Source organism: Lagenorhynchus albirostris, chromosome 13 (genome assembly GCF_949774975.1).
Source record: "Lagenorhynchus albirostris chromosome 13, mLagAlb1.1, whole genome shotgun sequence".
Classification (NCBI taxonomy): Eukaryota; Metazoa; Chordata; class Mammalia; order Artiodactyla; family Delphinidae; genus Lagenorhynchus; species Lagenorhynchus albirostris.
In genome coordinates, this window is record NC_083107.1 from 745,779 (window position 1) to 1,034,136 (window position 288,358).

At 45.4% G+C, this 288,358-nt stretch overlaps 5 protein-coding genes and 1 long non-coding RNA gene across 28 annotated transcripts; 1 reads left to right on the top strand and 5 right to left on the bottom strand.

The window, feature by feature from the left end:
- Positions 1-245: 245 nt before the first annotated feature.
- Positions 246-49,181, bottom strand: CCDC138 (coiled-coil domain containing 138). 13 transcript variants are annotated; one of them, XM_060169462.1, is made up of 15 exons: positions 48,821-49,181; positions 48,308-48,365; positions 47,696-47,856; positions 45,128-45,250; positions 43,238-43,422; positions 41,107-41,265; positions 38,202-38,321; positions 35,351-35,428; positions 35,131-35,238; positions 32,497-32,661; positions 27,151-27,267; positions 17,537-17,729; positions 10,652-10,828; positions 2,368-2,506; positions 246-716 (listed from the first exon to the last, which is right to left on the bottom strand). In XM_060169462.1, exons 1-15 carry the CDS (start codon positions 49,155-49,157, stop codon positions 551-553), a joined length of 2,286 nt encoding a protein of 761 aa, XP_060025445.1. In that variant the 5' UTR covers positions 49,158-49,181; the 3' UTR covers positions 246-550. The 13 variants fall into 13 exon arrangements, with proteins under 13 accessions (XP_060025445.1, XP_060025457.1, XP_060025448.1 ...); XM_060169474.1 differs by having other exon boundaries at positions 47,696-47,821; positions 48,821-48,941; XM_060169465.1 differs by having other exon boundaries at positions 43,238-43,425; positions 47,696-47,821; positions 48,821-48,941.
- LOC132531585 (uncharacterized) lies at positions 48,760-52,102 on the top strand. 2 transcript variants are annotated; one of them, XR_009544140.1, is made up of 3 exons: positions 48,760-49,240; positions 51,220-51,319; positions 51,814-52,102. It is a non-coding gene; the product is annotated as an uncharacterized LOC132531585 (long non-coding RNA). The 2 variants fall into 2 exon arrangements; XR_009544141.1 differs by having other exon boundaries at positions 51,223-51,319.
- Positions 50,094-104,191, bottom strand: RGPD4 (RANBP2 like and GRIP domain containing 4). 3 transcript variants are annotated; one of them, XM_060169458.1, is made up of 30 exons: positions 104,062-104,148; positions 99,258-99,325; positions 97,858-97,969; positions 97,201-97,353; positions 92,882-93,112; positions 92,400-92,545; positions 90,642-90,834; positions 86,709-86,796; positions 84,596-84,805; positions 83,420-83,601; positions 83,157-83,332; positions 82,875-82,998; positions 82,041-82,202; positions 81,635-81,772; positions 81,412-81,558; positions 80,169-80,348; positions 79,998-80,081; positions 76,649-76,784; positions 73,278-73,372; positions 67,623-72,408; positions 66,860-66,937; positions 64,493-64,663; positions 63,789-63,881; positions 63,309-63,487; positions 57,182-57,386; positions 56,495-56,596; positions 53,029-53,174; positions 51,858-52,131; positions 51,406-51,731; positions 50,094-51,034 (listed from the first exon to the last, which is right to left on the bottom strand). In XM_060169458.1, the coding sequence occupies exons 1-30, from the start codon at positions 104,131-104,133 to the stop codon at positions 50,729-50,731; spliced, it is 9,363 nt and encodes a 3,120-aa protein (XP_060025441.1). In that variant the 5' UTR covers positions 104,134-104,148; the 3' UTR covers positions 50,094-50,728. The 3 variants fall into 3 exon arrangements, with proteins under 3 accessions (XP_060025441.1, XP_060025443.1, XP_060025444.1); XM_060169460.1 differs by lacking the exon at positions 66,860-66,937; XM_060169461.1 differs by lacking the exons at positions 50,094-51,034; positions 51,406-51,731; positions 51,858-52,131; ... (6 more) ...; positions 66,860-66,937; positions 73,278-73,372 and having other exon boundaries at positions 72,285-72,408; positions 104,062-104,191.
- Positions 104,192-118,525: 14,334 nt separating this feature from the next.
- LIMS1 (LIM zinc finger domain containing 1) lies at positions 118,526-212,962 on the bottom strand. 4 transcript variants are annotated; one of them, XM_060168888.1, is made up of 11 exons: positions 212,859-212,962; positions 135,229-135,388; positions 128,784-128,850; positions 128,028-128,148; positions 127,526-127,675; positions 126,122-126,272; positions 125,516-125,608; positions 124,697-124,745; positions 123,567-123,642; positions 123,195-123,386; positions 121,084-121,210 (listed from the first exon to the last, which is right to left on the bottom strand). In XM_060168888.1, the coding sequence occupies exons 1-10, from the start codon at positions 212,888-212,890 to the stop codon at positions 123,239-123,241; spliced, it is 1,047 nt and encodes a 348-aa protein (XP_060024871.1). In that variant the 5' UTR covers positions 212,891-212,962; the 3' UTR covers positions 121,084-121,210; positions 123,195-123,238. The 4 variants fall into 4 exon arrangements, with proteins under 4 accessions (XP_060024870.1, XP_060024871.1, XP_060024872.1 ...); XM_060168889.1 differs by lacking the exon at positions 212,859-212,962 and adding an exon at positions 182,560-182,681; XM_060168886.1 differs by lacking the exon at positions 212,859-212,962 and adding an exon at positions 161,964-162,135.
- Positions 212,963-224,211: 11,249 nt separating this feature from the next.
- GCC2 (GRIP and coiled-coil domain containing 2) lies at positions 224,212-262,287 on the bottom strand. Of its 5 annotated transcripts, none has more exons than XR_009544007.1 (24): positions 262,240-262,287; positions 262,070-262,126; positions 261,058-261,142; positions 259,864-259,931; positions 255,515-255,619; positions 252,270-254,726; positions 251,467-251,536; positions 248,870-248,970; positions 248,678-248,776; positions 244,904-245,023; positions 244,292-244,456; positions 243,884-243,988; positions 243,076-243,238; positions 239,962-240,062; positions 239,788-239,865; positions 238,955-239,092; positions 238,022-238,143; positions 236,500-236,676; positions 234,730-234,947; positions 233,073-233,267; positions 231,941-232,080; positions 230,225-230,426; positions 228,997-229,167; positions 224,212-226,081 (listed from the first exon to the last, which is right to left on the bottom strand). XR_009544007.1 is itself a non-coding variant. In XM_060168632.1 (23 exons), the coding sequence occupies exons 1-23, from the start codon at positions 262,243-262,245 to the stop codon at positions 229,097-229,099; spliced, it is 5,043 nt and encodes a 1,680-aa protein (XP_060024615.1). In that variant the 5' UTR covers positions 262,246-262,287; the 3' UTR covers positions 226,662-229,096. The 5 variants fall into 5 exon arrangements, 1 of the variants encoding a protein (XP_060024615.1); XR_009544004.1 differs by having other exon boundaries at positions 227,273-229,167; XR_009544006.1 differs by lacking the exon at positions 224,212-226,081 and adding an exon at positions 226,662-227,464.
- Positions 262,288-269,157: 6,870 nt separating this feature from the next.
- LOC132531889 (sulfotransferase 1C4-like) lies at positions 269,158-277,744 on the bottom strand. Its single transcript, XM_060169992.1, has 7 exons — positions 277,582-277,744; positions 274,806-274,931; positions 273,990-274,087; positions 273,584-273,710; positions 273,272-273,366; positions 270,132-270,312; positions 269,158-269,273 (listed from the first exon to the last, which is right to left on the bottom strand). Exons 1-7 carry the CDS (start codon positions 277,733-277,735, stop codon positions 269,158-269,160), a joined length of 897 nt encoding a protein of 298 aa, XP_060025975.1. The 5' UTR covers positions 277,736-277,744.
- Between the last annotated feature and the right edge of the window lie 10,614 nt (positions 277,745-288,358).

Here is a 288,358-nt window from a genome sequence, read left to right on the forward strand (position 1 = left end):
AGATTCTGAAAATGAGACTAAATGCTGTTAGAGGATAATCTCTGTGAGTCTTCAGGATGATTTCCTCTGTGTATCAGTTTTCTGTCCTACGCCCCGAGCTCTACCCAGACCTCTGGCTACGTCACTCACCTTTGATGGCAAGAGAGCTCTCTGGGTGCGGGAACTATGGCAGCTGAAGTGTGTGTACATACACTTCTAGAAGGGGGACTTTTAACATATTAAGAAAACAGAACGATGACACGCTCTAACCTTGTTCCCACATGAACGCCAATTTATTCCAAAGAATTTTCCTAAAACATTTTTACAAAACGTAACTCCAGGCTCATTAACCCTGAAAATTCCATCGTGTACATTAGTACCACCTTAGCTGAATGGAAAAAATCCACATTCCACAGCTTCTACAGGTTCCATTTTAAAGGTTAAAAGAATTTTTCCATTTTTCATGATAAATGATGCTACTCATAACTTTACTTGGTCGTTACTTTGGTGATTTTTACAGTCTTACAAGTAGCAACACATAGGTAATACCTATAAATAATAACGAGCCAGCCTAAGGGTTTGTACTGGCGGCCAGGGAGCTGCATTTTGTTAAACCCAAATTGAACAGAGTTGAATTCAGGTTAATACAGAGAAATGCGTGCTCTGGATGTGTCGTCCTTTGTATTTCTTGAAGCATCAGATGAACTGTAAAGAGTTCAAAGAGCTTCTTATTACTCCTGTAAGAGAATGAGCACATTAATTTAATTACACACTTAGGAACAGTGAGAGATACGTTCGTTATGTGTAAGTGTGGGGAAATGGATAACTAAAGGATTAACATGCCAAGACAAACAAAATAGCTTGTATGAAATAGGCCTAAAGTGGAAAAGTATTCAAGGAGAAAAGAGAATATTTTATCATCCTGAAACGTGCACCCTATTCACTACTGGAGCGGACTTTTCCCTCACAGCCGGAAAGAGTGAAATACTTGACCACCTTATTTTAAGTAAGCTGGGCTTTCTAACGCAGCAGAATATTACCTGGCCTCTTGACTTGGCTCCAAAATACCTTTGCAACCATCCTCTGTATAGTGACCAATCAGTAACTTCACTTTCGATCAGTGAGAATGACACCTGGTAGCGTATTTCCCATTTCCTTGTGTACATCCATCTGTTTGCCTCTCCAGTAACCCAAGTGACCACCACCCGATACAGAAGGGTTTACAGATTTACCCTGAGACTTGCTTGGGCGTCAACTTCTCCCAACTCCTCATTCAAGCTTCGTTCTAGTTCTTCATCTACGTCTGAAATGAACATGGACTACAAAACAGATTGCCAGCCGTAAAGCACTCTGGCCCAAGGACACAGCTGCACTGGGCACTACTTCAACAAAGCCCAGGGATTAAGAGCTGAGAAGGAATTAAACCTAAGTGACACCACTGCAGCCTTGTGCCACCACAGAGGGTAAACTGGCAACAGGCCTCCTCGAGAATTTACTGATTACAAATCGAGACAATCACAGCCAGTCGGCCTGCAGGCAAAGGAAGACAACGAACTGACAAGTTTAGCTGATACCAGAGCTAAACTCGTAAGTTGGTGAGTTGCGTATGAGGTTACAATTTGACAATAATTCCCTACAGTGCGGTACGGTGTGCGACACCAAACAGAAGAGACGGACCTGCGGTCACACAACCACAAGGAATTTCAGGATGCGTTGTATTCACCATCCCTGCATGCTGAGGCTGGCGAGACACCCAGGTTCGCTGCCATGGAAGTCACAGGCGAGGGGACGGGGGCGGGGCGGGCAGAGGAGCTGAACCAGCCCAGCGCTGCACTGTCATAAAAACGCAACGGACAGAAGGTGCTCAGAGGTGCCTCAAGGGAAACACTGGCATATACAAGACTCCAGGAAAACACGGCTTAAAGCCTATGTCCTTTTTTTTATAATTTATAAACTGGTTTTACCGATGTGTGCATTGGGGAAAGAAGAAATATGAAAAGAAAGCCCTCAATTCTTGCAATAAAACCAAACCAGTGGCAGTAGCATGCCCATAAGAGTTTGTTACCAGCATCATTTAAAATCTTTTCTGCCTGATTCATTCTCTTCCCTAAACTCACTGCAGTCAATAATAAGGATCTACAAAATAGATTGTTTTATTCTCTCCCTTATTTTCACCTGTTGCGTCACAGAACACCAGTGTGCAGGAAGCTGTTCGAGGGTTCACTCTGTCCCTAAGTGTGTGGTCTTGGATCAGTGTTAATATTCTACACATTTACTGGAAACTTTGATTTAGTCATCACAGTTGAGCCACTACAGGATTTGGAAACATCTAAATGATCACAGTAAGATACGTCCTAACAAAAAATGTGAGAAATACAAAATTCTTACTTGATTTTGGACAGTTTCTGTAGGATGATGCTGAGCTTCTCTAGGATGTGGAGGTCGAGCTTCGGGCCCCGGAGCAGCACCGAGCAGGTTCGGAAGAAGAGGGAGCAGCTGCACACCTGCAGGAAGGGCTGCAGGAACCCTGCGAGACAGGCAGGTCTGCGGTGAGGGGCCAGCGCGCCCGCGGATGGGCTCACCAACACTGAACTGGGTGTTCATTCTTTCCCCTCCTAAACTATGGGGAAAGTACCATCATTTGAAGAATTAAAATACTACTGGCTCTTGTTGAACGATGCAAACCGAAGGTAAGACCATTTCCCCTGGTGTCAAACTTCCATTAAGCGGAATCTAGAAGAAAGTCCGTAAGAGGAGGCTGTTTAAATACTCAGCAGTAAGAAATTCTGTTGGGGTAGTAATTTTTTAAAAACCCTAAATTTAAGAATTTCATTTATGTGCTAATAACAACTTACATAATCACTGAATAGGAAAAAACTTTTTAAAGCATAAAAGCAAAAGTGGGAAAGATTCATAAAAGAAAAGATTGAAAAATTTTATAAGGTAAAAAACTTTAAATGTCTATGTAAAAGAAATGAGAACAAATTAAAAGGCGAAAGCTCTAAAAAACAAAACAAAAGGGAAATGCCAAACTTGGTGGGGGCGGGAGTTGGGGGCAGAAATCTCCTCGTAATATATCTGCCAGAAGAATTGATATAAAAAGAGCTCCTATAAATCACTAAGAAAAAGATGGACCCAATATTGTTAGAAATGAGCAAAGGGTGCAAGCAAGCAACTCACAACAGAACAAAAGCAGTAACAACATTCAGCTCAGTGCTGGTGTAGTGAGATAACTGCAATTTGCCAGATTCGTATGAGAGACTGAAGTGTGATATCCTTTGACTCTGACAGAGACGTATACAAAGGTGCATGAAAAAGAGCCCCTGTAAAGTCTGTAACCGTGAAAACTGAGAGTTCCACTGAACAAAACAATGTGTAAAAATGCTTTCCAAGGTGTAAGTCACTTAATTTGTAATTAGGGAAGCTTGGACAGAAACAAAAATCATACAATAACATTAAACTGTGGCCTTTAAAATAGTTAAATTCCCCTGTAAAACTCAGGGGCTCCCAAAATGGAGACAGAACTTTATTTCAAGCACAAATCAGTGACTAAAGGACGTAAGAATAAGAGAAGTCTGCGCTCATCATTCTTTTTGAGCACGTAAGCACAGCCGGAAAGACTCTATGCCAGTATTTTGACGGTGTACTGAGGAAAATAAACTATTAAGTAGTGAAACTGGCAAACCCCAAAATAACAGTCGGAGGAATGTTCTGGTAACAGGAAGTGAAAGCTGGTGCATGGAATCAAGGTTGTGCCCTTTGCACGGGACCCCGCGGTGAGAAGCGGGAGGGGAAATGCACACCTCCCCACGGGAGCCCACCAAGTGTCTACATGTGTTTTGATCTCAGACACACAGACACTTTCTGAAGAATGAACTTTAGGTTACGAGTATGGTGCACATAATCTGCAAATATATTAAAAATACACCCAGAGTTCAAGCAGCTTCGTTAAGCAACTGTACACCTTCCTCGGTTCAGATCCTGAGACCCATGGTGCAAGTCACTCTCAACCGGAAGGCTGACCACTGCACAGCTGACGAGTGAGGTCCGGGGAGAGGGACAGCCCCCAGTCACTGCCGGAGCCACCTCGGGGGGTTCTCAACACTGCCACAGGCCACAGTATCAATGCTTTCCATTTAAGAGCCCGCAAAACCCCTAAGCAAGTTATGACAGTTGTTTGTAAATTGCAAAAGTGTAAGAGAGTGCATCTCCCTTTATTTTGCTTTACTTTATGTGTAAATCAGGTCCTGGCATGAATAAAACACAGATATTTACAAGTAAGCACTTCCAAATAAAAGTGAACTTCCTTGTATGACCTCTGTAATGGAAAAAGGCCAAGACCAGGCAAAGAGTTTAATACACCCGCATATTTTAAAAGTAAAGCTTATAAAGGTCTTTTAGAAGCAGAAGAGGTTCACTGGCCTGACTTCCAATCTCTCTTCTGACCTGTGAGACAGACATCAAACAAGAGAAAGGAAACGCAAAGATTCATATATGCATTCGGTTAGGTTTACCTATAAAGGTGAAACAATATAGTCAACATTTTCTTCAGTACTACCGTGTTTAAATTAATTATATATTTTTTAAGCTTAGAAGAATTTCAATTTGAATACACGTGGCCAGTACGAGAGAGGAAAAGAAGAACCAAAGGCCCAAAAGGCCAGGTGACTCCTCTTCTAAACTTCCCTGATGTCTTCACTGATTAAAATGGGAAGATCAAAGTGCTTGAGAGAATTTCTCTCCCCAACACCTAGTCATATGGATCAAAAATTGTAAAACAAATGAAACAAAAAACCTCATTTACAAAAACCAAACCCACACACAGACAAAGGAAGGGGAGAAGTCCTCGTCACGACCTTAAAACTGGCAGCAGGCAGCCCAGGACAGAAGCATGAAGTTCCAGAGCAGGGCCTGAGCCCACCTCGACGCCCCTCTTCCGCAAGACACGCGGGAGGGAATTCTCACCAACCCCCCCCCCCACCCACAAACCCGCAGGGGAGCCACTGCCGCCTCTTCACTCCTCTGACAGGGAATCAACTGAAAACAAAGTCCCAGAGCGAACTGTACTGGGAACCAGCTGAAGCCAAGAGAATTTCTCTATGGGAACAGGACACCCACGCCTCCCACTAACTAGGTTAAATGAACCCAAACGAGATAGTTTAGCAGAATCTGAGAAGTGAGAACACAGCCCTGAGAATCTGGCAAAGAGCACGTCACCACCAGAGCCACCGGCTACAGGAAAGAACGGATACATTAGGGAAAAGGGCTTTCAAACTGTGGCACGGAAAGGAGAGAAAACCTGGACTGGGACGAATGGTAGGCAGAGTGAGGAAGGCCCACCCCGTCCACGAGGACAGGGAACCAGAGTCATCAGAGACAGATGAACCGGTTTGCAAGGCAGAAATAAAGACAGATGTAGAGAACAAATGTACAGACACCAAGCGGGGGGCGGGGGGAGGATGAATTGGGAGATTGGGATTGACATATATACACTAATATGTATAAAATAGATTTAAAGAGACAGCACGTCAACTCGGTGAGCATGTTATAGCAATCAATCAACCACTCAGTCAATCAACCAATCAATCAGAAAGGGATATAGCACACACAAGGCAGAGTCAAACCTAAAAGAAAACACAAAGAACAGAACAGTTTTCCATAAGAGTTCTGAGGTCTCAGTTAACCTAATAACAAGGCTAGTCAATAAAATAAGAAAGAAAAAATGATAAACAGGATTTAAGAGAGAGAGAATCAAAACACCACCATTAAAGAAGTAATAAATTAAAACATCAAGAAACCGAAAGGACAGAGCTGAAAATTAGATTACTATCACAACAATCCGATCATCACAGAGAATGAAAACAAAAATGAAAGGACCAGAAAGAAGCCAAGATATGGAAAACCATCAAAAAAGATCCATGAGGACAACTGGTGTTCCTAACGATATAAAGTTAATAAAAGAAAAAGATTACATATTATGTTATATGTGAAATGCTAAGTGGACACAGAACTGGACCTGCAGATCCAACGAGCACAACAGCAACCCAGGCAACATCCAAGGGCTACACCGTGGGCTTGAGGGAGGAAGCAGCTATCAACCACCCAGGAGAGCAGCAGGGCACCACTGCTGGGAAGGCCGGGCTGCCCTCTGGCCTCTCGAGACAGCCGCGAAGCACCACGTGCGACCCAGCATGAGCACTCAGGCGGGACCTCCTTGAGTTGTAGGCGCCCCGGCAGCGCTTCCAACACAACACGAAGCAGCCTCCACAGCACCTCCTAAACTGGGGGGTGCACACAGGCGAGGGAGCAAGATTAAGAGATAGTTCAGGGACTTCCCTGGTGGCGCAGCGGCTAAGAATCCGCCTGCCAGTGCAGGGGACACGGGTTCGAGCCCTGGTCCAGGAAGATCCCACTTGCCGCGGAGAAACTGAGCCCATGCGCCACAACTACTGAGCCTGCGCTCTAGAGCCCGCGAGCCACAACTACTAAGCCTGCGCTGTAGAGCCCGCGAGCCACAACTACCGAAGCCCGCGCGCCTAGAGCCCATGCTCCATAACAAGAGAAGCCACCGCAGTGAGAAGCCCGCACACCGCAACGAAGAGTAGCCCCCGCTCGCCACAACTAGAGAAAGCCAGCGGGCAACAACAAAGACCCAATGCAGCCAAAAATAAATAAATAAAATTAATTAATTAAAAAAAAAGAGATCATTGAGAATTAAGAACAGAAATGCAGAGGTTGCAGTCAAAGGACTAATCCTGAGCACTGAATGTGATTAAACGTAAAACTAACATAAAGCAAAGTAAGAAGAAGAAACTAGCATGAAGCAAATGCGCAGATTCTGCCGTCACAGGAAAGATACAAACTAAACGGCCGGGAAGTGGAGGTGGGGAGAAGGAAAGAGCGGTGGTGCCAGTGCCCACCCTCCACGGCTGGGTGTCAGCACTGCCTAAACCAAGCGGTGCGACTAACAGGGCACACTTAAAAATGGTTAAAATGTGAGATTTTATGTTGTATATATTTTACAATAAAAAAGGTAAAAATAGACTCGATGTTTTTCACCTTCTTTCTTTTTTTTTTTTTTTCTTTTTTTTTTTTGCGGTACGCGGGCCTCTCACTGCTGTGGCCTCTCCCATTGCGGAGCACAGGCTCCGGACGCGCAGGCTCAGCGGCCATGGCTCACGGGCCCAGCCGCTCTGCGGCATGTGGGATCTTCTCGGACCGGGGCACGAACCCATGTCCCCTGCATCGGCAGGCGGACTCCCAACCACTGCACCACCAGGGAAGCCCTCACCTTATTTCTTAACAGAAGAAGCTTGTGAACATTTTTGACTCAACTCTGCTTCATTTTTCCTGTTAGATTAAGCACGTCTCACTAAATAACGTGTGTAATAAGCCCCCTGTGTTACAGCATCTCCACCTGCCACCCACCCACCCGGCCCCCTCCTCCAAGGACACACGCACAGGACGGTGTCTGCAATTACATCCACCAAACACTGATGATGGGTATTTCCAAATGACAAGGTTTCCGGGGATTTTTTGGGAAAAAACACTTAATGCTCTCTACAGTTCTGCCTTGCTTGAATGTGTTTTTTTTTTTTTTTTGAGTACTAAAAGTTCATTTATATTTAATTTTCAAATTGTGGTGAAACATGCGTAACATAAAATTTACCATTTTGACCATTTATAAAAGTGTAGTCTTTGTTAGTGTGAAGTGCATTCACGCCGTTGGGCAAACATCCCCCCGACCCCCCCCCCCGAGCTCTTCATCTTCCCCAGCTGACTCTGTCCCCGTGAAACACCAGCCACCCCTCCAGCCTCTGCCCCCACCATCCTACTTCCTGTCTCTATACGTCTGATGATTCTAGGGCTCTCACATGAGTGGAATCATACAGGATTTATCCTTCTGTGTCTGGCTTATTGCCCTGAGCACAATGTCCTCAAGGCTCATCCAAGGTGTGGCAGGGGCCAGCACTTCCTTCCTTTTTAAGGCTGAGTAATATTCCATTGTGTGCAGACCACACTTTCTCTTGCTGCCTTCAAGATTCTCTGTCTTTGACTTTTGACAGTTTAACATCATGTGTCTCCGTGTGGGTCTGTCTCTCTGGGTTTATCCTGAACTTCACTGAGCTTTGGCATTTGCTTAGCTTCTTAGATTTGTAAAGCCATGTCTTTCCTCAAATTGGTAAGCCTTCAGCCCTAGTTTTTCATATCACCTTCGTGAATTCTCTTAGCCGGATCTTCTGGATAACTCGCTGCAGCTTCTACGCCAGCACTTGCTGCTTCCTCTCGCTCTTTTATGTTACGGAGGCAGCTTCTTTCCTGAAACCTCATGAACCGACCTCGCCGGCTTCAGACTTTTCTCCTGCAGCTTCCTCGCGTCTCTCAGCCTTCAAGAACTGAAGAGAGGCAGGGTCTTGCTCTGGATTAGACTTTGGCTTAAGGGAACGTTGTGGCTGGTTTCATCTTCTGTCCAGACACCGAGACTCTCTGCAATCAGCAAGAAGGCTATTTTGCTTTCTTATCATTCCTGTGTTCACTGAAGTAGCACTTTTAATTTCCTTCAAGAGCTTTTCCTTTGCACTCACAGCTCGGCTAAGTGTTTGTTGCAAGAAGCCTGCCTTTAGGCCTATCTTGGCTTCCGACATGTCTTCCTCACTAAGCTTCATCATTTCTAGCTTTTGATTTAAAGTGAGAGACGTGTGAGTCCTCCTTTCACTTGAACACTTTGAGCCACTGTAGGGTATTAACTGGCCTAACTTCAATACTGTTGTGTGTCAGGGAACAGCGGCCGGCAGAACAGTCAGAACACACACATTATTAAGTTCACCATCTAAGGGTGCAGTTCATGACCCCCCCCCAAACCATTACAAGTGTAACATCAAAGACCACTGATCACAGATCACCACAACAAATATAATAATAATGAAAAAGTGTGAAACACTGTGAGAATTACCAAAATGTGACACAGAGACAGGAAGTGAGCAAATGCTGGGGGAAAAATGGTGCCAACCGGCTTGCTCAAGGCAGCGTCGCCACAAACCTTCAGTATGTTTAAAAAAAAAAAAGTACTTGGAAAAAGCACAATAGAGCAGGGTGTGCTTGCAAATGCACATATTTTGGGATACTAAGACTTTTTGGTTTTTTGCCAGTTTCCAAATTTCTATTACTTTTATAATAAAAGTAAATTATACTTGAAAAAAACAAGGTGTGCAAAATGTACTCAAATACATTGTTGCCATTCAGGTGTGTCACCGTCGACAAGACGGTTTCTGGGGCACACAAGACAATAAACTAACAATACAAACACAAACTTAAATGTTCTATTCAAACTACGTCTGACAAGAAAAGGAAAGTATTCTTTAAAATAAAACTACGTCTGACAAGAAAAGGAAAGTATTCTTTAAAATAAAGTAAGACTCATGTCCTTACACAGCTAAACCCAGATAAGTAACAGCTTTTACCACTGACAGGAAGAAAAAAAAGAAACCACCGAGTAGTTTTCTAAAAGCACATTGCTCAGGTATTGTATGATTCACATTCACGCCCAAAACAGATCATCAGAAGCCCTCAATCTAAAAATAACAGTGTGCTCACAATACGTCTGTTCAGGTAAATCAACGCACAGCCCTCAATTTACACTCAAGGAAACGCGTCACAGCAGCTTTCCAAGAACTCTGCCTGCACAGCTAAGGGCAGCCCTCACGCCTGGGGAGCAGCGGGGCCGGGCAGAGAAGGGACCCTGCGGCCGCAGGGGCCCAGGACGGACGGAGCTCCTACCGCTTCTCCACCTCCGCACCAAGGACCAGTCTTCTTGAACTTGCCACCCAGTGCCGGGAACCCAGTACACTTTCCCCAAATACTGTCACGACAATCAGTAAACAAGGCAGCCACCAGACTAGGTAGCTCCAGTCCCCCCGGGTCACAGCCCACCAGACAGAGCAGAACCCAACCAGAATCTGAGAAACCGAACTCAAGAACAACGATCCTAACAGCCAAATAAGGCAAACATTGTATTAGACACAAATACACAGGTGCTTTGCTTTGCTTCTGTGTCTTGCCTACAAACCCCCTGCCCGAGGCCGGCCACCGGGCACCCGGCCTCGCGCACTCACTCCCAGGCTCAGGTCCCGTCTGTGGGCTCCGCCTCCTGAAAGGCATAATCAGAAATGCAACACAGGGAAAAGGAGCAGCTCCACGTGAAAAGGAATGACCGAAGCTAAATGCTGCTTCTTACAAGTCGAGAGCTCACCTGGGGTCCAAACAACAAGGCAGCCAAAGCGAACCAGAGCACCCGGGCTCGGCACCCCCGTCCGTATCCGGGCTAGGTGAGGGGCCACCGCCCGCAAGTCCGAAGAGCGCGTTACCCCAGCACGACCGCCGGAGGGAACCGGGTCCCCACCCCCCCCGCAGGTGGGGACGTGTCTGAGGGCCCCGCTCCCTCCCAGCCTCAGGGACAACACGGGACACAGAGCGCAGAGAGAGGCTCGAGGACGGGAGTGACGCCGCAGAACGAATCCACACAACTGGGGCCCCCTGGAAACTGCGCCGATTTCGTGGAAATGTGGACGAAGGGTCAGGGGTGGGACTAAAGACGCTACACAGCATTTAGGGTATAAGAGGCACCAGGGCCTGACCCGCAGAGTCACACTGTCAGAAGAGATGTAACACTCACTGGATTCCACTGTCATCTGCAGCAGGCTGTCGACGACGCAGGACAGGAGCCCTTTGCTGGAAATCTTCAGGTGGCTCAGCACCACCGGGACCGCCTGGTACTCCAAGAACAGGCTCTTCCCTTCATCCGCCTTCAAGTCCAGACACAGAGAGTCAAACGCCTGCGCCAGGTAGTCGGCTGAAAGACAGGGCGTCAAACAGCGGCTGCGTCAGTGGTCCAGCTGGTAACAGACGCGGACGGCAGGAAGGGAACACCACCAATTCCACGGATCCAAGAGGAAAGGAAAAACTGAACGACCAGAGGCGACAGGCTGAAGGCCAACGGGGAGGGACATTACATTATGACAGGGCAAAAGTCGTTCAGAATTTCCCTACTGTACCGCTTAAGTCACAATAAACACCGTTCCTTCTCTACATCAAGAAAGAAAACAATGGATGCTTAACAGTAAACACCACAAGGAATGTCGGTCCCCGAATCCGACTGTAACTACCGCATGCTCCCACAGGTCTCAACAGCATTAGCCCCGGGATCTTGACAACGCTCCTGACATTACACCCGCCACACGCCACCGGGTTCAAAATGCAAGTTCATACAAACGTGCTCAGTGGGTTTTAAACCAGGGTTTCTGCCCTCTGATCCAGACCAAACAGAAGCCCCTCAAAGAGCCCCAGGAGACTGACCCGCCCGGAGTCTCCTGCGATGCCTCCACCGTGACGAATGGCTGGAGATCCGACCACAGCCGACGCAGGGACGGCACCTGCGGTCAGGAGCCCTGGAACGTTCTCCAAGATGTTCCACGGGTGACTGGGAAGCACTGATGTGACCGGGATCAACGCAGATGAGTTAAGATACTTCAATGGCTACAACAGTTTACACCGTGCTTGCAAATGTGCAAGAACATTCCAGGTTTCTAAAACTCTTTCAACACACTATTCGAAGCAACAGAAACTGTTCATGCTATTCACGCACTAGTGAGTTAATTTTTCTGCTGAAAGTTCTGTTTAAAGAAGGCTCAGAAGTGTTGTGAAACACACTGAAAATATGACAGGATCACCACTAAATTCCTGTCCTCTGGCCTCAGGTTTTGTCTCTTCTTTGCTGTCCATGCTACGCAAACTAAAGAAATAATTAGAGCCCTAATTACTAAGAATGAGATGCTGCTGGGACTTCCCTGATGGCGCAGTGGTTAGGAATCCGCTTGCCAATGCAGGGGACACGGGTTCGAGCCCTGGTCCGGGAAGATCCCACATGCCGCGGAGCAGCTAAGCCTGTGCGCCACAACTACTGAGCCTGCGCCCTAGAGCCCGCGAGCCACAACTACTGAGCCCGCATGCCACAACTACTGAAGCCCACGCGCCTAGAGTCTGTGCTCCACAACAAGAGAAGCCACCGCACCGCAACGAAAGTGGCCCCCGCTCACCGCAGCTAGAGAAAGCCTGTGCGCAGCAACGAAGACCCAACACAGCCAAAAATAAATAAATAAATTTATTAAGAAAGAAGAATGAGAAGCTGGGAATAACCTGTGTGAAATTAAAACACGTGAAAGAATTTTTAGAACTTAAGATCTGTGCCTCTGCGTCAATTTATAACACACTTCATCTTTACTTCTGGTAGCATCTAGCCCAAGGCACACTACTGCACTTAACTTCTGAGCTTCCAGAGCACTGCAAAGCGACCGTGTATGTAGGTCGGCAAAGCTGCAGCTGCTCTCCGGAGCTGCCGTGCTGAGGCGGGAGAGCGCTGACGGCCGCTCCCGGGTACAAGCACCACTATGCGTGCTGCCCTGCTGCATCTGACGCCAAGTCCTCTCCCTTCTCACTCGGCATTGCCTCAGATTAAACAGGCCGAAGGCTGCACGATACAGCAGGTTTGCAAACTTAAAAAGTAGTCCTTTATTAATTTGGAGGGGATACAAAGATGGTGTTTGGTTATTTTATTTTTATTTTTTTCGGTACGCGGGCCTCTCACTGTTGTGGCCTCTCCCGTTGCGGAGCACAGGCTCCGGACGCGCAGGCTCAGTGGCCATGGCTCACGGGCCCAGCCGCTCCGCGGCATGTGGGATCTTCCCAGACCGGGGCACGAACCCGTGTCCCCTGCATCGGCAGGCGGACTCCCAATCACTGCGCCACCAGGGAAGCCCTGGTTATTTTTTTAAAGTGGTCTAATCTTTCGAGGGGAAATTAAAAGTTACCTCCTTACTTTAATTTCCCGAATAATGAAGATTTCCTAAAAACCAATTTAACCTCTAAAAGAGTATTCTAAAAAAGTTTAGTTACCGACTGTGCCAAACCTGGTTTCTTTCTATGCACATGCTGTACTACTGAGTGTTTAAGAAACGTCCCGACGTTCAACAAGACCACCTTTTAGTCCTGATCAGAGGCCATCGGTGGGCGACGGCCGGCTCGAGGATCGGATCGGATCGAGTCTCGGCAGTGACTCCGCCTCTGCGGCCGGGCCCACCTGGGACTGTGACCGCAGAAGGCGGCAGAGACCTCCAGCCCAGCAGCCCCTGGTGCGGTGTAGACAGGTGCAGGCGAGGGGCCGCATGGGGGAGGAGCCCAGCCCAGCCCAGCCTCCCAGCGGAGCTGAGCCCAAAGAACCAAGTGTTTACGTGGTCCATTTGAGCAGCGACAGAAACCCAACGGCATCCAACAGATCGATTCTGTCTCAGGGGAAACCAACCCTGAGCGGTTTAACAACAGCAAACAGCAATGACGGCCACAAGGAGAGTGGCTAGTGTACTGCTTAGGGGCCTGCTGGACGCCAGAACGCCGCGGTGCAAACACAGAAACGGGAGGGGCCCACGCTGCACACCACTGACGGGGCCGAGCCTGTGGCTGCAGAGCTGAGCTCTCACCTGCCGGTCACGCTGCCGCCTTCCCAGGCCAAGCCTTCCTGCCCCGGAGCACGGCAGTCACACCCCGCACCCCTCTAAGGCTGAGGGGTGACAGCATAATCACAAACACACAAACCTGTGTAGGTCGCGGGCCGAGAGCGGGTAGGGCAGGACTACAGAACAAGCCCTGACGCACACGTTAAGTCCAACAGGAGAAGGCTGTCCCTAAGACAGGTAATCCCATCCCGTAAGATTCTCATCACTTCTTCTAATGCTCGTATCTTTACACGGATCAAGTGTAAAGATCAAGTGTGCATGCACAGAGAGTTGTATTAAAATGTTTCACGCTGATTCCCACACCTATGCAGTATCATTGTTGATGACGCATGACATTTCTCTGTCCTCGAGAAAGATCTGGCTCCCTTACAGTTTGTTCTTCTGTAAAAATGACAACCCCACGTCCCTCCTCAGGTTCCTGTGGGGAGGAACCCTGAAACCACCGAGTGTGGCTAGAAAAAGACCGGCAACAGCACGAGAACCCACCCACTTTCTCCACCAGCGCAGACAGCACACCAGCAACCTGGGACTTCGTTCCCTTTTGAACTGTTTCCTTACAATAAGTCTTATTAAACGTTAGCATACACCTTGGTGGCTCCTGAAACCAGAATGCACTTCAAAAGTGATCCTGAACTACAGCGCGATCAAAGCTGTACATGTCCCCTCCAGTGGCACATCCCCCGATCACTTCGCTTTGTGTGACGGGTCTGAGGTCGCAGCTCACAGTGAATGTCAGAGAGCCGCACAGCAGTGACGGAGGGCGCAGGCTTAGCCTCCACGTATCACCTGCAGGACGGGGGTGAGAGAATGCTGCCCCCGTGCCACCCTGCTGGAAGGGTCGGAGCAGCCAGTGTGCGGCGCTTAGCCCAGGACAGCAGTGACAGGAGTCACACTGGAGGGTCAAGAGGTGGGCTTTAGAAACAGAGCTGAGCTGAACCACGCTGTCAAACACTGCTGTGTGGCCCCGGCACAAAGGTCTAGGCTCCGTGACCTAATAGCCGCTCAAATGGGGATAACCATGTTCAGACAACATACAAAGGGCTTGACATGACAGTGTCAAATCCACACCAAGGATCACTACCTGCGTCGATTCTCAGGAACAATCTACCCACACTGTCCAGTCAGTGGAACAGGAAATCACCTTACAGACCCACATATTTTGGGGTTATTAAGCATTTAATATTATGTGTATCATCCAACACGTCTATTCTCCATTGTCTCTACTAAATTTACCGATATTGTAACAGACACTTCTATTTTATAAGTAGGAGATGTCCTCTCACCAAGTCTACTGTTTAATTTAAGAGCTTTTCTTACGCCTACTTTTTTACTTTTCCCGGAACTTGCTGCAGCGCGTGGCAAGACAGCGTGTGCCTCAACCCCCTTTCCTCACACTTGCACCACCGCCCCAACGGCGCTTCCCAGGTGCCCTCCTGCTCTCCTGGCTCTTCCTCGGCTTTCTGGCTGAGCCCCAACGGCCCCCTTCCAGCCCTCAGGACCTCTCTGGGGCACCTGACAAGTGAAGGCTGACAGGGGACCAGGGGACCAGCTCCACAGGGGCTGGCTTATGATTCCATGTTCTTAAAAAACTGGCTTGGACCAGGAAGCAATCAAATTCATCAATTCAGTAAGTGCACACGAAGTGCCGGTTGTGTGACAATTCGGGACTATTTTCCTATTATAAGGTTTTATATCAATATTACTCATTTTTATTATTACACATCACAGTTGTTTTACAATCTGCGAAGGCAAAGCCTCCGCCCCAGGGCTGCTATTTCACTTGTTTCCTTTAAATTAGCACACTCACTGCAAATATTCTTTCAAATAAACTTTTCTACTACTCTCTCAGCTTACACAAACCATATTGGAATTTTAATTGGTACCATTAGATGCAGCCACCTGGGGTGTCTTATAGATTCTAATAATACTCTTGGTCTTCCCGGGTAAGAAGAACGAAAGTCCTTTACTGCTGCCCTTTAACTTCGGCGATAATCTTTATCAACCTGTTCATTCACCCATTATTTACCAAATCCTTACTTATGTCCTGTTATATTTCACAACAGATGAGGTTTTACAGATCCCATGTTAGATTAATATCCACATTTTTTACATTATTTTGTTTTGCTTACATGAACAAGATCTCTTTTTTTCACACATTACAGCTGCTTGTTACTGATGGTCACGGTAGTTACGCTCTAGTCACGACAGTAGTCAAAATCAACGGACTTTTGTGAATTTCCTCTGGAGCCCGTTTTCTGAAACCCAGATTAGGCCTTAGACCACTCGGGCTGCTGTAACACAATGCCAGAGACTGGACGGCTGGGAAAGGACAGAAGGTCCTGCTCGCAGCTCTGGGAGTCTGGGGTCGAGGTGCTGTCGGTTTGGCGTCTGGCGAGGGCCCTCCTCCCCCTTCACGGTCTTCTTGCTGTGTCCTCGCGTGGTGGAGGCCCGAGGGAGCTCTGTGGGGTCTTGTTCATCTGGGCACCACCCTCACGACCTGAGCGCCTCCCAAAGGCCCATCTCCTGACACCACCTCCCTGGGGATTAGGGTCTCCTCAGGTGAACTTTGCGGGGGACACACATTCAGACCACAGCACACTGATCTCTCAGCCAGTTTCTCTGACTGTCAGACTTACACAGAGTACCCATGAGTTACCAGTTTTCTCTATTCCTTTCCAATGTTCATTCCCACTTGTTTAAGGTCACCACAGGTGGTCAGCACGGCCAATACTGTGCTGCACAGAAGGGGGACAGGAGGCACCGAATCCCTTCCTGCTTATTTCTCCTTTCCATTCGTTCCATCGGTAATGAATACCACTTTGTATCAAATGACGCTATCACGTATGCTGACATGTGGTGGACTCTGGCTTGGCTAATACCCCTTCTCACAAACAACCTTCCAGGCAGTTACCACCCTATCTGTTAAGAAAATAAGAGTCACAGTTCGGTTTTTCCCTTAAATTCCTTATAATCAGGAGAATATACTTCAGAGAAAGTAGTCAAAATAATTGACCACCACTGCACACTTAAAAAAACAACCAACCAGACTGAGTTATATAATTTAACAGGGAAGGAAGAAAGATGGTCTATTTACTGTTTGACTACATTGGTATCACTCACCTTAACACAAATTCTCATATTTAATAATCCAAAAAAGATAACTACTTATAGCTGTATATCAAAACTGTACTAAAAACGGCCAACTTTGATGGAAACTTTTTTTTTTTGGCTATGCGGCATGCAGGACCTTAGTTCCCCGACCAGGGACCGAACCTGCGCCCCCTGCAGTGGAAGTGCGGGGACTTAACCACTGGACCACCAGGGAAGTCCCTGAAGGAAACATTTTTAATGCATTCATTTCCTCGTTCCCTCGTATACATCAAGCACCAGGCTGGGTGCGGGGTGTACAGTGGGCAACAAGGCGGTAAACTTACACACGAGTGTGGGGGCTGAGAAACCTTTTCTGTGAAGGGCCACGTAACAACTTTATAGGCTCTGGAGGGCAGGCTGTCTCTGTTGCCAGCTACTCAGCTCTGTTGTTATACGGCAAAAACAGAGACAACAGGAAACAAATGAACATAACTGTGTTCAAATAAAACTTTATTGACAAAACAGGTGGTGGGCCACATTTGGCCCATGGGCTCTAGTCCGCCAGGCCCTGCTCTAGTGGGAATCAGTAAACTATTAATAGCAATCTCAATACCACGCGGGAAACGCAAGGGCAGTGGCAGCAAAGATTGCTATGGGCACGTGATCTAAGAGCATCAACAAGGGCCTCTGGGAGGGGCAGCAAAGCCAACCTACCACTCATTTTTCTCAAATTCAGCAATTAAAGTAGTTTCCAACAGTGGGTCACAAGTATAAAACAACTTAAAAGCTCATTCTGAAAATGTAAAATATATTCAACTATAGTGTAAGAACTGCTCCACTACGGAGGATTCTCTTCTGGTTACTGACAAGAGATTATACCACAAGCACATCTGAAAGCTTACCTTGTGTGACTGTTTTGAGAACAATTAAAGTTGATAAAAATCTCAGTGGTAAACTGGAGCTCTTAAAGAAAGCAGCTGTCTTTGGTTTACTCTCCCCAGAATGCGCGAAAGAATTACCCTGAAGGCCCTTGGTCACTACTCCTTTGAATATGTCTTCACCCAGTCGCCTCAATGTTGACGTCATAGTCGAATGCTGTTAAAAACATGTACTGTCTTAGTACACTTACTCAGGTTCAGAAAATATGTATTTCAAATACTACAATCCAATATATGAACCAAAAATAAGCCAATCTTTTGCTAACTAAAAACAGATCAAATGGAGCTGGAAATATGCAAGACTGGAAAGCAGTAATTTTATTTATTTAATTTTATTTTTCTTGCTTTTTTTTTTATTTTTTATTTTTTTTGTGGTACATGGGCCTCTCACTGCCGTGGCCTCTCCCGTTGCGGAGCACAGGCTCCGGACGCGCAGGCTCAGCGACCATGGCTCACGGGCCCAGCCGCTCCGCGGCATGTGGGATCTTCCCGGACCGGGGCACGAACCCATGTGTCCCCTGCATCGGCAGGCGGACTCTCAACCACTGCGCCACCAGGGAAGCCCAAGGAAAGCAGTAATTTTATAATCAACTTTAAAAAATTATTTATACTACATATTCCTCTAAAAGAAAGGAGTACAACTAAGAAATGAGAAACAGTAATTTCCGAAGAATTAAATTAGGAGAAGCACTGCGACAAGATTCCATTTCAAAACATCTAAGAGCAGGTCGTGAGGGAGCCCTGGCACAGAGCAGCCAAAGGAACAAGGAGAGGCTTGTGGGGTCTGGGCTGCCCGCCTCCACCACTGCCGAAGAGCCCAGCATCCCCCAGTGCCCGCTCACACGCGATCATCTAGCGCCTCGCTGCCTCACAGCCCAGTCAGATGGTAAATGTCACCACGACTGCGATACATTTTATCCCTTTCAGAAGAAAAAAATGCTGGGTTAGAATCATGGACGATTCTCAGGGCGAATCAACTCAAACAAGAAAATGAGCAAAACAGAAATGATGGCATATTAACTCCCTCTAAAACAACACAGGCTCTGATGGTTTTCCACAAATACGGTAAGAAGCCAACACAGGAAAAGCATTCAAACTGCTGCAGATGGGAGTGCTGAAGCCACACTCAGAAATAACTTAAAATTCCCTTTGTTATAAACCCGTATCACTGACTTTTGTAACGGCTTCCCCCATCTTCTGGGGATTTCTGACCCATCTGTACCCAGATAAGCACTGATCTTGCAGTGTGGATAAAAAGCATCAGCTCTAGAATTTCTGCACATAAAATCAGAGACAGATATACTGAGATTTTATGAGTGTCAGAGGCCAAATGATGTGGTGAGTCGCACAAGCAGTGCCACCTAATTCACATATATTATCAATAAGCTTTTGATATCATTAGGAAGAGATAATACATTTGTGCTTTAAAGCCTCAGTGTGAAAAGGTAATAGAAGAAAATATTTCAAAATCCTACTCAGAATAATGCATTAGGAAGACAGGATTAAGGGCATTTTGCTTATGTCTAAAAATAAGCTTTTTGTTTTCTTAAACGTGTGTTGATACTACTTCCCTCTAAGTGGAAACAGAAGAGAAACCAAAGTCTCTGCTGAAGAACGTGATGTCTCACGCACCTGTGCTCAGTGCGGCTCAGGACCCGCCTACGGGGGTCGCTCGCCCCAGGACTTCACCCATATTTTATAGGACAGGTTGCCTTCTCTACTATAAGGCAAAAAACATGTCAAAAACAACTTTGACCCGCCCCCCAGGTTAACAAATTTTTTAAAGTAGAAAATAAGATTTCCGGCCGCAAGACGGAGCAGGTATTACCTCCCCCAGTCTTCCTGCTCTGAAGACAACTAAACCCCCTGGACATTGTACAGAAAATAAACACCAAATGACTGAAAGGCGGACAGAAGAAAGCAGGCTGGCTGGGGCCCCAAACACCCAATACGGCTTCAGACTTCCCAGATCTGGAGCCGAAAAAGCGGCCACCAAAGGATAGAGAATGCCCACCCTAACGCCAAGCGCTGATCTCTGGCCACAGGGCGGCAAAGGGCAGACCTGCGAGACAAAAAACGTGCAGACAAAATTGCGCTCCAGCCAAACACCACAGAACAGCCCGTGGCCCAGCCCCCCAAAGCCAGCAAGGTCGTCAGGAAGGCGGGGGGGACTCCCACCCCCGCCAGGCGGACGGCAGCGTCGGCGGAGGCCACGTGGGAGCCGTGAGGCGCCCCCAGCCCCACCCCCACCGCCTCCCACGGCCACACCGGCTGGCGGGGAACCAGGGCTTTGACTGAGGAGGCCCCTCGTCTGCAGAGCAGCGCCAGCCAGGCGAGACAACATGTTTACTAACATCCGGAGTCTCGTGACACAGTGCCGGGATGTCCAGTTTCCAACAGAGAATCACTAGTCACACCAGAAGGACCTCAAACTGAATGAAAAAGGAAAACCAGTTCTTGCCAACACCAACATGACAAACACGCTAGAGGAGCTGTGACGAAATGAGAAATTACAGACATTTTGAAACAAATGAAGAAAAAAACAGAAAATCTCATCAAAGAAAAACAAAGTCTAACCAAAGAAAATGTAAAGAAGAACCAAATAGAAATTTCATAACTGAAAAACACAACGACCAAAACAAACCCCTCAGTGAACTGCCTGAACAGCAGAACAGAGAGAACAGAGGGAAGAGTCAGCTAAGTGGGAAATACAAGAACAGAGACTACCCAATCTGAGCAGAAAGGAGAACAAAATAAGAGACTCAAGAAGCTGAGGGACCGTCATAAAAGCTGTGACAGCAACGACAATCAGAGCCCTGAAAGGAGCAGAAAGCCAAGCGGGGCCAAAGGAACAGCTGAAGGGACGGCGGCTGGAAGCCATTTGCAGAGGTTGAGGCAGCTGAGCAAGCCCCAAGGAGGACAGACCCAGAGATCAACGAGACACAGCGCAGCCAAGCTCATGAAAACTGAAGAAAGGGAACAAAACCAAAAGCAGTGTCAGAAAAATGAACATATACGGGAAAGCAATTCAAATGGCAGCAGACTTCTTAACAGAAACCACAGAAACTGACTAAAAGGAATTGGCACAACATTTTTCAAATGCTGCAAGAAGAGAACTGTCATGCCCAAATCTGATACCCAGTGAAAATATGCTTTAGAAATGATGGGGAAATCAGAGCATTCTAAGATAAAGGAAAAGCTTCTGCACAGCAACGGAAACCGTAAACAAGATGAAAAGACAACCCTCAGAATGTGAGAAAATATTTGCAAACGAAGCAACCCACAAGGGATTAACCTCCAAAATATATAGACAGCTCAGCAACTCAAGAGCAAAAAAACAAACAACCCAATCAAAAAATGGACAGAAGATCTGAATAGACATTTCTCCAAAGAAGACATACAGATGGTCAAAAGACACACGAAAAGATGCCCAACATCGTTAATTATTAGAGAAATACAAATCAAAACTACAATGAGGTATCATGTCACACCGGTCAAAATGACCATCCTCAAAAAATCTACAAACAATAAATGCTGGAGAGGGTGTGGAGAAAAGGGAAGCCTCTAACACTGTTGGTGGGAATGTAAATTGGTACAGCCACTGTGGAGAAGAGTATGGAGGTTCCTTAAAAAACTAAAAATAGAGCTACCATATGACCCAGCAATCCCACTACTGGGCATATATCCCGAGAAAACCACAATTCAAAAAGACACATGCACCCCAGTCTTCACTGCAGCACTATTTACAATAGCCAGCGCATGGAAACAACCTAAGTGTCCACTGACAGAAGAATGGATAAAGAAGATGTGGTGTAAGTATATACAATGGAATACTGCTCAGCCATAAAAAGGGATGAAATCATGCCATTTGTAGCAACATGGGTGGACCTGGAGATCATCACACTAAGTGAAGTAAGTCAGACAAAGAAGAACAAATATCATATGATATCGCTTATATGTAGAATCTAAAAAAAAAAATGATACAAAGGAACTTACTTACAAAACAGAAACAGACTCACTGACTTAGAAAACAAACTTATGGTTACCAAAGGGGAAAGGCTGGGGGAATAAACTGGGAGTTTGGGATTAGCATATACATACTACTACATAAAAAACAGATACACAATAAGGACCTACTGTATAGCATAGGGAACTCTGCTCAATATTCTGTAATAACCTAAATGGGAAAAGAATTTTAAAAGGAACAGATACATGTATACGTAGAACTGAATCACTATGCTGTACACATGACAATAACACAACACTGTTAATCAACTATACTCCAACATAAAATAAAAATTACATTAAAAAAAAAAAAAAAAGAAAAGACAGTTTGTCATCAGACTGCCTAAGGGAAGTTCTCCAAACAGGAGAAACGGAAGAAGGAGCTTTGAGACATCGGGAAGGAAGAGCACGGTGAGCTCAAACACAGGTGAGCAGACAGACTTCCCTGCTCATCTTGAGGCATGTTCGACAGCTGAAGCAAAAGTGGTAGCACTGTCCAGTGTTAGATTTGTCCTCAAGAAAACTACTTTACCAAAGCCTAACCTACTGGAGTTTTATCGGAGTCCAATCAGCCTAGGGGAAGGGAAGTGACACCCAACTCCAGTGAACTCTACGCTCCTGCCCCACCTCAGGTGCAGAAGACCCGAGAAGCACCTGTGAAGTTCACAGGCCAGGGACACGCGCTCCCTGGAAGACTGAGACCTGATCACACAGCCAGAGCACTCCCCTCCACACACCTGCCACCACAGCACTGAAGGCCTATCTGCAGCTCCAGGGCACAGTGCAGCACGTCCAGGTAGCAAGGAAGACACGAGGCACACAAAAGGCAAAGCACAGTTTGAAAAGCCAGAGCAAGCAACAGAATCAGACCCGAATACGGCAGGAATGCTGGAATAATCAGCCTGGGAATTTGAAACAACTATGATTAACATGCCAAGAGCTCTAATGGAAAAAGGAGACAACACAAAAGAACAGACGGATAAAATAGGCAGAGAGATGAAATTCTGAGAAAGAACCAAAAGGAACACTAGAGATGAAAACCACTGAGAATGGAGAAGAGCTTTGCTGGGCTCATTAGTGGAATCTACGGGGCTCCAGAAACAACCTCTGAGCTTGATGATACCTTCTACAGAAACTTCAGAAACTAAAAAGCAAAGAGAGGGACTTCCCTGATGGCGCAGTGGTTGAGAATCTGCCTGCCAATGCAGGGGACACGGGTTCAAGCCCTGGTCCGGGAAGATTCCACATGCTGTGGAGCAACTAAGCCCGTGTGCCACAACTACTGAGCCTGTGCTCTAGAGCCTGCGAGCCACAACTACTGAGCCCGTGTGCCACAACTACAGAAGCTCACGCGCCCAGAGCCTGTGCTCCGCAACGAGAGAAGCCACCGCAATGAGAAGCCCGTGCACCGCAACGAAGAGCAGACACTGCTCACCGCAACTAGAGAAAGCCCACGTGCAGCAACGAAGACTCAACGCAGCCACCCCTGCCAAAAAAAAAAAAAAAGCAAAGAGAAAAAAAAGACTGAAAAAATGGAACAGACTATAAAAAAATTATGGGACAACTACAAAAGGTGTGACATACAGGTAAGGGGAATACCAGAAGGAAAAGAGAAAAAGAAACAGAATACTTGAAGTAATAATGACTTGAGAATCTCCCTCAAATTAATGTCAGAAACAAAAACACAGAACCAGGAAGCTCAGAGAACACCAACTAGGATAAGTAGCAAAAGAAAAAATAAAACAAAACACTACACCAAAGTGTATCATAAACTACAGAAAATAAAAGCTAGGGACTTCCCTGGTGATGCAGTGGTTAAGACTCTGCACTTCCACCGCAGGGGGCACAGATTCAATCCCAGGTGGGGGAAGTAAGATCCCGCATGTCGCGCAGCTGGAAAAAAGAAAGGAAAGAAAAGCTAATGAAAAGAATCCTAATAGAAGCCAGAAGAGAAAACAGCTCACCTATAGCAGAGCAAAGATAAGAATTATATCGAGGTTCTCTTCAAAAACCACATAAGCACGAAGAGAGCAGAAGGAAATATTTAAACTGTTGAGGGAAAAAACCCGCCAACTTAGAATTCTATATACTGCAAAATTATCCACCAGAAATGAAGCGGAAATAAAGATTTTCTCAGATCAACAAAAACTGAAGGAATCTGTTACCAGTAGACCTGTCTTGCAAGAAATACTAACAAAAATTCTGTAGAGAAAAGGAGATTATATATCTTGGGAAACTTGGATGTACATAAAGTAAGAGCATTAGGGAAGGAAGAAGTGCAGGTAAAATAAAAACACTTATTTTTCTTATTCTTAATTGGTCTAACAGATAACAGTTTGTTGAAAATAATAGCAACAATGTATTCGATTATGTATGCATGTGTGTGTTTATATGTGCATGTGTGTATAACATATATACACGTGTGTGTGCTTATGTATAGGGGTAATGAATGACAGCAATGATACAAAGGAATAAAACACAGAAGGAAAGAATCAGGAATATTTTGTTCTAATAAGGTACTCAACCACTAAAAAGAGTTAAAAAAGTAGTACAATTGACATGCTAAAAAGGATGGAAAGTAGACTATCATATGTCCAGTTAAAGCCACAAAAGAAAGGAAAAGAGCAGAAGAACAAAGAACAATGCCAACAAACAGAAAACTGACAACTTGGGTAAATATTAACCGAACAGTATCAATAATCACTCTAAATAACAACAGTCAAAACACACCAAATACAAGAGACTGTAACAGAAGATCCCTATACACTGTGTACAAGAAACCCACTTTAAATCTAAAGGCACATACAGATTAAAAGTATTCAACAAATGGATAAAGAAAGATATGCCATGCTGACAGTAATCACAAGAAAGCTGGAAGAGCTTTGAAATCTTACTTTCAGACAAAACAGGCTTCAGAGCAGGGAAAGTTACCAGGGACAGGAGGGGCATCACATAGTGATGAATGGGTCAATTCTCCAAGAGGGTGTAACAACACCTTGGGTACGGTGATCACTTTTTAGATACAACACCAAAGGCACGATCCTGAAAAATAACTGATAAGCTGGACTTATGCAAAAGTGTGTGCAAAAGACACATCTGATACAAGACTGTTATCCAAATATACAAAGAACTCTAAAAACTCAGCAATAAGAGAATACACAACCCAATTAGAAAGTGCACAAAGGACCTGGACACCTCACCAAAGAAGATATACAGACGTCAGGCAAACATAAGATGCTCCACATCATACGTCATCAGGGAGACGCAAATTAAAACCACCGTGAGATACTGCTACACACTATTAGAAGGGCCAAAACCCAGAACACAAACAACACTGAGTGCCGGCGAGGATGTGAAGCAACAGGAACTCTCATCACTGCTGGTGGGAATGCAGAATAGCGCAGCCACTTTGGAAGACAGCTTGTAGTTGCTTAAAAAAAAAAAAAAAAAGCATATTCTTACCATACTATCCAATAATCATGCTCCTTGATATTTACCCAAAGGAGTTGAAAACTTATATCCACACAGAAACCTGCACGTGGATGTGATAGCAACTTTATTCATAATTGCCAAAACTTGGAAGCAACCAACATATCTGTCAGTAGGTGATGGACAGATAAACTGTGGTCTATCCAGGCAATGGAATATTATTCAGGGCTAAAAAGAAAAGGGTTATCAAGCCATGAAAAGACAGGGAGGAACCTTAAACACATATGACTAGGTGAAAGAAGCCAATCTGAAAAGGGTACACACTGTATGGTTCCAGCTCTACGACATTCTGGAAAAGGCAAAACTCTGCAGACAGTAAATGGACTGGTGGTTTCCAGGAGTCAGGGGTTGGGGGAAGGCAAGAATAGGCACAACACAGAGGATTTTTAGGGCAAACGATTTTTTGTATCAAATTATTCTGTACAATGACGGTTACATGCCCTGATACATCTGTCAAAACCCAGAGAACGTACAACACCGAGACTGACCCTGATGTGAACCTCACACTGTGGGTGATGATGACGTGCACGTGCAGATCCATCGACTGTGACAAAGGTCCCATCTGGTGGGACGCTGGTAGTGAGGAGGCTGTGCATGTGTGGGGCAGGGGTTTACGGAAACTCTCTGTGCTCCATTTCGCTGTGAACCTAAATTCGCTCTAAAAAATAAAGTCTATATATTAAAAAAGCAACATAAGAAACCTTCATGGTGATGAAACTGTTCTGTTACCTTGACTATAGCCATGTCAGTATCATGGTTGTGGTACTGCAACTAGTTTTGGAGTATGTCACCTTTGCGGGAATGGAAACAAGTGATCGCTCTATTATTTCTTATGAATACAAGTGAATCCACAACTATCTCAAAATAAAAAGCTTAATTTTTAAAAAAGTACTTGCAATTAGACAATTGTTAAAACTAAAATGTTAAAAACCCATCAGTAAATGTTGACCAAACGAATGGGAGAGTGGCAAGAATATTACTTTTCACTAGAAAGTGGGTGCAGGCTGGCAGTGCACACAGAGTGGTGCTGAGTGGCGATCTGAAGACAAGAACAGAGTACAAATTATCTGAAGAAAAATGAGAAGACTCTTCTGGAAGGAAGATAAAACAAAGTTTCACTCAATTCTGTGAGTCTAGCCTTTTGCGGCTGAGAGCAAGCATTCAGCCGACCTTTCTCAGAAACCATCACGTGAACAGCAAAGTCAACAGTGACATTAACCGACCAGCTAATTTCTATAACTTTGGTGAGACACATAGTTAAGGTCAACTGTGTGTATGTGTGTGTATGTGCTTGCACGTGTGCATGCGCACACGTGCTCACGTACTCGCTCATGTGCGCCACGAAGGCAAAATATTTAGGAAATCCTCAGAAAGCCATTTTCCCTAAACCTCAACCATCCCACTACTTAACCACCAGTCCTGCACTTAGTAGTTTAGCCGTGTGCTTCCTGAGCTCCACAGGACCAAGAGTAAGCTACCCGAGCACTAATTTGTTTTTCTCCGTTTTTAACCAAATGAAAGCTGTAACAGCTTTTATCAATACTAACTGGAAAAGTAACATTTTACAAACCTACTGCAACTCATAGCACAATTGGCTATATATGCACGTCATATTTGGATTAAATAACCCTTACGTGAGCTGGTAACACCTAGCCTTCATTTTATAAGATGCTGGAATAATTTTCCCTCTTTGATTAGGTTATCCTAATAATCACTGTTCCATTTAGCTAGTGTGTGTTTACTGGCATAAAGACAAAAAACCAATTTCTGTTACCTTCAGAAGAATATGAAAAACTATAAAATAAATAATGAGGCGGGGGGCGGGCAGTTGGTTTCAACAATAACCTAACGCAGTGAAACTCCTTATTACACAATTCTGAAACTCAAAAGCAATGTTACACCCTGAATCTGATCTACAGCATTGAGAAATAGGATAGTAAAAGAGGAAAGAGAAAGTGGTGAACAAAGCAATGGAGGCGAGGAAAAGTCCCGAAACAGAACAGGACGTGTGGGGAAAGCTGTGCGAGAGTAAGATCAAGAGCAAAAGGGTTGTACTTGCAGACAGACTCCCGTTCACCAGTTACCTGTGTTCCGGCATCGAGCTGCCTTAGAGACCAATATATAAACTTTACAAAAGGCTCGTGAAGCTTGGCATTCACAAAAGGCATCCACTGTAGCTGCTCTGTCATCACAGGCAAAAGCTAAAGATAAAATGATGGAAAATACAAAAACACACACTATTTTTAGATGCCTGAAATCAATTACCACAATTTCCCAAAAATTATCTTTTTCCAAAAGAAAAAAGAGTTCTCTAACAAAAAATCTTCACTTTAAAACCGTACATAACACAATAAGGAAATATGTACTTGAAACATTACGTGTCTACGCCCTTGACCCAGCAATGGCACATCTAGGATTTTAAGACTAACCTATAAAAACACACCCTGAATCTTAAATGGTTAAATAAACTTATGGTGCATATATAACCATTAAAAATGATAATGGCATCTATATTTATTGCCATGGCATATTCTGGGGTTATAAAAGCAGGTTACAAAAAGTGTAATAAGATTCCACTTACATAAAATATGTCTGTATGAATTTATATTGAAAGAGATAAGATATTTTTAAAAAATATTAACAGTGAGATTTCAGTAACTGGAGTGATATTTACTTTCCTCTTTATATGTCTGTCTTTCATAAATATCTTAATTAATGTCAACTTATAAAAATAATGCAAATCTTTAAAAAAGGTATTTATGAACGCTGCTTCAACAGTATGTCATTTTGCTGAAAGATTAAGACCATAGCGATACATTCTAGTTCTGTGAAAAATGCCAGTGGTAGTTTGATAGGGATTGCATTGAATCTGTAGATTGCTTTGGGTAGTAGAGTCATTCTCACAATGTTGATTCTTCCAATCCAAGAACATGGTATATCTCTCCATCTGTTGGTATCATCTTTAATTTCTTTCACCAGTGTCTTATAGTTTTCTGAATACAGGTCTTTTGTCTCCTTAGGTAGGTTTATTCCTAGGTATTTTATTCTTCTTGTTGCAATGGTAAATGGGAGTGTTTCCTTAATTTCTCTTTCAGATTTTTCATCATTAGTGTATAGGAATGCAAGAGATTTCTGTGCATTAATTTTGTATCCTGCTACTTTACCAAATTCACTGATTAGCTCTAGTAGTTTTCTGGTGGCATCTTTAGGATTCTCTATGTATAGTATCATGTCACCTGCAAACAGTGACAGCTTTACTTCTTCTTTTCCGATTTGGATTCCTTTTTTTTCTTTTCCTTCTCTGATTGCTGTGGCTAAAACTTCCAAAACTATGTTGAATAATAGTGGTGAGAGTGGGGAACCTTGTCTTGTTCCTGATCTTAGTGGAAATGGTTTCAGTTTTTCACCATGGAGGACGATGCTGGCTGTGGGTTTGTCATATATGGCCTTTATTATGTTGAGGAAAGTTCCCTCTATGCCTACTTTCTGCAGGGTTTTTAAATTGAGTTATTTGTAGTGAGGTTGATGGACTTAGAGTGTGTCATACAGGGTGAAGTAAGTCAGAAAGAGAAAGACAAATACCGTAGGCTAACACATATATATGGAATCTAAGGGGAAAAAAATGTCATGAAGAACCTAGGGTAAGACGGGAATAAAGACACAGACCTACTAGAGAATAGACTTGAGGATATGGGGAGGGGGAAGGGTAAGCTGTGACAAAGTAAGAGAGTGGCATGGACATATAAACACTACCAAACATAAAACAGATAGCTAGTGGGAAGCAGCCGCATAGCACAGGGAGATCAGCTCGGTGCTTTGTGACCGCCTGGAGGGGTGGGATAGGGAGGGTGGGAGGGAGGGAGATGCAAGAGGGAAGAGATATGGGAACATATGTATATGTATAACTGAGTCACTCTGTTATAAAGCAGAAACTAGCACACCATTGTAAAGCAATTATACTCCAATAAAGATGTAAAAAAAACATGGCAAGAAAAGAATGTTTGAAAAAAAATAATAATAAAAGCTAGGATATAGAACCATATGTAATTGGACCCCAGATGTGATAAATAAGGTATAAAGATAAACCTCTGAGTCTGGAAGGACATATATGACCTACGCACTCCTCCGGAAACACCCCACCCTGGCTTCTGTGTCACCAACTTCTCCAGCGACACCCAGCTCTCCTCTACTTCTCGGGCCACTACCATTCTCTCCTGCTGGCTGGTCCTCATTCACCTGACCATTAAATACCGGAGTTCCTCGACTCAGCGCTAGCCAGTCCGGACTCACAACCCCCATGTCCACACGCCCAGCTCGGGCCTCTCCGCAGAGCCCCAGCCCCCGGAGCCACACCTACACCCACACCCACACCCACACACGCACTCCAGTGTCTGCAACTCAACTCATCTAAAACTACCTTACCAACAGTGGAAGCTCAAACCCAGATCTCGTGTAGTATTTCCTACTTGCAGTGAACGCGACCAATGTTCACCCCGGTGCAAAGTCAGAAGCCTGGGTGCCAACCCTGAGAGCCCACCTTTTATACGGGATCCATCACCAGTCTCGTCAATCTTCCCCCCTAAACATTCTCTAGACGGCCCATTTCCAGCTCACAGCCAGACTGTCCTTCCCCTGAACCACCTGCGTTTCCTAAGTGTCCTCCAGACCCACTCTTGCATCTCTTCGACCCTCTTGCCGCATCACAGAAGACACGACCCTTTCAAAGCATAAACCTGACGCTATTTTCTCCTGAAAGCTCTTCATTAATTTCCTCCCAGTCTTAGTTATTTTCTAGAATGAAATTTCAAGCAAAACTGAAAACTTACAGACACCCGCAATTCAGTACTTTTGTGGATGAACAGAATTTGATAACCACCTACTCTGTTAAGGTCACAGTCACAGGAACATTTTGTATTCTTAATTCCCCCACCCTTAAATTACAGTATTTAAAACTGGTAAGGAAGGAAAGTCTTCCGTTGCAGAGAGAAATCTTTCAACTGGGACCACACATAGGTATACAAGATAAAGTACACAGAACTATGTATAAAGTGCTTCTGTCACGAACAAGGTACATAACACGAGGAAGCACGCAGGAAAGTCAGAAGTGTGAGATATTCAGTAAGTTCACCAGGTTACCAGCATGAAGCTGGGGAAGGGAAGCGAGGGGAGGGGGAGGAGGCGGAGTGTCCCAGGTCTACGGACCCAGGGGACGCCAGGAGCAAGAGCGCCTCGTGCGGGCCTGGTGTCTTTCCCGCCTTTCACGGCGGCGGTGGTGAATTTGCCGGTAATCGTTTTAGTGAGATATAATTCACACACCATACGAGTCACCCATGTAAAGGGTACAACTCAGTGATTTTCAGTATATTCAGCGAGTTGTGAAACCATCGTGAGAATCCGTTTGAGAACATTTCCATCACCCTCCCCCCCAAGAACCCTAACCGTTAGCAGGCATCTCAGCATCCTGTCCTCACAACCACTCGGCTACTTTCTCTACACTGATTTACACGGTTCCAGGATTTTCATATAAATGGAATCACACAATATGTGGTCTTTTGTGACTTGCTTCTTTCACTTCCAATATTTTCAAACTTCACTCACGCTGTAGTATGCATGGATACATCATCCCCTTTTACCACCAAATTACATTCCACAATCTACATACACCATTTTACTGAGCCATCTGTCAGCTGATGGGCATCTGGGTTGTCTCTACGTGTTGGCTATCATGCGTCATGCTGCCATGAACATTCACGTATGAATCTATGTGCGCACACGTCTGCGTTTCTCTTGAGTACACACCTCAGAGTGGAACAGCTGACTCGTTTGGTAAATCCACGTTTAATCTTCTCAGGAACTGCCAGGCTATTTTCCAAAGTTCCTACTACACCTTTTTACATTTTCACCAGCAGCGCACGAGAGTTCCGATTTCTTCACATCTTCGTCAATGCTTGAGATTCTCTGGCTCTTTTATTTTAGCCATCCCAGGGGGTGTGAAGTGACAAAACAAAGGGACTCGGATTTGCATTCCCCAAATTACTAACGTTGCTGAGCGTCGTGGGACACGCTTATCGACCATTTGGGTGAGTGTTAGAGAACCGTCTATTCAGATGCACTGAGCATTTTCAATTAGGCTGTCTTTAATTACTAAGTTGTAAGGTCTTTTTGTTTAAATACTCAAGATGGAAGTCCCTTATCAGATCTGATTTGAAAAATATTTTTTCCATTCATTGGGTTGCCTTTGACTCTCACGATAGTATAGTTTGAAGCATAAAAGTTTAAAAAAATGTTTTGACTCAAACTTCACTTTTTTTTTTTTTTTTTTGCGGTACGCGGGCCTCTCCCACAGTGGCCTCTCCCATTGCGGAGCACAGGCTCCGGACGCGCAGGCTCAGCGGCCATGGCTCACGGGCCCAGCCGCTCTGCGGCATGTGGGATCTTCCCGGACCGGGGCACGAACCCGTGTCCCCCGCATTGGCAGGCGGACTCTCAACCCCTGCGGCACCAGGGAAGCCCCCTCTTCCTCATCTTCAAAGCCACTGGGGATGCGAGGATGCACTGAGTGTCTCACCTACTCTTCTGCCTCTTTTGTCTGGCCTGAAGTGCTCACGTGATTACTGGACCCACCCAGATCATCCTGATTAATCTCTACTTGAGGGTCAGCTGATTAGTAACCTTAATTTACTTTTTCCATGTAAATGTGACACATTGACAGGTTCCAGGGCTTAGGTTATGAACATCTCCAGGGCCATTATCCTGCCTAGCACAAAAAGCATTTAGAAGAAGCTTTTTAGGTAAGGATGAAAACCGGAAATAATTTCCTCAACTGAAACCCTGGCCTGTATTTATTAATTCGTTAAACCAAACAAACAACTTTAGATATCCACTCTTCAGAGTTTTAATGTATTTCTTATAGAATGCAACCATCAATCTCTAATGACAATTTATACTGACTGGAAATCCTGAGTATCGATATCCAAATTAATGTCTGTAATTTAAGAAAATGGTCATTGCTCTTTGTTAATGAGAAGCCCCTTGAAAATACTATTTAACCCTTCATAACAAAAGGCAAAATAAAATTATTTTAGTGGGATTTGGATCCTAAAATGATGTGTATCAGGAATTGTTCCTATCACTGATTATCTGCCTAACTCTGATACACAATTATTTTGCCATTTTTGGAGTAGGTTTTCAATTTCTGGTCTGCCTTTAAAAAGAAATTTCCATCATGTTACAAAAAATGTAAGTATGAATTAATTTTTTTTTAGTATGAATTAATTTGAATTAAGTCTGAAATGAATCTTTTTAGAACTGACTATTGGTATAATCGACTTTCTATCAAAAATACTTTCAATATTTTTTCTCTTGTAAAATGTACCACTCTTTCAATCTTCGTGTCTACTGAGTCATATATTTCAAATTAAAAAACAAACCTTCACACACTTCTCCTGAATATCATTTCTCTGAGAAGCAAATGTGGGTAGTGTCTTTTCACCATCCATTCCAGATTCTTCATGGTTCAATCTGCTAAGGTGATGATCCGAAATCCAGTCCATGAAGACAGTTAAAAGTTCATAAACTTGTCCATTAAGTGGTACCTATATGCAAAAAAACTAAATCAAGCACTTCTTTCAATTCACAGCCTCCTAAAACTTCAAAGGCAAGTTTTAAATTTGGTAAGTGATTATGGCATAATTTATCTAAAACACTAAAACATGTATTGGATGACAAATCTTCTCCAAATGAAAGAAATTCCAAATCAAATATCTCTAATTAATATTAGAAACATGTTAAATGCTGGTTGACAGAAGGGGAGAAACCCACCATAACAAGGAAACTGAAAGAACTGCACCTTATAACCAAAAGAGAGAATTTTCATTAAAATTCTTTACCCAAGTTTGATAATGGAGAAGAGTAAAATTGGCCTTAACTCAAGAGCATGAGCCACCATAACTAACAGATGTGAACAAATTTAAAGGTCTCAAAAGCTAAACAATTTCCACGATGAAACTTCATATCTTCTTTTTCCTTTACACCGTAACATTCTATAAATAGGTATGAAAAATTTTTCCTGGAAATCCTGTTCTCTGAGAGTCCACCAAAATGGGAGGAAAACAAGAGCAAACTGCCATGAAAAAACTATAAATTCAACTAAGCTGATTTCCGTGTTCCTTCAAATCACTTTCAGTCACTTCAATTCAACATTTATCACACATGTTCCTTCAACGGGAGCTATGCTAGATTTAATTTTAGACAGAGAAATACAAAAGCAAATTAATAAAAAGGCAAAATTAAGCAGACAGCAATCCACAAAAACAGAATCAGATGAATGAAAACAAAGTTATACTATTCTGACCAAGAGTCACTTTTAACCTTCTCAATTTTCTTCAAATAGGAACTTTTGATGAGAACTGCAATCATCTTGACTAACCTGAGTATAAATCTCCACTTTTTCCAATTTACTTTATTATTTGTTTTTAATTAAAAAATTTTTTTCATGGGACTTCCCTGGTGGCGCAGTGGTTGGGAATCTGCCTGCCAATGCAGGGGACACGGGTTTGAGCCCTGGTCTGGGAAGATCCTACATGCCGCGGAGCAACTAAGCCTGTGCGCCACAACTACTGAGCCTGTGCTCTAGAGCCTGTGAGCCACAACTACTGAGCCTGCATGCCACAACTACTGAAGCCCGCATGCCTAGAGCCTGTGCTCTGCAACAACAGAAGCCACTGCAGCGAGAAGCCCGTGCTCCGCAACAAAGAGTAGCCCCTGCTCGCCGCAACTAGAGAAAGCCCACGCGCAGCAACAAGGACCCAATGCAGCCAAAAAGAAAATAAACTAATTAATTAAAAAAAATTTTTTTTCCACAGCCAGCATCCATGACAGGAAAAAGGAGGCGGGGGAGTTAAGTACGATCTGTTCCAACCACTAAACCCTCTGCGCACAGCCGGGGCCTGGTAGAGGTGAGGGCAGGCGGGGCGGCCACAGGCTAGGGCAGCCCCGTTGGGAGTGCAACGTGGGGCCCAGGAGGGGTCCCTGCAGGTCAGAAGGGGGCCCTGGGCCTGGAGCCCCCGGGAGAGCCACGCGGCCGGTGCTGCCACCCTTGCTGTGACTGCCGTGCTCCTCCTGGACGAGACGCGGAGGCCGGGCCAGCGATGCTGTGGGCTTGGCTCCCTATCCGCCCCACGTCGATAGTCCGCCCCGAGATGACCTCCCACCGCAGGTGCCGGAGGGGACACAGGCCGGGTCCTCTGTGCTCTCGGCAGCACAGCCCAGAGCCGCGGCACCTCCCTGCTGACACCCCGCAGCACCGCCAAGCGGGGGCCCCGAGAGCTTGGCACAAGCAGCTCCCCCAGGCCTGGCCCTGTGGACGGACGAGGTCCCCGGCCTTCCGTCGAGGAGTTCCCGTGCGTGGACCCCTGCGCAGGGCTGGGAGCGCGGCGGCTCCTGCTTGATCCGCGCCGGCCCGTCACAGGCCAGACGGTGCCCGTCCCACGGCAGCTCCTGCCTCTGCTGCTGGGGCTCCCGTTGCCATCCTTAAACAAGGCCATCCGCCCAGTTCACTTTATGAAAAACTACAGCATTTATCAAAACCACTGAAGCCCAGTGAGGTATCACTACCCACCCACTGCAAAGGTCAAAATAAGAAAGACTGAAAACACCAAATGTTTTTTGGTGCCATAAAAGCTGACAGCAAACTTTTTAGCCAAGTTGTCACACACATTGCTGGCAGGAGTATGCATGGCGTGACCACTCTGGAAAACTGGCAGTTGCCCCCCAAATTAAATATACCTCTACCTTATGACCCAGAAATTCCAGTCTTGGCTATATTTCCAAGAGGAATGAAAATACATGTCTCTAAAAAGCCTTATACATGAATATTCTTAGCAGCTAAACATTTTGCTTTGTTTTTGCAAACAAAAGCATATCTGAAATATTATAGCAATACTTTTCTACAAAGAAATTATCACAGTGAATCCTTTCACACTAGGAAGAATGTTTGCTAAAGGGGAAAAAAAATAAGGAAGAGAAAAATGTCCTGGCATTCCAATGGAGAAATCATATCATACCTTATGAGGTTTTGAAACTGGTACTTTTTCCTGTTTTAAACTTTTTGCTTCGTGAGCGGCGTGGGGATTTCCTTTCAATCTCTGTATTGTCATAAACTCATACTTCCTCTGTGACAGTACATATCCGTGAATTAAAAGAAAATTATATTAAAAGTGAGAAAGTCCAAAGGCAGTCATTTTAAATTTCACTTGTGTCTCAAGAGAAGAGCAGGTACCTTACCTGTAAATTATCTAAACGAGCTTGAACTCTCTTAGCCTGAACCTCCAACTTCCTGTTTTCTTCACTTACTTCATTTAACTAAGGTAGGAAAACATCAGATATTTCAATAGAAACCTCAAGCCAGTTTCCTACTGAAGTTTTCCCAGTGTACCATCTTATCTAGTCTGCGTTACCAAGCAACATAACGTAACAGACAGAGGTAGCGTCCATGATTAAAGATCACAGCTAAAACCACCATTTGGTCCTAAAACATTAAGAGTTTCTAAGAAAGTTTACTTCATTCTATGAAAAATGTGCAAGTCTCCTAACATCTTACACGTATACATTTTAATAGGAAACGTCTTTTAGTTGAACTTTTTATTGAAGTATAATGTATGTACAGAAAAGTGTACCAATCATTAAATATCACCATAACGAATTACTGCGATTGGAGTAAATGTATCTGTTAATTTAGGAAAACTGACATCTTTACCATATTGAGTCTTCTCATCCCTGAACATAACATAGCCTTCAACTTATTTCGGTCCTCTTTAGTTGCTTTTAATTAACATTTTGCACTCCTCAGTATGCATGTTTTATACATGTATAATCTCTTTAGATTTATTCCTGGATAGCCAATGCTTTTTGATGCTACTACCCATAGTATCTTTCAATAAACATTCACTACTTGATTATTGTTGATATACAGAAATACACTTGATATTTCATATACTGAGCTTATACTCAAAGATTCTCCTAAATTTGTTTAATTCTAATAACTTGTCTGTATGCTCACTTGGATACTTACTACATCTGTGCATAATCATGTCATCGGAGGATAATTCTTATTTCTTCCTTCCCGACCCTGACTTTCCTTTCCTCACTGCACTGACCAGGACTTCAGCACAAAGTTCAGCAAAACAGTTAACAGTGAGCACCTTTATCTTGTTCTGATCTCAAGGGAAAAGATTTCAATAACTTACATTAAGTGTGATTCAGAAGTTGGTTTTTTTTTTTTTTTGTAAGTACTCTAAGAGAATTAAGTTCTCTTCTATTACTAGTTATTATCTTTGGGCTGGTGCTGAATTTTAAATCAAGGAATTATACGATTTTTCTCCTTTTATCAGATGATGTGTTAATTTTCAAATGATAAATGACCCTGTATTCCTGGACCAAGTCCACTGAGTTGTATTATACTTTTTGTGTACCTCTGGATTCAATTTGCTGATATTAAAAATTTTTGCATCTGTACTCATGGGAAACTGGCTTTCATTTTTTTTTTTTTCTTGTAATGTTCTTGACAGGTTTCGTTTCAAGGTTATGCTGGCCTCATACAACAAGAAAGGGAGCATTTCTCTTTTTCTGTTTATGTAAATAAGGTACATGATATTTCCTCCTTAAAAGTTAGCCAATAGTCTTATGCTCCTTCTTTGAAGGTAAGGTGTCTTATTTTTCTCTGATTTTATCTTTATCTAAAATCTTCGTGTCTTAAAATAGCATGCTTATATGGTTTTCCTCAATATTTACCCTGCTTAGGGTTAACAGAATTTCTTAGAATCTACAGGTTGGCATCTTTCACCAGCTTTGGATATCACCTCTTCACATATTACATTTTTGCCTTATTAACTACTTTTGGAACTCCCGTGTTAAACTTCTTCATTATGTCCCACATGCCTCTCTTGTGAATTTTCCAACCTTTCCCCACTCCTATCAATAGGTTCAAACTCGTAATAATGCACACTTCCCGTCACCACACACTCATCAAACACACGCAAGATTATCAAGGATTATATCCACCTAAGAGACAGGTATGGGCAACAATGCACCTATACTAGCAGTTAAAGAAACCCTTCTCAAAAAAGAGTGCTCGCCTGAGACTGTGATGGGAAAAGGCAGTCTCTCCAGGATAAGGAGGCTTCCAGACAACCGTGAGTCAAGTTCACACGCTAATTGTGGGAGGTTAGACCTGATTCAGAGAAGCCAGGTCATCAGGTGAAGTGAGAAATGGGGGACCTAGTTATCACTGCCAAGGGGAAAGGTCGTAACAAGTAGTGAAGAGCACACAGCTAGCCAAGGGATTCCAGGAGCCCAGTTCTCTCTCAGAGTACGAGCTCACCAACATGTTGGAACCCACGAAGTTCCCCAGCCCAAGGCCTTAACCACTAAAGTGACGAGCTTCACCTGCTTCTGCTCATCTATGCGTCCCTCCCCATGAACACACACAATCACTCTCCTGTCCCTCTTCCACAGAGCCCGTCACTTTCACGTCTTTCAGGCAAAAACTGGCAAAGGGAAGTGAAAAAAAAAAGTACAACTCCTAAGAATTTGGTGCAACTTGAGTATTATTAAGCACGGAGCTAAACCACAGTACTTACAAACGTAAGGGCAGTGCACCGTGACACAGTGGGCGTGAGCTCACACTCCACTTACACACGTAAGGGCAGCGCACCGTGACACAGTGGGCATGAGCTCACACTCCCCAGCACAGGATCAACACATCACAGACACTCCAAAAACAAAGAGTGGTGTGTTACAGCAGGTGCAAGAACAGCACAAAGCTACAAACCAGCACCTAAAGTACCCAGGTTAGCAGGTTTTCTTTTGCTTGTTTTTAATCTAGTCATTGCTCTTAATAGTTTAAAAAATTTCAAGTTGTCAAACGTCTCAGCTGGTTGTCAGAACAGATGATGAGAAACCAAGAGCTTAATAATACTTTATTTATATTTGGAAGTATTTTATAATAAAGGTAACAAATAAAGATAATCAAGGTTTTCTCTAGCCAGAATATGTTCTAAGATTTTGACTTACAATTTGTTAATCTATATAGTTCTAAGAACGTCTTAGAATCTAATATAGATAAAATAGGTCTTACCTGTTTTCTTAAGCTATCATTCAATTCTTTCAATGCATCAAAAGAGGACCTTAGCCTCCTGCTTTCTTTATTTCTTTCCTTAAGAACTTCAGTTAAGCGCTCAACTTCTGCATCATGTTGCTAGGAGGGAAAAAGTACAGATTCTATGTCACTAATGCCACTGAACGTAAATTAATTAAAAATTAAAACTCCTTGAATCACATGGACTTTAATCAGTGTATTTAAGCATAACGACTAATAATGCAAATGATTTATAAAAACTGTATAATCAACCAAACTAATAACAAAACATTAAAAGCATATGTTAAGTACCTATTAAAACATATCACACAAATTAATTAGCAATAAGGCTACTTTCTGTTTCTGCTCAGAAAAATCCACAACAGAAACACACTGAAATAATTTCTATTTGACATCATGGAATGATAAAACAATGAAGGATTTCTGATCCTTTTCAGAGACTAGTTAATTATTCATAGCTTTGTGAATTAAAATTTAAGGTTTAAATTACCCTTGTGGAGTAGAAGTAATATTCCACAGAACAAACTAATTTCTTGTTCTCATAAATTAGCTAAAATTGTACATCTCAAGAAACTTAAATACATAATAAAATTTCCTGAGACCCAAACTATTCGACTTTCCTTAACCAGTTTTATAAATGAATAAAATCAATTTCCCCTCTAATTCCATTTAAATGAGAGGACTTTTAGATTTAAATTGTGAATACTTATATCGTTTCTTTCACCTTTTACTCTCAAATTTATGCGTAATGTATTAAAACAAGCAAGTTTCCACAGGAAATCAAGAAACTGAGTTAATTTCCTTCTTTCAAGTAATCATCTAGTTCCCATTAAAATAAAGCAGTTAGCTTTATACTTATTACAAGTAGCATACAAATCCAAAGAGCAAAATATCAAGGCTAAAACTGGATGGAGAGCGCTGAGAATCCAAGCATTCATTCTTTTGCGCTGTTTAAAAATCCAAGCTTGTGAAAAAAATTAGCTTTATGCAACTTTATTACATTAAATGACTCCTTAAATAACTTAGGATATGGTCACATATACTATATGTATTTTAAAAATTAGATTAACATTCTCACTGTACAAATCTTCCACCTCCAGAAGAGATTAAAAATGTATGATGTGGGTTCCATTTCCAGAGGGATAAGCCCCACTGCACTCTGCCTCTCTTACTGATTACAACTAATTACAACTAAAAACCGTACACAAAACACAAAAAGCAACTACCTAAGGAATGTCAAAGGGAAACAAAGCAGGGAATAGTAGAAAGGAGGGAAAACCTGGAGAAGAAACCATCAAGGGGCTGAAGTTTCCTGGGTTTCGTTTTCCCTTGCAGTCTTGCCCCAGGGCAGGCCCCAGTCACTGCTAATTGGAGAGAAACTGCTTTTCAGGGCTGGGAAACCAGGAAGAGGGGACCCCAGGAGCCAAGGACTGTGCTCAAATCTGGATCAGCCCTGAGCCCGTGAAAGCAGCAGAGCAAAGGGGCAGAGACAGGAGTTCAGTTTAAAAACAGCCCCACTGTGTGTGGGCACCTTAAAGACCCAGAGCATCACAGCAAAGGCTGAGAACCCCCAGCGGTGCCTGCATGACAGGCTCCAGAGCAACAGCACAGGCTTTGGAAACCGAGCGAGGGGGGCACAGCCCACACGGTGAGAAAACACTCAGCCTCAACCCACTGGGCTCACTGCTTCAGAAATGAACACATACAACCAACGTTCTCCAGAGTGTTACGAAAGGACCCAGAATCTATACAAAATTAATAATATCCAAAAGGCCCCAAAGACAACCCCAGACTCGCCGCACATACAAAAACCAGAAGAATGCGATCAGGTTTCAAGAAAAATGCCAACCCTCAGGTGATCTAGAGTGGCATTTTTAACTGAATTCCAAATGCCAATGAATGCAAATGGAAAGACAGAAATTCTCATGAGAAAAATTGAAAATAATTGGAAAATTTAGAACTTTAAAATGCCAGAAATAAAACAATTCTCTAGACAAGATCAACTGCAACATGGAAATGCAAGAAGAAACTGTGATCCCGTGATCAAATCTGAAGGGTGCACGAGAAAAGGACCGGAGAGAGGAACAGACTCAGAAACCTGCGGGGTGACAGCAAAGTGGGAGGGGGGGAGGGTGCTTGCTGGGGGGTGCGGGGAGGTCGGGGGGGGGGGACGGATAGCTACGAGGAGCACGTGGGAACCCTGGGGGCCGGGACTACTCTTTTTCTTGATCACGGCGCCCATCGCGAGACTGCATGCGCTTTCAAAACAAATAGTAAATTCTCCTCTATATAAGTTGCACGTATAGTAACCCATCTCTCGATAGGAAACAAAGAACAATACCGTACAACCTACCTGACAGTCTCGATAAAAATATTTAATCTGAATATAAACATTAGGAAACAATCAGGCAAATACAGAATAAGACACACTCTTTAAGACTACAGGCCAAAAGTTTTCAAAGAGAAGCCTCAGAAAAAGCAAAAATGGTGACGTGGATTGCTCTAGGTGCAGAGAAACCAATGAGATTTGCCTGCATTTTGTCTAGTTCCTTGATCAGAGAACAAAACAAAAAGCAATAAAAGACAATTTGGGGACCCACTGGGAAAGTGAGCGTGGACTGTGTATGTATTTTAAGTTAAATTATATAATTAGCATGTATTTCCTGTTCAACGGTGGTGTGGAGAACACCCTCATTTCTGAGGCAATTCACAGCACGGAAGAAGGACTTAGGGTGCTGGGTCTTGATTTTTGCAACCCACCTTCAACTGGTCCAGGAAAAATGTGAGGGCGGGAAGGCTGAGCAAATGTGCAAATGCGAACGAGTAGGGAGCCCAAACCAGAGGAGGAGGGCCCTGCCCGCTAAAGTCAGCGCCATGCGCTTACCTCCTTCAAGATCTGGAACCTTGTAAGAGCCTCTTCTTTGACACCTTTAATTTTATTCAAGGCACTTTCATGTCTGAAAAGCAGCTCTTCTCTCTCAGCCAGAAAACGTTCTCGCTTTTGAAGCTCTTCAGCAAATTGCTGTTGTGCTGCAGTTCCACACTGCATAGAAAGGGCAGAGTTTAGTGTTTTTCAGAAGCACACGTACCAGCGGTACAAGTGAGTCTCATTCATTGAGATGGCAGCTCAATCGAACGGCGTTTCGGATGCATGGGAACCAAGTGAGCGCAGATGCAGCAACAGCCAGACCGGCATGCAGGTAACCCTGTACTTTGCAGGATCCACCAGTGAGATTCCACTGCAAGGACTCGAGAGAATTTGGGGCGCAAGCAAGGTGAGCACCGCGGAGCTCCCCGCGCCCGCCGGGATGCCTGCCACCCCTCCCCTTCCCATCGCCTGGGATGCCCTCCAGCCACCTTCCCTGCCCCGATGCCAGCTGAGCTCCCCTGGAGAAAGCCTCATACCTGAAGAGGCACTCCCGTGCGGCCCAGAGATCCTCTCCCACCTCCCCGCATTCCCCACGGTGCCTATGCAAACCTTCTCCACCCTCCACCCCGAATCCATCACCTCCTCCAGCCTCTGTGCAGGCAGCCGGTCTCTGCCTTCACGGGGGAACAGAAGACAGCGCGAGGATGCAGCCTTACAAAGGGAGGCCGGCCTCCCACTGCCTCTGCCTCCTGGGGAGACTGCTGCCACTCAGTGCTCTATTATTTCCAACACTCCCATCGCATCAGAAATGAAATCTCTCTGGATCCCGCCCACTGGCCTCCCCTCCTCACAAACTTCTTTAAAATGTTGTCTACGTTTGCTGAGCCCTCTTGACATCCCAGTCACTCCTCGATGTACTGATACTTTCATCTGGCCTCAATCCACGTCCCCTCCCCTACTGAACCAGCTGCCCAATCACTGAACCCGCAGGTCCCGCTCCAGCCCTGGTTTCACGCATCGCACACTCTGGTCCCCTCCTTCCTCGCCTCCCTGACACCACCTCCTCCGGGTCCCCTTTCCCCGCCACGGGCTCTACTCCCTCCACTGCCCTTCAATTACTGCTGCTCCTCAAGACTGGGGATTAAGCTGCTTTCTTCCTCCATACTTTCTCTGCTTGGTTCCATCCACCCAGGGGCTAAAAGCACTGCGCACGCAACTCACTGTTTCCAAACTGCGGTGCTCGGCTCTTTCTCCCAAGCTCCAGACTCAAGTCCACACTGCCTACTAACATCTCCACCTGTGTGCTTTCAGGTGGCACAAAATACTCATGTCCAAAATTGAAATCAATTAGCCATCAGGGGAATGCAAATCAAAACCACGAGACAGCACTTCACATCCACTAGGATGGCTAGAATCAAAAAGACAGAGAAAAACTGGAACCCCTGTGCAGCACTGGTGGGATGTAAAATGGTGCAGTCGTTTTGGAAAACAGTTTGACAGGTCCTCAAAAAGTGAGACATGGGCTTCCCTGGTGGCGCATGGTTGAGAGTCCGCCTGCCGATGCAGGGGACGCGGGTCCGTGCCCCAGTCCGGGAGGATCCCACATGCCGCGGAGCGGCTGGGCCCGTGAGCCATGGCTGCTGAGCCTGTGCTCCGCAACGGGAGAGTCCACAACAGTGAGAGGCCCGCGTACCGCAAAAAAAAAAAAAAAAAATATATATATATATATATATATATGTGTGTGTATATATATATATATACACATATATTTCCAACTAGAAGAATTTCAAACAGAAATCGTCATTACATATACTTCTGCTTCCTTCTGTACTCCCACATAGTGGATGCTTGAGAAAGACGTGAATTACATCCTTTAGAGACAAAGAAGATAAAGGCCACTGTTCTGAATTCTGGTGAGAGCTGACAGGAGAACTTTTTACATATAGGTATTTAAAACAATGAATCTAGAACACCTACTTCAAAAAGCATACTTTACTAGCAAATTCTGTTTTATTTCTTCAGTAAGGATGGGATGGAAATAAACACTTAACTAACACAAAACGAAACAACTGTGTTCGTGTTTCCTCAATGTTCGGCGCTGACAACATCAACATTTCCGGACCCTCGGTTCGGCCTGAGGGCTCACCTGCAGTTTCTGGTGTATCTGGAGTAACTCATCGTAGATCTGGTTGACCTGACGTGGAAGCACACCCTGCTTGTTTGAGGCTCTGGACGCTGGGGAGCTGACACGTTTCAAAGGAGACTCACTAGCGTCACTGCAACGGTCAGTCCAGTTCCTTGAATCTGAGGCCAAATTAGTTGGTTCAGCAACTGCTAAGAAAATTAAACTTAAATTAAAAACTTAATTTATAGTTTTAAGTATCCTCATAGTATTGTTAAAAAGTTTCAAGGACTATATGCAGAGAGAAAGAATGATATAGCAAACAGTGAACATTTAGAAAATTTGGATGAAGGCCACACAGGAATTCTTTGTGGTCTTTTTGCAACTTCTCTGTAAATCTGAGATTACTCCAAAAATGAGTGCACGAAAGCACTTATGGATTAACTACCTAGGCCAAGAAATGGAAAGTTACCTCAGAAACTCCGGAGCACATTCCCTTCTCTCCCTTACACCAAATTAACCGCTAACCCCAATACAGTGCTCATCATTGTTTCACTTCTTTTTAATTTTTACTACTTATGTTTAAAAAATTATTTGTTTTGCCTGTCTTTAAACTTTATATAACGTCTGTAGTTAAATAATCATATAATTACACAACCTCTATAACCTCCCCCGTTAAATAACGCGTTCCTGTATTAACGATGGCGGCAGGTTCACCACCCTCCACTGCTTCACCTGTGCTGTGTTTTTTGCACACGGACACCTGAGCAGTGCTGCCTGCACAGAGGCCAGGCGGCCCTGCACCTGGCTCCTGGCGCCCACGGTGAGCACTCCCCTAGGGCACACGATCAGCAGCAACGCTGCAGGGTTGCCGGGTACACGTGCAGAGTCAACTGCATGGTGCCCAAAGCTAACCAGCTCCCCTGACAGCAGTGGAGGGCGAGGTCCTCCTGCTTAGCTCCTCGCCAGCACTGAGCTATCAGAACTCACGCTCTGCTAATCCTGAGCACAGTGGTTTTCCCTTGCATTGGCCTCCAGCTGGGGCAGCGCCCCGGCTTTAAGAAGGGCTCTCCCACAGTACTCCCCGTCTTGGACAGACTGGGGAGCCAAGACAAAAAGTAGGAACGTTTAAAAAGGAAAACGTCTCCCTTCCCTCACTCAGCAGACGCCCTTCAAGGGGAGACACACTTCGGGCTCCCGTCCCCCCAGCACCGGCCTGAAGACTCCTTAGTTCTGTCAGCCTTTACACACACTCAGCACTTGTTCAGTGGTCATCCGTGGGAAAATCCACCGCACAGCAGGAAACACAAGCCGGCAGTATTCTTCATGCTCCTCGCACACTGAGACGAATGATGAAGAGGACGGAGCAGCGAGTGTCCTGTGTGTGCGGGAGACACAGAGGCTCCCAGGGGCAGCTCGGTCCTGCAGCCAACAGGGGAGGGCACCACCCCAGCTGCCTCTTTCCCTGAAATCCTGGCAAAACTAGGATAGGCAGCCAGGTACACAGAGAGCAACTACTGGCTCAGGGCCAAAGGAAGCCAGACCTCAAGTGATCTGGACTATTTTCCTAAAATGTTTAAGGAATAGCCACCTACTACCATAATTTTACTCACTTCCTAACAAATACTGACATGAAAAAGAACTGAAGAAATTATAAAAATATTCAGTTGATTATTAAGCGCTTTTGATAAACTCTGAGAGTGTACAAATTCTACTGGAAAATCATGAAGTTTATTTTTTCTTCTCCTTTAGCTTAATGACAAGCGCAGTAACAAGCTCATGGCTTACAAAAATCCAGGACACAGAAATACAGACCCCTGAGAACCAGGGTTATTACTATGGGGTAAGCTTTATGTGCCCTACTCGACAGAGTTACTGTTTAAATGACTGTTCCAAAATGAGTATTTCTCTTACCTTTGTTTATCTGTTTAAAAGACTGCTTGTTTATTTCGGAGGTACTAACCCTATGATCATTCCCAATGAACTCTTCTTCTGTTTCCCGTTGTTTTAAATCTTGAAAAGAATCCAGTTCCTCATCTAGGCTTTAAAAAAAATTCTATCACAGCATTCTGGAAGATTTCTATAGCATTTAAAGCAGGTGAGACTGCTTTTCACATATTAACAGCGTAACAACTGTGAAAAACGTAACAAGTAAACATGTTTAAAAAAGCAAAAGGAAAAAATGTAAAGTACCGATCACTGATGCTGAAAACTCACTACAAAGATCCTTCTACACATTCAAACAGGCTCAACTGCAAACTGCACACCCTGTGGATGCTCCACACTCCTCCTCCTGACCCTGGATGCTGCTGTGCGGCAGATCTGACAGGCACTGCTTTCTCTAATTGTAACTAAGAGAAATAGTGTTGAAGGTGAGAAAACGGAACCCTGAAGTTCAATTAACTGACAGGTGACATAACCAGCAAAAGGTGAAGCAGAACTAGAATCCCAGGTATTCTCTCCAAAAAGATCATCTGAACGTTGACATTTCCAGACCAGTGCTGTTCAAAGAGAATATACTGCAAGTCACAAAAGATAATTTAAAATTTGGGGCAATTCCCTGGCAGTCCAGTGGTTAAGACTCTGTGCTCTCACTGTCAACAGCCCGGGGTTCAATCCCCAGTCGGGGAACTAAGATCTCGCAAGCCCCTCGGTGCCGCAAGAAGAAAAAACAAAATTCTAACAGCCACATTGAAAACATAAAAAGACATGAAATTTTAACAATATGCTATATTTAACCCAGTATATCTAAGACACTGTCATTTTAACATACAATCGAGATATATATATATATATATATTTTTTTTTTTTTGTGGTACGCGGGCCTCTCAGTGCTGTGGCCTCTCCCGTTGCGGAGCACAGGCTCCGGATGCGCAGGCTCAGCGGCCATGGCTCACGGGCCCAGCCGCTCCGCGGCATGTGGGATCTTCCCGGACCGGGGCACGAACCCGCGTCCCCTGCATCAGCAGGCGGACTCTCAACCACTGCGCCACAGGAGAAGCCCAATCAATATTTTAAAATAAGACATTTTACATTCTTTTATCCATCTTTAAAATCAGCTGTGTATTTTATACTCACAGCACATCTCAATTCAGACCAGCCCCATCTCAAGAATTCAACAGACACCTGCAGCCTGTGCTGGGCAGCTCTACGACTCCACCCTAGATCACAACTAGGGACTGTGGAAAAACTGTCCAATGTTAGAAATATTCACAGTCCACAAGCCTCAACTTGTAACTTGAAATTACACCCAGACTGCTTACCTTAAAGATGATAAAACCATCAGTTAAATATATGAAAATAATTTCCATGAATTCATAATTAACTTCCAGCAATTTTCTCTTTCCTTCCTCTATATTCGATCAACGCCATGTCCAAATCTTGACTCCAGATCAACTAGGTGACTTTGTGAGCGCCAAAGGAAACAGCAGTAACAGTAATGATGATAAACAGCGGTGCATCTGAGTGCTTCTCTACATACTGAACACTGTTCTAAGTCCTTTACATGGATTAATTCGTTTAATCAGAGAATGAAGCAATTCAAGCTCCAAAATATCGATCACGTTAACAGATACTTCAGGCACAACTTTCTTTTCTTCTCTCCACGATACCCCAACGTTTCATTTTGTATACATACATATCTTTATGGTTTAACGTTATTTCAAAATGTCTGCTCCCTCTCCATACCTAAGCACTTCCTTCTGCCACATATTTTTGGCATTAACAGTATTCAACTTAGAACTTTATTTCACCTTAGCTTCCATTGTTTTTACAGTGGTTTTATCCAGAGTAAAATCTCTTCTGCAAAACTGCTGACCCCTCACAGCCCAGCACCACATCATACATATACTGTAGGCATTGATACCAGCTCCCTGGGCTGACTTCTTCCATCTCTCTCTGCTACCTGGAACACAGTGCTCACCACACCAGGAGACACAACGACACTGACTGAGTTAATACTGCCGCCTAACAAACTTATACTCATTTTTACCCTAATTCCTTATTTAATTAAAAAAAACAGGGGGAGCTTCCCTGGTGGCGCAGTGGTTGGGAGTCCGCCCGCCGATGCATGGGACGCGGGTTCGTGCCCCAGTCCGGGAAGATCCCACATGCCGCGGAGCGGCTGGGCCCGTGAGCCATGGCCGCTGAGCCTGCGCGTCCGGAGCCTGTGCTCCGCAACGGGAGAGGCCGCAACCAAGAGCGAGAGGCCCGCGTACCACAAAAAAAAAAAAAGGGAGGTGGGGAGCAAGGTCTTCATTTGGGTCCTGGATGAAGAGCCATCTATCACACAGTGTAAGTAACTGCATTATGCCAGCAAACACGATGCTAGGTTTGTGCTTTTATCAAATTCTCAGTAACAATCACTCAGTTTCTCCAACCACTCAGCAGGCTCCTCTCAGAGAAGAGCAAACACACAGGCAGCCCCTGACCCTCCTTAGTTTCCCGAGATGCCCAGGGAGGCCCGAGCAGGACTCGGGCTACCTTGCCATCTGACGGTCCCACGCTTGAGGGCACCACGGGGGGATGCGGGGCCGCGCCTCCTCTCATCAGAGTAACATCTCAGCGACGGACCAGCTTCATCTCCACGTGAGCAGAAACCGAAGTCCTCTGTGAACAGGAAAGACGACTGCAGAGGCTGCTCACTAAGGTTAGATATCAACGACCTCATTCTCGACCCCGAAACGTAGGAGAACAAAGCTACGTACCGATTTCCTTCCTGTCTCCCTAATGCAGACTTCTAGAAAACAGGCATCAAGTCAGCTCTTCAAACAGCACTGACGTTCATCACCGCCCCCCACCCCCGCACGTGACGCCGTCAACGACGCGAGGAAGCAAGCAGAGCAGGTGCCTCTAACCCTGTTCTATGGGTCGGTACCTAAGGACCGCAGGCGGTAGGCGAACTCCCCGAACGTTCAGAATCCGCCCTCCTTCCACCTCGTCACGACATCCCGCCAGTGCCGAAACGTTCAACACTTTATTTCTCCCCTTTATGCACTTCAAGCATTAAACGCTGCGCAATAAACTACATCTCCTGCGGTGAAAAAAGGAGCGAGCGCCTCCCCAGCCGCGCGGACACCCGCCCCGCCGCCCTACCTGGGGTGCAGGGAGGCCGCCGTCGCCACTCCGCCACGTCCGGCCGCCGGCGCCCGGGCTGAAAGAGAGCGACGGAGCAGTGACCGGGGCGGGCCGGGCCGCCCGGCGCCCCCGCCCCGCACAACCGGTCTGATCCCGGGTCCCCAGCCCGGCGCAGCGCCCCCTCCCTGCCGCCCCGACACGCGCGCCGGGTCCGCGCACAGAGGCGGCCACCGCGGATCCACCAGGCCGGGCGCCCGCACCTTTCGGCTTGAAACCAGCTCGGACTCCCCGCTATGGGGCGGGACCGAGGCGGTTCCAACCCGCACGCAAGTCACAGCCGGGAACGCCTGCCACGCATCTACGCGCTGACGCGCACGGTCCCTCCCGCTCCCGATGCCCGCCGAAAGCACCCTCCTCACGAGTGCACGCACGCCGCCGCCGCCAGAGGCCCTGCCTCGCGCCCACGCTCCGACCCGCAGATCCGGCGACCCGCGGACTTGGCATGCGCCGACAGGCAGGGCAGGACCTCACCTCGGCGGGGCAGCCGCCCCATACGCCGTAGCGCCTTTTGAGGCGCTCCACCATCAGGTCCTGCCCGGGCGGCTTCACCACCCTCGGCTCCATGGCCGCGGCCGCCGTCGTCTCCCTGGCAACGGCGCGCGGCCGGGCGGGGCGGGCGCAGCGGATTTGCGCCGTGACGCACGGCGCGCCGCGCCGCCGACGTCTCCCCGACGAAAGCGCGGCCGCTGGCGCAGGTCCGTGCTCGCGGGCCGTGGGGGCGCGTTGCGGGCCGGTGCGCGGGTCTCTCCTGTTTTCCTTTCCTTCCCGAGGGTCGCGCCGAGGGGCAGCCCGCGCGGGTCCGTCTCATAAGCGCTCGAACCCATCGGAAGCAGCTGTGAGACACTAATCTTGGAGAAGTCGGTTTCGGCCAAAGCATCCGTTACCAAGCTTGTGAGTCCACAGTTGTAATCTTTAGGGCGCCTCCGAGTGCCTCCCGCAGCCTGGAATCCCTCGGGAAGCGCCCGGAAACCCGCATGCATCCACCCACCCACCCACTCCCCGCCCCCCGCATACACACACACGCAAACACCCCCACACTCGGAGGGTCGGGGCCGTCCGCCGCTCCCGGCACACGGACCCCACATGACCCTCGCACTACAGGCGGTCAGCAGGTGCTGTCCCAGGACTGCCTGTTTCCAAACCCCAAACGGCGCGACAGCCCCACTGCCTCACTACCCGAAATGAGGCGGCTCCGCTGGAAAGAACCCCGGAGGGCAGAAGGCACCGCCGGCAGTGGTTGGAATACGCAAAACGTGCTCTCCCGGGGTGCTCTGTGGTGCCACACGAGTAAGCTGATGAGAACGTGCCCCCTTTTTCTGTCGAACTTTTGACACTAGCCATTTCCAAGTAAGTTTTCAGTGTATACCCAACTGGAAAACAGTCCTCTCCTTGGGAGCTCTGGAAATTAGGTGGCAGTTTAAGTTTACGGATCTTTTATCTCCTTACTTTGGTTCCAGAATGAAAAAACAACTAGATGCACAAGTAATGAATATTTTAAATGTCATGGCTGTTAACAATTGTCACTTTATTTTTGCTACAAAATTCACCAGAAAAAGGTACTGCAACAATCTAGTATAAACCAAATCTTTAACCAAAGAACATGGTATAGATAGACCTTTTTAAAATACTCATACTTTATCACAATAACTGCAAGGAAAAATTCAAGTTCTATCAGAACCAAATGCAGTTTGAGGTAGTAGAAACAGATGACAGGTTTTTTAAAAAGTCTAAATACTCAACTTACTTAAAATGTAAAAATTAATTTAATACCTTGGGAAGAGCACAGGAAGCTACATAACATTTTAAGGAAAGAAGGTACTACTCTGTTAGCTATACAGGAGGTGCAAGAATTTATAGAAGAGCACTTTGGTTAAGTCTCTACCCTCTGGCTCTACCCACTCACAAGTGAATCTTTATTCATAAATGAGCACACCAATAGTGAAAATTACCAAATATATTCCAAATCTGAAATAAAAACTATCCAAGTCATGGTCCCTTTATCCAAACAGTAAGTATATCCATGCAGGAAGTCTAATATCTTAGAAGAAACTAAAATTGCATATATCATATTCCTTCAATAGTTTGAGAAGGTCTATTGCTTTTAACAAGATTAGTATTACTCCATTTTAATACAAATATGTCAGGAGTACATAAACACAAGTACACCTGAAATACACCAGTGTTTAAACTTTTATTTCACACCATGCAAGGTCAATTATAACACATTAAAAAGTGACAACAGCTATAAGCTGCAATTTTATATTTATACATTGGAAATGTCCATTTTCAAAAGCTGAACATAATTACCATGTTGTCATAACAGCTAGGCTTCAATTCAACTGTTTATACAGGTAAAATCTACTATGAAAAACAATGATTTTATATCTGTCCACATTCTGTGATAACAATTCTTCGACTAACAGACCCTTCAGGAGAACCAAAGGATTCAATCTTTTTCACAGTATCCATGCCATCTTTAACAAACCCAAATACTACATGCTTAAAGTCCAAATGCTCTGCTTTTTTCAGTGTTATGAAAAATTGAGAATTATTGGTATCCTGGCCTCGATTGGCCATGGATAGTAAGCCAGGACTGGTATGTTTCACATCAAAATTTTCATCTTCAAATTTATCTCCATAAATGGACCGTCCTCCTGTTCCATCGTGTTTGGTGATATCTCCCCCCTGAAAAAAGATTTCAATTAACAGGAATCCCAAATAAAATGTTACAAATGCATACAGAACTAACCACTAAAGGGTAGGTCCTCAACACCCAGCTTCTTTGAGAACGCAGTCTGAAAACTAAGAAACACCCACTTGTGAAAGAAGACAAACAATGAAAAGATCTTTTTCCCACCCTTGATTTCCAGCAGGTTCAAGGCATTAAAAATACGAACCGTTTTAGGCTGAAAGTTCTTGTGGGGACAGAAGCTGGGGCTGTGGAAATGCTAAAGAAGTCTAAAGAAAATCGTAAGTAAGGAGAAACACCCAAATTCCCCAAGTTGGTGTGCTGCACTTTTTCTAGACACCCATTGTGATGTACACTTAAGACTTACTTGGCAAACAAAATTTGGAATCACTCTGTGAAAAATGGAGTTCTTGAAACCAAAGCCCTTCTCTCCAGTGCACAGTGCTCTGAAGTTCTCAGCAGTTTGAGGAACAATGTTTGAAAATAATTCCATGGTTATACGTCCCAGAGGCTCATCATCTGCGCAAACATCAAAAAACACCACAGGATTTGTCTCCTTTGCTCTCGGTGATACCTGTTCTTCCTGGGGTTTCAATAAATTCTGTTGACATTCTTCAAATTTTTTCTTAAAACCATCAGCCATTTCTTTAGTTTTAAATCTCACTGCAAGCTGTTCCACTTTGGCTTCTCCATCTATTAAACAACAAACAACACAGTGACCTTTGTGTTATAATAACTGTTATAAATTGTTTTATGTATTTGTTATCAATTTTAGAAAAATCCCCAAACCGGAAAGTAGCATTTGAGTGTAGAGCTCACCAGCATAATCTGAGGCAGTCCAAACTAAAGCATTGTTGGAAACATTCAAGGGTTTCAGTTCCATTGTTTTGGTGATGACGTGGTTTGCACACACTTTGAGCACCTGGTCTCTTCTCATCAGGACCCGGTAGTAATTCTTCATCGTGTGCCAGAGGATCTTCATGTCTCCAACCCCACGCTCCTTCCACTGACTGGCCTCTCGATCCCACCTGTAAAGTTTGGCTCTCTCTTTAAATAAAATTTCTTCATCTTCTTCTCCAGATTTTACTTCTACCTGTGACAGGACATGAAATTATCTCTAAGATGCTGCTTATAAAATATTCCATAACAAATTCCAAGATCCAAATTCCTTAAGACACTGGCATGAACAGAATCTGAAAACAGTTAACATCCTAGGGTTACAAATACATCTGATTTGGATGAGGCAGGAAAAATCTGTCATTACACATTTTCCCCTTATGTAACATTCTTCCTCATTTTGGAAACTAAATACATTTTTTTACAAGAGAGGTTTCAAAAAAATGCTTGTTCTTAAATATTATCTACTGATTGAGGTTGAAACTGATAAAAGTAATTTGCCTAAAACAACATTCTTGTCCAGAAAAAGTACAATTTACTTTTTATTGAAAGAACTGTGGCAAATATGAGATTAGATGTTGGTTGGGTTTTTTTCTTTTGCCCCTAGAATTACGTTACTGAAAACAAACATGCAAAAATTAAGTTCTTCCCAAGGATTTCATATAGAATTTACCAAATAACATTTGTATGTAAATTTCTTTAAAAAGACTATTTGAGGGCTTCCCTGGCGGTGCAGTGGTTGAGAGTCCGCCTGCCGATGCAGGGGACATGGGTTCGTGCCCCGGTCCAGGAGGATCCCACATGCTGCAGAGCAGCTGGGCCCGTAAGCCGTGGCCGCTGAGCCTGCGTGTCCGGAGCCTGTGCTCCGCAACGGGAGAGGCCACAGCAGTGAGAGGCCCGCATACCGCAAAAAAAAAAAAAAAAAAGACTATTTGAACTTAAAGGCTGAACTTCTAATAAAGAGCTTCCATTTGAAATGGTCAGTGTTCTGAAAGAAATGCAAACAAGGCCAAGCCCTACAAATCAAGCCCATGTCAAGTTTTAAACTTAAAATGTGAAGTTATTAGTAAGGTTTTCACTCTTTAATATTTACCTCTGGTAATGACACTATTGGTTCAAAATGGATATCTTCATTATGAACTACCTCTTCATCACTACCATCTTCATCTTCGCCAACTTTACTGGTTGACTGTGCTCCGAACACAGCTGCTCCAGTGTTTGCCCACTGGAAATTTTTATCTGATGAATAAATTAGGATACTTAAACAGTGGTATCTATTTTAATAAGCTCTTAATCCCAATTCGATTACTTTATGAACGAATCTAATTTCCAATGATGTAACATACTTCTAATAAAAATGTTTAAACTTGTACTATTCTGGCAGATTAAACTCATGTGGTGAGTACACAGGACTTTTAGTAACATTTATGTCTAGATATACAGATAGGGTCTAGGATCATCTGAGCCTTAGGTCTTCATGATACTGAACTACAGAAGAACTTTCAGTAATGAAGCAGGTTCTTAATTAAAAGTACATACTTTGAAACTCTGAAAACCCAGCTCAGCTCCAAAGGTAGTTCATTTCATAAAACATTCTATCACATGAAAAATATAACTTTTGAACCTAAAAATGTTCTCAAAGAAGCCAAATCTGCTACTTCCATATTAGCCGAAGCAGACTAAACATGTTTATAACTTCTCTACCTCAACTTCCTCCTAAGGTAACTAGAGCTGGAGCTTAAACTTCTTGGCCAGGTGGCACTGCAGCCTTGGGAGAAGCTGACCCCCACTGTCTTCAAGCAATACTAGGCTTAACTTAGTTAAGGGGTGAAAAGGCTCCCCACTCCCACGCAGAGGAACAAAGACTTTTACTCCCCCTCACAGGGAGAAGGTGAAAACTAAAAGCTTCTTCATCCGCATCTCGAATGTGAGGACCCAGCCTGCTAATACATTCCCCACTATCTTAGAGGAAAGAAACCTCTCAACTCTTCATCACTTGCTGACAAAATCACTGCTCTCTAAACCTACATCTGATGCAAAAACTCAGGAGAAGGCAAAAATGTCACGGATCAGTTGAAAACAGCACCCTGAAGAAAGAACAAAATTAGTGTCTAAAGCAGCAACTCCTAAGTGAGGTTTAATGGGGAGAAAAAAACAGGAAAAAAGAAAAAAATTATTAAGAAGATACAGCAAAAGAATGCTCTGAAACAAGAAGAGCACAATCTCAGGTTGTGTGGGGGGCTTCCTGAGAACAGTAACCACAGATCTACATGATACACAGGCGTAGGGCTCAAAAATAACTGGCTCAGGAACTCCCAAGCAGAAAAAAATTTTAAATTACCCCAATACCCTGAGAGGTATGGCAGAAAGTCTCAAAATTCCTCTGAAGCAATGGTTCTTAACACTGGGTGCATATTAAAATCACACCAACAGCTTCTGTAAAATACCAGTGCCTGGGCCGCAGGCCCAGAGAGCCCAACATAACTATCAGGTGTTTCTTTTTTCTTTAAAAAGCTCCCAAGAAATTCTAATATGAAGCCAAGAGTTGAAAACCACTGTTCTAAAGGGACAGGAGAAAGAACTTATACAGTAAGAGTATAAAGATGTGCACATCAGTAATATCAACTTAACAACAACTGTGTTCTAGATAGTAGTACCTAGGAAGCTTCCACTCTGAGTCCGGGTTTAATGAAAACATTACAGAATCTCAAGGAAATAAGATAAAACGTCAAATCACGGACAAAGGGGAGCAGCAGATAAACATGTGTTCCTTGTGTTCTCTTAGCTTCCATATGAAATATTACACAAAAGACAGGGAGTGACTGACAGACCTGCCTGTGAAGAGGACTTTCAGGAGAAGACAGGAAAAAAAAGGAACAAAAGAAAACATGAAACAAAAATAAAATGAACAGATGAAGAAAAAGTAATCACCACAGAAATAACACATAACAGAAGAGGAGGAAAGGATTAAAAAAAGAAGACTCCTCGTAGCTTAAAACCAACCAAAACAAAAAGTTTAAGATCAAAAAGGTCCACACAATGCCAGAAATAAGTTTAAAAAACAAAAAAACATTCTGGTGAAACTGATTACCTTAAAAAAAAAAATTAAATCCCACAAGCTCTTAATCAAAGAAGGCAAGATGAAATTCTAAAATATTAAAAAAACTTATTATAGTAGTGTGAAAATTCCCCATGAAAAGCTATGAAATTGATTCCAGGGGAATTTAGTTTCAAAATGCTATTCTGTGCTTACTAGCACAATCTAAATTAAATAAAGCAGGCATTTAACACGCAAGAAAACCAATGATAATTTAAAGGAAAGTAATGACAAAATCTGAAGACAAATAAAAAACATAAACAAAAGAACTGATAAAACCAAAAGCTACTTCTTTGAAAAGACAAAGCACAAATTCCTGTGAGATCTAAGAACAAAACAAGAAATGTAGTTTAAAAAAGAGCTTGGTAAATAATCTCATGGAAAAAGGAGTGAACGTCAGCAAATACTACTCAGGGCGAGCCTCCCACGTGGCATGAGTCTTGCCTACCTCACACTTCATTGTACAGTACTGATGGAGTACTTTGAAAAAGGTATACCAAGTATCAAGCAACCTAACACATCAATTTTTATTTGGCTTTTTATTTGTGGATAATTATACCCACTATACACTGTTGTATCTGTTGACCTATGACCCTGTGACTTCAGGCTACTTATTAATAAAAATAAAGCAACCTGACATCAGTGAAGCTACGAATTCCAACATAACGTAGCATCTGAAGGTAATTTCTAAAAGTTTCATATGTGTTTCCATAAATGACAGGAACTGTTCTGTTTTTTTTTTTTGCTGATTGGCTAAACCCAGTGTTAGTGAAACAAGTAAAAATATGTGAGAGGGAATTCTGAATTAGATTATCATGTAAGTATGTATCTTCAACAAAATTTATTCGACAATTCAAGCATCTTGTTCAGTTTAGGTGGTGCTATAATCAGATACATGTAAGCTACCTTAAGAATGAGAAAATATGCTAATTTTTTCAAGCTTCTGAAACAAGGAAAAGGATTATTTTCTACAAATGATACCCAAATGGACCAAAAATAGAAAAAAATCACTGGAAAAGGTGGGAAAGCTCACCAGTTATAAATGAGCACAACCCTTATATTAAAAAGCACAATCAAGGATATTGCAAAAATAAAAAACTGCAAAATCATCTCCTTAAAAATTACTGATGCACATATCTTGAAATATTAGTAAATCAAAAGTATAACTAAAAGAACAATGTGCCAATCCCAAGGTTATTCCAAAACTGGAGTGACGGTTCTGCATTTCAGGATGGGGAAGGCTAGCACCATGAGTTACAATGAATGACGAGAAAATTCTTATGGTTATATTAATAATAGCAAAAATAACAATAAAACAGAAGCCCTTCCTTTATTACAACACTAGACAGCTGGAGTGCAGGGCTGGGGAAACAAATGGCCAGGTGAGTGACAAAGGGCTTGCTCCCCCCAGGTGTGCATATTTCTGTAATACAATCATTAAAACCGCTCCTCCTGATCTTACCTTTGGACCCAAAAGCAAAATCCCCAGAATTACTGGAAGCCAAGTCTGCAAATGACAGCCCTGTGCTACTTCCAAATCCAAATGAAACTGTTTTGCTTTCCACTGGCAAAAGGAAAAGAGCAATTTAATATTTCATTTAATACATGTTGAACATCAAAGCTTTACTCAGGACCCAAAGAGAATGGGGGTAGGACCTGCTGTACTACTGAGAGGTATGGGGTGGGATGGGGTGTGGAACATTTATAATCTGGTTATCTCTCTGAAGAAAACTTATAAAAGACATCCAAGTTCTGAGCTTCTTCATTGTTATTACGTTTTCAGGTACTATTCTCAATGCAGAATATACCAAGAGCATACCCAAAATCATTTTTTAAAAATGAGATGTAGATCTATACTAAATCAGATAGAGAGCTATACAGTTTCTGCTTTACACAATCTAATATAATCTAAAACATTCATTCAAAGGCAGGATTTCAGGAAATATCTAAAGATTTTTTGTATTCTCAATTGTAAAAAATAAGCTCATAAAAGCGAAATATTTCATGCCCCTTTATAAATCTCAAATTTTGTTTTAAGAAAGGGAGTTTCTGGATTTGCATTTAAAAGTCTATCGTCTCAAAATCACAGGTGTACCTTATGTAGTAATGCATGCCTAGAAGGTTTTTATAAACATGTATCAAATTGTACCTTGGCTTGTAGAATCTGCATCATTTTCCTTTCTAGTACATAAATCCACAGGTTTATCGACAGCTTCAGAAGAAAAAGGTGGTGAACTAATACATTTGGTAGTAAACTCTGGTTCTTCAGATTTACACAAAAATGGTAGAGTCACTTTACTGCCATCCGTACACACACTGTCAGCCGTGCTAGTTATGCCCTCATTCTGGGATTTCTGCAAAGAGGAAGTAACAAATAACTATGACATTAAGTACTGATTGACAAAAAGGATCATATACCCTATTTTAAAAGAAACCGAGGACTTGGAGTTCTGGACAAAATGGAGTAAGCACACTTTTCTCTCTCCCACTCCACCTTTCATCCTACCTCTCCCAGCACCTACAGCTGGATTGGACTGAAACAGATAAAGCGACTAGAAGAAGCCTCTGAAAAGTGGATGAAAGCAGAAGGATTAAAAATCTCAAGACATGGGACTTCCCTGGTGGCGCAGTGGTTAAGAATCCACCTGCCAATGCAGGGGACACGGGTTCGAGCCCTGGTCTGGGAAGATCCCATGTGCCACGGAGCAACTAAGCCCATGCACCACAACTACTGAGCCTGTGCTCTGGAGCCTGTGAGACACAACTGCTGAGCCCACATGCCACAACTACTGAGCCCACATGCCACAACTACTGAAGCCCTAGCGCCTAGAGCCTGTGCTCCGCAACAAGAGAAGCCACCGCAATGAGAAGCCTGCGTACCACAAGGAAGAGTAGCCCCTGCTCACTGCAACTAGAGAAAGCCCGTGCGCAGCAATAAAGACCCAACACAGCCAAAAAATATATATATATATATATGTATATATTTATATATGGCCCACTGGTGAGGAGCAATGGCTGAGATGTAGGTGGCAGCCAGGCCTGGTGATGAGACCACGGACAACTTGGCCTCCACGGGCCAGCCCGTCGGGGTCCCCGCACCACAGCCGGAACCCAAGGAGGTGCTGGCCTGAGCCATGTGCCCCCGTGCACACTGCTGGGGCGTGGGGGCACCTCCAGGCCACATGGCCCATCATCCACAGCTGCCTGCCCCCAGCCAATAAGGGCAGTCCCTGCCTCCTGGACACAACCTCCTCCCAAGCCCCTGCGGCAACCATGGGTTCTGGAAATGGACGAGGTAGTGCCTGGGCCCCTTTCCTGACCTGCTTCCTACCTGCCTACAGCGGGTGTCACAACAAGAAAGTACTAAACCTGGAGGAAGAGGGTTTCTGGCCAGAACTGCTGGATGGTGGCAAGAGATTTGAGATTTTTCTCTGACTGTCCCCCAGTTTTACAGAAAAAGAAAGCCCCTCACTATGGTAGATGGTCCCCAGGTGTAAAGACTACTGGAGAGACAGGCAAAGTGACCATCTGAAATTCTGGCCTTACCAAATTCACTTTCAATCAAGACACCACAAACTTCCCCCTTCCTAAGAGCCATCTCATTAGAAGATGTATTTATAGTAAACTTCTGTTTTTTACTTAGGAAAAAGAGAAAGAAAAAAGAACAAAAAAGACTCTCAAGACCTGAGAGGTAATCTTGGTGAGAACCCTGCGGGAAATTTTTCCTGCCCCCACCCACTACCCCACATCCCAGGCAGGGTACCAGAGCTGTCCAAAACTGCAGCTGCCGACGGCACAGATGGAAAAGGGTCCAAGAAAAGTCAACTCTCCTTGGCCGAGGGTGGGGAATGTCATGAAATGATCCGTGTGCTGAATGATCAGAAAAACTTTGAAAAGCTCTTCTAACAATGTTCAAAAAAAGGACAAATACTCTTAAGACAAATGAAAAGATAGGTGTCAGGCAAAAAAATATAAAGCACAAAAGAAAATCAAATGGGACTTCACAACTTAAAAATACAATAACAGAAATAAAAATATTTACAGAATGCTCCATCCAACTGCAGCAGTATACATGTTCCTCTCAAGCACGCATGAACATTTATGAAGAAAGACCACATTCTAGGCCATAAAACAAACTTCAGCAAGTTCAAAAGAACAGAAACCATACAAAGTATATTCTCAGTCCATAGTGGAATTAAACTAGAAATCACTAACAGAAATATAGCTGAAAAAAAATCTCCAAATATCTGGAGATTAAACAACACATTTTTAATACACATGTCAAAGTCTCTGGACACATTAAAAATACTATGAACTAAATAGAAGTGAAACTACAGCTTACCAAAATTTGTGGAATGCCAACAAAAGCAAGGAAGGGGAACTTTGTAGCACTAAATGCATATATTAAAAAGATCTAAAATCGATAAACTTTCACCTTAAAAATCTAGAGAAAAAAGACCAGTATAAATGGAAGGCACAAAGAACTAAAGAAATAATGAAAAGCAGAGCAGAAATCAATAAAACAGAGAAAAATTAACAAGATAAAAAATGGATTCTTTGAAAAGGTCAATAAAATTTGATAAACCTCTAGTCAAGCTCACCAAGAAAACAAAATAGATGACATAAATGACTAATATCAGAAATGAAACAGGAGCTATCAACACTGATCCATGGACATTAAACGGGTAATAAATTTCAATGAACTTCACAAACACTGTTATGCCCACAAATTTGATAATGTAGAGGAAATGGACCAACCAATTCCTCAAAAGACACAACCTACCAAAACTGACATAAGAAATAGATAATATGAATGGGCCTATATTTATTAAAGAAAATGTACCATCAATTAATGTCCTTCCAAAAAAAAATAATGATAGTAAGTACCAGGCCCAGATGGTTTCAGTAGTAAATTCTATCAAACATTTAAGAAAGAAATATTACCAATTCCTACACTGTGTTCCAGGAAACAGAAGCAGAGGGAACACTCCCTAACAAAGTACGTGAAGCAAAAACTGATAGGAGAAAAACAAACATGCTCAGCAACACTCCTCTCAATAATCAATAGAACGAGCAGAAAAAAATTAGCAAGGATAGACTGGACTTGTACAACACAGTATCAACTGATTCGATCTATTTAGAAACCTGTTTTCCCTGCAGAAACAATAACGAATGAACTGTGGTACGCCCTCACAAGGGAATACCACCCAGTGACAGAAAGAAACACACTAACACTACACACAGTAACTGGGCCAAATCTCAAAGGCATTATGCTTTTGAGCATAATGAGTGAGTGTAAAAAGCTAGTATCAAAGGTTACACAAAGTATGATTCCATTCATGCGAGTCTGGGAAAGGCAAAAACGTAGAAACAGAAAACAGATCAGCAGTTACCAGAGGTTCCGAGCGGGGGAGGATCTGAACCGAAAGGGACAGTAGGAAGGAATTCTTTGGGCTGTTGGAACGGTTCTGTACACTGCCTGCCTGTGGTGGGGATTACAAGAATCCAGGCATGTGTAAGAACTCACAGAAAATACACACACAGGGAAAAGTGAATTTTCCTTATGTAAAATTTAAAAATTAATACAAATGAAAAAATCATTATGATTTTTAATGACTGAAGCCCAAGAAAACAGTCCATTCTGTTCGTGTCAAATGATTTAGGCTAACACAGCAGTATTATTCATAATAGCCAAGAAGAAGAAACAACCCAAATGACCATCAACAGATGAAGGGGTAAACAAAATGTGGTATGTTCATACACTGAAATATTATTCGGCCATAAAAGGAACGAAATACAGATAAATGCTACAATGTGGATATACCTCAAAAACTTACTAAGTAAAAGAAGACAGACACAAAGGACCACACATTATTATTTGTTTATATGAAATGTCAGAATAGGCAAATCTACAAAGTACATCATTGGTTATTCCAGGCCTAGAGAAGACAGGTGGAAATGGGGAAGGGTGGTGACTGCTAAAGGTTAACAGGGCTTCTTTTTGGGATGATGAAAATGTTCTAAAACTGACTGTGGTAAATATACGAAAACCAACTGAGTTGTACATTTTAAAATGGGTGAATCATATCACAATTAACGTTACCCAAAAAATGTAGGCTAGATTACTTGGGAGAGGGGAGTGCGTAATCCAGCGCCTAATACATTCGCCACCTAAGAGTCCATGAATGAACAACTCTTGTAGACAAATCAAATACCGTATCCCCAATGCTGAGCACAGTGCCAGCTCACACTAAGCACTTACACATACAGTACACTTAGGTGTTTTATGCAAGGGATGCCTATCTGAAGATCTCGCATAGTCCAAGATGAATCTGAGTGTAAAACAGGAAGGGTGCATCCTAAGAGGATGTATATCTACACCCATTACACAGCACATTTCAGCTTTAATGGCTGTTAGTTCTCTGTTTCGTCTCTGTGTATTAAAGGGTGCTCTCCAAAATTACAATTCATCTTGGCAATTTTTTTTCAACCCTTATAATGACTTATCATGTTTAATTTCTGTACCAAAGGTATTTCTGAACAGCTCTTAGGACCGCTATTTAATGAACATTATGAGAGTGTTACAGGATATTTTACAAAAAGATTTTAAGTTATAACAATGATAACACAATAGTCACTCAAATAAGCCATTTCAACGCCTATAAACAGCACAGTTCACAAAAAACTGACAGAAGGTACCAAGTCCTGTGTGCACCACAGGTGGGAAAAGAATAAACAATGTACAATTCAGTCGGTGCATCAGCATAGAGATTATTTTTCAGTGTTCTAAGTTTTGAAAAACATAAATTTTAAATAAATAATTATTTTTAAGTTTTGCACACAAAAGAGTGAGGCCAAATTTAAAATGCATTGTTTCAATTTGCATAACCCAACTTTACATTATGACTGTCCTGTATTTGCTGAATGAAAGACTGGATGCTAAAGCCTCCAGCAGGGAATTCCCTGGTGGTGCAGTGGTTAAGAATCTGCCTGCCAATGCAGGGGACAAGGGTTCGAGCCCTGGTCCGGGAAGATCCCACATGCTGCGGAGCAACTAAGCCCGTGCACCACAACTACGGAGCCTGTGCGCCCAGGGCCCAGGCTCCACAATGAGAAGCCACCGCAATGAGAAGCCCGCGCACCGCAATGAAGAGTAGCCCCCGCTCGCTGAAACTAGAGAAAGCCCGTGCGCAGCAATAAAGACCAAACGCAGCCAAAAAAATTTTTTTAATAAATATTTAAATAAATAAAGCCTCCAGCAGCAGCAATTAGAGAAGATGATTAAGAAATACTGCATATTGTGTACTTCCACTGAGTCCAGGGAAACTGCTGAGGGATTTAAAATATACTTCAGATTTAGTATAGCAAGGCCGCTGATGGAAAAACTTCAGATAGGGCTTCCACAAATCTATTTGGTTATAAAAAAGGAAGTAATGTCTTTACATTAGCTGATGGCCACTAGCTATACGTGCACCGATGAATAAGCTGAAGCCTGTGGAACAGGCGGCATATCCTAGGTGGACAGCTAAAAAAGCAGGCCACCTAGACTCCTCAGAGTCAGACAGACAGTAAAGGGTAGTAAGTCTCCTACAGACTCAGGCCACGTGTTGGGCCACGTTTCTCTCTACCCACGTATCCTTTAAATAAAACACTGCATTCGTAACTAACTCCAGGACTCTGTTTCATTTTAACCATCTTTCCAACAATTTTTAATAAACAGTATTTCTTGAGAGGCAAGGAACCATTCTGAATATGTCAAAATTAAGACTGTAAACAATTACAAGACAGGGACCTTGTCTTCTAGTTTCTGTGGAATACAAATTAAGACACCAAGGTGTTGATAGCTACTAAAATGACTACACCTGAGCTAAGAAAGTAACCAAATCACAAAGTTATTGGCAAAGCAAGGTATACAGGTCAGGGGAACTAAGTTTCAAATGCTGCTATTTCCTATCCACCCTGCCCACTCCACAATCAGTTAACTTGCACAGAAAATGAACTACTTAACACCGTTCTTTGCAGGGCGTAGACCTTCTTAGGGACATCTGCACCGCCATGCTGCTGCCCTGACTCCCCAAGCCCAGCACACGCACCGGTTGCAGGGGTGCCTCCGGTCCTCCGGGCAGAACACGAGTCCTCCTCCTCTGGCCAGAGCTGCCTGAAGTGTCCGACCGCTTGCCAGACACACCCCATTATTACCACGTGGTGAGGACCCTCTAGCTTATCGCGTCAACAGAGGCAACTGGGCCAGAAGGAGCACACAGAGACGGTCTTACTTGAGCTTCCTGAACTTTGTGAAGCTCCGATTGAAAGTCTTCCCCACTTCCATTGTCCTCATCAGTGTCACTGCAGACTCCACAAAAAAATGTAGGTGGAAGCTTTAACGTATCTGCTTTTGCCTTTTCTTCAACTGTTGGTTTCTTTTCCCAAACAATAATACATTCTTTCTCATTATCTGAAAATCCCATACAACACAAGGAAAAGCAAGTTAAGACGAAAGTAGATGAAGTCCAACTACTCCACAAACAATGGCCCTCAGTGTCATCTACAGATTATAGACCCAAATAACAAGACCTTGGATGCTGATGGAGAACCACCACCACCGGGAGCACAATGTTTTTCACTTCACGTTATTTTTAAATATTTAAAGTCACCAAGGCAAAACTGGTAATTACAGAGGTGACCAGATTGCAAGATCGCTTTTAAACAGAAAATTTTTAAAAAACATTGTAACTAGTAATTTTACTGTTACATACCTGTTAGATTTTCTTCTAACGGTCTACGTTTTTCTGAGTCATCCAAATACAGTTTTCCATTAAGCTTCTTGACAGCTGTGTCGAAATCTTCATCTTAAAGTATAATTTGATTAAATAAAAGAACTTCCAGTAAATTTCAGGAGATTTTCCAGCCAGGAATCTAGGAAAATTATCTCCAACTTCACACTTTCCCTTACTCCCCACATCCAAATAGCAACCAATTTTGCCTATTCCACACCCCGAACGCCTTGTCTGAGCTGCTCTGGCATTCTGGCTGCCCCCTCCCATCTCCACTTCCCACAACCCAGTCCTCCACACCACTGCCCAACTGTCCTGCTGAGATTATTCTGAGCATGTAACTCCCCTGCTTGAAAACTTGGACAGGGCCCACAGAGCTTTCCCCAATAAGACCCTGTCTCTGCCTCACAGTTCCCCCACCCCTCTGAGACCCCAGGGAAATGAGAATTGCTTTCAGTCCCCTCAAAATGCCTGCCCTGTTCACGGCAGCCACCCAGGGAATGCTAATAAATGAATGCAGCTCTTTCAGTCGTGACGTCCACTGACTGCTCACACATACATTTAGGCTCAATACCGGCCTGCAGGGCAGCAGGGGTGGGCTCCAGGAAGCAGGCTGAAAGCAATTTCATCACCCCACTCACTACGAGGACCGTGAGCAGAACGCTTTAAAGCAACAGGAGACTTACCGTCCTCCTCCTCTTCGCTGACGTAGTCTGGCCTGTTCTTGTAACAGAAGAAAGTGGGAGGAAGCTGAAGTTTGCTTGCAAGAGCTTTTTGCTCAGGGGTCGGGGTCAGCTCATACACAATGAGAACATCGTCATCTGAGGGAAGATCTTCAGGCTTTTTCTTCTCTTCCACTGTAAGACAAATCAAAAAAATTGATAAAGACAAGGTGTTAAGTAATTAATTAATGTCAATATTCTAACTGAAAATAAAAATCATGGAACTTAATCAGCATGCTGATAAAAACACACATACTTTGATTTGGACACAGCTCATAATAACCATGAATTAGAATTAGAAGCCCGAGGTAATGTTCTATCAAAAACCCTTAGAGGACACAGAATCTACTTAATAACCAAAAAAAAAAAAAAATCCTGCTTTTACTTACTGATCATTGAAAAAACTACTATTAACAGCTATAAATGAAAAAGGTATTTAAAAAGTGCAGCCACAATCATACTTGGAATACTAAATGGTTTAGCAAAATATCCATACATTTGCGATAACTGAAACATTAAAGAAGTCATAAGCAAAGATTAGTATAAATACAAAACTAAAGCAAAGCCAACTCGATGAGACCCTACAAGGAAAGTTAACAATTGCCAAGGATGGCGGGTGATTAGAATTACATCCAATTTTCTGTATTTCCAAGCATGATAATAGATAAAATTAAATTAAACCCGTTATCCTCTGGGTAAATAATCCTGTAGGAACCTAAGACAATTTCTATTAGCTGAAAGACCAAAATCAACAAAAAGGCAAAAGATGGAGAGAAAAGGAACTCTTCGTACAATATGTTCTGGTCTATAAAGAAGGATTTCTGGCTAAAGGAACTGACAAGAGTAAACAAACCATGAAGCATGCTCTGTACCAACTGGCACTGTCCAATATAGCCGCCTGACCACACTTGGCTATGAAGCACCTGCAGTGCAAGCAGTCCAAAGTGAGATGTGCTGCAGGTGTAAAAATACACACTGGGTTTTGAAGATTGATAAGAACAAAAAACAAACCAAAAAAACCCCACCAAAAACAAGGGGGAAAATATCTCATTATTAATTTTTTATACTGATTAGAAGTTGAAATCGTATTTTGGACATAATACGTTAAGCTGAAAAGAGTAATAAAATTAATTTCATCTGTTTCTCTTTTTAGTTTTAAATGTGACTACTAGAAGCTTTTTGATTACACACAGGTTGCATTTTATTTCTACTGGATGATGCTGATCCAGAGAACAGCCCTTTTGCAATACTGAACTTGACTTTCACCCTCCTTTGTTACAAAAACATAGCATTAATTCCTAGCCAAGGACCACAAAAAGACACTGTGAGATAGAGATTCTTGTTTATCAGACAGCCTCAAGTCTTCATCTCTACAGTCCTTTGAAACCATGACATTCTCAGACTTGAAACAGAACAGGACTCTTTGTCCTGCAGCAGTATTTTGGTAAATTTGCTCTCAGACCAAGGACTCTTCACCTAGGGCCCACAGAGTCTGTGTACAAGTATGTACCCTTTATAGAAAAAAGTCCACACTATTCACATAATTTTTCAAAGAATGAATCCTTAAGAATAAAGGCTAAGAGCTGCTGTAGCCAGTAGTATGACTGGTGTACTTTAAAACTGAGGGTCCCAGAACTCACAGGTTGTCATGTGGTCATTGTAGTTGTTTGACAACTTGTAACACAGCTGTGTTGCTCAAGATACATTATTAAACCCTAACAGTGAGTTTTCCTCTCCACAACCTGCTCCTGACCGTCTCTAACAGAGCCAGCTGCCAAGTACTCCATTACAGCACCAACGCTTTCTCCCACAAGTGGTCTGTACTACACCGGGAACACACCAGGATATAATGGTAGCTCTTATACGTGGGGCCTACTTTCAGACACAGCATCTTCCATGTCCAAAAAGAAAGCGCTAAAAGAAACACTCGGTTCCCTGTGGTACACACGCTGCTGCCATCACGTTTGGACACTGGCAGACGATAAAGGTTAGGTAGCATACAGGTCTTCATTAATCACAGTTGAAAACAGCATCTGATGTGCAAAACAGAGAAAGGGAAAGACCACACGGATCTACCTCAAAACAACGTTGTAGTAAAGCAATTATACCCCAATAAAGATGTTAAAAAAAAACACAAAACAACGCTGTACAACATGTGAGAAAACATGACATCCAAGTACACGAGAGCAGCATTAAGGGGTCACGCCAGCATTCTGTCACATGCATGCTGCAGTGTTAAGCCCTTAACTGCACACAGCCAGTTACTCTGCTGAGGACCAGCAGCTGCTGAAAGACCGATGTCCTCTCACACTGCCAGTGCCAGCTCTGTACCTTTATTCTCAGGCTGGGAGGAAGGAGTGCTGCTCCAAAATGCCATTGGATTAGATTTAAAAAGGCTAAAATTAAATCCTAGAAAATAAAGAGTATTTCATTTTTGAATATATGGAGAATCAAAATGAATATAATTTTAAAATATAAAAGCCAGAGTCCATCCATTTACACCAATGTGGCCGTCTCACGTACCCATTTATCCCGAGGGCTTCATTCTTTGCTCATTTAACAAGTGGTGGCAAGATTGCCTTACATAAAATGTGAACATCTCAGTACCATGCTCTCTGAGTGACAAGAACATAAGGATAATAACCTGAAGAACGAACCTGCTCATGATTCATGCTCAAGGCCCTAAGCTGGACCCAGTCCTGAGCTGAGTCCTTGTGCTCTGCTCGGACAGATGCATCTCCCAGGAACCAACATCTCCTAAACAACTTACACACAAGCTCTCTGCTGCTGTTTGAACATTTGAACACTCACCAGTGAACTGCTTTAGGGAGGAAAAAATTCTGCACAAGTATTTTTTGGCTGTTCACAGAGCACTGTGTTTATGAGCCGACTTTTACTAAAACATTAGCCTGCTATAAAGAGTCCACACCAAGATAAACGTTTTAAAAAAAAAAAATGAGGGAGGAAGAGAGGGAGAGAGGGAGGGAGGGCGAGAGAGAAAAAAAGAAAGAAAGAAAAAGGAAGGAAGGAAGGGAGGGAGGGTGGAAGGAAGGAAAGAGACAAATTCTGCTTAATCTAAAGGCTAAGTGCTTACCCTTTTCTGGTGTTTTAAACGTGTGACTGGTTGAGGACTGCTCCTTTGGAAAAGCAGGAGAGGGGTTTTTGACTTTGCTGTCGGAAGACGGTGTGAGATCAGAGCTCTGCGACTCTTGGTGACCACTAGGCTCCGCTCTTTTTTCAGATCCACTCTGGGCTGCTGAACTGGCCTCACTACTGTTATTTTTCAAAGGTGCATTAAAACTAAATCCAAACAAAGACCCGGTAGCTGAACTGTTGCCAAATGCAAATGGTTTTGACTTTTCACTGCTAAAAATGCTTTTAACAGACTCAGAACCAAATACAAACTTTGGAGGTGAAACCACTGCTTTTGTTGTTGTTTCAGGTGTGCCAGACACCCCGCCAACTTCTGAGGTTGCACCTGCCACATCATCACCCTGTGCCGAATCCGTCCGTTCTCTGGTGGTTTCCTCTAGCACAGCTACGGCGACTTTGCCGCATGGTGACTCTCTGGGAGTAGTCGAACGAGAAACATGAGGTGTTATCAAAAAATCTTTTTCTTGGGCTAGTTTTGCTTCATCAAATATTTTCTTAAACGAGTCTGCAACATCCTGTAGTTTAAAACGGACAGCTAAATGCTCTACTTTTCTTTCTCCGTCTGCAAAATCACATGCGGTCCACACCCACACTCTTTCTGTCCCTTTCATATTTTGCAAAGTCATGTCTGGAGTTATTCTGTGGTTGGCACAAAGCTTTAATACCTGGTCCCTTCTCATCACTATGCGAACTTGCTTATTATCGTAATTCTGTAAAATCTTTATGTCGCCAATGCCTCTTTCTTTCCACTGCCCAGCATCTTTATCATACCTATAGAGTTTGGCTCTGTGACTAAAAACAACTTGTTCATTTTCCTCACCACTGGACACCTCGACTAGATCAGGCAAAGGGACGACAGGTTCGAAGTGCTGTCCATCTCTCTCCTCCTCCTGAGTGACATCAGAGTCTTCATCCGTGCCCACTGAGGCCCCACTCTGATTTAACTTGGCAGGAGACTTAGATGGGCTCAAAGCAGATTTAAAACTGAAGTTAAACCCGGTGGTTGACTCACCGAAGCGGAAGAGATTTTTCCTCACGGGGCTGCTGGCCAGCGGGGAGGCGTGCACTGAGCTGCTACTCACGCTGTCGTCCAGAGCGTCTTCCCTTAGGTCATAGCTGTCCCACTCGAGGGTGGGCCCGGCGGCCTCAGGACTTGGCATGCCGCTCATGGCCGCAGCATTGGCAGCTCCTGCTCCTGAGCTCTTACTCTCTTCGTCAGTGACTTTTGCTTGATCATTCGTCAAAAACGTCTTGAAATCTTTTAGTCCGCTCTTCATCTCTTCCGCCCTCTGGATTAGCTTGGCAGCTCTGCCAGTATCCACAAGCTTATGGGGAGTCTGCAGTGGAATATCTAACAGAAGTCGCTGGCATTCCTCAAATTTCTGTTTGAATTCTTCAGCCAGCTCGGGTGTTTTGAATTTTGCTGCCAGCTGCTCTAGTTTGGCATCGCCATCAGAAAAATCACTAGCCAACCACATCCAGGCCCTGTCCGACCCGGAGAGGGGCTTCAGGTGCATGGTGGTGGTGATCCAGTGGTTGGCACACACCTTCAGCACCTGCTCTCTCCGCATCAGCATTCTCAGTTTACCGTTAACTTCATTTTTGAGAATTTTTAAGTTCCCCAAACCCCTTTCTTTCCACTGACTTATCTCAGCATCAAACCTAAACAATTTTACCCGCTGTGAGTAAAGAACTTTCTCATCTTCTTCTCCTGTGACAAGCTCCACTTTCTCAGGCATCTGGACGACTGGTTCAAAATGGATATCGTCACTGTCCTCAGTCTTATAGGCGTCATCATCTTTCTCAAGGTCAGCACAAGTGTCGGCTTTATCAGCCATTTTACTACTTTGTGAGGAGAATAACTTCTCTCCAGCACCCGAAAAGCCCTTGAAATTGGGGTCTTTTTTGCCAAACTGAAACCCTTCTCCTGAATTTGATTTTGCAAGATCTGCAAAGGTAAAAGTGCTGCCAGTTTGACCAAGAACCACAGCACTCCCGTCTTTCTGACCGCCAGCATCCTGAGCCTGACATCCAGCGTCATCTCCAAAGGGCTTTTCACTCTTCCTCCCCTGACTTCCCGGCTCCTGAATGCCAAATTTAAACCCGTCAGCAGACACAGGGACAGAAAAACTAAATCCTTCTTTTGTTGACTTAGAGTCTGTATTAGAAGAACTCTGAAATGTAAATGAAGGTGTATTTTCTTGATCCACACGCCCAAATTTAAATCCTTGTTCTGCACTGCCAAACTTAAAGGCTTTTTCTGAAAAGCTACTTTTAAATCCTGTTCCCACCTGACTTCCAGAAGAGTCATTTGCCTTAGTTGTTGAGCCCAAAGTGAAAGCTGAAGGGTCTTCTGCAACAGGTTTATGGGCTGGTTTAGAGACATCACAAGCCACACATTTTAAGGAAGAACTCTCATTTCGCACAAAGCAAACGCTGCAATCCCACTGTCCTTCCTTCTTGGTGAATATCCCTTCTAGACCACTCTTTGGAGCCTTGCTTGTCTCTGAGGTGCCAAACTTGAAAGAGGCAGGTGCTGGGACAGCAGAAGCAGGTAAACTCTGTTTTCTTGGATTCTGACAAGCCACACATTTTGTAGAACTTCCTTCATTTCGTACCAAACAAACGCTGCAATCCCACTGTCCTTCCTTCTTGGTGAACATCCCTTCAAGTCCACTGTTTGCAGCCTTGCTTGTCTCTGAAGACGCAGGTGCTGGAGCAGCAGAAGTGGGTGGATTCTGACAAGCCACACACGCGGCTGCACTTGCCTCATTTCGCACTAAGCACAGACTGCAATCCCACTGTCCTTCCTTCTTGGCGAAAACTCCTTCAAATCCACTCTTTGGAGCCTTGCTTGTCTCTGAAGCACCAAACTTAAAAGAGGCAGGTGCTGGGACAGCAGAAGCAGGAAAACTCTGTTTTCTTGGATTCTGACAAGCCATACATTTTGCAGAACTTCCTTCATTTTGTACTAAGCAAACACTGCAATCCCACTGTCCATCCTTTATTGAAAAAACAGATCTGAAATCACTGCTGGCAGATTTAGGAAGATCTCCCTGGCCAAATTTAAAGGAAGGCTGCTGAACAAATGAAGATCCACTTTTGTTAGCAGACTTTGTATTCTGACATGCAATGCATCTAGATACAGTGGGTTCATTTCTTACTAAACAAATACTACAATCCCAGTGACCTTCTTTCTTTGGAGTAATCAATGCAAATCTATCTGGAGTATTTTCTGAGCCAGATTTAGGAGTGGAAACAGTTTCAACTAATGATGAGCTAAGGAGCTCTTTACTGCTTGGGTTTAGATTTTGGCAGGATACACATTTCTCAGCAGTTGCGGCATTCTTTAATGAGCAGCTGTTACAATGCCACCAAGACCCCTCTTTCTTTGCAACCTGAAATTCAAAGTTCATGTTTCCAGCAGCAGATTTGCCAATATCCTTGTCATGACCCGTGGGTTCTTTTATAGTTCTCGTAGACTGACTGGAAGTTGTGGCTCTGTTTGCTCCTGAGGCTTTTAACATGCTCTGGGCCTCTTCAAACTTGCACTTAAAAAGTGCTGCCTCCTCAGGTGTCTTGAATCTAATAGCAAGCTGTTCTGGTTTGGGCGACTCGTCTGCATAGTCCAGAGCGTACCACACAAAGGACCTGTCCGAGCCGGCGTTGGGCGCCAGGGCCATGTCTGGGCTGATGTAGTGATTCGCACAGATTTTCAACACTTGCTCACGTCTCATCAGTAGGCGGATTTTACCGGAGGTTTTGTGCCTTAGTATCTTTACGTTGCCAATTCCACGCTCCTTCCATTCTCTTGATCCCGCATCAAAACGATACAACTTGGCACGATTGCAGAAGAACTCTTCCTCGTCCTCCTCACCAGTTCTCACTTCAATCTTATCGGGAAGAGGCACCACCGGCTCAAAGTGAGGGCCGTCGTCGTCCTCGTCCCCGTGCGCACTACCCCCATCAGTATCATGACTCTTGTTGGCCGGCTCTGCAGCAGGCGTTCCAAACACTGATTTCCCTGGACCGTGGAAAGTAAACATATCATCACTGCGTCGAAAACCAGAAATCTTTTGCTGATTTGGGCCCATGTTTTCAGTAAATGAAATTCCAGGCACATTTTTGCTTCCAAAATTGAATGTATTTCGAGGTCCAATGGTCTGAGCAGCTTTTGTTCCACCGTAGCTATCTCCTTGCAATGGTTTGTCTGAAGTCAGGAGACCTAAAAGGCTTTCACTATTAGTGTAAGTCGTAGAAGGGGGCTGTGCCACAACCTGTGGTGAGGAAAATGTGAAGTCGCCATCATTTGATTTGAAATTTGAATTAAATTTAAAAGGAGTTGGCTGTGATGTACGCACAGGTGCTGCCAAAGATGGCCCCATGCCTTCACCTGGCACAGGCTGGACAAAATTGGTTTTTCCAAATTCCATACCCTTAGATTCTGCAGATCTTGAAGCATGAGCTGCAACTGGAGGTTTTGTAAAATAACCTGGTTCTGGTAAAGGTGGATTTGTGCTTGTCTGTTGAACATTGTAATTAAAGTAATCATCACCCCTAGGTGATAGAATTCCTGTTGCAGGAGACTCAAAACGCAATGGGGGACCATACATCTCTTGAGAGAACATACAAGCAGACGAACTCTGCACTGGTGGTGTGTGCATCTGCTGTGAGTAGGCGTAGATATGCTGCTGAGGTGGAAGCCTATTCATGCCATAAACTGGTCCCTAGGAAAAAAAAATAAAGAGCACATTTTTGTAGGTTGTCTATAAAACTATAGCTTAACTAGATACAATCCAATTCTCATAAACCTCAAGCATGAGTACAGGGTAAATACATCACTAGGGCATACAGTGCATCCTTAAGAGAAGACACTTCTACATTACTGCAAAGATACTTACAGCTCTAGTTCTCCTTGGAATATAATGAAAATTGCCTTAACTAATGACAGCACCTTAAAAACCTAATTCTCCTACAACAGATTCATAGAATAAATACCTTCCTCACTCCTAAACAAGGTATCCAATGATGTTAACAATGATGATGATGACAATGAGGACTAACGTTGGTTAACGTGCCAACTGGGCACAGTTCTAAGCACTGTACATATATTATCTCATCTTAATATCCTCGAACACCCTATGAATTAAGGCATTATTACCCCCATTTTACATATGAGGCAACTAATGCATAGAGAAGTTAAGAACTGAAGAGCCAGGGCCTAGAGGCACCCAAGCCCGGTGTCTCTGCCCGGCTCTGCTGGATGCCGGTCTCCGTGGACACTTGGTCACAGCGCCCCAGGCCTGCAACTTACACACAGCACTCCAGTGAGGACATCACAGTCCTGCTTCTGTCACGACCGAAAGACGAACTACCCACCACCACCCCAATTTAAAAATATTCTAGATGTTCACATTTATTGTAACATAGAAATTAACTGAGAAACATACTTCTATATCTGAGAGAAATTTAAAATATCTGTTATCTGGTGGGACATTTAAGTTTTAATGCTGAACTACTTCTTGAATTTCTCTGTAGGAAGCCTGGACAGTTAAAAAGGAGATACTTATAAATGTATAAATTATTCCTTTGTTACCTTTGTGGGAGTAACATTAGATGCTGGTCTGAGTAGATACTGGGAATTATATGCTGGTGACTGACTATAATACATTGAATGGCCAGTAGTTGCAACTAAAAAAAAAAAAAAAAAGAAAAGAAAAAAAAAGAAAGAAAACACTGTTAAAAAAAGTCTATGCTGCAGTTAGGACTATCTAGGCAAGAACTATAAATACAAAAGCAGTAGAAATCAAAGAGAGATTAACTACATAGGTTTTTTTTAAATTTCTATACATCAAAATACATCATCATAAAGATTACCAAATGACAAACTAGGAATGACCGCTAGGTGTGACACAGGAGGAGTGAGAGCAGCAGCAGGGTGTCAGCAAGAGCAGAGTCCCCACAACAAGCACCACAAGGAGCCAAGACGAGCGGTGGGGCCGCGCCCTGAGAAAGAGGGGCACGACGGGGAGGCACAGTCGTGCCGCGTCAGAAACACGGGGGATACACTAGTCACAGGAAGGACTTAAGGAACCAAAACGCACGTCATGGCCTCAGGGCCACATTTTTGAAGTGAGCCTTGAAAATCTGCAGAATGACATGGCTGCATGTTTTAAACTCAAGCTGAGAACGTTCAGGTCAAAAATCACCTAACAAATTCATGCAAAGGATCTCACAAGTAACACAAAATGTGTTCCCTGGCTTAATAAAAAGGGCACAGCATGACTGACACTCATGCTGGTGTCCAAACTATCTGCTCCATCTGTTTTGTGTGTGTGTTATCAGGAAACCAGCAACTAGAAGACACTCATGTTGATGGTAAAAACAACCAACAATCATTTACTTGATCTGTTTTAAGAAAGTTTTAACAGAAAACAAAATAACTTAAAGATCATTTATACCTTTACACAGAAGAGGAAGCAGAAATTGTGACCCAAGAGGTGCTGGGCAGCTGACTGTGGAAAGCCCTAAAGACCCAGTAAAGGCGAGCCAGGCTGTCTGTCCTCTATGCAGTTACCAGAGAAACAGAGCCACTGCAGAGGCCCAAGCCTGAGCGTGGAAAACTAACGGGCTGCCTGATGATGGCTACCATGACATATTCTGGGGAGAAAACAGGCAAAGAACACAGAACAAGATGATGGATATAAGCCAAGAATCATAAAGTCTGAAACTTAACTGGTGACTTTATCAGGGATAGTGAAAAAAAGTACTAAAAACATCCTATAGAAAAAAGGCACCCAATGAACAGATAACTCATGAAATATAAAGGATTATAAAGTGTTGAGCATGCCTAGTACTAAAAAAACAGAAACTTAAAAGCTGGTATTATTTTTGTTTTTAAAAATAGGCAAGGTTTTTATAAACTGGTAATAGCAAACACTTGGCAAGAATGCAAAGAGATAGGCACTACCAGATACTGGTGGTAAGAGTGTAAAACCGGCACAGCTTCTCAGGAAAGCAATTTCCCAATACAAGAAATTTTACAAAACCCTAAAATCCTAAGACTGTGTTCACAGCATTATTTACAATAGCAACAACTGGAAATTTAAAAATAAGGGAATAAAATCTGCAGAGCTTCCACATGATGGATACCTTGTATTCATTAACAGTACTGTCAAAAAAACGTTGAGTAGAAAACTGCTCAGAACTTAAATATTTAAAAACAGGCTACTCGTCTCCATACAACATGATAAAGTTCTCTAATATACAAAGAGAGAGGACCAGAAGGAAATGCTCCAAAATGTTAGCAGAACTCTGTGTGATATGGTTAGTGTTTACTTTTCTTTACACTGGTCAGTACTTCTGAATATTTCTTTATTATAAGCTTATTGTTTTTTAATCATCTTCTTTTAAAAAGACAACGACCATCTTGGCACATCTGCACCTTCATTAAGAAAAACAGTCTGTGAACACAGGAATGGGAATCAGGAGACCTGAGCTCTCCTCTCAGGGCCACAAAGCTGCCTGCAACTTTGTCAAATAGTCACTTGGGGTCTCCATTTTTCTCACTTGTAAAATGAGGATGTGCTGCTTCTACCCATTTCATAGAGTAACTGCAAGAATAAAATGAGACAATGTGAATGTTATGCTTATATGTGTGTGTAACAACCAGAAGACCTGTTATGCCTGTACAAAGAAGAAGAAAACAGAACTTGTGACCCACAGGTGCCAAATGATGACTCCACACAGCACTCGGAGAGCCAAGGAGAAAGCCAGCCAGCTTGCCTATCTTCTGTAGTCAAGGCTCTACGCAGTGCACAGGTTTAGGTAAACAATGTTTAAACTCTGACTTCTCATGTATTTATCTGTGACTTACATACGACATTTAGTGAGTTTGACTTCACAAAGATTTTTCTATTACTTTGCACGCACTTGGAGGACACTGTTATGAGAGGACCATGAGTTTGCCTTAAGTATGGCCCTATGGACCATCACACAAATGTGTGAAACTAGGCCACACCATTCTGAATCAAAACCAGTTAATCTAATTACCAACATTTCAGGAATCTGTCTCATGTGAAAGAAGCCTATTTTCCCCATCACTCTGGCTGCCTGGGGACAAGTGGCTTTAAAGTTATAGCACTAGAGTTCGAACCCCGGCTCTACCAATAATTATCTGTACAATAATGGGTAAGTTACCTAACCCTTCCAAACCCATTTCCTCATCTAAAAAATGTGGATTCATGATGGTACCCACCACTCTGGGTCACTGTCATTAAATAAAATTACATACACAAGCACCTTGGTACACAGACAACCACAGGAGACACAGTCCGTACCCTTTGGTTCACTAGGTGTTTAATGCATATTCTAAGTAAATGCCTAATGCACACCACCCACACACAAATGCTCACAATAATCATGTGATGCAAAGTATTAGTTCCAGGTTTCAAACAAACTGGCTCAGAGAGGTAAGTTAAGAGGGCAAAACCTAAAACTCCAGTATGCTCTAGCTCCACACTCTTTCCTTCTATATATGACCACAGTATTTCAAAATAAAAAGTTTCCCAGGACTGTCATACCTCTCAGTATGTCATCAAAATAATTCCCAAGACGTTTAAGTTCTTAACTAGCCATCTCTTAATGAATAACGCTGTCAGTTAACATTTTTTCAATCATAAGGCATAGTTCCAACTCAGTCTCAGCTCCTCTGAGATGTGCATTAAAAGGTTCTTTAAGCCTTTAGCCTTTATATAAACAGGATCAGATAAAGCTTGTTTTGTTTCTGCTTAGAGTTATAGAAATCCTGGTAATACCAAATACAGCTTAAGTAACATATAGGCAGACACAGACAGACATGTATATAGATAAATGCATACAGACAAGGTGATTTCACAAGTTACCTGTTCAAAGGAGGAGAAAGTACAGACTTCACTAATACCTGGGAGTATCCAGTTGCCAACTCACCTGTTAGTGGGGCCCCATGAAAATTCTGTGACCCCTGATATCCGTCAGGCACTGAATCTGGTCCATAATTCTCTGTAGGCCAACGATGAGGGGACCCTGAGTTACCGCTATTTAGTTTCAACTCCTGCATTTCTTTCTGTTGGAAGAGGAAACAATTTTAAGCAATTATATCACGGCAGACACAGTGCTAGAGCAAACTTAATACTTGATGATGCCTTTTAAGAGATTCTATACTCCAGTAGGATCTGAGTACCAGGTGCTGATTTAAAACATGATCCTTAATTTGTCAAAGCTTGTTATTTGCTCCCATTCTTTCACTCCTTAGTACCATTACCTAATTCGTTCATTCTAGAGTCAGCTCTAACCTAAACAATGGCCTCATCTCCCTTTCCATTCTGCATTGGCTTAAAGTAATCTTTCTAAAGTTCAGCTATAGCCAAGACACTTACCTGCTCAAAAAAACAAGTACCTACGAAATGAACTTCTTTCTCTGACACTGCCAGTGCTCAGCAGCATCGCCCCAAACGCCCTTCCAGTGCCTCACTGTACCTGCTCTGCTCTTCAGTCCACCTGGACTGCTCTACACCCCACATTGCCTTCCAGACTAGCCTCCCACTCAGCCGCATACACGGTGCCAAACACTGCCAACCTCTCAAGGTAAAGCTCAAATGCTCTACTGGGAAAGGGAAAACTGCTAACACTTGCTCGGAATATATTACCTATAGTGTACTGTATATATTATGTGTATACAATGACACATTCCAGACAACTTACTTACGCTCTTAGCTCTTAATTCTTACAAAGTTCCAAACCGGCAGACATAATGCCTTCCAATGACAGCTAGTGGTCAGCAATCAGATCCATCACTTTGTAGACAACCAAATGACAACACCCTCCCCAACCCCAGAACCTACAAAGCAGGCACTTTTCAGGAATAGTAAAATTAACAAATGAGGTCAGAGACAAATCCAGAATGTCTGCTCTCTTCTCCTAGAAGTATTTTAGAGGGAATTCCCTGGCAGTCCAGTGGTTAAGACTCAGAGCTTTCACTGCCGTGGCCCCGGGGTTCAATCCCTGGTCGGAAAACCAAGATCCCACAAGCCGCACAGTGCGGCCAAAAAAACAAGTGTTTTAGGAAAAGAAATTTTCTGAAAACTGTAACTCCTGAGGTGAAAAATATCTTGAATTTTCAAACTAAAATTTTCCCCGTTCGTCTATCTACTGTGTCTAGTCCAGATGCTACACATCCAAAAATAAGAAACTGATGGAATCAACTGGAAAGCTTTACTGGTCACTACTGGTATCTGGACCATAGATTTAAATATGCAATTAAAGCTATAAACATAATTTTAAAAATTCAAACAACTAGAACATATGATGAAAACCGGTTTCAACAATTCTCACTCAACTTTACACATGAGAAGCCAAACAGACAGAAAGACAAGGAACTCCCTGACCCGAGATCATTCATCAATGGCAGTTAGTACTAGAACTCAGCTTTCTAGGCACACGGACTAGTCCTCCACTACTAGTGCTTCCAAGAATACAATGTTGGGTACCAGAAACCTACATGGTAAGTATGTAATATCATAACAAGCCACGATCATAAAAAATTAACATACAAGGGCTTCCCTGGTGGCGCAGTGGTTGAGAATCTGCCTGCTAATGCAGGGGACACGGGTTCGAGCCCTGGTCTGGGAGGATCCCACATGCCGTGGAGCAACTAGGCCCGTGAGCCACAACTAGTGAGCCTGCGTGTCTGGAGCCTGTGCTCTGCAACGAGAGGTCACAGTAGTGAGTGGCCCCCGCTTGCCACAACTAGAGAAAGCCCTCGCACAGAAACGAAGACCCAACACAGCAAAAAAATAAATTAATAAACTCCTACCCCCAACATCTTCAAAAAAAAAAGAAAAAACCACAGCTTTAAAAAAAAAAAAAAAAAAAAATTAACATACAAAATCTTTGTGCAGGGACTTCCCTAGTGGCACAGTGGTTAAGAATCCGCCTGCCGATGCGGGAGACATGGGTTCAATCCCTGGTCCAGGGAGATGCCACATGCCGTGGAGCAGCTAGGCCCGTGTGCCACAACTACTGAGCCTGTGCTCTAGAGCCCTTGAGCCACAATTATTGAAGCCCATGCGCCCTAGAGCTCACGCACTGCAACTACTGAGCCCATGCGCTGCAACTACTGAAGCCTGTGCACTCCGGGGCCTGTGTGCTGCGACTACTGAGACCGAGTGCTGCCACTACTGAAGCCGACACACCTAGAGCCCGTGCTCCGCAACAAAAGAAGCCACTGCGATGAGAAGCCCGCACACCGCAACGAAGAGTAGCCCCTGCTCGCCACAACTAGAGAAAGCCCGCAGGCAGAAACGAAGACCCAACACAGCCAAAAATAAGTTTAAAAATTAAGACAAAAAAACTGTGCAAATTCACAAGTGCAAAAAATACAAATAGAATTAAGTCTCACAAATTGCTGACAGCACTGCAATAGTCACACACATACCAATACTTCCTTGCTGTAACTTTAGAAATATGAATGACTTAGTTCTTGTCAATGAGCGTGAAACAACTTACCTGTACTTCCAACTTCAAAGAAGTAAAGCTCCTTTGAGTGTTATGGTTAAGGTCACTTCCATAAAGTTAAAATAAAATCATGTTCACATAACTATTTCTTTACATAATTAAGTCAAATTCATATGAAATATTAAAAAGATAAAGAGGGCTTTTGAAGTTTAGACCACTTGTGAAGTCCTAGATATAAACTTAACATACACAACCACAGTCAGTCTGAGACAAACTCACACACCAAGGTATGAAGAGTATATTTCACTAGTTCAATTCCATCACCTGGGAACCTCCTCTATGCCAGAAACAAGGCTATGTTTTGGATAGAGGAGTCTCTACCTTTGAAAGATTCGTATCTAGTGGAGGACGCAGACACTTAAGTAGTTTCAAAAATATGCTAAGTGTAGCGCTTCCCTGGTGGCACAGTGGTTGAGAGTCTGCCTGCTGATGCAGGGGACGCGGGTTCGTGCCCCGGTCCGGGAAGATCCCACATGCCGCGGAGCGGCTGGGCCCGTGAGCCATGGCCGCTGAGCCTGCGTTTCCGGAGCCTGTGCTCCGCAACGGGAGAGGCCACAACAGTGAGAGGCCCGTGTACCGCAAAAAAAAAAAAAAAAAAAAAAAAAATGCTAAGCGTCAAGATGAAAGCACGTAAAACACAGTATGATTCTACAGTCACATGGCAAAGGAACATTTTGAACAGTTTTAGAAATAAGTGAGAAAGTGGACAAGGAAGGCATCTCGGAATAAGACAGGCACAGTTTAGAGAAATCAAGTGATTTACCTTAATGGCCTCTACTTGTTGGCAGATCATTTTCAATAAAGAATTTTGATCTTCTGCCCATGGAGGTGGTGTTTTGGGAGAATACTGAAAAAATAACAACAAAAAAGTACTTAAAACATTTAGAACAGAAATGTATTCCACAGTAGAGTGACTCATTTCTTCCCCACTTACCTTGTAACTTTTATTTGGTGATAGAGAGTATTTGGTGGGAGACGGTGTAGAATGTTTTATTTCTGAATCTGCATTTCGCAAAGAACCATTTCTATAAAGAGGCCCTCCTTCACTGAAGTCATCGAGCTCCTGCATGACTAAATTAAGCATCTCTTTTACAGATTCCAGGGGCACGGGCAACTAAAAACAAAAGGCATGAATCAATGGCTTTAGCCTGCAAAATTACCGAAGTAGAACTCTCTCTAAAATAAACACAGATTTTTTTTCTTACTAATTTACATTTTTCACTTTTATGTAACAAGCACATTATACTTTATGTAACAACAAACATGAAACTGCTGTGTAATCAAAGGCTTCCAACCCTCAAGTCCATGCTATTTCTATCCCTCGTTAGCCACAGTAATGGCAGAGCAATGTTAACTGGGGAAGCTTTTCCACGTGAACAAAATTAAGTTACTGACGTTTACTAACTGATTTTTTTTTTTTTTTTTCGGTACGCGGGCCTCTCACTGTTGTGGCCTCTCCCATTGCGGAGCACAGGCTCCGGACGCGCAGGCTCAGCAGCCATGGCTCAAGGGCCCAGCTGCTCTGCGGCATGTGGGATCTTCCCGGACCGGGGCACGAACCCGTGTCCCCTGCATCGGTAGGCGGACTCTCAACCACTGCGCCACCAGGGAAACCCTAACTGATTTTGAATATGAGGAGAAACACAGATGTTGGAATGCACCAAACATAAATCCTAATCCAAGAGCAGCAACACAAACTAATCAACAAAACAGGTGGAAGGTTGAATGTAGTTAAGGTTAATACCATCACAACAGCCTCAAACTGCTGACAGCTGGGAAGAGGTAGTTACATCAGATGGTCATGATGAGAGAAACGCTCTCAAGTAGTCGGTGACATGTTTAACTGTGAAGTCCGTGCAGAAACAGTCCTTAGGTGGCAATATATGTTGATTTCATTGCCAAGATAACAAAAATAAATGCATACCTTGGAAACCTTTTCTAATTCCCTAACAAGCATTTTTTGTAAGAGTATAAACTTAAGTGCCCAAGTTTAAAAAAAACACACACACCCCACCCCCCCAAACCTAAGGCAAAACAATGCTAATTAAATACTTAAACACCCTCCATTTTCCGCATTAATAAGGCACCACTAAGCATTTTTGAAATTACCAAAATATAAAACCAAGGCAAAAGTACTTATCAAAATAATAAGAAAGTACAAACAACCTGCAACTTACTTTCTTAACCACTGAGAGATCTGAATCGCTGTCATCTAAAATCTTTATCAGGTAGTCTCTGGTCTTTCTCAGGTAATTTTTGCATTCTTCTTGTTCTTCAGAAGAAAGTGCATCATTTTCAATGTCTTCTGCTTTTCTGTGAAAAATCTATACACAGAGTGCTTTTATGAAACAATTATGTTTTAAAACAAAAACCTTTTAATTCAAGTACCACACAACTTACCAGTGCAAGATTCCAATAAGAAACGACATTATTAATAGATTCAAAAGCAGCCACAGCATCGTCTATATTTCCATTAACTGCATCCAATATAGCACATGTTATGTGTGCTTCCTCTTCATATTCACCCATTTCAGATGCCTAAACATATTGGATAACTTTTAGTCAAATTGCCTCTACCCAGAATATCAAACCCAAATGATTTCCCAAAGATTTTACACGATCTAATGAGATTAGCATCGCAGTACTCTCTTCTGCCATACTGTATTTGTGACAGCTAGTGGACTCAGAAAACAAGACTTCCATGAGATAGCCAAGCAACAAATTTAAGCAGTTTATACTCCCACTTCTTTGTTTATAAATTGGAAATCCACATTTCCAGTTAGTTCACAAAGGGATCCTCCATTACCTGAATGTCTGCACTATGAAAATGTTTAAACAGAGGGTCAATAGGTTCAGGGATACTGCTCTTCTTTTTAAGTATCTTCAACAATGGCAAAACCTTCTTCCAGTAATGAACACTTCTGCCTATGTATTCTCGTTGATCGTAAAAAGAATTAAGACCACTGCCCTAGAAAAATACAAAGTTAGAAGAGACACAAACGATCAGATCCAAAAATTCATTTATAGATGGTCTGAACAACTGGTTAAAATTTCAAATCAAGGCAAAATAGAATCTCAAAAGCCATATGCTCACCTTTCCAAATACTGGAATAACTAACCACTTTAATACCAGTGATCATTCTAGAACCAACTTTTACACACTTTCAATGACACTAACTAATCAGGCAGCCCACTTTATTTTTTTAAAGTTGCTATTTTTAGACAGCCGAAATCTGCCACTCTTATAGGTGCCACAGTTTGGTCAAAGGGCTAAACTAATCTAATCTTGCCACAGAACAGACCTCAACTACTTAGCAAGAGATAATGCCCTTACCTACAGAGTCTTGTGCCACCAAACACGTAAAAGAATCTTCAGGCTGGACAATATTTATCGTAAGGTAATTATAAGTAATAATAACAATGACTAATACTTATGGAACATTTACTGTGCCAGGCACTGTTCTAAGCACTTATGTATTAACTAGACTAACCACTCTGTGGCAAGATTAAGAAAATACGTTTCACCTGACATAATACGAATAAGCTGTTTTTAAAACTGAAAGGCTTTCAATGTAAAGTCTGTGATTTTAAAAAATGACAGTAATGTTCTTAAAAACTGCTTCCACTTCAGTGAACTCACCGTTTTCTGAAGGCACTTTGCCCAGTGCACAAGTAGAGCAGGCTGAAGGCCATGTTTATCCTGGCCCCTTAGAGTGTTTATATCATGCTGAACTAGAAGTCGCAATTTTGCTGAGGTTCCAGGTCTAAAAAAAGTTGTATTTAATAAAATTGATTTATAAACATGCAGTTCAACACTTACACATATGTAAATCATCACATGATAATTAAAAATTAAAACTTCACATGAGAATTAAAGTCCCTAGGCAATAAGTCAAAGGAGTATTCTTATTTGACTACTTACATTGCTTTTCTGTGGATTAGATTACAAACTGCATCCCACCAAGATTTCTGTCTTTCTGTGCAAAGCTGTTTACACACAGGAAGTGGCAAGCACAGAGGCTGATAGAAGCTGTAGTGAGAATTACACTTCTCCTTTAATTGTAAGTGGCTGGTATATATTACTCCAAGTAGAAATACCTGTTTTTATTTAAAGAAAAATCAATTTAAGTAGGAAAAAAATCAAACAATACTCATAATGTTTAAGTTGTTAAAATCTCTGCTTACTTCAAGATCTAAAATACATATTGATTCAGGTGCATTTGTTTCAAGTCTTGAGGTTTCCTGGGGCAAATGATGAAAAAGCTGTTTTAGCCATTTTCGAATCGCAGGTAAGGCAGGCAATGAACTCCACTGTAAGCCAAGCCAGGTGAGGTGCTGAAGACTACCATTATGTGCTCGAATGGCACCTGAAATACAAAAAAAAATTGGCTTGAGGTTTTGGAAATCTTTGCGTCCCATCAGTTTTGCCAACATAAACAACTGACTCATAATAAATGTACCTTAATTTTATAACTGCTTTTCTATATCAGAGCACAGGGGAAATCTATGATAAGCAAAGTCTTATGTTCTTATTAGAAGTATTCAAACTCCATCTAGGAACTTTAATAAAGACAGTTATAATGGAAAACGTTCTTTTGAAGTCCATCTAAGAAGAAAAAAGAGCCTCACTAGAACTCAATAGAACAAAATCTACTGACAGAGGTAAAATAAAGAATAGCCACCAGTAAGAAATCTTGAAACAACAGATTTTCCTTTCAGTGAAGAAATATTAAAACAATGGGATACCACTACATTAGTCCATTAGGATAATAAATAGGTCTTTTCCTCTACAAGAAATTCAATACTAAAAAAGTTATGGGCTTCGGAAAGCATAAATAGGCACAAGTTTTCTTGTAATATGGCAATTTGCAAGAGACTTAAACACGCTCATCCACTTTATCCCAGTAATTCTGTTTTTAGGAATCTCTACGGGATAACTGAAATGGAGGCACTTTATAGTAAAGTTTTCATCAGCATTTTAATATAAGTGAAAAAACTGGAAACATCTTCAATACACAACAATAAAAAGTGGCAAACAAATTATGGCTACTTCACTAAAAAGATCATATTGCCACTAAAAGTGATAGTTAGAGAGACAGGATGAGAAAGAATTCATGAGACTAATCATGTGTACAGTATAAACAACTATTTACAAGAAAAACATATGCCACCACTACAGCTACCCCAACCCCTCATACTACCCCAACCCTTCAAAAAACTTGCAAGGAATATAGGAAAATATTAAGTCATTATTTCTGGGTAATGAGATTATGGGCAATTTATTCCCCTTGTTGCTATTACTTGTCTCCTAGTATAAAAGGATTAAAATGCAAAATGTTTCCTTAGAAAGATACAACTTACCAACATCATATCGAGCCAGATCCTCAGGATCTGGTGCTTGTACATCAAGGTTTCCAATATCATCGCTACCAAGGAAAGATCTATCCTTAGGTGACTGACTAGAAAACAGAGCATCATATACAGCAGACTGCCCACTTTCATTGGCAAAGGATTCTACAACCTCTTTTAAAAAGTCTTGCTTGTCACGACTTAAGTTTAGCAGCATATGCCCTGAAAAACAAATTATTTCCATCATTTAAAAAATAGATTGTTTTTATTCATCTCTCTCAATAGTTTCATTCACATACCCTAAGGGGAAATAACATGACTATCTCAGACCCAGCCCTCCAGCCCAACAACCACAGCTGGACCCAAAAGGGTGCTGATGTGAAAAATGAATAGACTACACTGTAACAGTATCTGTATCTACGTACTAGAATAAAAGGAAAGAAAAAAATGTGTGCGAAAAATACCAAAAGGATTTCCATTTTAGATGGAAAAGTGTGGAATTCAAGTGGCCACAGGAGAACAGGACCAAGCTCAAATTTTCTGACCTGATAAACCTAACTTCTAAACCTGGCTGGTCAGAATCATCCTTTAAAAAGCTTAAAAATTTTCTTTTTTTATTTCCAGGCCCCACTCCCAGAGATTCTGATTCCACAGATTTGGGGTGAAGAATCTATTTTAAAAACGCTCCTTGGATGAAGTTCTAGGTCACATTACAACATGGATGCACCTTGAAAACACTATGCTAAGTGAAAGAAGACAGTTACCCAAAGACCACATTTTGTATGATTCAATTTATATGAACTGTCCAGAACAGAGAGATATAAAGAGGCAGAAAATTAGTGGTTGCCTAGGACGAGGGGGTCTGGAGGAATAAGGAGTGACTGCTAACAGGTACGAGGTTTCTTTATGAGGTAATGAAAATATCCTAAAATGAAAACTGCTTCTTACAGAAACATTTCCCCATGGAGTCTTCAGTTCACTGCTTGATTCACTGCCTGCGTGAACACCTGCAAGTTTCTGCCTTAACAAAGCCAGATAGTCTGTAACAGACCTTTAGGATCCATCCCAAATAGTCAAAACTGGGAATAAATCTAAAAATTCCAAGAGCCTAACAGAATGTGAATATATACCTTCTATCTCTGTTACTATGATGTCAGTTCCTTGAGAGATCCAGAACTTTTTCATCTTTATATCCCCCATAGTAATGTCTTAAGCAACTGATGAGTAACTTATTCTTAGTTTAGGAAGTGCTTTAAAATATTCTGGATGGAGGGACTTCCCTGGTGGCGCAGTGGCTGAGAATCCGCCTGCCAACGCAGGGGACAAGGGTTCGATCCCAGGTCTGGGAAGATCCCACATGCCACGGAGCAACTAAGCCTGTGTGCCACAACTACTGAAGCCCACGCGCTCTAGGGCCCGCATGCCACAACTACTGAGACCGTGTGCTGCAACTCCTGAAGCCCATGCGCCTAGAGCCCATGCTCCGCAACGAGAAGCCACCGCAATGAGAAGCCCATGCACCACGACGAAGAGTAGCCCCCGCCTGCCACAACTAGAGAAAGCAAAAAATAAAATAAACATAAAAAAAAATTTTTTTTAAAAAGGGAAAAAAAGGGCTTCCCTGGTGGCGCAGTGGTTGAGAGTCCGCCTGCCGATGCAGGGGACGTGGGTTCGTGCCCCGGTCCAGGAAGATACCTACATGCTGCGGAGCGGCTAGGCCTGTGAGCCATGGCCACTGAGCCTGCGCTTCCGGAGCCTGTGCTCCGCAACAGGAGAGGCCACAACAGTGAGAGGCCCGTGTACCGCAAAAAAATAAATAAATAAATTTTAAAAAAATAAAAAGGAAAAAAAATATTCTGGATGGAGGCTCTAGCAGCTAGATTAAGGGGGGGGAGGGGGGTAAGCAGTTTCTCTACCCGGGAGCAAACAATATTTGTTCCTTTTAAAGAATATACAATTTCTTATCATTCTTTCTGTATCTCGCTCCCTAATCCAATATGGCAAAGAGAAACAAATGATTATGACAAATTATCTCCTGGACAGAGAGAAGATACTATCATAAGATGTGCCCAAACAGAAATTTTCTTTTCTTTTTAAAATAAAATCAGTTAAACATTACTATTACCTGATTGGCTCAGACGATCACAGGCCATCATTTCCAGTAGATTTTGTCCAGCTTCTCCTTTTATAAATTTAATCTTTGGTCTTGGAACCTGATCATTTTAGAATCAAAAATCTTAATTTAGTGATACATTTTTAATAGTAAGATGTTCCTTTCTATTACACTGTACTTTTTCGATAAAGAATGAACAGTTAGCCAATGTTAAACAGAGTTGGAAATCTAACTGCAAAACACTCGGAACCAAGAAATTTAGATAATCTATAAAAGATGCCTACGAAGAGCACTTCTGAGAAATTACTTTCTACTAAAAGCACATTCGAGTTACAGCTGGGGAGTACTTGGTTAGAGACCTTTTCTACCCTGCATAAACAGAATGAGAGCAGTGGAAGAGATGACAGCTCTCCATGATCTGGCGCTGGGGGGCCCATACTTGGAAATGCCACACTGTGGACAGCACATTTCCAGAGAATAATCTGAGATACCACTGGGATAACTGGGACAACCAAGAGAGTAAAAGGGCTCCAAGCCATATCCTATGAAGAAGAGCTGGAACAATTATGAATAAACAGAATGGTGAAAAGACGACAGCTGCGTTCAGATATTAGGAAAAGTATCTTGTAAAAGAAGGGCTAGACTTTTTAATAGCACTAAAAGGAAAAACCACCACCAATGGGTAGCAGCTTGAGAAATATTTTTACTCCATATAAGGAAGCACCAAGAACCAAATTATCCAAAAACACAACAGGCTATCTTGAAAAGCAGCAAATGTCCATCACTGAAAATGTTCACTTCCAGAAAATGAACACTTACTGGAGATATCCTAAAACTTAACTATATGGATGGTGGGTGTAACTGCTGTTAACCCTCTAATGACTTTCTTAAATTGGTAGTGGGAGTATCTGATACAACCTCTGTGAGGCTAGAAATTTGGCAATAGCTCTAAAACTTATAAATGCATAGATACACTTTGATCCTGCCATTCTTCTCTCAAGAATTTATTCCACCCGCAAATTTTCACATGTGAAATGGCATAAATTACTCGTTGCAGAATTATTTTGAAGAAGCGTAACAAAAAAGTAAAACCTGGTATCTTGGTTTTAGGGCACTGGTTTAAAGAAACCCAATCTATGGTACATCCATAGAATGAAATAACATGCAAACGTCAGAACAAATGAGGGTGCTGTACTCATGCTATGTTTTCTGGGCTGATATGGAAATATCACCAAGATATATTTCATGGAAATAAAGCAAAATAAATAGAATGTACAGAATTTCTTCTTTCTGTATTTTCTAAGAGTGTGTGTGCATAAAACATTTCTTGAAGAAGTCATAAGAAACTAATGACATTAGTTCCTCCAGGGAAGAGAAGTAAATGACTAAGGAACAGACACAGGAAGGAGTTTTCACTGTATATTCTTACATGCCACTACAATATGAAACCATGTGAATATAACCACCTTTCCAAAGATAATTTTCAAAATAAATACATTACTTATGAACCTAAAAACTTCTGATTTTGAATTTTAGAAACATTAGTTTGACCTATGCTTTTACCCAGAAGTTTTTTAAGCATGAAGCCAAACCTAGTCATCTACAGACAGATGTTGAAGACCACAGAAAGTAAGAGACAAAATGTGACATGATTCGTTTCGCTTTCAAACTGACCTCAATTCGCAACACTGGCACCTTTTCCAGAACTACCCAACCACTATCAGTTGGGACTAGTAAATTAGTTATGCAGGTACTCAGTCACATCATCTCAAATCAACATTTCCTCATCTTAATTAAAAGGTTTCAAAAGAGGGAATTCCCCGGCAGTCCAGTGGTTAGGACTCGGCGCTTTCACTGCCGAGGACCCCAGTTCAATCCCTGGACAGGGAACCAAGATCCCGCAAGCTGCACAGTGCGGCCAAAAAAAGGTTTCAAGAGAGAATTTGCTTAACTAGCTGAAACACAGACACGCAGATCTTCAACTTACGATGGGGTTATGCCCCAATAAACCCGTAAGTTGAAAATATCCTAAGTTGAAATGCATTTAATACACCTGACCTACCTTCAACGTGCTCAGAGCACTTACATCAGCCTACAGTCGGGCAAACTCATCTAACGCAAAAAGCCCATTTATTGTAAAGTGCTCAATATCTCATGTGATTGAATACTGTACTAAAAATGAAAAGCAGGACTGTTCCTGTCTGGGTACAGATGGCTGTAAGTCTTCATGGTTGTGTGACAGATGGGGGGTGCAGCCTGCTGCCACTGCCCAGCGTCACAGGAGAGTCTGTACCACGTATCGCCAGCCCAGGAAAAGATCAACATTCAAAGTACAGTTTCTACTGAATGTGCAGCACTTTCACACCGTTGTAAAGTTGAAAATCTATAAGTCGGACAATCCTAAGTGGGGGACTACCTGGACTCACTAGAACTACAGCAGTCCCCTAAGCAAGGGTCTGAAAACCCTACCATTAAAAAAGTTAGCCTCACGCAATCAATTAAGAGGGAGATTTAGTTTTTACTATTTAAAAAGGTCAAAGTTTAATACAATAAACTAATGAATACAAGAAAAAAGAAACAGACTCACAGATATATAAAACAAACTAGTGGTTACCAGTGGGGAGAGGGAAGGAGGGAGGGGCAAGGTATTGGTGGGGAGTTAAGAGGTGCAAACCATTATGTATAAAATAAGCTACAAGGATATACTGTACAACACAGGGAATACAGCCAATATTTTACAATAACTATAAATGGAGTATAATCTTTAAAAATGGTGACTCACTATATTATATACCTGTAACTTACTCAATACTGTACATCAACTATGCTTCAATTTTAAAAAGGCCAAAGTTTAGGATGGTTGACTGTGTGTTAACTTAAAAATACACATTTTTTAAAAATTTAATACATTTTAGTTTCCATTAAAAATAAGAGAACTGTCAGCTACTTGAGGATTCTATAAAAATATTAATCATAAGTACCTTTTAGTGCTTATATAAATTAGCAAACTTCATTAACTTCACTAATTTTCACTAAAATATATTCCTTATGAACCAAAATGCTTCCACTGAGCACACCATAGCTCTGTGGACCACATATCAACAGGTTTTTAAAAGATCTAGGCAATATGAACTAGAAGGAGGAACATTCTCTAAAAGTAATTCTATAGTGAACCCCTTTTTCTTTCTCTCAGGCAAAAGATTATTCTCCAAAGCTAACAATAATTTTTACAAGCTGGGCTTAATTCATTTTTTGGAAGACTGCTCATTTTTTTTCACTTCAGAATTACTAGAAGCTCACTAAAGAAAACATTAAAACTGCAAAAATGAATTAGGGAAGGGAAAAGAGCCAGCATCTCATCATCTAAAAATAATGGTTAATATTTTGGCGTATTTTCTTCATGTCATGTTCTATGTATAAAGAAGTTTCATGTTTCCAAAGATAAGTAAGTATACTGCTATACATTAAATATACTATTAATGTTGTATACATATCACATACGCATGTTTTCAATTAACATGTTGAAATGCAGTGGTAAACACATTCTTCGATCATAGCTTACGCAACCATACCCCAAAATTTACTTACTTAGTTTTCCGTCCAAGTTATGCCTATCTTTTTGAATCAAGTTTTATCCATACTTGAGACTATTTCCATACTACGGGTTCCCAGAAATGGCAGAGTAAAAAGATCAAATTCTTCAAATTGATCTTCCAAAAAGCCATAGCAATGCCAACTGCCACCAGCAATGCATCAATGTACCTGTTTCACCAGCCTCACCAGTACTGTATAAATCTTGTTACTCTTCACCCATCAAAGTAACTATTTCATTTTAATTTTACATATTTACCCATATTTTCATTACGGACCAGGACACACCTCCATGTGAAATACAACAAAGTCTCACTGAAATGTCAACTGCATGCAAAACTGGGAGTGGATTACCTGAAAGGCTATGAGATAGCACAACGCAGCCAGCTCAGAGAGCGCTCGCCACTGCACGTCACTATGCTGACCCATCTTCAAAAGCAGAGAACCAGCATGCATGTAGAAATGTCCTCTCACTTCGAAGAAAGTAGCTGAGAGTTCATCATTTCCACCCACACAAGATTTCACAGACTGAAGAGCACTATCAAAACTGTAATATTAAAGTATTAAACACACATTAAACTACTGCATTGTAAATAATCAGTTTCATTATTTAATTCAAAATAAAATAAAACAATTTATTTCAAGCTTCATCTTCCACATTCTAACTCTTAATGATCCATATTGTTTTATGAATTATAAATCATCTAGCGCTTATTGTTATTCCACACACTTCCTATACTTCAAGCTTAACCTCTAGAATGTCTTATTCCAAAACATCTTCTCCATCATATGGTTTTGTTATTTAATTCAAAGTTGAAATTTCTCAAATTAAACATGCCATTTTCAAATTATAATAACTAAACTATGTGCATTATCAATACCATAACTGCTCTTCTTACTATACACATAACTAGAGATAAATAAATTATATTTCTCACTATTATTTGTAATCTATGTATTAATTAATGCTTTTGAATCCCCCCGCCCCACCCCCAGTCCCTGGTGCCAAAAGGGTTGGGGACCGCTGCCCTAGAGGGTCTTAACACCCCTCCTAGGGATCCATGAAGTTAAAATTATTTTTTAGTACTACTAAAAAATTGTCTCTTTCTCCTTTATTTCCTCATGTAACCAAGTTTTTAAGTATATAACCACACCAAAATCAAGAAAACATAAAAACCTAAATATTTTCTAAAATGACCTAAAAGTTCAATTTAGTTTTTTTTGGATACTCCCTTACCCTACCCATGTTAAGACACTAAGTACTTCCTCAAGAAAACTAACTCTACACTTCAGTGAAAAGAATTACTTTTCAGACAAATGGAGAGTGTGATAAACCAGGGAGTGTCAAACTTTTCCTATAAAGGGCCACATACTAATGTGGCTTTGCAGGCACACCACCTCTGTCACAAGTGCTCAGCTCTACCACTGCACCGTGTAAGCAGCCATAGATAACACATAACGATGAGCATGGCTGTGGCCAGGAAAACTTCATTCATACAATCAGGCTGTAAGCCTTGTTTGGCCCACAAGCTCTAGTCAACCCCTGCTCTAAACTAACACACAAATCCAAGTGATGTTTCTGTTCAGCGGAATTTATTTTAATCAAGTGGAGATACTGGTCCTCAAAATTAAAACGTGGAAAACAGAAAAACCATGTATTATATTTTAGTTATCTTGCTGCTAAGCTAAAACATTGCTTTCTGAAACATCAGTCACGTTAACAGCTTATACTAGAATATCTGACAAGAAGTTTATTCTCTGATTTTCAATCAAGATTGTATCATTTTTTTTGAAACAAAATATGGAACAGCAGTTAGAACATTCATTTTCAGGCTCAACTCTTTACTAAGTATGCCAAAACTAAATATTTAAATATAATTTAATAAAGCCTAAGCAGTAATACAGTTGTCTAGAAATCAAAGTCACACAAAACCAATTACAATATCCCCACAAAAGAAGATTCCTTCTAAGTAGTTCATTATGTTAACTATTACCTCTGGATATATTACAGAAAAAATAATGCCATTAAGATGTTTAGACCAATGAACAGAATTACCACAAACAGAAAATCTGTAGCTGACACCGAAGTACTCTCTCCGTAGGTCAACATACCTCTCCAACAATTCCCTGCTCTCGTGCACATCTCTCGTGGACAGCGTGAGAAGCATAAGGTTAGCATAGGCTAGAAGTAAGTCCTGATTGGTTGCTCGCCAGTTACTTTTATCAGACTCCAAACACTGTGAAGATTCCAGATATTCCTATTTTGCAAAAAGAACTCCAAGTTACAAAACTTTATCATGTGTTACAAAACTGAGTGCTTTATGCCTACAAATTCCTTTGCCCATTCCTATGCTGTAAAACCATGTCGATTTTAAATCAGCCTATAAAAACACCAAAAAATATATAAACATATTTCTCATATGTATTTCTCCAATCCACCCATTATAAATTGAAATCATGGTAGCAAAAATCTCATTTCACAGCTGCTATACATAAATGAAAGAAATTTAGGTCTTGGAAGGCAGCGCTTAAATACAAAGGGATATATGGTAACTGTCCATCAAGAAGTGTGAGACCCAACAGTTTTTACCTACCTTAAGGGTCTGTACAACACAGGAATTCCACTCTAAACTTGAACGCAAGACTATGTTTCTCTCTGCCTGGTGGCAGTGGGCCACAGCATCCTTCAGTCTATTGTTTGAGCGATACAGCTCTACTAGTCGGATGTTCATGTGCACATCATCAGGTCTTGCATAAAGTTCTGACTGAATCAAGTCGAAAAGTTTATTCCATCCATCTTCACCTTTACAATCTAAAAGCTGTTCCTATTTTTAAAGAACCGTTAATTAGAGAAACATCTGTGCAACTTTAAACACATCATGGCTCCTATGAGCATCATCCCACTGTGTCTGGCTTTAGTAAATTCCCACTCTACCTACCTCATTAGCCCCTCAGAGTCACTTCCAGCCCAAAAGCTAAACCTCAAGAAATGTACGTGGGGAGAAACACCTGGGGTGACACAGCAGCAGTGGCTGCCCATGCTCACCTCAGAGTGTGCCGGGACGGCCGGCCTGCGTCCCTGCACACTCCGGTCACTACCAGACGCCTAGCCTCCCAGGAACCCTTGCACCAGGGTCCTCACCCTCAATGTGCTCTGCATCTCCCTAAGGCTGACTCATCTCTGCCCACTCTGCTCCCACTGTGGAGCTCCTACTGCTCTGCTATCTTCTCAAAGTCTTCACCTTCTGGCCTTTCTGAATGGAGTCCCATTCCAAGACAGCTGCCATCACTTCTCTGCTAGCCTACGCACAAGTAGAGGAGGTGGGGGTCTCCCAGCGTCACCACCACATCCCTGCTCCTAACTCTGTTTTCTAAAGGACTTGCTATCCGGCTACTCCTGCCAGTCCCCCCTCATTAGCAACTGGAATAGAACCGTCTTCCTTTATCCCTAACAACTGCCACTGTCAGTGGCAACTGAGAAGTGCAAAAGACACACAATAGCCTGGGCATTCTGCTCTTTAACGACCTCATCTCCACTGCTCCACACTCCAGCCTCAGCCATCCATTTGGCAAAATCTGTATTTTGATCAAAGCGCTCAGACCACCACACCCTCTCATTTTCCCACCTCACAGGGGCTCACATACCCTCACTGCCACATCTCTTTGACTCTACCACCTGAAAAGCTTTCAGTACACTGACATCACCAAGTTTTAATTTTCCATGAACTACACACATACACTTTCCTTCCATGTCAAGCTGAAATGCCACAGTCCCAACATCCGCAATTACTCCTTACTTACAGATGCCTTCAATTAACTCTCTCCACCTTTCCTGGAGACCCCACCACCTGCTTCCTCTGCGCCCATACATGAACAGATGAACAAGTGAGTGTAGGGCATTCGGGAATTTGGGAAATCACAAGCAAGCTAACTGATTTACTTTCATAATCTCAAACTGCCAAACTGGTAATGCCTAGAAAAAATAAAGCCCTATTTTACTTCTAATAAACTCACTTTCTCCATTCCCTGAAGAGTTCACTTCATACTCCTCTTTCCTCCAACTCTCACTTTCAACTTATGATCACACCTCATCCCCCACAGAGAAAATGGAAGCCATCACCCCTAAGCTCCACTCGACCTTCCTGCACTCACCTCCCCACCCCGCCACCTCGCAGACCATGCTCGCCATTAGTGCCCTTTCTCCCTCACCAAGCTCTCTCCTCCTGGATCAGTTCCGTAACTTACACTTGGTGTGTCTATAACTGCAAAAAAGCCCTAGACTTCAATTACATGTTTAAAAATAAATAAGTAAAAAATCAACACCATTATGGATGCTTTTCAAAAATTCTGCTCTCGGGACTTCCCTGGTGGCGCAGTAGTTAGGACTCCACGCTCCCAATGCAGGGGGCCCAGGTTTGATCCCTGGTCAGAACTAGATCCCACATGCATGCTGCAACTAAGAGTTCGCATGCCACAACTAAGGAGCCGGCGAGCTGCAACTAAAGGAGCCTGCCAGCCACAACTAAGGAGCCCATGAGCCGCAACTAAGACCCGGTGCAACCAAATAAGCAAATAAATAAGTATTAAAAAACAGAAATTCTGCTCCCATACCCAAGAGAAAATGCCCTCTCATTAATAATATTGAGTAGTTTTGTTCATTAAAGAAATGTCAAAAAGCTATTTACTGTAAGTCAGCCTTAAATTTTAGGAGAAATAGAATTACTTTGCTAAATAGCTACAAATCTCATGGATTTCTATCCAAAAGATGGGGGGGGAATCTGACATAAGATTTAGTTTTAGACAACACTGTCTTTAAAGAGTCATTAAAGGGAATCAGGATGCTTTAGAAACATTTAACTTTGGTTATACTGCAAGAAAAATAATCCCCTCCCATTTATACATGGTCCATAATGTCACAATGGAATGGATTGTCATGGCCAATAAGGAAATTATGTTTGAGGCATAAAACAAAGATAATAAGGTAAAGAAATCTACACACTGAAACGTAACATTTTAGATTAATTTTGTTTGTTTGTTTTTGCAGCATGCGGGCCTCTCACTGTTGGGGCCTCTGCTGTTGCGGAGCACAGGCTCAGCAGCCATGGCTCACAGGCCTAGTCACTCCGCGGCATGTGGGATCTTCCTGGACTGGGGCACGAACCCGTGTCCCCTACATCGGCAGACCGACTCTCAACCACTGCGCCACCAGGGAAGCCCCTAGATTAATATTTAAAATCCAGGTGCTTATCACAGGGAGAAAAACTTAATGTTACTAGTATTTATCTCTAGGGGTTTTTAAAACACTTTTCATTTAAAAATCTGTGCACAATTGCTCATACCAGGTTTGTAATCGCTAAATATTGGAAACAACCGAAATTTCCCTCAAAAGTAAATGGTTAAACTGTGGAACACACCCATATGACGAAATACTACTCAGCAATAAAAGGAAGGAACCAACTACTGACTGATACACACAACCTGAATGGGTCTCAAGGGCACTGTACAGAATGAAAAAAGCCAACCTCAAAAGGTCACCCGATGCCTGATTCTATTTATACAACATTTTTAAATTACAAAATTATAAAGACAGAGAACAAATTCACAGTTGGCAGAAGTTAAGGACGATGGGAAGGAGAGGTGGATGTGACCACAGAAGGGCAAGCATGAAAGACGCCCTGTAGTGATGGGGCAGTTCTGTCTCTTGACTGCAGTGCTGGTTAAGCAAATTTACACACATGATGAGATGAACAAGAACTGAACACACACTGCACCAACGCCAAAATCCTGGTGTGATATTGTATTATAGTTACATTAAGAGGTAACCACTGGGGAGAGCTGGATGAAGTAAACTCAGGACCTCTCTGTGCAATCTTTACAACTCCCTGAGAAAAATCTATAATTATTTCAAAATAAAAAAGTTAAAAAAATTCTATCGGAAACATGTATAAGTCGGGATGGAGGGGGTCCTGTTAAAAACAATGTACACTGGGACTTCCCTGGCCGTCCAGTGGTTAGGACTCAGCACTCTCACTGCCAGGGCCCAGGGTTCGATCCCTGGTCGGGGAACTAACATCCTACAAGCCACCCAATATATTGGTTACAACCCAACATACACTTAAAATTCTGTTTGCCTAGTATATTTGGAAAGACTTTCTCCAGAAGAGTCACTCAGTAAACTATATTTTACTCAGTAAAGAAAAGCAAGCAGAATGAGTTAATATATTAGCAACAAGTTTCTATCATTTTTAGAAATTACCTATAACATGCTAGAGAAACTGTCTTTTAACTTTTGCTTGAAAACCTCACTATCCCATAACACAGTCCTTTCCAAATTTAGATAACAGTTCTTTAAAAACCTTGTAACTCTGAACTGCCACCCTATGGGTCACCCAATGAAGCAAAAATTTCATATCAGATAGAAGTCAGTTTAATTTTAGCTCCACCATCTAGCTAACAAACCGTAAAATCCCTAAAATATTAATCATTCCAAAGGGTAAATGAGATGCCATGTGTGAAGCAAACTCGTACCTAATGAAAAAGCATATTGTGATAATGTATGTACTGTGAAATGGCTTCCACAATAAGTTAACGTCCATCACCTCACCCAGCTACATATTACTTTCTCTTGTGATGAAAACTTTTAAGACCCCCTCTCAGCAACTTTCAAATGCACAGTGCAGTACTGTTCCCTATAGTCACAAGCTGTACTTCACATCCCCAGAACTTATTTATCTTATAACTGAAGGTTTGTACCCGTGACCCCCTTCACCCATTTCCCACACTCCCCATCCCCACACACACCGGTTTAAAGGTTACTACTGAAATCATTTAAACTCCAAATATTAGAAATAGCTGTGTCTTAAGTTTTCCCCAACTGCTTTTATTATATGCTTTCTTTTGCTTAATTTTTTACCTTTAGTTTATAAATTGCAGGACTTCCTGGAAAAAGTTTAGCTGCTCTTTCAACCCAGTATTTAGCTCTTCCATCACTAACATCATTTTTACAGAGCAATTCTGCAATCTTCAACACAAGATCTTTTTGTGTTGGGTTTAATTCCACTGAACGCTGATATCAAAAAAGAATTAAGAAATTAGTAGGATTCCTAAAGTCCATACACTCATACACAAGAATTAAAAATTCATCAAGTGACTCTATTAAAACTCTATTTCTAAATGACAGCATGTTATTTCAAGGCTGTTAAAGTGTCTGCAAGTTTTCTGAAGATGAATTTAAAAAATTATCTTTTTATTTGGTAAACGCAAAAAAGAAAAGGAAGAGAGGGAGGGAACCACACACATAAGAACAGCATTTCTGCTCATGGTAAACTTGAAATTTATAGGTGTTAATCTTCTTTTACAATCGCTAATCTCTTAATGATAAAATACAGCATTCTTTGGGCTAAGAACTTCAAAATCTGTTTCAAGCTGTTTCACTTAATAGCACGATGATACCAGTGCTTGTTTTCAAGACATCCATAAAATATATGTGAATTATTTATTACATAAATTAACCTGGGCATTATGTGTGTTTGGCTATGCGAAGGCTATGTTTTAATCTTATATAGTTTACCTTGTAACATTCAACTGCTTTCTCTATGTTTTCCTCCACTTCGTAAAGAAGGCCGAGAAATCTGTGAGCTTTGGGATCCCTTTCTTGTACGTTAATGTATGTAGATATATATCTGTTTAAAAATAACAATAATATAAAAACAATCTTTAAATTATCACATTTAGAACTGCATTTAACTGCTGAGAGAATATCTTAAGCCCAGCAACCACTAAACTAATTTATATTGTCATTCTAATTCTTGACTACCACTATTTAAAGTAGAATATGCAGATAACTGAAAAGCATCCACAGATAGAAATAATACTTAAACACAAACACATGTACGAAGTTGACAACATACTCATTTTACCATTAAATGGTACATTTACCAAATTTTTTTTTCTAGTGTTACCCATTCTTAAGAAATGAACACATAAATTACCTTTTTTCTATTATTACACTTCGGGAATAGCACTAAGTTTTGCGCAGACATTAGAAAGTGATTACAATAAATCTTTAAACTATCATAATGCAAAACACTAAAGAGCAACAATTTCCAAATAACAACTAAGAGAACGTATTCACCTTTTAAACAAGAAAATAACATCTAACGGGACTGTACCCAGCTAAAACAGCACAGAAGAAAAATCACTCACTACACCACCAAATGCCGGTGACTTCCATTCTTTAACTCAAGTGACAACTAAAAATAAGCATATTGTAGGTCCAGTGAATGTTATCACCGGAGATATTAGACCAAAGATCAACACTGGAGGAAAAAGTGTCATATTAATAAGGAACAGGGTTAACAGGCCCAATGCTGCCAGTTAAATAAAGGCGCTAACACTTTCCTTATCAGAATTTTCATCTTCCCGTCAATGCCTTAATAGCCTGCCTCCCTCAGAATTTCCAGCTTTAAGTCACTATAAATCAGGAAATCAGACCACCAAGCTTCTTGGCTCTATGGTGAGACAAAGCCTCACAGGATCACCTATCCAGTCAATTAAAGATCTTTTACACAAGCTATTCTCCTGCCCAGGAATTAGTTTAATTTTGTATTCATTGCCATTTTTTTCCAGCTGATAAAAGTAGCAGATATCTAACCAGGAAGAAATTAAGATATAGGCATGGTTCTCTTTTATTCTAACCCAGGACAATCTTTAGCGAAAATTTAATGCCAAACGATTTCTTGCCCTGGGTGTAAATAAGCAGCAGACATGCAGAAAGTATCATTCTAGACTCAACCTGCAGATGGAATCCAGACTAGTTCTTATCACCAATCTGAGTGATGAATCCCTTATTTCCAGGACATACTTAGGAAGAACTGCTAAAAAAACGTGTATTTATCCATGTCAAAGAAGAACATGAAGTTAAAGCACCGGTTTTAGAAAATTACGGCATGTTTACAGTTTGGTACTTACTTTTTAGCAAGATCATATTCTTTAGCTTCGTAATACAGCTTTGCAAAATAGAATCCTTTCATTGACTTCTAAAAAAAATTGAGAACTCTTTTATTTATCATATTTTCAATTCTGCATATTTTTCACAAGAGCTAAAATCTGTCCTAGCAAGGTTAATATTAATATATTTGATTTTTGTTCACTTAAAAGATTAAAAAAAAACTGCCTGTAGAAATGCACATGTTCTAAAAGTCCTGAGTCCATGTTTTCTAATTTTCATGAAACAAAAAAATTAATTTAAGAACATCAAGACAAGATGACATCAGAAATTAAGAATTTATATCAGCAAAAAACCTTAGAAACCGTGTGGTGCCCCTCTCTCACTTTACAGATAAGTAAACAGACAGAAGCCCACTTTTCTAGGGGAGGAGAGGTATACGACAGACTTCACTTCTCCTGCCGTGTACAAGCCTTTATGGGGAGAGTACCAAAGTACTTCAGACCCATTAAGGCACTGGGGATTCCCTGGTCCAGTTACTGACCGCTCCACAGATCATTATTCTACACTCAAGGAGCTAAAGAGGCAGAAATAAAAATTGAACTCTTCTGGTAATAATCCAAGTCCACACCCTGGCTCTTTTATTTCTATAAGCTCCAAAGTCCAGCCTGCTGAGACACACCAGATGATGTTACACACATGTGACAGAAGTACACAGCCATCAAGCATCTTATTTTTGAAAGCTATATAAGGACACAAAAACAAAAATCAACATATACTAAGTGAAAAAGCAGCCTACAAAGCAATGTTTTCTTTTATTGATTTTATTCCTAAATATACAGGTGTTAGATTTGTTTGCTGTGCCTGCTATTCACCAGGCACCATTCTGGGCACTGGGGAATGGGCAGGAAATTAAGTCTCTGTCTTCATGCACGAAGGCTGCAGTTCAGGAAGGGTGACAAGCACAGAGGCAGGAGAGAGTGCTATTTTACAGTATTTCACCAATTATGTACAGTGCCCTGCATCTTCACAAGGCTACAATCAGATTCAGCCCATGAAGCACAGGCACCCTAACGCTGTGCCTGTCCAACTGGCAGAGCCCCAGGAGTCGGTCCTAAGTCCTCTTCCCTCTCAGAGCATCTCATCTGGGATACATAATCCATCTCACCCATGACTACGCTGACTCTCAAATGTATATCTCTGGCTCTCAGCTCTCCTGAGCTCTACACTTATGTGTAAAATATTAAGACCTGTCAGTTCTACCTTCTGTGTTACCTCAATCCATCCATTTTTCTGCATCTCTACTGCTACTACTGAAGTACAAGCCTGCTATGATCTCTCTCTGGGACTACCAAAACGACTAATTCCTTCCTGTTTCCCTCCCAAAATCAATTCGCCAAAACATAAGACAAACCACACTATGCCTTTCTTTAAAATTTTAAATCCTTTTACGGCTTTCATTACATTTTGAAAATACCCATATTTCTCACCAAAGACTAGCATGACGTGGCACCTGCCCAGCTCTACAACTTTATTTCATCTGCCCCTTGCATACTATGGTCTAGCCTGTGACTAAAACCAGAATGCATCTCTCCAACTGGGGCAGCCGTGGGGAGTCTCACTGCTTAATTTAAACAAAGGCAACTGTAGGTATTGATGTGATGTGATTTCTGCCCAGTACATTCAATGTCAGGGTAAAGAAATTCAATGAAGGTAGTAAATAAACGGCAGAGTAACTATGAGTCTCTTAAGGTAGTCAGATGCCTTATCATCTAATTAGAGATTTACGAATTAACGACCAAGATTCTCACTAACCTAGTCAAACAACAGCTAAGGGGCAATGACTTGAAAGGATCGACTGACAAGGAGGACCATGTTAAACACGACTCACGTCTGGCACATAAACAGATATGAAAAGTAGAGTGAGTGGAAAGCCCTCAGTGCCACTCACCTCCCTCCCCTCTACACCTTGGGGAGGCAGAGCTGGGTCCAGTACACCTGCCAAAAGCATAACACAAGTATATCCATCACATTAAAAGTGCAAAAGAAATAAACCACAAGATCATCTCAAATGCCACCAAAAGAAAAAAGCATGTGACAATATCCAACACCCGGGCTTCCCTGGTGGCACAGTGGATAAGAATCCACCTGCCAACGCAGGGGACACGGGTTTGAGCCCTGGTCCGGGAAGATCCCACATGCCGCAGAGCAAATAGGCCCGTGCGCCACAACTGCTGAGCCTGCGCTCTAGAGCCCGCGAGCCACAACTACTGAGCCCGCGTGCCTAGAGCCCGCGCTCCGCAACGAGAAGCCACCGCAATGAGAAGCCCACATACCGCAACAAAGAGTAGCCCCCGCTCGCTGCAACTAGAGAAAGCCCGCACGCAACAACAAAGACCCAATGCAGCCAAAAATAAATAAATAAATTTTTTTTAAAAAAGGAATACATCGTAGGAAATTAAACCAACCAAAAAAATAGAGCAATTATTATTTACTCTAGGAAAAATAAAACTACACAATAAAGGTGACTTGAATGCAAAAATATTTACCTTACCATAATTATATAAACACTAGATATTCACTTAACTAAAATTTACAAGAACAGAACTGAAAAAAGGAGGGGAAAAGTAAATACATCTGTGGACCGGTCTGGAGGAGAGGTGAAAGCCAGTAGAAAGTGTCTAAAATGAGGAAAAGGAGATAAAGAAATAAAAGTACAGTCGACCCTTGAACAAAGCAAGGGTTAGGGGCACTGACCCTCTACCCAGTTCAAGATCCACATATACATACAGTCGGCCCTCTGTATACACACTCGGTTCCTCCATACCCAAGTTTCCACATCCTAAGATTCAACCAACCGTGGATCGCATAGTACTCTAGTACATATTTATTGAAAATAAACCCACATTTAAGTGGACCTGTGCTGTTCAAACCCGTGTTGTTCAAGGGTCAAGTGTACATATGTATGTTATTCAGAAGTATGAAATACAGATGTTAAGGGTAGAACAAACACCTAAAAGCTGTTAAGTTGCCTCTAAGGAGCAGGAAATCAGGGGTGCGGAATAAAAAGCCAACTAGACAGAAAACTAGGAAAACTAAATAGAAGCCATCTGGAAAAAAAATTGAAGAAACGTTAAGTGACATTTTCAACAAGAACAAAAACACATGTAAAGGAGTAGAAAATGGCAGAACAAAAGATGAGGTGAACAAATGAAAGCACACTGGAAGCCTGGGAAGATGGGAGACTATGGACCCATCACAGCACCTAGAACTTGGACATCCTAGAAAGCCTGGTCTGTTCACACATGGCCAGTCTCTGCCAAACTGGGTACCAAGTAGATACCAATCTCTTCCTACTCTTCACAGCTGCTGTCTCTGCTCACTCCACCATCTCCCTCCCAACCTGTCCACAGCACCCTGTTTTGTCATTTCACTGAGACCCAAGTTTACAGAATTACTGCCACATGTTCCAAAGTTACGCACTTGCTAGTCAATATTCCACTGAAGGCTCCAGGTTCTAAAATCAATGATTTCTCCTTGTCTGAAGAAAAACATCTGCTCAAAATACTCTTTATAAATGTAGAAGATGTGAGAGTAATAACCAACCCTTAAAGTTTTGTCCCCACCCTTATTTATTTGACAGAAAAGTGCCTTAGTTCAGAGAACATTCTAACTCCTGTCTAGACAGTGGTTCTTACTCTTTTGAGACCCAGGGTCCCCACTTAGAATTTCATAAAAGCTCTCAACTTGCTTTAGAAAAAAAAGTTACACCGTTTTCAGGGGTACAGAAACGTTCAGTGAGGTTCCGGCTCAGGCTCTGGTCCCACAGTTGCATTCATGAGTACGCCAGCAATTGGGAATTACAGTCTGCATGTGAGCACCTGGTCCCCTCCTCCGGAGGGATGGGCTGTCCGCCACTCCACTGGTCCTAAGAGAAACTAAGCCACACCCACTGCCAATCCTGCCGAGCCACCTGTGTCCCCAGGACAAGTAGCTTTCATCTCTCCAGGTCTCAATATCCACAGGGTCGTCGGCAGTAACACAACACACACCTAGCATGTGGCTAAAGACAATTACGGTGCCATTATATTCCTGACTGTCGCTCGGTTTTCGGCTTTTAACTTCCTCATGCATCTTTATTCGCTTAGGCCCCTGCCCAGAACACCTGGAACGACCGTCCCTCTAACAGCCACATCCGAGGGCTCACCAAACGCGCCGAGCACTGCCCTCAATGTTTAACGAAGACCCTCCTAAAGCTCCTGTCAGTACCCTAACGCCGCCCTACTGCTGAAGTAAGCTACACTGACCTCAAACCCCACAGCGTGTGCGGGGCAGAGCTGCATTCGACCCCGGACAGCGACCAGGGATCCGACCAGCGACTGGCGGATCCACGGTGCACCCAGCTCGCTATCTGCCTCCAAGGAGGAAAAGTACCCCGAGAGGCGTCGCCGGAAGGCCACAAAATCTGCCCCGGACACAAGGCCCGGGAGGAAATGCAGACCCCACCAGGGCTCCGCTGAAAAACAAAATGCCGGTAAAAGCAGCTGTGAGGAGCGGCGGGGTGGGAGGGGCGGCAGGGCGGCCGGGCCTCGGCGCGGAGCCCGGGCCGTGGGCGCAGCGGGGCCGCCTCCCTGGCCGCCCGGGCGCCGGGGACGAAGAGGAGAGGAAGTGGAGGAGAAAAAAAAGAAGGAGAAGGAAGAGAAAGCGCCAACGCCGCCGCCCGCCCCGCCGCCTCCCCGCCCCCCGGCCGCCGGCCGCGCCTCAGCGCGAACCATGGCGCCGCCGCCCACGGGCCCGCCTGGAGGCCGCGCGCCCCGGCCCGCTCACCTCCCGGAGAGACGGGGCAGAGCCCTGCACCGAGGCGATATACCGCTCCACGTCGGCCTTGTTGCGCCTCATAGCGCCGCCGACCAGGGTTCGCGCGCGGGACGCCAGCGCCTAGGCCGCAGCGGCTGCGGTCTCGGGAGCGCGGCGCCCAAAGATCCGTGACGCAGCGCCGTCGCCGGCGAGAGCCCGACGCGCCTGCGAGTGTGCGTGCGTGCGTGTCGCGTCAGCCCTGTGCGCCGCGCAGGCCCGTGGGCGCCGGCGCGCGGAGGTGACTGCGCTTGCGCGACGCGGAAATGAGAAGCTCGCGGGCTGTGTGACGCGGCAGAAAGTGCATAGCGACTACGTGGGCCGCGAGAAGCAACGTCCGTGAATAGCCCGCCCCACAGGCGCTGGAGGCGGACGGGGGTGTACCCGGTGCTGACGTCACTCTTCGGCGCCAGTCGTGTGCGTCAAAGCGCTCGTTTTTGGAATTTGAATTTTTAGGTCTTAGCTTAAAACAAGTTTCATAAAATGTTTTCAGTAGGTTTTAGGATTAAAAAGATCACATCCGTGTATACAGGGAGTTTAGAATTTATGGTTATGGATAATTTTGATCCTTTTTTTATAGACTTAAAACAGTTTTATCCAACACATGGAACTAACCTGGCCTCTTACAGCCTATCCTTTTTGATTTTTCAATTTTTCCAAATTTTCCACAATGAGCAATTATTGCATTTATAAAGAGGGAAAATAAAACAGAACATTCTGGTTCTGTTTTATTTCAATCATACTGGATGTGAATAAGGGTGGCTGGTTTGGAAGAGCCTACCTTGGGTAGTTGATCTTCCTAGTATTGGGTGGGCCAAAAGCGCCTTCCGTTTTTTAAGTAAAAATAAAAGACACATTTTTCGTTTTCGCCAAGAACTACATTGAACAACGTATTCACCCTTTTGTTCCACTACCTTCTGCCATTTTTCAGGCAACTTCGTAATCCCATCTTACCAAAACTTTTTATCTTTTTGAGCAAAGAACTGTTCCAGGTGCCTTTTACAGTCTTTCAGGGAACTGAATTTTTTTCCATTAAGAGAATTTTCTAAAGACCGAAATCAATGGAAATCCCTAGGCGCAATGTCTGGTGAATATGGTAGATGAATCAGAACTTCCCAGCCAAGCTGTAAATAACAGTTTTTTTTATTTTGCCTGGTCATCAGAGAAACACGCAGTCTTGCGTTATCCTGATGGAAGATTATGTGTTTTCTGTTGACTAATCCGGACGCTTTTCGTCGAGTGCTGTTTTCAGTTGGTCTACTTGGGAGCAGTACTTGTTGGAATTAATTGTTTGGTTTTCCGGAAGAAGCTCATAATAGAGGACTCCCTTCCAATCCCACTATAGACGCACCACCACCTTCTTTGAATGAAAACTGGCCTTTGGTGTGGTTGGTCATGGTTCATTTTGCTTGCCCCACAATCTTTTCCGTTCCACATTGTTGTACATATCCACTTTTCATCGCCCATCGCAATCGGTTTTAAAAATGGAACCTTTTTATTTATGTTTCAGTAGAGAATCACGTGTGAAAATATGGTCAAGGTTTTTTGCGCTTAACTTACGTTGAACCCACACATCAAAGCGATTCACATAACCAAGCTGGTGCAAACGATTTTCAACGCTTGATTTGGATATTTTGAGTATGTCAGCTATCTCCCGCGTGGTATAACATTGATTGTTCTTAATTATTGTTTCGATTTGATCGCCATCAACTTCAACTGGTCTACCTGACCGTGGAGCATCGTCCAGCGAGAGATCTCCAGCACGAAACTTCACAAACCACTTTTGACACGTTTGATCAGTCACAGCACCTTGTCCATACACTGTACAAATCCTTTTTTGCAATTCGGTTGTGTGTGTGTGTGTGTGTGTGTGTGTGTGTGTGTGTGTGTGTTTTCTGGTTGTGTTTTTACCTTTCTTGAAATAATAGAGCATAATATGCCGAAAATGCTTTTTTCCTTCCATCTTCAATATTAAAATGGCTACACAAAAATTCACCAATTTTGATGTCTTTTTTTAAATGCACGCTGATATGACAGCTGTCACATACAGTCTAACAAAATTGTTTCGAATGAAGTTAAAGACCACTAAGTGCTGCTAGAGGCATCTTATGGAAAAAACCAAAAGAACCTTTGGCCCACCCAGTACTTGCCCCAGGTCCCAGCTAATGATAGCTTATCAAGGGAGTGGTGAGGGGCCTGCCCCTCTACTGGTTTCCCTGGTAACTAATGAGCCCACCTGAAGTCAATTCCCCTATAACTGGTAATCCCTCTTTCCCCGAGGAAGTGGAGACGCCACCCTGTCCTGCCCTCGGTCCACTGCACACAGTGGGGTGTTGCTCCAGGATCTTGCTTCAGACGTGTAAGCTCCCCCATCCATTAAACTATCGATGTCTCTGTTGCTGACTCCGGGCTCTTCTGTCTTGAAGCTGGGCAAGCACAGGGCTTGTAGGCCTGCGGGGTGCAGCCCAGCAGCTTCACATGTATTGACTCGTTTGATGCTTCCAACAACTTCGTGAAGGTAATGTTGTTTGTTATTATGCTCAAGTCGACAGATAAGGAAACCAAAGGAGTGGACAGGAAAGCAACTTTGCCAAGCACACCTGGTAAAATTACTACCTTTAATCTGTTTTACGAGAATATATTGAAAAGGAGTAAGCCAAAGAAAAAGCCTTGAGGCACTCAAGAGGCTTTTCTTAAATACATTTATTAAGCTTTGAAACTTCAGTTTTCACCAAATGGGAGGATGAATCTGTCCTGCTGGGCTTTAAAAATAGACATTCTTCTCCAGGAAGATGTCCATCATAGCCCACATCTTTTCCCAGCAAGGACCAGATCCATCCCAACTTGTTCTCACAGGTAATTATCCTTCCCCCAAATCACACAGCTAACTGTAATGTTCTCTCCGAGGACCACCTTACCGGTGGGATGGATTCCACTCTAATGGCTGCATCACTCATGTTGATGCATTACAAATTTAATTCAAATGAGAGTTGAATCCATAGAAATATCTGACTTATGATGTCTTTCATCAGCCACAGTTTTACCTGATTAATCTGAGTCCTCAACTTCTGAATTAATTGAACTGACAGGCATCCAGCATTGATGCTGATCAAATCAGGAGCTTTTTCATCTCCTCAAGTCCACCTGTCCTCTGCGGCTGCTTACCATCCCTGGCAGACACCTTGTCTTTCATATAATCACATGACTCTTTCTTCAGAATCACGCATGCCGTCAGTTCATCCCATCACTTTCTCAGCACTCTTATTTTGTACGATTCCACAGTAATCCTAAACTACTCGTAGGTAGCACTGGGAATATTCTCATGACATTTTTTTTGTTTTTCTCTTTATTTTTTTCTCATGACTTTTGAACTTCGTAGACACGACGAGGTTAAAATGTTCATAGAGAACCTCAGAAACAGGAGGAACCAACAGGACTGCACGTTGCCACCGATGCTATCTTTTGTTCTTGGACATAATTAAGTTTTCATTTTAAAACTTTTGCTCTCATCACATCTGTAAAAATAGAGGCTTTTGTACATGCTACTCTCAATGTCTGTACAACCTAAACTGCCTTACAGGTGCAGAAATGGATCCTTCACCCATGAGCTGAGGAAGGATTTAGAGCTATCACATGATAGCACGACCCTGCCTGGGATCACGCAGGCAGAGCTTGCACAAATCATAAATTAAGAAATGTGTATACACACGTATGTATATGCATTTGTATGTGTACATCTATATGTGTATACATATAGATGTATGTATATGCACGCACATGTGTGTTTGTATGTATGTGTCTCTGGAAATTGAAGTCCCTAAATCAGTGCTGTCTAATATAATGTGACCCAACATGGATTTTAAAATTTTCTAGAAGCCACACTTTAAAAAATAAGAAGGAACAGGAGAAATTCATTTGAATAGCCTTTTATTCAACCCAGTATATTTAAAACATTATAGTTTCAGCATGCAATTAATATGAGCAAATTGTTAATAAACTATCTTACATTCTTTTCTTTGTACCAAGCGTTCAAACTCTGATCTGTGGAAATTGAATCTGCGTTTAGATTTCATAAAATTTAGGGTTGAAAAAATAGATTCATATACCCAAGTTGTCCCGAACATACTTAGAAGTTATCAATAATTGAACTGAATAGCAAGTTTTAAATTTTAAATTAATTAATCAATTAAAATTAATTTAAAAATCCAGTTCCTCAGGAGGACCAGCTACATTTCAATTGCCATGTGTGTCTGGTGTGTTGGATGGCAAAGCTCTCATAGTTCTATTGACGTCGAACTTAGAAAGGAAAGAGTTGTGTTGGAAAATAGATACTACTTGTAGCAGTCAGTGTGGCTGACAGAAAACCCAAAAACTACAGCGTCCCAGAAGCTAAAACACAGAGCTTTAAGGAGAGAATAATCAACAGTGTAAAATGCTGCAAAAAGATCAGGAATGATGACTGAGGAAAACTCTTTAGACTTGTTTCCTATAAGTTGATTTTTGAAAGAAATGGTGCAGGCAAAAAGCAGCCTGCAAACGGTTGAGGGATTAGGTGGTGAAGAAATGAACGCACCTAAGTGATGATTACTGTCTTTTTATTAGGGAAAACTGACGTTGGTATTCTTTGGTAGATAATCACATAGAAAAATTGCCCATTGTGGGGTGTATAGTTTCATGAATTTTAAGGCATGCATAGATTCATGTAATGACTACCACAGTCGGGATACAGAACAACTCCATCATTCCCCAAACTGACTCACACGACTGCTTTAGAATCACACCCTCCCAGCACTGATCACTCCCCACACTATAGTTTTGTCTTCTCAAGAATGTCTTATGGATGGAATCATACTGTGTGTTTTCATACTGGCTTTGTTCACTCAGCATAATGCCTTTGAAATTCATCCAAGTTTTTGCATCCTCAATAGTTCATTCTTTTTCATTGCTGAGTAACATTCCACAGGTGAGCGGACCACAGGGTTATCCATTGACCAGTTGTAGGGCATGTGGGTTGTTGCCAGTTTCTGGTGGTCGTGAAGAGAGCTGCTGTAAACATTTTTTTATCAGTTTTTTCTTCAATGAACACAAGTTTTCATTTCTCTAGGGCAAGGGTTTGCAAACTATGGCCGTTGTGTGGACTGGCTGCCTGTTTTTTTTTTTAATAAATTAATTTAGTTGTTTTTGGCTGCATTGGGTCTTCGTTGCTGCGTGCTGGCTTTCTCTCATTGCGGTGAGCGGGGGCTACTCTTCGTTGCGATGCGCGGGCTTCTCGATGTGGTGGCTCCTCTTGTTGTGGAGCACGGGCTCTAGGCGCGCGGGCTTCAGTGGTTGTGGCACGCAGGCTCAGTAGTTGTGGCTCGTGGGCTCTAGAGCGGAGACTCAGTAGTTGTGGCTCACAGGCTTAGTTGCTCCGCGGCATGTGGGATCTTCCCAGATCAGGGCCTCGAACCCATGTCCCCTGCATTGGCAGGCAGATTCTTAACCACTGCGCCACCAGGGAAGTCCCTGGCTGCCTGTTTTTGCAAATAAAATTTTTCTGCAACACGACCATGCCCATTCGTTTATGTGGTGTCTTATGGCTGTTTTGTGCTGTGAGAGTTGAGTAGTTAGTTGTGACTGAGACCTATGTCCTACAAGCCTAAAATATTTACTCTCTGGCCCTTTAAGGAAAACTTTGCTTATAAGTCCTCTAAAGAAAGACTCAGGCCTCCAAGCCAGAGTCTCGCCCAAGCCTCTCACCTCCTTCGTGCCACCTCCTTGCCTTTCCGGCATCCACCTCTCCCACATCCTCTTCTCTGTGTGCCTCAGTCTCCTGCCGGAAGAAATGGGTTGAGCCCCAAGGAGGCTGAGGAGGGATGGGGGAGGGCCTGGGGTGGGTTCTGCCCACTGCCCCAAGCCATAGGGGCTCTAGCCAGGGCCTAGGAGAGGAGGGCGCTGGCTCGGGGCGGGGGGGGGGGTAGCTGCCCCCGTTACTGCTGCTGCTGTCTTGCTGTAGTCACCTGCCCCGTCCCCTCCCTCTTTCCCACTGCTGTCCATGGTGAGAAGGGAGGTGCAGTCCCCAGTTCCTAGCCCGCAGGGCTGTGTTACTTGGTTTTTAAACGACTGGTTGGGATAAAATCCTAAAGAAATAAAACTTCCAATGGATTAAAGAAAAAAAAGACTGAGGAGTGGGACGGTTAGGTCCTCTAGTGGGTGTTCTGTACAGCTTTACGAGAGGCTGCCGAGCTGACAGAGTGGCCGCCTCAGTGCTGCGTTCCCGTCAGAAGTACGGCACCCTTGTCAGCACTTGGTATTGCCAGCATTTTTTAATTTAAGCCATTCTAAAAAGTGTAGCAGAATTTGTCATGGTTCTGTTCTAGCCCCTCACAGGTAATATTGCTGGACATTTTTTCATAGGCATATTTGCCAGCCATATATCTTGTTTGGTAAACTCTGTGTTTTACTTGTTGCCCATATTTTAATCCGGTTGTTTGTTGTGATGAGATAAAATCTACATTTTAAGGCAGAACAAGAAAATTTAAACATCAAGTTCTCTGTCTGTGTCCCCTGGGCTTTCCCCCTCCCTCCCTAATGAGCAGTGTGCATCTGCATTACACATTAACCAGACCTCCTCAAAGATGGGAGTGCCTGCTCGAAGGTAAAGAGCTTTCCTTTTTCCTTTCTTCTGCGCTAGCAATGTGACTTCTTGAAAGAATCGCGCTCTTTCCCAGCTCTGCAGGGGGTCATGGTGACTTGCACCTGGGCTTTGTATCCTCGTGAACTTTATGCAAAATAAGTAAGTCATTTTGATTTACGATCCTTTGTCTTGAAAACTGTTTAGGACTGTGCCTTCGACATCTAACAGGTAGAACAGTTCTCAGATCTTCCGAGAGTCGGCTTCCCAGGTTATGATCCCCAGTTTGGCTCGAAAAAAATTCCTTTTTTTCCTTCTTACCTTGATTGTTAATTGAATTTTCATCAACAGCTGTCTCACCGTTGAGTTTTGAGCGGACTTGAGGTATTCTGACTGCAAGTCCTCTGTCAGACATGTAACTGGGAAACATTTTCTCCTAGTCTGTAGTTTATTTCATTCTCTCAACAGTGTCTCCCACAAGGGAGACATCTTTGGATTTTGATAAAGTGCAGCTCATCAATCCTTTTGTTTTCTGAATCATGCTTTTGCTGTCATATCTAAGGACTTAGGACCCCTGGTCATGAAGGTTTTCTTCTGTCTTACACTTTATATTTAGATGTAGGACCCACTTTGAGTTAATTTTTTCACTAAGTGGAAGGTTTTTGTCCAGAGCCTTTTTGCCTATGGATGTCTAATTGCTATAGCAGTATCCTTTTCCATTAAATTGCTATGGCCCCTCTATAGAAATCAAATGACCATGTTAGCATCTGTGTCTGGACTCTCCCTTTTGTTTCACTGATTTATGCATCGAACTTTTTACAGATACCTCACTGTCTCGATTGCTGCAGCTTTTTATATGCCTTAAAATCAAGTAGTGTGATTCTTCCAACTTGACACTTCTTTGTCAGAATTGTTATGTTCTAGTTCCTTTGCCTTTCCACATCCATTCTACAATCACATTTTCTGTATCTATAAAATATTCTGCAGGAACTTGATTGTAGACGTGTTTAATCTGTAGATTAGGGCAGAGAGCATCACCATCTCTACCATGTCTTCCAGTCCACTGCATGGACCAGTTATTCAAGGTCTTCAGTTTCATCAGTGTTTTGTGGTTTTAAGTATACACATCCTGACATGTTTTGTTAGGTTATAGCTATTTCATTTTTCATAGAGCTGATGTAAATGTTATTTTTTAGATATCAGCTTACAATTGTACATTGCTCATATAGAGAAATACAACTAATTTTTGTCTGTTGACCTTGTATCCTGTGACATTGTTAAAACTCACCTATTAATTCAAGGAGTTTTTAAACATTTTTTTTGTAGGTTACTTGGGATTTTACACATAGACAATCATGTTATCCAATCTGTATGCCTTTTATTTCTTTCTCTCGCCTTACAGCATGGTCTAGGAATTTTAGTAGAAGTTTGAATGAGACAGGTGAGCGAGGACATTTTTCCTTGTTTCCAGTCTTAAGGAGAAAGACTTTCACCAATAAGTACAATGTTAGCTATAGGTTTTTTGTAGACGCCTTTATCAAGTTAAGGAGATTTCCTTTTATTCCTGGTTTGCTGACAGTCTTTATCATGAATGGACATTGAAATATGTCGAATGCTTTGTCTGTATTAGTTGATACGATCATGTAATGTTTTAAGTTGTTAATATGATTACATTGGATTTTAGAATGTTAGGCCTGCCTTGAATTCCCAGGATATACCCCACACGGTGGTGTCGTGTTTTGCTTGTTTCTTTTTTTTTTTAAAGATAGAGAGGGACTTCCCTGGTGGCGCAGTGGTTAAGAATCTGCCTGCCAATGCAGGGGATGCAGGTTTGGTCCCTGGTCTGGGAGAATTCCACATGCCGCGGAGCAACTAAGCCCATGCGCCACAACTACTGAGCCTGCGTTCTAGAGCCTGTGTGCCCCAACTACTGAGCCCGCGTGCCACAACTACTGAAGCCTGTGCGCCTAGAGCCCGTGCTCCACAACAAGAGAAGCCACTGCAGTGAGAAGCCCGCGCACTGCAACGAAGAGTAGCCCCAGCTTGCTGCAACTAGAGAAAGCCCGCGTGCAGCAACGAAGACCCAACGCAGCCAAAAGTAAATTAATTAATTAAAATAAAAAAAGGTAGAGAGAGAGAGAGAGAACATTTTATTCTTTCCATAATGAGCAGCAGCAGTCAATTAAGCTTCACATTCTGGGTCGGACTTTTACGTATGATTTGTTTTTCATAATGTATTTTATTTTTAAAAAAGGAAGCACAGGGGCTTCCCTGGTGGCGCAGTGGTTGAGAGTCCGCCTGCTGAGGCAGGGGACACGGGTTCGTGCCCCGGTCCGGGAAGATCCCACATGCCACGGAGCGGCTGGGCCCGTGAGTGGCCGCTGAGCCTGCGCGTCCGGAGGCTGTGCTCCGCAACGGGAGAGGACGCAACCAACAGCGAGAGGCCCGCGTACCGTAAAAAAAATAAATAAATAAAAAGGAAGCACAGGTGTATTTTGAGAGAGAAGTAAAATATAGAAAATGCAAAATTTGTTTTGACAATTGGTATACCATATTTTGAAACAGTATAATTATTTAAAAATACAGCATAGCCAACAGCCTATAAAATTTCTTTTGGCATTTCATTTGGTAAAGTAGGAAACCTTTCTTAAATAAAAGTTAGCTATCAACACAGTCCATAAGTTAGATTGTATGTTTTTGGGTTTTTTAAAATATTTTATTTTATATTGGAGTGTAGTTGATTAACAATGTTGAGCCAGCTTCCGGTGTACAGCTAAGTGATTCAATTATACATATACATGTATCTATTCTTTTTCAAATTCTCTTCCCATTTAGGTTATTACAGAATATTGAGCAGTATTTCCTGTGCTATACAGTCGGTCCTTGTTGGTTATCTATTTTATAATTTTTTATTTTTTGATATTGCTTTTTTAAAGTTATTTATTTTATATTTTAGCTGCATTGGGTCTTTGTTGCTGAGTGCGGTCTTTCTCTAGTTGCGGTGAGTGGGGGCTACTTTTCGTTGCGGTGCGTGGTCTTCTCATTGCGGTGGCTTCTCTTGTTGCGGAGCACGGGCTCTAGGCGTGCGGACTTCAGTAGTTGTGGCGCACGGGCTCAGTAGTTGTGGCTTGCGGGCTCTAGAGCACAGGCTCAGTAGTTGTGGCGCACAGGCTTAGTTGCTCCGTGGCTTGTTTCTTTATCGTGGTAAAATACACAGAACATCAAATTTACCATTTTAACGATTTTTTTAGTGTATAATTCAATGGCATTAAATACATTCACAGTGTTGTACAGCCATCACCACTATCCATCTCCTAAAGTTTTTTAATCATTCCAAACAGAAACGCTGTACCCATTAAACAGTAACTCCCCATCCCCCCCGTCCCCATCCCCTGGTACCCTCTACTCTATGTCTCTAATGAATTTGCCTATTCTAGGAACCCCATAGAATGGGAATCATACATTATTTGTCCTTTTGTGCCTGGCTTATTTGACTTAGCCTTATGTTTTCAAGTTTCATCTATGGTACAGCATTTTTCAGAATTTCATGACTTTACATGGATGAGTTTGTATTAACCTTTTATATACTACTCAATTCAATTTGCTAATTTTTCTTGAGGATTTTGCATTTAAGTTCACGAGGGATATGGACATTTTCTAATTTCCCTTGACTTTCTCTGTTTGATCCATCGATTATTTAGAAGTCTGGTGTTTAACCTCCAAGTGTTTAGAGATTCTCTTGTTATGTTGGTCTTATCGACTCCTGGTCTACTTGCACTAAGATCAGAGGACTAACTTTACATGATTTTAGTTACTATTTTTAAATGGATAAGGTTTGTTTTATGACCCAAGATATAGTCTACCTTGGTGAATCTACCATGTGCACTTTAAAAGGATGTGTATTCTGCTGTTGATGGGTGGAGTGTTCCACAAATGTCTATTAGATCCACTGGGTTGATGGTCCTGTTCGGTCTGTGTCACTATTGATTTTCTGTCTCCTAATTATGTCAGTTACTGAGGGAGGAGTATTGAAGTCTTCAGCTATAATTTTGGATTTGTCTATCCCTCCCTTTAGTTCTGTCAGTTTTTGCTTCATGAATTTTGAAGCTCTGGTGTTAGATGCAAACACATTTAGGATAGTTGTGTCTTCTTGGTGAATTGACCCTTTATTATTGTGTGATGTCCTTCTTTATCCCCGATGATCTTCTTTGCTCTGAAATCTACTTTGTCTGATACTAATATGGCCACTCTAGCTCTTTTGGTTAAAGTTTCTATATTTCTTTTTCATCCCTTTACTTTTGATGTATGTATGTCATTATAAAATGACAAGAAAAGCTAAAGCTAGTTTCTTGTTCAACATATAGTTAGGTATTGTTTATCCACTCTGACAATGTCTTTTAATTGTTACGTTTAGTCCATTTATATTTAACGTAATTATTGATGTTTAGATCTATGTCTCCTATTTTATTATTTGGATTCTGTTTATTCCATTTTTAATTCCTCTGTTTACTCTTTTCTGCCTTCTTTTTGGTTATTTGAGTATTTTGTATAATAATATTCTCATTCCGTTTTGATTTATCTATTGTTTTTGAATATCTCTTTGTATAGTTGTTTTTTATTAGATACTTTTTTTTTTTTTTGTATAGTTGTTTTTTAAATGGTGGCTCTAGGGCTTCCAATATAGATAATTATTCACAGAGTACTCAGAACGAATACTTCACCATTTCAAGTAGAATGTAGAAACTTTATGGCCATATAGATAGCTTTACCTTCCCCCCTTTATGTTGTAGATGTCTTATATTACATGTACATGAACTGTAAATGCCACTGAACAGTGTTATAATTTTTCCTTTGTCATCAAATATATTTTAAAAATACAGGACAGATTCACTAGACAGAGATCACCAAGGAAAGAGAAGACTTTAATAATACCCTAAACAAACTAGACCTAAACGACATCTATTGACAACTCCACCCAGCAACAGCAGAATACACGTGCCTCTCAAGTGCACATGGAACATTCTCCAGCATAGACCATATGCTAAGGCATAAGATAAACCTCACTAAGTGCAAAAAAATTGAAATGATACATACGAAGTATGTTTTTCCCACAACAATGGAATGAAATTAGAAATCAACTACAGAGCGGAACTGGAGAAATTTACAGATATGTGCAAATTAACAGCATACTTCTAAATAACCAATGAGTCAGGACATCACAAGGGAAATTAGCAAATACCTTGAGATGAATGAAAATGAAGAGGCAACATGGTCTGTCGTAGCACGTATGTGTCCCAGGGCCAGCTGGGGGCCGTGGGCGCTGCTGCTTCTGAGCTCTGGAAGCTCTGACAGCTGTGGAATGCTGGAAGCTGCTCAGGGTGGAACGTGCTTTGCCAAGTACCCAGCAATCGCCGAGCTCCTCCTGTGAGTGGCAAGGGTACAAGGACAAAACGAGTCCTGCCGTTGGGAGCCATCCTTCTGGCAGGAACACAAACCAGTACATACAAGTGCTCAAAACAGCTACTGAATCAGAGGTGTGAGCAGAGGATTTGGGGAGCAAAGGACAGTGACTAGTTTTGCTTGAGGAAGTCAGGAAAGGTTTAAAAAATGGGGTGAATTTGATGTGAGTCTCAAAAGTGAGGAGGGTATATGGATCTCAGGAGGGCAGGTGAAGGTCTGGGAAAGATAGTCCTGCGTGATGGGCATGGCCATTGGGAGAAAACAGACTCAGCAATAGGCTGGGACCTGCTTGTTCGGTGAGCCTAGTGAGGCTGGTAAACAAGGGGAGTCGAGCGATGGCTGCTTGGAGGTCAGAGCAGAGTGAGGACAGCGTGGAGCCAGCCAGGGCGCCAGCTGGGAGGAAGAAGGGCTCTGGGACCTTCTGCAGCTGAACGGCTGGACTTTGGGGTCCTTAGCTGTGGGGATGGGAGGGGTGGGGGAGGGGAGAACAGAGGGCAACTCGACCTTAGCCTGGGAGCCTGGAGAGATGGTGATGCCACTAAGGGCAGTGGGAAAATGGAGGAAATGGGAACTGGAAGAGGGCCAGGGCCCCTGCCCCCAGGCCGGGCTAGTGGGTATTTATTCTCCTTTCAAGATCCAGCTCCAGGAGACCCTCCCCCGCCACCTGCGGGGTGCTGCCCGTGTGACCTTGCAGAACCTTATGCTTCCCCCCATGCTGTGCTGTAATCGCCAGTCTCTCTTTCTTGGGCAGGAGGAAGCCAAGGCCTGCACCTGCCCAGGGGAGGACACGGCGTGCAGGACTCAGGTCAGACATTTGAGGAGGGGAGGAGGGAACGACAGAGCCCCAAGAGCACTGGGCAGCTGAAGGGTGTGAAGATAAAGAACTGAAGCAGCTCAGAATTCAGGGTGAACGGTGGGAAGACTCCACCAGCAGCCTACATGGTTCTCAGATTTGCCTTATGTACAGCAATCAGCCCATTTGCTTTTATTCGTATACATGAATGTTTCTGTGATATACTCAAGACAACTTGAATTTTTCACACACACAGACATCCACCAAGGAACAGGGTAGAAATGTGCACGAGCTCGGAAGCACAGGAACCACCTGGGTTCAGGTTCTGGACACGCCACGTCTTGCCGTGCAAGCTCAAAGGGCTTCCTTGGCTTCACAGCCCTGGGGGTTGTCAGGATTAAATAACACCGTGTTACCTACAAGGTGGCTGCCGTGTGAATGCACAGAGTCTGACTGACATTTTTACATGGTTTGGATATCGTACCACTTAAACTGTTTTCCAGAAAAAACTACATACAAGTAAAAGTTTAAAATGGCTTTAAAAGAAAAAAACGTGGAACTCTTTTTAAAATTGAAGTGTAACCGACCTATAACATCAAGTTAGTTTCAGGGGTACAACATAATGATTCCATATTTGTACACATTGCAAAATGATCACAATGTCTAGTTAACATCTGTCACCATGCAGTTTTCTTTTCCCGGAATTTTTAAAAAATTAATTTATTTATTTTTGGCTGCATTGGGTCTTCGTTGCTGTGCGCAGGTTTTCTCTAGTTGCGGTGAGCGGGCCTCTCATTGCGGTGGCTTCTCTTATTGCAGAGCATAGACTCTAGGTGCGCGGGCTTCCGTAGTTGCAGCATGCGGGCTCAGTTGTTGTGGCTCACAGGCTCCAGAGTGCAGGCTCAGTAGCTGTGGCGCACGGGCTTAGTTGCTCCGCGGCATGTGGGATCATCCCGGACCAGGGCTCGAACCCGTGTCCCCTGCATTGGCAGGCGGATTCTTAACCACTGCGCCACCAGGGAAGTCCCCACCATGCAGTTTTAACATTTTTTTCTTATGATGAGAACTTTTAAGATCTATTCTTTTAGCAACTTTCAAACGTGCAACTCAGTATTAATAACTGTAGTCACCATGCTGTATGATGCCCCTATGAATTGTTTATAACTGGAAGTTTGTATCTCTTGACCCTCTTCACCCATTTTGCCCACCTCCACCCTCCCACCCCACCTCTGACAACCACCTATCTGTTCTTGTTTTTTTTATGATTCTTGCTTTATGATTATTGGGTTTTTTAAAAAATGATTCCACATATAAGTGAGATCATCCAGTATTTGTCTTCCTCTGACTTATTTCACTCAGCATAGTTGTCCTATCCATGTTGTCCTAAATGGCAAGATTCCCGTCTTATTTCTGGCTGAATAATATTCCAGTGTTATACAGACCACATTTTTTCATTCATTCATCCGTCGATGGACGCTTAGGTTGTTTCCAAAACAGCTTTCTTAAGCACTAGTCCTATATTCTCATGGTTCCATGTCTCAAAGCCATTCAAGTTAAGCAAAACACAACAGTTATTTTTAACAATTATGAACATTTATTAAGCACCAAGAGTATACTGCACTGGTTGCTATATAAAAACACAATTATTGACATAGTGTCCCTGCCACTGAGCTTACAATCTAAAATGAAATACAATAACAATGCTGTAAGCCGACCTCAAAATTTCCTTAATTTAGAAATTGCTATTTTGGCAAATAAATGAGGCAAAATGATCTACCATCAGTTACAATGTTAATAAGGCTTTGAACATGATCCAAAGAACGTTTGACTTGTACCCAAACGTTTTCCCCATTATCTTAGGCTTGATAAGAAAAAGACCACCTAGAAGCGGTAAACAGTGAATTATTTCAAACGGCCTTGTAGGATTTTAAGCCAAGATTCGCTCACTAGCCTGAGTTTCTCTCCGGCCAGAGGAAGCCGTGCGAAACACCGTGAAGTAAGCAAGTCCATCCTCTCGTCCACTGACAACTGTTCAGCCCTTCCTCCCCCCACGAGTGAGGGCTCTGTGTCCCCTACAGCGGAGAAGGTGTGTGTCTGGATAAAACACCCCACAGCCTTGGAGGCTTAATGAGGCAGACTTGCAGGAAATACGAACTCGTATTTTATGAGAGGGGTGAGCAGTGGGACCTCTGCTACAGGAGAGACATGAACCGAGCAGCAGTTCAGCCCATGCCTCTTCCCAGTGATTAGAAACACAGGCAAATGGGCGCCTTCTGCTCCGAATTTCTGGTGGGAGAGCATTTAGGAATTTGGCATCGAGACCCCCAGACTGAAAACCCTGCACTATTCTGCCTGTATCCACAGTATAGTATTTAATAAATACTTTGAAGATTTTTGTTGCTGGTCATATATTAGCTGACAAAGGCACGCTGAAGGGATTCTGATTCTTGCTGTCAAATGCAAAGACAGTTTCAGACTTCTAAGCACAGTCTTGAACTATATATTGATTATCTTCAATCACTGATAATTCTTTGAACTCTAAAAGAACACTAAAAAATAAAGCAATTGGTTATAAATTAACTGAAATACAGTTTACTCTGTAAAGTGCATGCACAAATGTTTAAAAAATACATGCATACAAATATTTTAATGGCAGACTGGTAGCATCCTGAGATTTTTTTTTTTTAATGGTAAAACAGTATTTCAGCAATTTTTGGAAAAACCAATAATTTCCCCCTAAGTCCACCTTGGCAATTTTCTTTTACATGATAACATAGCAGCAGCAACATTTAAAAAATGTTCACAAAATTTGCTTTGCATACAAGTTTATCAGGAAAGACTGGTCCAGAAACTTCAGGATAAAACTTCTTACAAAGTAAAGTAATTCACCACTTTTAACCTAAAATTGATACCTAAACATTCCTCTTGCAATTTAAAAGTGTCATTTATGCCTCCTACTTATAGGAAATAAAATCTAATTATGAGATTTGTAATGAAAAATTTGAAACACACATCAACATCCTTCTCTTCTAGTAAGATTACAGAAATTAATTTCAATGTGTTTCCCCAAAAAGTGAAAAAAAGTTTAACATATAATCATGGCTGTGGTAAATGAATTTGAGTTTACAAATCTCAGTCAGTGCACTTGTTTTTAGTTTGTAAGGTGTTAAACAGCTAGAATTCCTGATTAATGTATGTATTTTTCTAAGGCAAGGCAAGTTCGTTTATGTATAAAGCATAGATATTAGCTGGTTATAAAGGCAATAAGAGCAACACATATACATTCACTTTTTTTTAAAGTGATACATTCCAAACTACATAACATTTAATTTCATGTCCTATTCTAAGACTACATCTTTGACCTTAACCTTAGAAGCATAATTGCTGTAATACATTAAAAAATACTTCATTTCCCCAATATTGTAAAGTATACTGTATTTTCAGATACCTAGTATAAATTGTTTTGCACAAAATTTAAAAAGGAATACTATCAGCTATAACTACTGTGTTAAGTAACTGTGTGAAGAAGTTCACAAGGAGAACAAAATGTAAAACTAAGCACAGTAATTAAGGCGTTTATAACCCTAACAACAAAACCCCCAATCACGTAGTTCTGAATATACTTGCTTCTTATCTTAGTAATGTGTGTGTTCATTTGCCACTAGTTTGATAAATGCACTAAGATTCCATAAGGTCTGTTTTTCCTGGTTGGTTGTTTTTCTTTCTTATATCCTCCCAAACTGCAGTTGCAATTAATTTGCTTTTGAATACGAAGTAAAATAGTGTTTATATTTTTATCTGAGTCACGTAAAAGCTGACTGCTTACTTTCATTTTTAGAAGTTATATTTAACTTTTTGGACCTCAATTAAAATTTAACACTTAACCATGTTTCTTTTGCTATTAAGTACAGTTGCCATTTCAAATTGATAAGGGTTACTAACAAAGGCAAATTTTGATCTCATCCATGTTTTAAATATGATTACACAAACTTTTTTTAATGAGAAAAAGGAGATGAAGAAAACCATTCAATAGGTCTTCTTCACTCTCAACTCTTGCAATACAGCTTTAAGGAAGGGTGTATTAGGTCAAGCAATGTTGTCATCTCTTATCTTTGCAGAGAAGAGAAAAAATAAGATGAAGTTATTTCCTTCCTAAGGTCTCAGCTAGCTTCTTAAGTCTTTTTTTCAGCTCCAATGGAAATTTCTCATAGCACTTCTTACAGACTGGCTTCATGTCAAACTCCACAAACTTATTCCTAAAGATAACAATAATAATTAAAAAAAAAAGAAATTAGTGGAAATGTAGTCAACATTTGTATACAGACAAATAACGTGCAGTAATTTTACTGAAGTAAATGAAGACACTATGCATATTACATCTATATTCATATTAGCAAAAAACTATAATTCTAATCTCAATTCTAATCATTACGGTAAACATAAAATATTCACAATATCATTTGAAGGAAGTTGCCCTTGTAAATTGATCTTGTACATCTATCTAATACAGAATGGATGTTATCGATACATTTTAGTCTGTGCTAAGTATACAGGGAATATAATGTAAATAAAATTCAGATAATTAAAGTCAATCACATTTTAAAGTACCATGAGAGCACTTTAAAGAACAGTCATTCAAAGCAAAGAACTGTATTTCTGTAATTTGAACGATCCTCTCTTTACTGAAGGCAAAATCATCTTACTTAGTATTTTATATCATGTAGCTGTGAGGTTTCATCTTTCCTGGCCTCCCATCCCCACAACACTAACAAGCATCTTGAAAAAAATCTAACATAATATATAGGTTATTTTGGTTGGCTGTCTGACAGAAAGCTTTAAATCACTCTTCAAGGGCACAAGTGGACCAGGTGGTCACATCTGTGACCTGTGGTCTGTGGTCACATCTGTGAATGGCATATGTACGGAGAACTCAACTCTTTTTAAAAAGCCAGGGCAATACACACTCTCAATTCACTTGTAAAACAATTGTGGACAGGTGTTGAGACGGCCTCCTAGCTATGGGTGATACATCTCCAGCTGACAGTTATGAGCGCTTATCACCATTGAAATCATGGGTCCTTAATTGTGAATGGAGCAAATGCAGAATTTTACAACTTGCTCATTTTCTGTGAAATTTGGGACAGGTCCAGTGATATGCTGTCAGCTGTGACATATTATTATATCTGCTGATATAATTTTAAAGAACAACATTAATGACAAAGTTAATTCCTGACCACACATTTAAAGTGAAAAATCTTTTATTTTAAAGCACCACATGGGAATTATTTTTACTGTTTTTCAGAGATACTAACGCTGACAGTTATTCACATGATGTTACATTTCAACTAGCAATTTGATTTAAATAGTACCATTGAGTTAAAAGTTCTCCCAAAGTCTTCTTAGAACAAAAGCTATTAAAACCGCCATGTTTTTGATGAAAGAGATAAATTATCCCTGCTCCCAGAGATAATGCTAAACAAACCTTACGTTGTTTTAATCTTATATCTGAATTTTAGTTCCTCTTTAATTTTAAACAATAAAAAAACTTTTAGAGCTCATAACACAATGGTACTATGAAGGAACTGGGACAATCATGCTAGCAATTTAAGAGAATTTCCAAGATTGAAATATTTCCCATAAAAATCAGGAATACAATTGAGTTTGAAAACATCAAGAAAATGAGTTCATAACCAGCAGCATGTGGGCAGTGAATGAAAGCACATATACACACACCAGAGATGCCGTATCTTATTATGTACCTTAGAGGGTCTCTGCTTAGACAGGAAACATGCTGAGAGGATTCAGTTTAATACAGAACTTAGAACATGCAACACTGGAATTGATCAAATTATATTATTCTAGGCAAAGAAACCAAAAACCAGGATTTTAAAAGCTGCAATTATCGGACAAGAATACTTTGAAACTTTTCCAGTCTCTATTAGGAGATTAGAATTCTTCCCTTTGAATCCACTGGAAAAAGAAAAAAGAAATCTATACCATATCGTGATTAAAAAAACGAGCTGAGAGAGTCTACAGGTTCAGGGACAAAAGTGAAGTACAAGCCAGTGTTAAGTGTGAACCCTTCTCAAGGTGTGGAACTTTAATAATTAGGCAGAAGGACCAGCTCTACATGGGACAAATGCTTCTATTTCAACCTCTCCTGGCTACAGATACATGCGCGAAAGTAACGAAAAACGCAAGAGACAAAAACAGAATGAAAACATATTCTAAAGGACTAACCAAAGGAGAAAGTAGTGAAAATGCTGACAGAGGGATAGAAAAGTTTACAAACAGACTGGCTTTTTCTTTTTCTGCTTGTCTTTATCCTTTGCTTCTCTCTCCCGTTTGGCAAGTCGCCTCTTAAATTCTTCTGGCATTTTCTCATAACAGTGTTTGCAGACTGGTTTTAGATCAATTTCAACAAACTTATCCCTTTGCGCAGGACAGAGAAGGAACAGGAGAAAACAGGGAACAATTAAAGGAAGAAGCTTTGCTCTTAGAAGGCCTGAACAGAAAGAAGAAATAAGGCATCAGATCATTCTTTTTAAACTCTGTTAACAGCGTCCCCTAAGCGCTCGTCGCGGGGCTCGCGGGAGCCGAGGGCAGACTTACTTGAGCGTTAACTTGGCGCTGCAGGTGGAGCAGGAGAAGCAGTGCACGCACCAGGCCTTGTTGAGGGCGGAGACCACTAGGGGACAGGAGGGGGACGTCACTCACCACACCCACCCATCCCCTCCCGGGGTGGCTGCCCTGCTCAAGGGCTTTTCTCACCGAAGAGCCACACACGGCACTGAAGTTTCAGGGCCATTAACTGACCTTCAGTCGACGTTATTCATTAATTTATCTCCTCACGTTGTCAGAACACACAACCCCAGCTCTGCATTTGTCTCCCACGACTGTAGGCTTCCCCTTAGGGAAGATCACCGTTGTCTTTTCAACCCGTGTTGGTGGTTAATGTTTTCTTCTCCCGTGAGGCATCCAAACGGCAGGTACCAGATCTTCACGCCAACGCCCCCCAGCCCCGCCCCAACTGCCAAGCTGTGACGGCGCGCCCGGCTTTCCTAGCACAGCAGGTAATTAAAACAAAGTCCAGACACTGACTCACCGGCCTGCAGGAGCCTGTCTTCCAAGCCAGCACTAGGGCAAGAGCTTCCCTCCCCTGGCAGCTGCCTCCCGTGGGCGGGGGTAAGATTTATTCCCAAAGGCACTAGAGATCACTTTCCTGAACCCACCCCTTCGTGAAGGGCACGCGGGCAGTGTTTCAGAGAGCACTGGCCGAGTTAGGCTCTCTGCTCAGAGGCTGCAGCAGGAACGTTTGCAACTTCGCCAGGAAGCTTCTGGCAGAACTTGCTGCGCCTGTTGGCAAACACAGCTGCTTCCTTCCCGTCCACATCAATCAGGGACAAGGGGGCGGGCCCTGGAAACACCTAGAGATAACTGCCAGGGTGCAGGGGGCCCTTCCTAAGTGCTCCCAAGAAACACGCCCTGCAGCTTCCGGAAGGAGGGACTGCAAGGAGAAGAGGCCTTGGGGTCAGCCGCTCCTATGGTAACGACCCTCCGGCACTGGCCTAAAGGAGCAGCCAGCCCACCTCTCAGGAGTTAGCGTCTCCCTGCTGGAGAACACTTGGGAAAAGTAACCGGTAACGATCGCAGTCCAAACAACCCTTTTCAATCTTCACATGACCCAAGGGTTTTTGTGTCAAAACGGTGCCCTACAGGTTAAAACCGCTGCAGGTACTTACCATCACCTTCTATAACACGGTTGCAGTGGAAACAAACATCACCAAATAGCTGAAAATGAAAAATTACAACTAAGTATCAGAACACCAAACACTTAATATAAATAATTTCAGTTCTTTGTACAACTTAAAAACAAATAGCTGGCTACCTAAACCCAGAATTTGCCATTACTAGAGAGAGAATCGGCAAAAGTTCACTGACTAGTTTTTACTTCCTACAATGAAAAGAATTTACTCTTCATCATGATCAAAAACAAAGGCTCTGGAAATGTTCTGGATTTCAGGAAGCTAAAGGAGCATGAAAACCCTACACTGGGTCTGGTACTGGAGTGGAAAAAAGGCCAGAAGGAGTTTATTGGGTCAGGTGACAGAACTGAAACGGACAGATTGAAGTCATCAATACAGATAACCATGGTCACATAAGAGATTCCCGTATTCTTGGGAAATGTACACTCGAGTATTTAGGAGTAAAGGACTATGGGGAACTCATCATCAAATGCTTCAGAAAAAATACGCATGTGTTTATATGTGTACATAAACTTGTATATAAGGAAACGTGCATTCACGTAAGTGTCGTCTTCATAGAGAGGGCAGGACACACACATGCTGAAGCAGGTAGTAAACCTGAGTAAAACAGGTATTTTCTTTGTATTTTTTTATTTTACAACCTTTCTGCGAGCCTGAAATGATTTTCCAAATGAAACGTTAAAAAGCAATCGCTGGAGCCCAACGTACGTTTTCCCAGAGCTCTCCTTGTACTTAAGTATTGAGAGGCTCAGGCCCATACAAGTGTGCGTAGTATTCCACGAGCCCCGTCACTACCTGGTTGTAGTGGGTTTCACAGTACGCCAGGCCCTTCCTCTCGTAATGGCGATGTCCGAGAAACGGTTTCTCACACTTGGCACAAACAAAATGCTGGAAGAAATTGCGTTAGTCATACTTGGATCGCCATGTTTTATTTACACAGTGAAGCAAAACCCAAGCTGAAGCAGCTCAGAGGAGACCCGTGACAGCCTGGGCTGCTTGTGTCACTCGGGCCACAGGTGACCCTGTAGAGCAGCCGGCCTTCGTCCAGGCATCCGGAGGCCTAGACCCTGGGCTGCTTATGTCACTTGGGCCACAGGTGACCCTGTAGAGCATCCGGCCTTCGTCCAGGCATCCGGAGGCCTAGACTCGACAGCACAGAGTGAGGACAGAGGTGAGCGTGGGGACACGTCTCTGGGCTGGACCAGGACACCTCCTGCCTCAAGGATCTAGGAAGCAAGAGCACTGCTTGCCTCGCCACTTGGAGGTCACAGAGCCGTGTAGAATCTATGTTCTTAGTCTTCCACGAGGTCCACATGTGCCCCTCAGCATCTCCCAGCCTCGCCAGCGCACCTGAGCGTCGGGCGTGCGAGGGCCCCGGTCACCGCTCTGCGGGGAACTCACCTCCACGTGCCACTGCTTGCCCATGGCGTTCACCACGCGCCCTTCGATGGGCCGGCGGCAGGCGCCACAGATGGGGACCCCCATCTTGTCGTGGCACGGCAAGCAGTACAGCTCCCCCTTCAGCTCCCGGGCGTCGGCGGTCAGCTCCTTCCTGCCCACGAGAAAGGGACCCGCTGAGCAGCACCGCGGCGAGGCGGGCAGGCAGTCGGTGCAGCCCCTGTGCCTCCGCGGTTCCGAAGAGAACCCGCAACGACCCCTGTAGCTGCTTTTCTCCCCCCGGAGGTGGTCAGAGTAGTCTGATCAAGACGCTTGAACAGGCTTCAGATTCGTATCCAAACCTCCGCCTCGTGCGGTGCTGACAAGCCGGCCACACACCACCGCGCCGGCCACAGCTACCGTCCCCTGTCTGCCGTCACTTCAGAGTCCCTCGTCTTCCTTAAACGCTGGGGAGGAGTATCCCAGGCGTGAGGACAGACCCGCCGATGTTATCCTCCCAAAATAACCGAGGAGTTTGGAGACTAGCTCCACTTACTGACGCTCACTAGCAAGCTGCTAAGAGTAGTTTTAGGTGAACAGAAAATACACAGACGGAATGCTCAGACCGGCCCTCCTCCAAATGCTTACGTTCACTACTATTTTCAGTCTCCTGAGTCAATAAACAGAGATGGCCCCAAATCAAGATGAATTTCATTGGGTTTAAACGATTCTTTAGAAGCGCTCATGAACAATGAACCGAGGGAGGACAGGCAAGAGAATGAGATAAGGTAGAAACTGAACTCCCAAAAGAAGCTGTCTGTCAGCCTTCACCCCAGCTGTCCACTCCCTACCGTAACTTAGCACGGATGGTCACGCCGACTACAGTAAAGTATCTTTTCCACTAAGTTCTTATATTAGAAGGCAGATTCCGAAGCTCACAGCCTAACAATTTATCATGAGCTTCTGAGGAAAAAAGAAAAATTCCCTTTAGGTGTAAATACAGCAAAAGTAACAAATGTAATTTAAGATAACACTCTAATGTCACACCCTGTGATGCACGTACCAAGATAAGACCTTTTTAAGTTTTTTGTTTGTGGGGGGATCCTGGACTGGAAGAACGTGGTTATGAAAAACAGTTGCGGGAATCCTTAGGGATATTCTAACACGAGCTGACTATTTAAAGGTATGTGTATATGTTCACGTGTGCACTCACACACACAAATGTGGCAACATGTTGCCTGGTGAAACTGAACGAAGGGTGTGGCGGCTCTCTAGGTATTAGTCTCCAGACTCTTCTACAGTTTGAACGTTTTCCAGAGTAAAAGTTGAAGGAAACCGATCTGGGTGTCAGAGTAACAGAAAGACTACACATCAGCGCGACCCCTGGTTCCCTCCGTTTGTACAATGAAAAGGAAGACACTGCAGTACCCGCAGTTGGCACAGTTGAAGTGGTCTGGATGGTAGGGGTCGTTCTTGAATATCAGAGGCTGCTCGTCGATGATGGCGTGGCACTTCTGGCAGATGTACTTCCCGAGGCCTCGGGCCTTCTCTCGGTTATGGCAGGGGCGACACAGATGTCTAAACAGAGCCAGAACGGCTTTAGAAGCTTAAATTTAAGATCTAAGGTTCTTCCTAATCATTAAAAAAAAAGATTCCCGTATCTATGAAAAGAAATTAAAGAAACCATTTCTTTAAACATCACCGCTGGGCTTAAGAGAGCAGAACCGAGCCCCGACTTTTCACACGGAGAGTTATTTATCCCTCCCAGAGGACCAGACTGATGGCTGAGAAACTCCCTGCGGTAGCCCCTCCCGCAGACGCCAGGCCCCATGCCCCGACTCCGTGTCCGAGGCCCCAGGGAGCACGCGCGAGCGCAGAGCGTCACTCTGCCCACCCGTGCCCGACGGGTGGCAGGGTGCCCTGCTCCTACCTCCCGGCGCTCTTGACAAACCCGATGTCTGCCAGGACCCCCTGGCAGAGGTCACAGCGGAAGCACTCGGGGTGCCAACTGTTGTTCATGGCTTTGATCACTCGGCCGACGACGAATTCCCCTGCGGAGAGGAGCACGCGGGCTGCGGCGCAGCCTCCCCGCCCGCAGCCGCCCCTTTCCCCACGTGCGCGGCTCCCGCACAGAGCGCTACGTTAGAAAAGCGCTTCCGTGTCATCTGAGTCCTTGTTTTGGGTTCTGTAGCTGCCACACTTTCAGGCTGTCTATCACATCTCTGAATCTGCTTTTCCAGAGGAGGTACTGGGCTCTCCCTCTCCCGAAGGTCTTGTTGTTTTTTTCTGGTCGTGGACACAGAAAACAGAAATCCACCGCACGTTTTCTTGTACCACGTACTTAATTTCTTCCTTCATTCAACCTTGTCAGCATGCTACTCGGTGCCCCCAGTCTCTCCTGCTGTGTGACACGCAGGCCACCCCTGCGCGTCTCAAGGTCCCCGCTGAGGCCGCCCGGGCTGCACTGACAGGGAAGAAAGGAATCCTACGGGGCATCGAACAGAAGTCCGGTGAGTCCTGGGCTTACGTTCACCCTACAGGCCCTGAGAAGCGTCATTAACATTACTGACGGGAAGAGGGCTGACAAAACACCGCACCTGCACGCTTTCCTTCCTATGAGCACGTGCTATGAGGTCGTTCTGAAGGAAACTTAACTTTTCACCGTGCATTGGGCAGTGGAACTTACCACACTGGTGACAGCAGGGAGCAAAGAGCATCTGAAAGTCATGTTCACAGTACTTCCTTCCTTCAAACTGAAACAGAAAGTACCAGCGACTTGTAAATAGAAAACAATCCCGGGATGAATGGAATTTTTCTGCGGAGACTGTAGGAAAGAGGTTTCTGGACTAGAGCTCTGCCCAGAATCTGTAATCCTCCTGAGATATGTAAAGGCAGACACACTTTGGTACCTTCCTGGCACCTAGTGTGGGCACAGGAAAGACCCGCTGAGGCCAGAACTGATCCTCTGCCCCCAGAGAAGGGTGAGCTCCTCCCACAGACACCCCCCCGGAAAATGTGCACAGACGTACAAACCTCCCCCCACGTTGAAAATACGTACTTACGAACAGTAAATATGCTAGCATATTTTAAAAAAATAAACATTTTTAAATGGGGCCAAAACCTGTTTAAAAAATATCCTTTTCCTACAGGTGGAAAATTTATCCTTCATTTCTCTCCTTGAACTGTTTTCCTTTCATTTCCCCCCAAAAGTTTTATGCTACAATACTTTTTCCACCAAGGTCTTTAACTGGTCATCCTACCATATTTCTCTGCAATTAAAATGTATTGTGAAACTTTAAAATTTGTTTTACTTTCCAAATCCATAAGGCCCTAAAGGTTAACATTCTTCTTCTTCTGGATTGTCATTACAATGATTATTGGTATACAAATGATGAAAACATAGGTATGTTACGAATGTTACATTTTATTCACTATTTAATTATCTACATGAGAAGCAAACCCTAATGAGATGAGCAGGGCCACTCTTTACCCTCACCATTACTTCATGCTTCCATGGATGAAGATGACTGACCACTGGAAGACTCAGGGTTCAACATTAATTCTAGATTTATTTTCTATTTTGGGGGTTGCTTGTACCCTTTTCATGTAAATAAGTCATGGGAATTATATAATGCGTTCCTTTGAATCTCTGAGCTCCTTACAAGTTATTTGTCACAATCACATACTGTTTGATTATCAAAATCCATGCTTAATGATGTTCCAGTTGTCAACTCAATCCCCTCAATTATGGAAATTCGCTGCAGATTTAGCTCATTCCGTTTATTGACCATATGCCCTACAGCTAACTGGCATATTCCGGGCAAAGCAGATTTATCTTGTGCCAAAAGAAGTCTTACTTCATTTTTAAACTCAAATGAATGAGCTCAGACACATTTAAAGAGTCTATTGTTTAAAGTTACAAACAGAAGGTATTAACTCTATACACTATTACTCAATATCGCGTCGCAGTGCATTGTAACCTGTAGCCCACAGCAGAAGTTATTTATAAGTGAGATGTGTTCCTTTACTGAGCGTATATGGTGTACATCCATAGAAATCTGATATCGAGCTTTCAGCAGTAAGTTTTTAAAGAAACGTAATATAAAAATGCAGAAATAACTGTACTTAGAAATGATCAACTTTTTACCTGCCACCTCGTCTTGCTCAGTGGAGGCAGGAGACTCAAACTGTCTCAATTTGCCACTTAAGTTTACTAGTGAAAGGCTGGGTAATGGTAACAAGGCGTCGTAAAGCCTTCAGAAGGATAGCGTTTTGTGGCTTGTGTGCACACGCGAGTGGCAGTTTTAATTGATCAGTTTTTAAAATCAGTATTTTCGATGGAAATAACTCGATCAAAGATCTGTCACAGACTTTTGAGACCCATTAAAATCAAGTGTAAGGAGAAAAATAAAAGAAATGATCAGCAATGACTCTGCATTTAATGAAAAGAGAAAGACACATATTGCTTAAAAAAAACAAAGCAAAAGGAGGCCAGCAGTTGGCATATACGCTGTATTTGTTAGTAGAAGACTGAAAAGCTTAGGGCCGGTTGTGGTTGGAATAAGTCTTTAAAGCTGTGATTCATGCGGGCAGGACACGGTGGGGCTTAAGGACCCTGCCGTGGACGGACGCAGACGCAGCCCAGCTGGACCGCGACCTGCTCGGCCCGGTGAGCGGCACGCCTGCTCTGCTCGGCTCCCACCACGCCCGCCCTTCTGCAGCCTCTCTGCACGCCTCTCTCTGCCTTAAAACAATGAGTCCTTTTGAAATTAGGGGAGGAGATTAGGGCAAAGTCCTAAAAGACCGTTGTCACGACGACTCCCCACATTCCCAAACCTGCCATCTATCTGCATACAGAACACCCGATACGGCTCCTCAGCTGGGCTGCATCCTTAGCAAGAGAACACATAAGGCCGGGAAAGGTGGGTAGCCCTGTGGGTTTAGAGACCCCCCCCAAATCTCTTCTGATTGGGGTCCTAGAGCAATTTGTCAGAGTAGGTTTTCACATCCCTTCCTTTCGTCAAGGGCGAGGACTAAGCGCTATCGGGAATACAAAAATATCATCAGGCAAACCGATTTTAGGATGAACAGTCCCTGAGACCAGAATCTGAGGGTCCAGAAATGGGCCCTTGAAGCCATCCCTATGGCAACCCCCCTGCATGCCCGGGGTGTGCTCCCCCAAATGAAGACTTCTGAAAAGGGAGAGCTTCTTTTGCTAGAGCGAGCTGCCTCTTTTCTAAGCATGTAGAAATGATCAGACACACTCCGGCTCGATTTCTGAGCGCAGGAGAAAGGCCGGAGGCTGATCCAAAGTAAAACTCTAGGGTGTGAAACGAAGAAAAGTCAGAACGCGTCAAGTTGGAAGAATCAAACTTCCAGGAATACTGTCTTTCTAGGTACAACCCAGAACTGGTTTATCATAGAACAAGTCTGGAGAATAAGAAAAATTAATGCTCCAAATTCGCAGCGTTTAACAAAATGCCAAAGAAGCCTGCGACCCGCCAGGATGGGGAGGGACCCTGGCCAAGAACAGCCCTGCTTTTAATGGTTCTAAGTTTGGTTTGGAGTTCCGTGAAGATTCTCTTTGGGGGAAAAGAAGAATCCTGCCGCTTTAAAGAAAGCTCAGAATTTGAAACTGTGCTGATGGTCTCACCTCCAGCCACATGCAGATGTGAGAAGTCTTCCCAGGTTTCCTGCCCACCAGCCTTGCCCCCAGGGTCCAGCTTCCTGAGGAATCACTATTCCTTCCATATTAGAGGAAACCAGGGAAGTAACCTCTTTGTAAAGTCTTCCCACTAAATCACTCACCACAAATTGGACTTTCCTGTTATGCATTTGTGATGGGGGGGCGGGGGTCACATTGGGGGAATTCACACTAAGGAGAGAGAAAGGTGAGGTGTCCTGAGCCGAGCTGGGCAGGCTGCCTGGCCTCCCCCGCTCCATCCTGTCGGTAACTTTTCTGGAATCACGTCACTCTGGGAAGGTTGGTTCCACTTTATTTCACAAACCATTTCCTTTGGGGAAAAATTAAGATAATCCTTTTGGAGGAAATCCCTGATGTCACAAAATGAGATTTAGGAAGTGGTGTCATGGCCACACACAGTGTCAGGGCCTGGGGGCCAAATGGGTGTTTCCCCCTGGAAATGGCATTTCATCAACCGCCTGTGACTTGGCCGTTTTACAAACACCTCTCCACGTTATTGGAGAATGATGGGCAACACTGACAGCCCATGAAGACAGGCTTCCCTCTCAAGATATAACCGCAACACCAAAGTAAGGATCACGAATCACACGCAGTGTTTTGTTCTTATTTGATCACTGTCTTCCGATATGGATAAAGTTAAAAGATGGATAACTTTGGGGGACTTCCCTGGTGGCGCGGTGGTTAAGAATCCGCCTGCCAATGCTGGGGACACAGGTTCAAGCCCTGGTCCAGGAAGATCCCACGTGCCGCGGAGCAACTAAGCCTGTGCGCCACAACTACTGAGGCTGCGCTCTAGAGCCCTCGAGCCACAAGTACTGAAGCCCACGTGCCTAGAGCCTGTGCTCCGCAACAAGAGAAGCCACCGTAATGAGAAGCCCGCGCACTGCAACGAAGAGTAGCCCCCGCTCGCCGCAACTAGAGAAAGCCCGTGTGCAGCAACAAAGACCCAACGCAGCCAAAATAAATAAATAAATAAATTTATATTTTAAAAAAAGATGGATAACTTTCATAATCATTAGTAATTAAAAGTTATTTAAAATTAAAATGTAGAAGTAGAATCTTTTAAAAGAGAAAACTGAATTTCAGTTTGGGGAGCCGGTTCTAGTTACTACACAGAAAGTATGTCTTGGCTTCTGGTAAATGACGACGGTATTTTCATTACAGCTGAGTGATGAGCTGCCCAAGGATGCGTACAAGCACATCTCATTTTATTGTACTTCGCAGATAGTGTTTTCTACACACTGAAGGTTTGTGGCAACCCTGCTTCCCGCGAGCCTGCCGGCGCCATTTTTCCGACAGCATTAGTTTAAATTAAGGTGTGTATGTTGTTTTTCAGCCATTACGCCACTGCAACTTAATAGACTACATATAGTGTGAATATAACTTTTCTATGTCTGGGAAACCAAAAAATTCGTGCGACTCGCTTTACTGCCGTACTCGCTTTGTTGGGTGGTCTGCACCCAAACCCACACTATCTGAGGTCTGCCTGTACTTATCTCCCTGTGCCAATTTACACAAGAAGGTGTATGCTTTCTTTAGGGTCTTTCTTAAGTGAGTTCTTTCTAGAAGTACCTTCTAAATACATTTTATGGCACAAGAATTCACTCTGACTGCAGTCAGATTCTTAGAGACGGACCACAGGGAGGTCTTGTTCTGTGCAGGGCTCTGCGTACACGGCCTGGGGAACGAGCCATTTAGAACCAACCTGCGGCCAGCACAGGGAAGTTCATTACCTACGGGAAGAGGTGTTAGTGCAGCAGGTCGCGGCCGAGGGTGGCTGTGCTCCCCAGGGGAAAGCCGGCAATGTGTGTAGATACTTCCAGCTGTCACGACTGCGTATGTAAGGGGAGGCCAAGGACGTCTCTAACACCCTACGACACACGGGACGCCCCACAGCGACGGGCCATGCAGCACAGAGGGCCCGCAGTGCGGGGACGGGGACCCTGCTTGGAGCGAGTCCGGGGCCGGCTAACCGACGGCACTGCGCGCGCCGCCTGCTTCACCTCATCACCCGGTGCTGCCGCACGACATGGCCAGCAGACGCACAGCATGGGAAAGAGAAGGCGACAGAGAGGGAACAGCGGACCATGGAAATAACAGAGCCTGCCTTTCTTCTCTGTTGCTCCCCTGGAATCTCTCTCCTAAGCCTTTGTCATAATTACGCATTTCAATAAAAAGATCTTAGATTGGAAAAGCGTACGTCAGGGAAAGAACACCGTATCGGATATTAGGGACCAAACTAGGTTCGCATCCCATTTATGTCACTCATCTGCTGTCAGCAAGCGCATTTCAGGCTCTCTGGGCCTCAAGGAAGAAAAGGCTTTCCAGGGTGTGGAGACCAATGTCTGCTCGGGGGCCGGCTCCCTGGAGCCCCGTAAGTGTGCCCTGGGTCTGACCTCCCTGCTCCGGCTTAGGGGCCAGAGAGCCTCATGAGACCTCAGCCGCCGCCCCACCCCCTCTCCCCCTGCTCCCCTCACCCTCTTCAGCACCCAGGGCAGCCCCACCCTCCGGCTGTGGGTCACTGGGTCCCCTCTTCCGCTCAGCCCCCCAAACTGTCCCCTGCCGTTCCCAGCCCGAAAGCCATTGCCCTTCACGGAAAGAGAGATTCTCGTTCCAATACCACAGGTTTCTGTCGTAGGGAATGTGTGTTTCTGGGACACAGCAGGAGCTGGAAAAATGCGTTTGAGTGAATAACATGGTGTTCCCTGAGCTGTGTCTCGACACGCTGCGCCGCAGGCTGGCCGGGAGCTTCCCTCCCAGGGGCACTGTTTCTATGGGAAAATGCTGTCGAGTTGGCCAACAACTGACTTACTAATGACCTTTAAAAACCACCGTTCCTTCCTCAGGAATGGCCTGTAACACAGAAAAAGTTTAAAATCTGCTTGGTAGAAGGAGAAATCAAACAGTGGCCATCTCTGGGCATCCCATAACTCTATGTATACGTATCATCACATAGAGAGACACATGCAAACGCGTAAGGAGGTGATCACACATGTGCGCGCGTGCGCGCGCGCGCGCGCACACACACACACACACACACACACTGTCGTCCTCGCTCACAGTTCGGGGTCATCCCTAGACCAGCACCCCCAAAGCAGACGTGAGAAGGGGGTTCCAGGACTGGTCAGAATGAACACAAGTGAGCGCGGGCCACGTGGTGACACCACAGAATCAGGGAGAACAAGTGTTGGGGAAGAAGAGGAGACACAGAGAAGAGCTGGATACGGAGGGGGTGCCCCCTTCCTCCCCAAACAAGAGCCCCTTTAGGACACAGGTGCTGGGAGTTGTGGGGCAAGAGGAAGCGGGCCGTGCTGGGGCGGGGCGGGGGGCACCTGAAGGGCCGGCGGGCGAGCCCCAGACACCCGCCAGCGTCACTGCCCAGGGCCACCCCTGCCCTCGCGCACGCCGCCCGCCCGCCAGTACCCACCTCATAGAAGAGGCCCTCGGGGAACTGCTGGAAGCACTGGGCGCACACGAAGCACTGCTCGTGGTACAGTTCGCCGTTGCTATTGACGATCTTCTCGGCGGGCGCGAAGCCTCCCCGGCAGCGCTCACAGCTGGCGTTGGCCAGGGCATTGGCCATGTTGCTGCAACACACAAGGGACATAGGTCACGGACGGCGGCCCTTCCCGGGAGCTCAGTCTGAGGCCACAACAATCGTATCTTGTCCATAAAGCCCACTTTCCCGCTTGCGACCCAAGGTCTCAACCCCACCCAGCGTCCGGGGTGCAGACCCTCTGGTTTGCCGACATTCCTGAGTCCCCTGCCAAATGCCCACGCCGCACCCACGCCGCCTTCCAGGAGGCAGGGATGCAGGGGGCACCGAGAGCCGCCTCAGGGCTGAGCCGACAGCCTGGCCAGTGGCCTCATTAAGTCCCCCTCACGTGGGTCCGGACGCGCTGAAGGCCCGGCCAGACGCAGGCCCCCTCGCACCCGCCGTGAGGGCCTGCCGAACGCAGCTTCAGTGGCTCTACAACCCGCCAAACGCCTTAGCCCTATAATCCAACTGGGAAGACAAACGTTGAACACTTCTTAAAAGCACAGAATTGTCCACTCTGAAGATCACTTTACAGATGGTGAAGTGCAGGTCCAGAGACCAACGAGCCCAACCTTGCAAAGCCGTCCAGCTCGCAGGAGACACAGGCCCAGAATCCAGGTCCCCCGCCCACGAGTCACAACCAGATGATGGCATCAGGTCAAATGCTCGAGAGGACGTGAGACGATCCTCTACGAGACCCCGGCTGGTGAGTCCGGGCCGGGGTCCCCCTGGACCCCAGCACACGCGGGTGCTTCCAGTAAAGGCCCACGTCCCACCCAACCCTGTGCAGCCTGGAGGAAAAGTATACAGTCAAGCCCGTGACCAGACCACTGCTTACTCTGAACCTCACATAAAGGAACGGCCTCCAGGTGGGAAGGTCCCCAGGCAGAGCAGGCACTGGCCCAGCCAGCTTCGTGGTTTGCAAGTTTATTTTCAGATATCCAGACCCCACTCAGAGCGCACGCTCTGCTCTGTGGCCGGCCCTGGGGCAGCTTCTGTCCACCCAGACACCCTGTCAGCCCACCTGGGGAAGTCATCGCCGACGAACCTTCCCAGCCCCCCAGGCGGCAGGTGGGCGGGGGTCCATCCCACAGGCAGACGGGCTGCCCCGTCCCATCACAGCCTACATCTCGCTGCTTCCTTAGCAAGGTTGGAGCGGCGCACGCTTCACCCCCCCCTACCCCAGCGGAAGACAACCCCGCCCTCTTCCTCCAAAGCTCTCACCCAGCAGTATCCTGCCCTGTGGTATTCACACTCCACCAGAAGCGCCTGTTCACAACCCCACACCAAGCAAAACTCAATCAAAGCCACCAGAAGAGGAAGGAAGGGAGGCAGCCCCACTGCTTGTGGCAAACCTGACCTGAGTCTCATGCTCAATTAACTTTTCTACTTGTCACTGCAGAGTTACTGGGATCAGGGAGAAAAGCCCATCAATTCCCTTCGTCACCTGGCTTTGCCATAAGCCAGACGAACAGCGGTAGTTTTATCAAAGCTCTGGAAAGGCTTGTTGCCCCCTTCTCCAAAGTGGGGGCCAGCATCCACAGGCATCCGTCGATGAGGTGTGCTCAGCCCACAGCTGCCCCCATGGGCCTAGGACCATTTTGAGGACGAAATAAGAAAAAGCATATAAAACCACTTTGGAAACCAGAAGATGCTACTCAAATATGAAGCATTATTATTACTTTAAAACTTTCTCAGAAGAGTCACCAAATTCTCAATGATTTTAGTAGAACCCCAGGAGACCTACAAAAGAAGAAATCCTGGAACATCCTGACTCATGATTTCCTAGATCAGTGACCCTCGCCGGGTGGAAATGTCCTCCCTTTTCCCACATCTCTGTGGGAGGCCACATTTTCTTTATAAACTTCATGTGAAACAACATATTGCAGAAGGATGAATGCAGGTGAAACAGTTTTACCAAGACAGACATTAATGAGATTTGCAAAAATGTAATACAATGCCACTCTTCCCCCCAAGTTTTCTCATTTTGGAAACAATTTTCATAATAACGTAATGAATATTAATATGTATTAATATTATTAATGTGCGATGAGCTTACTGTTATTTTAAATGAACTAGTAAATACTTAAATTTTTCTCAGTTTTATTTTCTAATACAGTAAATGCTGATAAAACAAAAGCTATTTGGAGACCTCAATGTTGCTTTAAGAATGTAAACGGGTCCCAAGATCAAAATGTTTATCAATGACCTATTTATACTCATTACACTATAGACCATTTACATTCAAGTTCAAATACTCAAAGAGTTAGAAAATAGACACATTATACAAACAACCTTTCCCCACACACAGGAAAAATAAAGTAGTTTTAGAGATAAAGTAATATGTATTTTTGAAGAAGTACTCATTTTAATAACAAGCAGGAAAAGAAACAGAACATTAGAGGAAACTTCCAGGAAAACAACCAACCAACCAATAGTCTCACCCACCTACTCAACTGTTCACACTATTTCCCTTCCTCTCGTCTCTGACCCTCTGGCACTGTGTATTTTTTTAATGGGCTGTATTTAGCGCAGTTTTAGGTTCACAGCAAAACTGAGCGGAAGATACGGAGAGTTCCCATACACCCCCGACCCTGCAGGTACAGTGTCCCCGATGGCCAACATCCCATGGACGGAAAACTGACACACACATTCTTTCCACAGTGACTGTCACAGTTAACACAGATGATACAAGCTACTTATTAAAAGTCAGGGATGATAGAGCTGTCACTTGGTTAGTTATAATTAATAGGCTAATTTTTCAAAAAAGGATTTCCACGTCGGGAAACGTAAACCTTGGGGAACAGAAAAGCCTTCGTAACTGTCTGGTCAGAATTGCTTTGGCCGACCTGCTTCCACACACACCTCAGCTGCACACAGAAAACCTGACTTCCTCGAGCTTTCCCTTGTTCAAGTGCCTCGTTTATCAAAGCGTGCAAAGCAAAACCTCGAGCATTAAAGTGCAGAAATGTAAACCCTAAAAGCGTCGTGACAGTTTATGAAGTATTTTGGTTACAGTGTAATTATAATTGCCCAATTAGTCTTAAACAGAGCTCCTCAGGAGTTGTAAAGAGAAGCAACATCTGTTGCAAAAGCACAGGGAAAGGATGGGTGGAAACAGAGAATCAGGCCGTTAAACGCTCCTTCTGGCTAATGACTCCCCGGAGGCCCCAGGCACCCCCAGCTCCCGACAGGGAGACCTCAGCGCTGCACGGGCAGCGAGAAGGCAGCGCTCTCCTCCTCCGTTTCTGCATTTCATCCTGGACGCCCGCTCCACCCCGGAAGGCCCCACTGAAGGTGGGGTGATGTCAAAGCCCACGGCGGGGAACCCGAGCCCCGGGAGGGGGCTGGGGGGGCACTCACGATTTGATGTAGAAGTCACAGAACTCCTCGTAGCCCCTGACGTCGCTGTGCCTGCGCTGCCGCCTGGACACGGCCCTCTCATCCTGGCCGCAGGGCGCCCCGTGCTCCCCGTTACAGGCCGCCGGGGGTACCTCCTCGCCCTCCGGGATGGCAGCGGGGCGCGGGCCCGGGAGTGCCATCGCGGAGCGGAACGGGGGACTGGACGGGTCAGGACGGAGGCACGGACACCCAGGCGGCGTCCCGGTCACTCCCCTCTCCGCTCCCACACGTCAGCGGCTCCAGGGTCGCACCGGCCCTTTCACATTAAGAGCTCCGGGCAAGGCAGTTGTGCCCGAGACGGTGTGGATTCGCTGAGCGTCTGGAAGCTCCAGGAACTTTCCCCGCACACACGGGACCAGCTGTGTGGCAGCCCGGCCGCCCTCAGGGGGGAGGGAACAGCTGTGCAGGGGGTGCAGGCATGAACCCTACTCTGTGACTCTTGCGCAGTGACAGCTCAGTCCCAGGCTCAGCAGGGGAAGAGCCGGCGTCCAGTTACAACTCCTTCCGTTTGGCCCCAGCTGAGCCTGTAACCAAGGCAGCCAGTCCTTCTGGGTCTTTATCATGGATAGAAGATAAAGGATAAAGGATAAAGGATGCGCTGCAGGCTCGCTGTGCTCCTCGCACACCACCGTCGGCTCCAGTGCACCAGGGTCGGCAGTGAAGTGATGAGGACACGTGTCCTGGGGCAGTGAAAGGGGCCCAGTCTCTCCAAACTGACCTCCTGGCACCCTTGTGCCTCCCACCAGACCAAGGGGAACAGGTGGGAATCTAACAAATACAACAGACTAGTGAACACAACGAAAAGCAAGCAGACTCACAGACGCAGAGAACAGACTAGTGGTTTCCAGTGGGGAGAGGGAAGGGGGGAGGGGAGGCGGGGGCAGGAGGTTAAGAGACACAGACTACTACGTAGAAAACGAATAAGCTACAAGGCTATACCGCACAGCACAGGGAATACAGCCAATATCTTCTAATAACTATAAATGGAGTATAACCTTTAAAAATGGTGACTCACTACATTGTACACCTGTAACTTAATATTGTACAACTAAACTTCAATTTTAAAACGTCAAGAAAATAATTTTTTAAAAATTAAAAAAATTTTAAACCTACATGGCTATATAAGATGCTGAAATTATATTTAGTGGGGTTTTTTTTCAAAAAAAATATTTAGGGCTCTAATCAATCAAAAAGAAAAAAAGAAAACCTAGGGAGCCGGTGAAAGGCACACTGACTGACAGAGCAGGTCACACGAGAGACAGAAGGGCCATGAAATCATCAGCAAACAGACAAAATGCGTCTGAGACGTCCGCGGCATGACGGCTAGAACTGTAAACAGCGTTCCTAGGTGCTCACTGCCATGTTCCCAGGAGGTACAGGTGGGGAAACTGGGGCACAAAGAGGCTGGATAACCAGTAAGTAGGTGGTGGAGTCGAGATTTAAACCCAGGTGGTCTGATCCCACAGACGAGATGCTAACTCTCTGTGGGAAAACGGTTACACGTAATTACTGGGGAGCAAAACAGGTTATCTAGAAAGGCTGGGTAGTGCATACAAAATGGGGCTAGAGGCAGAAAATGAGACATGCTCTCCTCACTCTGAACCCTAGGGATCTCAGGGCACAGGTCAGAATGGTCCCAGCCCAGAGCCTGCAGGGGATGCAGCAAGAGGCTCGCCATCTTTAAACAGGAAAGAAACAGCCTCATGGTTAAAAAATGTTTGTTTACAGTGACCGTGTGGAATAGAGAGGGAAGGAGACAGCTGGTGTGGAGAGACACACAGACACACACACACTCAGACACACACACTCAGACACACACTGACACACAGACACACTGACACACAGACACACATAGACACGCAGACACACACTGACACACAGGACACACACAGATACACTGACACACACAGACACAAAGATGCGTGACAGATACTTGTTGGTGAGGGAAAGGGGCTAATCACCCACCTACCTGCTCTGGGAAACCCTGACAATCAGCTGCTGTTGGCACATCTGAAAACGCAACCAATTATCTCATTCCCCCCATAACGACTAGTCCCATCTCTACTAGACGGAAAGCAGGGCTGCGGAGAAGCTGATGGTTCCTGAACACACGACGCAATGAAGTCTCTCATCCAGCAAGGAATTAATGTGAAGGACCTGCAATCACACTTTAAACTTTTTATTTTGCCATAATTATAGTCACAGGAAGTTACAAAGATTGTACAGAGAAGACCTTTGTACCCTTCACACAGCTTCCCAGTGACTACATCTTACGTACAATCCAAACCAGGACTCTGACGCCAGCGCGATGTGTGTACAGGTCTGTGTCACCTTGTGACACCTTGTAGATTCGTGTAACCGCCACCCCCATCCAGACCTGGGGCTTTTCCATCCCCACAAAGACCTCTCTCGCGTCCCCTCTGATGGTCACACCCACCCTCCAGCAACACACTAGTCTGTTTTCCGTCCACGGAACTGTAACTTGGAGAACGTTTTTGCTGGACTGAATCCCTGTCCCCAGAATTCATATGACAGCCCCGTCCCAAGGCGACGGGGTCTGGAGACGGCCCTGCGGGGTGTCAGCGGGGTCGAATGAGGCCATGAGGCAGGGGCGTGAATCCCCCAGGATGGGGTCAGAGACACCCAGGCGAGAAGACAGCTAGACAGCCGCCCACCAGCCAGGACGTGGGCCCTCAGCAGACAGGATCCGCTGGAGCCTTGATCGTGAGTTTCCCAGGCCCCGGAACCTTGAGAAACAAACCCTTCCTTAAGCCATGCAGCTATGGCACTTTTGTTACAGCAACCCGAGCTGACTAAGACAGCTGCGTCGAGGGAATCACGCAGCCTGTGACCTCTGAGACTGGCCTTTTCCACTCAGCAAATGCCCGTGAAACCCACCAAGTTGCCACATATGTGGATTGCCTGCTCTTTTCACTGCTGAGTAGTAAGTACTCTGTGGTGTGCACACACCACAGCTTGTTTAACCATCACCCACTTCAGCACTTCAGCAGCTTCCGCTTTGGGGCTGTTGTGAATCCAGCTGTGGGTAAGTTTCTGGGTGAATATAAGGTTTAATTTCTCTGGGATAAGTGCTCCAGGGCGAGAAGGGTGCGTTTAGTTCTTTGAGAGCTGCCACGCTGTTTATTCTAGAGTGGTTGCACCGCTGCACATGCCCACCAGCAAAGCGTGAGAGATTCAATTCCTCCACACCATCGCCAGCATTCGGTGTTATCATTACTCATTTTAGCTGTTCTAATAGGTGTGCAGTCCCAATTTTATTATGCACATGTATTAAGTTCACATATACGCAGATAAGCACAAAAAGGAAGTCAGAAATGTCACTCCACCACATAATCGTACTGACAGAAAGGAAAAAGAGTAAATACATGTTATTTGGGAAAAAAATTCAAACGCTACAGAGATGTACAGAATGAACAGTAAGGTGTCTTACTGTTTACTTTGTGTTTGTCCTACTAATCTCAACTGTGCCTTTGATGAACTAAAGCGCTCACTAAAGAATGACCTGATCCTTGATCACCAAGGCTGAGAGTTGAGGTGGCGATTAGGGCAAATCTGGTGTGTCGTGCTTTGTTGCCCCGGCACCCCGAATGCAGCCAGGCTCGCCAATCTCTCCACGGACAGAGCTGCCAGAGGCTGTGCCTGGACAGGAAACACGTCCCGACCCTCCTCTCCACCAGCTACTAACTGTTCCACACCCTCCACGAGGTCCTTCTTCTCAGACTGTGCTGGAAACTTAGTAAAGCGTCCCTCTGCTCTTGAAGCTCTGCTGTTTCGGGAACACTGTGTGAAGGTGAAGCAGGAGGAGACCCTCCTTTTTCCCGGTTTCCTCTCCTTCCAGCTGGAACCGTGCCGACGAGGGCGCACAGTCGCCCCAGAGAGACCGACCTGCCACCGGAGTCCAAGCCCCAGGTGCCCTCTGCCCCTCAGCACAAGGGCACCGCGGCCGACGCGTAGGGTAGACGACACTCCGTCTGCTTACACTTCTGCCGCCTCTCATTCTTTCCTCCTTTCATTTTTTTAATCACCGAGGTGTGGCTTAACTGGGAGCTGGGTTGGGGGCAGGCTGAGGTTTGAAGGGAGGAGCTGGAAGAGCCGTGGGCCCTTCATCACACATCTGCCCCTACCGGCCTCGTCCCAGCAGCTGGTTCTCGCAGAGAAGCTCTCAGGGCAGAGGGGAGTCCCTGGGCCTTCCACGCGCCCCTCATGCTCAAACAACACAGGAGCGAGAGGTGAGGCTGCAGCGCCGCCGGCTGACGGGGAGGGGCGGACGGATGGTCGCCTTGGCCCCAAGGGCGTCCCGGGGTGGGGGGCAGGCGCCTGGCCTCGGCAGCCCTCCTGCTGGGGTCTCAGTTTCTTAAAAGGTAACTGCTCAAGGAACTTCCTTACATCACACGTGTCACATCTGAACATACGGAGCTTCTGCTACGTGCTCACGATTCTGCAGACCTAACTGGTACGTAAGAGGCGCCCGCTCAGCACACAGGCGCGTCCACGTGTGGCAGGAGCTGCCCGGGGATGCCCGTGCTCCCTCCACTGCTCACGCAGGTGACGAGCGCCTTTCTCCCCGGGCCCTGGAGCCGAGGGCAGAGCCATGACTACGTGGCATCCACCGGTCAGGGCACCACACGCCCAAAGGGTTGCCCAGGACAGTCGGCTGGTCCCTCACATCCCCATCCAGCCATGCGGAGGAGTGGAGCTCAAAGGCGCGTGTAATTTCTCCAAGAGGGCAAGGGGTAATCTGAGGCCAAATGAACACCCATCGCTCAGTTTTCAGAGCCAGGCACTCTGTTACTTTTAACCCATTTTTGGCACTTAATAATGTCACTCTTAGAAATGCAAACAATCCTTTTAGACTGTGATCGTAACCATGAGAAAAACATTCATCTGAACTCTCTTGACTGAAATCACTACGGGCCATACAGCGCAGCAGAACAGCCCTTGAAGCAGGTGGGAAGCTGTTTTATAAAATATCCCGAAGCCATTGTTTTCTGAACAGTGGGCCTGTAAGGTGGTTTCCTGGCTCCTGGGCTCCCAAAGCTTCTTCCCGAGAGTTTCCAACAGCGGCTCAGGCCTCCTCTTCACCAAGGCTGACCTGGATCTCCGGGGGATCCCCCAGGACAGGCCTGGACCCCAGACGTCCATCCAGAGTGGAGAGACTTCTTGTATGCTGGGCAGTGGCTCAGTCCTTTAGGGCCACTGAAACCAAACACCACCGACCAGGTAGCTTATACACAACAGAAATTCACGTCTCACGGTCCTGGTGGCTGGAAGCCCGAGACCAAGGCACCAGCGCGGCCGTGTGGGGTGAGGACTCTCCTGTTCCCCTGGGTCCTGGCCGGCACCTCCTCGCTGAGCCCACACACAGCGCAGGGGCAGGGGCCCTGTGCGTCCCGTTCATGAGACCTTCACCCCGCCCCCCCGACCTCATCCCCTCTTTTTTTTTTTTTTTTTGCCGTATGCGGGCCTCTCACTGCTGTGGCCTCTCCCGTTGCGGAGCACAGGCTCCGGACGCGCAGGCTCAGCGGCCATGGCTCACGGGCCCAGCCGCTCCGCGGCATGTGGGATCTTCCCAGACCGGGGCACGAACCCATGTCCCCTGTATCGGCAGGCGGACTCTCAACCACTGCGCCACCAGGGAAGCCCCTCATCCCCTCTTAACACCACATCGCGGGCTAGGACTTGTGTACATGAATTGAGCGGGTGCGCAAACATTCAGACCAGAGCAGGCAGGATCTGGGACCCTGGCTGAGTGTGCCTGACTGCGTGTAAGATGCCAAACCACACGCAGCACATCTGCTGTTGAGCTGACCACTCCCGTGTCCTGCACCGAAGGCTTCAAGTCCATCAATCCAGCTAACGCCATGATTTCAGCCAGAACAAATTCCGCCCCTGGGGAAACACCCTGCCCAAGGCAAACCACCTGCTCAGAGGCGGCAGACCAAGAAAGGGCAGCTACTTCCACCAGCTCAAACACTGAGTGTAAGCCCGAGCATGGCTGGCAAAGTCAAAAACGCAACTTTTTAATAACTGGTACCTTTTAAATTCAAATTCCCTCAAATAGCAACAACTGAATTACATGCATCACTACCAAATATTTCATCTATGTTTTTAAAAATATTTTTATTGGAGTATCGCTGATTTACAACGTTGTGTTAGTTTCAGGGGTACAGCAAAGTGAATCAGTTACACATATACATAGATCCACTGTTTTTTAGATTCTTTTCCCATATAGGTCATTACAAAGCACTGAGTAGAGTTTGCTGTGCTCTACAGTAGGTCCTCATCGACGTGGCTGAACATGTTGACCGACTGCCTGTAAAAAGCGGGCCCTGACACAGGAAACGTGTTGTTAATGCTGCCCCTGTCACACAGGCAGAGTCGCTCTGTGGATGTGACCCCAGAGCCTGGCAGGAGCTTCTCCAACCTCTATCCACAGGAACCCGGGGCGTTCGGAGTGTGGGGATGGCAAACCAGCTATTTTCACTGTTTCTCTATTTCACTCAAACGGAAAACCTACTCTGATTTTCCTCTCCTATTAAAACAAAACAATCGTGACATGCAGTAAAGATACTGGTGCTGGAAAGGTCCTTCTCACATCCCCGTCCAGCACAAATGCCCCGTTCCCTCCAATGGACGGGAGGGACAGGGCACTGCTGCTACCATGACGTCTGCCCCATCCGTTAAACTGTTCCCAGATCCTGGCTGCAGAGAAGAAAATCATGCACCGCGACGGGCCAGAGTGAAGAGACTCGGCTGCACACCTCCTCCAACCAAGTGGAAATGAGGGAGCTGCACCTGTCACCTGCTGTGCAGGCCCAGCCAGGCAAGCAGGGGGACGGGGAAGCGTGGAAGGCGTCTCCACACACGGAGGCCTGGGGAAGTCACTCTGGCTTATACACAAGTTAACTCAAACTTTATGCCCGTGTGTGGCCTATCGAGCGTGCGCCGTATGTCTGCTTTCATTATTAAAGAAAAGTGCACGGTGACCAGAAGTGAAGAACGTCCTTGTTAATAGAAAGATGAAACGCCTCCCTTCCCGGGACGGCAGCGCTGGTCCTCCTCGGATGGGAAGCCTCCTCCCCAGGGGCCAAGGCCACGCTGACTCACTGCGTGTGTGCTGGTCTGTTGTTTTTAAACCTTGAAGGAAAGCACCCCTGGCTTGTTTAATGTTCTTTGTTCTGATGAAATATAAAACTGTGCTGAAAACCCTGCTTCTCCAGAGCAGCTCCTCAGAGTTACCTGAGAGGCTGTCTTCCGGGCTAGAGTCCTCTCAGTTTGGCTCAGAAAAACGCCCCAAACTCTTTTCTATTCCTATTCTAGATTGTTTATTGGTTACTTCCATCGACAGGAGCAAAAGGCAAAATCTTTAATAGCAGAAAACTGGCGAATGATGTGTGCGGCGGGCAGCCCCGCGTACAGGCACATGGGGCGCCGGGACAGGAGGGCCCGACTGCACGGCTTGTGGGGTGGGCTGGACTCCCCGACCCCGTCGGCCCAAACACGGTGCAGCTTGTTACAGAAAGTGTACAAAAGGCAGACGAGACTCACCATGTTCCTGCCACACACGGAGGTCTGGGGAGCCTTTATGTCTTTAAATGAAGAAGGACTTTACTTCTGGTCAGTGTGCACTTCTCTTTAATAACGAAAGCAGGTGTACGGCGTATGCCCGATAGGCCACAAACAGGCGCAACACTTGAGTTAACTCGTGGATAAGCAGAGGGACGTCCCCAGACCTCCGTGTGTGCAGACAGCCTAATGATACCCGGTCCCTTTTCTGGTGAAGATCCACACACACTCGAGACGGCTGCTGCCACGTGGGTGTTTACAACCGCCTTTACTGGTGACGATCAAATAGTCCCAGCACTGAGGACACCATCCAAGAGGACAGGGACACTCCAGGCCCTTTCTCCCGAGCCTTCCGGAGCTTCCAGCCCTCTGAGGCCCGCCCGGCGCTCAGATCCTCCTGTGAAACTCCTCTGACATTCTGCCTGTGCTGACCGGTGGCCCGGGAGCCGTGGGATTTGGGAAGATCTAACCCTGCTCCACCCTGCAGAGGGACCGGCGCCGCACGGACACACTCCACCACCGGCCCCATCGTGCTCCCCCATCTCCCAACAGCTGGACCAGCCCTGTGTGAAGTCGCAGGGGAGGGGATGGGCCAGCAGGTGGGCAGACTGCCGCCCTCCCCCGGGATTGCATGACTCCATCTAAGGGTCTCACTCACCACCTCAGCCTGGTTTCATCCCCTCAGTAAAGGAAGTGCCCCCACCCCCCGAACTGTCATCACGGCTGGAATCTGGAACTGGGCTCCCAGGTTCCCTCCCACTGGGTCCCCACGGTCACTCAGACAAGCAGGGTTTGGTCAGCTTGAAGAACATGCTCAGAATTCCTCTTACAGGCTGGGCCGTTTTCTCTGCGTGTTTAGCCGTCTCCGTGGGAAAACACCCCGGAGCAGCCCTCCACTCTCAGGTCACTTCTCCCCGGCACTCATACTGTGATCTACAAACACACCGTCTCACCCCGAAACATCCTTTTTAAGGGATCTATTGTGTCCTGACCAAAAGAGACAAACTTGAGAGGGTCTCGTATTTCAAACACAAAAGGGCAGCATTTTTAGCAGGAGTGTGGACTCCAGAGAAAGCCTGGTTTGCGCGGAAAGCCCTGCAGTGTGTCCACGAGCCCTTTTGCGCCCATGGTGGCCACCCGCGCCACTTGCTTTCTGGCTCTCCGTTAGGTCCTTATTTTAGTTCTGCCTCAGCCAGGACGGCTCCCTGAAAGCTGACCTTCAGCAGACCTTGGGGGGAGGAAGCCAGCCCAGTTATCTCGTGACCGTGAGCTAATTGTGAGGTCTGCCCTCCTCAAGGAAAAAAACCGTGAGAATTTCAGGACAAAGGACAGAAAGAAACATTTCATTCCAGTGCAAACAACCCTTTCAAATTTTAATCTACCCGTCTCACTGCTTTTCTTTTAAACAAAGAACATGTTTTCATGTATGTTTTAGCACATTAAGCAACATTTGAAAAATATCGGACAAGATAAAGTGCGGGAACTGAAAAATGGGGTTTTTTTTGATAACTTTAAAAAGCTTTCTTGGGCTTCCCTGGTGGCGCAGTGGTTGGGAGTACGCCTGCCGATGCAGGGGACGCGCGTTCCTGCCCTGGTCCGGGAAGATCCCACATGCCGCAGAGCGGCTGGGCCCGTGAGCCGTGGCCGCTGAGCCTGCGCGTCCGGAGCCTGTGCTCCGCAACGGGAGAGGCCACAACAGTGAGAGGCCCACGTACCGCAAAAAAAAAAAAAAAAAAAAAAAGCTTTCTTTCCTTTCATTCACTTCACATTTCACGAGGTGTGCACAGCAAGGCCGGACCTGTTTCAGCTGCCGAGCCTTAGATGCCCCCGCGGGACCGTCGGAGGATGTGAGGGGCCGAACAGTGATGTCCGGCACCGGCTGGCGTCTCTCCGTGGGCCCATGTGTGTCCCGCGTGTCCCCCTCTTCTGGTCCGCCCGGCACCCCTCCCCGCACTGGGTGAACTGGGTTTCTGAACGCCGTTCCGCAGGCTGAGGGAGAAAGCTCTCGGCCAGTCCCCTGGCTTTTCTCAGGGGCAGGGCGTCTGCGTATCTGCAGGAGCGGTGGTCACGCCCGACCCGACCCGACCTCAGGCAGGCCCGCCGGCCCCTCAGCAGCATCACTCGGGTCTCTGCTCCGACCCGGTCCGGGCGCTGGGCCAGGCGGACATCCCACCGGCCACCTCCCGGCTCCCTCTGCGGGCTCAGATCCTGCCCCTTCTTCCCGGCCCTGGGCCCCCAGCCCCGTGCCCAGTGGGCTCCCCCCTGCAGCCCCTCTTCCCAAGCCCGTTAGAGTTAGGAACTTCATTGTTGCAGTGAACCTTCCTCCTTCTAATCACTGTGTGGGTTTCTCCTCCTGATTGGACCCAGATCGAGGCACGAGGCCATGCTCAGACCCCAGGGCCCGGATCCAGTAACAGGCACGGGGCTCACTCAGCAGCTGGAAACACCCACACCTACATGTGAAACCAGGCAGGGTGGTGGGTCACGTGATAAAATCGCTGGGGGTCCAGGTCAGCTCCCACCCGTGCCCTCCTCTCCCACCCCGCGCCGTGTCTGTCCTGCCCCCTTCCCTCCCGCCTCAGCCACAACCCTCCCAGGAAGGTGTGGAAGGAAAGGTCTGTGCAGGGGAAGCTCCGGAGCTCAGGGCAGCGCCTGCGCTGCGTCTTTCACATTTAAGTACTTAAATGATATAAAAGCAACCTTAAGCCTTCCTGACTGCGGGGCTCCAATTCTCCCATAAATGGAGCTGATGGGGCGGGGTGGGGTGGGGTGGGGGCTTGGTTTCCGTGCAGGAGGCCACGTGCACCTGCCCCGTCCCGGGTCCACACCAAGCATGGCAAAGCACAAACCAGAACAATCTCTTGACGTGGCATAAAGGAGAGCAAAAATGCCATCAGAACTAGCCTGGCCCAGGTCACAAGACTAAGCTGGGAAAATAGCAAGAACAAAATAATCGAGTTTTCAAAGAGCTCAGTCTACTAAGAAAGTCCATCAAGAGACGAATACTGAGAATAGTGCACACAAACGAATAGAACCACGTGGACTGAGTAACAGAGCGGCTAACCCTCCAGTGATGAGTCTGCGAGTCTGCACCGCACGTGGACTTGGTTCTATTAAGAGCTCTCCACAGAGGAGAATACTCTAAACCATGGAGACAAAGGACCGGGATTATTTCAAGGGACGGTTTTCTCCTTTCAGATACAGAAAAGAATTCTGTATTCAAAGGATAAATTTTAAAAACCCACCAAAGCAATTACTAAGGGTAAGATCCTGGCAAAAGTGAAGGGATAGAAAAACAAGAACAGCTCACAAGGACAAAATCCACACCTGATGCTGCCATCGCGGTAAAAACACTGAGTCAGACCTTCAGCACCGAGTGGGGCGGGGACGGGGCATCACCTGTGCGGTCACCACCTGGGCACAGGCCGGAAGACAACAGCGTGAAGCCTCAGGGGCCAATGTCCACGTTTCCTCACCCAGAAGGCAGTTTGCACACTCGCTGCGCAGGTGTAGATGGTGCCCAGGTGAACTGCTTACTCAGGAGACCTGCACGAGCCAGGTTACCTTCCCTCCCCCATCTGACGTTCCCCATGGACTTGGATGCTTGAGCACTGGTCCTGAGCCCCGAGGCTGCATCCGGGCTCACGCACCTACCTGGGCTCAAGCACCTGGGCTCATGCACAGCTCTGGAAGCTCCTCTTCGGCCTGACTCGGTTTCTCTGGACCACCCGCGTTCCCCTGACACCCTCACAGCTGAGGAAGAGGCCACAGGCTCTGCTGCAGCCTGACCACCCTTCCCCTCATCCTGCGCCCTGAGGTCGGGCCCCGCCCATCCAGGAGCAGACTGTCCAGAACCATGGACCCTGAGCCCCTGGGGCTCCCTCCTGGTCCTGCAGGCCCAAGACCCTGGCTCCAGCACCTCACCGCCGACGAGGCATCTTTAGGGACAGAAGCAGCTTAGGCAGCAGCACCGAGCTCCAGCCGGGACGCTTCGGTCCAGCTCCGGGACCTCGGCCAGGGTGCCTGCCGGGGGGTCTCCCAGCCTCCCGCCCCCGCTGAGCCCGGCTCTTCCATCTGCCCATTTCTGTCAATTCTGTGAGCAATCTGAACTCTTTCCAATAAAATTCTTTCCTGCCTCAGCCAGCCAGAGCCTGATACTGTCACTGCCCCCTACCAGAACCAAGACTGATGAGGTGACGTGGGCCAGTGACGGGAGGGGGGGGGTCAAACTCTGTCTGGGCTGCGACGGCTCGGCTGAGAAGAGACCAAAGTCACAGCGTTTGAGGGACCGTCTATTACCGAGGGCAGGGGGAAAGGTCAAAGAGGCTCGGGGAGGAGGGCCCTTGAGGGGCCGGGCAAGACGCACGGGGGCACGGGAAGCAGTTACACTGCCACAAGGGAGGAACCGCGCACTGGCTGCATAACATCCCTGCAAACCTGAACGTGTCCCTACGTGAAGTTTATCTGCACAAATACGAGGGGGACAGAGAGAGAAATCTTACACCATTGAGCTTCGGTGGTTTCAGGAAAGCAGGTGCGGTGAAAAAAACCAATGACGGGGGAGGTTTCAAATAGTTATAATAACGAGGGTGATAGAAAAATCAGTAAAAGAAGAAGATTGCCCAGCGGTAACCAGGAAGAAGGTGAGGCCGTAGGACAGAAATCTGTCTTATATCACTTGTTCACCCAGCAATCAGAGTCTAGGAGTTACGTGAATTGGGAATCGGTCCAGGGAATAACTGGCCCGGGAAGGTGGCCATGAGGTGTGTAGGGCATTAAATGGCCCGAGGAGGCTGGCAGACTGGCCAGGGTGGAGGGTGTTGGGGCCAGAGGTCTGGACAGCCTAGCGGACCGAGGCTGCTGTCACAGCGGCGAAGCTACTCGACGGGGTGGCTCTGCATCAGGACATGTGATGGGCCCCGCAGGGCCGTGCTGCTGTCAGGGGGACACGAGGAACCACGAAGCCGACAGCAAGGTACCAGGACCTTCATTTATTCCTGCAACTCAGCGACCCTGTGCTGAGTGTCTATTAGCAAGAAGCCATCGTGATGGAAAACCTGGTCCCCGCACCTCTCGCACTTCAGCAGAGCCGGGACGCCCGCCTGCCTGGTGGGGACGGTGACAGGGGCTCCCGGGAGCATGAGGGCATGTGGGCGGGGCGGCCGCGAGCCCCAGTGCCCGCTGTCCCCACCCCAGTGCCCCTGCACCAACCGGGCAGAGGAGGGGTCAACAATGGATGTGGGCGGACGGCCGCGACTTTGTGGCATCCTGTCTGCAGAGGTCTGCTTCTTTCCTGGATCTCCTTCGCTTTCATTCAGCAAGTGTTTACCTAAGCCTGGCTGCAAAGTAATAAATGGAACTAGAAGTCGGAGACGAGAGGAGCTGGATGGAAGGAAATGATGCTCCCGGGAGGCTGAGGCACCGTGACGACGACAGAGACACAGGCACTGACGCTGGACCAGGAGCCCAGGCTGACTTGGCAGCAGAGCCAGTGGGCACGCGGGTCTCATCTCCCTGCACCGCACCCACTGCCTCTCCTCTGGGAGCCCCTGCGGCAGCCCTGGGGAGGCCACCTCCAGAAACCCATAAAGACTCCCTGCCGAGCTTTCTGACGGGCCCTGACTTCTGAGTGTCCAGTTTCACAGGAATCCTGCTCTGTCAGCTGGGCCAGAATCCCCTCCCTGCAGGTCAGATGGCCCCCTGTATCTGACCGGTTCCTCGGCCTCCACCCCTCCCCCAGGCGATGTCTGATGCCCTGGCCTGTCTTCAGCAGGAATCCTGGGAGGTCAGTTTAGCCAGAATCCCTCCACCCGGATGTTCCCTCTCAGTAACTTTCTACCCGCTGACCCCCGCCTGCTCCTTCGCTGTAAATCCCCAGTTTTCCTTGGTGGATTTGGAGTTGAGCCCCATCTCTCTGCCCCACTGCAGGGGTCCCTACATCCATCCTGATGGTCCTTCCTGTTCTCTCCCAGGTGTCATGAGTATTTTGTCTTTGACAGTATTCGCACCTGTGTGCAACGGCTCCCTCCGCGGTGTGGGCTGGACTCGCTGAAGGGCTCCTGATGAAGACAATTCAGTAGAGGTGGTCGGCAGTCATTTCTGGAATGAGGCTGCAAAACGCTCTGGGGCCGCTCACCCCATTCCAGCCTCGAGAAGAGGCAGCCCTGACTCAGAGACCCTGAGCCAGAGGCGCCGGCCTGAGCTGAACCCGACTCCTGACCCTCACCAACTGGGAGCTAAACAATGATGGTGATCACAGGCCTGCCGTCAGCAAATCCGCGCCCACAGGCCAGATCTGGCTCCCCGGCTGCTTTTATTAAGTTTAGCAACACATTCACCCACATGTTCCACGGCCCGTGTTCACACTACAACCGCAGGCCGAGCAGCTGTGACGCTGACAGAAGGCCTACAAAAGCCTGAAACATTTATTATCTGGCCCTTTACAGAAAGTCTGCCAACTCCCACTGCCGCTAAGTGCTGGGTAATCTGTTTCTCACAATAGAGGATTTTAACGCACTTGCTCCTGCAGCGCTATGGGCCTCCCTCCAGCGATGCAGGGTCTTTAGGTATCTCTCTGTTGTCTGTTGTCCACACACAAGAACTTCTGTGTTAGCAGATAATGAATGTTTCAACCAGCCTCACATCCCTGGCACGTGGCAGGACCTTAGCAAATGCTGACTGAACCACACAAACGCCTAATGCAGAAAACCCATAACCTGACAATATATCCTTTAAATAAAGCACGACATTAAATCAAGAAGAGCCAAAACCGCAATTTGTGTTGAACAGCTGATATTTCCGGTTGAATCCATTCTTAAAGGCATTTGTTGACTGCCACACAAAGAACGATTCCATACCCAGGAAAAGTTTTGATCTTTTAAATCGGCTATACTTTTATAAAACCTCGTTGTTTAAAATACCCATAACGTCAGTTTATCTCCAATACTGCCAAGATGACTGACATTAGCTTTTACCATGAAACAAAGAACGTATTTCCTTGCACCTGGAAATGTTATTGAAATTTTCCAGAAAGGCTTATTTTTTTTTCTTTTCTTTTCTTTTTTATTGTTCCCCGACCAGGGATGGAACCCGGGCTCTCGGCAGTGAAAGCGCGGAGCCCTAATCACTCCTGGCGGTCCAGTGGTTAGCACTCTGCGCTTTCACTGCTGAGGGCTCGGGTTCCATACTCGGTTGGGGAGCTAAACTAAGATCCCGCATGCTGCAAGGTGCGGCAAAGAAAGAAAGAAACAAAATTTTCCAAACCACTGCAGAATTTCTGTTTTGTCCCAGTTTTGTCTGTCTGTTAGAACTGAGAACTAAAGTTGGCAGCAGACATGCTCAGACATAAGCAAACATCCTCTGTGCCCTGATGCCTGGTCAATTCCTACACTGTCCGTTCCCCCACATCCTGATGCCGGGGCAGGAGGACAAATGTTTTAGGTAAGATAAAAGGCTGGACATTCTTATAATGCTTAATTTTAATTTTAAGTAATATATTCATTATGACACAAAAATATAATAGTTTTAGCTTTCTTAACCTAGATAGTTTCTCTGGCAAACATGTATGCATTATCTACGAGGCAGAAAAATTCCATTTTTGTTTCAACGGGCATCATAGGAGGTCACCCTTGGTAAATTTTTAACTTTTAAGATACGATCAAGTGTATTCAGACCTTCCAGGTAAGAAATCTTACCCTAAAACTTAAGTGGGGCTTAAGTGTGTAGTTAAGAGCATAAGACACATGGGGAACAGCCCCGGCTCAACTCCTGAATTACCAACCACGGGTCTCCAGGGCCCTTTTCCTTTCTTGTGAACTGCACAGCATCCCTGTGAGGACTCAGCACAGCCAGAAAAGCAGTGAAGGGCAAGAGAGGCCAAGCTGGTGTAAAGAAATAATTAATGATTTTACATTTATATGGAACATATTTATTAATAATCTTATTCACTGTGGGTTTGGGAAAGATTTCCTAAATAGGACACAAAAAGCACAAACTTTATATAAAGAAAAAGATCAATCAACTGTCAAAAAAAAAAACCTTTTGCTTCTTGTCAACAGACATTTATAAAAATGAGAAGACAAACCGCACACTGGGAGGACACACTTGCAAAATATGTAGCTGACAAAGGGCTTGTATCTAGAACATACGAAGCACCGTTTCAACTAAATACTATAAGAAATAGCCCAGTAAAAGTTGGGCAAAGACCTGAATGGTAAATTTCCCAAAGGAGATACAGGAATTGCAAATAAGCACAAGAAATGATACTCAGCCTCGTGAGTCATTAGGGAAATGCAAATAAAACCACAAGTAGATAGCAGTACACTCCCCCGAAAGGCTAAAACTGGAAAACATCCACCGTGCCAAGTGTGGCTGAGGATGTGGATAAAATGGAACCGCAAACACTGCTGGTGGGAACACAGAATGGCACAGCCTCTTCGGAAAACCGCTCAGCCATTTCTCCATATATTAAGTGTGTGCCCACCAAACAGCCCCACCATTCCACCCAAGAGAAATGAAAGCACAGGACTTGTATGCGAATGTTCACGCAGCTGCATCTGAAACGGCCAAGGGCTGGGTACCACTCAACCGGCAACCAACAAACGCAGTAGATCCATAAGCGGAAGGTGACTCAGCAGTAAAATGAATGATACTGACTCCTGCACCACGGCCGAGTCTTAAAATAACAATGCTGAGTTAAAGGAGCCTAAAGAAAACAAAGGGTATGTGACCGAACGGTTCTATTTATACACCACTCCAGAAAATGCAAGAGCACCCAGAGCGACCAGCTGCCTAGGCACGTGGGAGGGCTACAAAGGCAGGCAGGGACTTGAGGATGAGGAGGACGCGCGTGACCTTGACTTTGTGAACATGTCAACACTGACCAAGCTGCACGTTAAACTGTGCACCTACTGAGGCCCATTCGTTTCACCTCAATAAAGCTGTTTCTAAAAAACTGCACACTGGAATGATCTTTAACCTTCAAAAAAACCACTGCTGTGGGTGGGATTCTGTCCCCTAAAAAGACGTGTTGAGGGACTTGCCTGGTGGCGCAGTGGTTAAGAATCCGCCTGCCAGTGTAGGGGACGCGGGTTCAAGCCCTGGTCCGGGAAGATCCCACATGCCGCGGAGCAACTAAGCCTGTGCGCCACAACTACTGAGCCTGCGCTCTAGAGCCCACGAGCCACAACTACTGAGCCCGCATGCTGCAACTACGGAAGCCCGCACGCCTAGAGCCCGTGCTCCGCAACAAGAGAAGCCACTGCAATGATAAACCCATGCACCGCAACGAAGAATAGGCCCCGCTCGCCGTAACTAGAGAAAGCCTGCACGCAGGAACCAAGACCCAATGCAGCCAAAAAATAAAATAAATAAGTAAATTAAAAAAAAATTTTTTTTTAAATAAGAAAGCTTCAGTGTATCATGCAGACACCATTGTTAGGGCTCCTACTGCAAAAGACGTGTTGAAGTCCTGACCCTGGTACCTGTGAACATGACCTTATTGGAACTGGAGTCTCTGCAGATGTAATTAAGGCACAAGCTGAGGTCACACTGGAGTAGGTGGGCCCAACTCCCACGTGACTGGTGTCCTTACAAGAGGAGACACACACACGGAGGAGGACGCCATGTGGAGACAGAGCCACGTGATGAGAGAGGCCAGGGTGGGGTGATGCCCCACAAGCTGGACACACAGCCCTGCAGCTGACATCAGAGGCACGAGGAGAGCTGCCACGCTGATTTCTGACCCCGAGACTCCAGAACTGAGAGACCAGACATCTCTGCTGTCCAAAGCCTCCCAGGGTGTGGTACTTGTTACAGCAGCTCTAAGAAGCTGCAACCATATTAATTTCATAATTCATATTAATTAACTTATTTAATGATTGTTTCTAAAAGTAGATTTTATGTAGGAGAATATTTGTCTAAAGTCTGTTTTAATCACAGAATGGCCACTGGGTCACACATATACACAATTAAGTGGCTGTGTTTCCAAGATATGTAAATACATATAAAATAAATAGCACTGTTTCATTTTAATAGCATCTCTCCAAAGTAATATAAAGCAAACATTTTAGCCAATTGTAATTTTTTTTGTTTTTATAAGTGATTTATAACTGATACATCAAGTTGTGTTTTCCTTTTAACCAACAGAAAAGAAATTTATAATGATTAAAATCTTGGCATTTAATTGTCATTAAATTAAATCATTTAGAAAACTTTATGTGAGTGACAGCAAATTTACAAATTGACTCTGCTGAGGCCGAGGTTCTCTGCCAAGGGTCTCCGAGCAGCACAGAGACACAGAACAGGACCATCAACCATCCCTTTAACACACACTAATTTTAAGCATTAATACTATTTTTACTTTCAGCATATACCCCCTCAACTATATGGAAATACTTTAGGTGACCGAGAGGAAAACACTTCCCTTCAGAAAATAAGCCTCCCAAAACCACTGAAGAAGGAGCACCGGAAGGTCACGGTCCATCCTTTGGTAGATACAGCCCTCTGTGCGGGACATCAGAGGGATGGACGTCAATTTAACCTACTGTCTCAGAGTCAAGGGGGTTTAACCAGGAATAAAAGAGGCACCTCGAAGCCAGTGTGCTTTCATTCCGTCAGGGAGGAGCAGACCCTGGGCAGGGGTGGCTACCAGGCCCCGGGGTGGACGGCGGGGCCTGTGGCTTGGACCCAGTTTAGGGGTGGGGGTGAGAAGGGTGAGGAACGGGTGCCTGCAAAACCCGCTATTCCAACAGGAGCACTTGTGTGTCACACAGTTATTAAAGTGAGATAACACCGGACACGTAACGTGGGAGTCTGAGGTGCACGGCTGCTGGTTTGACATGCTTAGTGCTGCTGCGTAATCACCCCGGAGCATCAGGGACACCTCCGTCACGCCACACGGCGCAGCCCTGCTGACTGCCGTCACCGTGCCGCGTGGCAGGCCTCCCTCCAGAGCTCGTTCATCCTCTACTTGCAAGTCTGTGCCTTAAACCGCCCCTCCCCAGGCCTCCACTCTCTTCCCCTGGACCCGCATTCCACTCTGGGTTTAGATTCTGCATTTAAGACAGAGAACACGCTGTCTGTCTTTCCCTGTCCGCCTCATTCACTTGGCCCTGTCAGAGCCCATCCTTGCTGTCAGGACCGGCAGGATTTCCTTCTTTTTCACAGCTGGATAGTACTCCATTGCGCATGCACGCACGTGCGTGTGTGTTTGTGTGAATTACACCCTTAAACACATACGAGAAGGCACTACTACCTTTCAAAAACCAACACTGGCCAGCTGACACCTCCCTGGACCAAAGAGAAGAAATACTTGTTATCAGTTGAGCTCACTGTTGGGAAGATTAAATGTGTTCTTGCTGAACCGTTAAATGAGGACAGACAAAATGGCCAAGCTGCAGTTTTATCCCTCTGTCTAATAGATTACATTTCTAAAACTAAAATACAAACGCTGGTTTTTCAGTCAAAAGATGGGTCCCCCTGATGATCAGCAAACAGCAGACAGGTTTGAAGGAAACGCTCCCCCAGCCCACCCCGCGCACTGGGACGGCCCAGTTCCCGCCCGACAGGATGCTGAACCAAGGCGGGGAGCTGGGTCCTTCTCCCCCTTTCGGGACTGAGTTAAGAACAGAACCACGGAAGTTCTCACCACAGCGCCGGGCCCCCAGCAAGGGCTCAGTCAGCATGGGGGTCTGATCCGTGTTTCCTACTCTTAACCAAGCAAAGGCATCTTGCGGCTGGAACACAACGCCATCCCAGATCTAGAAGGACAGGAGGTCCAAAGCCTTACTTAACCACCGTAAAGTAAAGGTTACTTCTCTCTGCACCCCCTTTGTGGTCCTGGTGACCCAGCTCCACCAGGAAAAGCGTAGGAAAGCACAGCACAAGCGAGTCCTCCCCAGTGGACTTCACAGAGGGGCACAAACGTCAGCCGCCTCTTCTGATCCACCTTTGTTTCATGCAGGTGGAGGGGAGGAGGGGGGCAAAACTAAAGGAACAAGAGGGGAGGACCTAAGGGTCCCTGGTCTGAGCTCGAGACCAAGGGGTGACTGCAAAGAGCCGGAGGCCAGACCCGTCTTTGTGGCCACAGCTCAGCTCGGGCACCACGGCAAGAACCCACCAGAGACCACGTGTACAAATACGTCTGCTGTGTGTCAATAAAACTTTATTTGTGGAAACTGAGTTCCATGTAATTTTCCTATGCCATGAAATATTCTTTTCATTTTTTCCAACCATTTGAAAACTATAAAATCCATCCTGAGCTCGTGGGCCACAGAGAAACAGGAAGATCAGGCGTAAGGGTCATAATTCGCCAGCCCCTGGTCCTTCTTTAAACTTCCTTTCAGAGCCGGCTGGCAAAGACTTGATTCTGAGATGTCCCCAATTAGTTACAGACCCCATGTGTCTGAGGCAGAGCCGAGGTGACTCTGAGAATTTTTAACGGGGGTGGGTGGGTGGGAGGGGTTGTGGATTGTACAGGTGTGTTTTTCATTCAGGTTTCCTCAAAAAAAACTGTGTTTGGGTGCAGCACAATTTAAGAGGGAGAACAAATAGCTAAGGAGTAAATACACACACACACACACACACACACACACACACACACACACAAGGGTATATCTTGGATGGTATTTTCAGGCATCAGGCACTTCAGGAAGAAGGGTTCATGCCCGGGAAGGTACGAGGAACAGCTTCCGAGCCCAGGGGGTGGGAGAAGAGCTTCACTGAATGTACCCACGGGCAGAGCAGGACGTCAGAAGTCCTGTCCCCGAATGAGGAGGTGGCACCGACGCTACCTGCATGCAGAGTCCTCAGGTCCACCTCCATGGAGGAAGGTGACGTCCAGGGGTCTCTCAGGCACGTCAGGTTCCAGCCACACTGAAGGACACGTTCTAGAACTAAGAGGCTCCCATCACACAACCTTGTCCTGTTGTGACAAAGTATAAACGAGATGAACCGCTTGCTGTGACTCCGCCCTCAGGCGTGGAGGCTGATGGTCTGCTGTACAAAGCAAGGAGAGCACGTTTCAGGCTGTACTGGATACTTCAAAATAAAAATCGATACCGGCAGCATTCTGTTCTAAACAGTTTGGAGTTTGAAGCCGGAAGCAGTTTCACCAACTCTTTTTTAATTTTTAATTTTTTTGGCTGCGTTGGGTCTTCGTTGCTGCGTGCGGGCTTTCTCTCATTGCGGTGAGTGGGGGCTACTCTTCATTGCGGTGCGCGGGCTTCTCATTGCGGTGGCTTCTCTTGTTGCGGAGCACGGGCTCTAGGCGCCCAGGCTTCAGTAGTTGTGGCACGCGGGCTCAGTAGTTGTGGCTCGCGGGCTCTAGAGCGCAGGCTCAGTAGCTGTGGCGCACGGGCTTAATTGCGCCGCGGCATGTGGGATCTTCCCGGACCAGGGCTTGAAGCTGTGTCCCCGGCATTGGCAGGTGGATTCTTAACCACTTCACCACCAGGGAAGTCCTTCACTGACTCTTACGTGGTCTTTAAACACTTGTGTCCTGTTTCAGAGCACAGTCTTCAATTTAAACTTAAACATGTTTTCTGGCAGTGAGCACAGCCCTGTTAGTCTCTGATGGTTTTTCTGCCAGAATCCATAAACGTGCTGAGAAAACAGTGTGTGAGTGAGGGGTCAGAGTGGGAGCGGGTTTGTGCTACTTCGAGGTGCCCAATGTCACAGGTGCTCAGTCCAGCGACAGCTCCTGGGAGGAACACCTGAAGGTGACCCTCCAGGGCCCAGACGCTGGTGTCCCTGGGGCGGCCATGAGTCTTAACGCGGCCCAGCCTCGACGTGGCACACGGCAGATGGATGAATGGTGGCCGAGTGAGTAATGCATGAAGTACCCTTCACCGGATGACAACGCCTGCCATCAAGCTGGTGGCGAGGGTTTTATGAGATAATAAACGACACTCAATAGCGGCAGTGATTTTTATCCTCCTTTTAAAGGAGCCACCTGAATCCATCAAGGTTATCTGCCTGACCCAGCGGCCTGAACTGGGCGTGTCTAACCTCAAAGTCACCCCTCCAGCTCCTATTACCTGAGGAACCCGATTTCATACTAACAACAGGCTTCCTATAAAACTAGGCGAAAACCCTGCCTCTCTAAATCGATAGAAGGTTCTTTTCCTGGCTGAGCTCGAAGTCCTAAAATAAGTAAATGGTCACTTCTCTGAACCCGGGGACAGAGACATGGCAGTAGCCTAAGCCCCTTCTAATCACCAGGGGACAATACAGCAGAAAAAGTGGGAAAATGTGTCCTCACCCCAAGGCAACAAGCAATACACCTTAAGAATGATTCTTCCTTCTGTAATTTAAACTCGAGACAAAACAAAACAACCTAGTTGTTTCAAAGGCCATTATGACTTATCTACATAACCAGCCCCTCAGACGTAACAGGTAATCTCATTCATGGGTACTCCTGCCACTGTCTGAAAATAAGTGAAAGTTGGCGGTCTTGAACATCATTTTACATATCTTATTTCTTTTAAAGTAAATTCCTTAGGACCCCGAATCTGAAATTAAAACCACTCTTGGACCAAGAGCGGATCGGAGGCAGTTTCAGGGCTCACGTCCACCCGTGCCCATCTGGTCAAGCAGGAGGGCACTCAGAATTCTCACTAACCCTCATACTTGAAATTTACACGTCAAACTCTGAAGCTTTAAACTTCTGTCTAATCCGGTCAATTCAGAGTTGATACACTAATTGTAGCGAAGAGACACCCGACGTGGTAGGGAATACATTCTAACAGTGTGAGTATCAGTACCAGCCAGAGTCAGAAAATTTCAAATGAACACACACCCCGCCCAAAGCACGGCTCCTGCAGTAAATCTGTACACAAGGTTAATACAAGTTTAAAGGGCTTCCTTGTCAACTGTTTCCTGTTAAGTTTAAAGAATTTAAAATAAACTCTAAAAGCGAATTTATAGGTGAAATATATATATAGAGAGAATATAATTATTATATACTATATACATATATAAAACGTATCTATTCCTCTCACCACCTGAGTGGAACTTTCAAACGCGTGGATCAAGTGTCCGCAAAGGCACTGAGGTGCCACCCAGCGCGCGTGCGCGGAGAAGGGTCCCTGCTGTCAGCTCCGAGCCCCACCCCTCGCGGCAAACACAGCAGTTTAAGCAACAGCTTAGCGCGCAGGGGCTGCTCAGAACCTGTAACCTAAAGATAATTCAGTAGCGGTAAGCAAAACTGACACAGTGTTGTTTTAGGCCAATTAACGGTGGAAACAGAAACCCCTAACCTTTTCAGTTAGAAAGGTCTCCCTCCCTCCCAGGTTACATTCAAAAGTTGCCCTGCCCTCCTTTGTGAAATCCATGTCGACACCGAAGAACAACACCCTGACGCCCACCCAAGACACCACCCGCGACCCTCACCGTCAAAACGCAGAGAAAAGTCCCTCTGAAACGCGCCCTAAGAAGCCCAAGCGATGTGCCTTCCGACAGCGGCGGGCAGGTCTAACCCTCCCTCCGCGATCCTCGGCCCTGGGGGTGTAGCGAGGCTGCAGCGCTGGGAAGCTGACGCCAGGGGCTCAGCCCGTCGCCCCTCGCCGCTCACCCTCCGGCCGGGCCGGGGCTCAGGCTGCCAGGCGCCCCTCCCCCTCCCGCCGGGCTCCACTCACCTGAGCGCCTGCTCCTGCTGCCCCGGGAGCCGCAGGCTGTCCGGCCGGTCCCTCCTCCGGCGGTAGAGCCCCGACTGAGAGAGCTCTTTGAGCTGTAAAGCCGTCATGCTCCCGGACCGCGACCCTCGGAGTCCGGCACCGGAGGGCGGGCGGCCGCCAGAGCTGCGGACCGCCTCGCGCACACCTGGCCCGGGGCGCCGGCGGCCGCGCTTCCTGCTTGCCGGGTACACACCCTCCCGCGGGCGGCCGTATCTCCGCGCCGGCACCTGGGAGGGCCTGGTGCTCACGTGCTACCGCCGAGCAGAGTCCGGCTGCCCTGAGCAATCGCACCGGCTCCTGCGTGGGCCGTTCCAGCATCGTTCTGCATCAAAACCGGGCTAAAACGCTCCAGAAAGGTCGTGACTCAAGAAGGGTCCTGCCCTGTTCTCTGGGCCAGGAAATCCACCAACACTTCACACGCAGCCGTCGGTTTCAAGAAGTGCCTGGGCATCATGAGCTCGTTGGGACGTTTTCCTTCAAACGGAAAAGCAGTTCTGAAGGGCAGCACACCGGCTCCGCTCTCTCCACGGTGCTCTAAATCCTCTTCAGAAAGGAAGGAAGTGTCTTTTTCCTCCCCCATTAAGTGTTACTCAAAAATTCATAACTGAAAGGGAGGTGGTTTCTTCTGCCATCCCCCGTCCCGCGATTCTCTACACCCAAAGCCGCCCACCGAGACGGGTCCCCTCGCGGGAGATGCGCACACTGTCCGCCTACTACTGTCCCTGCGTGTTTGATCCCAGCGGCCACAGCCTCAGGAGGGAGGGTCTGGTTCCTGGGGTGTGGGGTGTGGGGTGTGGGTGGGTGTCTGCAGCGTGGGGTACAGATCACAGGGGCACGTCCTTGTCCCCGGACCCCGCAGGACGGCCGCGCGGCAGCAGGCGGGTCTGACTCAGCCCCTCTCAGGACGAGTCCCCGCCGGCGCGAGCGCGGGCCTGCTCTCAGCCAACAGCTTGGCTTTGCGGTGCCGGCAGTTTCTCTGCGTGTCAGCATCTTTCTCCCAGAATCCCCTCCAGGACGAGAGCGCAGAGAAATGGGTCTGAAAGTTCTTTTCACACCAAGAGTTAAAGAGTTAATACATTCCCCTCTCTAGAAGGATCCATATTATAAATTCAAATATTCAGGACCCCAAGGAAGGGGGCTCTGCATCTCACCCCTTCACTCAGGACTGCGGCCCCGGCTCCTTTAGGGCTGCAGCCCTGGTCCCCACCTGCCCACGCCCGCCCCAGTGGAAACACAACTTTTTACAGTCACCATCGAAGTGTAACATATGTTTTTAAAGAAAATGCAGGGGGAAAATTAGTAATTTTGTTACCACACTGATGTAATTAGTGACAAAACATTACCCAAAAAAATCGAGGGACAAATGTATCTCTTCCTCCCTCTGGAAGGATACACAGAAAACTGGTAACATTGGGTGCCTGGGGGTGGGGCAGAGCAGCAGAAGACAGCTTCTCTGTAACCACTGCTCTATACCTGCTGGACTTGGAATACCCTGCACATTCAAAAATAAATAGGAAAAATTTAGAAGGTTTACATATACCTTTTGAACAAAGCTCTAGGATCCTACTGAGACATAAAACACAAAAAAGTTTGAAGTTTACAGTAATAGAAACATATAAAATTAGGATTCCTTAAAGCGCCTAATTCTCACATTTTTGTCATGACAGGTGAAAAACGCAGAGAAACAAGCACCAATCTTTTTTTTTTTTAACTGTAGGCATCAAAACAGAATAGATGCCTGAGGAATAAAATACAAACTAATTGTAGCCACTGCAAACACAGAAGCCTCAACGTTGAAAAGGACTTGTTTCCACAGGAAAATGAACATAAGAGAGCTTGATTTTTAAAGAGAACTTGCAATAGAGTAATGCAGCCCGCTGACAAGGGAAAAGGCTTGGAAACTAGTAAAGTTGACAAGACAGGAAACACTACCGTGTAGGACGAATCCTGTATTTTATGAGTCTAAAGTTAAAAGGATGTGAACAGGGGGAAGAAAAGTTATGTAAAACAAACTGAAACAATTCTTGCCTGCAGACTTTTAAAATGGCTGTGCTGACACATACAAACTTCAGTAGATCCATGCTTGTCACAACTGCATAAAATTAAATCCTGGGGCTTTGGGCAAAGGCCTTTAACCACTGCCATTTCACTGACAACACAGACAGTGGGAGACAGTGGTACCCTTCCCTCCCCGCCACACGCAGCCAGGGAGGGGCGCCCATTTCTGGGAGGGAACAACTCCCTACCACACAATGGCTCAGGCTGCAGCCGGATGACACCCCCAAACAATGGTTTCTGTGCATCTGCGTGGGGGGAGAGAGGGACAGAGGGCACAGCCCTGGGACGCGGCAGGCAGGCGACCTGACGCCGGGAGAGGCCCCATGTCCCCATCCCCGTAGTTCCCTCCTTTCACGCCCTCCCGTAGAAAGTTATCAGTTGAGCCTGGATTGTAGATCAGGCCTATTTTAAATGAGCTCTGAATTTCAAACGACCGTCTTAGCGTTTGAGGGAGGCCCACGTGGGTGTCCATACAGGGACGTCCATTTCGCGGCAAAAACGGACTCCGAAGGGCAGTGCTGCCTCCCTTAGAGCCCAGCGGCTGTCAATGAACAAAGGTTCACAGAACGTGTCGAGGGGGCACCGCGGGGTGGCGGCTCTGCGAACCTGTCTGCCCACTGCCCCCGCTGAGCTCCGACTCACAGCGAAATGTGCCGTCAGCTCGGCAGGCACTCCCTTCTGCAGTAGGCTTGTGCTCTTGGTCGAAATGACTAAGCAGGAAGCCCCAGGGAGCATCACACCGGCCTCGCTCTGCAGGCTGACCTCTGACCCCGCCCTTTACCTTTCGAAGTGTAGCGGGGAGGCGGTCACCGACCTTCTGTGAATCCGAGCAAAGGTCAGTGAGTCTCAGAAATGCATGCGAGCACAACACTGCCCCCATCTCAGGGCACTGGCGGGTGGACTCACCTTCCGACCTGCACAGACGCCTCTGCCCCAGGGCGGGACCCTGACCTCAACTGCGGGCCAGACGCTGGTACAGAAGAGCCCCTGTTGTACCCACCCCGCCCATTTCTCTCCAACTCCCAGTCATCTTTCTGCCTCTGGCCTCACCCGCCTCTACTCTACCCTCCAAATTTCCAGGAGTTTTTTCCAAATGTAAACCGGTCACTCGCGGGTCCTGGAAGACCCTGGGGTGACCCGACGGCTGATCCCCGTGCTGAGTGTGGTCCCAGGACAGATGGGGCGTCCTGGCCCCGAGCCCTGCCTCTGGACTCAGCGCAGGGGTCCCTCTCACAGGAGGGCTTTGGAGACCCTTCACTCACTATCACCAGGGTCTCCACACACACCCCCCCGGCAGATAACAGCCCTCCCAGGGCAGCCGTGTAGCTACTGTATCGCTGCGTCTTACAAGGCCAGGTACGTGGTAGAGTGTGCGTTTGCTCAGGAAGTTCTCTGGTTTAGTTGTTCGACCGATTGATTTTGAGAGCCTCGCCACTTCATGATGATGCTGCGTTTCAGATGAATGCTCCAGAGCTCTGAAACTGGTTGTGTTTTGTTTTGTCTGTGCGTTTAACACTCGACATTACCTAAATGAGATTCTTAAAAGGCACATCCATTCCACGGTTTAGGAAAACTGTACTTTCCTGTGAGATTGCAAAAACTCAGATGCTGCACATTTGTAGTTGAGCAACACCTTCCACCAGTATGAACACTTTCCACTGGGGATAAGAACTAAGAAGCCACCCTCTACCTGACTCAGTCCAGTTCTCAGTGTACTTGGTCCCAGTACCCGCTTCAGGCTCTGGGGGTAAAGAAACCTAATTAGGCGTCAAGCCCCTAAGCCCCATCCCCAGCGTTCCTGCGCTGACGGCTCCTTCTCGACAGCACTGAGGGCTGCACCCTGGCTTCGGGGCCCAGCTGGCTGCTGGCCCCGTCAGCAGACCTTCCAGACCAGGGGCCTCAGGCCTGCAGATGGTCGAGCAGCTATAAGTTTCCAGGCCATTAATTTCCTTGTACACACGCGGTAAGAGAAGAATTTTGTTTTGCAACCACTCTGAACTTAATGGAAATGAATCCTTTTTAGTTTAAAATTTATCCTATGAATAATCCCCTCCAGGGGAAGTAAAGCTTCTCTGATAAAGCAGAGCACCGTCCTCCCTCCTTCCATGCTCCCGTCTCCAAAACTCTCACTTCCAGCCCCGCGTCCTCCACACGGGCCCCCAGGCATGTCCCGGGTGTCACACGAGGGCTCGGACCTCGGCGATTCTCGGGTGCAGGTTCAAGTTCACGTCGACCAGAGCAGAGTGTGAGAGGGCAGAATCTACCGTCCAGAAGCATCAGAAAAAATCACCTAAGACATGGTCCCTGGCCCGTCTGCGAGCCCCTCTGAACATCCCCTCGACCCTCCTCTCGCCAAGCAGGCGGGGGAGCCTCGGCCGAAGTCTGACACCCGACAGGTCAGCCGTCAGAAACACAGAGAATCGACACGGGTCACCCACCGTCTTCTGCGAGACAATCACAGAACATTCCCAAAGCCGCGCCGCAACAAGCAAGCTTTCCTGTGTCCTTCAAAAGGATTTAAAACAAAACTGCAGGTCACCCTCCCACCCCACCAATCTTTCTACGGGGCCGAGGCGGGGACAAGCTGGTGCGAGGGTGCAGAGGGAGCCCGGGGTCACCCGGCTGGTGGGTCCACGTGGGCAACGTCCCGGCTGCGGCCGGCGGGCAGGCAGGCACACGAGTCACATCACTCCCGAAGGCCTCAATCTTTCCCTTCGGAAACAGAGCGGTCGAATCCGATGATCTGAACGGTCTTTTCTGCAGATTAAAATTTCAGCAAGCGCCCACGGCAGGGGAGGGCCCGAGGCTGGCAGGCTCCTGGCACGCTCACCCCTCCCCGCAGGTCAGGCTCCCGCCCCGGACCCAGACGGGGCCTGAGGCTGGCTTCACACGCTCGGCCGGCCGTGCCCCCGACCCCGGGCCTGACCCCCGCCTCGGCCCTCTCCCCGGCCACCTGCTCCACAGCCAAGAGCCGAGCTGCACATAAACCCCCAGGAAGGGACCCTGACTACCCGCCTGATACACGAGCCGCGGAGACGCCGAGGCCACGGGGAGAGACAGTGCAGAGTCAGCGGGGCCCCGGCCTCCATCCACGGGCAAGTGCGACCCCATGTGACACCGTCAACATGGTTTCAGAAGACTGCACATGAACCTAAACTTCTGTAAATAGGATAACTTTTAATTCTCTGAAGGAATTCTAGTGGTTGTATGTTCACAAAAGAGAGCTTTGCTGAAAATCCAGATTTTCACATGATTTGACTTACAATGGGTTTTGCTATCACCTTCTGTATAAAGTTGCTCCACACACTGTTTCCACTCATTCCACCCGTCCACCCCGCAGCAGGCGTGGACCTGCTGAGCACATTTCCACACTAAACATTCCTGTGACAAAACCAACAGGCGAAGGTCCCGGAGCAAGAATCCCTGGACGGCAGAGTTACCGGCAGCGGCTCTGAGCTCCTGAGGCTATGGCTCTTCTCCCCGGAATTCCAGGGCGTCGTGAGCATGACCACAGCACCTGCGCAGCCCCAGCCTGGTTTCAATGCCCCAGTTACTACTGTCAACTTCCACTTCCAAACCATTTCACCAGGGCATCAAAACACCCCCGGGTTCTGCGTGAAGTCTCATCTTGAAGCTTTCTGTCTGGGGGGACACCTTGCCAGCCATCTAACCCACAAATAAATAGGGAGCTGAAAATGTGTCAAGTCACAGAAGACAAGGCTGCTGCGAGGATGGCAGGGACGCAGGGAACGCCTCCCGAGACAGAACCTCGGGTCTGATCCCCCAGAGCTGGAGGGAGGGGAGGCTTGGGGAGAGAGCAGCTCAGCTCGTGCAAAGGCCCTGAGGCTGCGTGAGGGGCTGGGGGGGGTGAGGCGAGAGAGCCAGTCAGGGGTGTCTCTCCGGTCCAAAGACCCCTCTCCCAGAGCGGGGAGACCGAGCTGTCAGGGCGGAGATGGTGGTGGCGGGTCGGGGTGGGAGGGTGGGGAGTGGGCGGGAGGGGGTCTTAGGGAGAGGAACTGGTGGCAGACCAGATGCGGAGCCCGGGCTGCACTCGTGCTGCCGTAGTCCTGCCTGCGGAGAGCCAGCATTTTAAACTGATTGAATCTAAGAAGACTGTTTTCAAAGAGTACGTACAAAAGAAAGGGCTGGGGCACAAAGATGCGCACGCTGTGCCGCACACGGAGCTGATGTAAGCGCCGCTCACAGCTGAGGAACACGCTCTCATTCAACGTTCACCTCCGTCCTACCAGCCGTGGGTCATTACTGTCCCCACTATGCGTTTGAGGTAACTGAGTCTCCAAGCAGCTCAAGGTCCTGACGGGCAACACAGCCAGCGAGGGAGACTGTGGATCCACACCCAGGTCTGAACGCGGACAAGCCCCGCCCAGGAAGCTTCGGGGGCACACAGGAGCAGGGCAGCGCTGGGATCCAGGGTGAGCTGCCCCCAAATGTCCCTCAACAGCACATGGATTATTCTGAATTAAAGCTGCTTAAGAAACGGCCGATGTAAGAGGGACACTCTGACCCCCTCCTGTCTCCCTGAAGCGGGAGATAAGTCTCCGTGTTGAAGGAGGGAGAAGGACACCCTAATGGCCAGAAACAGGGCAGCCCGTACAAACCAACCCGCGACCTCTTCCGGTGACTAACCCCAGGGCCAAACCGTCCAGATCCTTCACTAACTGAGCATCCATAGCCTACGTTTCTTAGTCCTGTCAATTCCTCACTAATTTATTGTTTGTCTAAAAAAGCCACCTGCTTTGGCCACATCTTAGGTCCCATTTCTGCGAGACCTCCGTGCACAGGAATTGAAACTTGTTTCTTCTTCTCCTGTTCATCTGTCTTGCACCAGTTTTACTATTAGTGCAGCAACGAGAACTCCAGGGGGCAGGGGAGGTGTCCCCTCCCCACTGTGGGCACAGAGGCCCTGGGGACAACCCCAAACTAAACACAGGCTGGAGACAGACTCAAACCACGGTCCCCCCGCCTGCCCACTTTCTCTCCCAGAAATGAGGCAGGAGTCCAGCTGCACCTGGGTCCACGCGGTGGACGGGCCGCCGAGGGCTGGGAAGGAGGCCGAGGTCACTGACACAGACCTTCCTCCTATAGCTCCGGGGGCAGAAGCCAGTTGACGGCGTCAGACTTGAGCCTTGACGTCGCTGAATTCCTGGACTCCTTGGAGGCTGTCTCCCTTCAGGATACGTGTGATGACTCAGGCCAAGTGTTCGGGGAAAGAGGCAAAGATTCTAATGAAAAGCGGTGTTCTTGAGACCAAGTATGTAGTTGGACAGCAACAGGGAACCTGACGGGGGCCCACGTCCCCAGCTCCCGGTCTGCCGTCCCTCCTGGTCTGACAGCCTCCCCAGTGTCTGTCAACAGGAAAGTGCATGTAACAAGTCGTGACCCCTTCCTGGAATACCACACTGCTACAGAAGAAAAATAATTCACTAAAGCTGCACAAATCCACAGGGGTAAACCTACCTAAGAACCGAGAGAATGAAAAAGCACAGCTTGCACAGTATCACAAAGAGCACACACTATTTAAAATCTAAAACAAAATAAACAACCCCATGAGTGCTAAGAACACACAGTGTGTAATAAAAGGATGAACAGGAGAGTGGTTCCCTCCCAGAGGAAAAGCGGGAGGGAAAATCACCGGAACGGGAAGTGTACCAAGAGCTCAACTGTACTTGTCATGTTTTATTTAAGGTGGTGATGGGTATTGGGAGGCTCTTTCTATTGAATTCTACATCTTCATTTAAAAAAAAAAAAAAGGATGAAGATGCAGAGCCGACGTTCTCTTAGAGCAGGTTTGTAAACCCCCAAGTTTCAAAGCACCACTTCTGCCACCATGTGGCTCCTCAGGGTATTACATGCACATGATTTTCAGGAAATGGAAGTCTAAAAAAGGGCATTGTTAATTCTCAGGTGCAACGTCACAGGAATGTAACCCACTGCGAGAGCCTGAGTGTCCACCACTCGATAGGTAACCAACACTAAAAGCCTTTCTTACCACTTCTGAATGATGCTTAATAACACAGAAGACAGAAAGCATCACGCTAGGTGCAAAAGAATGAAACTGGACCCCTATCTTACACCATGCACAAAAATTAACTCAAAATGGATTAAGGACTACATGTAAGACCTGAAATTATAAACTCCTAGAAGGAAACATAAAGGAAAAGCAACTTGACATCTGTCTTGGCAACGAATTTTTTGTATATGACACCAAAAGCACAAGCAACAAAAGCAAAAATCAACAGGTGGGACTACATCAAGCTGAAAAGCTTCTGTCCAGCAAAAGAAACAATAAAAAAATAAAAAGGCAACCTACAGAATGGGAGAAGATATTTCAAATCACATATCAGATAAGGGGTTAATATCCAAGATGTATAAAGAATGCATACAGCTCAACACTAAAAAAAAAAAAAAAGAATCTGATTTAAAAATGGGCACGAGGGCTTCCCTGGTGGCGCCGTGGTTAGGAATCCGCCTGCCAGTGCAGGGGACATGGGTTCCATCCCTGGTCCGGGAAGATCCCACATGCTGCGGAGCACCTAAGCCCATGTGCCACAACTACTGAACCTGAGCTCTAGAGCCCGTGTGCCACAACTACTGAAGCCCGCACGCCTAGAGCCCGTGCTCCGCAACAAGAGAAGCCACCGCAATAAGAAGCCTGTGCACTGCAATGAAGAGTAGCCTGACGGGGGCCCACGCCCCCAGCTCCCGGTCTGCCGTCCCTCCTGGTCTGACAGCCTCCCCAGTGTCTGTCAACAGTATTGTTAACTGTTGTTATACCCCCGCCGCAACTAGAGAAAGCTGTCACGCAGCAACGAAGACCCAACACAGCCATCCATGAAGGAATGAAGGAATGAATGAATGAATGAATGAAATGGGCATGAGGGAATTCCCTGGCAGTCCACTGGTTAGGACTTGGTGCTTTCACTTCCGTGGACCTGGGTTTGATCCCTGGTCGGGGAACTAAGATCCCACAAGTCGTGGGACGCAGCAAAAAAAAAAAAAAAAGGGCACCAGACCTGAGCAAGCCATTTTTCTTTCTTTCTTTCTTTCTTTTTGGCCGCGCAGCATGTGGGATCTTAGTTCCCTGACCAGGGATCGAACCCATGCCCCCTGCATGGGAAGCACGGAGTCTTAACCACTGAACCGCCAGGGAAGTCCTTGAACAGACATTTTTCCAAAGACACACAGATGACCAACAGGTACACAAAAAATGCTCAACATCAGTAATCATCAGGGAAATGCAAATCAAATCACAATGAGCTATCACCTCACACCTATCAGAAATGCTATTATCAAAAAGACAAGAAGGGACTTACCTGGTGGCAAAGTAGTTAAGACTCTGCACTCCCAATGCAGGGGGCCCGGGTTTGATCACTGGTCAGGGAACTAGATCCCACATGCATGCCGCAGCTAAGAGTTCGCATGCCACAACTAAGAAGCCCGCCTGCTGCAACTAAGACCCAGTGCAACTAAATAAATAAATAAATACTAAAAAAAAAAAGACAAGAAATAACAAATGTTGGCAAGGATGTGGAAAAAAAGGGAACCCTCCTGCACTGTTGGTGGGAACGTCAATTGGTGCAGCCACGATGGAAAAGAGTATGGAGGGTCCTCAACAAACTAAAAATAGAACTGCCATGTGACCCAGCAATTCCACTTCCGGGTCAATATATCTGAAGGAAATGTAATCACGATCTCAAAGAAATATCTGTGTCCCCTTGTTCACTGCAGCATTATCCACAATGATCAAGATATGGAAACCACCCAAGTGTCCATTGCTGGATGAACAGATAAAGAAAACCACACACACACACACACACACACACACACACACACACACACACACACGAGTGTTAGCCATAAAAATGAAGGACATCCTGCCACTTGCAACAACATGGATGGTCTTTAGGGCATTACACTAAGTGCAATAAATCAGAGAGAGACAAATACTATACGATCTCTCTTACATGTGCAATCTAAAAGCATTGAACCCATAGAAACAGCGTAGAAGGGAGGTGCCAGGGGCTGGGGAGTGGTGGGGCAGAAATGGGGAGATGCTGGTCAAAGGGCACAGAGTTCCAGTTACGAGAGGAATACATTTTGGGGATGTGATGTCCAGCATGGTGACAACAATTAACAATACTGTATACTTGGAGGTCATGAGAACAGTTTTTATGTTCTCACCAGCACAACAAAATGGTAACTATGTGAGGTCATGGGTGGGTTAATTAACCTTATTGTGGTAAGCATCTTGCAAAACTATACACATGTCTCAAATCATCACATTACACACCTTAAAATTACACAATGTTATACGTCAATTACATCTCAGTAAAGCTGGAAAAAGAAAACGTTTTTTGAAACATTATGCTATGAAGCCCAAAGATAATGAGAAAGTTATTGGACATAAACTGTAGGAAAAAAAGGATGCATGTAGGCTACATCAGAGATAAGAGGGTTAAATGAGTCATAAGGCCAGCAAAACCAGGTGAGACAGGCCGGCTTCCAGACACAACTACCCGGTAGGTGAATGAAGACCTCTACTCCAAACCCAGAAGTAAAGAAGCAGGAAGAACACAGTAAAAAGAAACCTGTCCACAGCATGGACGCTGACGCGCAGAACGTAGCACTTTTAATAGCAAACGCACCAACACCCAGGTTAGAGAGAAGCAAACCTAAAGCTCATACACAGTGGTCTTAACTAGACATGTGGGAACACGTCCTCGTGTGAGATGATTTGCACAGGTGCACTTATTTGGTGGAGGGAGCAGACAACTGGCTTAACTGCGGTCCATTCACCCCTGGGGGGAGGGCATGCAGCGGCGCTCGCCCGACCCCGCAACCTGACCAAGCTGCGCCTCGCCCTCCGCTGCCCCCAAACCCCCAGTCGCCCTCAGCAGCCCCCTTCTCACCAGCCCAGCCACTGTGTGGAAGGTCACGTCGCCCCTCCCTTCGTATGCACGCCCTCCCAGGCCCCCCACGCCACCACCGCACACCCCGCTGTCCCCTGGTCCCTAGGCCCGCCCTTCTGCGCTGGGCCAGGCGTGGTCGGTCAGCCTTGAACTCAGACCCCAGCCTGGGCAGGGGCTTACTGGAGAGTTTTTCTTCCTAAGGGATGGTTATACCCATGCCCCACGGAGCTACTGGGAAAAGGACGTGGATTAATGGAGTAATAAGCACATTGGGAGTGCTCGATGAAAAACAAGTATCACATCATCATCGATACTTCTTTTCCTCACTGCTGTCAAAGCTGTATTTTTTTTTTTTTTGCAGAATGCGGGCCTCTCACTGTTGAGGCCTCTCCCGTTGCGGAGCACAGGCTCCGGACGCACAGGCTCAGCGGCCATGGCTCACGGGCCCAGCCGCTCCGCAGCATGTGGGATCTTCCCAGACCGGGCACGAACCTGTGTCCCCTGCATCAGTAGGCGGACTCTCAACCACTGCGCCACCAGGGAAGCCCTGTATTTTTTTTTTAAATGCATATGCATTTAAATGCATATGCATTATCTGAGCATATTATGTTTCAGTTCGGAAGACGATGTCTATTTTCCAGGGGGAGAAGTCCAGAGACCCTGGTGTCGCAGGAGACATAAGCCTTCACCACCTCCTTACCTGCGGCCTCACGTCCAGCCACTTCTCCCTCCCAGAGTCCACACGCTCTGCGTCTCCCTCCCGTGATGAGCTGCCAGACACCCCTGCCCCACTGGGCTGGTAGCAGATCTGGATCCGCACACGGTTCCACTCTGTGGGGACTCGCAGAGCTCCTGGAGAGGCTCCTGCAGACAAATCCTCCCCACGGCACCTGCCACACTGTGATGCTCAGAGGCAGCACACAGTGGGTCCACAGAAAAGCCTGCTGAACGACTGACGTTTGGAAACTTCGCAGAAACACAAGAATGTTGATCGATTTTTTTTAAAGTGTCTCACAAAATTGTGATCCTTTTTCTTACTAACGTATACACGACCGTAACTAGAGTTTACCCCAAAGAGGTGCGTGATTCATGGGGACAGTTGGCTGGGTGCTGGGAAGGTGAGCAGCTTCCCATAAAGAGGCTCTCCTTGGTGAATTTTCAGAAGCTTAAAAGCTTGACCTTCAGTTTCTGAAGGCTGGCAACCCCGTTTTGTCAGTTTGTCCAAAGTGGATGCGTCTCAGCAGTTGTGATTAACACGTGTAGAGCGGATGTGAAAACCAGGAATCCAGGCTGTAACCACCAGGCCAACGAACACACTCAGCTTGCATGACCAGCCCGTCCCCTCCGGGGTGCAGACCAGGTGAGAAGTCAGATCACCGTCAGAAGGTTTGTCTGGTGGGCGTCCCGGGGCATCACACGAGCTACCAGGTTTGCTGCGGGGGAACCTGGTGCTCAGGCCTCACCTGTTTCCTTCTGTTTCTTTCTACATTCAGTCACTCCATCCCTCAAGGTGACTACAGGTCTCTGTCCTGTACTGATTTCAAAGTCTGAACTCTTTCCTTCCTAAACTGCTCTTGGGCTCCTCACTGCTGTCCCCAAGTTGACATGGGCACAGAGAACCTGGGGACCAACGTCGGGACCATCCTTCATGACACTTAGGACCAACCTAAGTGAGGCATCACTACAGCCCAACATGAAACGTTCCTCTGCTGACATTTAACCAACACGCCTGGCAGGTGGCAGGTACACAGTAGATAACTGTGGATAAAGAGGAAAAGGCGGACAACGTAGGATATCAAGAGGAATAAATAGAAGTTTCAAAAAGAAAAAAAAATTTTTTAATACAAAATATTTGACATTTTGAATGGGCACTTTCAGCTCAATACACACAGGTTTTCTAGGATGCAGGCAATATAAACCACCTCAGGTTAATTTCAGCAGAAGAGGTACTTAAAAAAGGATGTTGGGCTATTCACAGAATCTCCAGGATCAACAAGGCACTGAGCTCATAACAGCAAAGAGAGCCCCCTGCCCACCGGCCGGCCAGTCACAGACCTTCCCCAGGCGCAGACAGCACCGCAGGGGCGTCTGGCCCCCAGCCCGGCCCCACTGCAGCCACGTCCTCTAGGAATGATGGCAGGCATCCCTGCCTGCACCTCTGAACCCGACAGCCGGCAGTCACGCCTGGGTCTCAGCTGCACCCGGGGCTGGCGAAGTCGGGGCGGGGGCTCAGCACCTCAAGTGGGAGCAGGACTCAGCATCCCCGGAGACTCACCAGATGGAGAAAACAACAAACAATGGGATTCCATTAAAAAGGAATGATGTAAATTAACCACCACTCCCAAACAAAAACAAACACAAACCTCCCCCCAGGGGAACTGCTCTCACCTGGTAGAGGTTCACATCTCTGACTGCCACGTGCTGACAAGATTCGGGCGGGCCCCCGCAGCTCTACAGACACCCCCGCCCCCCCCCCCCGCCCCCTGGTCCTTGGTTGGCTCCAAGGAGCAGTGGGCAGGCGGCTCTGATGAGTCTCCAGTTTTCTTCCAGGACAGGAAGGAAGGAAGCTAGTTCATGCTGGTTACAAGAAATCCAATCGTGAGGATGGCGACCAGGAGAAGACTTGTTTCGATGTAGTTAAAGTATGTCACTATCTAGTCATTTCCACAGAACTGGATTTAACTTGCGAGGATCTGAACGCAGTGATGTCTAAAACCTGACAACGTTAAACGGCGTCTTCACGACTGCTAACCTCCTCCGCCGCAGGGTCAGCAGACTGTTTCTATAAAGGTCAGAGCGAGACTACTTCAGGCTCCGAGGGCCACACGGCCTCTGTCACGACTTTTCACCTGATCCTGTGGCTCAGAGGTGGCCCCGGACGACAGCAGACAAATGCTGGGCTGCGTCCCAAGACTGATGTTTAGGTTTCGTGTAATTTTCACATCTTCTTTTCATTTTTTTCAACCATTTAAAAACATCGAAACCATTCTTTGCTCACGGGCTGTGGGCTGGATTCACTAGCCTGCAGACTGAACCACATCTGGCAAACTCACTCAAAGCACCATTTACTGGAGAGCCGCGAGAAAACAGATTTTTCTTTATAAGATGCTAACTCCTCAAGCAAAATATCCGACCCCACTTTCCCAAAGCGAATGTCCCGAAGAGCCACAATCGCAGCCTCCACAAGGACGAGGGCGGAATTACAAGAGGAAAACAGACTCCCAGCTTCCACTGCACCTGCACACATGACAGCGTCAACACGCGGTCTGACCCGCGCACACGCGCCTGGCCGGGGCCTCACTCCCCACGAGACGACCTGCCCAGAGAGGAAGGTGACAGCCGCGGAGTCGGGGAAGAACAGGGAGTGCTGTGCTCGGGGCAGACACACCTTCCTCTCCCCAAATCGCTAGTGTCCAACAATCAGGACTCCATCCCACACAAAATTCCAAACTGGGTGTTTTATCATCACTGACCTGCACCGAGATGCTCACCGCCCAGCTGCTCCGTCTTCAATCTCTCCTTCTAAGTATAGTACTAATCAATTTTTCCTTTCTTCCAGCTTATAAGAAGCCATAAGTTTCCTTCAATTCTATTAAAGCTGTGATAAGAAAAAACATCTGGCAAACTACTTTAAACTAAAACGTTAAGGATTGAAACTATAATTCCCCAGAACATTTTTACTTGACAGTTACCTTCATTATTCTGACCAACAACATGGAAATACCACCCACAATGGGAGGTATTTTTTAGCAGAAAGATTTCTTTGCGCCTCAGATCACATGTAAGACCCACCTGGTGAAAAAATCCACTTGTAAAGTAATAAATTTGGCGAAAGTATATATTTATTTTGGTTCACTGTGAATCTGATATACTGGAAAATGACTAGTTGGAGGGTCTTGAGCCAGCTTCTTACACATCAGGTCCTGATTCTAACATGCGTGCCCCGCAGGGCTGAGGCAGGGGTCAGAGGTGACGTGCATCAGGTCCTGATTCTAACATGCGTGCCCCGCAGGGCTGAGGCAGGGTCAGAGGTGACGTGCATCAGGTCCTGATTCTAACATGCGTGCCCCGCAGGGCTGAGGCAGGGGTCAGAGGTGACGTGCAGAGCCTCACACGGGGCAGGTACCCACCACTGGCGGTTATCACCATAAACAGGACGTCTAAGAAAGAGCTTAGAATTTAATGTGTAGAACATGTAGGAGAATGCTTTAAAAGAACAGTATTTCTGTTTGCATTATGGAAAATGAAGAAAAAGGAAACGTGCGCAAAGAAATTCTTCTGGTTGTGGAAGTGGAAAGACAGAGCCTGTGTGTGTCCCTGTCTCTCACACGGGCAAACACACACATACACAGGCACCTGCCAGAAAGTACCAGACCGCTCTGTGCTAGTGAATTTGCAGCTTATTCAGTTATCAAAATTCACAATATTTTAACTGTCCTATTTAATACAAGGCTTCTAAAAAAACCTCAGAAATGCAGTTGCCATTACAATCGTGTGTTGTGGTAGAGGCTGGGAGCACGAATAACCTGACTTTCGTGTACGTGCTTCCGTGCATTTTTCTGTGAAGGTCTATAAGCCTCAGCGCCCCAGAGTGCTCTGGACTAGTAAGTCCAACTAAGACGGTAATGACCCATCCAACTGCTCCAAGCACCTCCAGACTCTTCTCCACGCCCTCGTTGTGCGCACCCCTATCAGGGATACAGGACAGGAGACTGAACCCACCCACATGTTATGTAATCATTTTACACTAAGCTAAGCTTCCTAAAGGGTCCGCCACGCCCCCACCCCGTCTGCACAGCGCTGTCATCAGGCACACCGTCACCTCCAGGGGATGCTACCACTGACGCGACCACCTGACCTAACATAAAACGCTCATCTTCTCACCTGTGCGACTGAGAAAACTGCGTGCGTCTTTCCAACTGGTTCGGCCAACCTACCGCTGTGACATCTCAAGGCTGAGAGAAGGGGCTGACAAAGCCAGAGTGATGGGGGGCAGGGGGAGGTCTCCTGCCTCAACAAACAGCCCCTCAGCCTCTCCAGTAAGTTTCAACTGTGAACCCGCATTCTGGAATATGACCCTGTGGGGTGGATTAAAAAGGCTGAGTTTAAGGATCATTTTCTGGACTTCGGAATTGAGGTTCAGTAAGATTAACTGCCCCCCGCAACAAGCAAAAATACCTAAAGTGAGGGGACTCTGCTCTGGCCACTCGGCTCTGTTAACTTTAATTAGAACAAATTATCTTTGGTGTCCTAGATAGGGAGGATGCTTAATGATGTACAATCGCTAACCCTTAAAGGCTGCACATCGTTAAAAAGTATTTTACGAAAAGAGGGAAAGTAAGTTGTATTGAAAATCCTCATCTTTGCAGAGAATTGTCAAAATAAATAATTATTTTTAAAGCTATATTTGAGGTATATATTGAAGACTAACATTGAATAATAACTTATTTTTTTGCCCTTTTTTCTTATCACAGCGCATCCTCAACAACTCATTTATGAATAGGAAAAAAATGAGGCTCTAAATCCTAACAAAGTGATGTCTCTTTGCAGGAATAGAAAAATCCATCCTAAAATTCATAGCAACTTCAAGGAACCCCAAAAAGCCAAAACAGTTTTGAAAAAGATGAAGTTGGAGGTCTCACACTTCCTGATTTCAAAACTTACTACAAAGTTCCAGTAATCTAAATAGTGCAGTGCTGGCATAAGGACAGACACACAGACCAATGGAAGAGAACGGAGGGCCTGGGAATAAACCCTCACAAATATGGTCAAATGATTTTCAACAAGGGTGCCAAGGCCACTCAATGGGGAAAGTGCAGTCTTTTCAACAAATGGTGTTGGGGAAAATGTATATCCACACGCAAAAGACTGAAGTTGGGCTCTTAATCTCATACTATAAACAGAAATTAACTCCAAATAGCCCAAATAAAACTCTTAGAAGAAAATATAGGAGAAAAACTTCATGACAGTAGCTTTGGTTATGATTTATTGGATATGACACCACAAGCACAGGCAACAAAAGTAAAAACAGACAATGGGAACTACACCATCATTATAAACTTCTGTGCATCAAAGGACACAATCAACAGAGTGAAAAGGCCACCTACAGAATGGGAGAAAATATTTGAAAATCACGTATCTGATAAGGAGTTCATATCTAGAATCTATAAAAAACTCACACAACTCAACAACAGAAACCAACCAGATTAAGTGGGTATAGAGGGGAAAAGACTGGAAGACAGAAGTGAAGTGGGGCAAAGAGGACAAAGTAGGCAGAACCACAGGAAGAAAAGGAGGAAGGGGAAATTCCAAGAACATTTAAAAATACTTTCTGCTTTGCTGGAAGAGACGTGTGCACTGTGGGGGATCTTGCCCGCAGAGGAGCTGAGATCCGTGGAAATTCCCATGTAAGGACGCCTGCTTGTGGCTGTTTCCGCAGGCGGACGCTACAGCTGCTCCTCTGAGTAAGGCATTAGCATCTGGAGGAAAAGATTCTTTGGCAACAGTGTCCATATATACATTAAAGGCTGTGGTTTCCATTCTTAATGGCCAGTAGATTTGCCAAGACAAGTCATGCCGCCCAAGTATGTGGTTCAGCGTCTGGCAGTCAAGGTCTCACAGTTTTCCTGTGGTCACTGCTGGCAGTGGAGACTGAGGCCGCGTGACTTTACTGCTCTCCACGAACGGCCCCTCAGTCAGGAACGTGCTCACACGTGCGGTGACGTTCTGCCATCCGTAAATGGGACCTTTCTATCTCAGGCGAAGCTGCTTCCTGCCCACCCAGAATCCCTCCCAAGGGCTTCAAACAGAGCTCTACGTTTAGATGAGTCTCAGTAACCTCTCCTTAGGTCTACGCTGTGCAGCTTGGTAGCTACCAGCCACACACAGCAACTCAGGGGAGGCGAGTCCAAACTGAGGCATGCTGTAAGTGTAGAATACATTCAGGATTCCAAAGATTTAGTTCCCCAAAGCCTAAAGCAGCTCAGTAATTGTTAATGTGACCACAGGATGTATATAGTTGGGACACGATAATAGTTTGGCATTTTGAGTTAAACCTAACATATTATTCAAGTTAGTTTCACCTGTTCCTTTCTGCACGTGGCTGCTAGGAAAACTTAAACTACACAGTGGCCGTGGCTCACGTGACATGTTATTGGACAGGCCGTTCTAGATAAGGTCACAGGCCCCGTTTAAGGAATCAAGAAATGTGGCCCAGAAATCATCCTGAGGCCAAGGCACTGAAAACTCAGGCGACCCCGTCCAAACTCAGGGTAACAGGAGCCTTTGATTCCTTTCACTGTAACCGCACGGCCCGGGGTGGGGCTGGGAGGGCAGCCTGGGCTGGGACCCCTACCCTCATCAGCTGGGGCAGGTTCGACTCCGGCCATAACGCGCGCACATGAAGCTCCCTCGGGGGTTGCCAAGGACTAGAGCCAAAGGAAAGCATTTCCACAGTCAGCATGGGGAAGCGCGTTCTCAGTAAGGGTGCTGCCCTTTCCTTTAAGGTCTTAGAAATCCTGTGGACACGCTCAGTGGCTGATTCAGTCACCCCGGGGTTAGTCAGAGAGCCTGGATCCTGAGTCTCTTTTTTCCTTCCTCTCCACTCCAACCACGTCCATGGAATTCAGCCTCACAGGGCAGGGCGTGTGCAAAGCTTTCTGGGCGAACCCATCCCCTCCCACAGCTGCACTGCCGGCGCCGGTCCTCCGTCAGCTTCTCCCACCTCCTCGCGCTGGTCCATGAACTCACAAATCAGTACAATTAACTCCCAAATGCTGGCGGCGGCTCATGTTCTCCTTAGGACCGTTATTAATAACTGGCTGCTACCGCCCACATTTAAGTGTAGCTCTGCCATAACTGTAGCTACTTCCTGCCCACGCCTGCAGTCTCCTAAGACGCATGGATACGTCCTTTATTCACCACAGGGTCTGATCAGATGCACCACAAATGAAGACCTTTACAGTGGCCTGAGAAATAAGTAAAGTCAGACTCAACACTGACTTTCAATTACTGGCCAGGCCAATCAGGATTACAAGGAACGAAGAGCACCCTGACTAAGATATCCTGACCTGGCAGTCTGGACTTTATTTCTGGCTGGTTTGTGGAAAAGCCGCTTTTATGATTTCCTTGCAGCTGTTGCTAGCAACGTGCTGGGCTGGCAGCCCCGACTGGATTTCCTGCTTCGGTGATGCCATTTTCTGTTTTTTTTTTTTTTTTTTTTTGCGGTTCGCGGGCCTCTCACTGTTGTGGCCTCTCCCGTTGCGGAGCACAGGCTCCGGATGCGCAGGCTCAGCGGCCATGGCTCACGGGCGCAGCCGCTCCGCGGCATGTGGGATCTTCCCGGACCGGGGCACGAACCCGTGTCCCCTGCATCGGCAGACGGACTCTCAGCCACTGCGCCACCAGGGAAGCCCCTTGCTATTTTTTTTTTTTCGATGATACCATTTTCTTATTCTCCACCCAACTTTCCCCAAATATTCACCATCACTTATTACGAGTGCCAACCCTTCTGAAGGTCTGGCTTAAGGAAGCTCACTGTGCGTGGATCCCTCCCAAAAGGACAGCAAGGTCAGGTCGGGGCAGGGGGAGTGGAGGGGGAACTGCAGGATTGCCCCCCAACCACGCCCCTTTAGAGAAGGTGGAGGAGGGGCAGGGCAGAGGCAGGAAGGGGAAGGGAAGAGAGGGGACTCTCTCTTCAGTCTTCTCTCAGAAGACTGAAGGAGGAAAAGGCCAAAGGAAGAAAGAGAAGGTCTGTGCAGCAGCGGTCGGGCTGCGGAGGCTCTGAAGAGGAGAGATTCTCAGGTGCTAAACAGAACGCGGTTCCTTCCAACCCTGAGACACGCTCAAATGGTGCAGAGTAGGGCTTCCCTGGTGGCACAGTGGTTGAGAGTCCGCCTGCCGATGCAGGGAACACGGGTTTGTGCCCCGGTCTGGGAGGATCCCACATGCCGCAGAGCGGCTGGGCCCGTGAGCCATGGCCGCTGAGCCTGCACGTCGGGAGCCTGTGCTCCGCAACGGGAGAGGCCACAGCGGTGAGAGGCCCGCGTACCGCAAAAAAAAAAAAAAAAAAAAAAATTCATGTAATAAAATGCCAAAAAGCATCCCTAAGGTCTTTTATAGAAAAAGTCTCTGCAGGACCATAAACTCTATGGCACTGAACATTATCAAGGTTGTTAATATTTTCTCTGCAAACATAGAGTATAACCTCCCTTTCTCACCCACCCTTGCTGTGAAACCCATAAAACATAGTTGCTTTTACAGACATTCAACAATACACACCCACAGGAAGTAACGACCACATCGTTGCCCTCTGCAGCAAGAAGCAGACATTAGCACGGCCAAAGGCTACTAGGAGACCATTCTGCTACTGTACTTGCAAGTTTAGACCAGTGTCTTTGAGGTTTGCTTTCAAATGACTGAGAAGGCCAGGCCAGGGGGGAAACAAACCCAGAAACACAGCAGAAGCCTGCGACTGGCTGCTCTGGGCCGTCACCTCCACTGCTCTGGAGGCCACTGCCCATCTTCTCCTCTGCACACGCATGGCCACACCTCTGCAAAGAGGTCCTTACCTGCTGCCTCCAGACTCAGGAATGGGGGACCCCTCTCTGTGCGTCTGCCCCTACTCGCTTCATTTATCAGGGCTCCAGAAGCTGGGTTCCCATCACAGCGAGCTATCTTTAAAGCTCCTGTTTCCTACACTGCACAGAACTTCCTCATCTCAACTCAGTGTCTGTTGCCCCGAACTATATTTAAGCCGATGAAGCCACATCAGGGTTCTTCCTGCACGCAGTCGAGCCACGTGACAGTGTTACACGATAACCCCGCAGCCCTGAAGCAAGACAACACCCCCAATGTCACAACTCACATCCTGTTGGCTTGTTTTACATACTTTACTAAGTCAAGAAGTTCATCCACAAACTTACTGAAAGCGCTTGTAACACGCAGGAAAATATTGAGGAAAATAAATAATAACTGGTCAGCACGCAAGGAGCTGAACCCCTTTGGGTCTTGACGACACCTTCACATGTGAACTGACCGAGCATCTCTGAGGCCTTCTCTGACACATCAGGTCAAGCAGCTGGTCTGTACTCATCTTTCAAGCAGCTGGTCTGTACTCATCTTTCAAGCAGCTGGTCTGTACTCATCTTTCAAGCAGCTGGTCTGTACTCATCTTTCAAGCAGCTGGTCTGTACTCATCTTTCAAGCAGCTGGTCTGTACTCATCTTTCAAGCAGCTGGTCTGTACTCATCTTTCAAGCAGCTGGTCTGTACTCATCTTTCAAGCAGCTGGTCTGTACTCATCTTTCAAGCAGCTGGTCTGTACTCATCTTTCAAGCAGCTGGTCTGTACTCATCTTTCAAGCAGCTGATCTGTACTCATCTTTCAAGCAGCTGGTCTGTACTCATCTTTCAAGCAGCTGGTCTGTACTCATCTTTCAAGCAGCTGGTCTGTACTCATCTTTCAAGCAGCTGGTCTGTATTCATCTTTCAAGCAGCTGGTCTTTATTCATCTTTCAAGCAGCTGGTCTGTACTCATCTTTCTGGTGATGTGGCCCAACCCAGAGCCGGGCGGCCGCCCTCTGTCAGGCCAAGCGGTGGAAACTGCTCCTTCTGTCCTGGCTGACTCACAGCCAGGGCCGCCTCGTGCCAAGTTTCCACGGAAGAATAAAGGGGTCTTTGCTGGAGATGCAGGAAGAACTCGGGAGCCACTAGGTCAACATTTCTGCAAGAACACGGCTTCCCCACCGGGATTCACCGAGAACACAAGGCCGGTCCTTAACCGCCTCCTTTACTACAGAGCAGATTCCTGGGTTACAGGCCCTGAGGCTAATCTTTGAAAACAAGAAAACCACCCATGGCCTCTGCTTGTCCTCCAGCATGGCAGGCCCCTTGCAGGGCATCTGACCTCAGGGGGTCTGGCGCCTAGTAGGCAAGCCAGAGCAGAGAAAGCTCTGAGATTCGGGGCTCAGCCCTGAGCTTCACCCTGACCCTCAGGACTGGTGGGGATTTCTCACACGATACACGCACAGTAAACTTCCAGCGAGGATCCTCCTCTGGGGTCTTCCCTGGTGGCGCAGTGGTTAAGAATCCGCCTGCCAATGCAGGGGACACGGTTTCGAGCCCTGGTCTGGGAAGATCCCATGCACCGCAACCAAGAGTAGCCGCCGCTCGCCGCAACTACAGAAAGCCCATGAGCAGCAACGAAGACCCAATGCAGCCAAAAATAAAATATAAAATAAATAAATAAATCTTAAACAAAAAAGAAAAGGGAGAATCTTCCTCTGGCCTTGATTTTTACGCCCTTTCAGGAAGCGGGCAGTGCAGGCCAGTCTGTGGGGAGAAACAGGCCCTCGTCCCCAATTCCTGCCCCAGACACAAACCCTGGGAAGCAGCCAGGATCTCTCTCAGGAGGAGAACAGAACGGAAGTCTCAGGAGCTGCAGCCCCAGGATGTGGAATTCTCCCTAAGAATGTAGCTTATGCCACTGCAGTTAACACCCAAGAGGGGAACGCTCACATCTTGGCCCCATTCGTGACTGAACACAGGCACCGCAAAGGACACCCACAGGGTGTGTGGGCAGGGTGTCCAGACGGCCACCTGGAGCCCCTCCTCCTTTCCAGATGGTTCTCTAAGGGCAGCCCACTCGTTCTCCAACTCTCTGCCGTCAGGAGACACCTCTTACCTTTTAAAAGACAAAACCAGGAGGCCGTTCTCAATCCTTCCCTCATGTTTGACTCTATAAACAAGGCTCCCCAGCAAGTCCCAACTCGATTCCCTCGGCCTCCAGACGGCCCCGCCCGCATCAGGGTCACCCATCACTGTCTCCTGCAGGACCCCTTCCGCTCCCACCTTTAGGAGAGAGAAGCCCCCTTTCTGGCTCCACTGTCTCCCCGTGACCCCCATCCTCACGGCTCTACTACCTCCTCTGCGCCAGCAACGCCAACCAGACCCCCCCAACTTCACAGTCAGGCACCAAACTGTCTGCGGGCTCCTTCTACGGGACATCCTCACCAGCAACTCAAAGCCCGGAGGATTAAATGAAACTGCCCACGCCGGCGCCTGCACCCTCCGGGTGAGCCTCCTGTGGCCCGGCCATGCGCTCCAGCCACTAGCCGGTGAGCTCCCGGCCACCCGTGCCTTCCTGTCCTCAGACCACCCCCCTTCTGCTCAGTCTGGCTCCTGAGCAGTTTTCCCATTTCTTCTCTCCTACGTCACCGTTGTTGGACCCCTGCTGCCCGCCTGGCCTGAGATTCCCGGGTGCCCGGCCAGTGCCTGTGATCAACCCCCAGAGACCCGGCCAGCAAGGACTCCCCAGGAAGCGGGTCCCTAACCAACCAGCTCCGCTCAGCACGGAAGCTCACCTGCAGCCCCCGGCCCACCCCGCCCCCATCCTCTTCTCTGGACACTCCCGCCACTCAGGCAGTGCAGCCCGGCAGCTGCACACGCGCGCGCGCGCGCGCGCACACACGCACACACGCGCGCACATGCGCACACGCACAGACACACACAGGCACGCGGTGCGGGGGGTTGCAGCGCACACTGGCCTCTCGGCCAGGAAGACCCTCCCCACGTGCCCTCAGCGACATCCCTGCACACGGCGGGGGCACCGGGTTCGCAGGACCCCGACCCTCGCGCTTCTGCTGCACGGCTTCCTTTCCTGCGCTCCGGGGAGCTGGACTCCCGCCCGTCCAGGCCCCGGGCCCATGCCTGGCACACACTGGGCACTTGGCAAAGTTCAACGAAACCGAGCCTGTAGGAGGGGTGGCGGTTTGAACCTCTTGGATGAGGACGGTGGTGCAGGTGGAAATTCCAGACTCCTTACGGCCCCCAGGGAGAAGCGTCAGAAGACAGCCGCGGAGGTCAGAGCACAGCCGCCACGTGAAAGCCTGGTTCTCAAGAACAGGACGCCTCTCAGAGCGGGGACGGGGCTGTCACCCTGGAGCTGGACAGGGGCTGCGGCGCACAGCGGTGCCTGGTACACCCGCAGGCGGACAGCAAGCAGGGAGGCCCACAGCCGAAGCCCAGCATCCTCCACCAGGTGGAGCTTCCGCTCCGTGTCACCCCTGCCTCAGGCTGGACGCCTGGTAACGGGACCCGTCGTCTCCGTCCGGCCGCGGCCAAGCTTGTGTTTTCCTTGGCAGGCCTCACACAGACAGAAAGCAGTCAGGTTAAATGCCTTCCACGGGGTACCCCTGAGTGCACATGGATCGCGTTCCATGTCCTTGCATGTCTTTCCCTCTCTGCCTTTTAAAAACTCTGGAGTAATTTCACCCAACTTGTTTTACTCAATCTATCAAGTGCTACTGAATCTCTCCATCTTTAAATACTCTTCTTAATCCTAACTATGAAACCGATTTATAACCCCCCAAATCTGTCATATTCATCCCTATATAAGCTTTCCCTGAGGTCTCTGCTCTGCTTCACTGGAAAAAATATTAGTTTACTTTACCTGCCATCTCTCATTTAAAAACAAAAAAACAAAACAAAAACCTTTCCAACAGATTGTAATCAATGTCTTAAAGGCTTTGAGCTTCTAAATAGGATAAAAAAGAAATTAATACCACTTACGAGAGTAAAGATTAAAGTAAAATCCAAGCAAACTTTGCTTCACTCAATTTACAAATCTCAGGGCATTCCCAGAAAACTTAGTGTTAATTAAAACTGTGTAAAAGTACTCTGTGATCATATCTAAGATAAAAGTATGTGCTATGCTCAGAGAATTATAAAAACGTTTTTCCCCTTTTTGTTTTAACTTGAACCACAGTCCTGTGGATGCAAACTTTGTGACATCCAGCATCGCTGACGTTATCCTGCATCCCTGGCCCCATCCAGCATCCCTGATCCCATCCAGCATCCCCGATCCCATCCAGCAACCCTGGCCCTAGCCAACTCCGTATCTACATGCCCCAAACCATCAAGGTAACAAAAAATGCCCACAAGTTCCCAGTGGCTCCTTAGGGAACAGCTCTAGCCCCACTGAGAACTACTGACCTAGAGGATTTTTGAGGCCATCAAGCTACCTAACGGCAAAAGCGCTGACTATCTGAGGGAGCCTCTGTTGCAGGCCTCCCCTCCACCCCAAGCCCCCTGCTCTGCCTGCCCCTCCCCCACCGAGTGCAGACGAACGTCACACTGGCCTCGGCCCAGTCCCTCTGCCCCCTGAGGCAGGTGTCCTGTTAGTGTCGCCCTGCAGTTTCTCCTGTCCTGTTGGCCCCTCTTTGGGGCTGGGTTTGGCTACAGACTCAAGAATGTTGTATCCCACATTATCCAAGCAGCCCCCCTGACTCTCAGGAAAGACTACACAACCCTGGGGACTCAGATTCTGACTTCTCAATAGTCATTACAGATCAAAACATACAATTCCTTAGAGGAAAGAGGGCCTAAGAGGAAAAGGGAGCGCAGGACGGCGCAGCTGCACTGCCCCGCCCACAGGTCGGCGTCCCGTCCAGACCCTCAGCCCCACAACGGCAGGAGCATGAGGCCGCGGCGGAACAAAGGCCACGACAAACTCCCCGGAGGGAAGGGGAGAGCTGAGGACATCGGGATGGCTACAAGGCCGGGAACGGAGAGGGAACCATGCTGGGTGGGCGTGAGTGCGGAGCCAGGCCTGGCCGCACAGGCGTCGGGCCAAGCTTGCTGCCTCCTGCTGCCCCTGTCTGAAGAAAGGTTAGTTCCCGTTTTTTATCCTATGTCTGCAAATGTATAAAAAAAAAAAGGGAGGCGTGGGTGTGGTTGGGGGAGGGGTGAGGAGGCCAAGCACAGAGGATGTGGGGGCAATAAAAACGCTCTGCATGCAGAGGCCATAACGGTGGATGCACGTCATTATACATTTCTCAAAAGCCACAGCATGTACCACGCCAAGAGTGAACCCTAACGTAAACTAGGGACCATGATCTATCAAGGTAGGTTCATCAATTATAATAAATGCACCATCGGGGGGGATGCTGATAATGGGGGAGGCTGGGCGGGGGGGGCAGGGGGTGTATGGGAAATCTCTGCGCCTGCCCCTCAACTTTGCTGTGACCCTAAAACTACACTAAAAAATAAAGTCTTTAAGAAAAATTAGCAAGGCTGTAAAAACTGAATGATACTCAAGTAGTTCCCAACTCAAGCATCAAAAATTTGAAGCCAATTCTGTTTACAATTTTGCCATTTCCACAGGAGCCATATCATAAATTTCATTAATAAAATCATGACCAACCCACAAAAGCTTGCTCAAGTCCAAACTGTAGCTGAAAAGGGAGACGGCATAGCAGCAATCCAGGGATGATCACTTCGGACAAACTATGTCACACTCCTCGTCTGTAAAACAGGTATGGGAATACCCGCCATGGGAATTTCATGTGGTGTTCAAGTTCAAGTGAGAAAGTTACACCCGACAGTCATGAGGGACAACCCCCTCGAACCCAATCTGGGGCCGAGTGACAGGCAGAGGGGAGTCCAGGGTTCAGCAGCCTGGACCACGGGTACAGGGCCTGTGTGGAAGGGGGGTCCTGGGCAGTGGGAGAGGGGCCAGAGGGAAAAGAGCCCCCAGCCAGGGCGCCTGTCGACACAGAGGAGAGGCGTCTGCTAAGTACGGGTCGTGGTGAACAGGGAGCGCCTTACACAGCCCGTCACTGCCAAGTGCACATGCAAGAGCAACACCAAAAGGTTTCCAGAGCTTCAATCATCTGTTCTCCTGTGAAAAGTCTCTCCCTGATGTTATCTAGCTTTCTACGGCCCCTAGAGAAAGTTCATCCACTTAAAAATGGAAATTCAACCACAAAATTCATGTATTCTCTACCCTTAGGAAAAAGATATTCAAAGCCTTGGAAAATATCCAGACCTAATCCAAAGCAAAGTCCACAAAGAGAGCAGACTTTCAGCCTAATTCCCTGACACACGTAAACGGCACTCCCAAATGGATTTCCACTGTATTTGGATTCAGGCATCTTTTAAACCAGGAGCATGGAGACTGAATAAAGACTTTAAAGCATGATTAAAAAAAAGCAAGCCAAATTTGAGTTCAAACCCAGATCAGCCACCTACTACCTGGGAGAAAGGTCTTTAACTTCACTGAGCTTCTCAAAAACCTCTGGGAGCCTCACCATCACTGCTGGCTTTGATGGTGGTGGTGGGGGGGTCTCTCCTCTGCCCCTTCGTATCTTTGCTCAGAGGTCATGGCGGTGAAACCTTCCCCGACCTCCCACTCCAGACCTTCCTCTAACTTACGTCTCTACCCATCACTTATCACCATCTAATGCGTCTCATTTGTTTGGTTATGATCTCTCCCCACAACAAAGACATAAGCCCCCTGAGTATGGGGAGTTTCATCTGCTCTACTTCCTGCTGTATCCCCAGAGACTGGGACATATCTGGCCCAGAGTGAGGTTTCAGACATATTTAACTGAATATGTGAATTCAAGTGAATTAATTCACCCCTCCGCTGAGAATCATACACTGTGTAATCAAACAGAATTTTATTCCAGAGATGTAAGGATGGTTCAATATCAGGAAATCAATCAATGTGATACAGCACATTAACAAAATGAAGAATAAATATCATATGACCATCTCAGGAGATGCAGGAAAAGCCTTTGAGAAAATTCAGCATCTATTCATGAAAAAAAAACTCTCAACAAAGTGGGTACGGAGGGAACATACCTCAACATAATAAAGGCTGTACATGACAATCCCATAGCCAACATTATAAAAATAAAAATGTTTTGCACACTGACCGACACACAGTAAGTACTCAACTATTGTTAGTTTCCTTTCAGTTCCCAAGTCAAGATAATTGGCCAACAGCTGCTGAACACTCCAAGTGGGAAACTCTAACAGCATGGTCAAAAGATCACTCTACCCAGTGAAACAAACAGGAAAAGCAGAGTTGCCTATCACAGTACTACTCAGTGTAGCTGCGACCGTGAGTGTTTCTTTTCAACCTACAATGAGATCAGCGCAGAAGTTGAGAACACGTATAAAGTTACTAATTTGACAGAGAAATTTTACATCTTCTGAATCTAAAAAGAAAAAAATTGAGATTTGTACTCATATGATTTTTTTTCACTTCATTTTTCTAGTAACCCATTTTTATTGTCTTTTACAGAAGCATCGGTCCACAATGGACCGGAATTTTTTTTTTTTTTTTTTTTAAGAAAAGCCTCACCCTTCACTACAGTCTGGAAAGCACTGGTCACGCACACCTGCCAGGGCCCAGGAAGCCGCAGAGAACCAGCAAAGCTCGCTCGCACTGCATGTGCGGAACTGCAGATCGGGCCGGGCTCTAGGCCAAGAGAGGATGGACGAGGGGCGGGCGGAGACGTAGGCTCGGCCAGGAGCTGCCTCTGGGGTCCAGGCCGGTTCCAGAACATAAGAGAATTCCCTAAGACAATGTTTCTCAGATTCTCCTACGACTGCAGTGGCAGAGGAATCGGAGGCCCGGGGGGAGAGGATGACAAAGGAGCACGAGGGGCCTTGGGGCTGATGGGCTGCAGGGAACCACCCTGTTGGCAGAGATGACGTCACGAGGAAAACCTGACAGGGTGAAGCTCAGTGCGCAGCTTGCGCGTGCCAGTTACACCCCAGTACAGGGAAATTCCTGGCAGGCGAAGGGCAGACATAAGGCACAGCAGACGGACGCGGACTCAGGTCAGGATGAACAGGCTGCGGCTCCTCAGGTCCTCCGTCGCCAGCAGCTCTGATGGCCACGTGCAGCACCGCCAGCGCGCAGACATGAGCTGCAGCGCACTCACTGCTCGTGTGTCTGTGTCTCATCACGGCTTTGCACCCGCTGCACTAAATTCCCACTGTCTGGGAGAACTTCACCCTTTACCCACCTTTTCTAACAGGTAAGGGTCAGTGGTGACCCTACAGGTGACCCCGTAGGTTAAGGGTCCTTAACCTACAGGCAGGCTGTTGGTCGGATCTGGCCGAGCTCCCGAAGGACACACGACTCCGAGGGAGACCTTCCCCGTCGGCCACTTGCAGGACTGTCTCTGGGCTGCCTGCCCCTCCACCCCCGGAGCAGCTCCCCCAGATGAGGACTTGAGCCCACACCTCTCTGTGTGTACCTTCTTATCATACGGGATTATGTGCTAAATGTGCAAAGCTAAAGAGCGAGAGCCTTCCAAGGAAGAGCAGATGAAATGTTTGAGGTTCACTGTCTAAAACAGTGGTCACTCTCTTTTACCACCGGCTGGGAGCGTTTCCGGAACGTCACGTGAGGCTGCTTCGGTCCCTCCTGAACGCGACCCCAGAGGAAGGTATCACAGTGTCTCCGTGGGACTGCACTGCCCACCTGGCGTCAGTCGTGTGGGGATGAGCGACTACAGCCGTCCGTGTCTATTTTCGGGGGTATCCACACCGTTTGCAAACAGCTCCAAGACAACATCCAGAATAGTGGAACAGGGATGAAACGTGGCTCAAGACACTTCTCAGTTACCATCCGCCCCATGGGACCCACAGAAGTCCTGCTGCTTCCACACAAGACGCAATGTGGTCGAGGACCTAGACCCATAAACTACATAGTAATTCACCCCAGCCTTAAAAGACCTCTCTCTTCCTGCAGATAATCTCCAAAGACTATCTAAAAAGACCACCTTGGGCTTCCCTGGTGGCGCAGTGGTTGAGAGTCCACTTGCCGATGCAGGGGACGCGGGTTCGTGCCCCGGTCCAGGAAGATCCCACATGCCGCGGAGCGGCTGGGCCCGTGAGCCATGGCCGCTGAGCCTGCGCGTCCGGAGCCTGTGCTCCGGAGAGGCCACTGTGGGAGAGGCCCGCGTACCGCAAAAAAAAAAAGAGAAATGCCAGAACAACAGAGGCATTGAGCACTATAAAAACATGAGCAAGCTCTGCTGGGCTGTTAGAACGGAGCCTACAGTCCAAGGGAGGGAAGGGTAAACACTTGTACATCTGTGATTACCTGCCAGTAGACATCAGGGACGCTGCAGCAAGAATGCCCACAATGACCTTCCTCTCGCTCCTGAACCTGCAATGTCTCAGGTGTCTAACACTCCAAGGTCACTTCTCTTTGCTGGTAAGTGTTAACATCTAATGGTCCAAGGTCATCTCTCTTTGCTGAAAAGTGTTAACATCTAATGGTCCAAGGTCATCTCTCTTTGTTGGAAAGCATTACTATCTAACAGTCCAAGGTCATCTCTCTTTGCTGGAAAATGTTAATAGAGCAGTAGGATCTTGTATTTTACGTCTTTATTTCATTAGACATTCAGCCCTTTGTTTTTCGTGCGTCATAAAGATGCTGTGTTTACTGGAAGAAATAAATCAATTCTTTCTCAAACACACACACAAAGTTGGGTACCTTGACATCGAAAATCTCATGAAGCATTTTACACTTCAAACTTTGAAACTTTAACTTACAGAAACTGCCTATTCTCTAATTTTGATTAAAGAGGGTAATATATATGAATCTGACACTATGTCCAACGTGTTATAAAAAGGTCAGTTCATGAGTCCCGTGTTAAAACTGTTAAGTCCTTGCAATCAACGAGAAAAACATGGTCCCAAGAAGAAAGGCACAGGTTCACCTTGTAATCTGTTTCTAAATATAAATAACTCATTTTTTAAAATAAATTTATTTATTTATATTATATTTTTGGCTGCCTTGGGTCTTTGTTGCAGTGCATGGGCTTCTCATTGCTGTGGTTTCACTTGTTGCAGAGCACGGGCTCTAGGCGCATGGGCTTCAGTAGCTGCAGCACACGGACTCAGTAGTTGTGGCTCATGGGCTCTAGAGCACAGGCTCAGTAGTTGTGGCGCACGGGCTTAGTTGCTCCCGGACCAGGGCTCGAACCCTTGTCCCCTGCATTGGCAGGTGGATTCTTAACCACTGCGCCACCAGGGAAGTCCCAACAACTCATTTTTAAAAAGACTCAAGTTTTTAACACTTTGGCTATTCCTCAAAAAGTTAAACACAGAATAACCATATAATCCAGCAATTCCACTCCTAAGTATATAGTCAAAAGAATTCAGAGCAGGGACTCAAACAGACATTTGCACACCCATGTTCACAGCAGCATTACTCACAAAAGCCAAGAAGTGGAAGCAACCCACGTGTCCAAAACAGGTAAACGGATAAACAAAATGTGATCCACACATACAGTGGAATGTAGTTCAGCTACAAAAGGAAGGAAATCCTGACACCTGCTACGACGTGACGAGCCTGGAGGACATTGTGCTCAGTGACATAGGCCAGACACTAAAAGACAGATCCTGTGGGACTCCACTTACACGAGTTCCCCAGAGTCATCAGATTCGTACAGACAGAAAGTAGGACAGAGCTCCCAGCAGCCAGAGGCAGGGGCACAGGAGTTAGCGTTTAACAGGGACAGGGTTTGTTTGGGATGACAAAAAGTTCTGGGGGGCTTCCCTGGTGGCGCAGTGGTTGAGTCCGCCTGCCGATGCAGGGGACGCGGGTTCGTGCCCCCGTCCGGGAAGATCCTACATGCCGCGGAGCGGCTGGGCCCGTGAGCCATGGCCGCTGAGCCTGCACGTCCGGAGCCTGTGCTCTGTAACGGGAGAGGCCACAAAGTGAGAGGCCTGCGTGCCGCCAAAAAAAAAAAAAAAAAAAAAAAAAAAGTTCTGGAAATAGTGGTAATGGCTGCACACGTTTGGGGTTTTTTTTAGTTGTATATAGTTGACATATAACATTATTTTCGATTCAGGTTTACAACATAACAGTTTGACATTTGTCTACACTAAGAATTGATTTCCACAATAAAACTAGTTACCATCCATCACCATACAAAGTTACAAAATTTTCTTTCTTGTGATGAGGACTTTCAAGATCGACTCTCTTAGCAGCGTTCAAATACACAGAACACCATTATTAACTATAGTCACCATGCTGTGCATGACATCCCCGAGACTTACGTATTTCCTAAGTGCAAGTCTGTACCTTTTGACCCCCTTCACCCATTTTGCCCAACCCCCCCCACTTCTGGCAATGACCAATCTGTTCTCTGTATCTGTGAGTTTCGTTTTGTTTTGTTTGATGATTTTTTTTGTTTTTTTTGGATTCCACATAAGTGAGATCATTTGTCTTTCTGTGTGACTTATTTCACTTAGCATGACACCCTCCAGATCCATCCCTGTTGCTGCAAATGACATTATTTCATTCTTTTTTATGGCTGAGTAATATTCCATTGCATACATACCACATCTTCTTTATCCATTCATCCGTCGATGGACACTTAGGTTGTTGGTGCCCTTTCTTCTCAGCTTAAAGAGGTCCCTTTAACATTTCCTACAAGCTCTTTCCTACTTCCTAAAGAAGTCCATTTAACATTTCCTACAAGGTCATGACACCATCCAGATCCATCCTTGTTGCTGCAAATGACATTATTTCATTCTTTTTTATGGCCGAGTAATATTCCACTGCATTCACGCCACAACTTCTTTATCCATTCATCTGACGATGGACACTTAGGTTGTCGGTGCCCTTTCTTCTCAGCTTAAAGAAGTCCCTTTAACATTTCCTACAAGGTCAGTGTAGTGTTGATGAACTCCTTCAGCTCTTGCGTCTGGAAAACTCTTTATCTCTCCCACAAATCCAAATGATAATCGAGCTGAGTAAAGAATTCTTGGTTGGAAGGTCTTTCCTTTCATCACTTCAAATACGTCAAGCCACTCCCTTCTGGCCTGTAAGGTTTCTGCTGAAAAAATCTGACGAACTTAACAGTTCTGAACTGTACACTTAAAAATGGTTAAATGGTAAATTTTACATTATGTATGTTTTAGCACCATAAAGAAAAAACAAAAGCAATTAGAAATGAGAAATAAACTGGGGGAAAAAAGGAGTCCAGTTTTCAAAGCGTTTTCACCTCCACCATTTCATTATTCTTCTCATTTTACAAATGAAAAACTGAGGTGCAAACACCAAATCAGGGCAAAGCACGGATCAGCTCCCCAGCCAGCGGGCTCTGCAGGCCGGTGCTTGCCCCCTCTCAGGACAGCCTTCTCATTCTTCTTACTCCCCCTCTCTCCACCAACCTTCAACTGAACAATTTAATGATCACCCGGGGGTAAAAGCATTATTCATAAGACTAAGAGAAAAACCTGTGACCATCTGAAAAAGTAGGTATTTTACAGAGGATCGGCACATACAACACCTTGTGTGTCCAGCACCCATTTCCACGTCCGGATACGTTAGGATGCTTTCAGCTGCAAGGAACAAAAACACCCGAAGTCAAACTGGTGTAAACGATGAGAAACTTATCACACATAATTGGGAGATCGGACTTGGGAGAGGCCCAGGCCCAGGACAGATCAGAAGCTCGCAAATCCAGGTCCCTTCCATCCTCAGTTCTGACGGCTCCATGCCAGATTTGTCTCAAGGCCGATCCCTTCATGGTCGCAGGATGGCTGCCAGGCGGGGGCGAGGACTACCATCTCATCATCTGAAGATTCATCACTACCATTTTACAAAGGGCACTGAAAAAGCAAAACCCCTGCATCTTGTTATTAAGAAAAACACAGGGAATGGATGCTGCTAGGCAAGCAACAATGCCCACTCTGCAGTGTCGCAAACCTTTATAGGTCCATGAACCCCCCAAGGATCTCATTCAGTGGGTCAGGGTGGGGTTAGGTCACAGGTGATGCTGAGGTTGCTGCCCCCCCGCCCCCAGCACCTGACAGCCTCGTCCTGTATCTGTCAGGCTGGCTGCCGGGGGGGCTTGGGAGCTCACCACACAGCTCTCTCTCAGCTGCACAAAACACTCAATGGTGACAAACCAACCATAAACTCCAGCCCTAACGCAGATACCACGGCCGCCTGGAGCGAAAGACATCAACACCGTATCAACCCAGCACCCCCTGGAGTCTGTGGCCTGGAAACATTTCTTAGTGAGAACTGTTCCTTCGAACACTGTTTACTGTATGGACTAGTCCCTCGCAAGGTTCAGGCTGCTGAAGGGCCCCCCACCTGCTCTGGCGTCCTGCTGCACCTCTGCTCGGTCCCAGGCTGCAGACTTTGCTCTCCTGTCTCTCTGGATCTCTCTCTTTAACATACAGGAAATCCTTCAAAAGGAACACGTCTCAGCTGTGTCTACAGACCGCCCGCTGGGCACCTGGTGCTCAGATTAACAGCACCTGAATCACCTTTGTTTTTAAAAGGATGGACCACAACCAGGCAGAAAACATTTGTTTTCCCTGATCCACACCCGTTTCTAGTAATGACGCCTCGGTTCTCCTTCTGTGAGACGGAGTGAGGAAGCCCTGCTCCCCCGGGTGGACACCCGCCCACTGAGGCCAGGCCGACCCGCTGCTCCCGACACCGGGATCCTGAGCCCAATGACACAGCGGGTAAAGAAGCCGGAAAGGACTCATCCCAAGAAAGGCAATCTGAAGACAGGGTGACTAATACCCCGGTTCTTTCCGAAACATGAATAATCAGTTTTCCTCTTATCTACAATTTCACAGCCTTTCCGATAACCCCTTTCTTGACTTAGGTTAGCCAGAGCTGCTTTCTGTTGCCTGTAACTGAAAGAGTCCAGTGGACAGACAGAATGACTACGGAGAATCACGCACTTCCCTGCACAGCAGGACGGGTCACTCAGCTTCAGAGACGACCCAGAGCCCTTCACCTGACAAGGGGACGGGGTCCATCAGCACATGTACTCTGTGCCCCTTTGCAAACATGGAGCGATTCCTTCTGTGTTTTATGGCCAACAAAGAGGGCACTTCAGACATCAACGAACGGTACTTTCCCAAAGGAAAGCCCCAAACTGGAAGGGTCCACACTGCACGGCTGACACGGCTGTAAACAAGGCACAAGTCCTGCCACAAGGGCTCACCTCACACACTCTAGAAACAGAACTGTCTTCCTCAAACGTGCAAAGGAAAATGACCAGAGAAAGAAACAAGCCACAGAAAAAGATACCCGGGTTCCCCGAGACCAGAGACGCACCGTTCCCAAGAACCATAACAAGAAGAATGCACCAGGAGCTGTGAATTCATGGTCAGTGGACATAACGGGCGTTGATCACATCCCAACTCACCGCATGAGGCCAGTGCTACCTTGACACCCAAAACCAGACACAAAATAAGAAAACTATAGAACACAGCGATTATGAACTCAGACTCAAAAATCCTCAAAAAAAAACCACCCCAAAACAAAAAAAAGAAAACCTAAGGAAACCTAAAAAATAAAACACTGCAAACATCTAAAAAGGATTTTACACCGTGATCAAGTGGAATTTACCCTAGGAATGCAAGTTTGGTTTAATATCCAAAAATCAATCAATGTAATATACCATATTTACAGCCTAAAGGACAAAACCCAAAATCCCCGATTCTCTCAACGGGCGTAGAAAAAGGATTTCAGCAGCCTTTCATGATAAAAAACACTCCGAAAACTAGGAATAAAAGAGATATACTTAATGGTCAAAAGATGAATGCTTTCTCCCAAAGCTCAGAAACAAGACAAGGAAGCCACTTCCAGTCATCCCTGTACTGGTGGGTCTGCACATACAATGGATTATTACTGAGCCGTAAAAAGGAAAGAAATGCTGACACAGGCTACAGAATGGATGAACCTTGAGGACACTGTGCCGAGTGAAATAAGCCAGACACAAGGGGACAAATCCTGTGTGATATCCACGGAGACAGAAAGTAGATGGTGGGGCAGGGGCTGGGGGAGGGGACGGGGAGCTGACGTTTAGTGGGGACAGAGGTTCAGTTTTACAAGGTGAAAGTTCTGGAGACGGATGGTGGGGACGGTTGCACATTATGAATGTATTTAAAACCACTGAATGGTGCTCTCAAAACTGGTTAATCTTACACTCCAGGTGGATAGTGTCAGAATTGAATTAAAATGTAGGACAAACTGTAGTATAGATAACGCCGCCAAAATCTTTTCACATCAAATTCTCTTCACATTTACGATTACTTTCTTGGGTTTGATTTACAGAAGTGGGTATTCTGGATTACAAGTTATAAACCATTTCAGACTTGATACATACTGCCAGATTATTTTCCTAACAAATCTTACAAATATACCCTCATGCCAGTGATATAAGATAATTATGTTTTTAATAAGATCTGCTAATATTGTAGGCAACTGATAATGTCTATTTTATTTCTTTGATGAATCACTAATCACGCTGGAACACTTTTTGTACTTTTGTACATTAATTATATTTCCTCTTTTGTTTCTATTTTGTTATAGTATCTCTGTTCATGTTCTTTTCCCTACACATGTACTAGGGTTTTCATATTCTGATCAATGCATAATACTAATATTTTCTATGTTGCTTTTGTTGCAAGTGTTTTTCCCAGTCTGTTTTTTGTTTTTAATTTTCGGAAATTTAATTTATTCTTATTCAAATGTCTTTCCTTTTGTAATTTGTTCCTAAAACTTCTGAATTTAAAAATTACTTCTCATTCTAGGACTTTCCTGGTTAGAATCCGCCTGCTGGAGCTTCCCTGGTGGAGCAGTGGTTAAGAGTCCGCCTGCCAATGCAGGAGACACAGGTTCGAGCCCTGGTCCGGGAAGATCCCACATGCCGCGGAGCAACTAAGCCCGTGTGCCACAACTACTGAGCCTGCGCTCTAGAGCCCACGTGCCACAGCTACTGAAGCCCGCACACCTAGAGCCCGTGCTCCACAACAAGAGAAGCCACCGCAATGGGAAGCCTGTGCACCGCAATGAAGAGCAGACCCCACTCTCCTCAATTAGAGAAAAGCCCACGCGCAGCAACGAAGACCCAACGCAGCCAAAAATAAATTAATTTTAAAAAATTAAAAAGTATTTCTCATTCTGAAAAAGTTAATAAACATTTTTATTTTATTTTAGCATTTATCTGGCTGAATTTTATAAGTAACTATTAAATATTATCCATCTGGAATTTCTTCTGATGTAATATAAGGCTATAAAGCTATAAACTGGTTTTGCCCCCCTAACTGCTAACAAATGATCTCACCATTTGTGGGACACTAATTTAATAATTTGCCTTTTTCCCCCTGAAAAACTCGTTATCACAGAGCTTGTGTGATGACCTATGATGTGTAAACAGCCAACACGGCTCATGTCCCCCCCCCACACCACATTCTTCCCTGCAGTAACCAGCTGTTATTCTTGCCCCTTTATTCCTCCAAAGAAAGAAACGTCGGGATAATTCTATCAATTTTACCAGAAGACGCCCACCTGGAATTCTGATTAATGGTATTGAAGCTATACATTAATATGGAAAACTGAAGAAGTTCACAAGAAAAAATGTTCATGTGTGATCCAGAAGATTTCACCCATTCCCCTGGAAGCCTCACTGGCGCAGAACAGCATCTTCCCATGTCCGAGAACTGTTCCTGCACTAATCCCGAGGGAGAGAAGAAATGCTGAAATACTGCACAGAATTACTGAAATTACATGGAGTTGAAATGAGCCTTCAAAGCTATTTTAATGCTGACTGAGGGCATGTTTATTAGCACTTACTCATGTGTTATTATACGGCAACATTTAAAGAGCTCTACCTCACTAAGCCAAACCCCATACACACCAAATAAAACATATGACACCATTACTTATTCATTTGACAAGCACTTACTGAGTGCCTCCGGTGTGCTCTGCATTGTCACTTGGGCGTGGGATACACAGGTATCCCAAAAAGCATCAGCAGCTTTTTGTGGGACAATGTTGCATTCTTACAACTTAAGCCCTTTAATCAAAATTCATCTAACAAATCCAACCTCAAATTTTGACTTTCATCCCATTTGTTTAGCTAATCTCTAGCAATGCTTCCTCCTGGGAGGCATGATTAACCAAGGCTGCGCAAAACAAAGCTTCATTTCTAAAAAGTTCCCAAGCCCTGTATCCTTGGCTTTCCCATCACCCACTTAATCTGTCTGCTGCAGCCTTCACGTTCCAGAAACTATCACCACAACTTCCTTCATAGAAAGCATCTAAATGACCAAACGTATTATCAGAAGGCGATGTGGGTGTTTCTTTATTTTAAAAATCAAAAGGGCTCAAGCTGGGAAAACGCTTCTTAAGTCTGGTCTCACGGTCCTCAAATGACCTTTGTGGGAAAAAACAGACCTCTAAAATTTTGAGGAATCGCTGGGACTTTTTTGTCTTTTGTCAAATTCAATAGACAGCTATATAATAAAATTAAGCACCATTTTCTAAACTTCACCGATGTCCTTTGTCATCACCAGTAACACTAGAGAGGGGAAAGCACCTGACAAAGGCTGGAAAGCCCAGGTCTAACACAGGGAAGCAACAATCACGTAGCTTACATACGCATAAGTACCCACACTAACACATTCTGTTAAAAGCATGAAGAAACTGCCTTAAACAGACAACTGCAGATGCCTCCTGCTTTGTGCAAATCTGGCAAATGCCCAAGAGACAAAAAGTGCTCTCACTTCCTGATGCGAGTAAGCCAGCATTAAAAAAAAAAAAAAAAAAAGGACATTAAGTCCAGAACCACCATTAAATTATCTCAGACATTAGCTCGGCACCCACTTCAAAGTTACATCATTGTGATTCTGGTCTGTCTTATAACACAGACAACCTAGTGTCCTATACATATATCTTAAAAATTTTTTTAAACATATTTTTTTCATCATCATCCTCAATCATGTAAATATACTCAATCACCCGAAACCAGCTAAGTGCTAACAGAACTTTCCAGATTCTAGTAGGAGCTGAAGCTCCTACTATCTTAAACTCATTTTTAAAAAAATTTATTTATTTTTGACTGCGTTGGGTCTTCGTTGCTGCACGCGGGCTTTCTCTAGTTGCGGCGAGCGGGAGCTACTCTTTGTTGCGGTGCACGGCCTTTTCAGTGCAGTGGCTTCTCTTGTTGTGGAGCACGGGCTCTACGCGCGCAGGCTTCAGTAGTTGCGGCACGGGGGTCAGTAGTTGTGGCTCACAGGCTCTAGAGCGCAGACTCAGTAGTTGTGGTGCACGGGCTTAGTTGCTCTGTGACATGTGGGATCTTCCCGGACCAGGGCTTGAACCCGTGTCCCCTGCATTGGCAGGCGGACTCCTAACCACTGCGCCATCAGGGAAGTCCCTTAGACTCATTTTTGAAAACAGAAAACTAGTCTCAGCCATGTTCCCTGTAAAGCCAAGGATCCCTGGCTTTTACAAAAACATCACTACCCACACTCCACAGACAACGGCTGCTCGTTCGGCGGATGAATTACTCCACCTCAAGATTCTAATGAAGACCACGCTCTCATCCCTGACACATGCCTCACGGTGACAAAATCTACACTGTGCTCCACAGCAAGAACAGCTCTGACAGCCATCCGTTAGGACCCAAGGGAACTGGGGTATTCTAATGTGGGCAATGGCCTTAAACTCTGATGTTCTGGACACCATTTTACCACACACTCTCTGAATGAGAAAATTTGAAAGTAGTGAACGAATATTTCTTTTGTTGTAAGATTTCCCATTAGAATAGCAGAAAGAGGCATTCAGCTCAAGCCCGAGGAGTCAGGCTCAATCTTAACCTATATTCAAACCTCTGAAGAATAAATCCAAGCTGGAAGGAAGGCATAAGCCAGACGCCAGAGGTCCCTTCTTTAATTATGTGCTCATTACTGATTAGCAGGGGTCGTTTTTACGTTTCTGCATGTGCCTCTGTGAGCCCAGGACTGACGGCACGACTGCCCTTGAGGGCGTCCAGGCACTCGAGGCCGCGGCTGGTGATCTCCCCATCACGTTCCAAGGATTCGAGAGAGACGTCCTCGACTGACGTCACCACATCCCGCCCCTCCCCAGCTGTCCTCCGGTGGAGATGGTAGGACGCCGGCAATTCCTACAGAAGCCCCGCCCGCAGGGCCACCGCCTGGACGGGGACCTGGCCGGGGTCAACCTCCTGGGCAGGATCGGGGGCTCATGAGCTCCTGGAGGAGCCCCGCCCCCACCAGGGGAGGGCGCACGGCTCAGAGCACGGGTCTCGGCCCCAACCGAGCCCTCGTGGAATGGGAGCACGACGATCACGGGCACCACAACCACGTGCTCATCCGCGTGCAGGGCTCCCGTCCAGCACGAGGCTCAGGGCTTGAGTGTGGGGCAGCAGCAGACACGGAGAGGGGCCTGGACCGAGTCACCTGACAGCGCGCATCATCTGTCACCTGGTTCCACCGGGTTACAAAGTAGTCACGGAGGAAGAGGAAGCTTCCCTTCTCAGAAGTGCGGCAGCTAAAACAGGAAATGCCTTCAACTGCAGCATCACATCAGCCGAACCCTAAGGAGTTAACCATCTAGGTGGGAAGTCCGCAAAACGCGGCCCCCAGGCCTGTGAGCTCAGAGTTGTCACGTGTTCACCCGTGCTCAGGAAACCTCCTCTCCTCCCTCTTTCCGGACAACCAGCATGGAGTGTGCGTGACGTGCGGGGCCCCGTTCCTCTGGATGTCTGACACGTGGAAACTGGTCTAACTCCGTGACCAGCACTATTCCCTTCACTCCGCACCCGAGGCAGAGGCAAGCCGGGCACCCCCAGCGGGTAAACGCGAAGCTGGGGTCTGAGCACAGGCTCTTTCCCGTGGTAACATTTGATCGCACAGCTCTTTTCATCCCGGTAACATGGAGCTGGCAGGGGTACAGGAGCGCCAATGGGTCAGTGCTCCAGCTGGAAAAACCAACATCCCTGGAATCAAGTCACCAGAATTCAAGCTCCAGCTCCTTCCTGGGTCAGCTTCCTACCCTGAGCGCATCTTTCAAATTCCCAAATCTCCGATTCTTCATGCGAAAGCAAGGATGTTCGTATTTATTCTTATTGGTCATTCACCTACTTACTGAGCATCTAAGAGGCGCCAGGCATTGTCGCTAGATCCTGGGACACGGGCTGAACAGAGAGAAACCACCTCTGAAGGGAGTGGGGTGTAGGGTGGAGCTCTGGGGAATCACCCCTCACAAGCGACGTGGCAGGTTTTATACCATTGGGGTCATGGTGCACGGGGCCGGCAGGGGGGCTGGGGAGGGAGGAAGGGGAACAACAGGGCTGGACTGCCAAGGCAGCATGGAAAAGATGACTCCAGAAACGAACCCAGAGGATGGAACACCTCACAAGGCACAAAACACTGGGAAAGAGGGTATGTAAAAACCTGAAGACACAAAAGAAAAAGGTGTGTCCTAACTTCAAACAGTTCTCAGAACACATTTCTCCTAGGGACCTGGGGGTAGGAAGGGGCGGATGAGTCACAAATGGGGCTGGAAAGGTAGGGACTGGGGGAAGAGGCAAAAGGTTTCATAAACCCCAAAGCGCTGCACACACAGACGAGGTTCAGGACAATCGTTACTAAGGCCCAAGTCATCACCAACGGTCAACATTCCCCTGTGACGTGAGCTAGCACACAGCCTGGACAAGCTCAGACACAGGCTCCAAGACCCGCCCTGAGCTCTACTCCAGTGGCACCGAGGGGCTTCATACCTTCCCACCCTTTCCATGCAAAATTTCAAATCCAAACAACTGCAGTTCTCAGCCAGACAGTCTGCATCTGGAGAAGCCAGCCTGTGTTTCTAACAGAAGCTTAGAGGGAGCTGAGATCTGCAGGGTCCTTATAAAGACCTTTCAGTCCCCCACTTCTGGAGATGTAAGAGTCCAACACCAAAAGCACTGTGCTGGCTTCCCTCTAACCTCCAGAGTCTTTGATGAAAACCTATTGTCTTTCCAATTTCTTCCCATAAACGAATGGTGTCAATTTGCTCTGGCTGCTTTCAAGGTTGGTTTTTGTTGTTGTTGCTTTAATATTTATCTCTTTATTTATTTGGCTACACCGGGTCTTAGTTGTGGCACGCGAGATCTTTAGCTGTAGCATGTGAACTCTTAGTTGTGGCATATGGGATCTAGTTCCCTGACCACGGATTGAACTCAGGTCCCCTGCACTGGGAGCGCAGACTCTTAGCCACTGGACCACCAGGGAAGTCCCTTTCAAGGTTGTTTTTTTTTTTTAATGTCTTTAGTTTTTAGGAGCTTAATTATGATACGTCTTGGCCTGAATTTTCTTGGGTTTATCCTATTTGTGGTATGTGCAGCCTTTTGAATCTGTAGGTTTACATTTCTTGCCAACTTGGGGAAATCTTTAGCCATTATTTCCTCTGGGCCTTTTCCACCCCACGCGCTTCCTCCTCTGCTTTCAGAATTCCAAGGTCCCACAGGTCCCCAAGGCTTTGCTCTGTTCCCCAGTCTATTTTCTCTGCCGTGAGTGCGGGTGAGGCCACAGTTGTTTCTGGGTGTTTGGTTGAAGTCGAGCATTTACTGTCTAAACATTTTTCTTCTTGTTAGACTGTCTTTCCTGGTCCCACAGAGAACAGTCTTCGTTGTGACATGTTTTTGGTCTGTACCTGCTGGCATTTCTAGACGGCCAGAGTCTGGGATAAAATGGGGATATGAGTGTAAAAAGAAAACCCAGACAACTCATCACCCCATTGTTCATCAGGCCCCATTGTCCCTGCCAGCTTGCCTTCTTCTCTCCACATTTCAGAACTTTTTTTTGGCCGCGTCATGCAGCTTGTGGGATCTTAGTTCCCCGACCAGGGATCAAACCCAGGCCCATGGCATTGAAAGCACCGAGTCTTAACCACTGGAATGCCAGGGAATTCCCCACACTTCACAGTCTTAGGCTTGTTTTATACATAATGTCCAGCGTTTATTGTGCTTAGTGGGAGGAATAGGAAAATGTCCACCTGATCCATATTTCCCAGGTTCTTAACCATTTGAATGCTGGGAAAAAATCTAAAGGTTAATGCTTTGCGACATGTGAAAATTCTATGAAATTCAGATTTCAGTGTCTGTAGTTAAAAGGTCACTGGAAAGCAGCTGTGCCCATCTACTTACATGCCGTCTACAGCGGCTTTCACGCTACAACAGCACAGCTGAGCCGAGGTGACAGCATCTACCACGTGGCCCTTTAGAGAAAAGGTCTGATCGAGGGCCCTGACCATCCACAGCTGCCAACATCATCGCCTCCTGACGGGAGGACCCACCGCCCTCCCTCACGCAGTCACGGGTGTGGGAGCCCAGTCAGGCTTCTGGGCTGCAGCTTCCAAGAAGACGTGCGGGTCGAGGCCATGTTCACACCAACACAAGACGGCAACTGCCTCTCTCACTCTCCTCTCACGGGTCACTGTGAAGTCTTCCAGAAGCTACGTGACATGAAGTATTACAAAAGAATGAAAGCCAGCTGTCTTCCATTAAAACATTGACGAGATCTGCCCAAAAAGTATTTTTAAAGCCACTCTTCTCTATACGTCTAAAGGATTTTAAAGCCACTCCACTCTTCACTATTTTGTTTCTTTGGAAAATAATCACAAAATATTTATGTTAACATACAAAAGGTTGATTAAATTTCAAATACAGCAAATATCAAGAAGCTCGTCAGGGTCCTCAACAATTTTTAAGAGTGGAAAGTGGTCCTGAGACCAAGAAGTTTGAGAACTGCTTCTTTAGATCCAACAATCAATTTATACACTTTATAGGGAATAAAGAAGTTAAACTGTGCCCAGAGGATGCGACCTGCCAAATCCAGACTGTAGGAAATTCTTCAAGACAAGGAACCCGTTTCTTCAACAAAAAAAATCACAAGAACAGGAAGGGGGAAAAAAAAAGATGGAAGGGGTACCTATATGTTAAAAGAAACTGAAAGACTTATCAAACTCTCAAAAGGTATGAACCTTATTTAGATCCCAATTCAGAAAAAACTATAAAGTGAATGTTTGAGATAAAACAAAAATTGAACACTAACTGGGTAGCTGATGATACACAGGAAATAGTACTAATCTTCTTCAGGTGGGATAATGATGTTGTAGTTATGTTTAAAAATCTTTTCTAGACGAGTCCTTACCATCTTAGGATACCTATTAAAATCTCTAGGGACTTCCCTGGCGGTCCAGTGGTTAAGAATCCTTGCTTCTACTGCTGGGGGTGCGGGTTTGATCCCCGCACCCCCAGCAGTAGAAGATCCCACATGCTGCGAGGCCAAAAAAATAAAATAAAATAAATAAAATCTCTAGGATACGACACAGGGCAGAGCAGAGGGACAGGACTGGGCCTCGGTCACAGGTGAGGTCACGCCAGGCAGTGAGGACTAAAGCTAAGGTAGGACATGGGGACACATTATTCTACTTTTTGTGTTTATGTCTGAACTCTCCATTAAAAAAAGTTTAGGGGCTTCCCTGGTGGTCCAGTGGTTAAGACTCCTCGCTGCCACTGCAAAGGGCACTGGTTCGATCTCTGGTCCGGGAACTAAGATCCCGCATGCTGCCCAGTGCAGTCAAAAAATTAAAAAAAAATTTTTAATTAAAAATAAAACAAGTTTAAAAGTACAGACTTCATGACATTCTTCCCCAGAAGCAGGGGATGAGGCTGGCCCATCTGCACTGGTACGACCCCTGTGCGGGGAGGTCTGCAGCCCACATTTCGGGAGCAGCTCTGCCTGGTTCCTGACTCTCCCCCATGACGTGCCAAGTAAACCGGGCTCCCGGTTGAAGGCTGGCATGTCCCTACCTCCTGAGGGGCTCAAGGGACACTGCCTGGGGCCCATGTCTTACATTAATGACAGCAAAGCTATAATACCTGGTGACAAATGATCAGTTCCTCCTTTAATTTCGCAAAGACTTTTTTAACTTCTCCTCTGGTACCTGGACACAAATAACCCCCATACAAGACAGATGACGAGCTCCACACTGCATCGTAACTACACACACCCCGGCTGACAGCACCGGACAGACCTGCGCTGAACTGGAACATTGGTCCCCAGATTTGTCAAGGTCGCCACCACGTGCGCGGCACAGCCAGGAGCTCAAAATGAAAACAAACACACACACATGTACACACACACACACAAAGACACCAAATTTAAGTGAAGAACGTGATCTCACCTGATACATTCTCTGCTGGGCCTCCAGAGTGAGATCGGGACCCTCCAAGTTCAGAAAGGACAGTCCGGCAGTGAGATGATGCAGCTCCCTCGCGGCTGCCATGCTCGGGGAGCGACTATTAACCACACAAAGAGGACGCCTTGAAAGCGAGGAGAAGTGGGAGCCACAGCCTCGCCTGAACGGGAGGGGCCACGGGGAGGGGGCACAGCTCAGCATCAACCTCCGCTCATCTCACCCTGTCCCTGTGATGCGGGGACTTCCCAACCTCCTGTGCTGTTTCCTCATCTGTAAAATGGGCATAAAAATCCTGCCTCGAAGTGCAGCCGTGTCAGATTTGTGAAACAGATGTTTAACTCCTTTAAAGTACTTGTGTCATCGTAGGCCATTAATAAAAGATGGTTATTACTAAGAAAGTTTCCAGAAGAGCAGCCTAGCCATGAAATGAAATAATCTAAACAAGGATGACATCATTTGAACTTCTTCCCAGTGGTCCATGGGTGCTGGGTCTCTGCCTGCAGAGTTAAGTTAAACCACATGTGAAGGCCATCTCGTCTTACCCCAAGTTCTGTGAGTTTATTCAAGCACTGTCACAGACACTCAGAAGAGCTGGCTCTGGACTCTTCAATTCACTAATGAATGGAGGAATAAAAGGAGAAATAAAGCTCATTTAAATCCTGTTTGTTTTTTTCTTGGACGTCTAACAAACATGATGGAGATGTTCCTTTACTTCCAGAGCCTACAATTTGGCAGAAAAGATTAGATATCTCTACGAATAACTGTAACATAAAACAGAAGTTGATAACTACCCGAAAAGAAGCCAAAGTGCTTTGGGAGGAAAGACGTAAGCTCTGAGCCCTGAGCCCCCAGCGCACAACCTCAGTCCACATTGCAGGAACTCAGTATCCAGGGGCCAGAGGCAATCCTGCCCCGACTGCAGACAAGACACAGGAGAGGAAGGTTTTCCAGCCCAAGAGAGCCGCGTGGACAGAGGCCCTGTGATGGGAGAGCACCGGATGTTTTCAGAACCAAGGGGCCTGTGACAGGCCAGAAGGTGACGAACAGCCTGAACTCCAGGCGCGGCAGTTTGGCCCTTATTTGACAGGCAATCGGGAGTCTTCTCAACATTCTGAAAAGAGGGGGGGACGTGACCAACATGATGCTTTAGGCGAATCTGGAACCGACACGAATGACAACAACCTGAAAGATTCTCATGAGCTGGGACCACGTCCCACCCGCCTGGGAATCTCTGCAACCACACCCACCTGGCACCTGAGAACCACATGCCGCATCCACCATGTCGAGAAGGAGAAGGACCCACCAACGGCCCAGTTCCACCACCAGCTGTGCCCACACGCCCCCCCAGGTGGGCCCTGTGCTGCTTGGCAATGCGCCCGGCCTCAGGAGTCGAAACAGACACACGACACGAGGACTCCCACTCTCCCCGTGAGAATTACGTCATGGCCTGTCTGTGCGGATGGTCAGACTTGTTCCCTAACAGATGCACCAGCAGAGGAGCCCGCCAACAGGAAGGCCTCTTGGGCTGGCCCTGGGGGACAGCGCACAGGGTGAAGAGGAGACCCAGGCCTCCAGGGACGAAGAACCACCGTCACCAGCACGAGGGCCTCAGAACCCCAAGTCCCCAAGGATGCGCATCACAAAAGGAATCCACTTCAAAGAGGTTGACATCCGGGACCTTTGTGATACACTAGCTCTGGGGCAACATCTGATACTTCATCCAGACGTTTCCAGAATTACCATGTTCATGGGGCTCAGATACATCAGACAAGGTCTCACCTGGGCGTCTGCAGCCTATGGGGATGTCCCAGGGTCAGGACCGCAGGTAAAACCAGGGAAATCCGAGTGAGATCGAGGGACTGCATGACCGTCGATACTGCGGCTTGGCTCACGCACCACCATTTTGCAAAATGTTATCAATGGGGAAGCGGGGTGAAGGATACACTGGATCTTTCTGAATTCTTTCTTACTGCTGCATGGGGCCCTACGTGACCTCAGGTGAGCTACGTCGCTCCTGCGCGTCCCAGCCCAAGCTCACCCTCCACCCTCCGCGCCCTCCCCTCCCATGGGATGCACTGGCCACGGCCAGCTGTGTCTGCACCTTCCAACCCACACACAGAATGTCACTGTGGACTCATCAAGGCAAAAAGTATGCTCCGACGTGAAAAGGATGCAGGAACGTGACCCCCTCTCCCATGAGCTCCTGCGTGCAAACGTCTGATGAGATGAAACGAGATGAGTGGTCGTCGCACAAGGGGTAAAACCACAGCTGCTGGAGGGTCCACGGAACGTGGCAATGGGCACCCCAGCTCTTGCTTCTCTAGTATCTTAAAATTAAAGTTTTTGGAAGACAACCTGGCCACGGGCCAGCATGTAATGTAGATGACATTTCTGTAGGCAGGAAACCACAGCTTAAAGCACAATTAACGAGAAATGTAAAATCGACCAGCAGTTTGAGATGCTTTTCCTTCTATTTAAGGGCAGCCCTAGTTGAGAACGTGACCTACGCTGAGGTTTATTTACATGATCTTCTGAGGAACAGACACAAGATTACTGAAAACAGAGGCTCCTGGGGTAAAGCTCTGTGCTTCCATCACCGGCCTGGATCTGCCTTCCCCACTGCAGGCCCCCGGACCCTGAGGAGGGCAGGAAGGTCCCCTCGGGGAGGAAAGGGAAGGCCATGCACTGCACCCACACCCAGCAGGAGAAAGAGCGTCCAGGAGTGGTTCAGGGTCACCCCAAAGGCAAGGGGGGCGATGAACAGTCAAGACAGCGGTCCTGACAGCCCTAGGCCTGCAGGGCACACGGCAACCAGAACTGAGGCACCTTTCCCGCTACCAAGTCTTCATCAGTTTCCTTAAACTAAGTGCTCGATTTCCTCAGCGCACAAACAGGCAGAGAGCACTGAAGACCTACGAAGACCCTCGCTGCCAGGACACCACCTCTTCATAACATGCTGGCATCGTGCCCGGAAAAATCCTTCAGGGCAAAAGCTGCTTTTCCCCTAGTGGTTCTTCAAGTCCCACTGAAACTCCCTCCAGCTAGAAAGCACTCACTACAACAAGCATTTGCCTCACATTTCTAAGAAAGCTCTTTGTAGATTTCCCTTTTTAAATATTCCAAATATCTGCATTTCCCTCATGATTTCAGGTTATGTTAACAGTGGTTCTCAAAGGGTGGTCTCGAAACCCTGGAGGGTCCCCAGACCTTTTCAAGAAGCCGGGGGATGATTAGTGTTTTCATAATAATGCTAAGAAGCTCCGTGAAGATGCTGGGCCCTCCGCATGCGGTGGAGGCATTTTCACTGATGGTGCAAAGGCAGCCATGGGCACCAATCAAGGCAGGGGCAGCGGTGATGGGACCCAGCGCCTCACCCCCAGCCACCTGCAGGGAAAGAACACCCCTTTCCCTTCTCAGTGTCCCTGATGAAAGCGGTGTTGCCCCAGCCACTCTGGGAAAGTCTATGCTCCTGAGAAAGCTAAACATGGAATCACCATGCACCCGGCCACTGCTCTCTTGGACAATGATTCCAGAGAAAGGGACGCTTATGGTGACATCAAAAACCTGTCCACAAACGTCCATATGTCCTTATTATTAATAGCCAAAACCGGAAACAGCCCAAATGTCCTTCATTTGTTCCTCATTTGACAGTTAAGCCGTCCTATATACACCCACCCTGAGGAGAAACTACAATACACACAACAGCCTGGACGAGTCTCCAGGGAATTAAGCTGACTTGTTTAAAACGCAATCCCAAAAGGTTAAGGACGGTATGATTCCACTCATACAGTATTTCTGAAGTAACAAAATTTTAGAGATGCTGAATGGATGTGTGGTTTAAAGAGCAGGCGGAGGAGAACACAGAGGAAAATGGAATAGGAGGGACCCTTGGGGTGAGGGCACTAACTGTCCTCTATCTGGACCTCGGTGGATACACACACCCACACTCGTGATAAAATTACACAACACACACACGACTACAGGTAAAACTGGGGAAATCGGAATAAGATGAATGGATTTTATGACCATCAGTATTGTGGCTGAGACTGTGCACTACAGCTTTGCAAAACGTTATCAATGGGGGAAACTGGGTAAAGGATACACTGGATCTTTCTATACTATTTCTTACAACTGCAATGTGAACCTACAATTCTCTCAATAAAAGTTTCTATTAGAAAACGTACACCCATGTTCATAGCAGCGTTATTCACAATAGCCAAAAGGTGGAAACAACCCAAATGTCCATTGAAGGATGAATGAATAAACAAATGAATGGTATAAACATACAATGGAATATTATTCAGCCTTAAAAAGAAAGGAAATCCTAACACAGGCTACAAAATGGATGAACCCTGAGGACCCTATATTGAGTGAAATAAGCCAGTCACAAAAAGACAAAGACTGGATGATTCTACTTATATGAGGAACCTGGAACAGTCTAAATCAGAGACAGAAAATACAACAGGGGAGACCAGGGGCTGGAGGGACAGGGGAATGGGAAGCTGTTTAATGGACAGAGTTTCAGTTTCGCAAGAATAAAGAGTTCTGGAGATGGACAGATGCCAGCGATGGCCACACAACATTATGAATGTGCTTAATACCACACAAAAAAGCAAGGGATTGTGAAGGGAAAATTCAGGATGGGAATGGGATGGGATCAGGAGACGATCAAGGCTCTTAAAAGGAAAGGGTTATACTCTTTTTTTTTTTTTTTTGGTTCTACTCTTAATTCATATTGTATACACTGTATTGTCATTCTTTATATCTTACATATATTTTAAATTTTGTATTGATTGAATTTTCAATAAATTTTTTTAAAAACAAAAAAAATGTCCTTGATGAAGCAATACAAATTACTGTTATTAAATCTCGAACTTTGACCTTGTATTCTGTTTCTTGTGATGAACAAAGCACTTGGGCTGCATACCACAGTAAGACGATTGTCTGCAGGGAAAGCACGAGTGTGATCCAGTGCCGGCTGAATTAGATGCTTTTTTTCATGGTCTACCATTTTTACCAGAAAGAATAACAAACTATGGTTTTTAGACTTGCACTTGGCAGACATTTCTTGAAACTAAACAAAGTGAGTCTGTTACTTTGAAGAAAACAATTGCCAAGAGTTTCCTATCAATAATAAAAATCAAGCTTTCAACTGAAAATTAGAATGTTGGAAAACTTGTATCCACCACCTGGAGTTTGACAGCTTCTCAAACTTAGAGAGTTTCTAAGGAGATCAGCCGTGATATTAAGAAATGTTATTTAGTGATGCTGTATAAAGAGATGTGTCAACATTTGGAAGGGCTGCCTAACTCAGTGAATCAACATTTTCCAAATGAGGGTGATGTTACAACGGGGCACAAGCCCCTTCCAACTGCAGGGCAGACGGTGAATTTTAATGTCATGGAGAGTGAAAACCTCCATGTAAGGCTTCAGACTCCACATCAAACTAATCTTTAAGAAACATTAAGCTTGTCTAGTTTTGGAGTAATAACGAAAAATACCGCAACTACGTGAAAAGCTATTAAAGTACTACTGCTCCCTTTTCCAACCACACGTCTGGTTAGGAGCAGATTTTCTTCAGACTTCAACCAAAACGGACCGCAATGGACTGAAAGCAGAGCAGGCAGGAAAATGCAGACATTTAGGAGATATGCAAAATGTTAAGAGCAGGGCTCTCGTCACACTAATTTTTTGTTTAGGAAAATGCTATTTTCATAAAGCATGCGTTATGTATGTTGAGATCACAGACTTATTTTACGTTTAATGAATGAGTCAATGTCCTTTAAAGTCTCAGTTTCGTTTCTAATTCGGTAAATCTCGAGCCCTGAGACGTCCCCTCCCTCACGGACGCCTCTCGCAACCCGAGCCGGGCTGCGAGCGCCGGGCGTGGGGAGCGCCGGGCCGGGACGCGGTCCACTCGGGCCGCCGGCTCTGCAGGCCCGTCCGTCAGCGCACGGGGAGGGGCCGGCAGCGCCGCCGACGTGGCTCTGGCTCCGGCTGCGGGTTCACGGCCGCCGCGGCCTTACCTGTTGGTCATTCCTGCCGCCACGCCCAGCATCTCCGGCGGCCACGCGAACCCGCACCGCGTACCCGCGCCGCTCCCGCCGCTCCCGCCGCTCCTCCTCGCTGCGCGGACTGGCAGGAAGGGGCGGGGCGGGGGCGGAGGCCGCGCCCACCTAGGCTCGGCCCCGCCCAGCATGCCCCACCCACCCACCCCCGGAACCGCCCGCCCGGATGTCGGCCCCGCCTCCATATAGGCCTCGCCCCCCTGGACCGCCCCATATAGGCCCCGCCCCTATGTGGGCCCCGCCCCCATGTCGGCCCCGCCCCGCCTTGGCTCTGCCCTCGCCTTCAGGCCGCCCCTCCCCGCGCGCCGAGGCCCCGCCCTAGCGGAGGCGGACTCTGTCCCGGGGCGTGAGGGCACGGCGCGGTCGGGGTGAGGGGCTGCGTCGCCCTCCGTCCTGCTCCGCTGTCCCGGCACCAGAATCCCGCGGGCGGGGAAGGTGGGCGGTGTAGGTGCTGATGTGAAGTCAGCTCCGCTCTGACCCGGTGCGCGCTGTGGGGCCGCTCCTGGAGCTGCAGCAGCGCTGAAGACCCCGTTTACGGACAGTTCTCGCGGAGCGTTCCGGGGAACCCGGTGAGCCCCGAGGGGTGGCGGCTGCCCCTTACGGAGGACTGCAGTGGCCGGGGGCGGCGTGCGGCAGCGGAACACAACTGGCCACACGCTTGTACAGGCAGGGCCAATGCAGTTTGTTTTTAAGAGTAACTGAGGAGGTTTGTTTAACCAGGACATTAATTAAATAAATCACGGTTTATACACATAGTACTACACAGATGTAAAAAAAATAATAGCCAACAAGCACATGAAAAAATGCTCAACATCACTAGTCATCAGGGAAATGCAAATGGAACCGACCTCACACGCAGGGTGTTGTGTTGGTTGAGAAACTGGGGCCCTGGTGCACTGCGGGTGGGAATGTACACTGGTGCAGCCAGTGTGGAGAACAGTACGAAGGGTCCTCAGAAAACTAAAAAGAGAGTTGCCGTATGATCCAGCAATCCCACTCCTGGGTATTCATCCAAAAGAGTTGAAAGCAGGGGCTAGAGGAGATATTTGTACACCCAAGTTCATTACCAGCATTATTCACAAATGCCAAAGGATGGAGAAATGGATAAACAAAATGTGGTCCATCCATACAATGTAATATTATTCAGCCTTAAAAAGGAAGGAAATTCTGACGTATGCTACAACACTGATGAAACTTGAGGACATTGTGCTGAGTGAAATAAGTCAGACAAAAAAGGACAAATACTGTCTGATTCCACTTATATGAGGTCCCCAGAGGAGTCACAGTCATAGAGACAGAAAGTAGATGGTGGTGGCCAGAGGCTGGGGGAGGTGGAAGTAAGGAGTTTTGATTAACAGGTACACTTTCAGTTTTGCAAGATGAAAAAGCTCTGGGACTTCCCTGGTGGCGCAGTGGTTAAGGATCCACCTGCCAATGCAGGGGACACGGGTTAGAGCCCTGGTCCTGGAAGATCCCGCCTGCCGTGCAGCAACTAAGCCCGTGCGCCACAACTACTGAGCCCACACGCTGCAACTACTGAAGCCTGCGCCCCTAGAGCCCATGCTCCACAACGAAGAGAAGCCACCGCAATGAGAAGCCCGCGCACCGCAATCAAGAGTAGCCCTTGCTCACCACAACTAGAGAAAGCCAGCGCGTAGCAACAAAGACCCAACGCAGCCAAAAACAAATTAATTAATTAAAAAAATAAAAGATGAAAAAGCTCTGGAGGTTGGTTGTACAACAATGTGAATATACTTGACGTTACTGAACTGCACACTTAAAAACGTTTAAGGTCAATTTTATGTTATGTATATTTTACAACAGTTTAAAAAAATAAGGCAGATGATTTGTAGTAATAAAGAATGACCTCTGCAATATATTTCAAGTAAGGAAATAATGAAAGGGAGAAAAGTTTGTTTAGTATGCTGCCGTTTGAGGGAAGAGAAAAGGGAGACACCACCCACAGGCACGCGCGCACGCGCGCACACACACACACACACACACACACACACACCACTTGTATATTAAGAAATATCTGGAAATATAAGATATGCAAGAAACTAGTAACAGAAGTTGGATCTGTAGAGGGTCTAGGGATTAGAAAGAGGGGAGAACATGCACACAAAATATATTTCCTTAATGGAGTATTATAAATTCATTAAAAATTCAAGTTATAAGACAGTAGTAATTTGAGAAAATATGCAGTGTGGTTAATTGTATGGGATAAGTTAAAAATTTTATATACAGTGTGTGAATTACAACTGGTTAAAAATGCTTAAATATCAACAGTAGTTCTGATTTGTTTGGAGAACAATCTATGTGATGTTTTCCTATATTTCTTTGTTTTCTAGAAAAGAATATGTATTAATTTTTAAAGAAAAAATCAAAATATTTAGAGACTTGTCTTGATATCTAATCTCCCAACAAATTTCATCTCCCACTTCTTTTCGAATAAAGAGTTGGGGTTGTTTTGCATATATATTCCAAATGTTCCCAAAAGTAAGAGATTAATTTCATATCAATTGCTTTGCTTAATTGTTGTTGTGGTTATATTTTATAAAGCAGGTTTCTTTTCATGGTAGCTTGCTTCCAACATACTGTAGTTTGTGATCTATTAATCTTGCTGTCACTTCAGGACACTTGGCTAAAAACTGGCTACCTCTGGGTCTCTAATTGGTGGTTTTAAAGCAGTAGTGCATTTCATCATAGTTATCCTGTCTGTGGACGGTTATCTGGGTGAGCTGCTTCCGTGGTTGACCAATGTCTGTCACAAAGACGGAAAAAAATATTGTCTCTTGGTCTTAAATGTTAAAGTGTGTTTCTTATTGTTCATATTTCCCTGGAGTCTCTCAGGATGAAACCACAATGTCTGCAAGACTGCTTCATTCATTTCTGTTTTGCCTCTCATTACTCGGCTTTTGAAAATGAAATTTGGTATTTGTAAGTTTATGTGTTATACGTATGTGGATACACATTTACACACAAAAGGCATATGATTGGAAATAGTTTAGAGGTTGTATTCACAATAAACACTTATTTAATGTGGTTTTTCTTCTTTTCATCCTCCATGGATCTCCAATAGACAAGTACGTAATAGGAGGACAGGGAAAACAGCGTTTATCTGTCCAGAAATGGTGGGTTAGTTGGACAGCTTTTTCCTGCATCCTCAGGTGATATATACTCATCTCGTTTCTGGCTCCATAGCAGAAGAGCTCTGCTCATACGTGATGTGTCCTGGTTGAGAGAGAAGGGTGTGGGCTCAGGCACATTTGCGTTCAAATCCTCCCAGCCACCTGCTGAGTGGTTTACCTTCTCCCTGCTTCAGACTCCTCCTCAAAAAGGAAATAATAACAGGGCCTACTTCAAAAGTTTGTTAGAGGATTAAACAAGATTCACCTTTCAACAAATATTGGTGCCAGGCACTGTTCTAGGCACTGGGGAATCAGTAGGGGAAAAAAAGACAATAGAAGCACTGAGGACAATGCCAGTTACATAGAAGCATAACAATTGCCAATACTGTTTACTATTCAGGAATTCAAACATTACATAAACATGTAACTTATCAAGAGACAGCATATTGGAATACCTGTGATCTCATGTTGCAGAGATAGTAATTGAAAACAGTCTGGTGTCTGTTTTCCCAGATGTTTTCTATACGTTTAGCAACTGTGTGTGTTTTCTTAAATGGCACTATATATACTATTTTGCATCTTAATATTTAAAAAACATATATCCTGGACAGTCTTCCACTTCAATACGGATATCTCTAGTTCATTATTTTTAACAGCTGCCCTGTATATTCCATTTATTTATAGATCAATGGATCTCGACCCTGGCTGTTAGAATTACCTGAGAAGTTTTTAAAAACTGCCAATGCCACTGGGACTAACAGATACATGCTACCGTATATAAAGTAGATAAACAGCAAGGATTTACCGTATAGCACAGGGAACTATATTCAATATCTTGTAATAATCTATAATAGAAAAGAATCGAAAAAAAATATAAAACTTGTTTCCTCTCACTGTCCTCACACCAGTTTCTTCTCTAATCTGACCTCAGCTCTCTGCAGGCTCCAGTGTTTCCTTGTTGCTAAGTCCCATGGACTGGTGGTTCCCAAACTTGAGTGTGGACCAGAAACACACAGCGTGCATGTTAGACCCTGCCTGCTGGGCCTCTGGCCTGTGGTTCTGATGCAGGGCGTCTGGGTGGGGCTGAGACTTGCATTTCTAACCAGCTCCCTGTAGGTGCTGTGGCTGCCGTCTGGGGAGCACACCCTGAGAACCACTGAGTAAAGGGAATGAAACTATCAGATTTGCAAGCAAGAACAGGCACATGAAAAAATAGAGTCCTAATTGGTTTTAACCCTAGGGGGAAAACTTGTTAATCATTCCACTATTGTTAGTAATTAATGCAAGGCCCTTCTCACATCCTTTCCATTCTCTTGTTTTTCAATTTAACTTAAATTTTCTTTCATAATTTCTTTCTCATATTTTTCCCCTTCACACTCATGCCCTCCCTCCCCACTGCTCCCAACTGTAAGGAAGCATTCTCACAGTTTTGGTATACGTCCTTTCTTTTGCTTATGTTGTTGGAGAATATGTATGGTGGTTTGTAAATGTCCACACGTTACATTATGTGAGGGGTGTTTGGCTGTAGGTCTCCCTGTCTCTTGCTCTGCCCTGTGCTGAAGCACCACCTGCACACGAGCCTCTATTTCAGGCACTACTGTAGCTCTGCAGACCCACCTCCACGCAGCCTACAGGTGGACACCAGCTTGCCTCCCCCCTCCCTGCGACCAGGGTGGACGCTTAGACGAAGACTCCAAGGCTCGAGCCTACGGCCTCCTGAAAACGCCCCACTTCACATGGATAAGGAAGAGCCCGGGGCCAGGGGACATTGCACAGGATGCTGAAAGGTGAAGGAGGCTCGGCTTTTATACAGGTTCCTAAAACTGCTCCTTTGAGCTACACAGGGACCAGCTCCTTACCTTCCCCTCGGGGCTATCTGCCACCACGAGGTCGGTGCAGTCACAGCAGAAGCCAGTCTGGCTTCGTGTGTCACCTGGTGACGTACGTCCCACAGTGTCACGGCCGGGGAGGGGCTGGTCAGGAGGGCGATGGGGGTGTGTGTGTGTGATCACTCATGGAGGAAAACACGGCAAAGAATGAACCACAATGTTAATAACAGCTTCCTCGGGTTACCTTTACACTGCTTGTATTTTTCAAGTTTTAAACTCTAGGGACATGGAACTGGTTGATCATAACACTTAGCTCCTGACACACTTTCATCCTTGGTTCATTAATGGCTCACTTTCAGTTCATCGTTTTGTTACACAGTTGATTATTTTTAATCATGTAGTAAGAACCCATGAAAACACCACTTAAAGAAAGGCTAGGTCCTTCATAATAATTTACACAAATACATGGTTACCCACTGGGACCATCCTCTTCCCTCGCTCCATCCAAGGCAGCTCTCATCCTGAATTTCTTGTTTACCGTCTCCTTGCTTTTCTTTTTATATAGTTTTATTGAATCTATATGAATTCTTGAACATACACTCACATATCTGCAAACAAGCAACTAAAATTTTAGTTTGGTTTAACTTTATACAGAAAATACACTATGTAAAATCTATTAGAAATTTTTATTTAACAATTTGCATTTTTTTTAAGAAGCAGATATTCATTTTTAATTATTATTTATTTATTTTTGGCTGTGTTGGGTCTTCATTTCTGTGCGAGGGCTTTCTCCAGTTGCGGCAAGCACGGGCCACTCTTCATCGCGGTGCGCGGGCCTCTCACTATCGTGGCCTCTCTTGTTGCAGAGCACAGGCTCCAGACGCACAGGCTCAGTAGTTGGGGCTCACGGGCCCAGCCGCTCCGCGGCATGTGGGATCTTCCCAGACCAGGGCTCGAACCCGTGTCCCCTGCATCGGCAGGCAGATTCTCAACCACTGTGCCACCAGGGAAGCCCCTAGAACTTATTTTTTATCAGTTAACATTATGTTGCTAAGATTCATTGATATTGTTCCATGTTGCTGTAGTTAATTTGTTTGACCACTGTGTGAATATATCACAATTAATTAATTCCACTGTTGCTGGGCTCTGGGGTTATTCTAGGTGCTTACGATTGTGAAGTGTTCTCCTATGAACATTCTGAATGTTTACTGTTGTATATATGCTGCAATCTCTCTTAAATATTTATCTTGGAGTGAGTAGAAGATAAGGCCAAGCCACTTTTTAAAGTGTTTGTTCCAAACTACTGAGATCTCGAAGGCAAACATCCTCCCCGACACTTGGTGTCACTTTTTCCTTTTGCCAATGAAATGGGGATAAAATGATATTTCAGTTCCGCAATCAGGCACTTCCCTGGTGGCGCAGTGGTTAAGAATCGCTTGCCAATGCAGGGGACAAGGGTCCAAGCCCTGATCCGGGAAGATCCCACATGCCGCGGAGCAGCTAAGCCCGTGCGCCACAACTACTGAGCCTGCGCTCTAGAGCCCGCGAGCCACAACTACTGAGCCCACATGCCACAACTCCTGAGCCTGCATGCCACAACTACCGAAGCCCACACACCTAGAGCCTGCGCTCTGCAACAAGAGAAGCCACCGCAGTGAGAAGCCTGCACACTGCAACAAAGAGTAGCCCCTGCTCGCCGCAACTAGAGAAAGCCCGCGCGCAGCAATGAAGACCCAACGCAGCCAAAAATAAATAAATTTAAAAAAAATCCTTTATAAAAAAAAAATTCTCCAGTCAATAATGAGATTGTCTATTTCCTCATGTACTTGTGGGCAGTATGGGACTCATCTCTTATGACTCTGCTCATCTTTTGCCTAAGTTTTTGTTGTGTGTGTGTGTGTGTGTGTGCGTGTGTGTGCTTTTCTCATTGATTTGAAAGAGATCTTTTTGTTCATGATATTGTGCTTTTATCAGTTACGTTTATGGTGAATATCTTCTCCCAGTTTATAATTGTCTTTTCACTTTCTTTAAAGTGTCTCTAACAAACAAAAAAACCCAACCTTACTACAATCCAATTTATCAGTTTTTTCTTTAATAGTTAATGTCTCAGGCATCTTTTTCAAGAAATCTTCTCCACCCTAAGTTTTAAATGGTATCCCTCTCTATATTCTAAGAGTTGTAAAGTTCTGTTGTTGACATTTAATCCTTAATCAATCTAGGGTTGTTTTTAAATTTTAGTTGTGATAAAATACACTTAACAGAAGGTTTACCATCTCAGCCATTTTCAAATGTACAGTTCACTCGTGTCAAGTACATTCTCACTGTTGCACAGCATCTGCAGCGTCCGTCTCCTGATTCTTTTCATCTTCCCCCATGGAAACTCTGTCTCCATCCAACAACGACTCCCGCCCTGCAGCCCCTGGCCCCCACCACCCCACTCTGTCTCTGACAACCCTAGGGAGCTCAAATGAGTGGGATCATACAGGATTTGTCCTTGTGTGTCTGGCTTATTGCACTCACCACAAGGTCCTCAAGGTTCACCCATATTGTAGGCTGTGTCAAAATTGCATTCCTTCTTTTTTCAATTTTTAAAAGTAAAAAAAAATTTTTGGCTGTGCTGCATGGATGTAGGATCTTAGCTCCCTGACCGGGGATCAAACCCATGCCCCCTGCATTGGAAGCATGGAGTCTTAACCACTGGACCACCAGGGCAGTCCCCGGAATTTCCTGCCTTTTTAAGGCTGAATAATATTCTATTGTGTATATGGACCACATTCTGAGTTGATTTTATGTGTTGTGTGAAATAGCAGAGTTGCACGTACATGTGGGTCTGGCCTGGCTCACTATTCTAGTCCATTGGTCAGTTTGTCTTGTACCCACACTGTATCCATGTACTGCCTTAGTTACTGTGGTTTTGTATAATTGCAATATTTGATGGGGCAAGTCCCATGTCCTTGGTTTTGCTTTTCAGAAGTGCCCTGGCTGTTGCCTGTTCCTCTTAATACATACAGTTTACAATCATTTTATCAAGTCCCATAAAAAATCCTATTGCAGGAAATTCCCTGGCGGTCCAGTCTAACTAATTCCTGGTTAAGACTCTGAGCTCCCACTGCAGGGGGCATGGGTTCAATCCCTGGTTGGGGAACTAAGATCCTGTGTGCCACGCAGCCGAAATAAAAAAAAAAAAAATCCTATTACATCTTGGTTGAAATTGCTCTGAATTTATAGATTAATTAGGGAAGAACTGACATCTTTATGATTTGAGTCTTTCTACTCATGAATATGATGCATCTCTCCATTTATTTAACTGTTTAAAAATATATTCTAATAAGTTTTGTGACTTTCTGTCTCGGGGTGTTCCATATCTTTTGTTGTATTTATTCCTAGGTATTTGGTATTCTCTGATTTACAATGGTGTCTTCTCTTTAAGTATTTCAGTTGTTTGCTAATAGCATAATAAAAACAAAACTGACCTTTTAAATATATTAATCTTATAGCCAGCCAACTTGCCAAACCCTCCTAAGTTTTCTAATACTTTATCTGCAGGGTTTTTTTTGTTTTTAATGTAAGCCCTCTTATCAGCTAAAAATAATGTTTTACTTCTTTTCCACTGTATGTCTGGAATTTCTCTTATTTTACTTCACTATCCAGCGATGTCAGTGCCACGTTAAGTAAAGGTAATCCTAGTGAGTGCCACGTTATTTTTCCTTATTTTATTTTTTGTGGTACGCGGGCCTCTCACTGTTGTGGCCTCTCCCGTTGCGGAGCACACGTTCCGGACGCGCAGGCTCAGCGGCCATGGCTCACGGGTGCAGCCGCTCCGTCGCATGTGGGATCCTCCCGGACAGGGGCACGAACCCGTGTCCCCTGCATCGGCAGGCGGACCCTCAACCACTGCGCCACCAGGGAAGCCCTATTTTTCCTTATTTTAAAATGAATGATTCTAAGTGTCCGGTTAGGATGACGTTTGCTCTTCATTTTTCATGGATACTCTTTCCTATTTTTAACTAAGAATTTATATCAGTGTGTGTCGAATTGGATCAAATGCCTTTTCTCTTTTCGTCTGTAAATGTAATAAGATATATTAATGTATTTTCTAATATGAAAACACCCTTGCATAAGGAGGATCCACCCCACTTAGTCATGAGGTATTATCTTCTTCTATACACAGTTGGATTCGATTTGTTCATCAAATTTTGTTTAGAATTTTTGTAGCTATATTCACTATGAAATGGCTTGCAATGTTCCAATTATATCTTATCTGTGGTATCAGGGTTTATGCTGGCCTTATAGAGTAAGTTGGAGAATATTTCCTTTTTATTGTCTGAATAAATCTGTATGAAATTGGGTCAATCGTTACTTGAAAATTTGGTGGGACGTGACCGCAAATGCCCTTGGACTTCGTGTTTTCTTCTTGAGAAGGTTTTAAACACCGTTTCAATTTCTATTGTAGTTACAGGGTTAGTCAAGCTTTTAAATTCTACACGATCATCGTACACAGTAATACAGAGTAAATTTAAATTTTAAAGAAATTGTTTTTTTTCATTTCTAAAGTTTCACAATTGTTAACATAGTTATTTATATTATTCTCATATCTGTTAAAATTCTACTTTATCTATTATGTGTCCCCTGTTTATTAATAAAGTTATTTGTGTCATCTCTCTGCTTCTCTTGGTCAATCCTGCCAGAGTTGTGTCCATTTTACTACTTTTCTCAAAGAAACAAGTTATTTTTCGTATGCCTTTAAAATCTCACGTGGGGCTTCCCTGGTGGCGCAGTGGTTGAGAGTCCGCCTGCCGATGCAGGGGACACGGGTTCATGCCCTGGTCCGGGAAGATCCCACATGCCGCGGAGCGGCTGGGCCCGTGAGCCATGGCCGCCGAGCCTGTGCGTCCGGAGCCTGTGCTCCACAACAGGAGAGGCCACAGCAGTGAGAGGCCCGCGTACCGCAAAAAAAAAAAAAAAAAAAAAATCTCATGTGTATTTTATACTTACAGTATATCTCAGTCTGGAATAACTACATTTCAGTCTTTCAATATCCACATGTGAACAGTGGCTACTGTATTAGACACAGAAGTTCTAGAACAAAGGAGTTCATTCTAAAGTATTTCAAAGTCGTCATATATAAGGCAGTTTGAAAGCTGATCTGAATGATTCCTCCTTTTCCAGGAAAGGAAGCAGAAACAGTGCAGTCATGAAATTAAGTTAGCTGCGTATTTTATGGGTCCCAGGAGAAACACAGAAGGCCAGAGAAAGTGATCTCAGTCAGAAACTCAGAATGAATCATAAGAATTAGACATTGCACAACGTCTGGTGGTTAACATGAGTTTTCAGCTTACAATGAGATCACTCTATACCATAAAATGTAGAGAGTTCCTAATTATGCTTAGTGTAACAGGTATACTGATACATTGTTCTAGACACTACAGATCCATACTTTGTGAAAAATGGTATTTCACTCTTTGGGAACTGTATCCTATAATCTTAAACTGTGCTAAAATAAATAATATAAACTATCTGTTACATTGCTCAGAACAGGTCTGAATTCTAGCCTCTACTTTGGTTATAAGTAATAAAAATCATGCTTTTGTGTACAAACAAGATATCGAAAGAAATCAGTTGTGAATACCAAGCAGTGCTCTTAGCAAAGGGTGACTCTTTCTGGAACCCGGTACAGTATGGGCACAAGGTCTGTTTACTGACTGTTTTTCATGTTCATAAATTTTCTTAATTTTAAAAAGAATCCCTTTCACTGAAAGTCTGTGGTGTCTTTGGTTTTCTTCCATCTTTGCGCCACTAGACTTAATGCACCACTACCCCTCCCACCCTGTGCAGTGAGTCACATTTATACCTATGCTCAGACAAAGCAACTGGAAAATACATCACGGGATAATGTAGGTACTCTGAAGCCAGGCAGACCAGGCTTCACGCACAGATCCATTTCCTCGGGGAAGTTACTAAGAGTAAAGACTGAAGTTAAAACAGAAGTGTTCTCCAGGGAGTGTGGCCTTCTGGTAATCTACTGGGGTAAGAAAAGGAGCGAGAAGGCATGGCCAATCCTCAAGGGCCCCCCAGGAAAGCGTACCCTGTATCTAGCCAGCAACAAGTTAAGAAACAGCATAACATTTAAAGTTGACCAAAAGCCAAACAAAACCCAAACACTTGCTTTCTTCTAAGTTACCAAAAAAGATACAAGAAACACAGCTAGCAGAAATCGCAATATCTTGGATAAACTACATTTTAAACTGCTTTTGCTAATTAAGAAAGCAGTAACAGAAATGACCTAAATGTCACTGATATTAATTTTAAAAATATTTAATTTTTGCATTTAGAATTTAGTACATCCCTCAGAAAAGATTTATAGCCACAAACAATGGTTTCACTGGATAACATTAATGTTAATCTTCTTGGTAATGACAGTGACAAGAGTGTGCTGAAACTAGTTTGTAATTATACATTGCAAGTGGAAAATAAAAACATCTAACATTTATTGTATGTGTCCTATGTCCCAGACACTGCTGAGTCAGCCTCTGACTGCATCATTTCATTTAATCTCATGAGGTTATTACTTTTATTGGGAAATTAGGAATGAGTTAGTTGCAATGTAACAGGAATTATACAAATAGGCAAATCTACAGACAGAAGGCAGATTAGTGGTTGCCAAGGGTGGGATGGGTTAGTGGGGGAGAGGCTAACAACGGGTAGGGAGTTTCTTTCTGGAATGATGAAAATTGGGGATGGTTTCACAATCCTGTGACTACACTGAAGCCATTCAGCTGTATACTCTACACAGTGAGTTTTATGGTGGGTAAATTATATCTCAGTATTTTTAAAAAACACAATGTACAAATTATGTAAAAAAGAGAAAACTGTGTGCTTCAGGTGTGTGGGAAAAGAATGCATAAAATGAACATGTTTGTCATGGAAAACCATGAATTTATTGTTGATCCTCTTTCATTTACACTCTCACCCACTTTTCCCTCCTCCCATATTAATTTAGATCAAATGTGACTTCAATAAATATTTCAGCATGTTTTTAAAAGAATTCTTTTTAAACATAAACATTATCAAAACTAAAAAAGCTAAAAATATTTCCTTAATATCAAATATGTTGTCAGTGTTCATGTTTCCATTTCCAACATCTTTTTTTTCAGTAAAATTGTTTTTTTTTAATTGGAGTATAGATGATTTACAATGTTGCACTAGTTTCTGCTGTACAGCAAAGTGACTCAGTTATACATACACATATATCTACTCTTTTTTAGATTCTTTTCCCATACAGGCCATTACAGAGTATTGAGTAAGAGTTCCCTACGCTATACGATAGATCCTTATTAGTTCCAACATCTTTCAATAAAATTTTACACATTAGCTATATCAAATAATCTATTAGTTCCACTTCTTTTTTCCTAGGAGAACCCGCGTTTGGAGCCTTGTTTATCCGTCCTCAGCCTCTTGGCCACTGCCCAGCCACCCCCCGGGGACCCGGCTCAGTGCTCTCCCGCGTCGAGTCTCTGCTCGGCGGCTGCGGTTTTACGTGTTCTTCTCCCTCTGGAGCAGGTTCTCTCAAAGGTTCCTTAGAAAGGACATGGGAAGTAATTTTTTTCTCAGTTCCTAAGGATCTGAAAATGTCTTTCTCTTTCCATTTAACTGAGAGCTTGTGTTTACAGAATTCCAGGCTGGAGATCATGTTTCCTCAGAATTTTGAAGGCACTTCTCCGGTGCCTTGAGGTGTACAGTGCTGCTGTCGAGAGGTCTGATGCAGCTCCCCTTTCCCTCCTGTGTCCTGCGTATGTGACTTGTTTTTTTTCTCTCTGGAAACCTTCTAGGAGCCTCTTTTTTTCCTAAAAATTTACATCGATATTCCTGTTTCAGTCATGTACAGATCTTCCTCCACTTACCATGGGGCTATGTCCCACTAAACCCACTGAAAGTGGAAAATGCGTTTAGTACACCTGACCCCACAAGCGTTGTAGCCCAGCCCGCCTTAAACGTGCTCAGAACACTTACGATAGCCTGCAGTTGGGCAAAATCATCTAACACGAAGCCTGTTTTATAACAGAGTGTTTACTATCTCATGTAACTTGTTGAATTCTCTACTGAAAGTGAAAGCAGAATGGTTGTCAGTGTACCGACTGTTCACCCTCTGGTCGCGAGGTGACTTGGAGCCACGGCCCCACTGCCCAGCAGCACGGCAGAGGCCGGACCACGTATCGCCAGCCTGGGGGAAAAGAGCCAAATTCAAAATTCCAAGTACGGTTTCTACTGAATAGGTATTGCCTTCGCACCATCAACAAGTCAAAAACCCTGAAGCCGACACGTCGGAAGTCCGGACGGTCTCTACCGGATCTCTGATCAGCCCTTTACTGTGAACTTCTCTTTTAGTTGTGCAAAGCTTTCTTGCAATATTTCTTTAAAAATTTCTACTTCTTTTATTTTCAGAGACCATTAAATCCTGAGCTTCCTAGATTAGAGTGTCTGCTTCTTTCTGCTCAAGCTTCCTTTCTGTTTGAACTTTAACAGCACGAGCTCTCTCCATGCTGTCAATCGAAGGCCCTGAACCCTCGCCCCGGGTCTCTGTGACCCTGCATGCCAGCTTGCTGGCCTCTTTGCGTGGGGCTTTCCCCGCTCCTTCTGGGCACCCGGAGCCCTGCGTTTACACGTCCCGATTCCGGGCGCACAGACATGCTGACTTGACTCTTGGTCCCAAGTCCTCACCCTGAGAGAATCTAGGTGGTCTGGCTCGGGTAGGGCCCTGCACCTGGTCCAGGTGACTAAGGCTGGGCCTCCCTGCATCTGTATGGGGTGTGTGGGGAAGGGGCGGTGACCGTCCTCAGAGAGGAGGGGCGAGGGCAGACTCTGGAGAGGTGGGTGGGGGTGGGCCCATCCTCCAAGGAAACCAGGTGGTCACCTGCATTCCTGAACCTGAAATCCCGTTTCCTCACCATATTCAGCGTTCGACTCACAGGAGCCTTTCTATTTTTTTAAACGGTAACAACTTGAATGTCAGAACTTGATTCTTTTCCCGTGTAATCACATTTTGAATGCAGGTGAAAAACATTCCCTTCTCTATATAACCAAATACATAAACAACCAAATGCTTTTTAACACTCATGGGTGAAAATCAGCCCAAAGACACCGCAAAGCTGTAACAGGTTGTCCCCCTGGCTTATGCCGAAGCCACAGTTGATTTTCAGACACCAAATCAAAACACAACAGTCTTGCACCGAGTGCCACCACCACGTTCCTATTTAACCACACGTGAGCATCTTTGTGTGCTCTGCTTACCAAACAGCAACGTTGTTGTACCTTCATGGGAACTCTTAGACTCACCATTGGCTAATGGGTAAAGGACACGGCACTGCTAGTGAGTAGTCCACTTCGGCCTAAAGGAATGTAATTCTCCACTTACGCTGACTGGAGCACAAGCAGAGTTCGCTGTACAAGAAAGCCTCACACCACAGAGGCCGGAACTTGAGAGGTGCCCACGGAAAGGCCGAGGCGGCCTGAATTTCAGCTGGAAGGTGGGTGTCAGATCCGGCAGGCACCACGGACCCGAAGGGCGACCTGCGTTCCTCCAAGCACCCAGGGTCCGAGGTCCCAACTGGTAAAGACAGCAGAGAAGGAACCCAAGATTCATTTCATAAAGCAACTCAAAATGCCCAGGAGACCTCGGCTAATAAAAGATGAGCAGGCCTAACAGTGCAACACGTTTAATAGAAATATTACAATAATCAGTACATTTCCTCTCATTGCTGAAACCAGGGAAGGATACCCCTTTTGTAATCAAAGTAATACATTTTTTATCTTGCAAAATGGCATTTTGTTATTATGTCCATAGGTAGAGACTATATTTCAAAACAAATTTTTACAGACTTCAAAGAGGCCTGGACTTGCAGAGACAGTGAAATCTATTTAAATACTGTGACAGTTATAGCGCACACTGCTGGCATACTCATATTCACAGCTCATAAAGGAAAAAACTAAACTCAAACTTTTAAAGTCAGCTCTGCAATAGATGCATTTCATTAATACATTCACTAGTAGGTCTGTTCTTCTAAAACAGGAGGAAAGACAGACATTGAGATTTTTGTTTAAAGAACAAACTCAACATGTCAGCAGCAAATTTCAGTTAAATTAAATTGGAAACCAAAGTTCCCAGTCACCAAAGTACAAAGTCAGTTCACCAGCTGAGACTGAAGACCGGGGTATGAACTGGAAGCTGAGAGAGCTTCCCAGAGCACGCTGTGAGGCGATTTTTCCACAAAGAAATACTGCAACTAGCATTCCCACGTTTATGAGTTAAGGACACGTGTTTGATGGGCTCCATGGAATATTCAGAGGCGCCCAGGCAGGTGACCCGCACCTAGAGCTGCTCTCGGGGCTGTGCGATCTCCCAGGGCCCCATGCAGCACGCAGCAACCTGTCCGCTGGGGCCGGGAGCACGCGGAGCTGCAAGCCGGCGCCCTGGTGAATGGTCACCTGGGGAGGCGGCCCCGGTCCGCCAGACTCCTGGCGCGGAAGCAGCTGATGCACAGCAGGAGCCTGGGCAGGGCCCCGGGCACCCCCCCCCCCACCGCGGGAACGTGGCGACCAGGGCTTCTGATCCGATCCCAGAACAGGTTTTGAGGTAATACACTTCAGAGAAAAAAGAACAGCTCATTTGAAAGGAAATAACGAAATGTATCACATTTTAACTTAGTCTCGTAACGAACGGCAGCACATTCACTTTACGTTCCCGTCATAAGACGTCAGCGTTACTGATAAAGCATTTTCCTTCACACTCCAACTCACAAATTTTCTCTCATGATTTGTCACTAATAACAATCTACCTGCAAGTCTGACCTTGCGATAAATGGTCTTCAAACATTATTTTAAAAGCCTAAATCCCAGCTGGTACAGGACCGAAATCTAATTTAACTTCAGAATTCACAGTGCGGCCCCGACACACGTGGCCTGAGGGTCCAGAGGAGGGAGTGGGGTGGCCTCGTGGCCCCTGGGTCTGGCGGCAGCGGGAGGGCCAGGGTCCCTGGGCCGCGGCCCCTCCCACACTCCACCTGCTGCACTTCACCGCGGGCCGAGCCTTTTAAACCCACCAGACACACGTATGGACACACACATGGAGATGTGACTTACGTACACATGCTTCTGGACAAAAGAACGACAGCCATATACATGAACCTTTTTTTGCCGAATGGATTCTATTTGGTTAATAAATAATGCTTTTCCCATCAGTCTATCGAAGTCCAGACCAGCTGTGCAGATAGGACGCCCAGCCGGAGGAACGGGAAGCATTTTCCTCCTCACCTGTGGGGAGCAAAACAAGTGTTAATCTTCTCACACCGCATTTTCATGCTACAAACCTGTCTGTCCTTACACTTGTAGCATTTCCTGTCTGTCTCAGACAATCCGCGAAGGCATACTAAGCAACAACACACAGCCCTGTGAGCTGTGGCCAGCTGGGAGCACACATGCACAGAAGCAAGGCCCAGTCTTGTCAGGCAGGGGGCTGAGGTCCTGATTCTGCACAGAAAAATGCTGTGTGACTCACCTCCTTGGGGAGCAAAGCTGCCTTATCACAAGTCATACGTCAAGTAGGAAAGACACACGCAGTCTGTGAACCTGCTGGGACCTGACGCGCAGGGAGCAGGCGCGTTAACGCATGCACGGCTGGCAGAGCGCCAGCCTTCCCCGCCCAGCAGTGCCCCCTGCGCGCTGCTCGTGTAGGGGCCAGGGTGGCGCTTCCTGTTGCCTTTCATCACACAGAGGTTGGACGTTTTCCCCTGTTCACATAAAAGTGAAACTGCCCCAGAGAAGAAGAGAGAAGACTCTTAAGAGCAACCAGAGAAAGGAGACACGTTGCCTCACTGTCTTCGAAGGAGTAAACAGGCCCACAACGGCCTTCTCAGCAACAAGTTCGCCCCGCTGGAAATTCTCCACAATGCACTTCGTGTGTAAGGAGAGCTTTCTAGCGGAAGGTCTGAGATGCAGGTAGGAATGTACGCTCCACGCACGGTCCTGGGCCTCGGCAGCCCCACTGGGGACACTTCTCTCCCACGACCCTGTGGCGAACGACTCCCGGGGGGTGAGGACGTCTACCACATGATAAAAAGTACGACACAAAAGGGAACTGTGTTCGTGGGCAGAATTCAACGCTAGGATCACAAATCCAATTTCAAAGAACTGGAAGATCAAACTGGACACTGCACTGTCGCCTACTGTGTGAAAATGACGCAAACACACCACAGCTGCCCTCAAATGTTAAAGAGCCAGCTTTTCAACCCTACTCACGGGGACACACACGGCAGAGCGCGTCCAATGGACAAAGTTTCAAAGCTCTGGTCTGCGTCCCAGGCACGCGCACCTTGGGCGGCGGCGGCCAGCCTGGCCTTCTCCTCGGGGCTGAGCTGCAGCATTGTGTCCACGACGGGCAGCAGCCGCGCCCGCTCGCTTCCTGGCTTCAGGAGGATGAACTGCAGCAGCACGTTCTTCAGGTATTCCAGGTTGGCGACCGACTGCTCTCGCGCCTGGTTCCTCTCCAGCCGCCTTATTTCACTCTTCAGAAGCTGGTGTCAGAGAAAGGAGTGCAGACGGGTTAACATGGCAGACTGGAAGAACGCGGTCTTCTTTCTCTTCCCCGAAATGCCCCCAAAATGGCAACAAAGGAGCGACCAGGCCGGGAGAAAAGAGTAGATGAGAAACACCAAGAGGCTCCTAGAAGTCGGGAAGCAGGCGCCGTGGGAGACGGGGCCCAGGGGCCCGGCCGCAGAGGCAGCACCGCGCACGGTGGGAAGCGGGGCTGAGACCAGGGACTGGGGTGGGGGGATAACGCGGGTCGGCGCCCCCTCCGCGCTCGGCAGAAGGGGGCCAGGGCTCAGGGCTCCGGGCTCCGGGATGACAGACTGTGGGCCACACCCACCGCCATCCCCACTCCCGCCCCCTCCCGGCAGGCAGGCAGGGTGTCCACAGCCAGAGCCGCTACAAGACGAAGAGCACTTGACCAAAGCAAAGTTGAGTCCAGGAGAGACAGACAATTCACAATGAATATCAATCAGAAACTAACAGAAAAGAGGGCACAGGACGATGTGAAAAAGATGCAGGATGGTGAATATTTGAGGAAGATTTCTGGGTTGAAACAAATAAAAATACATGGTTACAACTTATCATTTCAGGTTAGTCTATGAAAGTTGGCCAACTCTGTCCTCAAACATAGGGTCATTTAAAAAAGTGACACTAAGGTCTAAGAAATCATGGGACAATGTCAGTCTATGGAAGCATAACATCTGAATAGTCACTCAGGTTCTGGGCTACTTAGTGATTTTTTTAGCTGTGATAAAGCTTTGACAATGTGGGAAAATGTTATTTTATATATTTTATAGAGATGCATACTAAAATAGTTAGAGGTGGGATGTCATGATATATACAATTTACTGCAAATAACTGAATTAACTCAGCATTTAAAACACAATTTGACAAGGACAGCCTCTGGCCCTACACTGAGGAAGGACCATCTATTTGGAGAAGCAGGTCCAGGGCAGAAGCAGGTGCTTTTCAGACAGACACAAGTTTGAACTTTCTCCACCCTGATCAACTTGTTCTCACCCAGAGATGATGAGAATTAAATACGGTAACATAACGTAAAGTACAGGGTCTGGCTTGTGAGAAGAGGTCAACAACCAACATGGCTGTATCACAGAGAATTCGGGTGCAGATAGCTGCGTAATCCTCAACTGCCTGGTTCCTACATGCTTACAGAGTCAACTTTAAACAGGAAAACATCCCATGCCACTTTGCCACTAATTGGAAGTGCTCTATGGTCCATGTCTGGAATTTAGGGACTCACATCCTTTCAAGTTTTACTCAAGCAAACGTGGAACAAGGACTTGTGAACAGCTGTCTAATCTCTAAATCTATTCTGGCTTCTTAGAAAAAATAGGAATTAAAATAGTCTTTATATAAAAGATATAAAAGCCAAGAATATTTCTCCATTTCAGAAATGTAACATTGTAAGGGATCAAGGTGTGATGGACGCATGAGTCTATGTGTGGAGGGCTTCCTGGAGGTGGCGTCCTGCCCTCACCTTAATCTGCTCCATGAGGATGGCGTTGGTGGCTTCTGTTTCCCGAAGCAGCCCGTTTAAGTGGTCGGCACTTTTTGTGGTGGAATTGAGCTTTTGAACCAATTCTTCTTTGGTGAATTCAGCGTGCCAGGAAGGAGGCTCTGCAAGGAATTGCCCCAACAGTTAATTTCCAAAATGAGGGGTCACAGGCGAAGATTCTAAATGAGAAAATACCCAAGTATTGACACTTCGCTCTGCTCTCCATCCCCCATGGCCCAGTTAAAAGGCTGCATGTGACACAGGTAAAATGGACTCTGCTGTGGAGCGGGCCGCCTGCCTGGACACAGGCTCGACGAGCTCGTTCTGGAAGCTGTTAGGCCAGCGTGTAGGCACCAACTTACTGATTTTATCCTCCTACATCTGTTAATGTCCCGAGAGCTGGTGTCACTTTACTTATAAAGGAGGAAGTACCAGCAGTTACTGATCACTTAAATCATGGTCTCTCACAAGGATTTTCTACCAGGGAAGGAGCGGTATTATTACTCAAATCTAATACATGAGGGAAGAGGCTCCAAGTCAACAGGTTGATTTTGGCAAAGATGGCAAAGCCAAGTCCGACTGTGGAGCTGTGGTCACAGCGTATCAGGACTAACTCTTCCTGGGGGACAAGGACCAATCACAGTCCAGGGCTGAGGACACAACGGGTCCTCGCTCCAGACCCTGGAGACTCCGAGATGACGAACAGAGTCATCTGAACTTGGAACATTAACGTGCATTATAGGTAAGAAGAAAATAGTCCAAAACTTTACTACAGTTAATAAGGCAAGTTCAGCATGACCACTTCATCAAGAGGAACAAGCGGGAACTGTCAGTTTCTTAGACGGGTGAGAGAAATTTATCCTATTTCTAACACCACTACAGAACTTCCAACCCCCTATTTCTGGCTCAAGCTTTGGGCGGAACTTTTTATTTTGTTTAAAAAAAAATTTTTTTTTTTTTGTTTCATTCTGCAGGAAAGTTTTCCATTTGAAAAAGGGTGGAATACTGAAAAAAATTTTATTAGAGTAGCTCAAAAAAACATTTATAAATCAGAGTAATATTAGCTGGATAGGACAGCAGAATTCACTAAAGGCACAATAAGCAGGAAGCGTACCGAGTCTGGCTTCGGGAGAACGGAGCAGCTGCTCTAAGGACTGCGCGTGGATGCCGGCGGAAGATACGGACTCAGTGTCCGTGGTCTCCATCCCCTCCCCCTCCTCCCGGGTCGTGGCCAGCACATCCAGAAGCGGGAGGTCTGCGCTTCTCCTTTCTCGAAGGCTCCTCAAAGGTTGCTGGGAAGAAGCTGGGCCTGTTACATGTTTTTTTTTTAAAGAGTAAGAGTTTGTCCAAAATTATGGATTCAGCATCAACAGAGATACACAGTAAAGTTAAAATGATTCTAGGGATGACAAATGATATGGTAGGGAATCTGAAAAACCAGAAGACAAGCAAATGGTGTAGAAAGAAAGAACTTCTGAAACAGCCCTAACAATTTAGTTATTGAACTTTTAACCACTTAAGTCAATCCAGCAAAAGTGGTACTTGCTACCAGAGTTAAGATAAACCATTAGATGACACAATGCAGAGGCCTGGCCAGCTGCTAAACGAGGGCAAAACCCCTTCAACCAGATCCTGAGGATTGGGTGTTTATGGCACTGCAAACTCTGGGACACCACACTGCTGTTGAGATCAGCTCCGAGGATGCTCCTGCTGGCCACTGGCCTCACACTCCACCCTGCTGGCTCCTGCCATTGCCCGCTCCTTCTGTGGCGTCCAGCAAAGAAGAGCCCCAAATCCAGGGCAGGCTGACTCATCACAGAGTCCGGGCCGGGCTCCCCTGCTTGCTGACAAGCAGCACTGACTAGAACTGGGAGATTTATAAGATATTTCCGAGCACGTTACTTTATTAATCCCAAGAAACTGCACGGTCAGAGAAATTAAATGTCTTGGTCCAAGATCTCCGAGGTGCATTAGGGACCAGAATTCTGACCAGATCTTTTCACTTCAAGTTTCCTTTATTCTCCTTTCCATGACGTTCCCTCTCCCGCCCCACTTTTCAAACATTAGCCCTTCGGCTGCCTTTGCTGAAGCACCTTCCTGAAAGTTTGCTAACTGCTTATGCTACTGCTAATTCCTGATTCCAGTGCCTCCCTGGCTGGTTACTTTCCTTTGATGACTCCTGGCACAGGTTTCGATCCTGAGGAGTGACCACAGCTGCCAATGCCCTGGTGACAAGGAATCAGTATCAAGTTGATAGTTAATACTGAAGTGTGGCCTCAACTTGGCTGACGGGTTCCCATCTCTTCCAGGAAGCAGAACGGAAGTCGTGTGTGTGGTTAAACTCAAACTCCACTAATTAGAAACTTGAAAGGGAAGAAGCTATGTTTGGTCAAATGATCCTACAAGTTCAGCTCTTTCTAGAATTTCTGATTAAAGGACAGACATATTTGAAGACTAGCAGTGAAGAACACTAAACATATGCAGTGGACACTGGAATTTGGACACGGGTCTTGAGACCGACAGAGCGTCCGTGAGTCGGAGGAAAACCCAATTACGTGAAGGTCGGTATCCTGAGGGGTGCAGAGGCTGCTGTAAGCACTACAGGAGGGTTCAATGTCCAACTCTCCTCTCAGTAAGTGGATCCAATATTCACTGACCACAGCACTGACGCTGGTGGTCACCCCGTAAGTCACCTACTTCCTCAGGACGGTGGGAAGCGCAGACACACAGGGCGGGACAGGGACGGCAGTGTCCCGAGCACACATACATACTTCTTGTGGACGGCTCGCTCCGGAGCTGGAAGAGCTGGGCCTGCAGCCTGCTCAGCTGCTGCTGCAGCGTCTCCACTGTCCGCCGGTGCTCCTCCTGCAGCTGCAGCACCTGGTCTCGGAAGCTGCCACGCAGGGCCTCGTGCTGGGCCGAGAGCTGACTCACGGTCTGTGCGTGCTCAGACTTCATCGCGGAGTTCTCCGACTGCACGGCGCACAGCCTGGGGAGAGGGCCGTGCCGTGTGAGAGCTTCCACCCCAGACATCGCCTTGCCCTGAGACGTGGACCGCACGTGCACCTGGGGAACTGAGGCAGGACACAGACGGGCCCCTGGTCCAAGCAAACTGGAGCTTGTGTCCCCCTGACACTTCAACAAAAAGGTTAATGGCAGAGCAGGGAGAAACTAAGCTGCTGTGGTAAAAAGATATGATGACCGCATCTACCATTCTGGAGGTGAAGGAGACCTCCCCGACTGCACGTGCAGAAACGTTTCTCGGGAGGGTCAAAAAGGGAGGGGGTGCTATCCCATAATACGTGCTGTCCATCTCCCAGAGACCCTCCCACTGAAATCCATCTTGGCTAAAGGATGCACACGCATATTGGGCAGGGCCCGGGGTCAGAGCAGGTGTGGGAAATGAAGCAGGATGCTTGGCCAGAGGACAGGACAGACCTGGGAGATGGCCCCTGTGTGAGCAATTTAAATCGCCCCTTTGGCGCACTCCTTGTCAGCAAGGACGCCCACACGCTTCTTGGGGTGTGTAGCTCTGCTTTGCTTCTGTCGTAAATAAACTGCTTCTCCGTGTGCTCCCCCCACATGTGCTGTGCTTCTAATAGACTCTGTGCCTGTATTACAGCCTTGGTCTTGAGCTCAAAACCACCCCGGCCATCCCCCACTTCCAATGTGGGGCCTGAGCTGAGGAAGCACGCTGGGTGTTCAGATGAGAAGCCTCCTTCATAGTTTATCAGAGCACAGGGCTACACGTGGAGCATGAGATAACTGCACTTCAGTCGTGTTAGCACTATAGTCGCAACCACCCTTCTAGAATAAAGAATAAGTGCTGGAAACTTCTGATGTAAACAGCAAGTGACCATCACTGTGTAAGCTAATCTCATGGAAAACCTGGTGCCAGGTAGTCAGAAGACTGGTGGGTCTTCCTGGAACTGTGAGTTACATGATTAACACAGGTAAGTCACACTGTGGAAAGGTCTAAAGCCAAGCAAACCAAGTGCTTTCAACTCGTAAGACGAGCACACCTGAGCTCTGCAGAGCATCCCCACACCCCGGACAGAAGATGCTCTGTGAACCCAACTGCTGTATCCCAGGAGCTCAAAGCTTCTTGTTCACAATAATCCGTCTATTCTGCCGACACCCCAGCAACTCCTTGGAGCACTGATTAACACGAGTGTGGCGACGTGACAGGCCAAGGATGCAGCTGCACAGGGAGCTCAGTCAGCAGCTTTCGGAATGTTTTCCTCTAGAGAGAAAGAAAAGTGCTCGTCCTCTGACACCTGGCTGGAAAGAAGCATCTGGCCATGAAGGCCACGGGAGACAGAACACTGGGTGAGCAGATAAAATTACTCTTAGAAAAGCTAAGTAGAGAAACAATCAAAAGGGGGAGCTCTAAGGTAGAAGCAGCAAGTCACCAAGCCTGTGGAAACACCTATTTCCAGCTATCAGCCTACATCCGCCCCAGGAGCACCACACCGGGAGCTCCAGCAAACACACGCTCTGTCCCCCGGCACCCACGGGCCTGCTGGCGCCACCAGCCTTACTTCTCTCGGAGCCCGGTCTCCTTGGACACGGTCTCCTGCAGCATCCTGTTGTGCCTTTCTAGTAGGGCGTCGTGTTCAGACTGCAAGGTCTGCAGTTCAGAGACGTTGATCTGTAAGTTATTTTGGGTGTCTTGTAATTTGATCTTTAGTTGGTCAATCAGCATCTCCAGATGATCTCTGAAACAGAAATAGTTAAAAAAAATTTTTGTAAGATGTAAAACTGATTTTGTGATTTCAAATAAATTTTACTTTAATCATATAATCTTTCAATGTCATACTCTGCAATTATGGATGATTCTAAAGGAAATATAAGAATCACAAGAATTCAGAGAATAGGATTAAATGTGAAATAAAAGACGCTATAATCAGACTTCAGATCGCAGACACTACATGTTTACAAAAGTCTCTGAATTTACAAATTTCACATTCAAATGGAGTAGACCATTAAATGGCATCAAAATGGCCTATTTTATATTACAGGACTATGTCATTAGTTGAAAAAAAAAGAAATGCAGTTCTAAGGTAACCATTCTGGGAACAGCATGTTACACCAAGTTACAGTGAAAGAAAGTCTTTGGAGAAAAACAGCTAAAACCTATAACTCTGTCACAAGTGGTATAATACACTATTAATTTCTTTTTAAAAAAACTATTTAATATGTAAGAAAGAAGAAGGAACTTAAAACATTTACATTAAAATAATTTTAACACAAGATTCTGGCATGATCAAAATCGACTCTTGTAAGTGGTGATATTTTTATAGTAAGTGTGTCAATATTCTACTTTGGCTTTAAGATGAGCTATTGAAAGAAAAAAATATCTCATCATTTTTTAGCCTACAGTTCCCTTGTTTATTAAATACTTAAAAAGTAACACAAGCATAAACACACAAATACTGCAGGATATTTAGTCCTACTAAGAACAGTAAGAGCCAGATATAAAATTGCTCTGAACAGCGGGTCTCTACGTACAAAAACAAAACATACATGCTGTAGAATGCCCTGTCTTTCATTCCTAGTATATTTTTGAATAACTCACAAAAGTGATCTGTATGCTAGTTTTTAAAGAGCATTAATATACTATTGAAACAGTATGTAATTGAAATTGTCATAAATTTAAGAAGAAAAATTTAATTCTAGATGAAAATTTAGTTAACTTAAAACTTTTTGAAACAAGTAAAATGTTTTTAATCAACTTATGCTTAGCCTAACTAATGGTGAATAAGTACATCAAGGAAGCATTTTTATTCTACTATATTTTCAAAAGTGGAAAAACTGGTCCTGACGTAACGGTGACGTCTGTCCTTACACTGTGACTGGAACCGACGGACAGGGTTGGACTGTGTGGCCCGGGTGTCCGGACGCCGCCTGGCTCCACGGCTCCTGCACACGTCTCTCCGCGTGAACAGTGCGGTGAAGCCGGCTCTGTCCTCACTGGTGACTACATGTAAACCTCCACGGTCAAAAGCAACCAGAGCAGGATCTCCCACCCCCGTGGGAGGTTCTGTGTAGCTCAGACTTTACCTTTCTTGTTTGGCTCCGTCGGTCTTAGTCTGAGACACAGACTTAGTTTTCTGTTGTTTTAGAACGTTGTGAACTCGGACTTTGTAGCTCTCAAATTCAGAGGTGACAGCAGCTTGTTCTGCCTGTAACAGTTCAGAGAGAGAGAAATTTACTGCATTTTCTAGGTTGTGTGATCCTCCTATTTTCTCTCAGAGACTAATGAATTAAGATGAAAACCTTTCTTTAAAAATAAGCAAAATGGCTGATACTTTTTAGCCCCCAGTTACCTTTCCCTAAAAAGTATACTTCTGTTGGCCTTACACTTTTTTAAAGCCTTTGAACGACATAATTTTGTCTGACAAGAGGTACATTTCTACCTGTTTTTGTCCCATGTAAATTAATTTATTGTCCATAAATTTTATAATAGCACTATTTGCCTTTGGAACTTTAGAACAATTTTCACTTATGATAAATATAAGAAAAATTAATTCAAAGAAATTAAGCTACTTAAACTTCACTTTTCAAAAGAGAGTGGGAAAAGTTAAATTCTAGGTCTTGGACTTTCTTGAAGTGACCCGTGACCTTCCAAGGCCCCTTTGCCAAGGTGGCTTAGACAGAGCTGCACCTGTAACAAAACCACTGCAGGGGTCTGTTCTGTATGTTGAAGAAAGAAAGTGGCTGTTCTAACAGAATATGATTTTATAATCACTTAGCCCTCAGAGAGAACTGTAACCTTCCTAATGAAAAAACTGAAAAAAAAAAAAGAAAAAAAAGAAAAAGAAATACCTTTCTTCCACACAGAAACTGTAAAACAAGGTTAAAATGGAAAGAGTATGTACCCATGTCTTTCCCTTTAGCAAAAAGAAGTTATGCAAGTGAGAGTCAGGGCTGGGCTGGGGTTGGGGTGGATGGGGCCAAGCCGGGTGGGAGCCGCCCGCCCTGGGGAGGACGCACCCTGGCCGCGCGGCACTCCTCCTGCAGGGCTGCCACCCTCTGCTGGTAGGCGCCCAGCGTGCGCTGCTGCTGGTCCGCGGACGCCTTCAGGTGCTGGTGAGCTTTGTGCTTCTCCGACGTCATTTCCGCCAGCTGAATCTGGGGGCAGAGGCTTTCGGTCAGGCTCTGGTGAATCAGATCTTCGTTGGTTAAACCGACTTTCGTTAAACACCAACTTGGGTTTTGAGAGAGGACTATATTTAAGGGACGTAATTAAACAGTAGGATTTTTAACTTATGATTATTGAAAGACTGGAGTCAATATGAGTAGAACATTTTCACAATAAATTAACTTGGTTTTCCTTGAATCAAAATCAATCATGAAAAAAATTCCAGACCACACGTTACAGTTCAACGTTTAATTAAATACCTAAAGATATTATATATAAACATAATGGATATAAAAAAATATAAACGTAATAGATGTAATGTAACATGAATATATAAAACATTTTTATAAACAGATTCCTGTGACTGTACTATCATTTAGAAAGTTCAGATGTAGGTTTGGGGCCATGTTTATTTTCTGCTGCCATATTCTTAATGTATTATGGGTTTTCAAATACATGAAAAGAACCAAGCTTATGCTCAATGATAAACCCAGTTATAAGCCACACTTGGCTCACTGCTTCTCCTTCCTCAAAATGTTGATGAAGAATATTTAGGGGGAGAAATGTGTGTGTGTGTGTGCACACATGTGTTTAATACATACATATATATTTAGAAAAATCCCCAAGTGGTACCTTATTTCCACATGCAAATTTTTAAAATCTTAAAGAGTAAAAAGAATCTTACTTTATACACTTCTACTTGCTGCTGGCTTGCCTCCAGCTCGCCCTTTAAAGACGCTTGAAGTATTAAGTGATCAGTTTCCTACAGAACAAGAAACTCGGTTAGATTAAATAGTGCAGTTATTCACAAATCCTCTATGAATAAGGACTGAAATACGACACTGAGGAATTCGCATACCGCTCGCTTTGAATCCGCCAGTTCTTTTTTGGTTTTCACAAGCAACTGCTTGATTTTGGTGTTTTTTTCCTCATACTGTTGTACTGAAGCCTGCAGTGAAGCTAGTGGGAGAGATCGTTTCAGGAGAAACAGTTTTATGAGTGAATTTAAGTAAACAAATGACAAGTCTTTTCTTTGTATTAGTCTACCTCTGAAAGGAATTTGTCTTAGATTTTTATTACGGACCATTGCAAACATATATGACACTAGTGACAATAACACACTAAACCCCACTGGACCCATCACCGCCTTTAATGATCACCGACACATGGCCAATCTCATTCCACCCAGATCAGGCGTCAGGCCCACAGGCCACTGTTGCTGCCTGTTTCTGTGAACAGTTTGTTTACATACTGTTTACGGCTGCTTTAGCGCAGCAAGAGACCACAGGGCCCGCAAAGCTGAAAATGCGTGTTGTCTGGCCCTTTACAGCAAACGTCTGCAACCCCAGACCCACATTCTCACTTACTCCTGTGCCCCCTGGGCCCCCCACACTTGAAGTCCATTTGTCTGTATGTATTTTAGCACGTATCTCTAAAATAAAGGCATATACTTACTGTGTATCTAAAACATAGACTTTACTTGTAAGAAATACCTCAAAAGAGGTGCTGTGTGTTTCTAATTGCCTTAGAGGCACAGACCTGATCTGTGTTTGTGATACTAACTGTTTTGTAGGACAAAGAGTTCATTAAGGAACAGACTGAAACATGATTAAAACAAAAAACTTTTATGCTAACAGAGGTAAAGAAGAGCATCAAATGGGAATAAGTGGATTCACTGTCCAGATCACAGTACCAACCACACCAGCAGGCCAACCTGGCCACAGCCATTGTGAAGCAAGTAAAGAACATCTGACAGAGGCCTTGGGGCCCGAGATTTACGACCTGGTCCTTTACAGAACAAGTGCGCCTGATGCTGAGTCTAGGCCACGAACGTGGCCACGTGACGGCTGCTAGAAGACCCCACCAGCAATGACTAACTCCATGAAGTTAAATCCACATGCAATGACTGTATCACTCAGTAAACAAGAGCAGGTGTCCTGTAAGAAAATACCTTCACTTGCCTTTATGATATGTTATCATCAGTTATTTCCTGGCAACTATTTACCCAGTCCTGAAAAGACTGTACAAGGCACAAATTACATACAAAGCCTTTAAGTGCTCCAGGAATTATGAGCTCCGAGAACACAGAATGAAAAGAGAGGATACCATCTGGGATAGTGTGATAACGTAAAGCAAAATATAACTATTACGACAGAAATGCAAAAGGCCATGCGGACCCACGTTGGCTCAAGGTTATATCCAGGTTATATCTGCTTGGGACAAGGAAGATTTCCTGGAACAGCAAACATTTAAGATTAGTAAGGATTCCAGAAGGTGAGCACAGGGGTGGGAGGGTGAGGGCACAGCAGCAGACACAGTCGTGGAAAAACATGAGTCGTGCTTCAGGAAGAAGGAAGGGCCTCTGCACCGAGGGAGTAACGAAGGTTAGGCTGAGAAGGTACACGGGGGCCCGATGCTGGAGGGCCTGGGATTAAGATGTGTGTTCCTCACGCCCCAGGCAGAGTGAGCTGGCTGAGGGTTTTGCATGGACACTGTCCTGATGTGTCCTCACCCTCCTCCCCGGGGGGTCCCCAGCTCCCCAGCTCAGCCTTGCAGGGCCTGTGCTGCCCGAGGCTGGGAGCATTTCCAAGACTCCACACTGTGCTCACTGATCTGTCCCGCTGTCCTTCAAAAGGGCCCAAGTACATTCTGGTATTCAGGGCCTTTCTGAACTGGATAAAGAAGAGCTTCCTAATTACATTTCACTTCTCCCTAACAGGGCAAGCCTTTTCCTCCAACTAGTTAAGACTTCCAAAATTATGTCATTTCTTTTCACTTCTGCTCATAACTATGCTGCAGAAAGGACCACTCTTCCCAACCTGCTTCTTCTCTTCAAATCTCACGCCCAACGCAAGCCCCAACTTTCAATCGCTTGTCTGCAGAAGCTCCTCCCTCTGAGCTCTTGGCACCCACTGCCTGAACCTCTCATTCCTGTACTTATTCACCAGTGACAGTGGGTGGTTTCTTGAATAAGCAGCTCTTTTTAGTTTTTCCCAGGTTCAAGACTCTTTTTCAGCTAGTTGACTAACTTGCAAAACCAAATGTTTGCAACGTGTGTGACCTGGAGCCCTGCTACCCAGTTTGCACAAGAACGCAGCTACAAGACGTGGTATGTGCACAGTAAGGATTTAAAGAAACCATTCACAGAAAGATATCTGAAAATTCCTTTAATTACTTAGGAATTAAAAAATCCATGGGCCAGGACTTCCCTGGTGGCGCAGTGGTTAAGAATCCGCCTGCCAATGCAGGGGACACGGGTTCGAGCCCTGGTCCGGGAAGATCCCACATGCTGTGGACCAACTAAGCCTGCGAGCCACAACTACTGAGCCCACGCACCTAGAGCCCGTGCTCCACAAGAGAAGTCACCGTAATGAGAAGCCCACACATCAAGACGAAGAGTAGCCCCTGCTCGCCGCAACTAGAGGAAGCCCGCGTGCAGCAACGAAGACCCAATGCAGCCAAAAACAAAACAAAACAAAACAAAACAAAAAACCCATGGGCCAAAAAAGAGATTCAAAGGAAATTAAAAAGTATTTTCAGCTGAATTAAAATAAAAATACAACGTATCAATTTGTTAGCTGTAGCTGAAGGAGTGCCTAAAGGGATACTTAGAGCTCTAGATGCTTACATTAGAAGTTATTTAACAGATAAAATGGAACATAATCACCTGAAAAAGAAAGATTTCGCCGCTACCGCATTATCCCACTCTGCTGACAATCAGCAAATGGTGGCCCAGGACCACCTGAGGAACGTTTACGGGAATGAACACATTAAGCACCCACCTGGACTGCACACAAGGGTACAGGAAGTGGTTTCACAGCCCCCTCTCTGGTCCTCGGGCAGGGTCCCTGCTGTGTGGATGACCTGGCCGCCCGGAGCTGGTGAAAGCCACAGCTAGCGCCCTCCCCCCCACCGGCCCCGCCCTCTGCTGGGGGCAGTGACCGCGAGCCAGAGTGGGCTCTATTTTACTCACTCATTTCATCCTGCAGCGTTTCTTGCTTCTGTTTTTGGAGTTTTATTTCTTGTTCCAAATCTTCTATCTTGCTGCTCTTATTAGCTAACTTTTGATTTAATTCTTTCATCAAACGTTCGTAATCAGCAATTTCCATGTTCATCAATGTGGTTTGTTGGGCATCCTGCACATGTTATAATAAAAGATCCACATAACACCAGATGAGTTACTTTTGTTCCAGAATTTCTAAAAGGATGCCACGGGAACACACTGGCTCTATAGAGAAAGTTCATACATTAAGGCAGAAACTACAAGTTGGCTACATTCTAGTTTGTAGTTTCAGGAAGTATTTTTGTAATAATTTGACTTTCCGTGCCATTGGATTTCATGATAGTTTTCATTAACTACAATTGGTGTATCTGCTCTTGTGGGGCTCTTATTTATAGATGTTCATATTCAAGCAACTCTTATAGTACCTTTATTTTTGCCCTCATCTTTGAAAAAGTAGAGAAAAATGAGCCAAAGTTCTAAGCATAATACTAACTTTAGCTTTTGACATTAATTAAATCTTCATTTGTCATACAACAATCAGGTATGAAAAATAAAATAGCAAACTGAAGTCTAATAATTTGTGAGCCTAGATTCTTCTGGAGAGACAGGCACTCAGAGAACTACATTAAATTTTCAGTATTTGGAGGCAAATAATCTATAAAGCAGTATTTCAGCACCACAACTAACGTTGTTTTTCAAATATTTCTTTTCTATGTTTACAGAATAGTTTAAGAATGTGAATATTTGTATCGGTTTTGAGTCTGGTGTTTCATTTTACCTTTCTAACCAGCTCTAATTCTTGCATGGTTTTCTGAAGCTGTTTCTTTTCCTTTTGCAGTTGTAGCTGAAGCTCTTCAAGCTCGTTTACAGAACTGGCATGCTCCTAAAATTAAAAATAAAAACATCACCACCCCTAAGCCAACCAGCATTAAAAAAAAGTATCTGTAAGGGGCTATAAAATAAATCTGACATATAAAGTACAGAAGGTTCCATACTTAAAAAAAGAATACACCCAAAAATTATAACTTGGATTCTCAAATTCATAGCTGGCATACATTAAGGATTTAATAAACTTTGCTATATTAACAAATGCTACTCATTAGCAAGTCTTTCATTCACTTAAATACTTTGATAAAAATAAAAATATCACTGTATAAATGAATTAATCCCACAGAACTGTTTTTACCTTTATTTTCTGCTCTTTCTGAAGTTTTTCAGCTTCCAACTCTTTGTCTGCCATGGCCTTGGCTTTGTGGACTTCCAAAATCTGCACTTCTAATAACCGGGTGTTAGACTGCAGTGTCTCAATACGGGCCAGGAGGTCTTCATTATCTGAGTTTAATTTTTCACACTAGAATGACAAATGATTCATTACTGTAAACATGCAGAAAATACACACAGGAGAGGAAGAATAAAATGCAACATTAATGAGAATATTGGCGTAGCATAAAAAAGTGAAGATTTCAAAATCGATTCCACAGAATGAAAACGGAAAATCAAGAGTAAGTTTAAAACACTACCACTGTTGATATTAATTTGGCAAACATTACAAGAGACCAGCAGCACTAACAGAGGAAAAGGCGGAAATGAAAAAATGAAAACAAAAAACCCAGAACTGAGATTACAGCAATAAGACGGGATGGTGGCTAGTTTTCTGTCATATTCTTCTCCCAACAGTGGGAAAAAGAAAATAAAGTTTCTGACTATGTATTAAATTTAATTTTTTGTGCAAAAAAAATTAGAATTGAAATATACTTATTACAATTTCCATGTATGCATTTGCTCAATTTAAAGTTACCTGAAAAGTCAGATTCCTTAATTGTCTTGTCAGGTCTTCTACTTGGTGCTCAAAATTATGAGCCCGTTCTTTCTCCAGATCCAACTGCTCTGACTGCTTATCATATTCCAATACAAGATTCTTCAACAAAAGACAAAAGGATTTAACTTTAGGGTATTATCATACATTCAATCAGCCAGACTGTATTACTGAGCCATCTTAATACAAGATTTATGAGTTCATTCCGGAAGCCTGAAATATTTACCTAGGTTCAACATTTGATAGAATACCCAATATATTATACCCAATATATTATATGTTATATAATACAATTAGCATAATCCAGACGACTTTTAGTATGGGTGGGGAAATCTATTCAAGGGAAGAGGATTTAAAATATACAATATAGCATCTCCCAGTTATATATCCTAGTCATCAAAAATAAACTTCTGAAATGTATACAACATTTAAGAAGGGAGGAGAAAAAGTTTAACCTGGTCCTGTTAACTCCACCTAAAGAATTCTGCTGAGGGAATTGTTTCGGGCCTGGCCTGAGGTGAGGCAGAGGTGCTAATCGAAGAACACAAGAAGACGTTTTATACAGTCTCACCCTTTGATGCAAAACGTTCATCAATTTCTGAAGACTCTAAAACCAACTGAATTTTTTTCTTTGATATTCCTAGTTGGCCCCTACTCAAGGACAGAATCCTGGGACTGACCTTTGTGCTATACACCAGCCTGTGGGGTTATCCTCCAAAATATATGAGAGTCACTGTTTCCGGATTGCCTGTAGTTTGTTTCCTCTCCCTGCTTCTTATAAACCCTGTTTTTGCCTTGTCCCTGGACTACTGACTGCTCTCCTGCATAAAAATGAATCCCTGTACAAAATAACTAACAAAATGGTTGTGAGTTTTCCTTGAAAGTGGCCTTCAAAGAAGTACAGCTTATCGGTTCCTTCATGGATTGTGCCTTTGGAGTCTTCCCCAAGGTCATCGAGGGTGGAGATGACCTGTTTTTCCTATGTTATCTTCTAGGAGTTTTACAGTTTTGTGTTTTACACTTATGTCTGTGACCCACTTTGAGTTAGTTTTTGTGAAGGTGTAAGGCCTGTGGACAGATTCATTTTTTTTGCATGTGGATGTCCAGCTGTTCCAGCACCATTTGTTGAAGGTGATCTTTGCTCCACTGTCAAGAGCTGACTATATCTGTGGTCTGCTTCTAGGCTTTATTCTGTCCCACTGTTCTGTTTATTCTTTCACCAATATCACCCCACACTGTCTTGACTGCTGTAGCTTTACAGTAAGTCTTGAAGTTGGGTAGGTTAATCCTCCCACTTTGTTCTTCTGTTCTTCTTCAATATTGTGTTGGGGACTTCCTTAGCGGTCCAGTGGTTAAGACTACATGTTTCCACTGCAGGGGGCCTGGGTTTGATCCCTGGTTGGGGAACTAAGATGCCACATGCGAGGCATGGCCAAAAACAAAAAACATTGTGTTGCCTCTTCTGGGTCTGACCTATATCATTTTCCTTCTCTCTGAAGAACTTCTAACATTTCTTGAAAGGCATGTTTACTAACAACAAAGTGTCTCAATTTTTATCTGAGAAACTCTATTGCTTCTTCACTTTTGAAGGATAATTTTACAGGGCACAGAATTCTAGGTTGGTGGGTTTTTTCTCTCAACACTTTAACTCATTCCACATGCTTCTTTTTTGTATGGTTTCTGAGAAGTTGGATGTAATTCGTATATTTGCTCTTCTATAAATAAGGTTATTTTTTCCCCTATGGCTTCTTTCAGGACTTTATCTTTGATTTTCTGTAGTGTGAAAATGACTTGCCTTGGTGTCACTGTTTTGGTATGTACCATGTGTGGTGTTCTCTCAGCTTATGGATCTGTAACTTGGCGTCTGACCTTAGTTTGGGTAAATTCTCAGTCATTATTGTGTCAAGTATTTCTGTTGCTCTTTCTCTTCTCCTATGGCATTCATTATGCATATGCTATATTTTGTGCAGCTGTTCCACAGTTCTTGTATGTTCTATTCTTTTTTTCCCAGTCCTCTGAAATACATATTTTAAACAAATAAATTGGTATACCTGGTCTACCTTTGCAGGAGATAATAATCATATGGGTTCTGAAAATGTGAAGAAGCAAGCTCCCAATGGCTCATAAAAGACAACCTCATATATGAATTTCAAAGAAGTGTTTTTTAAAACATGGACTTATATCTTTATATATTAAGGATACTAACCCCTTGTCATATTTTCATATGTCAATTTTATATTTTATCTAGTTCAATTTGTCTTTTCCCTTGTAACTTCTTTAACTGCTTTTAGGTTGAGAAAAGTATTTTGTATCCAGAGCTTGAATGATCAAGTATTTTATTCTAGGTTTAAAAAAAATTGCTTTCATTTTTTGACAAAACTGCAGAATTTATTTTGGTGTGTGGCATGAAGTAAAAATCTAACCAAATTTTCCTGAAGTAGTTTTCTGATTCCTTCTGCATTGGCTTCTCTGTTTTCAAATCTTACTGGGGTTGCATAGTTTAGTTGGTAAAAGAACAGATCTGGAACCAGACTGCTTGAATCCAACCCCAGCTCTACTAGTTACTTGCTCTGTGACCTCCGTGCCTCTGATTCCTTACTGGTGAATCAGCAACGTTAACAACATACTTATCACACACATATCAGGTGTGACAAGACATGTAAAGCACTTAGAAGAGTGCCTGGGGCCTGTAAGTGCTTGTTTTTATAAAGAAGTCTCTTTTCCTTTTTTTTTTTTTAAAGATTTTTTGATGTGGACCATTTTTAAAGTCTTTACTGAATCTGTTACAATATTGCTTCTGTTTTGGTTTTTTGGCTCCAAAGCATGTGGGATCTTAGCTCCCCAACCAGGGATCGAACCCACACCCCCTGCATTGGAAGGCGAAGTCTTAACCACTGGACCGCCAGGGAAGTCCCCAGAAGTCTCTGTCTTCTGTTCAATTAACCTGCCTTATTTTTGCATCAGAACTGTATCATATTATGTAGTTTTATAATAAATTTTAGTGTCTGGTAGAGCAAGATGTCAATTTCCTCTTTTCACTTAGTCTCATTAAAGTTCTTCCTGAAATTTCATTTTTTTGAACTACTTTGGTATTTTCTTCTTTCCATCAAGTCCCACTTGACTACTGGCCACTCTCCTCCCCCTACCCGCCTTTACTTTTCCACACAGTATTTTCTTGGATTTTTGTCTGCCACTGGAATTTAAGTCCCAAGCAGACAGGAACTCCCAAGCAGACAGGAACTCCATCTACTTGGTTGACCACCGTCTCCCCAGTAATCAGTACTTAGCCTGGCTGTATAAATATTTGAATGCATAAATAAATATAATGGTACTCTCTTACTTTTAATTCTTATATTTTTTTATAATAGATTCTCATGTTACTTAGGTAGACAAGCAATACTGCCTTCAAATAATGTTTTCACTTTCGTGTTAGACATGTCTAACATTCACATTTATTCACCTGGCCAGAAGACTATTAAATAATAACAGTAACAATGGCCATCTTTTTTGTTACTGATTTTATTAGGAAATCCCAAAACAGAAATTTAGTTTTAAAAAACAATAGCTTAAAGGCATATTTAAAGCTTAGCCACTTAAAATCTGATACTAGGATGATACATTACACAAAAAAATAGAAAAAAAAATTTACTAAAAAATACAAGGTGATTATGTTATGGACAAGAGTTTTACATTTCTAGTACATTCCTTAACTCAGAAGTTACAAATATAACTTGTTATTAAAATAACTATTTTTACCTTATAGCTTTCTGCTCCTTGAATGAGATCTCTCATGGAAGCAGACACCTGATCCCTTTCTGAGCGAACAGATTCAAGTTCTTCCCGTAGCGTCTGGGCCTATTTTAAATATACAATAGTTTTTTATGTAGAGACAAACTTGATTTTCTGACATGTAAGTTCCTTAAACGTTGCCTTTTTAAGTCACCTTACCTCTTTTCTGCTAGAACCTAGTTCTTTCTTTGCCTTCAAAGCAACTAGTTTTAACTTCTCTATTTTCTCCTCTTTGTCTTTGCATTCTTCTTCCAGATATGCTAAAAACATACAATGAAACAATTATCTATAGACTCAAAGGAAAAGAGCGAAAATACACCCATTATTTACTTACTTTAGCCCTAGAAATGGATCTTTAATCTGGAACACAAAATCTGCAATTTGAGATTAAAATAAAGTAAAAGCAAAATATTAATATCTATCTTTTAAAGTAAAAGCTTACTTATTTTCTAAATGAGGCAAACAATGTAAAGAATTTTCATTTTCTTCAATCTTCCAAAACAGCCTGTTTTTTTTGGCCATGCCACATGGCATATGGGATCCTAGCTCCCTGACCAGGGACAGAACCCGTGCCACCTGCAGTGGAAGTGCAGAGTCTTAACCACTGGACCGCCAGGGAATCCCAGCCTACTGTTTTTAGCCATTTCCTAAGTGTCTATAAACTGGAGAGGCTGTCAGGACCCCTTTAACAGTAGAAGATTTCCTGGCAACGCAAGTATGCTAGGCTTTTAGGTGGTGATGTGCAGATCAGGATCAAGCAGAGGAGATATCAGATGCGCTTAAACATTTATGATCCATAGGCACGTGCCTCTTGGTTGGTGGGTCTGATTTTTACAACTGAACCTGCGATCTGCTTACACGTCCAATCTGGATCTCTCCCGTATCCTCTCTAGCCATCTCCCCGACTTAAACACCAGTGTTCCTGATCTTACTTCTTGGTTCTGCTTAACTTCAGCTATGATCTGAATTTCTGTCCCTGCTTCTTCATCCAGTGTTCACAGCACCTGTGTTCACTTATGCTGCCCTCCTCTGGCTGCGACAGGTGCACTGCGTGTGCCCATAGCACAGGCCGTGTTCCACTTCTGCATGTCATCCCGCATAGTCTCACCTACTCAGGCATCAGTGTAGCAATTCTCCCCTCTCTTGTGCAGCAAATCCCCCTCTCTAACAGATTTTTTCCCAACAGTTTACAAACATGCAATAAGAAAAATATCACCAAAGAGATTAAGGTCAGGAACAAAGAGTAGAAGCAGCTAAAGAGGGCAGGGGAGGGTCATGATAGGACAGGTGAAACATCACACAAAGAAAGGCAAAAGAGCACGCCTCCCCTCTGGACACTGTCCCATGTCTTCTTTCTTTTATAGCAAAACTCCTTCTAGGCGTGGTCTATACATGCCCTCCTCACCTTTCTCTTCCCCCATTTTCCCCCTGAACCTACTTCAACCAGGCTCTGGCTTCAGTACATCATGGCAAGTGTTATCAAGTCGCCAATGAGCTGGGTGCTGCTTAGCTTGGGTTAGGTCTGACTGCTAGTGTGACCCTTCTTCCCTCCTCAAGCACTTCCTCCACCTGTACTTCATCTGTCTTAGCTTCAAAGACATCCTATGCTCTGGGCTCTACCTCACCAGCTATTCCTTCTCATTCTCCTTGGTTCTTTCTATCTCTCTGACTTTTGACAGAGAACTGTCTCTGGTCCTCGTCTTTTTTCCTACGCTCACTTCCTTGGGATCTCAACCTCATGGCTTTTAATGCCCACTGTGTTAAGCATGGAGTCTTATCTGGTCTAACCCTCTCCCCATAACTCCAGATTTGCACAGTTAGTAGTCTACTCGACATCTCCAGTTTGGGTGGTAATTAAGTTTCATTTGTCTAAAACTGAACTCATGCTCTCCCCTAACCCGACCTTCCCCAGTCATCCATTACAGAAAACTGTGGGTCATTCCAAATTCTTTCAACCACCCGTCCCCTCTCCCCACCAATCCCACTGGGCATTAAACTGGGGAATTATGGGTACATCACACAACACTTTTTTGTTTCTCCATCTTAAAATGGGAATAAAAGAGCTACCTCCTAATGTTACTCTGAGGAATAGACGGGTATGGGGAAGTCCCAGCTCTTCTGCACAACACACCAGCCCTTTCATGCTCAGACTCCTGCCTCTCCAGAATTTCCTAGGAGGCTCCTGGACGTCACGGATGTTAACATACAAGCACCTGCTGTTTCCTCCTGCTGCAGTACCTTTCTTCTCGTGTCAAATTTCTCATTCTTCAACACACAAGTACAGCCTATTCTGTGATGTTTTTCCTAACTCAAAACGAGCAGTTAATCATATCTTTCTGTACTGTCACCAGCGTACCTTGTCCACACCCCGAAGTACTGCAGTAACAGCCCCTTCTTGCAGTGAGTTCTTTGAAGATACGGTCTGCGTGGTGTGTATCTTAACCCCCTTCTTATTACCAGTGCTTAGGTAGTTGGGCATTCAAATAAGGTTGCTAAATGCATGAAAAATCCAAAACCAATCATGGAACCATTTATAAATGGAATCACATCACTCCTTTGGATTAAACAATAGAAAGTGAGAGTTTTGAAAGGGAAGGCATGCAGATGGCAGCGGGGCAAGAGTGGCGGCATCAGGAAGAGAGAGCTAGTCATGTTTTTAACAACTCATTAATTGGTGACAATACTTCCCAATCTATTCTAACACTAAGAAGAATCTGTGTAATTAACTGTGACAACATATGCAAAACCATAGTTACCTATTTTTTCTTCAAACTCTTTTACTGAAGGTTGATCACTTTCTACAGAAGGTGATTTCTCTAAGGAATCCTAGATTTTATAGGAAAAACAAAGACAATCACTGCATTCCCCATGATGTACTGGCCGTCATGTTAAGCATGAAAAAAATCATCATCAAAGAGAATTCATACAAAAAGCAATCTGGTGAACAGTCTTTCTCTTCCCTTGATAGACCAGGTAATTCTGACCTTATCATGCATGTAGCATGATGCTTTTTACTATAAACATAGTATAGGTCATGTGTTTTACTATTAAAAACAGCAATATCCAAGGCCAAGACGAACCACCCAACAGATATCAACTACATAATGCAATAAGGAAAGATTAAACGATGATTGTAGTTTATCCTGTCATGATCTGGGGAAAAAACCCTAAATTTCTGGCTACATTTCTGTAGCCTACATTTTAGCCTACATTTCTGCTCAACAGTGCTCTTTAAGTTAATATGCATACCACACAGGATGAAATTCAAATTTTTCCATGTTTACTTGTAGCTTTGCTAGTAACTAATTATACAATTTTAACATTTAACCCCCTAATCATCTAATCTTATATAAAAACAAAATTCTAAAATGATCTAAAACCAAAAAGTGATCAATGTGATAAGGTGTGATGTGAAAATGTTTAATGTACTTTCAGAAATATGCATGTGATCTTAAGTGCTAAAAATTTACTTCTGACTTCAAAGTGCAGTAATATATTTTCTAGAGTCTATGACTAGAACTAAGTATTTTAAAATCAATAAAATGCAAATTAATAGTACCTTTAATGGTATCAACTCTGCTCTCACATCTTGCAATTCTGATTCTTTTTGTTCTAGTAATGTCCTTAGGTTTTCAAGTTCCTTTATAAAATATTTTTCTTTTTCATTATGGTTTTCATTTTTACTACATAATTTTTGAGATAATTCTTCAACTTGAATTAGGAGATTCTGATTTTCAAGCCTTGTTTGTTCATTAGCATTCTTCATTTCTAGAAGATCAGACTGCAGGGCCTCTTTTTCCAAGAGGGTTTCTTCTAACTCTTTCCTTAAGAGAGGTTTCTCTAGCTCATGGTCTCTTAGTAAAGACCTAAGTTCCTCACATTGAATCACATTCTCTTCTTGGAGAAACTTAATCTCTTTTTCTAACTCTGCTACCCTTTTACCATACTGGAAGACCAAGTTGTGTTTTTCTTCATTTATTTTAGCTAAGGATTCACCTACAGCTTGTAGGACACTTACAACATCTTGTTCTTCACTTTTTTCTGAAACTTTTGACTCCATTTGTTCAAGAAAACCACACAACTGAGCTCTGACAAATAACTTCTGAAGTTGCTCATTTTCCAAAAGTTTATTTAAATTATCTCTTTCTTCAACTGTTAACTGAAGTTTCTTTTCTAATTCAGAAATCTGCTCCTTCAGCATAAAATCTCCTTCTTTTTGAGATAGGAGAGATTCCAAATCCCTGCTCAACTGGTTCTTTTCTGAACACAGTCTACTATTTTCCTCATGAAGAGACTTCACTTCAGATGACACTGCTTCCTGGTCTTCAGAGAGAGTTTTCAACTGAGCCATAAGCTTTTCCAGTTTTTCGTCATTTTGATCCTTTTCTTTTAAGGTTTCTTCTAGTTGTGCTGTTAATTCATTTACCTTTTGTTCTAGCTCACTGTTGCACTGGGTAGTCTGCTCCACTTTCTCCCCGGGTCCTACAATAAACCTTTCTCCCCTTTCATGACTGTGATAGACAGTCTCCACCTCTTCATGAGAACCTTTAATTTTACTTATGAGATCATCTTTTTCCTCAGTAAGAGAACTTATCTTTGCTTCAAATTCTTGTAACATGGTATCTCTCTGACTGAGACTAACTAAATATACTTCATTCTTTTCTTGAAGGTTCTTTATGGTATTTTCAAGTTCTGGTACAATTTGTTGCTGTGTTAATAACTTTTCATTTTCTCTCTGGAGACTATTCATGGTTTCAAGAAGAGCATCTTTTTCATTAAATGCAGTTCTGAGCTTCTGCTGAAGTTCATTAACATCAGATGCTTGCTGTTGCTTCATTGATTCAAACTCTTGACTTATTTTTCCAGCAGATTCCCCCAACTCTGCTTGTAAAATTTCCATAATCTCTCGTAAACTCTCATAATTTAAAATTGCTTCTTGCTTTTCTTGTTGTAGGTTTTCACACTGTTCCTTAAGACCCTGTATTTCAAACATCAATGTTAATTTTTCTTTTTCTGAACCTGACAATAATGCCTCATTTAGTTCTGATATTTCTTTTTGATGTTGTTCCTTAAGACTCTGTACTTCTTTGTTATGTTGTTCTACGGTACAGCAAAATTGTTTATTTGAATTTTCTAGCTCAGATTTTAATTTTTCAACTACACACCCCTGTTCTTCTTTAGCTAGTAATAATTCATTAATTTTAAACTCTAAATCTTCCCGTTCGTGAAAAAACTCATCCTTTGTATGCTGGGCATCAATTTCAAGCTTTAATTTAAGATTATTCATGTAAGTTAACTCGTCTTTTAAGATGCTATGTTGAGACTTCAGTTCTTTTAGGGTATCTTCTAAGTGTTTGACTTTTTCATTTACTGCTTGTCCTACAAGAGTATCTTCCTGTAAGAGCAAAGAACACATCTGATTTTCCTGGTTTGCGTTTTCTAATTCACATTCATATTTCTCCTGAAGGTTCTTCTCACTTGCCTCACACTGTCTGACTAAGTTCTCCTTTAGCTGGTTTAAATGATTTACTTCTGCTTCGTGTTCTTTAGCAGATGCTTCAATCTGGCACTTCAATTCTTTCACCTCTTCTTGGTGTGTAGATTTCAACTGTAAAAGTTCCTCGTGCAAACTATTAATTTCTTTTTGGTACTGCTGAGAATTAGCCTCAATGACTCCTTGGAGATGAGTAATTTCTCGCTCTTTTTCATTTGTGGCAACTTCTAACTGCTTTTGCAGACATAAAATCTGCTCCTCAAAGGCCGGCTTAATTTTCTGAATCTCTTCCTGTAGTTTTTTAACATTATCTTCAGAATCACTCTGAAATTTGATTTGTTCTGAAAGCTCTAATTGTTTTTTTGATGCTTCCTCCAGTTCCTTTTGCCAACCAGCTTTATCGTTACTGTATCTGGAATGTACTGCCATTAATTCATTTTTCAAATTTTCCATTTCTTTCACATAGTTTCTTTGTGATTGTTCAAACTCCTCGCGCACATCTTCCAACTTAGTTGCAGAATCCTGTAAAAGTAAGCACACAAAAATTACTTAAGATAAAACAAACCCCTGCCCTCAGGAAAAATTAGACATAGGCTCATAAAAGAAGAAATGAGCAGAAATGTACATGAAGAAATACGATGCTGAGATTCCAAGAATTCTGCTTAGAAGCTCCGACTACCTTAAGCAGTACTAAACAGGTTACTCAAAGAAATAACTAAAAGCTAGGAAATCTCTGCATTTAATTTTCCTTTAAATGGTAATAAATTATGTAAGTTGTATTAAGTCATAGGCTTTAATGAATATCTCCTGAATAGAGTAATACAGCTTTTGGGAGAAAATTAGCACAGACCCAAAAGACAGTTGAATATCCCAGAACTGAATACACAACTTTCTTTCCTTTCTTTTTTCTTTTCTTTTCTTTTATCTTTTCCTTCCTTCTTTCCTTCCTTCTTTTTCTTTTTCTTTCTCTCTCTCTCTTTTTTTCTTTTAGATAACATTTAGAGTATGTGTGACAATCAACTTATTTAAATAGATAATTTTTTTTATAAAATAGGTATTTTTTCCTATTTTTATTAAAGAATATTACAACTAAAATGAAGATTACACAATGGAACAAGTAAATGTTAGCTCTATCTCTAAGTAGTTGGGTGATTTCAGTTATTTTTCTTTTTAAATATCAATCTGTTTCCTTGTCTGTAACTATTACAGTTAAAATCAGATCAGATGCTTTTTAAGGTCTTGGCTCTAAAATGCATAACTATACTATGTAAGTTAATAAAAAGCAAAAAAAAAATAAAATGTTGCTTTACCTCAACCTCCTGCTTCATTTTAATACTTTCCTTCTTCAAAGAAACACACTGTTGCTCAGTCTCTGCTTTTTCCAAAAGCATAGCATCCAGACGTATGGTCAATGCCTGTTTTGGAACAGGATGATTTGTTTGCCTGAGGTTAAAAATGGTGGATTGACTTCATGCATAATTACCTCCTCACCTTTTCCAAACCATGCTAAAGTAAGAATATTTAAAAAGCTATATACATAAGAGCAAAGTAAAAAGGAGAAAAGACATAAGGGTATGAGAAATTTCAATATAACTTTGGAAAACTGAAAGTGGAGGACATGGAAGACGTGAGTTAGAAAGAACAAGAAGTCTATAACCTAAGGGCTTGTGCAGGGAAACACATGAGAAGCTGGCAAACACTAATTAGAAAACTAAATGCTCAGGAACTGGAGAGTCAGGTTCAAAAATCGGATTGACTGACAATCTCAATCAGGAGTGCTTAGAATAATGGGCAAGAAATCACCAGTGTCCCCCCTACCCCAGAGAAGTTTACCTCCTGCAGAAATGAAGCAGGAAAGGAAGTTAATGAAGTGGAAAATAGAACAGCCAAGAGTCAGTTCTTTGAAAAAAGCTAACAAAATAGACTTCTTGTAAGACTGATCAAGAGAAGACAGAAGTCACAAACAATACTATGAATAACAGGGGAACCTATCTATATATAAATTACAGATTATACAGTTAAGAAGAATATTATGATTAATTATTAATCTGCCAATCATACTGAAAAGTAAAATGGTATGGATAAAACTTCCTAGAAAAATGTAACTCAAGAAAAAAATTAAAAAGCATCATCGGGCTTCCCTGGTGGTGCAGTGGTTGAGAGTCCACCTGCCAATGCAGGGGACACAGGTTTGTGCCCTGGTCTGGGAAGATCCCACATGCTGCGGAGTGGCTGGATCCGTGAGCCACGGCCGCTAAGCTTGTGTGTCTGGAGCCTGTGCTCCGCAACAGGAGAGGCCACAACAGTGAGAGGCCCACGTACCGCAAAAAAAAAAAGCATCATCAATACTATTACTACTTAAAAATAAAACTAGTGGTTTAAAATTGTCCACCAAAGAAAACAGGAGGAACAGATAGTTTTATAGGTGAGTTCTATCAAGCTTTCAAAGAACAGATTATCCCAATTACATATGAATTTTTTCAGACAAAACAAAAAGCAAGAAGAATTCTCAAGTTATTCTACACAACTGGCATAACTTGATAACATTATGCAAGGACTCTACAAATAGGAAAATCACAGACCCATTTCACTGTGAATTTAGATAAAGTTAATCTTAAACATTAAAACCAAGATAAAATCCTAAAGAAACCTTAGTCAACTATCACTCCAGAACTGCCTCTGAACTTCTTTTGTGAAATAATAAAGAAAAACTCTTGTTCAAAAATACAAAAACAAAGCAGATGTAGAAAATATTTAGAGTTCTATACCAAGTTATAGCTATTATTCAAACATGAGAGTAGAATAAAGCCACTTTTAAATACAAGATGACACAAAAATTTTCCTCCTATGCATCTGTTCTTAGGAAGCTGGAGAAGGACATGCTCTACCAAAATGAGGTTAACCAAGAAAGTGAATGACCTGTGACCCAGCAAACAGGGTGGGGGGCCAACATATGAAAGCAGTATAATTCACTGGATCATGGCAAAAGGCCGACTCCAGGAAAACCACAGCAGACCTGGAGAACAACCAGACCAAATTAGCACAGGACAGAAGGCTTTAGGAGGCAGGTGTCCAGAAAAAAAAATAAACGATTATTTGATCTATTTGACCAGTTGGCAAGTAGGAGTCATTGTGAAAGATAGCTAAATTTTCATCTGTTGTAACAGGAAGTTAATAGCTAAATGTCTCACCAAGGGATAAATCAAAGAAAAGCAGTATAAGCATATTATTCAGAAATACAGAGATAATTTCCATAAGCTATTTAGAATTATAAGTTATTTAGTTGTTAGTACTATTTCTAAATCATGAGCATATATTACTTTTGTTAAAACAATTTTAGTTTTAAAATTAGTTTTTTCACATTGCATAGTATTGCAATGTAAACTCCTGTTTGGTAAATTATCAGGGGAAGCCTGAAAACATTAATAATTTTAGGAGATATACAGAGGACATTATCTGAAAACAGCTATAAATATCCTTAAAGAGTAGAGGCACAAATGGACAGTTATTTCCTAGGAAATACAAATTTGATTCCAGCAAAGAGAAAACAATAAGTGATACGTATTAGAAATTCCGCATCTTGACATGCAATTTTTACCTTCCTCTTGCATTTGGAAGCAGCATATAAGTTCACTGTAATACCATACACCTCAAATTTTGACATGGAAAATATGGGTTTTTATTCCTCTTTTTTAAAAGTCAAATATGCCAGGTTTGCAATAAAACTTTAGATGTATTTCAATGCACTAGAAGATGACTATCAGAAATTTTAATAACTAAAACTTGTAAAAAGCCATACATTTTTATGAAGGACAGAAAATTCTGTATTCAAAGCCATGTTTTTCCAGTGTACTTTTCCCAGTGAAGAGACAAAACATAGCAAGAAAGTCTTTTCCCTTTTCCAGAGGTGCAGAGGACATATCACATTGCAGTATATGATTTTCCTAAAACAGAAAACTTACTTACAGCAACTGAATAACTGATGCACAGCTCCGCCAATCACTCCCCAATGTAATTTTCTCATTAACACTGGAAACCAAAGATTTCATTCTCATTTAATTTTACCAACCTTTACTTTCTGAGACTTGAGTGGTCAGGATAACATGCTTTAATATTAAATTAATAACCTGAAAGGTAAAGTTAGCTAACTGAGAGAAATTTTCTATCCTTAAATTTTTAGGAGTAGTTTTGACAGAAGGGGAGAATACATTGATAAGGAGGAAATAAGGGACAGATATTTGAATATTCTGAAATGCAACAGCATGAAAAGTATTTTAAGGGCCAAGAGTTAACTGATGCAAAATTAGAACAGAATCTCTGCAGTGCTCTTTTCAAATACAAAAACCTCCTTTTTAGTGCGGGTGTGCATGGATGGATGTATGTATACATGTGTGTAGAAAATATCCCCCAAATAATATATGGTAATAATAAAATCATTGAGTACTTATGTGACAGATCCAGCTCTACGTACTGTATGTACTAACTCATAATACAACTCTATGAAAGTAGGCCTTATTATTATCCCTAGTCTACAGATGAAGGAAGAGAAGGAAGTTAAGAAACGTAGCCATAAAAAAAAAAAAAAAAAAAAAAAAGAAACGTAGCCGTGGTCACATAGCTGGTGCGTGGCACAGCAGGGGTCTGAAGATGTGAATCAGGTGGTCTGGCTCCACAGTCAGAGCTCTTTAACTACATGGAGTTGTACTTTTGCTATTACTAATCAGGGAAATACATAGTGACCAAATAAACAAAACCATTACGAATTCAGTAATGCTTCAACCAATCGGTGCATTACGAATCCAAATGGTATTTGCGCACACCATTCAGGATTCATACACTGTTCTAGCTAAATGAAGAACAAAATGGTAGTGCAAGGTACGCACAGCGATTTAAAGACTCCTGGTAGTAGCTTCATGGGGGTCCCTCAATTGTGCATGGCTCACAAGTTGGGACACTAAGATAACATATAATCAAAGAATAGATAGATACTATGACTCAAATTACAAACATGCAAAAGCAAGGAAAAAAATTTCTGCAGAGCTTTGAAAAGCAAAGAAACTTTGCTTTGAAAAACAAAGAAAGAAGGTAGGCCAAGTGGGGGAAGGAAAAGCATTTAATTACATTAAGGGCACATAAGAAAGAATGAGCAACTCAGGATCTTAAACAGGGAATAACAATATAAAAACAACATTCTATCATCTGACAAGAGTATGTAGAAGTAAAAGAGAAAGGGAGCCCAGTTACGGGTTATCAAGGTAAGTACGGTTAGCAAGTAAGACATGATGTGTTTAACAAAGAACCATGGGAATGGAGAGAATCATCAAAGTCCTGAGTGTGGCTGGGTTTTCTGATGGGGAGAGGGAACAGCAGGCCTGAGACTGAAGCAATAACCATAATTACAGTGTGTAAAGGATGAAAGGACAGAAAGTAATACCACTTCAGAACAGAAAGGGACGCAGAGGTCATTCACCTCTCTTTTTACAGTCAACCAGAAAGGTGAAGAGTGGAACCAAGGGCAGAGAGGAAGTGGAACAAAAGGCACGGAAGCCAGAGAGTGCTCAAGCAGGCTGACAGCCCTCAAGGAAATCCGACTTATCATCAGGCATCTCCTCTAAGTAAAGAAGTGAAAATTAAAGCAATACTACAACTGTTTCATTACCTTAATAATATCATCAGTTCCTCCAGCAACAGCTTTCGATCTCAATTCTTCAATTTCTTTCTCCAATTCTAAACAATTAAAAAAATAAAAAGATACTAGTTCAGAAATGAAGAAAATAATTACTGGCTCAAGTGATAAGTACATTCTTAAAAAAAGATCACTATAAATTAGAATACATTTAAGAAGCAGCAGATATGTTGAGGAAGCACTAAGTTCACCCTTCATTACCTTTTATTTTCCTTTTTATTATGGAAAACTCCAAACAAATTAAAAAAACCCAGAGAGAATAGTGTGATTAATCTCTATGCTCCATCATCTTGGTTTAATAATTACTACATGACCAACCTTGTTTCATCCCAACCTGTATTCATTTCCTCCTTCCCCTCTTGTCTTAGGCATCCTGATATTTTTGAAGCAAATCCCAGACATTATTTCAGCTGTAAATAACTTCTTACTGTATAATCTTAAAGCAACAACTAACCTCATATTAAACATACATGTTAATCTATTTCATCAACTCATGTCTAGGTCTGGAGCCTAGGACATCTTTCCAAATAAATTACTCTCTTATCATAAGCTGATCCAACCTCCGGAAACACAGTTTGACCTTTTCTAGTAGTAAATAAGTCTTGGCTTTTAGGCAGGGCAGTTAAGTTACTGAAAATTCAAGAGCTCACCTACACATATTAAAAAAGGATACTAATATCTTTGTCTTTTTGGAATATAAAGAAAGAGAAACTGAATAGGCAACCAACCAACTTCAGTAAATAAATATATTTCAAAATTCCAGGAACAGAAATCTTTTACTACTTTACTTGGGGCCTCTTCTTACTTCCTTGGGCTCAGAACTTCATGTCTCTAACATTTCAACTGGCAACTCTAGGAAAAAATGCTCTACTCAGAAGAATATACGATCCACATGAGGAAAAAAAAAAAGTGCTGAACTTTAACAAACTGTTTTTAAAATCCTCCTCCCTGACTTTATTAATTCAAAGGTAACTGCAGTTTAGGGATATGAGATAATAAGAAATATCAGAAGCAAAGTTTACAATGCTAAGTAATAACAGATTCCACTACGCTAATATTATTGGATTCGCTGATAAACAAAACAAGCCAATGTACTATTACAAAACTAAGAGTTGTAACCATGATTAAACAAGATTGCGGTCAAGACGAATATTTTCAACCCAATACCTGTACATCTTGATTTAGCTTTCTGTATTAGCATCATCTGCTTCTTGGCAAACTTGATAAGATCTTCCTTGGGCAATGTTTCCAGCTGGAAGAGTCAGTGATGTTACCAATTAGGGAGAATTCATGTTTCTACTATACCACAAAAAAGAAACATAAAGTCTGCCTAAAAATAAAAAACATCCTACTGAATAGATCTTTATGTCAACCAAGCACCACATTTTTTAAGATTAGCAAATGCAAGTTTCACTCAATAATTATTAGCTCAGCAACTATTATGAAATGTAGAGAAAATCGCACGTATCCTCTTACGTTACAGATATCCTTGTTACAGGTTAAGACACATTCTAGATTTTGATTTAATTGCAAAATTAGGGAACTGCGACTAATTCTACGTAAAGTTCCTTAGATCTGTAAAATTGCTTCGTCCTATTCAAGGCTGAAAGGAGTCTCTGGCCACATGAAAACACGTAAGCCTAATTACAGCGATAGATGAATCAGGGTGCGTTTAGGCTTTACCTAAAAATCAGCGAAAGTTCCTTAACCCCTGCGGGCTCAGTTTTCTTAGGCATAAAGCTGGCATAACCACATTATTTATCTCACGGTTACCGTGAAGCTTCAATGCAGTCGAGTGTTTGGGCGAGTGTCTCAAAGTCAGCTTGAAACAATAAACCTCGGCGGCAAGTCCCCATCTCCTGGGCGCCCGTTCAGGGCCCCAGCGGCGACCTGTGCTCACATCAGCGGAGGCGCAGGCAGAGCCGAGACCGCGACGCCCGCCCACCGCTCGGACCTCACAAGCCAGACGGCTTCATCTAACGTTGGGAACCTGCGGAATCTCTCAGCAGCGCTGAGCCGGGCGGCAAGGAGACGAACTCAGGCGTCACACCAGGGAGCTCCGAGAGGAGGGACTAAACGCGCGACCGTGACAGCTCAGGCCGAGAGCCCGGAGGAAAGTTGTCCCCCAGGGAGCCCCCTCCCCTCCCGGCAAGACCCCGCCGCTCCAGCGTCTCTTCACCTTGGATTTCCCGGTCCCAGGAGGGGCCGGCGAGGCCACCCCGTCGTGAACAGGCTCCTGCAAAACACAACGAAAGCCAGCCGGTCACATGCGGCTGTGCGGACCCCGGCGGACGGGGAGGGCAGGCGGGGAGGGGCGGTGGTCCCTCGGCCCCCGGGCCCCCGCGTTACCTCCATGGCCACCCGCAGCCCGCACTTCCGCCCGCTGACTCCTGCGGAGCCCCGCCGCGGGTCAAAGGTCGCGCTTCTCCGCTGGCCCCGCCCCCGCGTCTCCAAGGCCGCGGCCCGGCGGCGCTTCCGCTTCCGCCTCGGGAGGTGGCTCCCCGCGCGCTCCGCCTCGCCCCCGGGCCGGCCCGCGAGGGGGCGTGTCGTGTCGTGTCGGACCCGTGGGCGGGACCCGTGGGCGGGACCCGTGGGCGGGGCCCGGCGCGCCACTGGGGCAGTGGGGGCCCCGGCCCCTCCTGGAAGGGTCGGGCACTGTCGGGCCGCGCGCGCTCAGGCGGCCGCCCTAGTCTCCTGTCCCGTCACCTGCCCCCTTAGCTGTCCCATGTCCTGTTCCCTCTCCTGTCCCTCACCTGTGCTTCAGCTGTCCCTCACCTGTCTTATCTCCTGTCCTTCTCCTGTGCCCTCAGGTGTCCCTTCAGCCCCCCTCAGTTCCCCCAGACGCCCTTGCCTCGGAACGGGCGCGTGGCTGTGCCCTGCGGCTGCAGGTGGCTGAGGGGACGAGGCGCAGCTGTTCCTGAGGCGAATGGGTGACCGCAGAGCAGGAGCGCTGTCCCTCCTGGCAGCCTGGACACCGGCCCTCCTCCTGGACGGTGAGTAGTCCCGGCGCCCAGCCCCGCTCCGGGTGGACGGGCGGGTTGGGGACCTGTGCTGACACACCTGCCTTTCGTGGCCGGTAGCTCTTTCTTTGAGCGGGACTGAGGAAACAGGCCCGAGTGTGGGGACGCTGGCCGGGGGAGGGAGGCGGCCTGGGGACGGTGGGGACGGGCGGCGCCAGGATGGTCGGGGCAAAGACGTGCTGCCGCAGCCGGTGCCTCCCCTCCGCTCTGTGAGCCACCAGCCTGGCACTGGCTGTCACTTGTCACTTGCAACGCCCTGACGCAGGTCGTGGGATGAAGTTCGCCAGCTTGGGGAAAGGATCGTCCTGCAGTGAGCTGGCTTCGGAAAATGCCCGTAAATCTGGACACTGGGCGGGGTTGTAAAATGAGTGACTTTCCTCGGGACTAGAAAAACAGCCTCAGACGGCTTTTTAGAAAAATCACGAGTAATTCCTAAAAGCCACCAAAGTTCTCAATGTTTACGTGGCAGTGAATACCGTTAAGGAGGAGTGACTAAATGCGTTGGCAGGTAGTGTTGGTGAAACTCGAGACTTTGAGCACCTTTTGGAGAAAAAGAGGACTTTCTGTTGCCCCCTCTCCATCTAGTCCATTGCCTTGTATATATATTCATGCATTGCACTGCATGCAGACTTAATTGAATCTAGGAATTAATTGATACAGAAACCGATCAGCAGGACAGAACCTAAGATCACTGGTCATTTTCTTCTGGGTTTTGAGGAAACTTAGAACTAAGACTACAGGGCTTTTGTTGTATCTATTAACATCAAGGACGTTATAGCATTTTATTTTCCCTTCCAGTATGAGATCCAGGCTAGAATCAGGTTTTGCATTTAATTGTCACATCTCTTTAGGTTTCTTTAATCTGGAACATTTCCACAGTCTTTCTTTGTCTTTTATAAAATGGACATTTTGGTCAAACTTTGGACATTTTTGACATTTTATAAAACAAAACCAAAAAAACCCCCAAACAACTGAACTCGTAGATACAGAGAAGAGATTGGTGTGGCAGAGGCAGGGTGTGGGAGTGGGCAAGATGGGTGAAGGGGGTCGAAAAGTACAAACTCTGATTTATGAAGCAAATAAGTCTGGGGGATGTTGTGTGCAGCATGGTGACTACAGTTAATAAGACTCTACTGTATACTTGAAAGTTGCTGAGAGAGTCGATCTTAAAAGTTCTCATCACAAGGAAAAAAATGATGGATATTTACTAGACTTATTGTGATGATCATTTCGCAATACATACAAATATCAAATCATTATATTGTACACCTGAAACTAACGTTATATGTCAATTATAGCTCAATAGAAAAAGGAATAAGAGGGCTTCCCTGGTGGCGCAGTGGTTGGGAGTCTGCCTGCCGATGCAGGGGACGCGGGTTCGTGCCCCGGTCCGGGAGGATCCCACATGCCGCGGAGCGGCTGGGCCCGTGAGCCATGGCCGCTGAGCCTGCGCGTCCGGAGCCTGTGCTCCGCAACGGGAGAGGCCACAGCAGTGAGAGGCCCGCGTACCGCAAAAAAAAAAAAAAAAAAAAAGGAATAAGAAATTTGGCATTTTTGAAGTCCTCTCCACCTTTTATTTTTTCAATTAACGTACAGTAATATTATCTTTTCTTTTGGCATACAGTTCTTTGAATTTTAATACATGTACAGACTCTTGTAATCACTGGCATAATCAGTCCACAGAATAGTTTCATTACCCTCACCCTACCCCATCGTGGCTGACACGCCTCCCATCCCTAATGTCTGACAACCGTCATCTGTTCTTCATCACTATCACTTTGTCATTCATGAATGTCATATAAATGTAAACAAACCTTTTGCAACAGGTTTCTTTTCCTCAGCAAAATGCCTTTGAGATTCGTTCAGGTTGTCTCATTTGTCAATAATTTGTTCCCTTTCATCACTAACTGATACTCATTGTACGGATGTGCCGTTATTTATCCATTCACCAACTGCAGGACATTGGGTTCGTTTCGAGTTTTGGGGTAATTTTGAATAGAGCCACTATAAACATTCACGTCCAGAGTTTTGTGTGGACGTAAGTTTTTATTTCTCTAGGGTACAGACCTAGGAGGGGAAATTGCTGGGCTCTGTGGTAAGTATGTTTAACTTTTTAAGGAACTGCCAACTGTTCATCCTGATCATTACCCGGCAAGTGGCAGAGGGCATCTTTCTGGGGATAGCCACATTTAGTGACCACCTGCCTTGGTAAGGTGTGCAGACCAGGATGTGAGGGAAGCAGTCAAACCCTTTTTGAGTTGATTTTTCCAGAGGCCATCTCAATGCTTAACAATATCAAATGTCTGCGGAAGGCAGGGAGCACGGGAGCTCCATTGAATACCCCCTGGTCAGCCATTGTCGAGCTGCTTTTTTGGTAAAAGGCATGCTATGTTCAGGTTGCAAGCTCCACAAAACCAAACACACGACAAATTCTAGTTTCAGGGGCTGCAGCAGTGTGACTGCAGTTGGCTGACTTGACTGAAACAGCAGCACCAAAACCTGAAAAAGTGTCACCGGTGATGAGGCTCCACCAATAAAACGCCTGGGAGGGGTCGGAGGTCAGTCTGTCAGGAGAGACCAGAGCAGCTCTGGGCAGGAGTCACCAGTCCGGAACCCAGTGGCAGCCTCTGCAGAGACGGAGCCCTTCACTTTGTGCCTTTTCTGTGACGGTGGCTGCGTTGTCACGTCTGATGTGATGGTGGATCCAGGCAGCAGGATGGTAGCAGCCAGGGCAGCACGTGCTCAACTAGCAGTTTAGTTCTAGCGTGTCCCATCAGAGAAGGGTCCTTTCTGTGGACATCCACATGAGGACCCCGGAAAGTGCAGTCAGCAGTCATCATTTGTTTCCACAGTTCACGGCCCCAGGCGGGTGTCTTTAACGCTACTCTAGTTTTCATAATGGCAGACCTGGTAGCTAGGCCACTGGCAAAGCCCAGGAGTCAGTAAGCACAGAGCACGGTTCTTCAAGGCAGGCATTGGCCAGAGCCCTGAGAGGGGCCTGGATTCTGGCCTCTGGGTGGAGGGGCCGTGTCCGCTTTTGGTGTTGCAGGGCTGGCACTGCAGTCCAGTGGAAATCAGTGAGCTTTCGCTTAGTCAAAGCAGGCATTCAGCATTTAGGGGCGTCTGTGAATTGAGGGCTCCAGTGAGCCGTGCAGTGACTCACCTGGCTCAGCGGGGGGCAAAGCTTTCCCTGGAGAGATAGCTGCTGCTTTCTCAGGTAGGGCCCAGATGCCTGCGTGGCCAGGCCGCCGCTCTTGAATCCACCATTTGCACTTGACAGGAAAGGTTTTGTGAGTGGAGCCACCCCAAAATGGGAGTATCAGGCTGGAGGTTCACGAGGCCTCCCTGGGTCGGTCACCCAGTTTTGACAGGGGCTCCTGAGAAGCCGATGGCTGCTCTTCAGGGGGGACGCAGCGGGCAACAGTCCCGGAAGGCACTGAGTGCAAACCCCCAGGGTCACTTGCAGGTGGGGCTCCTGCCTTCCCCAGAGGCTCTGTCAGCGGTCATCAGTCACAGAGACTTCTGGCTCAAACTCTTGCTGGGGGTGCAGAGCCACCGGAGTAGCTAGCGTGCCGCAGCTTGCCGGACACCTTCAGGTGAAGCCTGTCGTTCTGCACGACACTCAAATGGGACCAGTTTATGGGCTAGCCAACGTAAAGGACCAAGAAGAATGTCCCCAGTACCCCTAGTAAGGCTTTTGGCCTCTATGGTGGTGATGGCGGGGGTAGGGCAGAGAGCAAGCAGTCTGGAGCCATAGTTCCAGGAGCTTTACTTGTTGTCAGGCCCCGGTCTTTCACTGGGGAGGCTGCCTGTTAGGAGGGTGTGGTGAGTCCCCTTCAGGGCCATTGAAATGGGGGCTTCTGACCTGCCAGCTGAGAGCCGTCATCTCTGTCGGGGTGCTCTGGATGTAAGACGCATCGCCACAAAATCCCCTGGCCCTACACACACACACGCATACACCGTTGTGGCCTCTCCCGTTGCAGAGCACAGGCTCTGGACGCGCAGGCTCAGCGGCCATGGCTCACAGGCCTAGCCGCTCCGCAGCACGTGGTATCCTCCCGGACCGGGGCATGAACTCGTGTCCCCTGCATCGGCAGGCGGACTCTCAACCACTGCACCACCAGGGAAGCCCACAGGGTTTCTTTAGTTGTGGTGAGTGGGGGCTACTCTTCCTTGCCGTGAGCGGGCTTCTCATTGCGGTGGCTTCTCTCGCTGCGGAGCATGGGCTCTAGGCACACGGGCTTCAGTAGTTGTGGCACATGGACTTAGTTGCTTCACGGCATGTGGGATCTTCCCGGACCAGGGCTCGAACCCGTGTTACCTGCATTGGCAGGCGGATTCTTAACCACTGCGCCACCAGGGAAGCCCTATTTTTATTTTTTTAAATTGCAGTTGACATACAATATTATATTAGTATTCAAGTGTTCAACATAGTGATTTCACATTTATATTCATTAAGGATTGATCACCACAATAAGTCAGGTAACCATCTGTTACCATATAAAATTATTGCAGTGCTATTGACTATATTCCCTATGCTGTATATTACATTCTGTACCTGTGAGTCAGTTTCTGTTTTGTTTTGTTTGTCTGTTTGTTTTGTTTTTTAGATTCCACATGTAAGTATAATGATACGGTATTTGTCTTTGATTATTTCACTTAGCGTAAAATCCTCTAGGTCCATCCATGTTGTCACAAATGACAAGGTTGCATTTTTTATGCCTGAGTAATATTCCATTGTGTATATGTTCCACCTCTCATCTATCCATTCATCTATCAATGGACATTTAGGTTGTTTCCATGTCTTGGCTATTGTAAATGTGCTGCTGTGAACATTGGGGTGTGTGGATCTTTCCAAATTTTAAATAATTTAAATAGCTACATGCAGCTAGTAGCTAACACAGCACAGCTATAGATGATAGCTGTTCCAGGGACTACTTAGAATGTAAAAAGTTGGCTTTTTAGATTTCCTTAACTGATATAGTATTTCAGTTACTTATTTTTGAGCATATTGTTTGCCATTTGGTTTGCAATGAAGTATCTAGCAATGTCCCTATCTTGGAGAAAAAAATAAACAAATGAAAATTTAAATATGCACAAAAGAGACAATGTAGACATCCAAGAGATAGCATGATATACTTTAATCTTAATCACAGAAGAATTATGCTAAGTGTAAAGGACTGCAGAAGAGCAGCAACCCTTCAGGTTGCAGTATCTGTAGGAAGATGGGAGACCTGTGCTGGTTATTGGACTTGTTGTCTATGTTTTGGATGGGTAGGAAGGAAGGAAAGGAAATGTCAGGAGGAGGCGGGGTGAAAGTGAAACTATCGTCTGGGAACCTGTGAGATGCGCTCAGGCCCAGCGCGGGCACTCGTCGCTGAGGCAAGGAGGGTGACTGGCAGAATGAAATCCAGCTGGAAGGTGGTTTGGAAGGTCAGTCAACTGTGTCATATGGTTGTAGCTGCCTTTGAATAGATGGCTAAAAAGCTTGGGATTTATCTTCTAGGCAGCAAACATTCAGAATCATTGAAGGATTCTGAGCTAAAGAGAAATATAATGAGTCTTGTTGTGGGAAAACAAGCTTGGCTGATGTATGATGAACAGAGAAACGAGTTAGGTAGCTTATAGGCAAGAGGGAGAGGCTTCTGAACTGGGGGATGGCTGTAGAGATGAGACTTCCTGGAATTAAAACCAACGGATGTTGCTGATGGATTAGAGCAGGATTGCAGAGGCGCCGGAGGGAGGGAGGTTAAGGTGGGAGGCCGGGATGGATTGCGGCGCGGCTGGGCTGGGGGCGCGGGCCCCATTAAATGTAGAGGCCGCGGTGAGAGGCTGGGGTGGGTGCTCTGGAGTGACTTAGAAACAGAGTCACCTGATGGTTACTTGGCTACCAAGAAATTGCTAGAAGTAACTGTTTACACATTTTAGTGCTGCATTTAAAAATTGGCTTGAACTTAATCTGTAAATTTTAGTGCGTTTTTGTGTGATGACCGAAGCATTTTTAATACGTTAACAAGCGCATGATCTGTGGAAAATTGACATGTGATGATAATTAGCAATGACGCCATGGTTTTCACGCTGCCACCCTGCCCACCCTCCACTTTGCCCTGACCTCTGATAGCCCTGTCACTTTTTTTAGGGTGAACAAAAGCAAACACAAGGAGCACTAGTGTGACTGCCTGAATCCAGTGTCACGTGGTCGGGGTAATCAGCTTTCACACTGATGGACTCTGGTTCTTTTAATTCCTTACAAGAATCGGATGTGGGAAGTTAGAGTGGTGTCAGCCATCTTCCTCTTGTGATCTTCATCAAATCTCTCGTTCTGGGCCACAGTGAAGTGATTCTTCCAATCTCCCACAGCCCCTGAAACAGACGTGGGGTGGTGGGTGTCAGTACCGTGGGGGGATTTGGATTTCTCTGTTCTCCCGTTTCTGTGTGAGGATTTCTACTCCCCGTCAGGGAGGGACAGAGGCGGGCAAACATTTCTCTGGCTGGCCTGGCAGTGTCTCCTCCTGGAAGGGGGAGGAATCGCCTGTCTGGCTTGTGGGTCGGGAGGTGACACGGCCGCGTGAACAGCAGGTCTGAGGAGCTCTCTTGTCCTTCCCTCCTGCCTGTCGCAGCACACTCGGTGCTTGTGCCTGTGGCTGGCGTCCTGCAGGTAGAAGGGCCTGCTTCTTGAAGGACTCAACGTGCGGTGTTGAGAAAGGAGGGAAGAGAAAGAAGATTCCCCTCCAGTTCTCCACGTGCAATCCCTGTTACCTTTCCCAGACTGCTTTTTCTACATAGTGCTTGCTGGCAACTATTGTCCTGAGTTCTCGTGTGTTCTGGCCACTGCTGTGGACATTGCCCAGGGCAGTGTCTGGCACATGGAAGCCACCCCAGTCAGTAGGTACGTTGGAGTGAATGGACCTCTCTGAAGCTTAGAGCCCTCCGGAAAGTGGATTCTTTGCTCCATCTGACTTAATTCTGTATATTTTCACCTTATCAGCCAGAACTCCAGAAGGAAGGTGAGGATAAAGGGCTGGACTTAGACACCAAACCTCACTCTCCAGTTGTGGCTGAACATTGATTTCATTTCATCTGTGGTTTCTTAAATTATTTTTTCCCCAGAACCATTTATTATTAATCTTATTTTTCTTATCTATAGAAAAGAAACTCCCCAAAGACTCTGAAATATTGGACAATTCCTTTAAGATTATGGTGAAAAGGAAACATAAAAACCTTTTCTCATGAATGGAGAAATAGAGTGGTTCATGAATGGAGCTGGAATCGACGTGTAGTTTGCCATCGGGTTCTGCTTCATGACGTCAAATGAACTGTAATGGACAATTGTATCCAGAACTTTATCATCTAGGCTCTTTCCAATAAATTCTGCCAACTTCAGAATTTCATGCTTTGGGTTCTATGATCAGAGTCAAAAGAAAAGACTTGATATAAGATAATTTATATCAATAAATAATAGTTTCAAAAGACTGTTGGAATTAATTAATGCTAGTAATGCTAGTACTAGCTAGTAATCAGTATTAATTAATTAATGCTAGTAATCAGTAACATGTCATGAATTAAAATTTTAAAAAATCGTGTCTCACAAGTGCTCAGCTTTTCAGATGTGACTCACTTTGATGTGGTGACTGTATCAACTGGAGTCATTACGCTCTTCTTGTTCTAACATGGAAGCGTCAACTGAGCGTGTCGGTGAGACACTCACCACACAGTGACATGCAGTGCATGGGGCGCGTGCCACAGAGGGATGTGTCCAGAATTAGGCCCAAATGTCCTGCTGTAGCCCGTCCAGCTAAATGCCCCACGGGGACAGCCACTGGACTGATGCTGCGAGCAGGTGTTGCAGCAGCGTTGGGGACCTGGCCACAGAGGCCCGTCTCCCGCTTCTCATGTGGACAGAAGTGGCCCCAGACTTTCCCAGTGGTGCCGGTGAGGGGGGGACGAGGGTGGGAGGGACTTCTTTGCACCCAAGAGGCCCCGTGGCAGTAGCTGCAGTGCCCAGCTGGTCCGGGTGCTTCGGTGTCTCTGAGAAGGTTTCAGCCCCATTGTCGCCACTGTTTCCTCCTCAGAGGGACGCAGCCCAGGGGCGCTGTGGTGTGGGAAGGCCCCTGTGTCCGGGAGGAGTGGTGCGTTGCCGGTGGGAGCGTTTATCCCCGCCACTGTGTCTCCTGCTTTAAAATGGGCTCCCGCTTTGAAGCTTGGATGTCAAAAGTGCTTAATTTAGTTGGCCTCACACAGACTAGGAATCAGCAAGAGTGCTGAGAGCTGTGCGCTCTGAGTGACCACAGGCAGGTGACAGCCCAGAGCATGATCGCAGAAACATGTAAGAGGGCGCTGGGGCCCCTGAGGTTAGACTGCCTATTTCGGTGAAGTCTCCTCCTGGCATTCATAATGCATTAGGATCTACCCCAGGGATCTATACACCGTTCCCAGGGACACATCCTCCTTTGGCACTGCTATGACGATATGTGGGCAAGCGTCACCTACGTGGACTTTCCCTGGTCTTAGCTTAGTAGCATCTGATATCATGGCCCCTGTTTGTCACATCCAGTCGTAAAAGAGCAAACCCTTCCTTATAACCCTTGCCATAATATTCCTTAGTTGAGTGTCTATATCTGGAATCCTGTGACGAGACAACTCTCTGAACTGCAGCAGTGCATATATGTATATGTGACCAGAGTCTCCTTTTGTATGCCCTCCTGTTGTTTAGTTTTTCGGTGCTCTCTTGTGGTGTCTCCACACTTTTGTACCAAGTAAACACAAGGGAGAGAATTTTATACTGATACCTGTATGGGTTGTCCTGCTAGCCCTGGAATCATGGTTCTGAGAATCCTAGAAATGTAATCCTAGAAACTTACCTATTTAAAAAAACCATACAGAACAGATCAGTGTTTGCCAGAGGTGGGAGGTGAAGTGGGTGAAGGGGGTCAAAATGTTCAAAACTCCAGTTGTAAGATAAACAAGTCCTAGGATGTAGTGTACATCATGGTGACTATGACTAATCACACTGTACTGTATAATTAATAACATTGTATCGTACAGTATAATAACACTGTGCCGAGAATAGATCTTAAAAGTTCTCACCACAAGAAAGAAAATTTTTGTCACTGTATGTGGTGACAGATGTTGACTGATTATGGAGATAATTTCTCAGTACATACAAATATCAAATCATTATCCTGTACACCTGAAACGAATATAATGTTACTTGTCAGTTGTATCTCAATAAAAAACATAGAAAAATGATGCTGTGTTTTTTTTTTTTTTTTTTTTTTTTTTGGCGGTACACGGGCCTCTCACTGTTGTGGCCTTTCCCGTTGCGGAGCACAGGCTCCAGACACGCAGGCTCAGCGGCCATGGCTTACGGGCCCAGCCACTCCGCGGCATGTGGGATCTTCCCGGACCGGGGCACGAACCTGTGTCCCCTGCATCGGCAGGCGTACTCTCAACCACTGTGCCACCAGGGAAGCCCCGATGCTGTGTTTTTCACTCTTCAGATATTTTGTAGACACAACTGGATAAAGCCCAGTAGTGATGGAACCTAAGAGAAATGCAGCTAAACTAATGTGCACAGGAATCCCTGATTAATCTTTTAAAACTGCACGTCTGACTTAGCAGGCCTGGCATGGGCTCTGAGAGGCCATGCAGCTGTCTGTGATGTACCTTTTGAGAACCAGGCTTTCTGTTATAAATTCTAGAACAGAGACTGTAATTCTGTATAGATCCCTGTATTCAGTGGAGTTACAGAAAGGACTGGGTAGATGACCATTTACAATATACTCTCATGACACCACCTCATTTAGTCGTTATAACAGCTCTTGGAGTGCATATTACTATCTCCTTTCTGCATGTAAGGAAACTAAATTCCTAGATGCTCAGCATCTTCACAAAGAATAATTGCCAGTAGGCAGTAAAGCCAGAACTGGGATTCAGGAATTTTGACTCTAAACCATTAGTGTTTCCCACTGCGCCATAATTTCTTAAACTGTTTCTTGAAACTATGACGTTCCTCAAGTACTAATAAAAAAACCCCAAAATATGCTAGATTTGTTTTCCCTTCTAAACGGAATTTAAAAGTCTACATACAAGGAGAAAAAAAGGCATCCCTCATTTTGCCATCCTCTGCCTATAAGGAAAAGGTGTCCCAGAGCCCAGAGCTCCAGGAAGCTCAGGTGAGACTGTGTGATACGGAAACTCATGACGTCCCAGGTGTTCTTTGATGCGTGGACAGCTGCAGCCGGTGAAATGTAGCGTCTTCTGTGCCCTGTTTCAATCTGTGAGTCCCTGATGGGGTCTGCACGTTATGACTGAAATATTTTCCGGCAGAGGGGAACACGTGAGGCGGCCCTGCTCCTTACCCTCTTCATGTCCTCGTAGAAGAGGTAGAGGATGCGGTGCTGGTCCTTGGCATCCCACCATCCCTTCACGTGCTCGTACCAGGAGCCCCAACACACTGCAGGACGGGATCAGAAATAGGGCAGTGAGTCGCGGAAACCCAGCTGACAAGCACCCACCTGGGAGGAGAATCCTGAAGAGAGGGAGAAGGTCACGCTGGTGATTCCCTCACCATGAAGAAGGCAGAGCCCCTGCTGTTCTAAGGAAATGATGACTTCTCTATAGAGTATCTGAGGATTTTGAGAAAGGATGGGAGCAAAGCTGAGTTCTCTCACCGTCCCCGGCCAGGAAACTCTCAAAGTACTCTTCCCAGGTTCCTGGAGCAGGAAGCCCTTTATTCATCCTGTGGAAGTGGTAATAAGACACCATGCTGTCCTTGGGGTTTCTTGCTACGTAGATTATCTGGGAGTAGAGGGAGGGAGGGAAGAAGCAAAACCAGGATTAGACCAACAGTTATGTTAGGGTGGATATATTCCATACAGATGAATTTTTCCGATGCTGCATTCCTGTGATTTGGCTTTTGTGGGAGGTGGAAAGCATTCATATCAATTTGCATATTGATGATGTGACAAGGTGGACTCGTTTTTTTTTTAACAAGCGAAGTGTTTTAAGAGGAAATGGACTGAGGACCAGTCTGAGGTCCTTCTAAGGGGTCAACTCTGAATTCCTTTGGCTCTTTACCTTACAGTTTTTCTCCAGGAAGGATGGTGGCAGCAAGTGGATGGGAAGGTGCGTCTTTAGGATCCGTGGTGAGGGCATTGCATTAGCTTGTTCCAAGCCTGTAAAATTAATTTTCAATGACTTCCCATTACTTTTCTCTATTTGCTTCAGAATCTTGCTGCTTTGTTATTACTACGTTAGGAACAGTTCCAGGCCGCCTGTAACTCTGTGGATCTCATCTGAGAGAATACTTGTAGCTCACGAATGGGTTTTTTGGGCTAGAGCAGTAGTTTTTGTTTTTGTTTTTGTTTTGCAGTACGCAGGCCTCTTACTGTTGTGGCCTCTCCCATTGTGGAGCACAGGCTCCGGACACGCAGGCTCAGCAGCCATGGCTCACGGGCCCAGCCGCTCCGCAGCATGTTGGTTCCTCCCGGACCGGGGCACGAACCTGTGTCCCCTGTATCGGCAGGCGGACTCCCAACCACTGCACCACCAGGGAAACCTGGCTAGAGCAGTTTTTAACCATAACAATAAACCAAATAAAGAAGAACCTAAAAAATTCAAACCCTTCCACTATAAAATTATCTTACCTAGGCTCATCCTTGTGGAGTGAAGTTAATTTCTAATTGGAGAATCAAAACTTAACTTACTTTTGCATAAACAGTAACTTGATTAGAAAATGTCTGGAGTTAGAACGATGGCCAGATGGTGAGAAAGATAGTCACGGAGTCCATCGATGGTTGTTTGAATGCCTAGAATTCTGAGAGGGCTACTGGATAGTAAAAATCCCTGGTGGGTGTCTAGGCCTGGGGTCAGGTGCAGCTGTGCCGTACTCACCAGATTCCATGCCCGGGATTTTCCACTCGATGAAGGGGAATCGCTCATGAGTAGGTGCCCGCTGGCTTCTGTCAATATCACCCTCGTTTTGTATCAGGTCCACGATCTCCTGCGTCCAGGTTGTTCCTTATTCCCCAGGAAGATGAGGAAGCACAGGCTTTATCTACTGCAGTTCTTAGAATGTGACCAAACACTTGTTAGAGCAGCCGTGTGAACTTTAAAGCCAGCTTTATAATGGAATTCAGAAACCATCCTTCTTTGTTTATATCTTGTGTTATCATAATATGGTATGATATGGATTTTTATACAAAGACTCCAATCTGGAGTGGACATTAGATTCATAAATATATAGTTCTTTTTTTATTCTGTACAACCATTAATTAGGATTGTTATGCTATTGAGTTAGCTGCATAGTTCCTTAGAAAGGCAGAACGAGAGTCCTTCTCACCAGCCTGTGATGTGGAGAGTCATCACGGTGTGGTCTTCAGACTCTGTTTCCCAAGTGCGTAGCATGGGCTTGCTACGCGGGAGGAGGCTCTTGTTATATGTTGGCCGAATGAATGATTAGGGTTTAGTCTCCATTTTCACACTTTCCTTTATTTTACCTGAAAGGCTAAAAAGGGCATTCCCTAGGCTCCTTTGCTGCCGGCATTCTAAATGTCCTGAGATCTGATTTACATTCTGGGGTTTGAGGGAAGGAGGTAGAGGTCTGATTGATAGAAGATGTGCAGAGGCCACTCCACATGTTGCTGCCTGGAACCTCGACCCAGAGGCTGCGCCCTCACTGCCCCCGCTGCCCCCGAGAAGGACCTCTGTCTCCCAGCTCCGGTCAGCTCCTGCGGGCCGCCCCATCCTGACCAGCGTGGGGCTGCCACCTGACCTTCGGCCTTGGCTGAAGACTACTGACCAGACACCTGACTGAGTCCGTGGCAGGAGGAGGCTGGGAGACTGAGCTCTGAGTCCTGGGTCTGGGCTGATCAACTCTGGTTACGAGACCCTTTCTCATGCTCCCAATTCAGCGCTTCTAGGTCTGCCAGGGGGCACAGCTTAGAAAACAAGAGAGCAGCTGCAGTTTATATCCTCGATCAGTTAGCTTCTAATATTTTCTGACACCAACTCTTTCATTACAGGATCCAGGACCAATATTTCTTTAGCTATTGACTCAAAGGAAGTTCAAGTGTACTCGTTTTGTGTGTTTATTCTGAATTGACAGCCACGGGCTAACTCTGGGGCAGACTCCAGTGCGACTGGAGGTTCAGGGTCAGATCGTCCCCTAGCAGTCAGCGGTTCTGCAGTGTGTTTATCTCACCTCAGTCACAGAGCACTTATTATTCTGCTAAAAAGTTAGGTGTGAACCATTCCATGATCTGAGCTTGTTTCTTCCCTCTGATCAGTAGAGCCTTTATTAGTGCACAGGTTTTGAGTGATTGACTAAATATTACCTTAGCTGGCAAGTGCTTCACTTTTTGAGCGTGTTATTTGCATTGTACAGTCCTGCTTGCCCCTAACCCATGAAAACCCTAAATGAACCAAATCTTAATGCTCACATATGGCAGGTGGAGAAAAGATGAATGATTAAGCATTGTACTGAAATTATGGTAATAAATTAAGAGTTGTGGGTGAAATTAAGGCAGTGAGATGTGATCCCCACCAGTGGGTACTTTCAGAAATTCACATTTAGAAAATTTTAATTCTGAACAGACTCATGATGAGTAAGATCAGAAAATCAGGGCCGATATGAAACCGATGGACGGGTGAGTCTAAGGCCCCATCTACCTGTAGAGCCTTTTGTCAGATTGTTACAGATAAAGGCAAAGGGGGTGGAGCGTGTGTGTGTGTGTGCACATGTGTGTGAGCATGTAGCAGAAGTTATTGACATGGAGCTTGACTTTGCAGAGAGCAGATGTCAGTGCAATTGGGGTATGAGTTGAATACTGTATTTTTGGTCTAACTGTAGATATACACGAATAACTGCAGAGAACTCTTTCTCTCTGCTCACCCCCGCATTTTTATGATGCAGTGGCTGAGCTCAAGTTTGTCTTGTTTCTTCAGTGACTTTGTTAAACTGACTATTGAAATAAGAAAGTAGGTTCACAACCTACCACCAGGGAGGGTGGAAATTAAGAGAGTATTTCTGGGACCCTGAGCTGGGAGACTTACAAGCTCAGCATTGCAGAGCCCAAGCCCCTCCTCTTCCCTAGATCAGGCAGGGGTCCCCTGTCTGGCTCTGCTATATGGGCCTGTGCTGGGAACAAGTAAGGCAGCAAGTCTGGCCCCTTTGTTTTGGGCTGTTTGATTCACTCTCTTTCAGGGAAGTAAAAAAACAGGTACATCACAGAAAGAATTAAATTCTTAAGATGTGTAGGTCATTTTAATATTTTTTGTGTGGTTTCAGTTACTGCCTGTGATTTGTCTTGGCAGTATCACTCTGCCCAGTAAACAGCTTTCCACTCAAATCCAACTCGGTTTCTTTATTTCATTATTATTATTATTATTTTTTGTTGCGGCACGTGGGCCTCTCACTGTTGTGGCCTCTCCCGTTGCGGAGCACAGGCTCTGGACGCGCAGGCTCAGCGGCCATGGCTCATGGGCCCAGCCGCTCCGCGGCATGTGGGATCTTCCCGGACCGGGGCATGAACCTGTGTCCCCTGCATCGGCAGGCGGACTCTCAACCACTGCGCCACCAGGGAAGCCCTCTTTATTTCGTTATTGATGCATCTTTCCCGCTTCTCTTCCTAACCCTCCTCTGCGTCTCCCCCCCATCCCTCCCGCCTACCTGCTTTCGGGTAGGTGGAAATGAGCAGATCATCAGGCCTGACTTGGAAGTTCCAGATCTGATCCCAGGTGTCACAGGTGGGCGTGGGCTGCAGAATCCCCTCCACGTAATCCACAGCCAGGCGCTCCGTGCCGTCATATTTTAAATCCTCCATTTTGTTCAAGGCCAAGGTGTTGGATATCAGATTTCTGCTCCAGGAAAGTGTTACTCTCAGTCAGCTCAGAGCTGCGTTCTTGGCATCGTACAGACAGGGCAGAGCTCAGACCTCAGGTCCTGCCTTGGGCTGGCAGTCGAGGGGGAGCCCATCCAGGGAGCTGGGACTCTTGTTTAGGACTTTGCACACAGTGCAAAGTCCTCAACAGCCCCAGCGGGGCTCTGATGTAGCCGCCGAGCCCTCGGCTCCTGGCTGCCGTTCAGGGTCCTGTGCGCATTCAGCCCTGCTCTTCTGTACCGTTAGCAAGAGTCAGTGCCACCTCACTTGTAGTTCTCCTCTGTGTCCACAAAATAATTCACAGATCTCCATTAATTGTTTCTTCTGGGAATTGTAAGCTAATTAAGAAGTTGCAGGGAATCTGCCCGCGGGATTACAGGTTGCAACGCAGAATGCCTACGCCGAAAGGCTGGAGGGAAGTTTCTGTGCTGCTAACAATGACAGCCTAGATTGAACCTCCCAGCACAGATGGCCGAAGGGGTCAGCACTGTTATTTTTAAGAGTAAAGTAAACGAGGCTCTAATAGCGAAGGTTCCCTCCCTGTTGTAGGCTGTTCAGTGTCCGTATCAGTCGGTGTCTGTTCACAGCTAATAAAACATGTTTGTCTTACTTGAAGCCAAGTGGATGCAAAAACTTGGGAGCCACAGAACACACACCCTCTGGCTTCTTCCTTCCTGGAGTTCACCTCCCAGCCTCGTGCCACATCCCCTGCAAGCCCCTTGTTTTCCTAAAAGCCTTGGTGCTTATTTATCCTCCTTGTGCCTTTCCTTGGAATCATTCCTGGCTGCAGCAGAGTTTTTTTCCCTCCTATTTCCACCACGACCCTTCTCGGCTGACCACCTCGAAAACAAGACCAGACCTGCCCAGGTCTCCTGTTTCTCCTTGTGATATAATCGAGAACATGTCTGGTCTTTGTCTCCGGTTCCCGATGCCGAGTTTCAAAAGCCCTTTTAAGTCCCTGAGTGATTGGAGCCTTTGGTTGTTCACCATGAGTCCCTTTAGACCACACCTGAGTTGGTGCCAACGAGGTGACACCTGCTGGGCCCATAGACAGTTCCAGGGGAGGGGCCGCCACGGCAGAAGATCAAGCATGTGATCACGGGGTTGGGCCTTTCCATCCCACCCCCCCTCCAGGGAGAGGAGAGGGTCTTGGAGAGTGGGGTCAGCTGTGTGGCCAGTGACATGAGAACCCACGAATCCCGGACCCCGAGGCTCTGTGCAGCTTCCCGGCCGGTGAGCGCAGTGAGGGGCCGGGCCAGGGGGGTGCCGTGCCCAGGCTCCACGAGGACAGGGGATAGGCCACGGCAGCTCTGCTCCCTCTGTCCCAGACCTTGCTCCCAGCACCTCTTCCATTTGGCTGTTGTGATCTGAATCCTCTATGATGAAACTGTAACTGTAGGTGTAGCGCTTTCAGTGAGTCCTGAAAGCACCATTATGGATGCTATGGGGGTCATGGGGACCCTCCACACTTAGAGCTGGTTGGTCAGAAGCACAGATGGTCCCCACGACTCATGGGTGCATCTGGGGGGGGGTGGGTCTTGGGAAAGACTTTGCCCTTGACCTCTGGGTCTGCGCTAACCCCTGGTGGTCAGTGTCAGTACGGAAGCCAGTTGACAGAGAACCACCCTGAGACGCCTCTCCCGCCCCCAGCTGCCCCAGATGCTGTTCCCTGCCGGCAGGAGTCTCCCTTCTTGCTGAAGCCACTTCACAGCACCCCACGAGGGCCTCCGTGTGGCGCCCCTGCGGTACCTGGGAGCCCAGGGTGTGCACACTGCCCGCTCTGCAGCCCTGATGCCCCCCGTGTCCCCCCTCCTGTGTCCCCGTGCCTCCCGCAAGCACAAGCTCCCGCCGCCGTGGCTGTCCTTCATTTCCCGGCTTCACCCTCTGGCTCAGGCTCACCTGCGTCTGAACCTTCAGATCTTCTTTAACGTCCTCCCTAAACAGCCCCTCTCTGGAGAGCCTGTCCCTGAACTTGGGTGCCTCCCTTTCATTGCTGGTGGCCCTGTCCTGTCCTTTGGAGCAGCCGTCCGCACTCAGCCCCGTGTCCTCCCCTGTCCGCCGCAGCACGGAAACTGGGCTCTGCCCGTGTCCTCACTGCAGCCGGCCCTGTGGCTGGCGCCTGTGTCCTCTGCAGAAGGGAAGAGGGAAACGAACTGGAGAACCGAGGGAGTGAGGTCTGGGAGCCACCACCGTGCCGGGGTTAGGTGAGCTGGTGGCTGAGGCTGGGGGTCTGAGACGGAAGGCAGACACCGGACGCCTGCCCTGACCCCTGCACCAGCTCCCGGCAGCCGAGGGCTGTGGACGGGGTGCTGACCCTCTGTGCCCCTGCACCCCGACTTTCCTCTGAAAATGGGGGTCATGACAGCCTCTGCCTATGGAGTTGTTGTGCGAATGAAAGTGTGTTTACCGCTCAGCAACCTTATCTGCGAATAATGAGCCATGACTATGGGCCCCTCTTCCCATGTGACCTCAGGGGGATGCCTGGGCTCTCCCTGCCCCTCAGCCTCCCTGTCGGCTGTCAGGAGATGGATGGACGCTTGGGACCAAGACTGCCAGGTGGAATTCCTGGCCCTCACGTGCATTTTAAAAGACTTAGGAGCATTATCTGTGGCTTCTCAGAGAAACTTCTTTCTCTGGTCCTTATAGCTCTGTGTGCTAGCAGAGTAGAGGGCGGGGGAGCTTAGCAACATCTCGGCAGTTTCGTTTAGTCCCTTGTGTGCTGGGGATGGAGGGCTGGGAGACAGGGAGAAAATGCCCCCTGTCCCGGAAGAGGACTGGCTGAGGTTGAAATAGACCTGGGGATAGTTGAAGATTTCAAATAACCTGAAAAATTTTCATGACTGCACGGATGGTTCCTATTCTCATTTACTATTTTTCCCCAATAATATCAATACTTTCTCACAAGTTCAGGAAAATTAAATAAAGTGTTGTACTTAGTTATTATAAAATTCACGTGGTGCTGAGTCTCCACCTGCTAAGCGTTGCTTTGGAATTCCAAATCTCTGGGGTTGGATTGAAGCTGCCCCGTGTAGACTTTCTAGTCACTCAATCCCTTCTGAGCCATTTTAGCCTCACGGGATTAATGTAAGAATTGAGGCATGTAAGTCATTCTGCGGTGTTGGCACACGGTAGGCACCAGAGGTAAAGTCACTGCCCTTTCTCTCCTAAGTCTTCCTGGTTCCTCTTTCCCACTGTTCTCCTCCAGGCGTGGGGAGGAGACCCCCTCCTGCCCTCTCTGGATGTCCCAGGTGCAAACCAGGGGCTTGTCTAGGCCTCACATGTGATCCCTTTGAAAAAATTACAAAGGGGCTTTCTAACCTGCTTTTCTTAGGAAAAGTCAGAATGCAGGTCATTTTTCTTAAACAGCTTCTTGTTTGTATGTTTTTACAGAAGGAGCAGGTCTAAAACATATTTTGGTTCAGCAGACTGTTTTAAAAGACAACTATTGGGAAGTGGGCTAAGCTCGTACTGAATAAAATTGAACTGAAATTGTCTTTATTCCTTGAATCAGTCTTTCGCTTATTGGGCTTTTTATAAATTCCTCAATTGTTATCCAATCCTTGAGACCAAGTCAGGAGGAAAGAGGAGGAACAGGGCCATGGTCAGTATGACCGGAACGACATCCAGACTGTGTGGGACCAGGGCTCGTCTGGGGTCACACACAGCCCATCCCACCTTCTGATTCGGTGGCCTTGTGGCCACACTGCTGCAGGGCTCGGCTCTAGGAGCTGAGGGAGAAAACCAAAGTCAGAGGAAGTGTATTAGTTAGTACTTGCCGCTTCAATCAACTGCAGAGATTGGGTTGGTTCTGAACTCGTAGTGAAGTGAAGGAAGGATGCACGAAACCTTCAATCTCAGATCATCCCTTAAAACAAAACCCCAAGAATCTTTACATTCTTGGAAGAATAAAAAGCTGGTCAAAATACAGAGCATCCAGTTATATTTGAATTTCAGGTAAACGACAAATGAATTTTTAGAATGAGCCTGTCCCATGCAATATTTGGGACATATTTATATTTACAAAAATCATCTGTTGTTCTGTATTTTATCTGGAAACTCTATGTGGGTGGGAGGTTGCTAGCTCAGTCTAACTTCAAAGCAGCAAAGCTCCGGAGGCTTAATGAGTGGGATTAGAAACACAGGGAAGCGGAAAGCCCTTTGGACGCTGTCGTGGCTCCCCACTGGCTCATGGGGAGATGTGTGCTGTCTGCACTTTCCAGTGATTTGCGTCCTTGCAGCTTGCTGCTCGGGGCTGGACATCTGTCAGCTTCTTTTGTGGCGATGGTACCGCTTACCATCAGTGTACCATTCAGTATACAATACTGAATGTGAGTGTAAAACATCTAGACAGACTTTAAACTTGTAGACCAGCCTAGGAAAGCCTTCTGTGCTCTTGCAAGGAAAGGAATGCTAAGATAAGTTGCTAATATCACTACTCTTGCTAATGAAAATGTTAATCTCATGCTAAAAATATTGTTTCCTTAATTTTTTTATCAGAACTAAGCAACAGAATCAATGAAATTTGTTCTATTTTCAGTTTTCCCACTAGTTACAAGAACAGAATCCCTCAGTATCCTGGGGATTGGTTCCAGAACTCCCGCAGATACCAAAATCCACGGAAGCTCAGGTGCCTTATGTAAAATGGCACAGTGCCATCGGCCCTCTGTATCCAGGGTTTCTGCACCTGCGGACTTAACCAACTGTTGAACGTGTAAGTACAGGCACACATCCTTTTATTGTGCTTCGCTTTATTGCACTTTGCAGATACTACATTTTTTACAGATTGAAGGTTTGTGGCAGCTCTGCAATGAGCAAGTCTATCAGCTCCATTTTCCCAACGGCATTTGCTCACTTCTCTGCGTCAGGTTTTGGTAATTCTCGCAATATTTCAATCTTTTTCGTTATTATTATATTTGTTAAGATGATCACAGATCACCATAACAGATGTTACTCTTGTAAAGGTTTTGGGGGGCCATTAACTGCACCCATATAAGACGGTGAGCTTAATCAATAATGTTGTGTGCGTTCAAAGTCCACCGACTGCTGTTCCCCCATCTCTCTCTCTCTCCTCAGGCCCTTCCCTGTTCCCTGACAGGCAGCAATATTGAAGTTAGGCCAGTTAATAACCCTACGATGGCTCTAAGTGTTCAAGTGAAAGGAAGACTCACACGTCTCTCACTTTAAATCAAAAGCTAGAAAAAATTAAGCTTAGTGAGGAAGGCATGTCGAAAGCTGAGACAGGCTGAAAGCTGGGGTTCTTGCACCAGTCAGCCAAGTTGTGAGTGCAAAGGAAAAGTTCTTCAAGGAAATTAAAAGTGCTACTTCAGTGAAACACAGGAATGACAAGAATGGAAAATAGCCTTCTTGCTGATTGCAGAAAGTCTCGGTGTCTGGACAGAAGACGAAACCAGCCACAACGTTGCCTTAAGCCAAAGTCTAATCCAGAGCAAGACCCTGCCTCTCTTCAGTTCTTGAAGGCTGAGAGATGTGAGGAAGCTGCAGGAGAAAAGTCTGAAGCCGGCGAGGTCGGTTCTTGAGGTTTCAGGAAAGAAGCTGCCTCCGTAACATGAAAGAGCGAGAGGAAGCAGCAAGTGCTGGTGTAGAAGCTGCAGCGAGTTATCCAGAAGATCCAGCTAAGAGAATTCACGAAGCTACACTGAACAACAGCTTTTCAATGCAGATGAAACAGCCTCCTATTGGAAGATGCCATCTAGGACTTTCATAGCTAAAGAAGTCAATGCCTGGGGCTTCCCTGGTGGCGCAGTGGTTGGGAGTCCGCCTGCCGATGCAGGGGACGCGGGTTCGTGCCCCGGTCCGGGAAGATCCCACATGCCGTGGAGCGGCTGGCCCCGTGAGCCATGGCCGCTGAGCCTGCGTGTCCGGAGCCTGTGCTCCGCAACGGGAGAGGCCACAACAGTGAGAGGCCCGCGTACCGCAAAAAAAAAAAAAAAAAAAAAAAAAGATGTCTTCATGCTGCTGTGTGTAAATCTGTTGATTCTGGTTAATTGCTTTCTGATAGCAATGTATGCGTCCACCACATTATACCGATTTACCCTCCCCGTCCGGCAGCGGGCACCCAGGTAGCCTTCAACTCTCAGCACAGGGACGGCTGGAGGAACAGGGGTGTGAGCGTCCCCTATACATGCTCCCTTATGGGGCTGCATACCCATTTACTTGGGCTCTGTACCTACAGCTGGAATTTCTGGGTCGAAGAGTGTTTGTTTACTCATTTTGACGTGTTGCTAGGTTGCTCTCCTGTCCACCGTCACCAGCAGGACATTATCTGGCTTTCCAACCTTTGCTTCTGTAACAGATATGAAATGACAGCCCATGGTTTTCCTTTGCAGTTATTCTTATTTACTAATGATTTTGAGCATCTCTTCAAATATTTGGTCATTTTTTGTATTTTCTCTTCGAAAATTGCCTTCCTCAAGGTCCCCTTTGCCCATTTTTCTATTTGGGTTTTATCTTTTTCTTACCAATTTGAGAGTTTCTTGTATATTCTGAATATGGGTCTTCTGTGGTTTTAGACATCACAAATAACTTTTGTCATTCAGTTTTCTTTTTATTAGCCTTTTTTATGGTGCTCTTTGATGAACAGAAATTAAAATTTTTGATGTCTCAAATTCATTAAGTATTTTTGCCTTTTGTTTCGTACTTTTGAAATTTTGTTGAAAAAAAATCCCTTTGCTCTTAGGTCTCAGAGGTCTTCGTGAATTTTATTCTCATAATTTCACGTTTCACGTTTAGTCTTCAGTATACAAGAGTCCACCTTCGAATGAGACCCAGAAATCTCTCAAGACCCAGTGGAATGTCTCCACTTTCTGGGTCTCAGGAAACCTCTGAAATACGTGTCCCTGAGGTTTTACAAGTAAATTACAGGCAAACCTCAGAGATACCGTGGGTTTGGGTCCAGACCACATAATAGAGTGAATATTGTGATAAAGTGAGTCACACGAGTGTTTTGGTTTCCCAGTGCACATAAAAGTTATGTTTACACCATACTGTAGTCTATTAAGTGTGCAATAACAGTATGTCTAAAAAGCAATGTACATCTTAATTAAAAATGCTTTATTGCTAAAAAATGCTAACCATCATCTGAGCCTTCAGTGAGTCGTGGTAGTAACATCAAAGGTCACTGATCACAAATCACCCTCGTGGTAGTAACATCAAAGGTCACTGATCACAAATCACCCTAAAAATGTAATAATAATGGAAAAGTTGGAAATATTGCGAGAATTACCAAAGTGTGACACAGAGACACAAAGTGAGCAAATGCTGTGAGTAAAAATGGCGCCGATAGACTCGCTTGACCCAGGGTTGTCACGAGCCTTCAGTTTGTAAGAACTGCAGTGTCTGTGGAGCACAGTGAAACAAGGTCTGCCTGTACAAATAGGACAGCCTTGGACTTTGGTACTGGGGAGGCAGGGATGCTGACTGTGTTGGCCATGGCGGGAGTGCTTCATGGCCAGAACGCGGGCGGTCACCAGACACCCACTCTCCCCAGTGTCTCTGGGGTTCCTCCCACATGCTTGTTTCTCTGCTCCACAACGTGATGCACCTTTCAGCTTATTTCAGTGTGTATCAGTTTCCTTGATGGGGCAGCTCTCTGTGGTCCCTACCAGGCTGCACTTTTCTTGGGGGAAAGTAACCCTATTTTTATCATCTTTCGATGCCCTCCACTCCCCAGCATGAATAAGGCACTCAGTACAAGTCTGTTATCAAATGAATGGAGTGGGAATTTTTGACGAATATCATTGAAATAAATGTTTTAATTCAAAGAAAATTATAACAGAAGGTAGAAAAAGGATATATAGAAGGAACAGAAATGAAAATGTGTGTGATATTATATATTACATGTTGATATATTGAAATTCACCTAAAGACTGAAATTCTGCAGAGAGAGAAGGAAAATGAAGCACCTTAATGCTGCGTAACTGAAGTCACACTGGGTTCATCCAAAAGGCAGATCAGGCTGAAATGTCCAGGTCGTGGTTTAAAAACCCTGACATCACGTCACACGAGCCATTCATGGTTTTTGGAAACAGGTTTCTCTTCTGCTTCACAGAGGCTGCTCTTTAAAGATCCATGCAGAAGGACAGAGAAGTATCAGCCATGTTTTTCTCATAATTTTCATTAAACTTCTTGGTCTGAGCTTCAGTGAACTGATTTCTCCACTCTCCAGTGACTTCTAGAAAGAGTGATGGATAGCACAGTCAGGGACGTTTTCACAAACTTTAACACGTGTAGATAATCCCTTTCCCCTCGGTACTTAAATGCCTGACGCAGACACTGGCTGGGTGTCCTCCTGATATTGAGTGAGATGTGAGGCTACAGGGCTGATCACCGCACTTCACAGGTGAGGCATTTGTGAATAGCCTTTTTCTGAGACACTTGGGTGGGAGGAGATCTAGATGTGGTTTATCTAATTCTTGGTGTCACGCCCTGCAGCCCTCTGATCATCCAGGACTTCCTGAACCCTCAGATCATTTCACTTTCTACTTAAGGTAACTGGACCCGGTTTTCTCCTCCTCTCCTTAGAGGTCTCTGGAGGGCTGCATCCTCAGAGCATCCTCTGTCCGCCGTCTGTATCTCTAGTTCAGGCCACATTCCTAGTTGAACACGGCTGAGATTCCTCCTTTCCAGCCTGAATTATCATTGTGTTAATGTGTAATTGAATTAAAGCAATAGAATATGAAGGAATGGTAAGGTTCGTTAGCTTTATTTTATGCTTATGCAATAGAGTATTCACATTTTTTCAGCTTCAACAACTAAAAATGGCCAGAGACCCCACAGAGAGCTGTTTCTGTTCTGATTTCTCCATGCCGTCTGCTTCACGTAGGCTCTTTGAGCTCTGTGTAGTATTATTTTCATGTGTGAAGTGTAAATCTGCTTAATTCTCTAGGGGTAATAAATTATATGGTTATGTAATTTATCACTTAGCTTACAAGAAAATTAGATGACAAGTGACATCAGTAAAATGGTGGAGTAGGAGATATGAGCCTTCATCCCCCACCAAAAAAAATCCCAGCCATCCATGAACAAAAATAGTCCTGGGAAGGGCTTCAAGAGTCTAATTAAGGACCTAAAGCAACACAGTGGCGCCCAAACGGGAGGATAACCACACGGAGGAAGCTGCTGGGGGGACTGGCACAGCAGAGCTGTCTGGAGGTGGCTGGGCTCGGGGAAGGGGGCTGCCAGTGTCAGACACACCGCGGAGCCACCATGCCCCCAGGGCCTGCTCTGCAGGGCACCCCAGCAGCCTTTGTCCCTGAGGACCTCAGTCGCCCTGCGTGGGCTCTGCAGCCTTCATAGGATTTGTCAGCGTGGACCCCAGTGGCCTGCCCCGCAGGGCATCCCAGCAGCTTCCCCACTGAGGTAACCAACAGCCACCACAGACCCTCTAGAGAGGAAGACGCTGCCGTGTGCTCTCCTCTCCAAGAAGGAGCCGCGGTCGTGCTGCCCTGGGACCGTGACCTCCACTCACCCCACCCCTTGCATGCCCTGGACCCCAGTCCCCAGCCCCCTCTCCACCCCCAGGCCCCATGACCACTCGGCATGTGTCTGCACTGCGATCTCTGACTCTGTAACTGCTCCCATAGGCTTTCTTTATTCTTTTTCATTCTTTTTCTTTTTGTTCCTCTAACTGTTAGAGACTAAAGAAAGCCTATGGGATTTATGAGACACCTTCAAGAGAACAAATATACAAATCTTAGAAATACCAGGAGAGAAAGGGGCAGAAAACTTATTTAAAGGTATAATGGCTAAAACTTCTCAAATCTGGGGACAGATATGGGCATCCAAGGACATGAAGTTTCAACCAAAAGAGGTTCCTCACTGAGACACACTGGAATCATGCTGTCAAAAATCAAAGACAGAGACATTTGAAAGCAACGAGACAAAAGAGGCTTATCACATAGCAGGGAACCCTCATAAGGCTATCAATAGATTTCTCCACACAAACCTTACAGGCCAGGAGAGAGTGAGATGAGATAGATATTCAAAGTGCTAAAAGAAAAAAAAAAAAGAAACTGTCAACCAAGAACACATTACTTGGCAAAGCTATCCTTATGTACAAAAGATAAAGAGAAAGGAATCAAAGCATAACACTACAAAAAACCACCAAATCATAAAGGAAGACAGCAAGAGAGGAAGAAAGGCACAAAGGAACTACAAAAGAACAAGAAAACAATTAACCTCTAAGATCAGGAACAAGACAGGGTTGCTCACACTTGCCACCTCTGTTCAACATAGTTCTAGACAGAGCAGTTAGGCAAGGAAAAGAAATAAAAGGCATCTAAAATGAAGAGGAAAAAGTAAAATTATCTCTGTTTGCAGATGAGATGATCATATATGTGAAAAACTCATAAAGACTCCATAAAAAAGCTGCTAAACAAATTCAGTAAAGTTACAGGATACAAAATAAACATATAAAAATCAGTTACGTTTCTATATGCTAACAATGAACTATCTGAAAAATAAACTAAGAAAATATTTTATTTATAATAGCATCAAAAAGAATAAAATACTTAGAAATAAATTTAACCAAGCAGGTAAAAGATCTGT

What these genes read in the sequence shown, in the direction of transcription:
- CCDC138 (XM_060169462.1), bottom strand. Translation starts at nt 49,157, where the DNA reads ATGAGACGGACCCGCGCGGGCTGCCCCTCGGCGCGACCCTCGGGAAGG. An exon ending in GGTTCCAGATCTTGAAGGAG is followed by an intron (nt 38,322 to 41,106) that starts GTAAGCGCATGG and finishes TTTCCCTCCTAG; the next exon opens with CAACATGATGCAGAAGTTGA. An exon ending in TTCAGGAGAAGTGTGTGAAG is followed by an intron (nt 27,268 to 32,496) that starts GTTTGTTTTTTA and finishes TTTTATCTTTAG; the next exon opens with CTTTTGCCTGTGATGACAGA.
- LOC132531889 (XM_060169992.1), bottom strand. Translation starts at nt 277,735, where the DNA reads ATGGAGGATTTAAAATATGACGGCACGGAGCGCCTGGCTGTGGATTAC. An exon ending in TTCCACCTACCCGAAAGCAG is followed by an intron (nt 274,932 to 277,581) that starts GTAGGCGGGAGG and finishes CTGGGGAATAAG; the next exon opens with GAACAACCTGGACGCAGGAG. An exon ending in AATCCCGGGCATGGAATCTG is followed by an intron (nt 274,088 to 274,805) that starts GTGAGTACGGCA and finishes TTAATTTTACAG; the next exon opens with GCTTGGAACAAGCTAATGCA.
- RGPD4 (XM_060169458.1), bottom strand. Translation starts at nt 104,133, where the DNA reads ATGAGGCGCAACAAGGCCGACGTGGAGCGGTATATCGCCTCGGTGCAG. An exon ending in CACCAAATAAAAGTTACAAG is followed by an intron (nt 80,082 to 80,168) that starts GTAAGTGGGGAA and finishes TTATTTTTTCAG; the next exon opens with TATTCTCCCAAAACACCACC. An exon ending in TTCCAAATTTTGTTTGCCAA is followed by an intron (nt 51,035 to 51,405) that starts GTAAGTCTTAAG and finishes ATCTTTTTTCAG; the next exon opens with GGGGGAGATATCACCAAACA.
- GCC2 (XM_060168632.1), bottom strand. An exon ending in AACGCTGCAGGATGAAATGA is followed by an intron (nt 240,063 to 243,075) that starts GTGAGTAAAATA and finishes CTCTCCCACTAG; the next exon opens with CTTCACTGCAGGCTTCAGTA. An exon ending in GAGACCGGGCTCCGAGAGAA is followed by an intron (nt 234,948 to 236,499) that starts GTAAGGCTGGTG and finishes CCCTCTCCCCAG; the next exon opens with GCTGTGCGCCGTGCAGTCGG.
- LIMS1 (XM_060168886.1), bottom strand. Translation starts at nt 162,070, where the DNA reads ATGACGGCTTTACAGCTCAAAGAGCTCTCTCAGTCGGGGCTCTACCGC. An exon ending in TTTGTCAAGAGCGCCGGGAG is followed by an intron (nt 127,676 to 128,027) that starts GTAGGAGCAGGG and finishes GGCTCTGTTTAG; the next exon opens with ACATCTGTGTCGCCCCTGCC. An exon ending in GTGAAACCCACTACAACCAG is followed by an intron (nt 124,746 to 125,515) that starts GTAGTGACGGGG and finishes TTTCATTTTCAG; the next exon opens with CTATTTGGTGATGTTTGTTT.